Source organism: Desmodus rotundus, chromosome 12 (assembly GCF_022682495.2).
Source record: "Desmodus rotundus isolate HL8 chromosome 12, HLdesRot8A.1, whole genome shotgun sequence".
Lineage (NCBI taxonomy): Eukaryota > Metazoa > Chordata > Mammalia > Chiroptera > Phyllostomidae > Desmodus > Desmodus rotundus.
In genome coordinates, this window is record NC_071398.1 from 87,459,072 (window position 1) to 87,747,429 (window position 288,358).

General features: G+C 39.9%; 1 protein-coding gene and 1 pseudogene across 3 annotated transcripts; one reads left to right on the plus strand and one right to left on the minus strand.

Annotated features, from left to right (window-relative positions):
- Positions 1 to 87,228: 87,228 nt before the first annotated feature.
- Positions 87,229 to 228,974, minus strand: PLA2G4A (phospholipase A2 group IVA). Of its 3 annotated transcripts, none has more exons than XM_045188663.3 (18): positions 228,820 to 228,974; positions 201,732 to 201,834; positions 187,880 to 187,961; positions 166,003 to 166,151; positions 165,248 to 165,361; positions 149,550 to 149,587; positions 145,596 to 145,737; positions 131,342 to 131,478; positions 124,635 to 124,857; positions 123,573 to 123,687; positions 117,415 to 117,552; positions 117,234 to 117,326; positions 115,018 to 115,089; positions 110,530 to 110,772; positions 105,018 to 105,202; positions 95,729 to 95,924; positions 94,062 to 94,219; positions 87,229 to 87,845 (listed from the first exon to the last, which is right to left on the minus strand). In XM_045188663.3, exons 2-18 carry the CDS (start codon positions 201,762 to 201,764, stop codon positions 87,714 to 87,716), a joined length of 2,250 nt encoding a protein of 749 aa, XP_045044598.2. In that variant the 5' UTR covers positions 201,765 to 201,834; positions 228,820 to 228,974; the 3' UTR covers positions 87,229 to 87,713. The 3 variants fall into 3 exon arrangements, with proteins under 3 accessions (XP_045044598.2, XP_045044608.2, XP_024407227.3); XM_045188673.3 differs by lacking the exon at positions 228,820 to 228,974 and adding an exon at positions 217,863 to 217,899; XM_024551459.4 differs by lacking the exons at positions 201,732 to 201,834; positions 228,820 to 228,974 and adding an exon at positions 188,086 to 188,237.
- Positions 228,975 to 281,976: 53,002 nt separating this feature from the next.
- LOC139440444 (large ribosomal subunit protein eL31-like) lies at positions 281,977 to 282,323 on the plus strand (annotated as a pseudogene).
- Positions 282,324 to 288,358: the final 6,035 nt, after the last annotated feature.

A 288,358-nucleotide genomic window follows, 5' to 3' on the forward strand; every position in this document is an offset into this window, starting at 1 on the left:
GGTAGGAGTGGAAGAAATTCTTCGTCTTATGTCATTTAGTTTTCTTTTCCATTAATCCAGGGTACTGCACCATGAATAATTTATGAAGTTTCCTATGATATGATTGTGGCTCCTCTTCATTCTTTCAATATAGCAGCAGAGGAACATAGCTGTTAAGAATGTGGGTTTCAGATTCCAATGCCTGGGACTCTCGCCCAGCTTCCTGCAGTGTGGTTGTGACCAAAAGTGGTAATTCGTGGAAAATTCTTAGTCTGATCATGGTAAACGATACGTTCTCATTCCATAATAGCTATCGTTAAAAGGGTTTTTACTTTTCTTCCTCCTGATCTATAGGGTTCAGAAGTCAATGGCAATACCTCTTCCCTATCAGGACCCTCAGTCTGTCAATGATTGGACTATGTGGTATTAATTTCATAAAAATTACCTGGAAAAATGACATGAATTATGTGTTTCTTAAACATGCACAAAGGCAAAGACTCAAGTGAGGATAAAACTGTTTTGAGTAGCTTATCATGAGCAACTTTCTAAGCCACGCAGAATAGACTGAAATTCATCCTAAATGAGAGAAAAAATAAACCATTTTGTGCTTAAGAGCACAATCAAATTTTCAAATTTTAAGCACCAATACTGACTGTAATATGGAGGCAATATTGAACAGGAACCTAGTGGGAAGGAGGAAGGGTGGGTAAGAGGATATTGATGAAAGCCAGGTAAGAAAGTAAGGAGAGCCGTATGAAAGGAAATGATGGTAGAGACATATTTGAGAGCTACTGAAAGGAAAACTACTCAGAACTCTCTTGTAAATTAATGGGGTGCTAAAAAATAGGAAGAAGTCTGTATAGTAAACCTAAATACCAGTGTTCAGACTTGCAAAATCAAAATCACCTTGGGAAGTTTTTAAAAATATAGTTTAAAATATCGTTTCTGGGCTTACCCTCAGAGGTTCCAATTCAGGAGTTCAAAGGTAGGATCCAGCATGCTGTATTATTATATTTTAGTTCCCAACTGCAGCTTGTAAGTATCATTTAAGCTTAAATTGCACAGCGTTCTAGATTTCTTTTGCCATAATCAATTAATGGCCAGATTGTATCCTTCACGCAACCACTGGCTAGCAGTGCTCTAGCTGATGTGGTGCATACGAGAGAAATGAAACCGTTCCTAATTTAGGTATCTTACAACTTCATTGAGAGGACAGCGCTAACATGTATCAAACAATTAGAGGACAACTAACTGCCAAACCAGAAGCTACTAGTGACAGATGGTATAAATGCTCCGGTGACACATCGTCATGGGAACTGGAGCAGATCTAATTTGAAAGAACCCTTAATAGACAGAATATTAGAAAATTAAAGGAGGAGATATGACAGCCCAACTATAATAAGATCAGCAGAGAATGAGCCACTCACGTGGCAAAGAGTAAGACTCACCACCTGTGGGGTGAAGGGAGTCGATGAGTAGCTGGAAATCAATTTAGTAGCCTGGATAAGACAATGGAGAACTTCACAAGAATAGTCTAGGAATATGGCCATATCATAAGGAAGGTGGACTGAAAAATGGAGAGCCTAGGAGGAGGAAGACTAGCCTGGGGAGGGGGTAGGTTGCCTTAGTCAGTTCAAGTAGCAGGTGATGAGAGCATAGGTTGAAGGTAGATATGTAAGTGGAAATAAAGTGTGATAATTAATTTTGTTTATTAACTTGGCTAGGCTATGGTACCCAATTCTTTGGTCAAACACCAGGCTAGAGCTGCTGTTAAAGTATTTTTAGATGTGAATAACACTTAAAATCCATGGTCTGGCACAAATAATGTCTTTTTTTAATTACAAACTCTTTTATTACAAAATCATAAGCATGTGATTCCATAATGCAATAATATCACACTCAAGCACACTGCATGCCATTTTAGGTGAAATGTTCAAATTAAAACTATAAATTATTACACCCATATTTTTACGCTATTAACCACACTCAGATAGGTATTACTTCTGATGGACCTTGTATTTATATCAGTAGGCTTTGACTAAAACAGATTACTCCATAAATAATGTGGGTTAGCTTCATCCAATAGCTGAAGGCCTTAAGATCAAAGACTGAGATTTACCGAAGAAGAATTGTCCTCAGGTATGAGACAGGGAAACCATGCCTGAATTCCTAGCCTGGTGCCCTGTGGAATTCAGGCCCAAGGCTGCAACATCAACTCAGACGGGAATTTCCGGCCCACTGGCCTGACCTATAGCCCAGATTTGGGGCTTGCCAGTCCCCGCCATGACATAGTCAATTTCTTAAAATCGTTCTCTCTGAATATAACCTATCAGTTCTGATTCTCTGGAGAACCCTGACTAATACAGAAAGGATGAACACCAGAGATATTATGAAGGGGGGAGATCTGAAAATAAAAAGAAGATTTTCTAAAAAATCAAAGGTAACTTCAAAGTCTCTAGAAGACTGAAAGCAGCTGCAGCTTCAGGAGCTGGCTGTGATCTATTGTCTTCACGTGCTGCCCTCAAAGGAGGTTTGCCCCCCTGAGTGTTTGACGGGGCTGGTGGGCGGCTGAAGTATATCACCGTGCTGTCAGCGATTCCCATGACCTTGCAATGATCTGGTTCCTCTTACTGTCAGTACTGTGCAATTTAGACTTCTCTTCTAATTATTTGATGTTTTCTAATTTTAGCATGTTTCAACTATTCCATTCCACTTAAATAGATGCTTAACTACCTTGGAATTTAAGGGCTGAGGTCCCCTTTTTAATATCTAAAAGAACCGAAAGGAGCTACTCCCCTTAGATTGCAGAATAGACCAGAAGGCAATATAATTTCTCTGCTTTCATTTCAACAAGAGGATCAACACAAATATAACCCTGGAGTAACCAATTATTCTTATTACTTGAAATTGCGATTCAGTTCTTCTATCACATAACACCATTCTGCCTCAGATCCAAGTGTGTTTTAAAATTTTCTCCTGTTCGGACTGACCTCTGATATGACAAAAAGACAAGGGGGAAAAGATCTCAGAAGGCTTTTGTAGTGCGGTAATTTTACTTAAATATGGTTTTCTATGCCTACAAAGAGCTCTGTTGAGTGCTTTTTGCATGTAAGCCACCCTGCTAGCCAATTTCAGTGCATTTCAGCTAACCACTTAGTCACATTGTGTACCTTATTATTTTCAGTTCTGTTTAGATTATTCAACAAAATGTCTTGAATTAATCAATTACACTAAATCTTTGCAACAATAACATCAACAAAATGAAAACTTAGCTACCAGCAATACATGTAATAACTGTGATCATTTGCAGCTTAATAGATGAACACAGAAGAATGTTAATGTACTTGCAAACTCCTGTATTTTGTAAATTGATTAATGTATAAATACGCGCATGTAGTAGACATTATTTTTCTTGAAAACCAAGCATCTATCCACCTATTTTTATAGAACCCCAATTTTTTTTCAGGTATCCAGTCTCATCTGTAAGCTTCAGGGAAGGCTCATCGGTTTAAACCACTTCTGTCCAATAGAACATTCCTGATGTAATAAGGAAAAATGTTTTACATCTGTGCCGTCCAAAAAAAACAAACTGTGAGAACAGCAAAGAAACAGGAAAGCATGACCAATACTGAAGGGGAAAAAAGCGTTGAATAAACATGACTCCAAGTTGTTCTAGGTCTTGCATGTAGCAGACAAAGATACCAATACAGCTACTATAAATATATTTAGGAAAATTATGTTTAAATAATTAAAGGAAAATGTAACAACTCATCAAAGTAATCTCAAAATGAAACACAAACTATGAAAAAAGAACCACACGGAAATTCAAGAGTTGAAATTACAATAGTTGCGTCACCAGAAGACCTGTGCTAAAGAAAATGAGTTGGGGAACTTGAAGACAGATCACAGAAATTATCAAGCAGAAGAACAGAGAGAACAGGGCCTAGAATAACATCAGTTTGTTCAACGTTGTTTTCTTATAACATTGATGAAAAAAAATCAGTTCCTGGCCAGGGCCACTGTCTGGTGTGGAGTTTGCACAATGTCCCCATGTCTGCTGGCTTTTCCCTGGGTGCTCTGGTTTCCTCCCACATCCCAAAGATGTGTGTGTTCGTAAATTGGCGTGTCTAAATCGTCCCAGCCAGAGTGCCTGTGGGTGCCTGGGAGTGTCCCCCGCAGTGAAGGATGTCCTGTTCCCGCCTTGCACTGGAGCTGCCGGGATAAACGGGCCGCTTGCCACCCTGAACTGAAGTAAGAAGGATGGTAAAGAATTATCTTCCTTGTTTTCATTATCTGTCAAATGTTTGCATAGCTCACATTTTTTTCAATGGTAAATATCAGAAGTGTTTTTGGTTTTTACTTTAAAGTTTGGTGATGGTTTTTGTGACCAGAAAGATGCCATAGGAGCTTATCAATGAACCTCTGGTAAAAGTGGTTTCATTACGTTTCTCTTCAAAACAGTCTTTTCACACGCAGGAGAATGTTCTCCAGGCGAGACCGTACACTGGGCTACAACACAAGACTCAGTGAGGTTTTCTAAAAAGATACCAAGCCAAGTATACTAAGTATGCTCCTGACCACAATGGAACAGAATTAGAATTCGATACCAGAAAGATACCAGGAAAATTCCAAATACATGGAAACTCAAAAGACCACTCCTAAATGGGCCAAGAACCAATTTAAAAAAAAACATTATATTATTTTAAACTGGACTAAAATGAAACCATAACATATCACATTTTTTGCAATGCAGCTATATATTCTGTAATTTTAATGTGCAAATCCAATACATTTTGTTAAAGTTACTTCACTAAAATGACCACAATCAACAAGACAAAAATACTAAGTGCGGGTGTATATCTGGAGTAACTGGAACCCTTCCATTGTTGGTGGCGACGTAAAATGAGACAGTCATCTTGGAAAATAGTTGTTAGTTTCTGAAAATGTTAAACGTAAGTTTGCCAGACATCACACCAATTTCACTCTCTAGCAATCTACCCCCACCAAAACCAAAACATGTTTTAATAAAAAATAAAACATACAATGACTTGTATGTTTATAGCAGCATTATTTATATTAGCTAATTCTGAAATGAGTCATCAACTGGCTTATAGATAAATAAAACATAGTAGATAAATACAATGAAATACTATCCAGCATTAAAAAGGAATGAAATGTTGATAAAAGCCCAGCTCTACCTGGTTGAATCTGCAAAGCATTATACTAAGTATGAGAAGCTAGATACAAATGGTCACATACTGTATGATTCCATTTATAATAAATATCCAGGATAGACAAATTTGGAAATCTAGAAAACAGATCAATGGTTGCCTGGGGTGGGTATAGGGATTGATAAAAAACAAGCACAAAGACTTTTTTTGTATGATAAAAATGTTATAAAACAATTGTGGCAATGGTTATACAACTCCATAAATTTATGCACATGCAAAATTTTCATCCAAATTCAATATTTCTTCTATTTTAGTTTTAACTAAATATTGTCATTTGAAAAATTACATAAATTTCAAACTGCTAATGGAGTTCAATTATAAAAAATAAATAGTTTGCCTTGAAAACATAGATTAACTAATTATTCACTTTTGATTCAGGTTTTATATTGACAAAAATATTCTTTGAAAGATCCATCATCAATGACAAGTTCATTTGACATGAAATTTCCTAATTATAATTTATTGCTGCATTGTATATATACAATGTAAATTTATTTTATTATTTCAAAGCTATGCAAGGTTCATAACATAAAACCACGACATGATTTACAAAATAAAATGTAATTTAAAAACATATATATTGCCTAGCTAATTTTTGAATGGCTTCAATGAACTAATCTGTGTGATTTTTCTGTGATAGAATTATTAATAACACCATGTTAATATGTTAAAAAGGTTGGATAAAATTCACAAAAATAAACGCATTGAATTTCAAATATTGTTAAAGTGCTGGAGAGCAGAGGCATGCATACGATTTGGTGGAGTTAATCTGTTCAAGAGTTTTCCAGATGAGAAATCCCAGATGAAAGAAGGCTTTGAAAAAGGAAGCAGAAAATGGGTGGAGAAGGCCAGACAGAGAGGACAGCATGTCCAAGACAGGGTAAGTCAGTTGACTGGAGATCATTTGGCAAGTAATTATGAAGAAGGGAAGGAGAAGGTGGGGATGGAAAAACATGGGAAATGAGCAGGGTAACTTCTCTTTCACTTAGAGTTTTTCCCCAAGACAAGACAGCGTCGACCTACATCCGTGATTTGCAACCAGTGTACCACAGCACACTGATGTGCCATCAGAATTTTTAAAACATGCAATGCCTGGCTACTTAGTTGGGGCCCCTGACCTGTTTTCTCTTGTTGTCGAATTAAAAAATGGCAGCAGCCAACACCACAAAAGCCTCCCAGTGTGAATGAATCAAAATCATACCTATCTTCTCGTCAGATCGGCAAAGAAAAAATAAAAGAAGATATTTTTGGGTGTGGTGCAGAATTTTAATAATTAGTTTTAGTAATTAGTTCGAACATGCCATGAGATGAAAGAGGTTGAAAATCACCTGGATGCTTTCAAATTAGTGCAACATCATTCACAGGAGGTTCAAATATCACTAAGGAACATCTACTTAATTGGTGTACCCTACAGGTGTTGGAAATGAATCTGTCTCTGTCATCTGTGATTTTTCTCACTTTTTTGGAAGAGAAATGCGCTTTGGGACTTGATGTTCTTTACAATCTGTGAAGTGAAGCCAAAATGTACAGTTTGGGGTCCACTAACTTTATTTAGCCAAGAAAACATTTCCTTTGGGAGTTCTCTTGATTACAGAAACAACTAACTTAGCACAGTAAACAGGACAAAAATGACTTGAAATAATAAATGTTATGATATATAGTATTTATGAAGCCTCACCATCTAATTTGAAACAATTCTTCAAAACTGTTAGCTTTAATTTTTTCCCCAGCATCAAGGTGCCCGTATGAACTTGTTTGTGACCATGACAAAAATTGCAGTTGCTAATAGGGACGCTAGGAAACTGAAAACATTATTTAAACTTCCAGAGTCATGGGAGAAAATGTCTTTTGGCATCCTATCACTAGTGTATTCTACTCCAGTTATAAAAGTACAATAATTATGAAATTCTTAATGAAAATACATAGATCTAAGTGTAAACCAGCAAAAATTTATATCAATGAAGTAGAAAATATATAAATTTCATGTGCACTGTTAGTGAAATAAGTTTGTTATCCAGGAATCCTAAGAAGTTTTTTCATGTATACCCATATATATCCAGGTTTTTCTCACTCTCTATGGACCTTCCCGGAATTGCCTTCTTTCATCTGAAGGCTTCCCTGAAGTTCCTGTCACTTTTCTGTCTACTCATCAATCTGCTTTTTCTGTGTTATCTGGCAGTTTCTTTTCTCTACCAAGCTCAGTGTTTTCTTCTCCATCCTGAAGTGCTGCCTCATTTCTAATGATTTGAACTTCCTCTTGACCTACCAGATACTTGGGGGCCCCCCAAGTTCATGCATATTTACATTTCCAGGGACCTTCATCTCTACTCTAAACATCCACAGATACTTGTTGGCCATGCCTTGGACTTGGTCATTAACTTGAATGCTTCACTTCTACAATCTTCATTACCAACACCCCATTTTTTATCATGCTTCTCCTCGCTTATGTATTTTCGCTCCTTTGACCCTTCTACTTTCTCCTCCTGTCTTCATTTTTTTCCTATTTAGTTTATACTTATTGGCTCATTATTATACCAGTCTCTCATTGGTATTCCAAATCTCTAGATGCACTGTCCTTCTGTACAGCCAACTCTGAAGTCTAAATAAATAAAATTAATGTTTTTTCACACCTATGTGGCTGAATGTTGTTGTTTTGTTTAACACAAAATAGAAAGCATACAAACTAATGTTACTATAAGTTGATGATATACAGCCTAAACTGAGCTCTTAGGTGTGCCTGGAAATTCCTTTCTGTGTATCTTTTCAGTTCTCAAGAATCTCATTTTTCACTATTTTCAATTTTCTCCAACTCAAGCCCCCGATCCAATGATTTGTTTCCTCACTCATACCCAATTGCTTTACCTCCCACTTTCCAGAGAAAAGAGAAGTTTATAGTTGGGAAATCACCCAACTTCTCATTACCTTCAAATTTAGTTCAATCCATACCTATTCTGTCTGTTACAGTAGAAAAATGATCTGTCATCCTACCTAAATGAAATCTTCCTATTCTCTGGATCCTGGCCCTACTTGCTTATTCAGGCTCAAATTTCCATCAGTCATTTCTTTGCATTTCTTCGATTTCCTCACATTTCAATTTCTAGCTCTTCCTCTCTATCAAAAAGATCTCTCGAACCCACACTCTCCTTTGCGTTTCCAGGCTGTATGTTTCTCCCCTAACAAACTTTTGAAAGAGTTTTCTACACTTTCTGTATACATTTCCTAATTTTCAATTCAATGTTCATTGTAATCTGACTTTTCTTTGCACAATTAACACAGAATCCAGTCTCAACAAGTTCTCCTAAGAAGACATTTTTTTTGCTAAATTCAATCAACACATTTTATTAATTACTTAATACCTCAGCATATTTTGCTGTTGTTCACTTATTGTTTGAAACACTTTCTTCCTTTTCTCTCAGAATGACACAATTGTGTGATTTTCTTTCTATTTTCTGAAAGCTTTTTATAGGCCTTGGAAAACTTCACAAGTAATTTTTCATATTTTCTCATAAATGCATTTATGACATTCTAATAATTTATTTACATATTCATCTTACTCCACTAGTTTGCAAGCTTCTTGAAACCAAGGAGAAACCAAGATTCCTTGAAATCAAGGAATCTTGTTCACCACTATTACAACAGCTAGCATGGTTGTTTGTACATAATAGTTGAGTGAATGGATGAACATAAATAAAAATATAAAACTCTACTATTCCATCCTAGAATCGCCAGAGTGCATTGATTGATCACTGCACCTATGCTAGCGCCATTAGATTTACTTTTTAGGAAGAAGAAGTCATAAACATTAATGTCAGCAAGAAACAAGTAAGAAGCATAAGTTAATATAAGCAGTGGTAGGAATATAGTCAGCAAAAGAGAAGAATCTTAGACTAAAGGGAATAGTCACTTCTTAGCTACAGTTGATTGCTATGTGGAAATTAGAGCCCAGTGTTGCTAGATCTTCTGACTTTAAAAAATAATCAAGAAATCTTACCTTGATGTTCAACCCTCATTTTTGTGCAAATGATTGAAAGCTGTGTAGTACAAAAAAAAAACCATATTTGTAACAGAAATTGAACTCTTGAAACTCAGTTTATGACTGTTCAAAAGTGGTGTCATGTTAAGAAGGAGGTACTATTATTACATCAAACTAAAAAGGTTTTTTCTGTACAGCAAAAGGAAAAAAAACAGAACGAGAAGGCAACATATGGAATGGGATTAAATACTTGCAAATCATATAACCAAAATATATAAAGAACTTATACAACACACACAAAAAAGAGAACCAAACCATCTGATTTAAAAACAGGCAGAAAACTTGAGAAGACAATTTTCCAATGAAGATAGGCAAATGGCCACCAGCTACAGGAAAAGGTGTTTAATATCACTAATCATCGTGGGCATGCAAATCAAAACCGCAATGAGATATTACCTCACACTTGTTAGAATGGCCATCATGAAAATGACAAGAAGACGGCCATTGTAAACAAAACAGCATGGTACTGACATGAAACCAGATGTATAGATCAATGGAACAGAACAGAGAGCCCAGAAATAAACCTATGCCTGTACGATCAATTAATATTTGACAAAGGAGGCAAGAACATACAATGGGGTAAAAACAGTCTATTCAATATATGCTTTTGGGAGAATTGGATAGATATGTGTAAAAAAGGAAACTAGACCACCTTCTTACCCTGTACACAAGAATAAACTCAAAATGGATTAAAGTCTTCAATGTGAGACTTGAAACCATAAAAATTCTAGAAGAAAACATAGGCAGTAAAATCTCAGACATTTCTGGTAGTAATATTTTTCTGATATATTTCCTTGGGCAAAAGAAACAAAAGAAAAGATAAATAATGGGACTACATCAAACTAAAAAGTTTTTACATAGCAAAGAAGACCATCAACAAGACGAAAAGACAACCCACTGAATGGGAGAACATGTTCATCAAGGATACAACTGATAAGGGGCTAATATCCAAAATTTATGAAGGACTTCTACAACTCAACACCAACCCCCTCAAATGATCCAGTTAAAAATGGGCAAAGGACCTGAATAGACACTTCTCCCAAACGTGATGGCCCATAGGCATATGAAAAGGCACTCAACGTTACTAATCATCAGAGAAATGCACATTAGAACCACAATGAGATGTTTCTTCACACCTGTCAGAATTGTTACAATCAATAAATCAAAAACAAGTGCTGGCAAGGATGCGGGGAAAAGGGAACCCTCCTGCACTGTTGGTGGGAATGCAGACTGGTGCAGCCACTGTGGAAAACAGTACGGAGATTCCTCAGAAAATTAAAAATGGAGCTGCCTTATAACCTACAGATTCCTCTCATGGGTATGTATGTGAAGAAACCCAAAACAGCATCACTTACGATAGTCAAGCTATGGAAGCGACCCAAGCGTCCATTAATAGACAAGTGGATAAAACAGCTGTGGAACATATATACAACGGAATATCACTCAGCCATAAAAACACAAAACCTTACCATTTGCAACAGTATCGGATGGACATAGTGGTTGTTATGCTAAGTGAAATAAATTAGTCAGAGAAAGACAAATACCACATGATTTCACTTGATGTGGCAAAAGTGGGTTTACAATTTGTATGGAAAATAATACAACAATTTATAATATAAGAATAACCTGCTTTTGCTCCACCCTGTATGTGGGATCTGAAGGACAATATAAACAAAGAAACAAAACAGAAACAGACTCATAGATACAGAGAACAAACTGATGGCTTTCGGATGGGAGGAGGGTTGGGGGCAGGGTGAAGAAGGTGCAGGGATTAAGAAGTGCAAACTGGCAGCTACAAAATAGTGCTGGGGATGAAAAGTACAGCCCAGGGAATATGGCCAATGGTACTGTAATAGCTACGTGTGGTGCCAGGTGGGTACTGGAAATAACAGGGGAACAGTTTGTAAAGTACATTACTGTCTAGTCACCATGCTGTATACCTGAAACTGATACAGATTAATGTTCAACATGAACTGTAATTGAAACAAAATTTTAGAAAAAGAATTTTAAGATGAAAACGATAAGGGGGGAATCAACAAGAAATAGCAAGTATTTGTGAGGATGTAAAGTAAAGGAAAGCCATGTGCAACCACTATGAAAAAAAGTGTAGAGGTTCCTCAAAACACTTAAAATAAAACTGCCATAGGAGCCTGCAGCTCCACTTGCAGGCATGCACCTAAGAGAAACAAGATCACTGTTTCAAAACGACATCTGCACTCCCCTGCTCATCGCAGCACCATTTACGATAGCCAAGAAATGGCAACAGCCTAGGTGTCCATCTGTGAATGAATGGGTGACTATGTGCGGGGATGAATCTTAGCTAAACTTCTTGTAGTAACATTATTCGGTACATGCCTATATCAAATTGGTATCTGTATACCTAAAACTAATGAATATTATATGTGAATTCTATCTCAATTATAAAAAAGAAAGGAGCAATTTAAAATGATTATCTGTTCTAGGTCTGTCATGCAGAGGGGCATTTTGAAGATGATCAGATGCAAACATAATTTAACATTTTTACTTCGCCTCAACGCTCTGCACATTGGATAAGAAATGTATTTCCATCGGGCGCACAGATACACTCACTTCTGTGTTGATACAGGACAGGGAAAGTGATTACGAAGGTGCTGTTATGCACATACAGCCTTTGAAAACTTCCTCCTTCTGACTGTCTTTGCCTGGTCTGTTCCCTTCTTGTCTTCTCTTTATCGCAGGCTGTTGTGAATCCCTAATGATTGTGCTATGATCACCCCTCCGCATCTGTAATCTTCATCTGTTTCCTCCTAATGTCCCTGTCAGTTCTTTGCGTATAACAGGACAGCAAACAGTTACGAACTTTGGTGGAACTGGTTCGCATGTGTGGGTGATGTGCGTGCACACGCGTGAATGTAAACCTGGATAAACAGAGAAGGCAGAGCGCCTGCGACAGTGAGTGGAAGGGTTGCCGGAGTCCTGTGATACTGAGAAATACTCCCCTCTTTCCCGACTTCTCTACAGCACTTCTTTTTCCCTAGCCCACCCCACTCAGGTACTATTACACTAGAATACATTTCTAAATGAAAAGCTCTTCGCTTTGGGATGTCAGACCTGATCTGATCCCATTTTCTCTCTGTGACTCTTTTTTTTTTTTAAAGTAAAGTTCTTCTGGGCTTCCGAAGTAACATGTGGCCCAATTACTTCTGATATGCGCAGACTTGCTCTACAGCAAGGCATAAACTAACAGGCAATTTGAGCAAGGTACTTCATGTCACTCCTAAAGGACCTGTAGAATATTTTTGGAAAATGCAAAGCAAACTCACATCCATATAAAATCAACATAAATTCAGCTTTAACACAGCTGGGCAAAAAATGCTCAGTGCTAAATTGTGACATTTAGTTAACTCTCGTTCCAGAGAGCATTGAAATTGGTTGTTAGAACAAATCATTAGACAGAAAGTAAATACATACATGGATGGGTAGATAGCTAGATGACAGCCATTGTATTATTATTACATCTCTGAACAAAGTAAGAGGGCCTCTTAGTGTTCGCTTATTATGTAATATTACCCTAATCTTATTTCTTTGGCATTATAATTATCAGAGTCTATAGTAGTCATATTTGGGGGCAAAATTTACCTTCGGTGTTTTTCTCCCTGCAAGCTAATATTAGCTAACATTTATTAAGTACTTAATAAACAGCAGGGTGCTAAGTACTTTATTACAGAATAGTAAGCGGCAAGGCCAACATTCAAGCTTGGGCACTGGCGTTGGCTTCTTAGGACTGCTGGAACAAAGCACCACAAATCGAGTGGCTTAAAACAGAAGAGGTTTATGGGTTCACAGCTCTGGAAGCTAGATGTCTGAGATCGGGGTGCCGGCAGCACCATGCGCTCTGAAGCCTCTGCAGAAGGACCTTTCCTTGCCTGGTCCTAGCTTCTGCTGGTGGCTAGCGGTCCTGAGTGTTTCTTGGTTTGTTGATGCACCTAAAAATCTCTGCCTCCACCTTCACGTGAAGATGTCTCTGAGTATCTCTTGTGTTTTCTCTTCTCTTCTTGTAAGGACACGAGTCCTATCACAGTAAGAACCCACTCTACTCTGGTATGACCTTAGCTTAAGTAAATACTTCTACAAATCTCCTATTTCTAAATGAGGTCCCATCCACAGGGACTAGGGGGTAGGAGTTCAACGTGTTTTGGGGGATACGATTCAACCCACCACAGCAGGCACACTTGAGGGCTCTCTGCTGTTTGAAAGTTTTCCTCTTCCCGCCGCCTCTCCCTCCTCCTCATACTTCCCACCCTTCTGCTGACGTTCTATTTGCTCAGAGTAATACACTGTAGACACTCTTTTCTGAACGAACTACTCAGGGATCCATATGACAGAATACTATTTACCCCAAGCTCCGATTAAGATAAAGTGTTAGTACTTTATTCGGTGCTTTGTAAGTGACAAGGGACTAGTTAACCAAAATTGACCAAAGGCAAATCTGTCTAAGCTGCTCTTTTATACTAATGCTGTAGAGGGATGCCCTTCACAGACTAAAAATGAATAAGTAAAAATAGAAAAGAGATCACTTCTAGAACAATGTCTTTCCAGTACAAAATACAAAACAAAGACATTGTTACAATAATGGGAATTCCAAAAAGCGACATAGTTTGGCTCACTCCAAACAGTGCTGGCTTCCTTTCACTCAGCCAATGGGAAAAGTAAGCCCACAACTTAGGTCTCTACTGGGCAACTGGGTCCTTATTATGATGATTTAATCTCTCAGAAAATGGTTACTTCTTTTTCAAGTTTGGGGAATATTCCACATGCCCCAAAATTGTCAGTAGAAAGTACAGTTTCTTAATCCATTTTCAAGGCTTAGTTCATTTTTACAGACCAAAGAATAAGTTGGTGCATCTAACAGCCTTGCATTGGCAAGGTCCCATGCCAAACTATTCTTGCACAGAATATTAGAAAAATGGCAAACATGCTGAGCATTCTTAGTCTCTAAGCTATTGATATAATTCTACCTTGAAAGTGACCCAAACTGACTTCTTCTGGCTGTACTGGAGTAAGAGGTACTAGATTTACCCTCCCTTCATGAACTAAATACTTGGACAAAATATGCAAACAACGATTTTAGACATTAAACAGCAGGCAGCACGGGGTTGGGATCCCTGAGGAGAGTAAAGCAAATGAGGTCAGCCATACAACTGGCCCAGCTTACTGCCTGGAGGTATTTTCCCTGCAGTAACACGGGGAGAAGGAGTCCACATAAGGCCTGAACATCCTGCTGAGTTAAGGACACAAAATCAGAATTCAGGGAGCCTGGCTTTCACAGCATTGATGGAGCTGACCACCAGTCACTGCCTGCACAGAGGGAAACTCCGGGGGTCTGCAGAAGGGGTCCTTCACATCTTGGGTGAAGCCCTGATCCAAATATGCACATGAAGAAACTTCGCAGGCTGGGGAAAGAACCAATTAAAAAAACCATCAGCTAATGAATTTCTGTGGCTCACAAAGTGCTGAGAATAATTCATGTTTCCACCAGCCAGAGAGGAAAAACCAAGTAATACATGCATCAACAGTACAATTCTCAGAAAGTATCCCTGCAAGAAGTAGGGATTAAATCATCCCTGGATTGAATGACGGCCTGAACCCACCTAACGAAGTTTAAAAGTAAGCTAGGATTAAGGTGATTTTTTTTTTTACATTACCCAAGATTAAAGACAAGGAGAGAATCTTAAAAGCAGCAAGAGAAAAGGAGGCAGTTACCTACAAAGGAGTTCCCATAAGACTATCAGCTGCTTTCTCAAAAGAAACCTTGCAGGCAAGAAGGGGCTGGAAAGAAGCCATCAAAGTCATCAAAGGCAAGGACCTACATCCAAGATTACTGTATCCAGCAAAGCTATCATTTAGAATGGAAGGGCAGATAAAGTGCTTCTCAGATAAGGTCAAGTTAAAGGAGTTCATCGCCACCAAGCCCTTATTATGGCCCTATGTTAAAGGGACTTATCTAAGAAAAAGAAGAAAATCAAAAATATGAATAGTAAAATGACAATAAACTCACAACTATCAACAACCAAACCGAAAAACAAAAATGAACTAAAAACAACTAGAACAGGAACAGAATCACAGAAATGGAGCTCACATGGAGGGTTATCAACAGGGGAGTGGGAGGGGGAGAGAAGGGGGAAAGGTACAGAGAATAAGTAGCATAAATGGTTGGTAGAAAATAGACAGAGGGAGGGTAAGAATAGTATAGGAAATCTAGAAGCCAAAGAACTTACATGTATGACCCATGGACAGGAACTAAGGTGGGGGAATGTGGGTAGGGGGGGTGTGCAGGATGGAGGGGAATAAAGGGAGGGGGAATGGGAAAACTGTAATAACATAATCAATAAAATATATTTTAAAATATATATACCACCCAAAATGGGGAAAAGAGGGCTGTTATTGCTCAGCTTTGACCAGTTATTGTCATGAAACAGTCCCCATATGGACAATGAGGTCCCTGTGTTCCCAGATCATCTATCCTAGAAATCTGGATTTTTATATAAAATATCCCCTTTTAAAATATTGGCAGTCAACTCAAGATTGTTATATGTAGTGTGGGCCAACAAAACATGCCTGTAGGCTGAGTTCAGTGAGTGGAACCCAATTTGCTTCTGCTGCTAGGGACCATTGTACAAATGTTAGGTATTATTAATATTTATAATAATAATAATACTTATAATGATAGCTATGACAAACACATTAGGTGGCTCTAAGCAATAGCAAAATATAATTGATACAATATGGATATTCATAGGGAGATCAATATCTAATGAGATTCACAATGGCTAATATTTTAAAGAAGATGACACAGATTTCCAATTACCAGGACATTTCCTGGTTAGACCTACAAGTAGTTGACTCTGAGTTTCAAGTGGTAAAGCAAGTTCTAAAAAAGTATTTGTCATGGAGCAGGAAGTGAGGGTGGTCTACCTTTGCTCGAGTAAATTACAAGCACGTGTACATCCCCAGTTATAGTTGGTTAACTTATTTTGTCAAGGGTTAGGCAAATCACCATCATCCATTTTCAACTCTTTTTGTCTGTTAAGTCAGGTAGCTCAGTATACAGCATGTCAATAACAGCACTCATATAACTTCCTTTCTATTCATTTTCAGCCCTCTATCAATAACGATGCTTTTTTGATGGTTGTATGTAAGTTTCTTTCTCTCACTTATGGTATTTTAATCATTCAGTGGGATGATTTCCTAATCATATTCTAGCTGGTAAAATAATTTTTTTGCATAATTCCTTTTTATAAGTGCTGAATAAAAAATTTGTTCAACCTAGAATCCATCACTCAATTGAGGAAAATTCATTAAACAAAATCTATTACTCCGTGCATTCATACAATCATTTAATAAATAACAAATGAGCACACGCTTGTGCAAAATAATTGACTAACCCTTTTCTCCCCATAGCCTCCTTATGAAGGGAAAAGGAAAGAGAGTAAGAGAAAAGAAGGAGGGAGATGAGAAAAAGGAGAAAGGCAAGTTTTCTCCAGTTTTCAAAAAATGAAACTGAAAAACGTCCCTTTGGGGAATTGTATTTTATAGGAAGTGGAAGAGTTGAGATTCGCGATTAACCTAGCACACAAATTCCGAAGGGAAGCTACATCTCTGAGGTATTTACCAGACTCACTACCTACTGCAATGAAAATAGAGTCGCTGAAATAAGATCCTTGAACAATGTGAGAAACAGGAGTCTTCTACTCCTACCCACCTGCCGGAAGAAGTCCTAGATTAAATCTAAATAGCTTCAGGACTGAATTTCAACTTGAGTAGTAAGTAATCAGATAGCTACTGTTTTCTTACAAGAAAAAAAAATCTGTCAAGAGATCCTTTTCACTGCAGTTGAGTCTGATGTGCTACCCCCAACCCCTATAAAGCAGCAAAGCTTTTGCACACCTGTGATCTAGCCGGAGACTGCATTGCGAATCCAGAGAGTTTCCGGGAGAGAGAGTACCCTCCCTGGAATCTCTGCCTGTGGCATTTCGCCGAGCCTCCCATTTGTATAGATATTCAGTGGGCACCCTTGTTCCCAACTAGGTTCCTCTTTGCCCTTTGCAGGACTGGGTGTTTATGAAGGCCCAAAAAGGAGGAATACAAATGAAAGAAACAAAGCAGAAGATGCTAAGAAATTCTGCTATCACATTAAAATGAAAAACCTTTAGAAATCAGAGGAATGAGATGCAAGAGCAAGAGATTGAGGGGGGAACAAAGAGCCCTCCCAAAGTGCCCTGGACATTTCACTCCTGTGTCCAATAAAAAGAGATGTATTAAGTCTTTGTCTGCTATAGGATCTGATGCCATGAAAGAAATATCTTTGCTCTCAAATCCTTCAAAATACTTACAAAACAGTGCACACACAAAAATAAGGAAATGTAGTTGGTCTGGAAATACTAGGCTTTGGGAAGAATCGCTTGAAGTCACCTTATTTAAGCTCCTTATTTTTCAGGTGTAAAACACAAAGCTCCCTTCAGTAAAAGAAATTACCCCAACGTAACACAGATCAGTAGCAGCTGAGCCAGGACAAGAAACCTCCTTTTCTGATGCTTGGGCTTCTACTCTGCTCCAATGCCTTTGTCACTGCGTGATTAGTGAGTGTTGAGTAGCTGTGAGATGGTGATACCAGCTTAAAAGTCAGATAGAACAAAAATTAGTTTCAAGATGAAAACAGTCCCTGAGGAATTAGGAAGGCACTCATATTCTTTCTCTTTTAAAACAATATATCTCAAATTCCCATAGAATCTTACAATTAGAAATACATGTGTCACAATTCTGAATTAATAAGGCTTCCTAAAATTTTGCCGCTTTCAGGGAAACACATTTTCCTCTTTGCTTCTCACAGTGCAAGGGCTGCCTGGTCATGGTTTATATTTTTGGACGTAGAAAAGAAACCCTGTTGTCTGAGGCTGTCTTCTTTTTTCTGCCTCTAGCTTTTCTTTATCAACTTCCCCACACAAAAGGTAATAGCCTTTGAGTGAAAAGCAATCAAAAATCTGTCTTCTGCAAATGAGATACTCAAGAAAGTGAAGGTTTGGATGAGATGGATTTACACACCATAACATGAGGATTCGGCTTAAACTAGTCTTTGTTGACAGCCCAAGAGATGCCAAGCACTGTGGTAGATGTTTTTACGTCTATTAGCTGGTTTTACTGTCTGAGCTTCTGAACACGCTCTACACATATATTTCGGCAGAATCTACAGACATAGTTGAGTTCTGCTTCTTAATAATACTTTATTGGTCTCTTTGGATTCTTTCAGTCTCAAGGTCCCAAATACAATGGACTGGTAGCTCCCTTAATTCTTTGTTTTGTTTGGCAGATACTTTGTTTGAAAAGGTATAAAACGCAGAGAAGAATATGTAAACGAATGGTATAAGCAGAAAAGGATTAATATTTGAGATTCAGGCCTATGTCTTACCAGCTGGGTCCTTGGGAAAAATAGCACCACTTTTTAGGGCTTAGTTTTCTCATCTATAAAATTAAGCTACTAACTTCCCTTCTATTAAAGGCAGATTGTGGAGCAAGACTGTGATGACAGTAATAACCCACTATTCAAAGGCGAGGCATGAAATGTTCTCATTAAAAAGAATAAATGAATTTAATTATCATCAGGAGTTTTTAAAAATCTAAAAAACTCTGGGCATGTTTTATAACAGAAATTATAATTTGACCACTTTTGGCCCGTATTATTGAAATTGGATTTTATCACTAAATTTCATTTTTATCATTCATAATCCTGAAAGACAATTCGATTTTGCAAATGAGTTCTGAAATGACCTTATTTTTAAAAGTAAATACTGTCCAAATCACCAGGAGAGCATACTAGCTTACAAAACACGCCATGGGACAAGACAGTACTCTGAGAGCTGGGCCATCGCCCTTGACTTCTTTCCCTGCCCTGAAAATAATACTCTTGAGAACTAATACTCACCTTCTCCTTGCTCACCGGACACGTGTCCAGCCAAATACAAAATCAGGCATGTTGAATTTGGGCTCTTTAAGAACATATACCATTCTCAAACTTAAATGTATGTTCTGCTAATACCTAATCATCATTTTACCATTATTGACCCATAGTGTAATGGAAGCCTTTAAAAGAGTTTAATAAAACCTGAGAACAGACATTAACGGGGGATTAATACAGATAAATTATTTTCCCTGGAAACATTGGTTTCTTTTCATAGGTTTTTGGGACTAGTCACAGATTCTACCTTAACTAGTTTCCTTATCTGGAATGTTCACTTCCTGTTTCTAATAATTCTGGTAACCTATAGGTTATAGTAAATAGACCCCCAAAATGCATAATGGCTCAAACACAATGGAGGTTTTCTTTTAATTTATGCTTACATAAAAGTACTCAGCTGGTAAATGAGGAGGTTGTCACCATAGCACAGCCTAGTGTATTTTGAATTATTAAAAACATAATTACATAATTTTTCCTTATTCATATAAGTAATTGTAGTAGTTTGCTGGGGCTGCCATAATGAAGTCCCACAGGCCTGGGTGGCTTAAACAACAGAAATGTATTTTCTCACAGTTCCGGAGGCTGGAAGTGTGAGATCAAGGTATTGGCAGGGCTGGGTTCTCCCGTGGTCTCTCCCCTCGGCTTGGGGAGGGTGGACTTCTCCCTGTCTCTTCACCATTCCTCCCTGTGTACTTGTCTGTGTCCTAATCTCTTTTTATAAGCTCACCAGTCATATTGGATTAGATCTCACCCTAACGACCTTATTTTGATTTGGTTACTTCTTTGAAGACCTTATCTCCAAGTACAGTTACATTTCGAGGTACTGAGGGTTAAGGTTTCAACTTATGAATTTTGGAAGCACAACCCAGCCCATAACAGGAACGTTTGTTCACCTGGCCTATGGCGCGCGCATCATTTGATCACTTATCTAGGACCAGGCAGAAACATACACCTGTGGCCAGGGGCTAGTAATTAATGTGAGATGATACCCCAAGAGCATCTACACCCATTCAACTTATCCATCAATTTGGGGTCACAAAGACATAGATTTATTTCTACTTTTCCTAAAACATTAAAATCCATCAGATGCCTCCATAAAGACTCAAAACAGCCATAGAAATAGAAATAATTGGTCAAGTAAAGAATTTTTTCATTTCATTTAATACACTGCAACCTCTTGGGATAAAAAGGACTTCGCTTTTTACTTTTTTCCAGTGAACAAAGATTGTCTCATAGTAGGGACTGAAATGAATAAGTATATGAATTAATGAGTGAGAACCAAAAATCCAAAAGCTGGCACAGATTTGATTTGCATAGCCTAGGAATATTAACTATAACTTCTCCAAAATGGCATTTTTATGAGAGGATTGGGGAAAACCATGAGAGAATATATCTCAGCAGGAAGCGTACTATTCAGATTTTAATACAAACACCTTCTTGAATTCTTATCTATTTCTCCCAATCACTCATCTCTTATCAATAATGGGTTGGATACCTGAGATGGTTTAAAGGATCAAAAGTGAAAAAAAAAAGTTCCTGGTGTTGCAAATGGCAGCCAAAATTTTAGGCATATGGAAAATGCCGAAGAAAAAGAAGCAACAGTTGTCACCAGTAGAATGACACTGTGTGGTAACTTAGCAATGAGACCAGTATAACACCTTTGGCCCCTCCCATCATTCATGCAATGGCATTGAATCATGGGCATTTCTCTGAACTACTAGGTGAAGGAAGAGCAGCCCTCCCTTGCAATGCTACCTTGGAAATGCATCTGATGGAAAAGTATTTACAGGTTATAAATATTGTGCTCAACTCATTTTTTTTTCCATTTTAACACTATTGCCAAGATTTAATTCCTCAGTGACTTGAATATGGAGGAGGAGGTATACTACAATTTAAGGAAAGAACTAACTAGAAGTAAGGAACCTGGTTTTCTGGCTCATCTGTATGATAAATAAGCTAAGTGGTCCTGAGTGAGTCACCTAACCTCTCTGGGCCCCAGTCTCTTCATTCATAAAATCAGAAGCCCAACACAAGATCTACTGAGACTCTTCTCTTATGGAAGTGATGGGTCAGGGGAGGTAGAGCCTGGCTCTTTCCACCTACGTGCCCACAGACCTCGCCACAGCACCACTAATGGTCCATGGGGAACCTTCTCGAAACCCAGGGTCCCTCAGCTCAGACCACTGGACACAGCTTGTCTAGAAGCTCGCTATTTTGCCCCACTAATTAAAATTCTGCAATCTGTATGAGTTTTTCTTTTTTCTTTAAGTTCCTGAGTATAAGCTGAAATCCATTTTACAGTTTAAAGAAACGAATTTGCCTACATTTTTGGTGGCACACTGGCTTATGTTTTTTCAGACTTTGGACACCTGCTGTTGCAGAGCCCTGCAATTCACTCTGCTCCTCCCCATAACACATTCACCGTTTCCATGGGGAAAGCTCCTGTTCTTCTCTAAAAACCCTATTCAGGCTTTCCTACCTCCACTAGTAGCATTCCCTGAGTACCATCTAACCCTTTGCTGGTTCTCAGACCAATTACTTTACTTTACTGTCCCTCTACCATGCCCAGACCCCTACAATTATTGGGCCTCCCTGTGTTTCTATATATAAACACTTGTCTTCCTCTGACATGAACTCAAAGGAAGAAACTGTATCACGCTCATTTTATTATCCCTATCCCCCACACATAACAGTGTGTCTAGTGGTTATTCACATGCACTAAACAAACAAACAAACAAATGTATTGGCTTAAAGAGATATTCGGGACATAGAGCAACCCTGGAATAGTAATACACAGAAGCCAGTTGAGAGGTGAAACTGAGTTCATGGAATCCCCCAGATTCACCTGAGTTTATTGATCTAACATCAAGCAGACCTGAATTCTTCCCTAATAGATTTACCATGAGGGGAGTGGGCTGGGAATGCAAGTGGGCTAAGGGGAGATTTTTAGTATTGCTACATCACAGTGTCTGGAAGAATTTCCCCCTTTTAAAAGTTTGGCTTTATACTCGTCTTTAGTCATTTTTTTTCTCCTGGGAAATTAAGAACTCTTACTTAAAGATCTTTTTTTTTTTCTGGAGTACCTACCATGGGCTTGAGCATGATGTCCTAGAACAAAATACTCCCTACAGTGATTTGAGCGAGGAGACAGAAACAAGGTCATTTTCAAACCAGCTTCAAATGCTAGCCTGCTCCAGGTCTTTCCCAGAAGCAAGACCCAAAAGCTAAAGAGGGGTGATCTGGGTTGAACCACTGGCTCCCTAAATGTAGCTGCACACCCCGCATACTCTCTGCTCATTATGAAAATGTGGAATACATTGACTTTTCTCTGGGGGAGAGGTGAGATGGGGCTAGAAAAGCAAGCTATTAGTGCTAATTACACCTTGCCTTTCACCTTGCTAGCAAAGCGAAGCGAAAAATGTTAGGTGCTTGACAGAAGGCACTCATCTTAACTAGGCACTCTTTCTTTCAGTAGCTATGATTTTTCAGTTTTATGAGCAGAGGAAAAAAAATCAATTTGTGGAGGATAAGATGCTGAGAATGATAATGCTGCAGTTCTCCCAGGCTGGAGCGGCCCAGCAGCTGGTCCAGCTGTCATCTGAAAAGCAGCCCCATCCTGGCAGCACCATCCAAATTAGTTGCTGAAAAAGTCCTAACCTGTCCTGAAAACTTGTGGCACGTGTGACGAATGTTGTGACGTCACGTAAATAAGGAACCCTGTGAAGAGGGGAGGGTAGAGGAGGCCTGGTGGGCATTGAATATATAGTTCCAAATAAATCGACAACAATACTTTGATCTTCTTGGTTCGTGCAGACAAAGGTCTCGGTAAGAGGTCAAAGCCAGGTGACTTGGCAACAGATAAAGATCTCCTTAAATTTGAAATCCCCATGGATGGGGAAAAGAAGTTGACTGGGATGTAATACAATAGTAGAGTATCGGAATGTGACTTTGCAATTTGGCTTCACTGAGCCCTATACCATTTTTAAAGCTTTTTTGTTGAAAAAAGAATACTTTAACTGGTGCAAATGGATACATGTATGTGGAACAAATACATTTAATAAATAAAATTTATTTGGAGTAAATAAATCAGTCCAAAGTCAACACATTGCTGCTTCCACAGGGGAAAAAAATGGGAAAGATACAGAACTTGCACACATGTCTAAGGGACACGTGAGATGAATATTAGGGCAAATGCATTGTATCAGTGCTCTGAGCATCTTCAAAGAGGCAGTAGCATAACTGGTCATAACCACCAAGGAACTGGAAATTTCCTCTGGCAGTGTCTTTTCCATATGTTGAGGGGATCCAATCCCTGAAAACACTGGCATCTGTCTCAGAACACCCTGAAATGGGGATGTAGACAAGGATGTCACTTAAGGTAGAACAGAATTTTGCTCCCAGAAAATGTACTTGCGTTCTCTGTGTGTATCTGAACCACTCAGTGGGGCTGAGAGTAGATTTATGTTATGGGCTAAATGTTTGCATCCCCTCAAAATTCATGTTGAAACTCTAACACCCACCGTTAGACTGTATTTGGAGACAGGGCATCCAAGGAAATCATTAGGGTTAAATGGGGTCAGAAGGGTGGGGCCTGATCCGATAGAATTAGTGTCCTCGGAAGAATAGGCCCCGAGAGCTCGTAGGAAAAGCCATGTGAGGGCAAAGTAGCCATTGACGAGCTAGGAAGAGAGCCCTTGCCTTGATCTTAGACTCCAGAATTGTGAGAAAATAAATTTCTGTTGTTTAAACCACTTAGTTGGTGGTGTTTGACCATAACAGCCCAACCAGGTTAACACAATGTACTATTTGAAGAAATCACATTTTCAAGTTTTTACTTTAATATTTTTCTGTTAGTCATTGTTTTTGTCCCCTGCTAGCAGCAAATGGTAGCAAGTCTCACAGATTTAAGAAAACTCAAAGACAAAATAAGCAATACTCTTTATTAACCCATTTTTCTATAATTTTAGAAGAGAACATCATGTATTTCAAGTCAATAAGCTTGTTCAACTCCCAGAATACCATTTCCTTTGAGGGGATGACCAGAACCCAATGAGCAGACAAAAAATGTCATAAGCTTTGTTAGTTTGAGAATAGCTTTTCCTCTGAAGATTTTTGTTCTTCAATTGTTATTTATTTTGAAAATAATTTTACAGCTAATGCATATAGGTTGTAAATTTCCAGAGAATAAATGTATTCATGGTAGCATGATCCAGTCCAGCTGCTGACACTGAGGATACAAATATGTATCCTGTTTATATTATCCTCCTTTATAAAGGAGATCCTGGCTTAGAGAATCTGAATCCACGCCAAGACGTGTCACAAATTCTGTGAACTCAAGGGGTACCCGCAGCTGCTGTTAGGGTTTGGTATCCAGGATACCAAAGTTCGCCTCCATTTAGGCGGGCCTGGGTCTTTGAACTGGCTCAGGTCTGGAAACTGGGCGAAAGAACAGGACTCTCTTTTGTGTAGACTTAAACCAGTCTTTACTTCCTAGTGTACCGGTTACCAGGTAGGCTGCCAATGTATTTTATACTTAAGGACTTTGAAAAATCAGCCTTTGCCAAAATCTCTGCAAGCTGAAACGGATTGCCACCATAGCCCCACACATATATACTTTGCAATTAAGCACTGCTATCTGGCCTGTTAATCCTTTGGAACATTCTGGGATCTCCTTCTAATTGTGGGCCTGGAGGCAAAGATGGGTGTTATGGGTAGATCAGGAGGGGAAAGAGAAACTAAGTCCTGGGAGAAAACTGCTGGCTTTTCGAGCAAGGGAACGACAGAACCTTCAGAAAGGAGAGGATGAGCTGCTGAAAGCAAAAGGCCCTCAGGTGGTTTCAGGGTTCGAGGTTCTTAGACTCATGTGACTACTCTCAAATGTCCCCATTCCTAGTCCAGTTCTCAGGTTCTCAAGGTCCCATCCCTTACCCATCATCACCCTAACTTTTATGTAAGTGACCCTGTGAATCAGGGAATTTTAATTACATCACAATTCTACAGCCCACAGGAACAAATTTGGAGTCTGATTCTCAAATGTGTCGGTCCTGAGTTTATAGACTACGGTAGATAAGAGATTCTTTCTGGGCCATCAGTAAAGGTCTGTGTTTGTCTGCCTAAAATGGAGCTGGGAGCTAAAAATACTGAGCTTTTTATTTTCTTTCTGTAACTCTTGAGTGAAGTCCGAAGCCGCCAACAAACCTGAGAGTCCTTGCAATCATCACCTCCAGTCTCAGCAGACAATTGGTCTCCCAAAATCTTTCCTCTAGGAGACAACTTACCCCAGGCTACTAGCACCATAGTTTCCGAGTGTTTCGTTTTCCTCTGACATTTCAGGTTATTCATGCACAAGCACAACCCAGTCAATAGTAAATTCCAGATTCCACCTTTGAGGGTTTGTTTCCTAGGATCCCTATTCATACTGTGTGTTGTTATATCTGGACTAGTCAGAAAATTAAACTCACTTTAAAATTGTTAAAAAGAAAATGACTTAATGAAGAAAGTTGGTTAGAAAGGTGTTGGAGGAGCTGGAACAGCAGAAAGGAGAAAGGGGTTATTAAAAGTCAGGGTGCTACTCTTGCTTCTAAACCATAATGTGGCACAAACAGAGATACCAATGGGCTGCTGTGTGTTAACGCGGCACAACCACAACTGAACAGGAATCCGGAAACGCACACTACACTACAGCTGAAAAGCTACCCTCCCAACGCTACCGCAGCTGTTGCCTGAGCTCCGCCAGTAGCAGGGAAGGCGGTGGGGTGGGGGGTAGGGGGAGAAGCATTTTCCCTCATCTCATCACCCAGTTTTCCATTATCTCCCCCTTTGCGGGACCCAGCTGGAAACTAGCTTGCAAAGTAGTCTTGGAAATAGACTCCGTACGTAGTGTGCAGTCTTCTATAACATCCCCTGCACTCATCCACGGGCAAGACAGTTGGGAACGGAGCTGTACAGCAAGAGAGGTAAGGACTCATAGAGCAGGAATTCTATTCTTGTGCGTTATCGAATTTCCTTCCCCTAACCGTGTCCTTGGTGGACATTCTATGAAGGCTTATCTTCAACTTGCCAACAGTTCTCTTTGCCCGGAGTGAGGCAGGATGGAAACTAAGAGGAGAGTAGTGCTGAGCAAGTTGTATGGAAGTATAAGATTCTTTGGTATTTTTTTCAGGTAATGAAATTGCTGCGTAAATGTACGCCTATAAATAGCCAGGTACTCTTTATCAACAGCATCAGGGCAGTGCCTTAGATAAGCACCTTTAGTGATGATGAATATTTCTTAGATATCCACTAAAGCATATTCTTCCATTCGGCGATGTTTTGTGACAGAGAAATGAAGCAGAATGGGTGCGACAGGTGAACTTTTTTTAAGCATAAGCCTCTGCTCCAAATTCTGGCTTTTGAGGATTTCAGTCCGGCCTCCCATACCCTAGCGCATTTGGCCAACCCCATCATCTGAGACAGCCCATGTCATTTTTTGTGCCCAAGCAGAACTAGTACCTTGATCAATTATATAAATCCTTCCTTTCTTTATAGATGTAAAAGTGTGCTTTCTGTGCTGTAAGTCACAAAGTAAATAATTTTTTGGTTTAACTGGAAATTGCAGGTCTCTGACTAAGAGTTGTCAGAATTTGTAATCAGACTCTGGAGACGTAGAAACACGTCTGATGTACTATATTAAAAGGATATTCTGTTCTGATCAGGTGAGATCAAATGGGCACGGAAATCTTCCCCTACATATCAAGAGTTTAATTTGTCAAAAATCCATATAGAATTTAAAAAGCAAAAAAATTAATTAAAAACTTCCAATATCTAAGCAAAAAAAAAAATCCTGGTTCAAAGGCACTGTTTTTTCCTCTCTCCCACTCTCTATGTCCCACTTTTTATAAAATTCCTTTTACTTCAGTCACAAACATGTAGTAAGTGCCTACTGTATACCTGGCCCAGGTACAGATACTTGCTTGAACTACATCACTAAACAAAACTGACAGTTTCCTGAACTCTGCCTTGTGGCATTCATATTCTAACAGAGAGACAGGAAAAATGCACAATAAAGAAATTATACGGTAAATTGGCAGGTTACAAGTAACAGAGGGGGAGAAAAAGTAAAGCAAAGAAAGAGATTAGAAGTATTAAATTTTAAAGTATATAATTTTAACCAGGTTGGGTCAAAGAAATCTCAAAAGAAATCTTAAATTACTTTAATCAAAAGAAAACACAACAGACCCAAATTTGCGGGGTGTAATTAAAACAGTGCTTCGAGGGGAGTTGACAGCATTGGGCACGTGCACTGGGAAAGAAGCAGCATATGAAATCAGTAATCTAAGTTTCCACGTTAGAAAACTAGAAAAAACAATAGAAGAAAGGAAATAATAAAAACAAGAGCAGAAACCAATGAAATTCAAAATAGGAAAACAACAGAAAAATCAATAAAACCAAAAGTTTGTTCTTTGAAAAAAATCAATAAAAATGATGAACCTGTAAACAGACTAACCAAGAAACAAAGAGAAAAGGCACAAATTGCCAATATCAGAAATTAAAGAGAGATCACCATTACTGAGTCCATAAACATTAAAAGAATAATACACGCTTGAAATGTATAAAATGACTTTTGCAATTATTCCTCAAAAACATTTTTTAAAGGATAATAAAGGGATGCTATGAGCAACTCTTATGTCCACAAATTTGATGACTTAGATGAAGTGGACCAATTCCTAGAAAGACACAAATTACCAAAATTCACACAAAGAGAAATAAACTATTTAATTAGACCTGTATCTGTTAAATAACTTGAGTCAATAATTAATAACCTTCCAACAAAAAGAAACACCAGGCCCAAATGGTTTCACTGATAAATTCTACCAAACACTCAAGGAAGAAATGGTACTAATTCTTCACAATCCCTTCCACAAAATAGAAGCCAAGAGAATATTCTCTAATTCCTTCTATGATCCTAATATAACCCTAATGCCAAACTAGACTAATAGTGACTTCATTTGCCATTCCTCCAAGGAGGTTTTTAATTTTAAAATAAAGGTTAAATCTCTACTAGTGTCACTATCAATCACTCTGGTACCTGAATGCCCTTGGACCCTCTAAATAATATCACAGAGAGAGGTAACCCTGGGCAAAAGGCTTATCTTTAAGGAAAATATGGAAACTCTTAAGAAATACAGGACAAATTTGATGAAACTAGTTTCTTGACTTTTTATTTGTTAAAAAGGGTGGAAAATCCTTGGTGCATTCTTGATAACATTAGAGGCTTCTTGCCTGTACTTCTGCAAAGCCAAAACATAGTGTTAGCCTGAATAAACTGGCCTGGCTGTGTTCTGACCTTCCGCCCCTTTACCGGCCCTGCCTCTTGTCCTTGACCTCCAATTTCCCGGGAGCTTCCTGTGTGTGGTCTGGCCAGGCCCCTCTCCCCTATTCCTCCTTCCTGGTTCCCCTCTGTCCTCTTAGTCCTGGTTCTTCTCCTTATCCCTCTCTCTGCTGCCACCCACGGTCCTGGCACAGAGCACATCACCCAGACATAACTGTCTTCCCCATCTCACACGCTCAGATATCTGGGTACCATAGAGTGGATAGGATCTTTCACTTTGCTTCCAAGGCCTGGCCTGTGGTTCAGACAGAGTCTCTGTATTGTCTAGTTCAGCTCTGGAAATTATCAAATTATTTGTAAAGAAGAATGAAACAGACACAAGGGTGAGGGATTCCGGTGGGTTTAAAGAGATCACCCTGAACTTGACCTTTGCAGTCAGCTTTACTGAGTTAAGAAACATGTGCAAAATCTGCATCTTCTACTGAAACACCTTTTGTTTAGAAACCCAGCCTTTGAGGGGGTGAGGTCAAGGAACGTTGGGGAATTGTTTCTCCTTTGTAATTCACTAAGAACTTTTACCCCAGAGAGGGGTAAGGGGATAATCTTTCTCTTTAAAAAACATTAAAAATATCCCTGGAAAAAATCCCCAGAACCTTTGACTGAATGAGGTAATGCAATAGAATTCCATTTTTTTTTTTGACCTGAGAACATATTGATTTGGAACATGGGCAATAGATCACGTCATTTCCATGTGACTTTTTGAAAGATGCCACCACTACAGACGGAAATTGGAAATGAGGCTTTAGAAAAATTTGATCTGGAAATTACCAATGAGAAGTCATTCATAAATTGAAAACGAGTAATTCTAAGAAATTTAAGCAAGGTTTATGAACATCAGATTAACTCAATTCCTCCATATCTGTTAAATTTCACAACAATACATTGACCAAAATTGTTTATTCTTATTCTCCCTTCAAAAATCAATGAACCCACAAGCCTACAGACAACAAAGCCACAAAACACTAAAATAATTCTTGATATAAAACTTACAAGGATATTTGGTTTTTCTGGGGCTGGCTGCAAATTGCAGGAATTACAGCTGTTTGTAATCTCCAGGGGGGTTTTAGTTTTATGCTTTAGGTGCTTGTCCCTTTAACACATAAAATAAGTAACTAAGTACAAGGATCAAATACGGCCCTTCTGCTGTATGAATTCTCCATTCTCTGACTAATTTAAATTTTCAAACATGTGTATAAAACACAAAAAAGAGAATGATAAACTTCACAACGATCAGTGGTCTTGCAAAGAGTTTAAAGGCTCTTGGCTTTATCTGTTCTGTTAGGGTGATTTATTTGGGAAATATCTCAATCTTTTAAATCTGTGTAAGCAGAACTGTTTAGGTAAATTATTTATGATACCAGCACTCAGAATGTCCTAGGGAAAGGATTCTAACTTAATTTGAGGACAATTACTTATTGTTTTAAATTATGAGATAATCCAATATTACTTTTTATAGGTAGATATTGTTTTCAGGCAATTTTATCCTTAACATTATAAAACTGACCATAAGATCAGTTCGAAACATTTGACATTTAAGTTTTAGGTGAGGGTAACTGGCATGCTCCACTTCAGTGTGGTTCTCTGTAAAGAATGACCATCAGGGCCCAAATGTGAAGGCAACTGCAAAGTTCTCGAACTACATATGTCTCTTTTTTTCTTTTTAAAATTTTTTGTTGTGTTTTTATTGTGGTAAAAAATACAAACCATAAATTAATCTCTTAATGTTTACGTGTGCATTGCAGCATCAATTCTAAGCAGATCTCCAGAATTTTCCGGTCCGTGACTGAAACTCTCTACGATTGAACAACTAACTCCCCATTCGCCCCGCCCCCCGCCCTGGTAGCTAGGGTTCTCCTTTCTGTTTCTCGGAGTTTGAGTACTTCAGATACCTTCTCTTTTTATAGTCTCCCACTTCGTCATGACAATCGAGATTTAACACGTCCTTATGGCGTCGTTTTATTATCCAGTTGTAATGGTTATGACTGGTTTGCTCAACCATATTTCTTGCTAGTTGTGTCTTCTTGATCTACAGACAGTGCAAAACTAAAAGTAAGATTTCTCACACTCCCAGCTGAGTTCTGGATGTGATTTTGGTCCTGCCGCGTAGATCCATTCGTGTAAGATTTGGAAGGAGAAGTGAGACAGAGGCCGTGCTCCTGGTGCTTCTGGCAAGCAAAGACATGAAGACAGAGGTTTTGCTGCCCGGGCATAGCCTGGTCTGCTCATTTTCTTTGTGGGTGTTGCAAGGCAATCGGTAGTACTGGTGGCAACTGGAATCCATGTTCCAGGGTCCACATGGCAACTTTGTTGTGGTCACGAGGCAGCTCGATCAGAAGGGACAGGAGCTTCCTGATCCTGGACTGCAACTACAGCAGACTGCCCTTGACGTCCCTGGTTCCGGGGCCCATCCCGATCCATCAGCTTCCTGCTTATGTAGAAGGTGGCTGCTTCACGGACAGGCCAGTTTCGCTAAATATTTTAGTCTAGGACTCTTTCCTAGAGACTCAGACTAGTGGGCATTCCTTCAACCTTTGCCATCATTTTTAGAAAATACTTTATTTATTTGCTTTTGGAGAGGGGGAGGGAGGGAGAAAGAGAAGGAGAGAAACAACCATTGGTCGCCCCTCATCTGGACCCTGACCAGGACCAACCCACAACCCAGGTGTGTGCCCTGAAGGGAATCGAACCCATGACCTTTTGGTGTATGGGACAATGCTCTAGCTATCTGAGTCCCGCCCATCAGGGCTGCCATCATTTTTTAAGCATCTAATTCTCTGTCGCCAACAACTTTTCACTTCAAATTATCCAAGTGTCCTTCCTTCCTCCAGCTGGCTCTTGACTGATGCACCAACTGAGAGGATGATAGCATGTTTTAACTCGATTCCAGCTTCACTACCCCTCCGTCTCCCCTCAGTGTATTAGAGTCCTTGGTCTTTAATCAACTGCAAGCAGAGATGGAAAATCACGACATGTCATTTTAGTGCTAGTCTCTCCAATTGCTCTGATTACATTGCTGCAGCAAAATGACAACCCAGCATTTCAGTATTGGTTAATTATAATTTTGAAATACTATGCTAATACCCATATTTCACTTTAAAATGTTTGGAATTCAGAGTATTTTTAAGACCAATGAAACTAAAAGTGTTATTGGTTTTAAATTTTAAAAATAAGTAAAAATGTAAATTAATGTGTATATAAATATTTAAAACATTCTAATTCTGATTTAACTAGTAGAGGATTAAATGAATACAAAAAAGTATTATCAGAAAATAGTAAGTTGAACACTAATATAAGATAACATAATAAGTAGTGAAGATTTTAAATACAAAATTAGTTCGGATATTTTTTTCAATGCAGCTTTGGCAGCAGAAAGTGCAACAAACTTGCGTATGTGAACATGTCAGCTATTTTGTGCCAAATATTTTAAGCTTTAGTTAAAAATTCTGAACTGTACCTATAAGTAGAACGTTGAGGAGATGGTGTTGTGTCAATCCCAACATTTCCCTCTAACTCACTCAGCTTCAAATACTCATGTTTTGACTTATCATTTTAAAGAAATCTTTTTATAGACTTTTACTTGGGGGTGGGGCTGAGGGCTGAGATCTCTATACTGAGAGTGCGATGCTCGTGTCTAAAGAAAGCACTTCCCGTTGGGCCCCCTCTGCTCTAGTCTCCTCGTGTGGAGATGGAGATGCTGATTTAGAATCCTGCATCGATTTGGATACTATCCTATTTTCTTTGTTTGAAAAGTCTTCTCGCTAAAATAAAATTTGTTTTTTCAACAGAAGCTGTCCAGAACCCTAATGTGGCTGCTTAAACTCATGTAGGCTAGGGTGTGTTGAAAACTGTGGACTGCATATCATTTTTTAAAACAATTTTAATATATCTATTTTTAACTTTTTTTAAATTGTTGTTCAAGTACAGTTGTCTCCATTTTCCCACCACTACCCCGCCACCCTACCCATCCCCACCTCCCACCCTCAATCTTAACCGCCTTTGGCTTTGTCCATGTGTCCTTTATAGTTGTTCCTGAAAACCTTTCCCCTTTCTCCCCCATTATTCCCTCCCACCTCCCCTCTGGTTACTGTCAGTTTGTTCTTAATTTCAATGTCTCTGGTTATATTTTGCTTGCTTGCTTGCTTTGTTAATTAGTCTCCCCTTATAAGTGAGCTTATTGAACCCAATAGAAATACTATTATTCCAACATGTAATCAATATAAAAAGCTAATAAGAAGATTTTTACATTCTTTTTTTAAATCAAAGGGTTGGGAATCCAATACTTACACTCACAGCACATCTCAGTTCTCGCCCCATTTTTGCCTTTGCACACACACTTACCGTATTTTTTGGACTGTAAGATGCACTTCCCCCAAAAAAAAAATTGGGAGGAAAATGGGGGTGCGTCTTATAGTCCGAATGTAGCTTACCTGGCTCGCTGGGGGGGCAGGTATTTATGTTATTAAATATTTTACCACATTTTTTGCTTCAAAATTGTTTTCCCTATTTTCCTCCTCTAAAACCTAAGTGTGTCTTATGGTCTGAAAAATATAGTAATAACCCAGTCACTTAACTTCATCTCAAGATGTAAATTCCTGAGGCTCCAGATTTTAAAAAATAACAATATATACCCACAACAACGCAGTTTCCACGCACGTGTCACATAGGACTTCATTCCTCCCACCCCTGCTCCACCCACATATTTCTGTTCAACCTCTTCACCCCCTTTATCTTCCTGACTCTCAGAGGAGCGCCCACCCCTTCCTCTGTGTAAAAGTAGAAGCCTTCTAATGAATGCCCCTACGTGATGATTTCTCTTCACTGCAACACTTTTGTCTTCACACGTGTTGTTTTTCATCTTTCCTTTCCTTTTTTTTTTTTTAATCCGTCCCAGGGGAAGATGGGTATTGGCTTCTCACCTGCTCCTAATTCTTTCCCTTCCTGCCTCCTGGGAGCCTCATCCATTCATTCTCCATCTCCCTTCTCAGTTTCCCACCATCTCTAACTTCTTTATCTCTATTTCCAAAAATGTGAGTTCTCCTTATACTGTTTCCTGGTATTTCCCATCCATTTCCCTTTTTCTTACAGAAACAGTACAGTTTGGGGGTCCTGTGCAGTCTGCCTGCTGCCCATCTTCCTAAGTCTGCAGCCCAGTCTCACCAACGGTCAGCGGGGGGACCTCCAGCAGGTTACTTAATCTCTGAATATGAAGTGCTGATGATGATCATATTGTCATTATTAGCTTATTATGATCATTTTATTTGAAAAAAGATGAGCCATATTTCCCTTTCTTTTCTTCCGTGGCCTCTCTTCCTTACCAAGCATTCAAGTTTGAAATTTAAAGTTACAAGATAGATACACCAAAATGCAACTTTATTTTTGTAAGTGAATTTGACGTGCACGCGAGCCGCATTTCCGCCCCCTAACAGATAATACTGAAGTTAGCCCTTGGAGGAAAGGGAGGTGAAGCTGACTCTAAAGGTTGCCTTTGATGCATTAAAGCTCCATTTAAGCCTCTTCCATTTATGCATCTAATTACATCTATGGGAACAGAAGGAAGCTTAAAGCAGCTCTGCTGATAGTCTTCTTGGTGAAAAAGAGTGTGTAGCAGGTTTAGCCTTAGAATCAGAGACAGAAATCTTTATCCTACAGCTCAATTTCAATTTCATTAACAAAGCCAGTGAAGCGTAGCCTGTGACGGGGTGTGTTTTTGACCACAGCACTGTATCTGAGAACAGACCTTCTCTACACGACTGCTGTGTGTATGTTTCTCAAGGACGGATGCGACCTGTGAGCAGTATTCTATTATGCTGCCCTTTCTGGCTCAATGACCGTTCTGTAACATTCTGCATTACACATTATTTTAATACCAGGATAGAAAAAATTATTTACTAAAACAAAAAGCTTAGAGTTTTTAAATAAATGTATGTTTGGGTGTTGTAGTAGCTGTGTTAAATTGACCCAGCAAAACAAAAACAAAAACAAACATTTTTGTTTTGCACCAAAAAGGCAGCAAAACATAATCTTGGAGCCCTGGCAGGTGTGGCTAGGCTGTTGAAGCATCGTCCCATACACCGAGTTTGCGGGTTTGATCCCTGGTCAGGATATGTATGTAGGTTGTGGGTTCGACCCCTAGTTGAGGTGTGTACAGGAGGTGTGTACTGATTGATGTTTCTCTCTCTCTCTCTCTTTCAGAGCAATGAAAAAGTGTCCTCTGCTGAGGATTAAAAAATAAACCATAACATTAGAAAGTTCATTTTTGACTGCTCAGTCTTTTTTACAATGGATTGTAAAAGCATTAAAGATTTCATTTAACTGAGACACTCCCTGCTTTTTCTGGTGCATCAAGTCTTGTCTCTCAGGATCTTGGAGCGATGCCTGCAACAGCCTGAACTGCAGGAGGAAAGGCCCCTTAAATCAGAGAGACCTTCCTCATTAGATGAGACTTCTCACAGAATCCATCCAGTCTAAATTAGATGGCGGTTCCAGAATACAGGGGGGAGGTGATTAAGCAGATTGTAGGTGGAAGATTATTTATACTCTGAGGGAAAATGCACTTTGGGAGTTTCTTCTCTCCTAAAGCCCACCCAAACTTTGCTCCCTTCCCTTTCCACTTCTTCCAATGGAGCTGGGTCTAGAACAGTGTTCATAGATATCAATTACATAATTAATTATCAGGATGATCATCCTCCCTTAACAGAGTGACCAGCAGGTGCTCAGGCAGGCAGCCTGCAGCTTATGCAAGACTGAAGACATCTGGTCCTCCGTCACTGTGACACAGAGCTCAGATCAGGGGGCAGCACATGTCACCACAGGGAGGGAGGCAAAGCGATGGTCAGCCACTAAACTGCGGATGACAATAACCATTTTACAGTTGAGTCGTGACCATTGAATTTTTCTCTAAACATTAGAAAATATATAAAGTTGAAGTAATCCGTGTTTGACAGACGTACAGGAAAGAAGTGAGTAATTCATGAGCTAAAAAAACCAAATTGCTCTATTTATTATTGGAGAAAATATGTGCATGTACTGATATTTCTGCTTCTTTCTCTGATGAATATTCTAATAAAATGGATTTTGTCCTATCTTAATGTACATGATGCAAATTCTAGAACCATACGTTAACTAAGCCCATTTTTTAATTTACATAAATGCTAAAACATTTTCCATTACGAATAGAAATTAGTAGATCAAGCCTATCCCTGCAGGCATGGCTAACACAAGACACAAGGTATAGCCTATTTTGTTAAGTATATCTACAGGAAAATGCAAAAATCTTAAGTACATAGCTCAAAGAATTTTTACAGAAGGAAACACACCCATCCAAGTACCGCAATACGGAATATTATTTACCTGTATCCCAGACAAGCCCTTTGTGCTACCACTTCAAAGGGGCTGCACAGCTAACTTCTATCACCGTACATTATCGTCACTGTTTGTGAACTTTAAAAAAGCGGGGTCATACAAAGGGCACATTTATGTACTCTTATTCATCTGACTTCTTCCACTCAATAGTTGGTGAGATTTAACCACAGAAGTTTTCGTTGTTCCATAGTTCACTTGTGGAAATGTATCCGAAGGTGTTTACCCATGTGGTTGATGGGCATTGAGTTGCCCGGGGCTACGAGAAACATGCTGCTCTGACCGTGCTGGACACACCTTCCGGTGCGGAGGCACAATCGTGGGAACGACCCTCGCAGCCAAACTGCTGAGTCATGGTTCGCCTGTGCTGTCCAGCAGCTTTCCAGCGCGGCACCACAAGTTCAAATTCCCACCAGCAGTAAACAAAAGTCCCACTTGCTCCATGCTCCCACCAACTTTGGGCATTGTCGATTTTTAATTTTTGCCATTCCGATAGATATGTAGTAGTATCATTATGTTTTAACTTAAATTTCCCTGATGACTAAAAATGTGAGCCTTTTCTTAAATGCTTATTGGTCATTCCAATAGACTCCTTTGGGAAATTCTGGTCCGAGACTTTTCCTATGTATTAATTAGATTGTCCTGTTTTTCTCTTAGAGACGTATTATATGTTTCTCTCTCTATCTACATATACATATAAATACACATACACATATATTTACATACACAATGTACAGGGAGAGAGACAAACGGACAGAGAGACAGAAAAGAAAGGAGAGGGATGCAATAGGCAATAATGTTCAAACTCTCGTGTAAGTTCATTGTATCTTCCTGAGGAATTGACACTTTAGCACTATCAAATGTTTTTCTCTGCCCCGAGTAAGGCTTATTTACCCTCAATATCTGCTTCATTCACACTTGGTATGACTAAACCAAATCCGTTTTTGCTCACGTTTGGGTGGTATACATCATCCACCTATTTTTCTTTCATCATTTCTATATTTTAACTTGTTTCTCCTGTAATCAATTAATAGTTGGGTTTTATCTTTTAATCCAGTCCAAACAGCTTTGCAATATTTAATTGCATTATTTAATCAGTTCACATTTAATGTTGCAAGTACTGCATCTGAGTTTAAATCTTACATTTTAGCCCTGGGTGGTGTGGCTCAATGGGTTGAGTGCTGGCCTGGGACCCAGAGGGTTGATTCCCAGTCAAGGCACATGCCTGGGTTGCGGGCCAGGTCCCCAGTCGGGAGTGTGTCAGAGGCAACCTATCCATGTTTCTCTCCCACTCTTGCTCCCTCCCTTCCCCTCTCTATAAAAATAAATAAATAAAATCTTTAAAAATAAATAAATAAATAAATTTTACATTTTACTATTTGTTTTGTACTTGGCCTGCTTGTTTTATGTTTCCTATTTTTAAATATCTTTTATCTTTTAAATTAATAAAGTATTCCTTTCATTTTTTCAATTGTTATTAACTTGGGAATGATATATGTTTATATTATTTGTGTTTACCTTAGATAATAAACAGGTATCTTTTGCTTATTAGACACCATTTTAAATTTGTACTTTTCACTACTTTCTCACCTTCATTCTCCTCGCTTCCAAAATGATGTTGTGGTTTTTCGTGTATTTAAATTCTACATATATTTGAAACCACCTAAGACCATCTGAATGGCTTTAAAGGGCGATATTCATATCTATTTACTCACATATTTACATGTTCCATCGTGCGTCACGCCTTCCGGCATGGCCGTGGTTCCATCTGGGATCACTTGGCTCCTGATGAAGAGCTCTCTGCTATTTCTTTTGCTATGTGTCTTCTGCTGACACATTCTCTCAGGGTTATTTGCTGTGGTTTATTTCACCTGCACTTTTTCAAAATGTACTTATGGGTCAGCAATCATTTTTTAGGACTTTAAAATTATATCTGCTGTCATCAAGCTTCAGTACCTTCTGCTGAGAAGACTTCTTTCAGTCCTCTTACATTCCTTTGATAATGTGTCTTTTTTTTTTTTTACTGTATGCTTTTAAGAATTTCTTTTTTTTCTTTTCTTTTAGAGCAGCTGTACTCTGATGTGCCCGTGCGTGCTTTTCTTTGATTTTGTTCCACATGGGGTTTGTGAACTTCTTTAATCTGTCTTGGCATTTCTGGTCAGGTTTAGGATATTCGTAACCATTATCTCTCCAAATCTGATCATTTCTCATTCTTTCTTCTTTTATGGGGCTCTGATATGTTAGATTTTTTTTTTACCACATCCTGTTTGTCCTTAATTTTTCCAGGATGCCTAAATATCAATATTTCCTATGAACTTATTCTCTAGTTCACTAATCATGTCTTCTGCAGTGTTTAATCAGTTATTAAATCCCTAAATTTTCAATATCTGTTATTATAATTTTAAGTTCTAATGTTTTATTTGATATTTTAATATGTTCTTACTCTAACTATAGCTTCAGTGTTTCCCCATCTTTATGAACATCTTGATTACCATTGCTTTAAAGATGATGAGGTAATTTAAACACTTGGATCATTTATGGGTCTATTTCTACCATCTTTTTTCCCTTAGCTTCCATTCATTTCGTCCTATTTTATAACATGCCTACTAAATTTGGACAGTGACATTTGATGTAAAACCCTTAGACACTTGGCTTATGTTGCTTCCTCCAGAGAGGATTTCATTTTTTTCTGGCCATCAGACAGATCGTGGACAGATCGTTTTGATCCAGTCGAGGACTGAGATGATCCACAGTGGTGTTTCAGAGGCTGCGAGGGCCCCTCTATTTACTGTTTTCCCTTACACGCAGGGCGCAGCCCCGCAGACATCTCCCCTGAACACTCGGGGTGTTGACCAGGCTCCTGTTCTTGGGCAGCCCTGCAGTCAGGATCGCTCCTCAGCATTATAACACTTCAGCAACAACAGCGACAGCACCAACGACACTCCTCGGCTTAGGTTTTTAGCCCCTTAGCTGTTCTTCCGCTTCTTTCTTGACCTCTCACCTCACATGCACAATTTAAGAATTGGTAAATTCCTCGAAGGGAGATTTTGTGCAGAATGGAACTTTTCTACAGTTCCCTTTCTATAAGTCTTGGTTGCCTTGATAGCCCTGACCCCCAATGATGATCTTTGCAGCCGAACAAACTTGCCAGCTCATCAGTATGAACTGGCAAACAATCGATCTGAGAGAGCTGTAGGTCTGTAGGGGTTACTTCAGTGTTTCCCTCCGAACTTTGGTTTCTCTCCAAAACCTTGACTGCACGAGTTCTCTCTGTTTGCTTTTCCTATAATACACTTCAACAGCTGGGGTTTTGTGCATGATTTTGTTTTCCTTTTTTGAATTTTATCTATCGTTTATTTGGCCTGATAGAACCTGTTCTTCATACCCCAAATCTATAATTAGCACAATATGGTCTCTCTTCCAAACACCTTTAATAGTAACAAATAGGTATTCATTAAGAAATAAGTTTCATACTTACTTTTTAAATAATGCATTTTAATTCTGTACATAAAAACCCCAATATTGTTATAATCAAGTGATCTATATAGTTGATTATTTACTGAATCCCATAGCAGAGATAAAATGTCAATGGACCCGGACTCGAAGAATCTAATTTTGATATAAATTAAATGTAAAGAATAATTAGGTATAAATAGAAATGTAAAGAATAATTTTCTATTGTGGTATTAACTGTCAAATAGAAAAATAAAATTTCTTAAACTGAAAATACAGTTTCACTAAATATTTGCTGATGTGGAAATCATAAAAACAAAGCAATTGATAGATCACAAAAACTCCGCCTTAAATTTTCTATAACTTTCTTGGGGTGACAGGCACTGTTACAAAAGAAAAAAATAATAAGTGAAATCATCTATTCTTTATCATTTCCTTAGGGAAAAAACATTTGCGTATGAAAGAATCCCAAACCAGTGCTAAAATGCAGCACAAATTAACATTGCAAATTAATGCAAACACAATGAAAAGGACCCGGGAATAATTAACATCTTTAGAGATTACAAAGCACAGTCACCTCTACTATTTCAGCAGATCCTGGCAATGACCCTCAGAGCAAGGTATGTTTTCAACGCTATTATTGGTGAGGAAACTACCATTCACAGAGTCGTGGGCTCAAACGCAGGTCTTCTCGCACACATTCCCCCTCTCTCCCGTGTGCAACACTACTTACCAACAAGGGGCATTCGCTGGGCTAGGAGGCATAGTGCAAAGACTAAGACCGAAGTGGGCAGCGCTCTCCTGGAGGTTCTGAGGCATGAGGAAGCCACAGAATAAATAATTCGCAGTGATAAAATCCATGACAGGGGCAGTGTAGGGGAAAAAAGTCAGATCTGAAAGACAGATAGATGGTCGGGAAAGTTTTTTGAGAGAAGGAAACCTCCAAGATGGATGAAATAAAACCTAGAGGTGGAAAAGTACAGGCTGTCGGATGCGCAGAAAGGAAATCATCACAGCTGGAAAACAGAATGTGGCCGTGGGCGAGGCTGGACCTTTCTAAGTCTGTCTTCTTACCCTAAATTATAGACTTAATAAAAGAACACTAACAATTATTATGTGCTTCAGAGATGTAAGAATGCTGGTAAGCTTACTACATTGTATTGAGCAACTGTAGTTTTCAAACAGATTTACTCTCCTAATTTCTAATTATTATTGATAATTAATTTTTAGAACACTGTTCCCATCAGTCAATCAGAAGTTAACCAAGCAAGCATCAGAACTCAAATTCCAGGAAGCAAGAATAAAGTTGGAAGCCTTAACAGACTAGTGCACTTGGACCACACAGGAAGGCAGATGTTGAAACAAGATGACTTTCAGACTCTCTGCCTCTTTGTGGTGAATCGACACAGTCCTTGAGACACCTGGGTGAATCCCAGTGAGAGGCTGCTTAGGATTCAATGAGGAATCTGGCCTCTTTCAGTCAAGGGCTTGTACTTGGCATGCAGATCCTATCTCTAAGCCGCAAAATGTACAAAGGCTTTTGGGTCCTTTTCAGCCATGTCGCCAGCCCAGAGAACTCTTCTGGGAAAAGTGTGCTCCTGGGAGCAGACATGGCCCCTTCACTGGGCAGCTGTGGGAATGTGTAATGCTGCATTAGATGGGCCACTTTAACCCGACTCTCACCAAGGTCGAAAACCTGGAGTGAGCGGGCAGTGCCTTGTGGAAGGAAGCTACACCAGATACACTGTTGCTAAGGCGGAGGAAGGAGAGCACCAGCCAAGCCTGTGTTATAAATCCTGACCATTCACTTCACATTTTAATGTACTACCCCTTCCCGTTGCTGAATCATGCTCACTGTGATGCCCCAGGTGCCTTCCAGGAAATCTGTACCAAACCTTTCCTATGGTCGTCCTCCCAGCTTCCCAGCATGAGTTCAAATGTCACTATTGATATTAATTTATTCCATTACTTTAAAGGTTACTTCTGGAATTTACTACAAACTAATGTATTTCTTGGCTTCAGGGGGTATAACCTATTTGAACAAACATGATTACGATCTATAACTTCAGATCCTGCATGTTATTTTCATAAATCGAGATAAATGTTTTCCAAAATTTTAATTTGGCCTCACCGCCCCCACCCCCGACTTGATAAATCTCTTTCATCAGAAAAGCCAAGGTAGTTATAACAGGAATAGTAACTGCCCCAGGCAATGCAATTGCCCAGGCAGTAAAGGTTTGGGGCCACTTTTTACCTCCCTCGCTACTGGCTTTCTTCTTGGGAGGTTGTAAGTGACACCTAAACAAATCACCATTCAAATCACTTAATTCCATAAGGCCAAACTGATGAAAACTGGTGAGCTGACTTCTCCATAACAACCAGTTGACTGATAAAATTGTTCCATTTTCAAACCTTGTTGCAACTCTTTTAGAGTCTTTGGGGAGGCACTGAGTGTACGTAGGTCCACGGCAGATTACCACCCCAGACAGTGGGCAGTGTGAATCTGCTTTCCATTCTCCAAGGGTGCTAACGGGATTAGTTCCTTAGCCCCTATCCTCAGATTATTGCAGCGCAGAATCAGCCAGAGGTAGATTAGATCCGAATCCGGCTCTGCAACTTGCTAGCTCTACAACCTCAGTAATTACTCCACCTCCAGCAGTCTCTGTTACTTCCTCTGTAAGACAACAGTGATATGACAACTACCTGGCAACATACAGAGTGGGTTAAATGAGCTATTTGGTAATGCTCCAACAGAGTGTAGGAAAATAATACATACTATCTTTTCCTGCCAATGCCTGGAGTCTATATCTTTTTCTTTGATCCTCACCTGAGGATATTTTTTAAAATTGATTTTAGAGGGAGAGGAAAGGAGAGGGAGAGAGAAACATCGGTTGCCTCCTGTATGTGCCCGACAGGGGAATAAACTCACAACCTTTGGGTATACGAGACGAGGTTCCAACCAACTAAGCCACCCAGCCAGGGCTGGAGTCTACATCTTAATCTCTTCTCTGAATGCTTTCTCCACCTCCCTGCCTTAAATAAAAGAAGCTCTCCCAAAGCCGTCACTCAAAGGCTCATTCCTCCTGGTTACAACAGTGTTGGTGAGGAGAGGAGGCTATTTCCCCCTGGACTTACTAGCTCTGCCAGACTTTATTTTTCTGTTCTCTCTGGAAGACCTTTCTTTCCATAACTTTATATCTCCAATTTTTTATTCCCTTGACCTATGGATATAATCAGACATTTCTTATTTTATAAAAATAACTAAACTAAACAAATAAAAAAGCTTTTTTCTTGATTCAATACCCCTAATTGTCATAATAATCTTCTTGACTTGAAAGTCAAGAATATTTCTTTTACCACATCCCATGCTAAGAGCTGCAGATAGAATAAATACATCAGCATTCTTGCCCCGAGTTTGTAGATGGTACTAAAAATCACATATCTCTATTATCGTGTTTAGTATATTATACTGTGGCTCTGTTTCCTCATTTGTAACAGGAGGTATAAAGGTTTATTTCTTGCTCATGACAATGTGATGTGACTCTGGCAGCCTTCCACAGACTCCACGGCCCGGGAACAGACAGCTTCAGGGTCTAATATGACATTTTGAAGGACTGTATGCCATTAGCTTACATTGCTTATGGCCATGTCCAATTGACCAGAACTAAGTCACATGTCCCCAACCTAATGACAAGTAAAGGAAGGCTGGAAATATAGTTTTGATGTCTTCCCAGAAAGAGAAAACTAGGCTGAACATACAGCATTACCTCTGCCGAATATTTCCATCTTTTTAATCACTATTTCTTTTACTTCTACGTAATCTCCTGTTCGATATATACTGCTTCTCTACTTCCTAACACAGTACCCAGTACGTGGCAATTGTGGCAATTGCTCGGTAAATATTTGTTCAATAACTACTGACTCATTGCCTGTATGAATGAGTGCCTCGGAGAATAAGCGAACGGTTGATGTCTGAAGTCACCTGCTAACGGTTAAGACTACAATCCAATATCACAAATACCCCTATTGGGAGACAATTCTCCATGGATCCCTCACATTTCTACACATTTTACAGCTCAATAGCTACCCTTCATTCTAGACTATTATTTGAAAGATGTTTGCCCAGTAAACAGTTTTGCTCACAGTCTTATCCGACAGAGAGAATGTTCTAAAGCAAAGGGCTGGCAGTATTCGGGACGACAAAGGTAGCATCTCACTCGAGAGCAAACGGAAAGCATGACTACTGCCCTTCACAGCAGATTCTGGAGCCCAGAGCTCAGAACTCCTCTCCTCCGATGCCACCCACTGTACGGGAAGGTGTCATTTACATCTCTTGGTGATCAGCACAAAAATGCAGACGCTCTGGCTACTGCTGTTGCTGGAAGTAATAAACAGGCCCCCATTTCTGACCCAGGAACCTCATGCCTTCTCCCAGCATCCATGAAGCTGTTGGGCAAACTTGGTAGCTTGTACATAGGGTACAATCTCAGACCCTTCACAGTTCTTGACAAGACCTTCCACGAGACATTTGCATTGTCTTCGACTACGTTCCTTCTGCTTTGGTTTGCATGACCTTTGTACACACAGCTAAAAATCCAGCTTCCAAAAGCAAATGTTCTGCACATCTCCGCTTGTTTCGATTTGTGTTTTGCCAAGAAATGTAAAAGCAGTTTCCTGTGTTTATTTACCAAAAACAACCCTTTTGTTACTGATGTAAAAAAAAATTGTCGTGCTGCTGACAATGATATATTTTTGAGGGCTAGTAAACTCTGTTGATGTCATTACCTCTCCTTGCTAAAGTCTCAGAGGTCCCCGTCCACAAAAGGCATTAGCAGACGCCGTGATTCGAATGATGGAACACGCAGGAGGGTCCGAGAGTGCGAGGCGTGTTCCGGCAGTTTGCAATGTTTCAGGATGGCTTCCGCCTCCCCTTGGTTCCGGCGAGCACAGTGCTGCCAGAGTGCAGGTGTGTCTCTGTGGTGGCTGTCCTTGAAGGGAACGAGCACTGTGCCAGAGGCCAGTGGAAGCGTTTTTCCAATTTCCCAGGGGAAAAATCGGCCGGGATGGTAAATCGTTTGGAAAGCCAGATGAAAGCAATGCGTTAATGCATGGAATCATACCCTTCCTTGTGCTCTTAGACGCCCACAAGCTTGTCTTCTTCTACAAATCCGAGAAGAGTCAGAAGAGAATAAATACACATTTCTAGAGGATCAAATGAGTTTTCCGTCGGCTCACACTGAAGGCATTCTCAGCCTCCAAGGAGTCTTCACACACAGTACTTCAACACTGATTCTCCCGGAATCTTCCAAAGTGGAGCCTTTCTCCGTGGCCGTAATAAGGTGGAAGGATCCAAGCTGCTGCCTGAGAGAGTGGAAGAGGGATGGCGTTGCCTTCTCTGCTCCACTGGCGAGCGAGACAAAGGGCACAGTGTTCTGTGCTGGTACATAGTTACTTGTTTACAGCAGAAAAACAACTTCCCTCTGCTTCATGGAAGATTTTTAATGGATTCATCTATTTGTTAATTTCCAGCACCAGCAAAGTTGTTTGTCTAAATCAAAGCAGCCAGAAAACCTAGAATTTGAGGGTTTCGAGAAAACCGTTTCTGTTTTCGAGTAAGGATTATACTCTGTAATATCTGAAAGAGTCTCAGAGAGAAACAGCGAGTTTCATTTGCGATGGATTCGTTTCTTTAGATGGTATAAGAAATCTTGTTTCTATCAAAATCTTTTGAGGCTTTCAGGCACCATAAAACGGCGAAGTTCCTAATGCATAATTAATAAGCACAAACTGTAGTGCTATATCTCTGAACTTACTCTTTTGATGTGAAGTCAAGACTCCCGTATGTGCAGTACGCAAAGCATGCTGACCTTCCACAGCAGGGCTCTTCCCAAGGTCCGTCTCCTCCAGGTTTTTGCTGCAGGTTTGCACCAGGCTGCCAGCAAGTTCTTTCCTCAGTGCTGGAAGACAATCGTACTGTATGTTACTACTCAAAGATGCTACCCAGCAAATAATTGTAAAATGGCGTTAAGATGTCAGAGCAAAATGCTTCCTCTGGCGTCTGGCACAGTGCTTGCCTTCCCCAAGGACAACCGTCTCAGCGACCTGCACTCTAGCGAAGACTGAGTTTGCTGGAACAAAGGAGAAGCAGAAAGACGTTCGGAAACATTCCAAACTGCTTGGAACGTGCCAAGCATCAACAGACCCTCTTGTAGGTTAGATTCATCTGATCAGGTCTGCTGATGCCTTTTGTGACCAGGAACCTCGTGCCAAATCAAAGTGAGATCCGTGAGCTGCGCTTTGCACTCTCCTGTTTGCAGAAATGGACTCTTTGAGAACTGACCGGACATAGGGTGTCAGTGTGGGAGTGAGAGCAGAGGGGAGGGGGGAATAAGGTCTTCTTAGATCTCTTACAGGCCCAGAGACAGAGACAACCGCTCATGGGTCTTTTTGTTCCTTATAGCTACCACTCAATACAAGCTATTTTGAGGTCTCCATTTATTTACTCATATAGTTAATTCATGCGCACTGTAAGAAAGACTAGAACATACAGAAAAGTAAAACTGTCTGGTACCCTGCCCAAATCATTTGATTATCCTGCCAGCACAGACAGTCACTGTTGTGTGTTGACATAATAAAAGTGTCCCAGCCAGGCTGGGGCTGCTGTAACAGAATGCCACAGACCGGGTGGCTTGTAAACAACAGAAATTGATTTCTCCAACTTCTGGAGGCTGGAAGCCTGAGATCAGGATGCCCGCAGAGTTGGGTTCCAGGGAGGGCCCTCTTCCAGGGTACAGATGGCCCTTTTCTCATTGTGTCCTCACATGACAGAAGGAGCCAGGGAGCTCTGTGGAGTCCCTTTTTCGGAAGGGCACTAATCCCATTCATGGGAGCCCCGCCCTCATAACCTAACCACCTCCCAAAGGCTTCACCTCCTAGTACCATCACATTCGGGATCAGGCTTCAGTGATGAATTTTAGAGGGACACGCTCAGTCCACAGCAAAAGAGGAATCAGATCTTTAACGGCTGCAGAGTGGCTACAGCTGCATACTCTAGAAAATTCCAGGCCCTGCCGGTAAACGCACCTCCCTATTTGTACACTCCTCTGATTTTCTTTTCCCCTTTTCTCTCCTCAAACTCTCCCCCTTAGGGCCAGGGAATACTGTCCCACTGCCTGCGTAGAGAGAGTCATCCTCTTGTCATTCTTGCGGTAGGGAGCCCCACAGGCTCCGAAGTCTGTCCTTCATCATGGCTGCCACCTGGGCCTGAGAGAACCAGCTTCTTCTTATGTGTTTATGTGAATGGGCACCCCCCTGTTATTTTTACAAGGTCGAGATTTCCTTCTGCCCAGAGATTTGGCAAAACAGAAACCCAGCTGATATGGGTAGCTAGAATGTAAGAATTTGCTTTCTGCCTTAAATTCCATCCTGTTAACTACGGACAGATGGGCACACACCAAGTGATACACCAACTACTGTGTCCCACACCAAGTTCGGCTCGGGCCAGATGGTGGTGCCAGACAGGAGAGATGAGCAGGTTAAACTAACCTGCTCCGGCTTTTGGGTTATATTCAAGTAAAGCTGGTCTTCCCATCATGCTTCTCACTCTACACCAGGTGTATGGGCCTGATTCTGAAATATCCCCGTTGTGAGCCCCATCCTTGCTCCCCTTTCAACACACCCTCACTTCTCACTCCCTGCCCCTTCAGGGGACATCTTCTCTTTCAGTTTGGATAGCTTAACCAGGAGTTTCTCTCTAGCACGCAAAGGCAGGAAATCGATTTCATTCAGGACAAGCTGAGCCAGATCGGCACCGTCCTACACTGCTACAGTGGGCTCTGCGTTTCCCATCAAACACGCATGACAATGGATTTGCCTGTTTATTTTTTTAAAGATTTTATTTACTTTCTTTTTAGAGAGAAGGAAAGGGAGGGAGAAAGAGGGAGAGAAACATCAATGTATGGTTGCGTGTCGTGCACCCCCTACTGGGGACCTGGCCCGCAACCCAAGCATATGCCGACTGGGAATCCAGCCAGTGACCGTTTGATTTGCAGGCCAGCAGTCAATCCACTGAGCCACACCAGCCAGGGTGGATTTGCCTGTTTCAAATATGCTTCCTGACCTGGCAGCCCCGTTTTCGGCATCACTGACCTCTGCCCACAGACAGGCTGCTCTTTCTTCTTTGCTCCTATCGCTTCGATTTCCTCTTCAGTCCCCAGAATAATTTCCCTGGTGAAGGTGACTTTGCTTGATTCATCCTTTCAAATGAGCAGTAGCAAAGGCAACACCTTGCCCTGCCCTATCTCATGATAAGCTTGTCCTTGGAGCGGTTCCTGTTACACTGGCATAGTTACAAGGTTACTATGCCAGGAAGTCTGGGGCCTGGACTGAGCCATCTGTCACCTTGGTGGCAGAGTCACACTGCACGGGCAACATGCTGTTCTTTCCTTCTAGCATTCGAAACACGGTGGTCACACTCTATGTATGGGCACCATTCTAAGAAAAATGCATCCTGACCTAAAAGTTCTGCCTAAAGGACGTGGTCTTGCCTTCAGAAAATGTGAGATCTGTTTTTGTTGATGTCTCTAATAATGCATGCATCACCAAAACGTTTATTTACTACAGCAGCAGGCCTTATTTGGGCATGTTTGTCCGTCACTACCCTAAAAGCAAGCATCAGAACTGGTGGAATGCTCAGCAAGTGTGTGTAGAATGCCAAAATGCAGGCTTTTCACACGAGTACAGAAGCAGACTTGGAAACAGAGGAGCCCAGATTCAGACATGGGCTCTGCCACTTGTTAGCTCCTGGACCTGGGCCAGGCTTCAGATGTCACCCCACCTCTATCGCATGGGGGTGGGGAGAATAACCAGAGCTAACCAGTCCTACGGTGTCCCAAACACCACGCTAAGTGCTGTGTACCCATCGCATCATTTGGCTCTCACCTCAAGCCCGTGCACTAGACAGTCCAATTACCCATTTGACAAAGAAGGTGGTGAGGCTCAAGGAGGTTAAGGGCCCCCAGAGCGTTGCTGTGAGGGTTCAGTGAGGTGAAGTGCGTCACACGCTGTTCAGCCATGTGATTGCTGTCGCTGTTGTCGTCATTATGGATCCCCTTCACGACCGCCCAATACTTCGGTCCGATTTTGTGCTCGTTTCTTGGTGCACACCCTTGCTTCTTGTCACACCCATTCCTTTTCTCTCTGCGAGTTCCCTTTCTCTGTGAAGCTTCCATGAACTCATTACAAGTGAGATGATCAATGTCTGCAAAACGGAAAACATAACTTGGTTTCTTCAGCTTGACCATCTTAAAATAAAAGGCACCTTCTCTTAATTGAACATACGGAAAATCTTTAAACACTGAAGCTGGTGTGTTTTATGTTCCCTGATTTATGATCCACCAGACAGTCCTCACTTAGGCAAACGTGGCAGTTCTCTTGAGTTTCAGTTTTTATTTTTCTGATTATCCAAGTTATACAAAATTCAAACATTACAGAAGTAATTAACTTTAAAAAGGAATGTCCTCCCCACCAAAAATCTACCTTCCAGAAACCACCACTGTTATAGGATATAACATATTTCTACATTTTTTCTCCATATATGCTATTATTGCTGGTATGTATTTATACACAAACATATGCGTATCAGTGCATTTCATTCTTTTTAATGACTGGTTAGTATTTTATTGTGTAAATAACCTAATCATACATGTAATTCTCATGATTTGCCTCTCAGGAAGTGAAGCTTCTTTGGAGCACACACACGTGCAGGTGAAATATCCCTCATAAGTCTGTTACTGCTGCTAGGAAACTCTTATTATTATCTCTTCATTATTGAAATGCTTTATTTCTGGACACGTTCTCTTCAAATGCAGGATCTCTGATATCATAGCTCCTTTAGTGACTAATGCTTAAAGCGTGGTGCCTGGATAAACTGAGAAAAGAACAGAAGAGGAAAATGCGCTGGGGAGAAGGGACAACTTTGTCCCTAGCATTGTTTTCTGGGTAGTTGTCGTCCCTGGCACTACGTTTTTCTTTCGTATCACCCTCTCTGAAACACCAGACGGCGCTTCCTGCCATCATCCTTGTGCGTCACTCAGAAGTTGACGCCACCGCCATGGTGTTATGAGGACGGTTTTTCTTCGGTGTCCCAGCGAGCTGGTAATCCTGGTGCATCCATACCGTCTTTTGTAAATGAAAAAGTGCAGCCTGCATACCTACAACACAGTCTGGGTGTCCACAGTTCAGAAAGAAGGCATAAGAAAGACCCAGGAAATAAACCCCTGACCGTGACCTCCAGAGCGCTGTTCTCTGGGTAAATGAGCTGCTTTGCCTGAGCTCTTTCAAAGCCCAGCTCCGCCCCCCAAATTTGAAACTGCTGATTCGTAAAGATATGTGTCAGTGCGTTCATGGCAGCGTTATTCACAATAGCCAAGACATGAAAACAGCCTGATGTCCTTCAGCTGAGGATTGGATAAGGATGTGGTACTTCTATGTAATGGTGTACTACTCAGCCATAAAAAGGATAGAAGATGAGCATTTGCGACAACGTGTATGACCTTGCATCATGCTAAGTGACCTACGTCAGATGGGAAAGCATAAGAACCACATGATTTCACTCATATGGGGGATATAAAACAAAACGCAACAAATGAGCAAACGAAATAAAGAAACTCATAGACATAGACAACAATATGGTGGTTACCACGGGGGGTGGGAGAGGGCGATGAGGTTAGATGGGGTTTAATACGTGGTGATGGAAGGGGACTAAACGTTGGATAGTGAGCACACACTGGAATTACAGATGGTATGTTATAAAATTGTACACCTGAAACTTATGTAATGTTATTCACCCATGTCACCCCTAAATAAATTTAATATTATAAATAAATAAATACAAGTCCAGCTCTGCACCCTTTGTCTCAGCAGGATGCGCAGATGGTGGAAATGTCTCTGTGTAGGAGGTAAAGGACAGATCAAAGCCAGAAAACGAGAAACGTCCAGACTTCGGAATCACCAAGGAAGCTTTTACCATTACAATTATACGTCTACATTCCCAAGACTGAACGAGATCCCAGAACTCTGCATTTAATAGGCTGCTCAGGGGAGAATGATGCAGGCAAATTTCTGGACCACACCTTGAGGGTCACTGAAGGATCTGTGCTGAAAAGGGAATAAGACTAATAATATCCTTCATTCAAAACATGTGTGTCAATTTCTGATCTGACCATGATGGAATAACCAAAAGGAAACTTACTCTCCCCATGTAAACACCTGACACAGGACCAAATATATTAAACAACTTCTTTTCCATGCAACTGACCGGACCGTGCGGAACAGAGAGTGCAGGACCAAGTTACCTGAGAAAAAGGAAACAAGCAAGGGGAGCCCTGGAGGCAGTTTCTGGATCAAGGTGCAAGGAGGCCCACCCCCTCCACCCAGAAAATAACCATCTCAATTTGAACAAAAGAAGAGGTGGAAGTGACTGTGTTTGCAGAGCCGGTAACAGGGAGGGAGGCATTCTCAGACAAAATGCTCCCCAAATTGGCTGAGCCTTCCCTCTGAGTCTGTTGCTGGAGCAGAAGTCATGGGGGAATAGGGTGCAGTTCGAGAAGATAAGGGGACTACCGTTTATATTTTCACTGATCCATTCATATGAAATTCCGGAAGAGGAAACGGCTGGTCTGCAGGTACAGAAAGCGTGTCAATGCTGGCGGAGACAGGTGGGGGAGAGTGGCATGAAGCAGAGAAAGGGCTGTGGTGTCCTGACTGGGGGGGTGGCTGTGCGGGCGGTCACACATTTGTCAAAACTCACCTCATGGTGTACTTAAAACAGATGCCTTTCATTGCATGTAAATTATTCCCCAAGAAAGTTATTTTTAAGTGTTACGTGTTGGCTATTATTTTCTCATTATCCTGGGCTTATCTTGTCTCTGTCGTCCATAACTAGATAAACTGGGGCTTGTTTTATAACCTTTTTTACAAAGATAAACACAGGTTATTTTGTAATACAACAGCAACACTTTACTTGTTTATTGATAGATTTCTCTCCTAATTCTCTCCCCTGTTTCTAGATGCTTCCCCACGATCAAGTTTACATGTAGCCCTTACCTCTAACTGATCACCTAACGACCAGTAGCTCTTCTCCTTAGAATGGTCTTAGGAATGACCTTCTCTCCCAACATCAGTCAGAGGGTTTAATATACTTACTGTCCTTGCACATTTCTTTGTTTGACAGAGAAGCTAGACATGCTTTTTGCTAGGCTTTCTGAGTACTTGAGCCGTCACTTTGTGTATCAGTCCCATGTGACTTTGAGATTGCCTTAAGTTTATCAGTTCATTCAGGGAGAACTGGCAGAGGTAACGTGTTTAGATTTCCCTTCTGGGAATGTAGTATGTCTCTCCCCTCAAGCTTTCTTTTATGTGGCTCAGGAATCTTTCATTAGCTCTCTTAAGTATTTTCTTAATTATTTCTAAGCATTTTACATTTCTTATTGCTATTTTATGTAGGGTTATTTTTTCTATTTTACCTTGGAGTTAGTCTTTGCTGATATGCAGAAAACTGTTGTTTTTAACACCAGTATATTTACTTTGTAATTATTGACTTGTTTGCATATCCTAGTTTTCACTCATGTTGTCTACAAATAATAATTTCATTTCCTTTCCCAGTACTTACACCTCTTATAAAATAAACATTTTAAATTTTATTTATATTTACTTAAATAGGATATTTAAATTTTTATTTATACTTAAAATGAATCATTTATTTTATTTGCTTTATAACGTAGCTAAAATTTCTAAAATAGCACTAAATAAAAGTGGTAATCTGCTTGGCCTTGTCTCTGACTATAATGGTAATCGGTGCCCACAGTGTCCACCACGAAGTGTTGCCTATTGGTTTGGAGTCTGGTGTCCTTACCAAAACAACCTTTTACACAGCTGTTTCATCAGGATGGATGTTTTGGACATATTGCCACGGCTGAGACAGATAACATCACCCCCATACTTACACTGCTTTGGTGCCTTCCCCTTACACAGAGAAGAAACTCCCAGATTCCTCACCAGGGTCTCTAAGCCCCTGAAGTGCTCTAGGCCCAGGCGAGCCCTCCCGCCTTGTTGCTCCCTCTGACTCCGGCCTGTTAACGCAAGCCTTACTGGCTTTTTTCTGTTCACAGAAACAGAAAAAAGTATGTTCTTTGCTGGCTTTCGTTTTGTGTAGTAAAAGATACACCACTAGGAACTATGTTTATGAGTTGGCTGAATTAAAAAAGTGTCCGAAAGTGTATTCTTAAATGTTGATATTTATTAACCAGTGTACTACCAAACTGGCTATATATTTTTGAAATCTCGACTGTCTTTTCAGTATGTTCTTCCCTCCGAGCCTTGGCACCCACTATTCTTGCTGCCTAAAGCAAATTGCCTCCAAATTATTTCACACCTGAACCTTTCTTTACAAATTGCAACATATGACCAGGTGCCAAGTTTTTTTTAAGAAACACGAAAGCCAAATGTGTCTTTAATAAATGACACCGAAGAGTTGAACTTAAGTAGTGAAACAGTGAGTTAAAACTAGTTAAATAGTGAGCAGTGCTTACAGATTGATGGGCCATGTGACAGCGGGAAAATGCCACCTGGCATGTGGTAGGCACCCAGAGGACAAAGGGGCATCAGCGACCCATCATGCAGGGACTAGGGCCGTGGCCACCAATGGCAGTAGCCACATAGGCATAGCTGTGTCTACAACCACGCACAGTGCTGCCTCGGATGAGCCCCTCAGTGGATGTCTAAACAAGCAAAACATTGACCCTAAATCACATCAACAAGAGGCTTCATTGTAAGCAGTTTACTTGGGGTCCTTTTAGCTCCCGGTTTTGCAACAGAGGTCACGACGTTGCACCTGGATTTGCAGTGGCTCCGAGACACCCAGAGATTTGTTCTCCTACCTACTCTAACAGGAAGATGTTAGAAGTTGCAAAGAAACCCGTATATTTATACTTAGCCCTATTATGTTCCCAGGCTCATATTGTGTGAGATAATAATTTAGATGAATCGTTGCTCCCGGTTTCAATTTACCCGATGAGAGTTTCTGTATGATGACAGTAAAAAAATGAAAACAAGTGGAAAACTTTCACATCTTATGGGCATTTTACATATCTAATTTTTTATAAATAGTTAATAAAAAGACTCTAGAGGAAATTGAGGATATCTGTTACACTTTCAAAAAGTTAAAATGACAAAAATAATTGGATCAACCACTGGATTGACTGAAAAGACAGTCGAGATTTCAAAAATATATAGCCAGTTTGGTAGTACACTGGTTAATAAATATCAACATTTAAGAATACACTTTCGGACACTTTTTTAATTCAGCCAACTCATAAACATAGTTCCCAGTGGTGTATCTTTTACTACACAAAACAAAAGCTAGCAAAGACCTTGGTGGGGCTACCTCGGAGGGCAGTAAAGCACTAGTGGTCTGTGTTAGAGCTGGCGCGATTTACACCTTGGCAAAATTAAGATGCAACAGCTTTTCCAGACGCTCTAAGGTCAGGTTTCAGGGTTAGAATGCTGTTGTATTACTAGGACTTCCCAGTAGGGTCTAGCAGTTAATTCAAAACATAATGCAGAAGGCATGAGGAAGGACTGGACACCTGTCCACTAGGAAAGAACTGGAATAGGAGACGTGCCCATATCTTGGGGGGCGGGGGTGGGGACACATCCATGTGCTCTTGGCAACGTCCAAGCACAATTTGGGCACAGAATGACCCCCTAGGAGTCCAGCTGGAAGCAACAACATTGCCTCTGTGGCAGAGGATAGTGACGCTAATATGGAAGCCAAAGGGGAAACTTGTTCTTGTGAACTTGGCTGAGGACAAGGCTCCGACCTAGGTCTTGAATGCAGGAACGCTGAGAGTAAAAGAGAAATATTGCATGGGCCTGGGGATCCAGGCAAGGGAAAGGGAGACGGGCAGTCCTCTGCAAGGTAGAGAAACCAGGAAGGGTGTCCATGGCGAGCTCTGGGTCAGCCTCTCTGTGGCAGCTGCTTAACTGGTAAGGTGCAGCAGACAGCATTTATTCCGTACCCAAAGGCATTTCTGATTCTTTTCAGTAAGAAATAAAGGGTATTATGGTGTAAATAAGAACAGCACCGAAAACTTGATTTTAAAGTCTAGGTCTGCTGTCTACTAACTATGGAAAAAACTGCTGGCAAGTCACCAAAATCCTGTCTCCTCTTTTCCCTGGACACCCGCATCTTCCAGCTTTTCTCATAGTTAATCATGCCGCACAGGACCGAGTTCCAGCTAACAGAATGACAGCGGAAGTGATGTTGATGTGATGCTAACAGGGCAAAGACAGCTAGGTATTTGCCACGTGGTCACGTGGTCTATTGTAGGGCACAGGTCTCCGGACCGCCGCGTTCCTATCGAAGAACAAAATGCGTGTATGCTGCTAGATCTTCCCGTCGTCAATCACTAGAAAAGAGAGACTTTTTTAAAATGTGCAAATCCGTAACACTCAGCAGAAAACAAAAAAGACTTTTAAAATCTATTTTTAACTTATTAAAGGCATTCTTTGTTTGATAGATGGGATAGAATTAAAGAAAGACCAGAATTTTAAACCCTCGTAGGGAAGGGCCAAGTCCAAGAGCTTTCCGGTGGTTAATTTGGATACTGAGTAGAAGCAGCAGCCAGGCAGCTCCACTGTCCTTTGTCAAGTCTGTGACAGACAAAGGAGCAAGCACAGAGGTGTCTTCCCCGAGTGGGGGCCCAGAACGGGGTAGACGGCGCGGAAAAGCAGGATAGTCCCCCAAGCGTCTGGCAACACCCATGGAGTTCTAGAGATCACGGAGCCTAGCGCTCAGAGCTCCTCACTGAGGCCGCAGCAGTTAAAAGGCAATGAGACAATTATCTAAAAAACAAAATTAAACAAATTATTACAAACCAAGTCAACAATGGTTATTTCAGAAAAATTAAAAATAAACTTCATTAACTGATAAAAGATATTCATAAACTACTAAGAATATACCTCGTACTTAATGTTGGATGAAAATCAGAAACTAGGCCAAAATTTTTTCTTTGCCATCGCTGCTTAATTAAAATACTGTAATGGGATGTTTTGCCAGAGCATTAAGACAATAAATAAAAAGGTATTTTTAAAACTCTCTAAAATAGCTATTAACTAAAAATATGAAAGATTATTTATTTATGTATTTTTATTGTATTTTTTTCACCACCATTTATCCCCTTTGTACCCTCTTCTGCCTCCACCCCGCCCAGCCCCCTGTCATCACCACATTGCTGCCCATGTCCGTGAGTCCTTTTCTTTTCCTTTTCCTTTTTTAATAAAATTATCCAGAATGACAGAAGTGACAATCTGAATGAAGAAATGTATTATAATTCTCTAAAAATTAGTCTTAAATTTAATATAATCCAATCAAAATGATAGGTCAATACAAAAATGAATGTAGATGGTAGAAGGCCTTCACCATAAGAATATCAAAGACATTTAAAAAAAAAAATAAAGGGGTTTTTCCAAATATATCTAAACATATTAACAACACAGGGAAGTTAAACCTGACTGTATCAAAATAAGAAATAAGAATAGCATATCAGTAAGTCAAAAGAATCTAGGAGCAGATCCATTTTTTATGGAGATTTTGTAAAAATAAATCAAAACAAAAAAAAGTTGGTATTTCAAAGTATTGAGGAAATAATACATATTCAATAAGTGGGGTTGGAACATCTGAGTATTAACTTTAAAAATAATAAAGGTAAGACCCTACCTCATAGAAATCAAAAAACAAGTTAATTAAAAATATGAATTTTAATTAAATACTTATATTAATTAAATATATAAATATAAAGAAATTTGTAAGAGAGTTATAAAATATATCTATAATTGTGGAATAAAGGGGGTTATCTTAAGTAACATATGAAAGCAACATGTTAAAGAATGATAAATTTGACAACAAAATTGAAACCTTATCTATGCTAAAAAATGCCTAAGTTAACTTTTAAGCCAAACAACAAAAAAGGGAAATGTATTTAAAATTTACATAACAAGCAAAAAGTTAGTATCCAGCATATAACTCTTACAAATTTACATTTTAAAGGTTCACAGAAAAGGAGAATGGATTGTAAATAAGTAATTCCAGAAGAAGAAACCTAGTAAACATGAGAAGTCATGCAGCCTCACTGATGGGAAAGAAATGGAAATTAAAGAAAGAATGTAATACTTTTTTTAAAAAACAATCCAATTAGGGAAAAATGTGATAGTGTCAAATGCTGCTGAGCTTAAATGGGAAAAAGAAAATTCTCCATAGTTGCTGGTGCCGTTACTTTGGAAAGCAGTTTTGTGGCATTTGTTAGATTTTTGAATGCACATTTTCCATGCCTTGTCACTTGCAGTCCCAGAGATTCCAGAGAACCACTCCAATAAGTTGCAGAGAGACATGTGTGAGGTATTGCAATGTCAATTAAAAATGCTTATTAAAAAAAAGAAATAAGAAGCATATATATACCCACAGAGAAATGGCAATTATACCACCATATGATGTCTACTTTATAAACTTCTAGTATATTGTGGAAAAAAGTGATTCGAACATAAAAATGTACAGTATATTATTATTTATGCTTTAAAAAGTGATACTCTCATCATTTTTAGAGAGATATTTATTAATGCAAATATGCAAATGGCACACGCAGTGCTCATTGATAGTGATGGTTACCTGGATGGAGGGCCTGGAAATTAAACGTCATGGTGAAGTAAGACTCGGTTTTATCATAATGTTCACATATTTTACAGTGAGAATAAATTCACGTATTCATTGTTAGTTGTGTGACAAAACAAAACAAAGTCCTTTGGCGTGCTTAGACTCAGCTGGCATGGGTTTTAGGAGGCACCTCTGTCTAGCAGTTCACGTAACGTGACAGACAGTATCGTGGTCCCCGAGGACGTCCACATCCTAATCCTTGGACAGCACGAGTGCGTTACTTTATATTTAAAAAGGGACTTTTTAGGTGTGTTAATGTAAGGCTGTGGAGATATGGAGACTATCCTGGGTTATCTGGGTGGACCCCCTTTAATCGTAAGGTTCCGGGATCAGGAGGGTCAGTCAGGAAAGGTGCTGTGACAATGGAAGGAGGGAGAGAGGCTGGCGGATGCTGCGCTGGCTGCTGGCCTTGAAGATGGAGCAGGGTGCAACAAGCCAATGAGTGCACGCAGTCCCTCGGAGCCAGAGACGGTAAGAAACCAGTCTCCCCTGGTATCTGCAAGAGGACTGCAGCCCTGAGGATCCTTTTTGAACTTCTGACCTCTGGGATTATAATAAGTTTCTATTTGTTTTAAGCCTCTAAGTTTGTGGCAATTTGTTACAACAATAATAGGAAACCAATACAGCTACTTACAATAAAAACTTATGAGTCAGTCAATAAATACACATCAGAAATAAGAGTTTGTCTTAATTATTAGCTTCTACTCCATCGCACATAAAAAGGTGTCAATTTCAAGATATATTTAATTAAAGTTTCTATATACAGAGATGATACCTCAAAATAGAGGCTAAAAGAATGACCTAAATTATTGACATCAGCAACTATTTTCATTAAAAACTCTCCTATACATATTTTTATTCCCATTGGGGAAATTTCCAGTAATGTTATCTTGCTTCAGGTCAAATTGTGATGTCTTTAGTACTGTCTGTGAACAAGCTGTCCTCAGTTGCAACAAGTAAACATCCTACTTGCCAGCTTGTGCATCTTTTATCCTGGTTTTACGTGGGATTTAGTGCAAACATTTTCTGCAGGAGAACATGTCACCCGTCCGACTGGCCACAGCCATGCAGGGCGACAGAGGGCATGCACAAGGAAGGTCCCTAAGAAAACTTTGAAGGTCATTCTCAGCTGCTTTATCTTCTCTAATAACAACAGAAAACATAAAGTTAAAAAGAAAGACTTTAATTTTTAGAGCAGTTTAAATTTTACAGTAAAAATAATAGGAAGGCACAGCCCTGGCTGATGTGGCTCAGTGGACTGAGCATTGGACTGAGAATCAAGGGGTTGCTGGTTCAATTCCCAGTCAGGGCACACACTTGTGTTGTGGGCCAGGTCCCCAGTAGGGGGTGCAAGAGAGGCAACCACACATTGATGTTTGTTTCCCTCTCTTTCTCCCTCCCTTTCCATCTCCAAAAATAAGTAAATAAAATATTTTTTAAAAAATAGGAAGTTACTGAGGTTTCCCGATTTCCCCTGCATCTCCCAGACAGGCACAGCCTCCCTCCTTATCAGCATTCCCCACCAGAGTGGTACAGTTAACCTACCGCACAATCCATGGGTTGGGACAAATGTATAAATGACATGTACCCATCATTATATCATGCAAATAGCATTTACTGCCTACCCCCAATCCTCTATTTCTGCTATTCCTTTCTCTTTCCCCTCTAGTCCCTGGCCACCACTGGTCTTTTTACTGTTCCCACAATTTTGCCAAGTATACTTCACAAAAAATAAAAATAAAAAAATTAATTGAGTACCTTTAAAATCCTGTTTGACTTTAGCTTCTGTTAAATCAGACTGATCAACTAAATTCACCAGTTGCATTTTTTCCACTGACAGTATTTTTCCATATGGTTCTCTCCTAATTTATTTTCCATCATCAAAAAGCACTTAAAATAGCAATGACCACTCCAGAGCAAGTTCATGGGTGAAATCTCCTGATTGACTACTAATGGATCAGGTTTATAGCCTGCTTTCAAAAAAATTTTTTTAAACTATCTCCAAATTCAAGGGCTTCAGAAAGACTGCTTTTGATGGGAATACTGTGGTAAGCCTGCAGTGAGGGATGCTGTTTTTGTGGGAGGAGTGGGATGAGGAGAGAAGAGGTCTATGATAAACTTTTCCATTGGTGGGATTAGTCTATTATCATGAAATTGAAAGATAAGACAGATTGCCCTTTTCCCTACTTCTGCTATTAATGTCATCTTTTCAATTTAGAGTCTCTCAGGCAGAAACTGTAGCGAGCACATAGAGAAAGCAGAGAGAATACAGAGTAGCAATTTGTATAAACCAAGTCCTGGGGAAGAAACGCTGCTTCTACGCATTTTCAAGACAATTCAGTGTAACTAGTTTGTTCAGCTCCCTCAAATACAGGGTCTGGCACAAATAACGCCCACTTTTTATCACGTAAAAATCTTTTATTCCAAATCGTAAGCATGTAATTCTGTAACATTACAATATCACACTCAAGCACACCATATGACATTTCAGGTGAAACATTCAAATTGCTGTCCATCTCGTGTGAGACATTCCCGTGCCCTACCACCCACACTCAGTGGTGTCACTTCTGCGGGACTCAGTAGATGGGGTCGTGCCCTCTCTCAATAGTTGCAGCATCAGCAGATATGGAGAGTGATTAGGCCTAGAAGACAGAATTTGGAGTTAAGAGCATGGGATTTTGAGTCCTTTTCTGCCAAGCCCTAGCTAAGGACCTTAGCTGGGCTTCACACATTCTCTGAGCCTCTGTTGTCTTACCCGTTCAATGGGAACGGGAATACCTCCTTCCCTTGGCCGTTGAGAGTCTCACGTGAGACAGAGCCCTCCTCACCCTATGTCAGGCACATCCTAAGGACTCCCTAGATGACGATTGTTACTATGATTTTCTAAATCAGTATGGTGCTGAGGGAAATGTATTGCTGTGACTAATAAAATCCATTCCCTCGGCTTGAGCCAATTCATCCTTGCTGAAATCTGCACAGTCCTTAGACTGAATACACACCATGATACCTACTTAATTATGTCACTAGGCAAAACGTAACTTAATCCAGGTGAGTAGTCAGGTCCCGTTATTAATGGAAATTACTGAAACAAACAGCTACTTGGGATGAGATGACAAATCTGAAGAAAGTATCTTGTGATATAAAAATATCACATTTCTCCAGTAACGGAATGTCAGACTAAATTTCTCTTAAGACTACAGATTGAGAAGTTATCATTAAGTTCCATTCCTTGAGCTACCCTCTGTTCATGGAGACTTTTATCCTCCAAAATGGGAATGAACCAACAGGGGATAGTATGGTAGGCAGTCTCCAGACTTAAGTATGGATCTGTGAATAACCTCTTTCATCCTCCTTCACTTAATCGGTATTTTTGGAGCACCTGCTACTTGTCAAGGGAAATTGTAGGAACTGGGAAGACAGCAGAAAATGAAACCAAGTCCTTCCCTTAAACACACTAGAAATAGGCTACAAGCAAATAAGCAAATAAACATATAAGTCATATAGTAAGATGTACTATTGTCAAAAGCATACCAGACGGGGCTGACACGGAGTGCCAGGTTGGGAGTGGGGGTGGGGGAGTCAGAGAAGGCCTTTCTGCAAAGATGATACCGGAGTGAGATCCGAAGCAGTGCGGCATGCTGGTATCCAGGGATAGAGTGTTTCTGGCTGGGATCCTCAGACTAACCACAAACATTATATTTAGTGGCTTAATGACAGTGACTTATTTTTAAACTAAAAATCATCCAGCAAAAGTAAAAGAACATCCTGAATTTATATAATTCATGACCTTAAAAATATTTCCAACTTTACGATTCAATGATAGAACCGAAACTCCAAGAATGGAATCTTAGACTGTGTGCAATTCTCCAGTACTTTATGGTAAAACCAATGCACTGCAGAGGGCAAAGAATCTGCAGCCCAGCAAGGCCCAGTGTGCTGTTTTATTACGGACTGAAGGGAAGTGACTCCAAACTGGGTAACAGGAAAATGCTTTACTGTGGTGTGTGGATAGATAGATGGTGAACTAAACAGACAGGCGCCTGGTGCCGGCCTTGAGACACGGCATTGATGCATTGGAGAAAGTCTTCCGTCCAATCAAAAGGCCAAAGTCATAAAGTCTCAAAACTTTAGAAAAGTTCCATCCACAATCATTCATCCAAAAGGGGACCCAACACATACTCAACAAGAAAAGTCACCGCTACACAAACAACGGCATCTTCTAAGAACAAAAATACTGTCATACAAAAATGTCCTTTCACAATGCCGAAGAAAACACACAAGCTGATTCCATTTCGTACGTATCAGTCACGCAAATGCTAGACATTCGATTCTCAATGCTAAAAGGCACTGCGTGACATGAAACATTATGTTTAAGGCAGAAGGAACAATTGAGCCTTAATTACCATGAAGTGCTGGGGTGGTCAGACTTGATTTGAATCATAACAACCCTGTCTTAATATTCTCTGCTGTTATTTGACTTTAGAAGACCTGTCAGTTAGCCTCATCTTGTCGTTTTGTGGGTTGTATTTTCAAAGGAGTGCTGGTGGCTCCAAAGACACATGCTGATCACATGACTCCGCCTTGAGCACTCTTCCAGTGACAGATGTAATGATCCGACTGTGAAACTCGCACATGTCCACACTAGAGAAGTTTTGACTTTCCGTATTTTCTTTCCAGGACAAATAAAATGTTTGCTTCTCGGTCTTTAGTTTCTTCCTATTCAGCACCACACACACATGGGTTTCGTGGGAACTTGGGCTTGTTTGAAATAGAGGAGTAACGTCAGTCGTGTGCTGTTTGCTGTGAATTACCAGTGGTTGAAAGCGACGCGTGTTGGGTAAGGCAGAAGTTAGGAGGCAGTTTATACGTGACAACTCATATGTTAACTTTTAAAATTAGCTCCACAATGAGCCAGGCCCTGTGCTGGGTAATGACTGAGTGAGAGAAAAAGAAATGTTCCTTATTTTAAGTTGATTATGTTGCTTTAAACAGTTTAATAGGTTCTAGTTTGTTGGCAACATTTTAAATGTAAGTTTAGAAAATCTTACTTTAAAAGACAAGGCCACAGCCACATTAGAGGTTAGAATACACTAAGGATGTCAAATTGAAGATGAAGGAGAAGAGCAGTGGAATAAGGACCCCAGCTAACACTTTGTAAAAATGTCAGACAATTACCAGTTTCAGCCTGTACTCTGTCAAATTTCACAGCCACGTTACATTAAATGATGAAGAAAAGTTATCACTAAGGTGATCTTCGATCAAACACAGTTTACTACAGACCTAAATATTGTGTTTGAAATCACTGAGCTCCTACAGATGGTTCTTGCACAGAAAGCCCTGAAATAGATGGGGAAATGGTAGAAGCACAGGGCATAGGGCATTTCATCCACTACTGGCGACTTGAGGGACTTGAAAAAACCAGATAAATTAGTGTTCTTAAAATACTGAGATTTCCCTTCACACTTAGAGAACCTGAGCTTCTAAAACAAACAGGACGGGGCATGTCTGAGTGGCTACTTACAAAACACCTCAGATCGTTAAAATCAAGATATCATTGCACCTGAGAATAAATCGACTGTTAGGACATGTCTGGTCAATCTATTTCCAAGTGATTTTTAAAAAATTCATTGAGGAACTTTGCATTATAAAACTCTTTTAGTGAAATCTAGTGTGGGTAAGTCCTATAGAGTGGGATCATAATTAAATGTGAAACTTGAGAAAACATACCTCTAAATTAGCATTTCTTTTTTCCTAGCAAAGGAGCAAAAATGAATTTAAAAAACAGAAACACATCCACATTCCACATTATGTTTCATGTTTATTCAGTCCATGAACTTGAGTTATGTGTTTTATTTTCTGAAGCGCTAGCCCATGTTTTAAGCAACTTCACACCAGGTTGGTGGTGCTGTGGGCTTTACCTGGTGCATCTCTTTTAATCCCCATGATAACCCTAGAAGACACCCAGCCGAGTCCTGTCAGATGGGCTACTCAGCAAAAATACACTTGACTTCAACAGCATGATTACTAATGAGTGTGACAAGGTGTGTGAGACCGCAGACGGCTCCTTGTATCCAGCATGAAGCCCTTACACAATCACGACAGAGCTCTTATTTTTACAGGTCACAACTTGACATGTGTCAACAGCTCATTATTTTCCTGGCTTCCTCTGGAATTGTATCATTTAAGCACTGATGTTCAAAGCATTAAATCTGCACCAGCACAAACCCATCAATGTGAACAACAGAATGGAAGGCCGATGGAGGCAGGGATTCAGTCACGTCTTCCAAACGCCCGGGACAGCACCCAGTGCGTCCAGAATGCCTGTTTCGTACAGGAAGACCTGGCAATGTGGATTCAAATCTACTGCTCAAATATCAAGTCTTACATTGTATGGGCAGGTGTGTGGGCCAGGGGTCCCTAGTTCTCATTAAATTCTCAGAAGGGGCTGTGAAATGAGCGATCATTTCACACAGAACCTCTTCCACAGCAATCCACCTGTATTGAATTTCCAGGAGCGGAAGTAGATTTAGTGTGTGGCAAACACACTTTCTAGACTATTGTTTCCTGTGACCAATTATATATCCTTTCTAACCAATGAATTAATGCCTAGAGTCCATAAGTACAAATTCTCATATTGAGATAAAAATAAAGTCAAAGGCAGTTATATATTTAATGATGAATTTGTGGAGATCATAAATTGTAAATCCAAAATTTGGGTCACAAAACCTAAAAAATAATAATTTTGATTTGCAAATTTATTATGCTAAAAGCCATATAAAACTTTACAGAAACAACATTAAATTATACCTTTCGTATTTGTTTATGGGTGATGTGGTTGTCAGGTAAAGAGGAGAAATCAGCGATTAGTATATATCTTCTAAATAATTACTATATATCTTCATTTTTGTATGCTGGATTTTGATTTTGATTCCAACCTTCTATAAAGCCTAAGAAAAGAGAAAATAACAGGAAGTCGGGAAATCAAGATTTCTCTGAAGTTTGGACTGAAAAAAGCCAGAGCCATGGGCGGAATGGGAGGGTGGTCTGAGACATGGGGGATGGTTTCACTACATGAGCAAGAAGTTCCCCGAATCCTCTGGCTGCAAGTTCAGTTCCTCCCTCAGGACTTGCCCTGACCTCTCCCATCTCCTGGTTGATTCCCATCCCTCTTCATCCTGCCCTACTTTGCCCTTAAGTTAATTCTTCTCGCCTAGTGTAAATTCTTCTCTATTTACAGTGCAAACTCGGAACCTGCTGTTCAACGAAATAAATTTGATACCATTTTAATCCTATTATTCAGGGCTAGGTTAAAGTTATCACAAGGCTTGTATTATTCCCACAGTGTGAGAGAGTGTTTGCCTTGAACTTGGAGCTGCATCAAAGAAAATCAGGTAAAACTATTATGTCTCTGTGAGTGCCTCATTATCTCAGCCAAGGAAATGAATGTTTTCTGATTATTCTCCACCATTTTCCAGCATGAAGTCTGGGTTTCATGTTATTGACACTTTTATAGTTGACCTTCAAGCTGGCTGACAGATTTCAACAGTGATGTTTAACAACGAGAAATAAATCACTCTCCCTGCCAGCTCTGTGCTGTTGGTGGTTCCTGGTCCTCCCTTTCTCAGCACTATTGTTTATCACTGGCCCCTCATAGACACAGAGAACTGAAAGTGGAGTAATATAATGTTGGCCCATGAACTACATTAGAAAAAAGTGTAGCTTATTTAACATTACTGGAAAAATAGAGCAAAACATGCAAAATAAGAAATAGCTCTTATAAAATGATCAGGATTAAATCAGATGCTTTCGATTCTATATTTTGTATTTCTGGATCCCGATAGATATGGACCAATGTTTATCAACAAAGGGTTTTCTATGGCAATAGTTTCTGTCATTTTTAAGAAAGCACAACTATAGAAATCTGGTTAAATTTTACTTTGTTTCTTATAATATCCAGGCTCTTCCAATTTCATATGCTCTACATATGTATATCTAGTGCATATGTATATGTGTGCATATGTATATACATATATATGTAAATTTTATGCATGTGACTTTAGGATATTTGTTATTTCAGAATATTTACAGAAATGTGAATACTTAAAGCATTTTCAAACTATATTGAAAACTAACAGGCCCTGGCTGGTGTAGCTCAGTGGATTGAATGCAGGCTGTGAACCAAAGGGCTGTTGGTTTGATTCCCAGTCAGGACACATGCCTGGGTGGCAGGCCAGGTCCCCAGCAGGGGGTGCTTGAGAGGAAACCACACATTGATGTTTCTCTCCCTCTCTTTCTCCTTCCCTTTTCCTCTCTCTAAAAATAAATAAAATTTATTTTAAAAAAGCAAGAAAACTAACAGGAGGTCACAAATATTGGAACTGAAGGATGTGATCTCAGAATAGCAAAAAGCTGAGGGCATTTCGGTTGCATGTTATTTTGTGTTAATACTCATGAACGTGAGCCCTTCCCTATAATCAGAGTATCCTGTTGATAGATGCATTTGTATGAGACATGAAATACTCTAAACTGCACTTATATACTTACTATAATGGGCAATTATATTAAATTAAAATAATGAATTAATATGTTTGATAAAAGCATAGGCCTCTGTGTATTTTGCCAGAAGGAATCACAGAGCTAAGGAAAGTATTTGATTTGAAAATTCATCCAAAATAGTCTAAATGTAAAAAAGAAGGAGGGATGTGAGAGACTTGAATGTCATGAAAGAAATTTAAAAATAACTAGATCCATTAAAGTTTTTAACTAGGTTTAGTAAAAAGTTCAGTGAGTTGTGTTTTGTCTACGCAATGCCAGAGACGATATGTAGTCACTTTGAAAAAATGTTTATGTGTGTCTAAACAGAACTTTTCTGATTGTTAAAACTTTTTGGACCTTAAAACAGGTTAACAAGATAAAAAACAGGGGAATTTCCTTTCCTTTATCCTTTTAAGGCTGAATGTAGAGCTGTCTGGACCTCTTCCTGAACAGAGCATTTTATTCTGCACAACTTTTGAGTTTCCTTTTTATTTTGCCGTGGCGCACAATTTTCTAAGGCTATAAGATTAACATTGGCGCTCTGCAAGCTCTTGTGACTGTTGGCTTTTATTTCCATTTTCTTTAGCAAAACCGAATCCAGGCTAGCTAGCAAATGACGGCATGAGGCCTTCAGTACTTCAAGATTTCCTTATTTCTTTGCCATCTGTTGGAAGCTGCATAGCAATGCCTCGCGGAAGGAAGCTGTGAGTTTTACACGGCACTCCTGGAACAAATGAAACTTGCACGGTGGCTTTGATACTCCCTTGATTATTGCCCCCGTCTCAAATCAAGCTTCATTAGACCCTGGCATCGCAGTGGATACATAACCCTTGTAAATTCAGTATGACTGTGATAGACAACCATGTAACCCAAATGGTCATGGGCCCCCTGACCATGACGTGGTGAAGCCTAACCATTGTGCCCTCCACAGGGACATGATCTGTTGATGTGGTCTCACTAGGTTAATCAACACAAGAACAAATTTTCACACATTAACTATTGTTTCAATTTGGGTGAGAAAAATTTAGAAAAGAACGACCTATGTGGATGCGTGTTTGGTCCACTCCCTTAGACCACAATGACCATATAATTTACTGTCCAGATTAGGACACTTGTCAGAGTGACATGGAAGAAAGGGGTGTCATTAGTAATAACCATGGGGCTGCAGAGATATGGACAGGGACTATCCCCCCCAAACCCGGGAGTGTGGCTGCCCTACTTTGAACCCAAGCCCTGGTGTAATAACAGACGAGAAAGACTGCTGCTGGTGGAGGCATGAAGGTAGGGGTGTTTACCATGTCTAGTTAATTTCTGGAAAGTTTCCCTTTCCAGAAATTAACTAGACACACAAGTGGGAAGACACAGAACAAAGGCATCCATCCATCTTCTTATGCTCTCTGACACCTTTTGTATTTTGATGGGATACCGGAATACATAGCGTTCTTCAACATTAATCTCAATAATGCATTTCTCTTCTACAATTAAGGTATTTACTTTTATGTCAAGGGCTTTGATTTGGGTGGGTCCAGTTCTGACATCTTGCATAACAAAACACCCCAACTATAGCAGCAAAAACGGCAGCAGTCACTTCTTATGCCTCCCCATTCTGGGAGATGACTGGGCACACCTTAGCAGTTCTTACTATGGACTTCTTGAAATGGTGGTCAATGGTGTCAGCCATAGTGTCAGCTCAAAGACTTCCCTTCCCACGTGAGTTGCCGTCATGGCTGACTGCCATCCAGAACTTCAGCTGAGCTTATCAGCCAGAACCACCTATGCAAGGCCTCTCTGCCTGTGGAGTGGGCTTCCTCATAGCAGGAAGTCTGGGTTTGAAGAACAAGCATCCCAAGGAAAAGAGCCAGGAGGAAGCTGTCTCTCCTTTTATGGCCTAACCTTAGGAGTCACATAGCGTCACATCTACACTGCATGATGCTAGGCGCACAGACCCACCCAGTCTCAAGGGGAAGCGACATAGACAAAACCTAACAGGGAGTGACAAGGTCACACGGAAGAAGAGCATGTGAGTTGAGAGACATTTCATGGCCATCAATGGAAAATAAACTATGTCCAAAGGATATCCAAGTGATGCAAGAAGAAAATGACTAACTCAAAAAGGCAAACATTTCTGAAATAGACTGAATGAGTTCCTACTTTTCTTGAATCAAATTTATATCTTGTAACTTTCTTATTCTTGCCAAATGAGTTATTTAAGGTGAAATTATTGATTTTTTATAACTCCAGCATCATAGATCTCAAAAAAAACAACTCAGTACAACATTAGCCCAAATTTGCATCCCCCAAATACAGTACTGGTTAGCTCCATACCAGTGTCCCTGATTGAATCCCAGGACTCGCTTTCTTCCCCCTGAACTCCTGCCATTGTTTCTTAAGTGTTACCCTTACTTCAGTCTTCTCTCTCTGAAGTTCATTTTGGGCATTGGCTGAATTTGCCTATGTATCTCACAACAGAAAATTCAAGTCAGGAAATATAATAACTACCCATAATAATGAACATTGAAGTATTAAGTTTCTTGAATAACCAAAAACCATAATAATGAATAGAAAATGTTTTACTTCCCTTTAAGAGACATTAAACCCAAATAGATGTTAAACTTGACTCAATATGCATTTTCCATAACCTACAGGATCTTTTTTCTTCACACCTAAGGAATTACCAACATGAGAGCCATTCAGGTTTTCCCCTGCATCCAATCCATCAAATTTAATGATGCATTCAAAATCAGGAGCAGAGAATGATGCCTAGAGAGGTTACATGAATTGTAACATCACTATGTTTTAAAGATGTACTTGGAAGAGAGAGGGGTTCCTGAAGGTGGTGATATATTTCATCTTGCTCCACAGAAAGATCACAGAAATAACACAATAATGAATTAGAGCTGGAACTCACTTTGAATTGCTTTGGGGCAAACTGATTCTCACAACTAATTATAGATCTTGAAAGAACTTGTGTAACTATTAATTTAGGGGTGCAAAATAGCATCTTTAAATTTATCAGAATTGCTCAATTTCTCAGTAATTGGTGTTATTTGAATTGGACTTGAAATTACCGGATTTTAATTTTTGAAGAATAATTACCCAAAACCACAATCCTCAAAAAATATTTCCACAAACTGCCCATTTTATATACCTCATTAAAAGTTCAAAACTCAGAGTGACAGGTGGCTGGGAGGAAGGCACGATTGAAGGGGTTGGTGATGATGGTGTCAAAACTCTGGGGAAAAAGCTTGGGACGTTGCAATAAAGCAGCTGACTTTATGCCTGGGACCAGAGGAAGCTGTGGAGCAGAGAGAGTAGGCTGAAATTTACGGACCTCTAAAATACTCAAGAGGCTGAGTGAGAAAACAGGACCTGGAGATATCTGGTCTGCAAATCCTGAGTAATTCTGCCCCAGTCCTTGAAGATACATGAAAATAGTTTGAATAATTTTGTCTTAAAGCCAATTGTCCTGCTTCCTAAATTTTTTCTCAGTTGATTTCAATTGTTGACTGATGTTCTGAATTTCCCAGTGAATCATTCTCATTCACTATCATCTTGGAAAACACTAGTTGGAAATTAAATCATACTGCATTTTCCCCTAATTATTTCAAAATAATGAAGGGATCATCATCTAAATGTAAACCTCAAGTCTAAAATCTTTCCAATCTCCCAGCATTAATTTAAATAAATACCTGTTAAACTGGTTTGGTTCTCTGTCTTTCACAGAATGTTTGCAATTTTATTTCTGGGTCATTAATACTTTAGTTACAGGCGGCGCACTGCTGAGAAAAAAAGCATGCATTAGAATTCTGAATCTACAGCTGACTCGCTATGCCAGTTGGGTAAGTTACTTAACCTTTCTGACTTTCAATTTTCTCAACTTTAAATCACTATAGTACAGTGTGTAGTAGTATTCAAAATTATAACTTTAATAATAGATATTAATGTGGTATCCCACCATGGATCATGTAAGAATGAAAAGCAACCGTATTCTACCCATAAAATACGAAGAGGTTCTTGAAAGGGTGGGGGAAAATAGGTCTAGAGTTGTGAGTACATGGAACACAGTGTTTAATCTTGTGTTATTATTTATTTACTAGTGTATTATTTTCTGTATGAACTGTAGGCCTATTTTCGTCCACCCCTGTATCCACATTCAGATGGTTTTTTTTTTATATCAACCATGTAACTCCTGAGCTGCAATAGCTCGCATGTTGTTGGAAAATGACTAGTTCTTTGTTCTAAAATAATCTTTTGAGAGGAGGTAGGGAGAAGATATAAATATGAAATATGAAAATATAAGAAGGGGCTTTGTCTGCAGAAATCCACTTAATACATGGCAACCATGATTCCTAGGCCTCTGTTAAGGAAAAAGTGGTTTTTGGGGGGTTCTGTGTTTTTGAATAATATTCAAGAAGGGCAGAGGAGCATGAACAAGTTGCCTGATTCTATTTTTGTACGAGGCTATTGAAACTAAGCTCTTTCTGATACAATGACTGATGAGAAGTTTTCATTCAACATAATAGCTGGGAGTCATGAATCAATTCAGAGTAATCGCAGGAAATGCCCATCAATAATTTAGTGTATCAGTTTTTCCAAGTACTTCTGGTCTAGATTTCTGAAATATATTTAGCCTGTGGCAAAGAATAGTCAGATGGTATTTGTTTGGATTAAGGCAGGTTCAAGGTGCAAATAGGATTTAGAAGATAACAGAATGCTTCTCGTTCTTCTTCCAAAAAAAAAAATATAAATAAAAATAAACCATTTGGAGCAGTATAAAAGTAAGGGAGGACCTAAGATGAGTGAGGGAAAACTGAAAATGAGGATGGAGAAAATGATCACTAGACAATATTGTAAAAGTTTAGAAACTTTGAATTTCTAATGGAATCCATCTGCGTTGGATTTTTATTTTTTACCTCTTCATAGGACATCGCCCCATTTCCTTTCTTTAACTGAACCTGGATCCTTTGAGGGTAATGCTTTTCCTGGGAAAGCTCCATGGGAAGTTCTTACCCTCTTATTTCCCATGAACTGCAAGGTCCAAATGCATGATACGCGCTGCTAGCTGCCCAGCTATTACTGCTTGTATTTCATTCTCACCTTCATTAGCACCTTCCTCCCTCCTTTGATGTTCATGGCATTTGACTACACCAAAGACTAGTTGGACTTGTGCTCATTACCTTGGGGCAATGAGGACAGGCCAACATTCCCCGGGCTCCTCACTGGGCTTCCAGACCTCTGGTGATGGTCTTCATTCAACAAGAGCTGCTTTTCTGAACCTCATGCCTCTAGCTGATACCAGCTTAGCTTCATTGTCCACTTTTCTAGGCCATTTCTGTTTGTGGGTGGTTTTTGTGCGTGGCTCACTGTTTTTTCTCTAGGGTGGCTTCTTCTGTCACCCAAGGACATGTGACTGGGGCTCAAGGTCTCTACTCCTACGGCTTTCCAATCCACTCTACTGTAATGACAGTAATAATAAATCAATTTTTACCTCGTTATGGCCCAGTACAAGTCCTTACTGAGTGGATATTATTATCCTCCAGACATGAATGATTAAGGTTTTCAATTTTTGCATTTTCACAGATGCTAAATAAGGGAGTTGAGATATACACCTTAAGGCTGAGTTATTGATAGTTATGCTGTGCTGGTTCCTAATAATCTTTACCTCAATTTGAATTTGTTTCCTTATTTCCAAGTCCTTGTAGCATAGACTTCTTCATGGCCCAATCTGATTTGCTTTTGAAATACTGAACTGTAAAATTTCTAGTCGTGACTACCGACTTCTTTCTCTTCGTCTGTCACTTATTCTGACTAAACCTTCCTTTCAAGCTCACCACAACTTTTGGTCTCTTAACAGTGCCCCGTTTTCTCAATTTTCCTTCAATTCACTTCATTCTCATCCTGAATCTGACTGATGAGATAATCAAATGATATTTTTAGTGGTTCCTTTCCTTGACTTGCCACAGACAATTTGCCAGTGCCAACTCAACTGTCCTTTTCTCCACTCCAGTCCCAGGCTGACAAGTATTGTTGAAAGTGGTACTTATTAATATAGTATGATGTAGCAGTTAATATGTGAGGATGAAATACACAACCCCAAACTCAAGAAACGCACAGTCTGGAGGAAAACGCTATACAAATAGTTAAGTGCCATAAACTTATTTAAACAGTTTGCATTCAGTAGAGGAAGATAAAGGTTTGTTGAAGTCCAGTAATATAAAACCATACTAATGGGTAGTCACCTATATAAACACTGAAATCTCCCAGAACGCTGGCAGAAGTTTGGGTAGAGGAATGAAAAATAGTGATTCCTCTGCCAAAATCCTACGTTGTTAGAGAAGTGAATTTGAAAATGGGGCAACAGGAGATGCAACCTAAGAATTACAGTTGAAATATTAGTGAGAATTATAATAGGAATCATCATTTGTCTTCTGGCAACAATCGTGATTTTCCTTTGGGAATTCACCCTCCTGCCACTCTCTGCCTTAAGTTGGTCCAAATGCGGTAAATAAGAGAATGTTAGCAAGAGCTACCTAAAAAGAGACACTCTCTTTCCAACGTGAGCCAATGTGAATTTGAACGTGAGCCTCTGCTATCATTTAGCAATTGTGTGAAGGCTGAGAATAAAGTGAACCCACCAAAGGCAGCATAATGTAGCCGAGAGAAAGTCAGAGTTCTGATGGAAGTGTCTGAGCCGGAAATGGAGCTGCCTCTGGAACCAGCTTTATCCCTGGACCACTTTTCAGGACCATGAGCCATCACACTTCCTTTTTCCATCCTCAAGTAGTTAGAATTGCATTTTCCACTGTCTGCAACTGAAAGAGAACTAACTGATACATCACATCAAGAAAGGTAGAGGAACCAGACCTAACTGAACAATGTGTGTTTCTTACATATACAAATTATAAGGGGGAAAAATGAATAGCTTATAGTCTTATAAACAGACTGTCTGGATTTGAATTCCAGATTTATCAGTTATTAGCTGCGCATCTTTAAACAAGTTAATTAACTTCTCTGTATATTCATCAGTAAAATAGTAATTCCCACCTCATACCTTTGTTATGAGGATGAAACAAGTTCAGCCCTTGGAACAATCTCAGTTTTATCTGTCAGATTACGATGATCTGAGAAGGGTGAGGGTGTAGGGGGCCGGAGAAGTGGATTTGAGGGTTTGCGCCAGAAAGGGTGAAAATTCCTTCTTAGAAAAATGAAAAAGTGGCATATGAACATCAAAACAGAAATAAAAATAAGATCCCAGGCAGGCAAGCGTCAAGGAGTAGCTTTGGAGGGGGTTTGTGGAATGAAGCGCGAAGGGGCTAAGAGCTATGAGGATATGAGGGATAGAGGAAGAAGAGCTTAAGAAGTGTTGGTGTCTTTTACAAACTGGTCTTTCATTTCAAAGAGGTAAAGCAATGAAGGAGGTTGTTTTATTGACGGGACCCCGCTCTTGCCTGAGCCACAACACATTGAGCTCTGCACCCACGGTTACCTCTTCAGGATTGGTAGCGAGTGCAAAGGCAGGAATGATCTTTCTTTAAGATATAATTTTTGTATTGTATGGATTTTTGATAATTACATACTTATTTTATTTAAAAACAAAATAAACTAGAGATCGGATATTTGAAAGGATACTTAAATATTTGCCTTTTTAAAATTGGATTTTAAATCCTGTGAAGAGCCAGTCTTTAAGGTGATGTGATTTGAAATATTAAGCTCAATGATTTTTCTATGAGCAAAATACTTTGTTTCTATAAGGTAAAAGCCGTTCATATGTACGTCATAAGGCACTATGTACAAACGTTCAGAGGAATGTGAGGGTGTAAACCATGTATCTGAGAGTTACAATTCTTGCTTATTAACTGCCAAGGGCATGTTCTGGGTCTTCGAGACAGTCTAGGGAACCAGGATCATTACTGCCACCATGCCCTGTGGGCATCCGCCTCTCTCCTCTGCCTGTGCAACCCCTGCTCACAGAGACGAATCTGCTTTTTTGCTTTGGGAAATAAACACAAAAATGAAAAAGAGTGTCTATAATTTAAAAAATCATAATAAAGGATGAATACATGAATTCTTTAATAAGTTACCAGTTTTAGGTTAACAAACAACTTTTGAAAGATTTTTCTTGTGCTAAAACCCAAGTGATTTGCCTTCACACTATCGATCAAGTATGGTGGTAGTGGTAAGTATTCTTCCAGCAATAATTATGGAATGCATCAATATCAGTAAAGTCTATATTTTCATATCAAATCAGTACAGGAAGTGTAAATGATTAGGGTGGTGTTATAATAAAAAAATAAGTAACTTTCTCGTTCTGATTTCAGCTTTAGCTGAAAATATTCAATTCTTGGAATATTGCCTTTTTTTCCTTCTTAAGAGTTTAACATTGAGTACACATGATATATAAACTAAAAATGCCTAAGATTTCTATAAACAAAATCAAATAATTTTGCCAATTGTTTTCTTTGATTCTGTGGTGAATTTGTCAGAAACATTTTGTTTAAGGAGAATAATGAGGTCAGTTATTTTGTTCCAAGCTGTTAAGATTTTGTACGTTCAAAATCACCTTTTCCTGTAGAAGTGTCAGACGAGCTTCATAAATATTTTTAGTCAGAAATTAAAGATTAGGCACTGGAATGCAGGGCAGTGAACTTTTAGTGACATAGATTCACTGACTTGTATTTTGCGATATAACACGTTTATATATTTATGTATATCTTGATAGGGTGCAACAATGAAATGTCTTCCTTAAGACTGGGAGTGAGGGCTGCATTTATTATCGATAACAAGGTTTCCATTAGAAATAAAAGCTGAAACTATGTTAGACATAAAATCACATTACCCCAAACATCACCTCAAATTAGTAGAAAATTAAGTTGGTTGTGATACAATATTGGGGTAAAAACTGGTTTAAAAAAATCTAGCTGTAGGTTGGATGTTGGTTTGATGACAGAAAGTACTTTTTTTTCCCCCACTGCAAAATGATTGTGCTGTAACTCTATGAGAATCTTTTTTTCTCTCTCATCTTGTTTTGAAAATTGTCCATCATAGGAATGTTTATTTCCCACTGAATGTAGAAATCAAGAAGGCAACAGGGTTGTCATTTAACAAGTAAAAATACTACAGGGTGTCCAGCTGAATTTAAAGTTCACATAAATGTCACATATATCCCCAGTAAGTACATTCCTCCAGTTTTGCAAATATTGAGACTCCTGTATTTTATTCTGCAACCCCAGAAGCAAGATACTTGCTTTCCCAGTAGCTAGAATGTGTAGCTAGAATGTCACATAGCATGTCCTTGTGGCCTAAGATTGACCAATTAGATAAACTGGCCCAGATCTTGACTCAGAAAAAGCAGGAACAGTGGAGAATCCATTTAGTCAGTGGTGGCAGTGGCAGCAACATAAAGTTTCCATGGCAACACTGGTTGTTTCACAGTGGTGCCCGGCAGGAGAAGCTTTGGCATCCTGAGTCCAGTAGCAGCAGGAATGTCTCCACTGGACTGATTCTGGGGTGTGATTTCACTGCTTAGCCTCTCTCCTCCCTGCCCCGTTTCCAAGAATCCTTTCGAATTCCTGATAATTCTTTGGGCTACACAACATCCTTTCAAGAAATACCTTTTCTATTGAAACTGCTCATAATCGCTTTTTAATATATAAAACCCTATTTAACAGCAGAAGAGAATGTTCTGAGGAGGGAAAAAAAGAAATCCAAACATTCAAACACAATAACATCCTCAGGCATCCTCCTGAGGACAACAGAATCTTCACTCCCTTCTAAGAGCAGAGCACAGGGTTAGCGTGTCGGGGCTCTGGAGTAACGGCCCCTGGGCCACAGTCCAACTCTGCCCCTTAACTACCTAGGGGACCTTCAGCAAGTGACTCAATGTTTCTGTCGATCAGAAACGTTTGTGTCCTCACCTATAAAGTGAGCATAACCATAGTGTATCTCATAGCAGTGTGCTGAATTTCAAATGAGTAAATATTTAGAACGCAGGCTGGCACATACAGAGCACTGCACACATGTTTAAAAAACAAAAAGCAATCATCACTCGAAGTGCTATTTGGAGGCGAACACAGTCAGTTGTGAGGACCATGTTGCCTCTCTCCTCCAGGTGCTAGCAAAGGACTTCAGAGCAGCTCTTCGTGTATGATAAGCCATTCCATGACTAATACACGTTAGGATAAGCAAAGCATTCTCAGGGTTCTCAGACTTTTCTCAGACTTTTTGCATTGCAATATCGAGCTGGAGAACATGGTGGGCCTCATTTGAAAGTGAATGGGTAAGATTAGGAAGGAAATATGAAAACCTGCCTATGGTAAAACATCGTCCCCCAGCTTGTTATGATCTTATAGAGTTAATTATTAATGGACTAGGCAGCAAAGGTACCTATGGAACAATCAGGCAGCTGATGAGACACCATTAGCTGATTATAAAGGGGAGTTTATTAGTTCAATTAATAGGCATTTCAGGTCTTGGAGCAACATAAAGGATTTGGAATTTTCAATTGAGTTAATGATAAGAAGCAAGAGCAGGAATTTTCTCTCTCTTTTTTAAAAATCTGCACCTGAGGATATGTTTATTGATTTTAGAGAGAGAAGAAGGAAGGAAGGCAGGACAACAGAGAGTGAGAGACAGAGAGAAACATCTAAGTGACAGAGAAACATAGCTCGGTTGCCTCTTGAACATACCCTGATGAGGGATTGAACCCACAACCCAGGCATGTGTCCTGGCCAGGAATCAAACCTTTGGGTGTACGGAATGACGCTCCCACCAACTGAGCCACCCAGCCAGGGCTTATCATCTCTTGGTGAAAAGAGAGCTAGTGTGAAGTCGAGGTCAAGAGCGGCACAGGAGGAGAGACCACAGGTCAGGAGGCTGCGCGGGAATCAGGTAGAAGGTGGGAGGGAGGAGAATGGGACCAAGCACTGGGGAGAGGGAAGCATCTTGCAAACATGTACGAGACATGCCTTGCCCACTGCTGTTGTGCCAGCATCAATTTCTGTGGCTACCATACCCAGTAAGTGCTCAAAACTTATCTATTTAACTAACTACACCATGGTCTTGGAATGGAAATGCAAGGGAACAAGCTGCCCACACTCTCAGCAAAACAATCACAATTATTGCTCCGATGAATATTTATCATGCTGGGCACTGGGGTTACTCGAGTGGACAAGACAAGCAAACCCTGCCATCTCAGACCGTACCAACAATCACGCAAGTCAACATGAGTTTTTTGGAGGAAAATAAAATAGTCTAAAGGAGGCAGGAAGTGGCATAGGGTTGTCACTTTCCAGAGGGTGGCCAAGCTCAGTGAAGAGTGTCACGGTGAGGAGAGAGACCTGCAGAGAGTAGGGAGACTCACCAAGCGGGTATCTGAGCGAGGAACATTCTCGGGAGAGAGAAAAGCATGTGCAAAGGTCCTGATGCAAGAGAGGGTTCGACAGATTTCCAGATCCTGTGGCAGGAACAGAACATTCAAGAGCAACACGGTAGAAAATGAGGTGAAAGACGTCCCCCGTCATGTGAAGGGTGTTTGAAACACTGGGTCTTATTCAGAATGCAATAGAAACCATTGGAAGAGCATCTCTTTGGGCAGATCATTGCCACTGATGTTTGTCTCGCCTATCATACACTGTCTTCCAGACTCACTAAAGCTCTGCTGGCTTTGTCGCACAGAGCTTTTAACAACAATCGATGAATGGATCATTGGCGTGGCCCAAGGTCTGAGGCTGGGGTCCGTCCCAGGCTCTCCTTAAGGAATGATTGGAAGAAAGTCTGATGAACTGTGTTGTTTATTGAGCCGTTGTTTAAAATGCTCCTTCAGTCAGGATGTCCCTGTCCCGTCTGTGTCCCTTTCTTCTCCCCCTGGAGACAGAAGTAATCAGTTTTACTTGGTGTTCCCGTTGTCCTTTGAAAAGTGAAAATATCAGTGGAGCTGGACTCAAAATGCCTGGTACTGCAGCTTCAAGTGTCACGAGTTTTAGAACTAGACAGACCTCAGTTTGTGATGGACTAACCCATCTTCCCTTTTACCTCGTAAAATAAGGACATAAATATACACCCTTTAGGAGTTTTGTTAACTTGCATAAAGAAGTTATCATGACACCTAGCGCTTAGCAAATGTTAAATAAATATTACAGTATTTAAAAGTTTATAATATACGCTTGAGCATCTGAGGAAATAACTTCACAGCTGACAGGTGTGTATTGTGCTCCGTCAGGCACTTTCCACAGGTGGGTTTCCGCTATGGTTATTTTCACCGGCGTGTAGTCTCACGTCCCTCAGTGTACTCCTCGAGATCAGCACTGTACGTGTGTCATTGTTATGCTCAGCACCCCACACTCTGTGCCTGAAAGGTGGGTGCTCAATAAATGTGTGTTGGGATTTATAATGTGTGTTGAAATCTGTAAGCCCCAAGAGCAACTGGGGGTTACAGATTCCTGCAGGTTGTCCCAGAGCCAGAGAAACGCAGGTGGTCCTCCACCAACCTTCCCTGAACCTGGCAAAGCAAAGTAGGGGTATCTCTAGTTTACCTCTACCCCTCCACCCCTCTGGGTAGCTCTAGTTTAGATTCCCTGAGAAAGTCAGCCTTCTTGCTGTTTCTCTGCCCAGCAAACCCACGTAGCTCCCTCTCCAGCCTGTTTTAAATATTCCCGGTACTACCGTCTATTCTGTCCATGTAATTCATTGACAGTCCCTGGTGGGGAAAAAAAACGTAAAATACTTCTAAGCAACGTCTCATTGATGGGGACTTATGTGTCACATCTGGATTTAATAGATTCTAGTAATTTGAATATAATGAGGTCCTCAGTAAATATTATTTGTTGCTTGGTCCACCTCTTCTCAGATAAGGCTATCATTTTGTTTCCGTTTCTCATAAGTCATACACTCAATATATCTAGTTAGAGCATGTCAGGAAAAAGCACCTCTGGGCACCAAGTCAGCTGGCTCACGTGCTCGTGTCTGTGGGGGACTGTCATTTAGGTAGTTTGTTGGACTCTTCATGATTTTGCACGTTTGTTACTAAGTTGCTTTTTACACACAGACTTTTTACACAATCAAAAGCAAGACGCTACAGTGTTTTCTGAATTTGGTATTACAATGTCAAGATGATAACTTTTTTACTTTCCAATAATTTGGGATTATTATGTTAATCTTTATGCAACTTTGCAGTAAATGATTAAGTTAGTGGATACGTACGAAAACACAGTGAATTCCCCAGGACTGATATGGTACTATTGTATTTTATAAAACACAATTTACTGAGAAAATTTGAACTGAAAAGTCTTAAGTAAGTACAGAGTGCCACAGTGTGGCTATAGTAGCTAGTTTCATGCAGACCTTCATCCAAAGATTTTTTTTCAAAGCTAAAACGGGAGTTAGTTTGCAGCTAATAAAGCCTCTTCTGTATATTGCAAATGAAAGTACAATTTTAAAAGCTGTCAGTTGTTTAACTTAAACTTCCCTTAAAATAGACACACATGGTAATTAACATTAATAATAGGCCGAAAGTCATGCTACTGGTAAACGGCTGAGCAGTTTTAAAAGTTATTTTTATCTGATCTCAGGTCCTATGCCTTAAGCAATCTATAATCCGAGCTAAGGCCTCTACAACTAAGTGACAACCCCTCTCCCAATAATTAATGATCCTGGCTTTGCACGTCTTTAAAATCAATTATACGCACACATATTTTCGAGATCCCATTAATACCTCAAACAGAGCGTATCAGTGTTAGCGTATTTGACAGCAGTCTCGTCAAGTTGAAGAGAGATGTCAATATCCTCATTTTTCAAGCAAGAAAAATGAAACTCAGAATATGTAGGTGCTACTGTTTATATGGCACTGAAGTGACAGAGGGAGAGCAAACCTCTCGGCTTCTGGCTCTAGGTCCCGAAATGGGGGGGGGACTGTGAGCACCCAGGGGGGGGGGTGGCTGGAGGGCTGGGGACCAGGGCTGCACACTGAGCCACCATGTGATTAATGTTGCATACTGGTAAGCAAGTCATGTAAATCTATGAGTTTTTAGTTCCTTTTCTTTAAATAAAAAATCATCTTCACCTCGCCTGTCTTTGGAGACTGTTGTGTCAACTAAATGAGATACAGTGCCTACCAGAGCTTTTTACAGACTGAGAAATACTCTAAATGTTTCTTGTTTGTTTTTTTCATTTTTTTGCTACCACCACAATATAAAAGTGCTTTGATAATACAGTAACGTGTAGTCATTGTTTTTAAAAGTCCAACAAACATTGTAATTGTAACGTAAGCTAACACAGCTACTTAAACTATGCATTCGGAATTAGGCCTGTTACGCCAGTCTGAAAACTCCACAATCAATCCTTATTGTCTCCTCTCACCCGGGGATGCAAGATTTTGGCTTACTGAAGACTCTTCATTTTATAAAATGCGTGTATTACATTCATTAAAACAGAGTCTGTAGTTATAAGAGGTGAGTGTTAAATAAAATTTTATAGTAATTCTGATACTGGATAAACCTTCAAAAAATCCAAACTGCAATACACAAACAAGATCAAGCTAGCTCACTTGTTAGCTCACAGGACCTAACAACATAGTAAGTTTAGATCAGTTTGCTTTTGAAAATGGGCAGGAAGAGAAGAAGCCTATCTCCTTGAGAAGCAGGTGACAACGTAAGTTTCATAAAAGGTTCTTAATAGTATTGCCAGGGGTATATTTCCTACACATTGTTCATACCTTCTTCGAATGCCATAGCTCACAGTGTGCAGCTTTACTGATATCATTGATTAGTAATCGATCAATGAGTTCAAGGAAGTTCTGAATATAAGATTATTTATCTACATCTTTTTATATGACATCATTGCCATAAGATTCCCATAATTATTTCACACTAAAAAAGTTTTCCACATTCACAAAAAATACGAGAAACGCTATGAGTTTAAAACTCTGTCACTAAGTTTTGTTCCAGCATTTGAACCTGTGTAGGCGTGGCCAACACTGGAAATGTGTGGAGAGGGTACAGAAGACCATTTGATTTGATGAATTTGGGGCCAAATATTATAATACCTTGGTACAATGGGCAGCAGAGTTTACACGTAGGTAAGTTTGAGGTTCATTCAGCAATCATTGGTGCCCTGCACCGAACAGGCACCTCTGCCAGGCTGGAGCCCTGGTCCCCATGCTCAGAAGTTCAAAGCGAGGTGGGGAGACAGACAAAGGAATACAGATCACTGGGCAGCGGGGCCATGCTATGATGGAGACACGCACAGAGAGATCAGATGCAGGGAGGACCACAGAGGGGAAACGGTTTATCCTCACCTTTATGATGAAGGGGAGGGTGAAAGTGTGAGGGCAGGCAGCACCCGGACAAGCTAGGATTTTAAATTCCAGGCTCGAGGATAACATGGATAAAGCTGTGGGTGAGGAAGGGTTAGAAACTGGGTGGTGATTCTCTGTGGTGCATTGAGTAGGTCATTCGGCTCTAGGTTTCCAAGATGTCTTTCTCATTACTCCATTTTATTTCTCAGTATCTTTAAGTTGTTTTGTAGCAGAAAACAAATCCATTTTTAAAAATATGTTACATTATTGCAATTCAATTACAAAATAGTATATGTGTGTGTTTAAGTGCAAGATATGTCCTGAAGCCATCTTATTGGAGAAATGAACTATATTTGCACTAAGACAACTAAAGACTTATGGACGTAGAACAGTTTGGGGAAGAATACTTCCACCTAGTGGTCAGACTGAGAAACTTACATGTATTCAATAGATTTCTTGAAAATTTGTGAGTTGTTTTTATACATTGAATAAACATTTTCCTTTTCACTAACAGTTAATGATTTCTTTTCCATCAATTAAGTCTGTTAAAAGCAAGACAACAACAAATCAATAAACAAATGTTGGAGAGGATGCAGAGAAAAGGGAACCCTAGTACATTGTTGGTAGGAATGCAGACTGGTGAGGCCACTGTGGAAAACAGTATGGAATTTCCTCAGAAAACTAAAAATGGAACTGCCCTTTGACCCAGCAATTCCTCTGCTGGGATTATACCCTAAGAACCCTGAAACACCAATCCAAAAGAACCTGTGCACCCCAATGTTCATAGAAGCACAATTTACAATAGCCAAGTGCTGGAAGCAACCTAAATGCCTATCAGCAAATGAGTGGATCCAAAAACTATGGTATATTTACACAATGGAATTCTACGAAGCAGAGAGAAAGAAGGAGCTTATACCCTTTGCAACAGCATGGATGGAACTGGAGAGCATTATGCTAAGTGAAATAAGCCAGGCGGTAAGGGACAAATACCATATGATCCCACCTTTAACTGGAACATAATCAACAAAAGTAAAAAGCAAACAAAATATAACTAGTGACATTGAAGTTAAGAACAATCTAACAATAGCCAGAGGGGAGGGGGGAGGGGACAGTGAGGAGGGGACAGTGGGGAGAGGGGTTTACAGGAACTACTATAAAGGACACATGGACAAAATCAAGGGGGAGGGTGGAGGTGGGGGAGGGAGGTGGGTTTGGATGGGGTGGGGTGGAGGGATGGGGAGAAAATGCAAACAATTGTAATTGAATAACAATTAAAAAAAAAAAAACAAGACAACAGGCCCAAAAAGGAGTCCCTTATGCTAACCCCTATATCACCAAACCAAGGCTTATTTACAGATTCTGTTTTCCCAGGTGTGGAATCTTAAAGCAGTTAATCCGGAATCACCTCCAATCAGCAGTGGTCTGATCATCTGCCATAGAGACCCCTGCCATCCCTAACGGAAAGTGACGCTGCAACAATCAATCTGGTTTTTTGCCTCATGTAACTTCAGTGTTCCTCCTCCCTTCGGCCTAGGGTGGTCATTTCGCACAGCTCCTCAGCGCTTCTTCCTACCTGCTATTGGATGCTGCCTGAGTCAGATTCCTTTTGATTAAATAAGCTTCAAAATTTTTAAATGTTTATCTTTTAACAATTCTTATATCTGGCCTCTTGATTCTCAAGGAGATAAAGAAAAATAAGATCCCCCAAAGACCTTATATTTGTTAAAGCTTTCATATGCCCTATATCATGTGATAATCATGGACATCTTATAAGATAAAAATATTTAATATATTGTCCCCTTTTTCTAGATGAAGAAACAGAAGCATAACATAAGAAACTCACCTCAGGCCACCATGTGAAGAATTGACTCAAGTCAGGAAAGCTTCAGTTCTGAGGTTCTTTTTTCTTGGTGCGTTAGAAACTGGTTTCATCATGAATTCTCTTGATAACATTACGACTCTTTTATGTGATGTGAATAATATCTATTTTATAAGTTTTGAACTTGGAATGTCTGAGGTTTTTGCAATTAAATGTATTAGTTATGGTAGGCGGGGGTAACCAACTTCCAAACCCCAGTGGTTTCATACAGTAAAATTGCATTTCTTACCTTGGCTCAACAGTAACCCACTTGCACTTCCCTGGGTAGCTGCAGAGGAATGGAAAACAGGGGAGAGCAAATTAGAGGTTTGAGGAGGACTGCTCCCTGCCACAGAAGAAATATTTATTCTGCATTTTGTTTTATTAATGAGTATGCAAAATAAGGCTTTTGAAGCACATGGGTTTGCAAAATATTTCTGCACCTTTGCTTGTGTGTGTGTGTGTGTTTCTGTAAAGGACCTCAAGATCACAAAAGTGGATTAATAGTAAGTCTTGGCTCACGGAACACTTACAGATGGTCCACGAGTGGCTGTCTTTTGTGTATGTATATATGTCTGTGTGTGTGTATTTTTAATAATGTAAGTGCTCCTGTGGTGGACCTACCAGCCAATATGAAAGCTCAGACCTCAACAAAGTTACATCTAGCTGCGCGGTCCCCACTCCATCCACCTGCTGCTCCCTTCCCAAGGTAAGCATCTTCCCAAACACTGTGTGCTTCTTCTCACACTCTCTTTTTACTACATTTTTATCTGATATGTATACACATATATGTCATAATGGTATATATAGTAACATGCACATATGTATACAATATACATACTATTTACATATTGCTTCTTATCTTGATATGTTATGTTAAGATTCATCCACAATGCTGCATGTCATCATAGTTCATTTATTGAATGTTGCATAATAGTCTTGTTTGACCATTTCCCGGTTTATTCATCCACTCTCCTTGGGGATGTTTGTTTGGTATTTTCCCCAATTTTGCGACTGTAAACAACTTCCCATGTACCTGTGGGGCTTCATCTCTCAATAATTCTTCCTTTCTGGTCCAGCTTCCACCCTCACTGGTCTCTTAAAAATGCCATTCTATTTCCTGACGCTCATCCCCTTTTCTCCATTAGTATGCCTCTATACTTGTTTCTGCATTCTTAATTCTATGCATCGTCCAAGACTGAAGTGAAGTCTCACCTCCTCTGTAAAATTTTCCATTACCATTATTATTCTTTCTTGCTCTAAATGTTTAAAATGAACTCTGCAGTCAGTGGGAATGTTGTCACTTGGGAATTGGACTACGTTTTGTCCCCCAAAAGTCCATCCTGTGACCAGGCCTCTCTGGGCCTGCCTAGTGCCGGGTCCCATGTCTTCTTTTAGTCCCCTGGCCACCTCTCATGTCCCAGCTCCTGCATATACAGTCCTCACTTCCTGTGCCTCCCTTAAGGAGGGGGTCCATTCCTGAAAATCACCTGAGAGGCAGCTACAAAATGTGATCATCTGTCCCCACGAAGACTTGCAGCCTATGGAGTCCCGCGGTTTCCCAGAAACCAGGGTTCCCAGGTGTTTATTGTTGGCCAGTATGCCACCCACCACCGCTGCCCCACCCTGTCAAGGCAGGACAGCATCCTCCAGCTCTGCCTTCTAGGCAAATATGCACATTTGTGTTGTTCAGAGCTTAGAGGTCTAAACAGATCCTGCACCACTGACCTAACTCTTGGCTAGCCTGAACTTTGCTACCCGCACACGCGCGGTCTGTCCTTCTTCAGCTGCCTTTGGGCAGCCTGGGCCTTCTGGGTCGGTGGAACTGGGGACCTACCCCACCTGCCTGCATGGTCTCCAGTGTGGGAGGATCTCCGCTCTCCCTTCCCTACCCCCGAAATCACCCTCAGGCGTACCTATAAATTGGTAACAGTCACACTGTCTGCAGGGGCCAGGCTTCTCCAGTTACGCAATTTCTCAGGGGTGACACAAGAAAACGCCACTGCCATTCTTCAGACACCTCCCCAGCTCGTGATCCCCAAGAGCGCTCCTGTGCCCCGCTGTGCCCGGGGTCCAGATCCCTTGCCACCACAAGTTGATCAGCACACGCACGCGCAGAACTCACCCCTGGGCCTTCCAGGCCAGTGCAGCTGGGGCCTGAACAACCTGCAGTCTCCAGTCAAAAGGCGGCCCAACTGGAAAACCACCCTTGCGGTGGCAGCTACAAATTGATGACTGTCAGCTCCTTTGCGGACTCCAGCAACCAGGGCTCCTGTTAGATGGTACCAGTCAGCACGGCCGTGCTGCTTGGGCAAGGCAGGCCAGTATCCTCCTAACACGTTCAGAGGGCATTTGCGCATGTGTGTAGTTTAGGGCTTGGAAGCAGGCTTGCCTTTTGTCACCACCCAGTTCCTGCTCCTGGGCTCCCACTGTCCCGAATCAGGCCGGGTTCCAGTTCTGCCACCTTAAATTGAACTGCTTACACATGCGCAGTTCTCACGTGCCCCTGGCGTTGTACCACTGGCATTGGACAGGCTTGTGGAGCTGGGGGTCTGTCCCCAACCTCCTGCATAGTCTGCACTGTGGAGGGAGTTCATCCCTTGAAGACATTCGGAGGCAGAAGCTGCAAATTAAGGACAATTACAACCACTTGGACCTGCCGCCTGTGGGTCCCAAGTGTGTCTTACCAGATTATTCCCTCCAGTCTGCCTGGTCCTGCTCTGGCAAGACAAGCCAGTGTCCATCAACAGCCTCTGCCTTCCCCGTATCGTGAGCATTTGTGTAGGTTAGGGTTTGGGATGAGGCAAATGCCTCGCGTTCCCCAGATCCTGCTTCTGTGACCTGGCCTTTCCGGACTAGTGTCCTGTTCCAGGTTCCCGGGCACCCTGTACTGTGCTTGCATGTGCTTGTGGGGTTCCCATTTCTTCAGCCAGCCTGGGGTAGCCAGGACCCTCTGGCGTAGAGTCCAGTGTGTGGGGGCTGACCCTGAAAATCACCTGGAGGCGGCAGCTGCGGATTGCCACAGCAGGCCGCATTTGAATTACTGTCTGATGGGTATCTGAAGTCTCCGTGAACCAGCGCTCCCAAATGTCTCTTGCTGCATTCACAACGGTCCCACCAAGCTAGGCTTTTGAGTCCTGCTTCATCTGGCTTCAGGGTAATAAAGCCCTTTGTGTAGGTACAGTCCTGGACACTGGCAGGTGCCTGCTTTCCCCCAAGAGCCCGTGATAGTGACAGAGAAAGAAACTACCAGGTTTATCCATTTGCTCTCTCCTCACACTCAAGATTAGACCACGGTAGCAGATTGAGGCCAGAATCCTTTTTTTTTTTTTTTACCCCCACACCCTCCTACCCAAAGCATGTCAGTAACTTAATACATTCTTTCAAACCCTTCTCTCACATAATTAATTTAAACAGAATCATCACCCACTCTGCTCAGGGCGCCTTGGTCTCTTCTGTGTTCCTGGAACATGCTTGGTGTTCCACCTCAGAGCACTAGCGTTTGCTATTCCTCCCGCCAGGAATGCTCTTCCCTCGAGCTCCCAGAGGTCCTCCTGCTCAGCCCCTTCATAGCTTTACTCCGATGTCACCCTCCCATTATGACCTTCCCCAGGACCCCATTTAAAACTACATACCCCAACACTTCCCATTCCCTCCCTTCCCTCCTTAGCACATGTGACTGACATTATAGAAACGCATTTCTCTCATTTATCATTGGTCGTCTCCACCAGAATGTAAAGTCCTTGAGGACAGCCACTTTGGTCAGTTTTGTCCCCTGCTGTAGCCCCAGATCCCGCAACATGTCTGGGGACCTGCTGGGAGCACTCACTTGTCATAGGCATAAATCCCCCAGTGAAGAATCGAACTTCAAAGTGTTCCCCCCTCCTTTTTTTTTTTTAAGTCTTTCCTTTAGGTGGAAATGTGAATGAAAGGTGAAAAACAAAACGACAAATGAATAAGAGCTTAAAGAAAGATAACGTAAAGAAAGAAGAATGAGGAAGCCTTATTCTTGTAAAACAGACTGTCCCTAAGACAAGTCTTGCATATTCAGCCCTTGCCACTCTTCTGGATTTTTCTCTGGTGCTTTCTGTAGGATGTCAGTCCAGGATAATATTAGCAAAGTAAAAAGTTAAGCTAGAAGTGGCTACAGTGTCTTGTACTTGCTGAATAAATATATATATACCATTTGTTCAATAATTTATACACACTTTCTCTCTTAAGAAAAACAACAATGATTTACAGTAAGTTTCACATTTGAATTTAGGATTAACAACCTTTGTGTCTAAAAGCCATGGATGTGTGAATCTTTCATAGCAACAGTGCAATATCTCATTGAAAATAATAACACTCAGTTACCTCGTGATAATTTGCAAAACATGTATTTATTTCGTATAAGTATAAATGCACATATAAATAAAAAATAGTGTTGTCTCGTGGCATGAATAAATCCAGTCAGTGAATAACATTCACACACAATGCAAAGTCTTACTTACTGAGATTGAAATGTTAAATACTCTAAGAAGAAACCACATGTTTAAAAAGTAGACACAGAAACGTAGTTGGTGAGGGATGTCCAAATGTACAGTCTGGGTCCATACATTTGCATCAGGAAACTCGTACTGATAGAAAATGTAGTATATTTTTACACAATCAGCATCATCTGTTAACCTAACAACAAACTTACAAGGGTATTACTCTCATGCAGCTTTACATAAATTAACTGCAAACTTGAGCATCAATCAGCCTCTAACGGTCAGTGCTAATGTCTGTGCTGTGCTTTTACTCCAGTTGTCAGGGAATTTCAAACAGCCTCGGCATCCGAAATTGCTGCCCCGCCCAGTCCACACACTATGATGTGGGTTTGCTTAGAAACTCTTTGTTGAAGAATTTTCTTGCTTCAATGTTACTGAGGGAGACAGAGCAACGAGATGGATTCTGTTTTCGGTATTCGATGCTCTCCACGATGGCATTCTTTATCACCTGCAAACAGAGGCAAAGCGGGGTAATCGCTGCTGCTCCGAACTCATGCACACCTTTGTTTGGTCGACACAAAAATCTAATCGATCTTTTTTATTACAGAATTCTTTCTGAAGTAAAGAAAGAAATCTCCAAGTCAGGCATGTAGACATTTACATTAAATATCTTGCCTTTACACTCCCGTTAAGCTCATGTTCAAATACTCTTCCCTCCCCTACCAGAGGAGCAACAATTTTTGGAGTTCCAAATGTCATGCTGATACAATTGGGAATGAAGTACGTGTAAATGGTAAATCTACCTTCACTTGTCCTTCACTGGGAAGGTGATAAGAGGGAAGAAACATTAATTACTAAATCTCGAATTTATATTCTTCCATAAAATCAACTATTTACTTTCCAAACACCTAAAAAGCTTTCACATATAAAAGACCACAGGGGAAATTATACTGATAATTCCTTTATAATGAATTCATGAGCACAAACATGCAGCAATATCCCTATCAATAATTAGCATAATTACCAAAACCTCGGCAGGTGTTTCTAATAAACAGGTCATTCTTATAAAGGAAAACCTAAATCATCTGCAATGAGAAAGTGGAAGTTGAACCACTAGGTGGCACGTTAACACTATAAAACCATTTGCCATAGCTTTCACATTACTGAAAAAAATACCAACTTGCTGTCGTTTATAATCCTGTGATATACACAGAAGAGGCTAAACTCAGTACTGCATCAGCTGCTACATTCAAACCTTCGGGCATGATACATGGTACATACAGCTTGATGGCTCCAGAAGAGCAATGTGTCATATCTGAGTCTTCCTTTTTTAAATTAGAAGTGCTCTTAAGTAGCGTTTGTACCGCATTTCCTCTGCCATTCACCCCTGAAATTCACTAAAATTCCAAATCCTTCTCACCAGTGGTCCCAGCCCTGACCCTTATATCCCCACTCTCCATCCTTATACAGGACCTGTGCGACGCTTCATTGGTGCCATTCAAGGGCCTCCTGATGGTTGGTTGATCCAGAACATTTCAATCTTTGGCAATAAGGGCAGAAAATAAGGAAAGAAAACATTTCAAAGTCGATCTTCTTCCCCAAAGGAACAAATTTAGGAATGTGAGTTTGGAAGCAATCCACAAGCAAACACCGAATTCCCACAACAGAAAATTAGAAATGAGCCCAAAGAGGAAGTTATGGGATCTATTTGGAGAGAAAAATAAAAATTACAAATATGGAAAACACAAGAAGGTACACTGGTTAAATTACCGTGAATTTTTTGGTTTGATTCCTGCCTTCCCGATAAATAGTGGAGTGTCATGGAAGCAGGGACCTTTTAACTCTCATCATTTTTGATCCCAGCTCTTAGAGCATGGAAGGGGAACAATAAATATTTGTAAAATGAATGAATGCACAGAAGGTTGTCATGGAAGGTGGAATTAAACAGGATAAACTTCAGCTCATGGGGATGAAGAGACTTGGGTTGAGCTGAAGGGCAGGCAGGGTTTTGTGAATGGAGTAGAAAGACTGGGCATTCTCAGCAGTAGGATAATCTTATAAAAAGGTTAAAAATGGAAGGTTATAGAGTATACCGGAGACACCTGGGAATGGGCCTCGTTGGAAATGAGGCTGTGTTTGGGGAATACTAGGAACTATGTCTGCTTGAGACACAGATGGTTTGGAAGTGAGGAGAGAGTGGAAAAAACCTAAATAGTCCATGACTCAGTTTCCTCACATATAAATAAAAATACCTACCTCATAGGCTAGCTTTGAGTGTTCGATATTTGAGGGAGAAATATTTAGTTTGTATTACACACTCAAAACTCTCTTGTGTTTTTGTTGCTCTTATGGTTTTGTTCACTGTTGTATCTCTAGTTCCTAAAACAGTGCCCCGGCACGGTGGATACTCAATAAACAGGTTGAATCAATGAAGAAATAAGATGGAAAGAGATGACAGGAAGCATGAAAGGTAGATGAATTTGGACCTCATATACTGATTGGGCCATGACACTTATAAAGCTTCTAAATTATTTTTAAAAGATAAAAACTTTAACTTGTACCTTGGCCCTTTTATCATGATGATGGAATATCAATAAATGAAGAATTAAGTACCAGTACTTCTGGATAGGTGCTCGTCCTCGTTTTCATTAGTACCTATCATTTAACATTGTGTAGAGTTGTTTGAGAATGCATTTTAAAAGTTCCTTATTATGCACCGTTGACATATGTTGAATAAATTGACATCAAGCAGGCTTTCAGAACATGCCTACGGAATTAGTAAATTGAGTAAATGAGACTGTGTAACACTGCTTCTTTTGTGTGTGTGATAGCTGGATCAGCTAGGTCCTAGAAAAGGCATCTCAGAAAGCACGTCCCCTCCAGACCAAAGCAGTGGTTTATGAGTACGGCGTGTACTCCCACTGGCAGGCAAACATTGTGGAGAGATTCTCCATGGTCAGGAAGTCTGCCACCAGGCCTTGCTATCCCTCCTCCTGTCACATTAAATTCTTCGACAGCTTCAGCCAGTAATTCAATGACATTTTAAAACTTTACTGCATATTTATTTTAGGTGTCAGGCACCTAAATTAGTACCTCTGGACACACAGTAAGAAGGCAAGTCATTGTTTTTCATGGATTTAAAATTTCAACTAAAAGCAGAAGATAACATGAACAGTGATGATAATTTTTATCGTTATCACATTGGCTGCTTCGGTTTATCGAGTGCCTCTTAGATGCCAAGCCCTTAAAATGTTTTACTTAATCCTCATCCTGCTTTACAAGACATGAGCATTGCTTCCCCTTACGAATGGGGAAGGTAAAATTTGGGAAGGTTAACCAAGAGGCAGCAAGCGAGGATTTGAACACCCAGTTTGGTCTGACTCCAGAGTCTCTGCATTTCTCACGTACCACACGTCCACCAGTATAAGTCATTGTCTATTAAGTTTCTGGAAAACAAGACAACCACGAGCCTTGGCTGGTGTGGCTTAGTAGATTGACTGTAGCCTGCAAACCAAAGGGTCACTGGTTCGATTCCCAGTCAGGGCACCTGCCTGGGTTGCAGGCCAGGTCCCCAGTAGGGGGCGTGTGAGAGGCAACCACATATTAATGTTTCTCTCCCTCTCTTTTTCCCTCCCTTCCCCTCTCTAAAAATAAATAGATAAAATCTTTTAAAAAAAGACAACCATGAAAGTGTGCCAGTGTAAAAGAACAGAGGCGATGTTCAGTGAAAAGGAACTGGGAGAGTTGAGTAAGTGTGGAAACTTGACGCTAACGACAAACTCGAGCTGCTGTCACGGAGTGAGCACGCACAGAGGTTCTCTAGAGGTGAGCTGGCATTCAGCTTCCCCAAAGCAGGCCAGCCAGGAGATCCCGGGGAGAAAAAGCAACAGAAGTACACAGCTATCAGAGACAGGGCAGCCTTTTCAGAGTCAAAATATACATCCGCATGTGAAGTGAAGATGAAAATTTGCCTTGAGCCACAAGGCCATGGCCAGGATTTGGCCGTCAAATGTCTTTGCATTAGAAGAGATTATGTTCAGTGTCCACCGTTTCAAACAGCTCAGACCGTCCCCAGCAAGTGAACCTGTGCATGGCTGTAGTGGGAATGAGTAACCTGGTGTATTCAAACGGGGTGGGAATGAGTGACTTAGCTCATGATTGCACTCAATGAACTCTCCAGCACCCTTCCTGAGCAGTGTTGGTGTTCTTTATTTATCGTCAGTTCTCAAGGAACTTTGGTTCTGATAAAATATGTTTTCTTGGTAAAACGTTGGAGACAAGGTCATCGGGGGAGAGATAAAATATCAGGGAAAACTGGGAGTCTTACCAGGGTGTGAGATGCACACACAAGCACACACGCAGCAAAGAATCACCTGGACACAAGTCTCAAAGGTCATATAATTTAAGAGGAAACCTATATCCATTCATTCATTCATTCACTCATTTATTCAAAGAATGTTCATTCACTTCCCAGACTGCTGTTACCTGTGCAGACCTGTCTATATTCTTAATTCTGGGCATCTGCAAAGGTCTTCAGGTGTATCCATCCTGGTACAGGGTACAGACACATGTAGGTAAGGTTCCCATTTACTGGGCAGCTTCTGTTTGCACGGCACTGTACCTCCATCGCCTGATTCAAGACTCACAACTGCCAGTGTGATAGATGTTCACTGGCGTTTTAGAGATGAGTCAACTGAGGCCCCAAATGTTTAAGTCACGCAGCAGCCCAACCTATACATGCTATAAAGCCCATGGCCTTGCTTCTACAGGCCGTGCCAGCAAAGTCCTTAGAAGCAATCAATGGTTTGTGAAGAATCAACATCTGTTGAGCTGTAAGTCAGGATGGTTATTTGGGTCCTGAGTCTATTTCTGTTCAGGCTTTAACTTCATCTATGTGTCAAACAGACTTCTTTGAAGAATGTTTGTAAAATATATAAATAGAACTATATCATGTTAATAGCAAATAGTTTAGCAGGTTTTATATAAACCAGAACTGGAAGCAGTGAGAGAAATGTGTTTGCTACATATATTTTCATATATATAAGTATATATATATACTCATATATATATACACATATAGATGTATATACAGGGCGGAGCAAAAGTAGGTTTATAGTTGTGAGTGCACAAAGTGCAGAGTTTATTCTAGTATTATTTATTAATTATTATATTATTTGTCTTCTTCTGTAAACCTACTTTTGCCAACCCTCTGGATGTGTATGTTTTATTTTCTCAATTCCAATAAGGTATTTATATATTCCTACAATCTCATTCTTTTTCATTTGAACATAACTGATCAAGTATAATACATTTTATCCCAAAGAATAGTCAGTTTTGAGTTTATTGGCTTCATACTGGAAAAAGTTTTACTTTGATATTATTACCCTTTAGGTCGTTTTTAACAGCAGGGGGTCTTATAAAACACAGCTCTATTTTTAAAATGCTTGCTCCTTACAAATCATAAATGAAAATACTGATTTTATCTTAATATTCTTTAAATTGTTACCATCACAACAGAAGCAATGTAGCATATGGATTTCAAAGGTTCACTACTTGTGAGATAAAAGAAAAAGGGAATAAATATAGTTAGAAAATGGCATATACTATAACATATCTAAGCACGCTCTACGTGCATGATCACATATTATTCATAAATGAAGGCTAACAGGAAAGCATTTTAGAGTTGTAGGAACTGAAGCTTATGGGGTAAAATTTCCTGTGTTTACAAAAATTCAAGATGTTGATTAATAAACATATTACAGTGGAACTGTTATAAGTCTTCACAATTGATCATTACTAGTCTCAGGCCAAACCAATGAAGCAAGCAAACCAGATGTGCCAGAATTCCATTAGCTCGAAAAACCTAATCAAATCTCATATATAAAGAAGAGTCATCCACACACAGCGTGTTCTTTTGAGTCATTCACCCAGTCTCCAAAAAGACTGGCAAGTTATTTACAAGTATGATGCCTTTCCCTCCCTGTTTAATTTCTTTCCTTTTCCCCCGTTTTAATATTTCCTCATGTGCAAAGTCCAGTGTGGCTAATGAACCTGGGCTTTCTCAAGTGATAACAATCCATCTTACACTATGATTTGGAACTACAAGCCAATACGACCCCAATTACACAACAGTGTTCTGACATGATGAGCTAGAGACTAAAGAATGTTACATAGGCACACAATCTTCGCAGCAGATACAGCAGTGACGGGGATGATACTGAAGAGAATAATGTGTTTCTACAGTTTCTAAATCAAAGCGTGCTTGATATCTCCAGGACTAAAAATGGAAACTGTGGGCAACATTCCCATGATCCAGAAAAAGAAAGATACTTACAAGCATGAGTGTATTCATTAACCACACTTCTGGTTACATTCACTTCCCTGCTTTTATATTTCTTTTCTTACCACTTTTCTTCCTACTTAAATTTACTTTATCATATGACAGATGCATTAGCTATTTGGGAAGAAGCTGAGTACTAAGCAATCTGTCAATAAAATACGAGTATAAAATGTAGGCTCTACCAATGTGGAGGCATTAGTTTTCTTACTTGGGAATTTTATGGGGTTCTTCTGGAGATTAATAAAAACAATTCATGACAAATAACATTGCAATTTGGGTGCTATCACTCATAAATGCTGTTTTACTCTTTGATGCAAAAGAGGTATGCTATGATCATGTGATACGAAACACTTGACGTTGTCAACGATCGTAGCAGATACTTACATCAATGTTGTTCAGGGTGTTGAAATACATCAGATCGTGCAGCCTTTTGAATGCTTGGTTTGGGTATTGAAAGTTGAAGGTTGAAAATGGTGATTCAGGGTCATCGAAAATATCAAAATCAGCCACTTCTTTCTCTTCCTGAGTTTCTCTTGGAACACCTAAATACCAGAAGAGTCTCAAATGAGGTACTTGGAAAGCTACAAAATATCTCTAAGACACAGGGATTAACACATACAAATAGTCATAAACACAAAAGTGGGAGCCCCCACTGCGTAGTCTTTAGAATACACTGGTGTGTCCTGACCCATATTCCCTGGGTGAAGATTTCTACGTTCTGCCTGGGCGACTTCCGGCTGCCAGGGCCTGTAACTGTGTGCCTAAGGGCATTCTGCCTGTCCTTGCAAAGGGACAGCTGCTTATCTCGCTAGCAGCAGGCTGGGAACTCATATGTAACTCTAGCTCAAGCAGCAGTCCATCAGAGTCTAAAGATTTGGGCTATAAATACCCAAGTTCCCTTGCCTCTTATGTGTGAGGGGAAGGATGATTCTAGAACATAGGTTCTGTTTCATTTCCTAAGAGTTTCCCAGCAGGATCCAGTTCTCTTCCTTGTAGCCAGCTCACTAACACAACCTTTGTTGTCTGCCTTCCTCCCTTCCCTTCATCGTTTCTTTCCCTAGTTCACCCAAATAAACTATTCACACTTGAATCCTTTGCTGAGAATCCTCTGCTTTTGGGGGGAACCCAAACCAAACATTACTTAATTGTCTTCATGCCACAGAAATCCCCTCTACAGCCTCTTCTTGAGAATTGTCATAGAAAATTCTCCAAGTTTCAGGTACTCCACTCACTGTTCAAGAACTAGGAATGCCAGTCAATTCTTCCTTCTCTTGTTTTGAAATGCAATTCATAATAACTTCCATCCCTATTGACCCTTCCTCTATCTTCTTTTGCCATCTGGAAAAAGATCACATTCTTCTCCACAGTCCCCCAGTAAGTCCTCTATGACTATTTTTGCTGTTCTTCCTTTTACAACTTTATTGTCTGGTCCTAAAATAATATAATTTTTAGGCCTTCGGCATCCTGCTGGCCAATCTCTAGATCTCCTTTTGCTAATCAATATGTTCCAGGATACTGAAGAGTTTATAGGCTCCTCTGGATCAGGTACAACAGAAGGACTTGCTTTGAACTTGACCTTTTTTGTTATCTATGAAATAAACCATGGCATCATTAAATTACCGGCCATGTTATACGGCTAGATTACATTCACCTTGTGATCAGCTGAAATAACCAGAACATTTGCATGATTTGTTCTGAAACAAGAGCTCCCTTGAATGGTGATATTCAAAATACTTACCAACCCTGATGATCAGGGTTCCAACCAATCCAAACATAAATAATTGGAGGTTTTGGAGAAAAAAAAACCCAAAATCTTTACTGAGCTAGTTGTTAAACCTTCAGTTTCTAAACTGTGAAGAACCCAGGTGATCTTGGAGTGAGAAAGATGGGGAGTTTTGGGGGGTCTCAGGACAGTAGCTATTTGGCAAGGTACGGGAAGCCTTCAAAATTGTCATAGCTGGCGCAGCAAGTGCAGTGTGAACCAGCCTAACTTCAGTGTTGCTCCTGTACCAGATTTCTACTTTAGAGGATACAACTTCTTCCTAGCATACCTGGAGCCTTGTACTTCCTGAAGTTGATGTTGGCCAGAACAAAGTGGATGATAGTTGGGCAGTCTTTCTCCACATCAGTGTTCTTGGGTTTAAAGACATAGCACTCCTTTAGTCCTTCTCGATCAAACACGTATGGGTCAATCTTTGGAAAGGGTAGCTTGTTCATTTTCGCCCACTTTTCCGCCAGGAGAAGTTCCTATGGAAGAGAGGGAAAGACGCGTTGGGGCAGTTGCTCAGCTGGCCTGGCCACATCACTCCATACTCGTGAGGTGTGTACTATGTGCTAGCAACGTGCTTCTTGCTAAGAGGAACAACGACCCTGTTCTCAAGGAGCTCAAAAAAATTAAAAGTACTCTATGATCAAACTCAGATTATGTTAATTCTTGGTTCAAAAGTAGCTCCATAGGAGGGGCTGGAAAATTTACTAATAAACTGAACTGAATAAAGTCATAGAGGTGCAATTGCTACAGGAAAAAAATATTATGGGTTCTGGGCATTTATAAGTCATGTAAATGTTTTTTTAACCTTCAGGAGTCAAAGAATCGGATGGAGCAGAAGGAGGACACTCTGTTACTAAATTTCTACACGTATCATCTCCACACAACTAATTGTAATTGATACGTTTTATGTATGCAAAAATATTTGAGTTACTCTGAATCAGCTTGGTTTTTTTCTTCCTTTTGCCTCTGTTTATGAAAAGAAGCTGAGCTTCTGGCCTCAGCATGTTATCATTACATGCGCCGTGGCCAAGACTGGGCCGTACAGAGGTGCCAAGAGCCTGACAGAGTGTGTGATCATTTTCACGTATGAGCTCCCTTCCTGGTAAGAGGGTTGTACGTCCCACCAGAACGAGCAGGCACGTGGGACGGAGACACAGCAGCTGATTTGCAGCTGCAGACATGTAACGTGACCAAGAAATACGTGTTTGCTGTTGGCGCCTGAGATTTTCAGTTCATTCCTGCATTGAGGCTGACTAAGGCAGTGAGCAAGCACACACACACCAAGTCCTACGTTTAAACGGGAGACAATAAATCGGGATGGAGAGGTGCAGTGAACAGAGCCCATTTCTATTTATATGCGGCTTAAAGGAAGTGGGACAAATAGGAAACAGACGCCGGGCCGGGCTGCCTGAGTAGAAGAGTGAGCTATGGGGCCTTGGACACATTACTTATTTTTTTCTACACTCAATACCTCCAGTATAAAATAAGAATGGTAATAATAATACATACCTCATAAGATTGCTATTAGCTATTCGAATTATTTGGGGGCTGATGTATGCAGTGATACTCCCCTAATGGCACCTTGGGGATCATAAGTAATGACGAGCAACCAACCAACCAACCAATCAAACAGGTCAGGCTGTTCCCTATGCCTGAAATCGTGGCTCCCAAGCCCCTTGCACCTGCTTCTCACCTGTTCTTTGCTTCTCAGCATCCCAAATTTTACATCACTGTAAAATAAAATTAAAATGCTGATTTCTTTCGTAGGATTGCTGTGAGGATTAAATAAGGCAGTGTATTTTCGAAACCTCAGTAATTTCTATCTAAGGAAAGAAACACTTTAGAATAGATCTAAAATTTAGAGGAAAAAATACTTTTTCATTGAGCTTCCATTGTTCTTGATACTTCTGGGATGTCATGAATTTTAAGTTGATCAACTCTCTCTCAAAGCCATTTACAAAGAAATAAAAGTATGGGAGAACAAAAGATTTCATGGATATTAAAGCATTTGTTTCATGAACTACTAAGCTAAATACAGATTGGGCAAAAGTAGGTTTACAGATGTTCATGAGGAAAAACAATACGATAATTAAATTATAATACAAGAATAAACTCCATGTTTCATAAACCTGCTTTTACCTACCCCTGCATGATTCTACTTCCCTGAAAATCCCATATACATATAAATACTTTCTTGTTTGCAACTTGAGAAGACTTTTATCACTACCTCCTTTCCCCTCCCTATTCAGTTGAAGTGTTCAGCTTGTTGTTTCTTGTCTAGCACGATTCACAATTATTCATTCAAGACGATTCAACATCAAAATAAAACCAAAAGTTTACACTGTGAATCAATTGCGTGAGAAGAGGGAGAGAGAAGAGCTTTCCTGTGTTTACAAACATGACTCAGCGGTATGACCAATGATGTGTGACTGTGTGGAGAAAGAGGAAAAGGGAATTGCGAGAGGTAAAGGACCACGCTATTTTTAGAGAGAGATGTGATGCCGGAATTAGGAAGCGGTGGACACTTTCCCTTTCCTTATGGGATCCTGATGTGGAAGAGGTTACCACCGGTGACTGTAACGACAGTGATTACGAGATGGAAAAACCATGTGTCATTTCTCTGCTTGTAAAGACAGAAATAATGACACAGACTGTGTAGAGCAGACGAGTTTGAAGAGCACTGGAAAAGAATGCAGCGGGCCAAGAAAGTGCAGCTGGACAAATTGTACCAGCGTGCCAGCACCGTGTCCTAACGTATTACAACTCTTCCGTTTGGCTGTTGCTGGACACCACGGTACTCCAGATTTCCAGGTTCACAGAGTGCTAGCTAAAATAATTTTCTGTGCAGACAACAATTGGATCGTATCCTTCAAAGGGATAGCTGTAAAATGTTAATGCCCATTTCTGGGCACTAACACTTCCTGAAAGACAGGAAAAACATCCAAATAACAGAAATATAGTCAAATTATAATGTGAATGGCATGTTTTTATTTTACCTGTTTCTATATGTAAAACAATATATTTATAAATATATAAGTATATTTACATGTATTATAAATTTTCTTTATAAGAAGTGAGGGTTTTTTTTTATTATTACAAACCTAGGACATGTGCTTTCTAAGATGTTTCTCATCATTTAAAAGCAATTTTCAGATTGGGGAAAGGTCCAGAGTATATGTATGTAAATAAATCTACAGAATTCTTAAAAATTATTGAAGCAACTAATATGAGAAAAACCATATAGAAACTATATTTTACCATTCATTATTTTGTGTTTTGGGCTATTCTCATTTTCAGTAAAAGCATGCTGGCATTAGGAGTCAAGAGCTTTATCATGCCATGGTCATGGAAATAATTCTCTATATCTAAAAGTGTATAGAATTTACATAGCATTTTGCCATTCGTGTTAGTTGTTATTCAATAGGAGGTTACTATAAATTCATAAAAATACATAGGAAAAAATTAATGTTGAGGGCATCTATTCATCACATAATGTTAGTTATATCTGTTCCTTAATAGCCAGTAAAGGTAGAGTGGGTTGAGTGTTGAGAAGTGGCCCTCCAAAAGGTAAGCCCAAGCCCTAAGCCCCCTCCTCAGGACCTGGGAATGTATTTGGAAAACGGGTTTTAGTAAATGGGATTAAGTTAAGGCTGTGAAGTTGAGATCATCATGGATTATTTGGGTGGACCATAAGTCCAATAACCAATGTCCTTCTAGGACAGAAATGGGCTTTTAAGATACATACACAGAGGACAAGGCAGAGACTGAGGTTGGAGTAATGCAGCCATAAGCCAGGGAAAGCCTGGAGCTGCCAGAAACTGGAAAGGAAAAGAATTGTCCCATAGAGCCTTCGGAGGGAGTGTGGCCCTAAGGATAACTTGCTTTTGATTTCTGGCCTCCAGAGCTGTGAGAGAATTCATTTCTGTTGTTTGAAAAGCCATGCTTATGGTCATTTGTTATGATGCCCCAGGAAACGAATACAAGAGGTAAACTAAGTGCTACAATGAATAACATGCAGTTCCCTTTATCAGCCATGAAAAACCAGATTCTTTTTCTGTAATTTGTAGGTTGAAGTGAAATTTTTACCTTGGGTGACATATAGGGAGATATAATTAATTTAAATATGTTAGTTCTATCATTTGTGAAGATTGACTCATTTCAAATTTTTCCTTCTTCCTCTCTTCACTTTTTTCCTTTCATTGCTTTCTTTCCTCCTTTCCTTTTGTTTCCAGGAAAATGAACCCATTGTTCTGGCTTCTGGTCATTAAGCATTAATTACTGAGCTGGTTTTATGGCAACATAATATGCCAATATAAAATAACATAATTTATGGCACAATTACTCAAATCTTTTACTCTCCCTCAAATTTAGTAAGGTAAAGGGGGAAAAAATCTCTAGTTGCAAACTCTGAATTCTCCTATATTCCTTGCTTGCTTCCCAAAATATTCAAAGATTTTCCTCCTAAATTTATAGTCTGATTATTTTTTATACCTCAGATGAAGACCCCAGCTTAAATTCATGGCCAACATTAAAGACAGATCTTATTGCAATTCTTGAATGGACCTTAATGGAAAACTAAATTTGCATGGCATATATCTAACTTATTCAATGGTTAACAAAAAGAAATGACAAAATGAGACACAGAACTGCTTTTTAAAAATCAAATAATAAGAGTATTACCGTATTTTGCTGTGTACAATGCGCACTTTTTTCCCCAAATTTTTTAGAGAAAACTAAGGATGCACATTATACATGATGGGTAGTACCTGAGTCTTGAGATACCTTGTACCTGTTCTTGTGTTTTGTAATTATTTGTTACGTAAAATTTCTGGTACCACAATATGTTCAAAAATAAATGCTAAAACTCCTTTATAATACAAAACACAAGTATCTAAATACAAATAAATAAAAATTGAATTAAAAATTTAAAACAAAATATTTTTTTCCTGAAGGTTTGGCCAAAACGTGGGTGCACATTATAGAAGGCAAAATACAGTATTTTGACTCATGAGGCTCTTTATAGCTGAACTGTTTAATAGAATATGTGTCTGCAAGTCTAAAAAAACGCCCGCAAAACTCCAGTATTGGCATCATCAACATTCGAGGCCAGTTACGATGTAGATATAATAAATAAAGCAGTTGCCTTTATCCAAAGCCGTGATATCCATCATTCTCTACCTCCCTGACAAGATCTAAACTTCACCTAGACTTAGGAAGTGCTTATATCAATAACTGTGAAATGAAGTTACGGTTTCTAATATTTTGCCCAAAGTTTATGCTCTTTTATTACAAATAGCATCTATATGTCAGTCTCAAAAATAGAAAATTATTCACTATTTAATCACCTTAATAAAATCTTAGTGCATATATTCCATTATTACATTGAAATCTCTGCTCACCTATGAAAAGACTTCATGTAGATTTCTCATTAATTTTTAAACCTTATTATATTGTATCAAAAATAAGTAATCTACTTTAACATTAATAGTATAATATTTTTATCAGTCTAAACATTATATTTGGGTAATCTTTAGATCTATGTAGAAACAGATATTTTGGTAATAACAATCATAACAATGCTCATAAGTTTTAAAAACCATTTCCAATATTCCAAGTGAACCTGAAAAGTTTATTTTTACTGTGAACTTTCTGAAGTTCATTTTTGGAGAAAAAATATGTGTTATATATAATATAGTGCAGTTTTCTCTTCATTGCACTATACTGCAATTAATTCATTCTTCCCAGAGTAATAAGTTTCATGCTAAACTAAACCAATAATAAAAGGAGATATGTGCATACGGGGGAGAGAGGTGGGACAGAAGGAGTTGACAAAATAGCCTTACTACACATCTATGAGAACACACAGCTGGAAATGTCCGTTGCAGACCCTTAGAGACAGTAAACAGATAAAGGTACAGGCACTCAGACCCCTCGCGGTACTGAGGTAAGAGCTGTGAGGTTGTCAGCTCCCTGATTCCAGGGCCATTGGAATCAGGCACGCGCACAACACAGACCTGGTGTTCCACAGTAATAATGTGTAGTGCAGAAGTTGCCACAAATAACGTTAACATAGTTCAGGGATTGTGTTATTACACACCCCATATATTAAAAAAAGATTAATGGGTTAAAATAGTTTAAAATATCATAAAAAGAAACTATCAATCTATGGGTAATTGATCTTGATAAGCAGTCTGAATTTCAAAAATGAAACCAATAGAAGAAATCACCACATAAATATTTAAACCATTAAAATCATCAGAAATAAAATGACACCATGTTTGCAAAGATAAGACAAACTTTAGCATCTTTAAGACACAAAATAATACCTATTTAGAATAGCTGCTGCAACACTAATAATCCAATTAAAAGCTGTGTTAAAATCTGAGTCTACAATAAACTCAACTATTTAATCTTATAAGTAAAGGGTGAAAATTGAAGCAAAAATGTATTTATTTTGCTCTCTGTCACATTGTACATTTTTTAACTTTGTTTTCAATTGTTTGTTCATGCCAATAAAGCCGTGTAAAACCAGGGTTTGCATCTATAATCTGATACAGTAATGTAAATTGGAGCAGCTTATTTTTGGAAAGCAATCTGGAAATATTTCTCAAAATATTTCATACACTAAAATAAAATATTTCATAAACTAACACACATCTAAGAAAATAATTAAAAGTGTGATTAAAGATTCGTGGGCAAGGATGATCACTGGAGAAAAAAGTGACAAGATAGCAATAATCTGAAAGTTAAAAATAAAGCATTGTTAAATAAACTCTCAAATATTCACCATAGAAATACTGTGCTGTGTTTGTAAGTATGTTTAGGTTTTTTTCATGGCTTGGGGAAAAAAACCACTGCAACACTACAGGCCCCAGGTGCTCACACACACACACACACACACACACACGGGAGACTAAAAGAAAATACTCAAATATCAGCAGCTGTTGTTTCTGAATAGCAGAAGCATGTGATGTATACTACAGATCTCCGGGGTTTGTTTTTTTACAATGAATACATATTCTTCTTAATTAGAAATAATGAATCAAAGCACATTTACACACTACCAAACTACAATGGTTCTTTTTAGAGGTACAAAGGGATATTCTAAAACCTTCCAACACCAGCTCATCGAGGTGGTAGAGCTCGGATTCAAACATACGATGATGGCTTTGACACTTCACACTCCCACAGGTGAGATGACTAGATGGATGACAGTTATTCCAGCTCCAACACTAGCCCTGGAGCTGTCATCTCAGAGTCATGCCTTGGAAGTCACCGCCCACCACTGCTCACGGCTCACTCCGCCCTTGTCCTTCCTAGTCACCTGCCCTGATGCGGTGCCTCATTATCCTCTGCTTGGATTCCAGTAAATCCTTCTTAATTTCAATCTTTCGCTCTCCACTCTCAAACTAATCATCCTAAAATTCCAATTACATCAAGTCATTTTTCTGCTGGAAACCATTCGTTGAGTCTCTCTTTTGTATCATCCAGTCTTGAATTCCCCCCTAAAGCCCTCCTCATATGAGCCTAACAGCTGTCCCTCTAATTCGATCACTCCAGGTCCTCCGACGTACAGAGTCACTGCCATCTCCGTGCCGTTTCCACGCTGTCCCAGGTATTTGCCCGCTCATCCACTCCGGGACACCCCAACCTATTCTTAGAGAGATTTCCTATACCCTGCCCACTTATATAAATCCAAATTACTTTTTAACAGCAAGTTTCTCAATTTCCTTCCAAATGACTGTTGTGCATAAAATTCTTTCCCTGAAAAAGCTAAAATATTAGCTTTGACTGCTGTACCCGGCACGCAGAGCAGGAACAAGCTCATGTGCAGTGTGCGCACAAAGGAGGCAGCCGCGGACGGGAAAGCGCATTAGACCTCACTCTGGGGCCCTGGGCTCTGGTCCCGCTTGACCACTTCTTACCTAGCATCTCCCCAGGCAGGTCCTGGGTGAGGCTTTTCCACCCACTGTCCCATTTAACTTGTGGACGCGAAGAAGAGATCATGTATCTCACCAACCCCTGTCTCCTTGGTTGAACACCACTAACCACCTCAAGAAAGATAAAATACGAAAGCATTTTTAAAATAGGAGGTTTAATATATACATATATCAGAGAGTTATAACCACTGTTAGTCTTGAGAGCAGTTTAATCACAGTAAAATAGACAGGAAACCAAGTGTCAGAGGACCTTCGTTATCACTGCCTTTTAGATTCGCATTTCCATTTCTTAATCTGTCAAACATGGATAACTCTAGCTCTCTTACAGTATTTTATTCAATCACCCACAAAAGTGTTCTATATGTATTTCAGCTGGCATTTATAAGGCAATTAGAGCCAAATAATTAAAACAAACACACACAAATAGTGCTCTAGTCCCCGCGGAGTTCACAGACAGTAGAAGCAATATACATGGAAATCAACACAGACAATACGCCATGAAAATGTCTATATTCTCAGGATTTACTAAGTCTGTCATACTGAAACTATGACCTGCGGAGGTCAAGAAAGATCACGTTTGAGATGAGTCTAAAGACAGCGGGAGGTGTTCCAGGAGAGGGAACAGTTACCGTCTTGGTCTCACTTGGGTGAGACCACAGGGCAGCCCGGCCATCTTTCCAAAAGTTTCCTACTCAGAAACTTTTTTTCTCATTTCGTTGCAGAGGCAGACTCTTATTCCCCCCACAGCCCTGGCCTCACTACCTCCGTCCTCTCACCCTCCAAAGATAACGCTGACTCCTAATTCCCATAAAAGTTACAGGCCATCAGATGAGTACTTTCGTCACTTCCCCTCTCCACGCCTCACAGCAAACCCCCTCCCATGGCTGTTATTTCCTTCCTTCCCTCTTGTCCCAATACGGACATTTTCCTACTACTCTGCACCTGCATTTTTACATCCCCTCAGCCCGGGGACCTGCCCAGGGATGTGACTCTATCACATATGCCATCCCTCCATTCTCCCATAACCTCAGCAGCTCAAGTCTTTTCTATCAACAACCCACCACTCCAGTTTTCCCGTTCCCCCCATCCTCCTGCAGATATAGTCCATCTCCTTCTTCCCTGGAGAGTCTACAGAATTGTCTCCATTTCCTTAACGTCCACTCATCCCTCCAATCACAGCAGTATGATTTGTGCCCTCACGGCCCTGTTGAAACTTCTCTTGGCCAGCTCTCCAAGAACTGCCTTGTTAAGTAACTTCATTGGTTTTCATAACACTGCACACTGCCTTGGTTTTTCCCTTTTCCCCTGATATTGTTGTTGAATCTCCATGATACTGTTTTATTTCCTCTTCTCTTCCCACAGTACATATTTCCCCTGCGTGGTTTCAATTACCTTTCACCTGCTAACTCCTAAATCTCAGCCTGATTTCCTTCCTGAACTTCTGATACAGTCCTGCTCAGGGCTATGAATTTTACTGTGGGTCATGGGAATTACATTGGTGCTTTACAAAATAGTATGCATAATAATGTAGAAAATAAGCTAATGAGAAGAGATTGGGGGCAGGAGGACTAAGATATCCACAATCACGCAGAAGAATGTGGTGGGAAACCGAATGCAAATTCTCCTTACCTTAAATGGAGGGCTAGAGTCGCTTGGCCTTGCAGAAAAGTCAAAGGAGATGATGAGATCGACTCCCCTCTGAGGCCTCAGAATCAAGGGGTAAGGCAGGTTAAAGGTGAGGCCGCTGTCCACCACGTGGATCTTCTTACTTTTGACATCCAGAGGCTCATATATTTGCTCAAATTCATCAGGATCTTTTCAGAGGAAAAAAAAAAGAAAGAAAGAGTTAAACAATCACTTAACATTATTTAGAATATAAAAATAGTTATATCAATTTGTGAGATAGAATTCCATGTGGGTAGGCTTTGGAGACAAACAGAGCTGGGCGTGAGTCCCACGTCAGCATTGGGTAAATTATTGTCTTTACCCCTTAGTTGCTTCATCTGTAACATCAGGATAAAAGCATCTATCGAATGAGATTGCTGGGGGGTTCACGAATGGACAATGCATGGGCAGTACCTAGCCCGGGCCCTGGTATTAACTCTCAGCTGTGCAGCACGATCCCTCTAGTGGCATCACCTCACGTTACGTGGGTCTTTTTTGGTGTAAACACACACATTCACTCACACATTAGCTTACTTAAGTCTCACAACAGGCGTGTGAGGTAGAGGAGCTCTATAAATGGAGGATGGAATAAATTCCTCTCTCAAGTGACACAACAGGGGAGTGGTGGAGTCTGAATGGGTCTCACTGCTCCTCTCTAGGTGATGGGAGTCCGAGAAAACGATCCAGCCAACACGCTCAGCAAACGTGGGCGTCTGCGACTATTCAGGTACCCTTCGAGGTGCTGCACGAGATACGTACCAGCTCTGCTCTGTCAGAGCTTACATTCTGAGTGCACGGCTGACGAATTAGCACACAAACATAGTTAAAGACAGTTCAGGCAGTGACAAAGGCACTGAAGGAAAGAGGAAGATAATGCAATAGGGAGTAACTTCACTCGGGTAGACAGGAGAGACCTCTCTCGGAAGGAGGCCCTGAGCTGAGACAGATTATTCATACTCAGCTGGCCTCCTAAAGATTGTATTATTAGTGTCATTTTAAAGGGAAGGACGTTGAGGCCCAAAAGGTTCCAGTTTCACATAGATGGTGAGAGTCAAGATTCCGAGCCAGGTGCACAAAGTCTAAGCCCTATGCACAGCATCACCCTGTGACTTAAGAAAAGTGGCATAGTCATAAGACGAAACGAGTTTAAAATGGGGAACTGAAAAAGCAGTAACTGCAAAGTGGGGATGCTAACTACATGTGCACCTATTAATCATCATTAAAAACATTAATCTGTGCCATTATAGAAATTAAAAACACATTAATGGAGACACTTTTTACAAGACAATAATTTTAATGTAACGAGAATATATCATTATATGATAATGATAAAGTATAACAATTCACAAATACTTTCTTGGCTTCATTAACTTAGTGCTTGTAGAATTTAAACTAAAAGATTAACTAAAAATAGATCATTTTCCCATATTCTATTTTATTTGTCCCTTCTCATCATAAAACCAAAGTGTCTTTTTTCCTTTTTTAAATCCAAGGTTATGTTTGAGAGAAAAATCATTATGTGAACCAATTCCCAGCCCTGGCACGCAGCTAAACACCACAGTTCCAATCTGCCAGATAAACTGACAGAAAGTAGTGTTTCTTAATTGCGTTTCAAAGCAAATAGTTTTGCAAGACATTAACAGATATTCTATACACAAAATAAGGTTTTGTGATCAAATACGTTTGAGAAATATAAGTAAAATTCAACAGTTTAAAGTAATAGGCAATTATATTGTGTTTTCCCTGTTCTTATTACTACGCCTTGGACTTAACAGTGCTTTTTCAAAAATGAAGATGCTACATAACCCTCACTATTATTTCCATTTTTTAAAAGTGAACTTGGAGTAAAAAAGTGAAGGCTGTTGTGTTCTCACTAACCTACAGTTCCTTCAGGATCAGGGATCCTGATTTTCAGTTTTACTCTACTTTTCTACCATCGTTAACTGAGCCTTGTGCTAAGTAACTGCTCAGGACTGCCCAGCCAATGACTGGCCCAGCCACGAGTCCAAGGCAAGCCAGTCTGCTTTTAAAGTGCGATATTCGAGGCGCCTTCAGGTAGGGCTTGTCAAACTCACTAGAGAATCCCATTGCACTGTGAAGAAGGGGATGATGTTTTTAGCTTTTCTAAATTTACTTGAACTTGAACCCAGTTTATTTTATAACATCTATTAAAATGCCATAGAGAGTTTAAAAAGTCACTATCGAAGAATATCCTCCCATCATTCAAAGCATACATGGTTTTCAAACCTGTGAATGAGTTCATCAGGTTTTCCAATAGGTATGGAAACATGCTACGTTTTAAGTATAACCATTTCCTTAAAGCAGTGCAGCCACGGCCACTTCCGGTGGTCATTTTATAACCACACAGATTCAGTTTAGAACACCCAAATATTTGGAAGTTTGTGTTTTGAACTCTGGCCTCAACGAACTCATGTCTCAGTGTCTTATACCAGATGGCGCATGTCACAGCAAGCAGCATAAACACAAGAGTCAACAGAAAAGAAGTCACAGCCCAATGGACAGTTTCTCCAAAACTAGTTTCCACAGGTACGCGGCTATTTTGAAGTAAACAAATGAGGGTAATTTCAGCGTCTTGTTATTTCTCTTGTTTCCAAAAAGATTGTCTGTGTACATAGTGCACTGATTTTAGGTTGAAAGATTGTTTTAATTCTAAGACGCTCATATTGGAAGCGGTACAAAAAAGCATCAGAGGGTAAACTAAAATGGAAGATTTTCCAAACATAGTATCTAGCACAGAGAAAAATCGCAACTGTCTTTTTGCATTGGGGGTGCAAAAATGAAAAAGAAATGATCTTAATATTTTAATTAAAGTATGACATTGTAACTGTATAAAAGGACTGTATATAAAGATTTCATGCCCCAGGTGGTCACAGTTCATGTTAAATCTTTAACTTTTCAGCCCACACACAGGGTAATCCTGACACCTGGCAGTACCCAGAGGGAGACAAACAGGATGTGTTTTAAGGAAGGGCATTGTCTGAAAGAGCACTTTTGAATTCAACAAATTCAGCCTAAACTGCAGTCAGTTTTTGGAGTGTGGGTCTGGAAATAATAAATTTGAATCGACTCAACACTGACCAAACTGGACTTTGCATTAAAATCAATATTGTACTTTATTTTTTTCAAATGGATAAAGAGAAAGTGAGTGAAATAAAATTTTAATAGAAAGTACTCTGACAAATAAAATGTAAAATCCTTTCTCAGGATCATTCATTTAAAACAATTTTAGGTTAAAACATTCCAAAATATCTCAACAAACGTGAAATTCAAACTTAACTGGGAATGCTGTATTTTATCTAGCAAACCTATCCCTTCCAAATCTACAAAAAATGTTGCAAAACTACCAGGGAGGAAGTTGTTAAAACATGGAGTGCGGCAAGCGTGCTCCTGGGTGGTGCGATCCAAGCGATACATAAACCAGATGTAGTAAAGTGCACACAAAGGAAACTTCCACTTTTACATCAGCTACACAATGACTAAGAACATCGAGGACTAGCAGGAAGGGCGTGTAGCAGAAGGGAAAGGCTTCTGAGGAACGTCCAGAGGCCCATTTCAACTCCAGATGAGCTGAGTAATTTTAGGCAAAGATGATAACTATCTTCTGTAATCTTCCTTGTTTGTAGAGTAAAATTACTACACTTTTTTTTTTAGCTCTAAATTCTCTTCAAGGCGAACTTGTTTATTTAAAGCCCACCATCCTTCATCCATAAAGCCTAGGTTTCTAAAAAAGACACATTTAACTGGCATTGTAATAGAAAGAAATATAACCACGGATCACAATGCAAGAAAAATACTGTCGCTGATTGTAAGGTCAAGTATTTTGGAGTGGGGTTTTTTTAATGAATTTAAAAATTGATTTTGACTTTATCACGAAGAGACTTTCATGCTACTTCACATACAAAGGTTTGAAGGTACATAACCAGACATCAGCTCACATGTTAGACTTGGATGCCATAAATGTAACACAAGGATAGTGCGTCTCTGCTCCTCTTGTTTAAATAACAGGGGTAATGTTTCCTTCTGCAATTTTCATTAAGCTCCAGCAACGCAGAGAAACAGCACTACCCAAACAACAACGAAACGTAAAGCCTTGTGCTGACTTGTACAAACATTGTACGGGGAATAATGCTCAAACAAACAGTAGAAGAAACTTTTTTGGAAAAATCTCATTGAAGTTTTTATAGCAGTCTGTCAGTATTTTCAGGCAGAAATGACTGAGAAATGACACTTGAGCAGTTAAGGGGAAAATGATGGTAGGATGAAATAGAATAATTTAAGATGACAGGAACATTACAAGAAAGATTATTATGTATGGATTAGTCACTAAGCTAAATTTAACTTTTAATTTGAAACATGCACGCACAGAAGAATAAAAAGAATTATTCTTAGAATTTGGCTAAGTGCCAAACCTAAAAGTGAGTAGGTTCTTACCAGGTGGATTTAAGAAAGTTAACTAACATTTCTGAGAACTGAGGACCAGACACAATAAACAGTGGGATGAGCACAGTGGACGGGTAACCTTGACCCCAACCCACCCCCTACGTTGCATGCAGTAGGCCCTGCATTGGAGAGTCGGGCTAAGGATGCAGCTCACCAGACTCCCTCGCAGCCCGGGTCTGGGTTGAGACCTGTTGTTTGCCGAGGAAAAATACCCCCATGAGTTTTGAGGGAGGAAATGAGGCAGAGGTTACGTTTTTTGTACTACCAGGCACTGTTGTGGGGGCATTTGGTTTAACTTCTCATTCCAAACAGCGGGTAATCCTGAAACTTGGCAATATCCAGAGGGAGATAACAGGGTCTATCTTAGTAAGGGAATTGAAAAAGCACTTTTCAATCCAGTAAATTCAGTCTAAAATGCGGTCATTTTTTAAAAACAACATAAGTACTTTTATTAAATGTATTGGGGTAACATTGGTTAATAAAATCATGTAGGTCTCAAGCTTACAGTTCTATGATAGATATATCATCTGTATTGCCTTGTGTGCCAACCACCCAAGGTCAGATCTTCCATCATTTTTAGCAATTAAACTTGACACGGACAAAATGGGTGATTCTGAAGTGTTTTTGAAATCGTTTTTGGAAGCTCAGTCTGGAGCTTGCTCCGCCAAGCCTTGGAACAATGTTGTAAACACTTAATCCCCTGCTTTCAACCTCGTTCAATTAAACAAGGGAGCAGGTTCCTGATTTCCGTGAGTGAAACTTGACCAATACTGAGAGGATCTAAGGTCCCTCTCAATATTTCAATGGAAATTTTCTCAGCTCACACAACTCTGCTACTTCCTGTCCAATGCATTTCCCTTCAAAAAAACAGTAATTTGAAACCGTACACATATAAAATGCATGCTTTTATAATTTAGTATAAATGGATAAGTATTAATAACCGAAATCCTTCTCCCAGAGAAAGAAGGAAGATCTCCTGAATTATGCTTCTACAGACTGCATTTTCCGTACTTACCTGCTACAGCTGCATCCAATTCATCTTCATCCAAGGATTCCTGTGTGTTAAAGTCCCGGAAAGGAGACAGAGGGTAGGATGTATTGAGATTCAAGCCCAACATGAAGTTGTGCACCTTCCCAGCACGTCCTTCTCTGGTATTGAATAAAGTTGAGTCGCTCATCAAGGCCATTATCATCCGATGAACCCAACTTGCTTGATTATCGTTTTGATATTCCCTTTCAGCATCTTCATTTTCAGTGCCTAAGGAAAAGGAGAGTATCACTCTACAGTTTCCAAAATTCACTTTAATAAAAAAGATCTTCTTTGAATGTTAAAACTTACAGTGAAACTCTATGGCTTTTGATTTAACAAATGTTTATTTGCGTAAATTAATACAGTAAATATTTCATTAAACATTTTTGTCCTGAAAATATTCTTACTTTACCCTTTACCTGTAAGTTACCTGTAAGTTAGTCTAAGATTGTACTGTTGACATTGTCAGTTGGTCTGTTCTTAGATTTCCAGGCCAGTTTTTATTTTCCCCTTTCTCCCCTTCCCCAATTCCTCTTCTTCCTTTGCCCTGTCTGCACACACACTCACACACACGGGAAACCCACAGTCCCTAATCCTATCCTCTTCATTTCCTAAGTTTCCTTCTCTATCCCGTTCAGCAAACTTCCAGAAGTCATGCGAACTGAGAAGAGACAACCGAAGGATTCAACATGTATTTCCTATTCAATAAACACCCTATAAACTGTTATTTCGTTCCTACTTAAGGAGTTTGGGTTTTAAAACCCTGTAATTTAAACACATGCTTTAAAATGTTTTAAAATTCAGTGATCTTCCCAGAGAAGCAGCTTTAAATGACTTTTTCCTAAAAACCTATGTCCACATCACTACGGCTGGGAAGGTCCGTTGTGTAATCGCTTGAGAGCGTTGGCTCTACAGTCACACCGCCAGGATTCCAGGCCCCTCTCCCCTGCTTACCAGGTCGTTACCCCTCAGCCTTCATTCCCTCAGCCTCCTAGCGCTGTTGTGAGGGTTAACTGGCTGAGTGCATTCAAGCAAGTTCCTTAGGGAAGTGCCCGGCCTGTATTAAATTCTTAATAAACATTATGTCGTAGCAGAAATAGTGGCAGCAGCAGCAGCAGCAGCATCACTATCTTTGCCTATATTATTCATTCACAATCCAAACCGGAGAACACTGTACTGTAGAACGCGATTCCACCTGCCTGCATCCCTTTTGTTCAGACTCTGGGAACTCTGTATGTAAATATACATAAAACTGTGTGAGCATGTGTGGGTTGAGAGAAAAGAGAATCTATCTTCAAAGTTCAGAATTTCCAACAACTATTAACTAAACACACATAAAACCAGAATAAATACAGATTTGTATATTCATAAAGATTATTGTAACGGTGCTGAGCACATGGAGTGATCTTTCTTTTGGGAACTAATCCAGCTGACTATGTCTTCACTAAAAACCAAACAGACTCTCTTCCACCGCTACGTTCGTCTAATGCCAAATCTGACTGAGAAAATCTTTTTTTAGAACAAATCGGGCTTTAAAATTAATGATTTGTATCTCCGTGCACACAGGATATGAATAAAGTACCCAATTATTTTCCAAAGATTTGGAGCTGCTTCCTCATCACGATCACCGTCATCATCATCATCACTATTATTTATAATTGCGAAATAAACCCCACTTCTCTAACGGCAGAGAATCTCCTTCCCCTGCGATGTATTTGGCAATGGCATCCTTGGTGGGACACACCCAGCAGTCAGCACATACGTGAAAAGTGCTATCAACTGTTTTGAGCTCTACTCCTCATAGCAAATTTCTATTGGCTGTCTCTCACAACTGAAAGGCCTTGGTGTACATTTTCTAATTTGATGGTCACAGCAATTCTCTGAGAGCAGGTAAAATGACGACAGCATAGATTTGAAGAAACTAAGGCTGAAAAATGCCTCACGACCTTGCTCAAAATCATGACCGAAAATGAAGGCGCTTCAAGAGAAAGAGAAGACAAGCCATTGAGTGGGAGAAAAGGTTTGCAAAAGACACGCCTGAGGAAGGGCCGTTATCCAAAATACCAAGAACTCTAAGTCTCGATAATAAGAAAACAAGCATCCCAAATTTAAAAAAAAATGGGCAAAAGACTTTAATAACACTTCACTACAGAAAATATACAAATGGAAAGTAAGTAAGCACATGAAAAGATGCTCCACATCATATGTCATCAGGGAGGGCCAATTAAAACAACAATGAGATAGCACCACACACTTGCTAGAAGTGCCAAAATCCAAAACACTAACACCACCAGATGCTGGCAAGAAGGTCAAGCAACAGAAACTTTCAATTACTGCTGGTGAGCATGCAAAATGGTACACCTCTTTAGAAGACAGTTTGAAAATTTCTTACAAAACTAAATCATATTCCTATCATATGGTCCAGTAATTATACCCCTTTGTTTTTATCCAAAGACTTGGAAAGTTATACCCACACAAAAACATTGAATATAGATGTTTATAGCAACTTTATTCATAATTGTCCAAACCTGGAAGTGACCAAGATATTCTTCAGTAGGTGATGGATAAACTGTGGTCCATCCAGACAATGGACTATTCGGCACTAAAAAGAAATGAGCTATCAAACCATGAAAAGACACGGAGGAACCTTAAGTGCATAGCACGAAGTGAAAGAAGCCACTCTGAAAACACTGTTGTACTGTATGATTCCAACTACATGTCATCCTGGAACAGACAAAACTACGGGGACAGTGAACAGATCAGTGGCAGCCAGGGGTCACGGCAGGGGACAGAGGGATGGATAAACGGCGCACAGAGGGCTTTGAGGGCAGTGAGACTACTTTGTATGATACCATCACGGTGGATACATGTCGTTTTGCTTTTGTGAAAATGTTTAGAATGTGCAATACCAAGAGTGAAGCCATAAGTTGGGACTTTGGGTGGTGGTGATGTGTCAGTGGAGGGTCACTGATTGTGACAAATGTACCGCTCTGGTGGGGGATGTTGAGACTGGGGGAGGCTGTGTGTGTATGGGTGCAGGGGATCTAGGAGCACCCCATATTTTTGGCTGAATTTTGCTGTAATCTAAAACTAGTCTAAAAATAGTCTATTTAAAGACAAATAAATGTATATTAAGAGCTAATATTAAATATAAGTTGTGATACCATAAATGTCCTAGCAGAAAACATAGGTAGTAAAATTTCAGATATCCCACATAACAATATTTTTACCAATATACTTCCTATGGGAAGGGAAATAATGGAAAAAATAAACAAATGGGACTACACTGAATTAAAAAGCTTCTGCATGGCTAAAGAAACCATCATCAAAATGAAAAGGAAACTGACTGTGTGGGAGAACATATTTGCCAGTGATACATAGGGCAAGGGTTTAGTCACAAAATGCAAGGACCTACATCCAAGATTACTCCATCCAGCAAAGTTATCATTTAGAATGGAAGGTCAGATAAAGTGCTTCCCAGATAAGGTCAAATTAAAGGAGTTCATCACCACCAAGTCCTTATTATATGAAATGTTAAAGGGGAGTATCTAAGAAAAAGAATGATAAAAAATAGGGAAGTAAAACAACAAACTCACAACTATCAACAACTGAACTTAAAAAAACAAAAACAAAAATAAACTAAGCAAACAACTAGAACAGGAACAGATGCGTAGATATACAGATCACATGGAGGTGATCAGTGGGGAAGGGAGGGGGGAGAATGGGGTAAAAGGTATAGGGAGTAAGAAGCGTAAATGGTAGGTACAAAATAGACAAGGGAGGTTAACAATAGTATAGGAAATGGAGAAGCCAAAGAACTTACATGTATGACCCATGGACATGAACTAAGGTGAGGGAATGCTGGTGGGAGGGTGAGTGCAGGGTGGAGGGGAATAAAGGGGAGAAAAAAAAATGGGACAACTGTAATAGCATAATCAATAAAATATATTTTAAAAATCTCCAAAATATATAAAGACCTCATATGACTCAACACCAGGATGACAAACAACCCAATGAAAAATGGGCAAAGGACCTGAATAGGCACTCCCCCTGCCTCCCTCCCTCTCTCTCAAATGAACGAATATTTTAACATTTTAAAAATACATTGTCTAAAGAAAAAATTTGACTTTTTAAAAGCCATGTAAAGGTGCTCTCAAACCACTATTTCCACGCAGAAAGCCCAGTGATATAATCAGACTTCAAACAGAATTTGGGATTTCTAACATCTCAGTTTGTTCTCCATTTGTTCAACTGATAATATTTTTGAGGTATTAAAAAGAAAAGAAAAAGGGGATATTTCCGTGTTGCATATTTGATCACATACGCAGCATGAATTCTCTCTCTGAAAGCTACTATTCTGTCACTCAGTACCCTAAGCAGAGCCTACCGTGCGCACCTCCAGTGCGAGGTCAGAGAAACACTCATAACCCTTTCCTACCGCTCTTCCACCAGAGAAGGTTCCAGCTCTCTTACCTTTGGGCTCCTGGGACTCATCGTCGCTATCCGAGCTGTCGTTACTCACAATATGCTTTGCTGTAATATTTTCTGTGGAAAGAAAACAAAACACTTGGAGGATCTCAGGTGTCAAGACTCATAATGAGATTTACTAGATGGGTGGGACCTCAGCAAAACCGTGGGGTGAGATCTACTAGGTTACCAGTATAAATTTAGACCAATTTCTAGTATAAATTTAGACCTATTTAGTTCACTTTTTCATTGGAAAACGAAATTTCCCAGGAGATGAAAATGTAGTTTGAAATTCATTCATTCATGATTTAGAGGGAAGAAGCTTTGTTTATCTTAACTCTGAAAGGAAGAATAACTTCATTATAGGAAGCTTCTCATTATACAAAAAATATATTTCTTCAATTAAATATGCTTCAGTGGTGTTTATGAAAGAAATGCAGGGTACAACCAAACTCCACAGGGGGGCTACAGAGCAGTTTCATCAAAATAAATGAAAGCTACTAATATAAGGCATCTTTTCATTTTCAATACCACTGAAAATTGTTGAAATGTGCCTTTTGTGTTGAGAATTTGTGCTTCCTCAGAACATATTAAGAGAGCATTTATAAAAACTAAGATAGAAATCACAAACCCTTAAAACAATGATGGCAATAAAATCTAAAACAAAAACTAGTTGTCTTTTTCCAAGTAAAAATCCCTAATTTATGAACATAGACCATCCTTTATAATTATCATTTATAGAAAAATCAAACTTTCTTTGGATGCTTACATAAAATTACTTTTTGTATCACCCTTTATTTTTCTTTGTATTAATAATTTTTTTATTTTAAGAAACTGACTTCAAATTTATAATTTTCTTTAACAGAATCTTTTTGGGGCTTTAAACTCAGAGAAATAGAGGTGTATCCTTAGGTTTTCCCATGTTACTCTACGTGTTTACTATTCCTACAGAAATGTCACGTATTTAAATGATCTAGACTATATCATGGAAGGGCTAATAAAAGCTTCAAGCAGTAAATTGACTTTTTAATGTTTAGACTTCTTTAATTTTACTGGCATAATTACACACATGAAACTCAGTAAAGAAACACATTCACCGGCTACTATTATCCATTTCATGGCATGACCGTTAGAGAGAGTAGTTCTGTTGTAGAGAGGAGCGGCATGGTAGGAAATGGTCCAGTCCAGGTATTCTGTGCACTAGGTGTCTTTCTGGTCCAACATGTATTTTGGCAGGATGAAGTTTTCTTTCTTTAAGCATTTTTGGGGTCATATTTGATACTCTCACTTAAAAAGATGGTTCACCAAAATACTGCCTTCTTCATATGGAAGTTTTTATGATATAAATAGCTAAGTATTCTGAATTTATCTACTTCATTTTAATTTATCCGATTGTGGTCCAATTGACTTCACAGTCCTCCTTCAGAAGGGAGAGGGGAAAAAACCCCACCTCTGAGCACCCCTTTAAGAGGCAGACTTTGGTTGGCTAGCAGATGAAAGAGTCACCAGAAGTCTTCTCCGCAGTCACCCCGCTGGTCTCATTTCTGGAAACCCTTCTCTAATCTGAGGTAACAGGCATCCTGCTGACCAGCGTTCTCAAGTTCACTCTATTCCCCTGAAGTCTGACACACGGAAAAAGTAAATAAACTGGCGCACCACTGGCCTCAAGGGGTGCGCCTCACCCCAAAGAATAGTCTCAAGACTATTTAGTATAAACATTCTCCTTTTTCTTGGCCTCCAGCCATTGTCTCTCTCACCTTCAGATGTGTTATTTCAGTCTTACTCTCTTCCTGCCTTTGGAGGAAAAACTAACAAACCCTGGGTTTATTTGAATTATTCCACAGAGAAGGTGCACCGAGAGGCAAGCCCCATAACATGGGGTACTTTTATTCTTTTCTCTTTCCTTGTCCTGAAACCTTCATGTGATTTAGAGAAGAGTGAGTTATGTCCGCAAAATCAGAGTTGATAGTATCTGGAATACAATGTACATTTATAAATGAAGTGAGAGCATTTCAGCGGCATACACTTCGCCTTGTTGCTGCCCTTACAGAATGTGGCTCTGTAGTTAAGGAGTAGTGTACATGTTATGCCTAGAAAATGTGTAGGTTGATCCAACCAAGTTTCCAATAACTTTAGAACAATTACAATTTTTATGAGGATTTAATTTTCTCTATATACGCATGTTAGAGAAATTTATCAATGTAAGCATGATTTTACAATACCTAATTCTTCCTCCATGGTGGAACCTTTATTTTGTGAGCTGGATACCCCCAAGACCCTGTTGAACAATATAGAAAAGGCACTGCCCCAGACACCTAAAATAAAGCAAAAACAGAGAATAATTTAGAATGCACCAAACTTTAAAATAGTCAGACCAACGAGTGGTAGCTTTTGATCACTTACCCATTAAGAAGTGCAAGGGGTTTTCTTCATATTTCTTCACAACTTTTCCCATAAAAAATTTGCTCCCAAATAAGTCAGGACTCATGAAAGTACCATATTTAGCCATGCCGATCTCGTATGGACTAAATTCGACCCAATCTGAAAGCATTAAAAAAATCCAGTCCATTAATAGAAAATATTACAGACATGTGCAACTGTTAAAGATCATGTCAGTACCATAATTATCATTTCTTTATTTAAAATATTTTTTAAAAATTAACCAAATGTGCCCTGGCCAAGTGGCTTGGTTGGAGCATTACCCCCTAGACCAAAAGTTTGATTCCTGGTCAAGGCATATCCCTAGGTTGCAGGTTTCATCCTCGGTCAAGGCATATACTGAAGGCAAAAAATTGATGTCTCTCCCTCTCTCTCCCTCCCTCCCTCCCTCCCTCCTTTGTCCTTTCCCCTATCTCTAAAATCAATCCAAACATATCCTCAGGGGAGGATTCAAAACAATTAGCCGAAGGCCTATTATGCATATGGCATTGACTGGAAGATGGGAGAAGAGGTTGTAGACGAGTAAAATGAGAAGACAAGAGGACCCCTTCTAATTTGCACAAATTGAATAATACCTCTTCGCATTTAAAACCACAGGCATCTTTTATAAACCTGCCTTCATTCTAAAGAGTGGAAAACTGAAAACTGCTGACTCAGATTTAAAATCCACAAAGGAGATAGAAGAAATTAAACTCTTTCTGGTAGTGCAAGCAGACTATGAAAATGGAAGAAAGTGCTTCTAACATTTGCTTTTCTTCATCTTTCCTCGGTTTTGCTTAACTATATTCTAAATCACAGGATTACCATGTCAAGTTTTTATGCTCAATATCTGGAGAAACACAAGGTAATAGGGTCCATGGAGTGTACATTCTAAGAGCAGAGGCTCTGGAGCCAGAGCCCTGGCTTCCAATCCCATTCTCCTGCTTACTAACCGCACCCTTCTTCGGTAGGTTACTTGTGTTCTCTGTGTTTAGTTCCCTAATCTGTAAAAGGTGAATAAAATCAGTAGATAGTTTGTGGAATTACTGTGAGGACCTAATGAGCTAAGAAATGTGAAGAGCTCAGAAGAAGGCATAGCCCATTTTTGTCACTCAGGAAATGGTAGCCACATTATACTTCATGTATGCCCATGGCTATAACATGTCTAACTATTATCTGAATCTTGATGGATCAAAAAGGAGTTCCAGGCTTCTGAATCCTACTTCCTGTACTTGCCACTCTCTCAGTTGTCCTCTGCTTGGGAAATAGTACTGCTCCTCATGTATTCATGCCACTATTCCTCCTTTAGAAGTACCCTCAGTTGTTCTCTTTCCCTTATAGTTCATACACAGAATATCCAGTTCTGTAGCTCTGTCATCAGCTATGGTTAGAAACTGGCTATTTATCCACTTGTCACCGAGACCACACTGGGCCAACACGTGACATTTTCTCCCTAAGTCTCCACAACAGCTTCCTAGAACATCTCTTCTCTACTATTCCCTTACTACCCTTTGGATACCCTGTAGCCAGAGTGAATATTTTAAAAATACAAGTCACAGCCCACTAATACCAGCCGAAAGCTTTCCAATGACTTCCCATTGCACCGCAAATAAAGACATGGCATACAAGGCTTCCAGATGCTCTGCCTCACACTCACTGTCTGAACACACGCCCTAACCAATCCCTCGTCATGTCTGCTCTTGCTTAGTCCACGTTAGCCACAGGAGCCTTAGTGGTCCTTAGAGAGGCCAAGTTCACTCCCACCTCGCTGCCTTCATGCTTGCTGCTCCCTTCTGCATTTATAAGGCTGCTTCTTACGAACCTTTAATTTATGGTCTTTGTGGACCACGCTGCATAAAGTCCCACACCATCCACCCCGGTATAAACAATAACCTTCTGCCCTCCCCTATTTTTTCTTTCAGTTTTTCCATGTCTGAAATGATAACATGTATACACATGCCTTACCCCCAAACTCCAAATCCAAATAGCTCCAAAATCCACAAGGTTCCCTCATCCCCGGGTGATAAAAACCTGACTGAACTCATTTAGTAAAAAAACCAGTCTTGAAATGCTGTGAGGCTTCATCTTTATGTATCCCTCTCAATCTAAATATTGATGCATTCTACTGGAGAAATCACTCCATTTAATTATAAGACCCCAGTGGGAATATCATGCAACATACAGTCTAAATAATTTTAAACTTTAAAATCTAAAATATTCTAAGTTCTAAAACATCTGTCCCCAAAGTATGAGAAAAGGAATCGTGGATGTATATTTGCTATTCACTAGGTGATAGATCAGAACATTCTACTTTTGTGGAGGTAACGAAATCACAGCTGTGGTGAGAACGTATTTATAGTTCATTTTGAATCCAGGCCAATGGCACGTACACCCTTCACTAGGTAGTGGTGTGTTTCATAGTGACTTACACGGAGTTAGCGAGACATGACTGGAGATGAATCAGAGGCTGTCAGGAAAACTTCTCTATCACTGCAAGTAATCTATCTCTGAATTTCACAGCTCTGTCTTAGGTACTGACACATCATAATTTCCTGGTTCCTACTTCTCTAGTGATGTGGTTTTTGTCAACGCTGTGGCTTGTGTCCATGATAGTTACAGACATTCTCAAGAGGTAAAATTTGCTCTCTAATCCCTACTACAGAGCTTGCCGTGATGGTATTTGACTGTTATTCCTCTGCTGTTAGCTCGTCCATTTCAAACTGGAACCTTTCTGCTGCACCTCCATCTACCCCATTTCCAACTTCCTTTGTGCTTGGGTATGCAGGCATCACACCCCACTATCGTTGCCTGGAAAGGAATTTATCACTTCTCCTCCCATCTAGCTTACCTGTGTCTATAAACTATGACATCATAGCCCAGAAAAAAAATTCTTTTAACAGCACATCAAATCATCAGCATATCTCACCAGTAACTTGTAGGCTTTTCACACTGCTCGTCTCCTCTCTTTCCTTATCAGTGCCTCCCTAATTTCCAGGACCTTACTACAAACACACAGTGATATCATTGCTTCCAGTTTCTTTCCTTGCCAATCGACCCGTATGAATCATCAAAATTCTTTTTATCAAAAACACTACGTAAAGAATTACACTGCCCTACCCAAAAGCGCTATTTTCCATTACCCTCATAACCGAGTAAAAACATCAGTTTGGTATTAAGATTTTTTTTATTGCTTAGCACTAACGGTTTTACCAAATATACCACCTACACTTCACCAGTTCCTACCGAGGTTAGTGGTTTTTGGTTTTTCGTTTTCTCCCCAAAGCATACCCTTGACTTCCCTTCTGAGTATTCGCTCATACTGTTTTACTCAAAGATGACTGCTCACCTCATTAATTTTCCAAATTTTATTTTTGTGTTGTTAGTGGAATTGTAACTTTTTTGAGGAAGAGCACTACAGTTTGACTGCTTCAGTGTCTGTCAAAGAACCTCACCTGATGCTGGGCCCCTCAGCTGGGCTCAGGAAACGCGATTTACTGACCAGTGGATATTTAAAAGTGAAAGTTTTAAATCCTGTCAGCAGTGTAGTGAGGTGGAGGAGTCAAAAATATTTAATAGTTCAAGCAGCTAATGTTTATTTGTTTAAAATCTTCAAAAGAGGAAAATAGTTAAAACTGTTCTAAGAGGGAAGAAAAACATTCTCTGATATTGTTGGAGTTGATAACCCTCCTGTAAGCTAATATGGTTCTTTGACTTTCAAAAGTATAGTTCAGTTAGTTCAACTTTGTCTCATTGTATATTCATTTTTAATCTAAGAAAATTTCAAAGGCATAAATTACAGACATGTCTCCACCCTTTTTTTCCTCAATAACTCAAGCTACTTAAATCCTCATAACTTGCATCTTTGAATGTCTTATCTGGGTACAAGATCCACATAACTAATGTTTGATGACTTTGTCCAACTCTGTTGGAAGAAACAGCTCAAAACCCCCTTATCACAGAAGCTTAACAATGAAGGTTAATGGTGTCCCTCTTATCTCAGAAACAGCCTTGCAGGTAGTCAGATGGCCCAAATCAGACATATCTAGGTCCTAAGACTACTAACGGAACATAAAACAGCCCTTTCTCACACTGGGTGACTCCCGAATATTCACTTGCTGAAATGCAATTGATTCTGTAATCCTTTTAGTCAGACTTTCCATCGAGAATGGCTACCAAAAGTTCAGAATAAACAGAGACTGTAAAATCATAACAACAGTAATTAAACTATTATATTTTTATGTTTTTAAATCATATTTGGTCTCATGTACCTCATGGGACTGTCATAATGTCTCTGTAAGATAAACCTTTTTTTTTTTTTAATGACGAGGAAAAGAAGAATCAGAGAAGGTAAATGACCCGCCCAAGTTATTTCAGCTTGTAGGACAAAAGATCTTCTTCCAAACTAGTAACGTCTGTTTGACCATATCGTAATGCTTCTGGGGTAAAAGACGGCTTATTTGCCTATGCGTGGACTGAACTAGCATGTTAGTTGTATTTATTCATCCATTTCCAGACACTGCAAGACCTCACAAGACGATAGCTACGGGAAAGCAAAACACAAAAACAAAACAAAAATAATTTAGCCACTTGCTTTTTTATATGATAAATCTTGTCTCTCCCTGTGCACTCCATTGCAGTCAAGGCATGGTTTCTTATTGCTGCGGAGCACACCTTGCTTGCCCTAGACTCCTAGTGCGTGCCTTACCCCAGTTAATAATTTAATTTCGTTTCTATGCAAATCCTATTCATCTTTAAGAGGTAGACTTTTGACTTTTGTCATACAGATTTCATAGAACACTCTCACTTGTTAAGGTTTACTGAACCTTAATAAAGTACTTCATATACTTTATCTCATTTATTTAGCAAAACACTATGAGGAGAGTCTCGTCTTTATTTAACAAAAGTGGAAACAGGCTAAAAGATATGATATAACTTAGTCAAGGGAATAGTGCATAGTAACATTCTGTTCCTTCTTGTGCCTTCACTTCTTTAATAATTTTTGTGAAATTTCCAAACGGATTATAAGGTTTTATAGAACAAGGGGCACTGTTCTGTGGTGGGGGAGGGGAGTTCCAGCTTTGCCCTGGCATACCCCATTCTACCCGGCCCGCAATCAGAGAAGCCAGTATTCTGTATAAAAAGAACAAAGGATTGTTTGAGACCAGGTCTCAGCTCTGCTATTCACTTTCTATGTGGCAATATGCAAAGCATTTAATCTTTCTGATGTTTTATTTTTTTCTTTTGTGAAACATAGCTAAAAATCTCTGTCTTGTTGGGTTATAGTAAAAGTTGAAAAAGATAATAAATAGAAGTGCTTTCTGAACCATAAGTATGATAAACATCTTACTCGAGATACTTGATAAACATCTATGGAATAAATAATTGCTGCTACACCATTTTTTTATAAACGATTAGAAATTCCTGCCTGAGAGTAAGTAGTCAGTTGAGGATGAAAAGTGAGAATCAATAAAACGGCATAAGGATTCTGGATATAAATTTGTTAATTACATGCCATTCCCCGTGATTTTTTTTAAGCTCATTGTGTGACTGAGGTCACTGAGATACTTGGCCTAAAAACACAATGAACCTTACCGGCCACAGTCAGAAATGCTGCCACACTGCAGAGGAGGAAGACGGGCAGAGGCCCCCAGAACTATGCCACCAAATTGTAGAGCACAGAACGAGAAGCGAAGCTACAGAAGAAACAAGTATTTACATCTGAGACTTAACAAAAAGGGGCATTTTGTTCACCAGCTGCCGCAAATATAGACTGGTATTTTTCAGGTGCTGAATTATAAAAATTAGAAGAGTGCATTGCATAATAAAGATTTATCATGTTACCTAATTTAATGAAAATATCAGCAGCAAGAAAGAGACTATGCCTTGCTTGCTTAAAAGCACCAGGCATATTATCTTGTTGGAAGTCTGAGAAATGAGTAACTACAATTGAGTTACTGATTATATTCATGACTTCTTATCATTTATTTTTTAGTTCACTAATATCAATGAAGGTATATTAGTAGCTAGTTTCTTGAAATAGTCTCTTCAATCAGAAAATCGCCCAGCTCTATATTTTCTTATATTTCCAAATGAGAAGCCACAGCTCAAAGTTGGCAGGAAACGCTCCGAAAGAAGTTACATACCTGCAAACATCAGTTCCGAAACATCGGGCTTGACGTGTAGACAGGTGAAAAGGGGTAAAGGGCATTGTGCTGCATCGACTTTTTCCTTCAAGCTACTCAAGGTTATGTTCATTCTCTGTCCACAGAAGAAAGGAAGGAAGGGTTTTTATTCTTATATTTATTAATCTAAGTTTTAGATTTTATTTATTTTTAGAGAGAGAGGAAGGAAAGGAGGGAGAGAAGGACAGAAACACCAATGTGTGGTTGCCTCTTGAGTGCCCCCTACTGAGGATCTGGCCCTCAACCCAGGCACGTGCCCTGAATGGGAATCAAACCGGCGACCCTTTGGTTCGCAGGCTGGCGCTCAACGCACTGAGCCAGATACAAACAGATACAGGCAGAAAATGATTTAAAATAGCACATCAATCAAGATATTTAAAATGTTTATAGTAAAAATAAATCCTGTTACTTCTAGAAATCTCTGGGCCTTGAATAAACAACAAAAGGGAAGCTCTAGGAAAATAACAAAACCCCCAAATCTTGGGGGACTCTGTCTACTTGTGAAGTGGAGACTGATCTGGCAGCTAAGGAGCCCCAAGAGACTTTAGCCCCGGATTTCCTGGCACAGACTCCTTGTCTCCCCATTTGTTTTTCAATGAAATGTCACACTGTAGTCATGTGTCACATGAGTTCGCTCCCTGTGATTCACTGTGTTTTCTGACTTTCAGGGAAACCTCTATTTTCCCTCTACCACTGAAATATTACTTGTGTTCTCCTTATCTAAAGAGAGTGCCATTTGGGGGAGTGGGGAGTTAAGAGTTCAAAGGTGTGTTTTTCCAAAGAAAAAGAATGCAAAATACTTCCTTACATCAAAACCGATCCACAGAATCAATTAGTAAGCACTAGTTTGAAATGTAGAAGAGTTATGTATGACAGGGAATATGTGCTCTCAGTACACAATGTTGATAGGATAAGTTGAATCAAGTGACGTTTATAAAATATATCATACTTTGTTTTATTTAATACATTATGATAGACATGGTCTATTGCATGAAAAGGGTTGTAGAATGAGCCATAGCTTACATTGTGAATTAGTGTTTCTCCTATTAACATCCCAAAGATATCAGTAAAGGTAACAGGTTGTCCTGACCGTTTCTTCTTCCATAAAGACTCAACGTATCTTTTAACTTTCTGTGGTGTGAGAAGGAGAAGGGGGTTGTGGCTAACATGTTTCATGAGCTCTTCATTAATCTCTTCTGGCCCTTTCTCTGGAAAATCAGGGTGAGAATATAAAGTTGACATATACCTGTAAAGAAAACAGAAGAAAATTCATAAAGATGAAGGGCATTACCTAATCTCCAAAGAAAGCAGGCACTCTCTGCCCTAAGAAAAATAAAGATGGTAGAGTTGGTTAACTTAATTAGCTGGTTGATGGTATTAACCCATTTAAGGAAAGAATGCATTGATCAGAAAGGAGCTAGTCTTCAATGGAAACCAAGTAAAGAAGAGGTTTCAGAGGCAACATTGGACTTGGCATGCACGGACCAGAGGAGATGGTGCCCTACTGGGCCTGCGTCCACTGTCTAGTCTCCAGGAATGGACATCCCTACCAGACACTGAGGACATAAGTCCTTTAAGTCATGTAAATAAATGGACTTATCTGAATATAATACTAGTCAAGTAATCCGATGATGTGACTTTTGATGATGATTATCTACAGGTAGAAAATGTGCTGTATGATTATTGTGAATGTCTAATGTTAACAAATGCAGTTTTTAATTGGCCATCGGCCAAAGAGGCAGAATCCCAAGACTCACCAACTGTACGTCTCAGAATTTCTGATGGTGAAATCCTGGAGAGAAATAGGTCTTTAAGACAAATGCTTTCTTGTAAAGATTCTTGGCCATCGGCCACTTGGTCACATCTAGGGATACTAGAAATTACCCTGTGCCTTGATACTTGATATTTAGACAGTAAACATTCGGTTACCACCATCTTTTCTGTGGACCAATATCCCTAGAATTGTAGCTGTCTTACTGAATATTAATCATTAGTTTAGCTATCTGTCTCTTTCAATAAGTTGTGATCTCTTACAGGGGAAATTTTGGGGGGGGAAGGAGGGTTGTTTGTTTTTAGCTTCAGTGACTGGCAAATGCTTGGTATATGGCAAGCATAATTTTTTGACTGCTCAACTGAGAGTATAAAAGAAGAAAGAAAGAAGGAAATACTCCACCACTTCATACAACCAAAGAGAAAAGAGCACATATCTCTTTCAATCTCCTGTTTCCTTGGCATTCAAATAAAAATGCCTACCATAACGGTTTATCTTCCCTTCAGGGATGTTCTAGGCCTGTGTTGGCTAATTGCCCTTAAGCTGTTGTCTTGAAGATTTGACAATAGCTTTTAATTTTTCTATTTTAAGGATGAGGAAGGAGAGGATTGCTGAATTTAAGCACCATGTTCACAATTCTCCAATTAATAACAGAAGAACTAGAATTTAAAATTTGTCCTCTCCCCTGATAGGTGTTATTTTTTAAATCTTTTCAGTAAGATTTTATTTCATAGAGACTAAACTATTCCTACTTCCCATCAAGTTAGAATTTCTTGTTGGATTCAGAGTTCTTTGAAGACAAATTAAGAATAATTAGAAGTTAACATGTAGAGAGTAATAATAGGCCTAAAATGGAACACATGCCTGAAAAAACATGTTAAATTCTTAGAAGGTATTTATCACACAAATTGGATTCATAACATTTCCCACAAATACATGGTAAAGAAAAATCAAAAGGACTTGCTCTGAACTCGAACCTGGTACAATCACAAAGTATCTATTTAAAAAATATTAGTTTGCCTGAGAGATACAGAGTCTGCCCATTCCTATAGTTATCCCAAGGTCTAGCACATCATTCACCCAAAACGACAAAGCTCTGATTTCCTGGACTTCATCATACTTTTAAGTAAAGGCACACACTGGTGTAATGATATTAGTCTCATTTGGACATAATACAAAGAAGAAAATAAAAAAATTCCTTTTGAGCCTGTAAATGATCAATTCTGGAACTATTCAGGATATACTTCAATTTCACCACAGAATGATTTTTTTATGAAGGTAGGTAAAAAGGAAATGATATAATCATTCTACTATTGGGAGTTGTCATCTCTTAACTGGTGAGCAGGGTGATGTAATTACTCAAATCTCATTTACACTATTTAAGACTTCCCTTCTATTGGTATGTTTAGCAAGTCTTTAAGTGAATTACCCTACGATTCTATCAATTCCTCTGCCCCTGGATTGCCTCCAGCAAGATCCGAAAGTTCTCTCCCTTCCAAGGTTAGCCATTGGACCTAGGTTAAGAAAATCTTTCCTCTGGGTTGGGGGCTTACTCAAAAGCTAGGACTCATAGTTTACATCTTTCCTTTTGCTCTGTGTAGAATGGTTGCCGTCCATTTCTGTTCTCCGAAGGCTGAAGGAAACTAACTTACTGAGGGAGTCTCTTTTTCCCCCTTTCTGTTTCTCCCCCTCTCATGAAGCAATTGGTGTGAGGATACAAGCCCTAGTCAGAGAGACAGAGGGACTAGAATATCTCAACTGTTGGCATTGGTCTGGGGTTCTCTGCTCGTTCAGTTAAATTCACTAATGTGAGTTGGACAGATTTTTCATGATGTCATTGTGGCAACATCCAAGACTTGGATTTTGGCTTCAGTGAGAGCTGAAGATAAAGTGGGAGACGATTGCCAGTTTTCCTTAGACGGCTTTCTGTGTTCCCTTGGCCGTACCATGGCAGGGTTCCACTATTACCGGCGTCTGCGGAGGCACAATCATCTGAGGTATACAAACATCACCCCAATCTGCATCTCTATAGTTAAGCCTTCATTCTCACCTCTTTACTAATAAATGATTCTCAATTATACCAACCAAGTTTCAAAAACTAAGTGTCTTAGACCTATCAGGGCCTCCATGAATAGTGAATTAGTAAATGAAAGGGTCCTCTATTTATCTCTACATCTGAAAATATTTGCCTCTAACTTTTCAACATAGTTTATATAAAGGGACACCTCATACTCTCCATATGAATGCATCTTAGGTTAAGTACGAAATTTTAAAAGCTAAACTATGCCGGAGAAAAGAAATTCTCAGTTCAATCCCTGTCTCCAAATCACATAGTCAATGATTTAAAATATCAGTGCCTGCCCCGCCCAGGACTTGCCCAATCAGGATCTTCAGGGGGAAACCTTTAGAATTTCTATGCTTTAAAAAGGCAACTAATATTTGGAATGACTCGAGAAGACTTTCGACATGTGTGAAGCAATTAACCTAAAACCTTAAAGAAGCCCCTAGATTGTTTCCCCCAAATGCAGTTCTGTGTGCAAGTCATCATCGAGTCATTAAACATGTAATAAGCAGGGAAGGTTCATTGGAGAACAAGACAAGAATAGTCCTCACCTCAAAGAACATAGTTTCTCTAATAGACATTTGGATCTTTTAGCCTGTCACCACTTACATGGCAACTTCTGTTAAAGTTGTTTCCTTTTTCAATATTCCAGGAATTCTTCTGGCTGTTGAGCTGCAAGGTCTCATTCTTAAATTCCATGGTGGTTAGTTTAATGAATTGGGCTCCACCGTCTAGACAGGCAGAGCCACGCTCATCTCTCTTTAGATGGTGTTACCATACACACAAGGCAGACCACATCCAGCGGCCTCTTAGGATGCTACGTGTGAATGGCTGGACTGAGGGAGAGAGGGGAGCTGAGTAAGAGAACCCAGGGTTCCTGCCACGATTCTCTTAACCCACTCATGTCAGCTCTCCAGTTGGCTAATATGTGTGTTTAATGAATAACAAGTATCATCCAAAAACAATTTCAGGAATACTTATCATAAAGGTAGTAGCAATTACAATTACAAGGGAAGCTTTTGTCCTACATAAAATTCTCTTTTGTGACCACAGAAAACTTTTGGGGAGGTCCAGAGCTGCTCCAGACACTTCCGCATTACCTCATTGGTGCCAAGTCATGGTCACGTATCAGCACAATATAAACTTGCACACATGGAGTGTAATTTGTTTTTCCAAGTCTTTCCGAATTCCTTCCTCTGAACTTTTTACCTCCTCACTCATAGTCTTCAGGAGAACTTTTACCATGAATCATCCCGACCACCTTTTCTTCCCTCTCAGGAAGTGTATCTGCCCTTCACGGTTAACAACGTCCCTGCTTTTTACCTCCTCCTGTCCTGCCTCCACTTGACTCCCTCTCCATCTATGGTCCATCTATTTCTTTAGCTTCCATCTATCCCTCTACATTGCTCCCTTCACCTCCGACTTTTACAAAAGGGCTCAAGTCTCTTATACTCTGAAAACAAAACAAAAACCCTTGTCTGGTCCCACATTGCCTTTGAAATAATACATTCACATCCCCGCCTTTCTTCCTTTCACCTTCTATTTGCGTCTTATTTGAAATTTCATGATCAAATGTGGCCTTTATTTACTATATCTAGTGGTTCTTGCTAAAACCACTAATGATCTCTAAACCCAGTTCTAAGCTAAGCTTCTCACAGATCTGTACTCTATTAAAATACCTACTACGCATGAAGCACTCTTCACCCTTGATCTCTGGAACTCATCTTTAGTTTGATTCTCTAATCTGACAGCTATTTTACATTGTCCATTAAGGTTTTCTTTCTTTCTCTCTTTCTTTCTTTCTTTCTTTCTTTCTTTTTTTTTCCATTAACTCTTGGAATGTTCTAGAGTTTCATGAATTCAGTTATTCGTGGCAATAATTGAAGTGGTAGAAGGTGCTGAAAGGACCAAGGGAGGACATGTAGCTATGGAATAGAAGGCAGGTCCAGGAGAAAGCTCCCATTAAGGAGAAAAGGCGTGGAAGTCGTCCAGACGCTGTGAAGGAGCCAGCAATCAGAGGCGGTGCAGTAACCACAAACAGGCTTACTAGAGGGGACATGATGGAGGGACAAGGCAATGCGTGAACGGTCTCAGCCCCCAACCTCACTCTCCCTGACTGCCCCCAAACCTAGGGGAATACACTTCAAAACCACCGATTCGAGTTGGAAATTAGCTGGTCTCTGTGTGAAAATGGACTTGTAAAGATTTTAAGAGTGAATGGCTTTTAAGGAAATGGAATAAATGAGACTAATCTCAGAGAAAATTAGACATTGAAGGATAGGGCAGAAGTTTTTATATACAGGTACATGTGGCATGTAATATTTAAATGATCAACCCACAACATGTAAAGTTCTCTTAATGACCTTTCGCAGAACTTGTTTTCAGAGCCCTGACAGGAGAATGGGAGATGCCGCCCCAAATCTACAACCAAGGCAATGCCTGCAGCTCGAATTAAGCCCACACATACACCACTGCACCCCCAAATCAGCACACAAGGCCCCGTCTTTCTTTATTACATGAATTTTAGAAAGTAAGCATCTTGCCATGTTTTAGCCAGTGAGGGACCACAGGGATCTACACACAGCGAATACGGAGGATGAAAACCATATGAAGAGCAAAAATAAAATGCTTGAGGAGGCGAATTCATCTAAGGGTCCAAGTGTTTTCATTGCATTACTCATTCAACAGGCAGGTGCCTGCTTTTTCCTTCAAGAACAAGAATGATGGGCTACACCCTTCCTCCCAGTGAGATCAATTATTTGCAGGGTACGTACCAAGGACATGGTGATCGGGGTTTTAGGTTTTTGTTTTTAGCTAAAGAATCTGGTTCAAAATGTTTAAGACACATAGATTCTTTAAATATGAACCTCTGTGTAGAATAAACAGCATCCAAGAGAAGGTTATGGTTTAGTTGAAAGAATCCCAGAATAGGGACTCAAAAGCCGGAATTTATATCCTGGCTCTGCTAGTAATCTGGGATAAATCCTTTGGCTTCTGAGTCAAATTTTCTTGAACAATGAAAAGAAGCTAATATCCATGTCACAGGCTGAGAAGGCCCTGAAATTTTAAAATTTTAGACGTAGGTAATACAATATTATGACAGATGAGCTTGCCTATGGCTGAGTGACTAAAAGGGCTTGAAAGTCAAAGTCAGACATTTGTCATGAGGTGACACCTTGGTCTGACATGTCTAAGCAAGGCCTCGCAGTTGGTGTTCAATGTGCTTAACTGTGGTAGGCAAGCCAAAATGTGTGCGGTCGCTCCTTTGGAAGTGTTCGTTTGGAAGAGGCGCATCTACAGTGTACGGATATCGTACATAAAGACGTTTTGACTCTCCAGCCAAGTTCAGCTGAGCTTAAATACATTTAAAGGGTTAACTTCACAATTCAATACAAATCAGTGAAACGCATTGTATTTCTGCATTCGAAAGTTGTTTTCCTTCTTCTGTATAGTTAGGTATCTTGCATTTCGGTTTATTTGCCCTAAAGAAGAATATGAATATCTGGTGAATCACGTAGACCTAGACATAGTCACTGGAAGAGTACAATTCAGCAAATTGTAGGGAGATTAAATTAATTATGGGTGGAGTGGGTTATTCCACTTCTGTGCTACGTACATAGAATTATTTCAATTAATATATTTTAATTTTATGTTTCACTACATTTTAAGCTACAAACAGGCTTAAAGGGAATGGATTTGTGACAAGGGCCATCTTTAGGTATGAATTTGCCTTAAAAAAACATGTTTCAGAAGCAAATTATTGCATCAAGCTGGACCATTTCAAGAATTTGCAGTTAGTGTTCACTTTTCTAAATACTCTTTTTTTCCCTAATGTTTCACATAGATTAAGGCTAAACAATGAGGATGATGAAACTAAGATTTAAAATGTATACTAACCACGTGGAGCCAGAAAGGCCGGCGACGTAGGTAGTACAGTCTAAAATTCCTGATTCATACAGAGCCTTCATCACTCCGGAGAATCCCACCATGGCTCGGAAACCGCCCCCCGAGCCCAGGATGGCCACCACAGGCACCTGGGAAGACGAAACACAGAGATCATGTGCAAAGTACAATCACAAATGCATTTCCTTTCAGTTTCAGTGTTGACATTATATGTTCCACACTTGGTAATGAAGAATGAAGTTCACTTATACCTTCACAATGTCTATTTTTTTATAAGAAAATAATGTTTCCTATACTAAAATCAAGACTTAATGTCTCTTAAAAAGCAGGTATTATTAAAACGACCCACCAGCTCTCTTTGATAACAATAACAACAAAAATTCTCTGTATGTGCTCCACCCTTTGCAGTTTGGGGCTTGCTTTGGGGTGTACATTTCTTAATTTGATCCTCTCAAAAATCCTGCAAGGTGAGCAAACAAATAGTTGCTCATTTTGCAGATGGAAATTCTGAAAGGATAATATCATTTCAACAATATCTATTAGCTGGTGGTCTGTAGTTGAGGAAGTGTCTTTCCTTCTTGGCCCAGAATTCTTACGCTCCTTCATGCTTGGCTTATTTCAAAATACATGCCATTATTTAAGCCAGAAAACAGAATTTAATCAACTGAACCATACCTACAAAGTTTATTACTCTATTCTTGAATTCATCTAATGAATCTGAGTAAGTGGCCTCTATGTTTCATGGGTGGATCTGGGAAATATCCTTTATTTAAGTGAGGCAGATATATAAAATTATGACAACAATAAAAACCAGGGGTAAATGACATTCATTAAGCTCTTAATATCTGATAGAAAGTATTCTTAATGTTTTACAGAAATCATCTTTGATCTTTACGAAATTCCTATGAAGTTTCTCTTTTACAGATGAGGAAACCAAAGCACTTGAAACCAAGACCTTAAAAACCTATTCGGGGTCATACGACCCATTAGCAGAGTCAGGAGTGGAACCCCAGGCTCCTGTATCCAGGCTCACGTGGAGAAAGCTTCACAGACAAAGGAGAAACCTGAACTTAACTTTTAATGCGCACCTATTCAACAGGGAGGACAGGGACGGAGGCTGTTCTGGCAAATAAAAGTAACCTGAGACAGTGAAGGGCTTTTGCAGTAAAGTGGAGAAACACAGGCTGTCTGTAACATGCCTATAACACAAGAGCGTTTGTTTGAAGAGGAAGAGATTGTCGTTTTCTTTGTGGCCTCAACCCACCATTGCTTTAGAGAGGTGGTTGTTTTTCTCTACCCTAAGGCACCAGTTCTCAATGTGCGCAGCTTTCAGGGGGTCCACAAAGTCAAGCTGTCTTCAGAATAACAGTGAAATGTTATTCGCCTTTTCTCATTCTCATTCTTTCATGAGTGTGCAGAGGAGTTTTTCCAGAGACCAAATGATGTGTGTGATGTAGCAACAGCCTGAATTCAAAAGCAAATAAAGAATCCAGTAGTCTCCTGTTAAGTCGAACAATGAAGATACTTGTAAAAATGCAAAACTGCTCTTTGCACTTTATTTTTGCTTTGGAGAATACTGTTAATTTCAGAACATATGTTATTTATAGTAAGATGAAACTGACTGATTTAAAATAAATGAATACATATTTTAATAAATTTCCTGTTTTACTTTCTAATCCAGTAAATATTCATAGATATAACCCATATAAACACAATCTCTTAGAAGGGTTTGATATATTTTTTAAGATTTTATTTATTTTTAGAGAGAGGGGAAGGGCAGGAGAAAGAGAGGGAGAGAAACATCAATGTGTGGTTGCCTCTCACATGCCCCCTACTGGGGAGCTGGCCCACAGCCCAAGCATGGGCCCTGACTGGGAATCGAACCAGTGACCTTTTGGTTCACAGGCCCACACTCAATCCACTGAGCTACACAAGCCAGGGCAGAAGTGTTTGACATTTTTTAAGAGTGTAAAGGATGTCTGAGACCAAAAAGTTGAATGGCCACTGCCCTAGGACATCAAGGACATGATGAGTGCAATCCAGCAGCAGGAAAAATCGTGAGCCTGCTGAAGACAAGGCAGTGGGGAGACAGGAAGGGAACAGGAATGATGGAGCAGATGGATGGAAATATTCGCTGGACAGCCAGAGGCTGATGCAGAGGTATAGCCACATTGCCGGGGAGAAGGTGTGCGTTTTGCTTGACATTGTTTTCCAATAATAATAATTATTATTAAGACAAAAAGCATAGATGGAAGACAGCAATTAATGGAGCAAAAGAGATTCCAAAGCAACCCAAACCTTTGTAAGAGATGAGCAAACAAATGCACGTGGTTGGAAGGCAGAATCTGGTCCAGGAGAGGATACTGTGGCCAGAGTATCAAATTCAAGTTCTCTCAACATGGTCATATTGCTATCAGATTTTATTTTCTATTTTAGTGACAAAAAAATCTGATTTTAAGAATAAACATATAGATCACAGAGTGCAAGTGTGTAGATGAGCTCCGGTACTTCTCTGAACAGTTCCATCTTATCTCTAAGAATCCCATTTTTAAGTTTTCTTCTGAGATGTGAATGGGATGCAATGATCCCTCCTCCCTTCTACCAGGAAAGCGTAGCTTATAAACAGGTACATAGAATCAAGGTACATTTATATGGAGAACCTTTAACATTTGGTGACCAGGTCCGATGTCCAGAGTAAAGGAGGAAGGAGTGTGGTCAGATGGTTAGAGTTTCTACTTTTCCTCATAACAGATGATGCTATCATTACCCAGGAGAAGGGACCAGAGTACAAAACTAGGCTAAAGGAGAAATACCATTCTCGACCTCAGCAATGCAGAATACACAATACAAATGTATTGTGTTCCGAGCACTAGGACCCAAGCCCTGGGGTGTTCGCTTACCAATGTGATAAATACAAATAGTCATGAAATCATTAGTTCAGAACTAGAAGGACCAAAAAGACTATAGAACTCTTACATACAGAGAAGGAATCTGTGGAGCTGGAACAGTGACGGGGCAGGGCATCTAGAACTAACACCTTCACCCAGGGCTCTTCCCTAGAACTGAGTGGCCTCAAATGGAAAGACCTTCACCATCCAATGAGATGTGAATTGGAGACCTGGTTCATGAAAACACAGTCCACCAGTTCAGTTCAGGATCACTTAAACAGCTTTGAATCTGGGTGTATTTAGGCAAACAGAATGTTCTCAGAAGGTGGATTCTAAAATTGTAAGTAAAGTAAAACATATTTAAGTTCCTAAAACCTTGTCTGGAATATTAATTGCAAGAGTGAGTGTAAGGAAGCCAAATAAGAGGTTAGAACAAGCAGGAGGAATTTGTCTGGAAAGAAGACTTAAGTTTATAAACAATATCATAATAATAGTAGCAATAAAAATATAACAAACATTTATCTTTGCTATGTGCCAAGCATTGCGCTTAAGGGCAGTCCAAGACAGGCGTAAGCAGGGGAGGGTACGTGATTTCAGGACCAAAATACCAGTCTTATTGCAGCAGGAGTATACTAGAGAGTTGGGAAAATAAGATTTTGAAGGGCTTTACAGGGGGGAAAAGTCAACGTTGATAATGCAGGAAGAGGATGGTTTATATTAAAAATAATTTAGGGGCATCTGAGCCTGATGATTTGGTTACTTATAACATTGCATTATTGAAAATGATATTAATCAGCCTCCAAAAATCAGGTAGTTTGGAGGAAAAAAAGTTTAGTAACAGATTACACTGTTCGTTTCAACACGCAACCTGTGCTGCTTGTGGTGCAGAGGGAGGTTTAATCAGAGAAGGTGGAAGACTGAACGTAAGGCCTCCTCTGGTCCTGAGGAAACAGCTCCCAGATGTTCTTCGCATGGCAGGTGCCCCACACAGACTTATGGGCGCGTATTTCACGTTGTTAGAAATTTTCTGGAAACAGTGATTCAACAGGAATCCCCGTGTTATCTAACCCGTTGTTTTCATTATTGCTTTGCCGTCATTCTTAGAGAGGGCTTTCAGGTAAGATTTTTAAGTCAAATATTTCAGGTTGCTGTCAGCTAAAAGAAAATGTCAGATATTTGTATATAAAATTGAATAATCAAATGATTGAATGATTTCTAAGAATATAATTCCCACCTTTATTTATTGCACATGAGTTAGTTTTTACACATCACACCCTTTAATTTTCACAACAGTATGCAATAAATATTACCTCCATTTAAGAGAAAAGGTGATTAAAATACAAAGGAGATAATTTCTCTATTGTGGCAGAGCCATAAAGAGGTCTCCCACAGATTCAAAGCTGGGTCTGTCAGACTCCAGAGCTTTTAATTCACTGAGCTTCCCCCCGCCCCGCCCCCACAGCTTTCTCTACAACTAACTTTGTGACCTGAGGCACAGAAAATCCTCCTTGCACTTAGCGCACTTATATGTAAAAACAGTGGATAGAATTAAAATGAATTGGAAGCTTTTGCCTACTAGTATATTTCTAAATTCTATAACTCATAGAGAAAATGAGGTGTAGAACTAAAAAGTTATAGTTTTTAGGAACTATAAGAAAGAAAGGGAAGTTAGACTTCTCTAGAAAATACTGTATTGTGCCTGGCACTAGCATAGGCTCTTCTTAATTTATTTTTATTTTTTTGGAGAGAGAGCGAGACATCAATGTAAGAGAGAAACATCGGTTGGTTGCCTCTTGTACATGCCCAGGTCGGGGACCAAACCTGCAATCCAGGTACTTGCCCCGACCAGGAATCAAACCAGAGAACTTTTGCTTTGTGGGTTGATGCCCAACCAACTGAGCCACACAGGTCAGGGCTAAAATGAGCTCTTTTACTCAGTTTATTTCATTTAACCCTCATAGCCCTCAAAAGGACATTGTGTTATTTCTGTTTTTCGGAGGAGGTTGTATTCAGTGCCCACATAGGTAGCTAAAATAAGTAGCAGACCCAGGATGTGAAGCGATACCGTAATTTATACTCTTTCCTTTTCTCATTGTTCAGAAACAGAGTAATCGTTACTGAGAAAACCCATTTAATATTTAGCTAAATTATGTTTCAGATTCATGTGTCACTTCAGATGATATCAGTACATCTTTATGCAATAAGTGATACCTACTTTTGAATGTTTTAATAGTCTTGTTCATTCAGATAGAACTTTCAAATAAGAACTGCAAAGTTATATGGTGCAGCTGTTAGTCCTGGCTCTAAATCTAAAAGAATTCAATAAATAAATGTTGTTGAGAGTTTTTAGGCTATATTTAGACCCAACAGCAACACTATTTATGTATAAATGATATCAATGAATATTTCTCATACTTCTCTCACATGATTACAAGAAATGAATTTTCATTTACCAAAAACCTTCTGGTTTTGATTAAATTATTTTGATGCAAGAGGTGATGGATATTACTAATTTCGTCTCTTTCAAAAGAAAATTCTAAAGGGCTCAAAGATTGTTCTTTAGATTTTCATAAATTTTTAAGGTCTGACAATTATATAAAGACTTTGTTTTTCTCATTGGCTCCTGTATTAGGGCTCCTACGGTTATAAAGAATGACAAGTTCAAAGCGGCAGTATGGGCCAGTGGGCTCCAGACCCAGGGGCCTACAAAAGGCCATTGCACCATTCCATCAAGCCAGTTGCCCCAGGATGGGGAAAACACATGAGCAGACAGGTGAATTCCATCACACTGGCCCACAGCCATACTTCGTTGGCTTTGAGGTTAGTTCCTTGATCGGAAGCAATGCTGTGTGGAATATCATGGCAACATACAAGGCATTTTGTGAGTCTACAGATGGTAGTTCTGGCAGAAGCTTTGAGTGCAGGGAAGGCAAATTTGTATTCAGAATAAGTGTCTATTCAGACAAAAACAAAACACTGCCCCTTCCATGATGCAATTGGCCCAATGTGATCAATGTCACCAGGTAGCTGGCTGATCACCCTGGGGCAGGGTGCCATGTGGGCCATTCAGCGCTGATCTCTGCCTCAGGCAGATGGAGCACTCAGCAGCCGCTGTAGCCAGATCAGCCAAGGTGAACAGAAGTCCGTGTTGCTGAGTCCAGACATCACCTCCATCCCTGCCACCATGGCCACTATTTCCATGGCCCGTTTAGTCAAGGACAGGGGTCATGCTATCCACTTGATGATTCAAATCCTTCTCTCCTGAGGCCACCCTTTGGTGGGCACTGACGTAGGACACAAATATCTTCACATTTCTCATCTATTCAAAGAAGCTTCCTTGTCACGAATTTTCTAATCGTGTTTCTTCAAAGTCCCTAAACATACAGTCAAGCCATTGGCCATGGACCGGGAATCTGTATGTAATTGTATCTTATGCCTCCATTCAAGCAAAATGCAAAACCAGGTGTACTTCTTGAACTTCTGCCCCTACCCGACCCCAGTAATATTTCCTTCCCCCACTATCCTTCAAGGATGTCTCAGAAAGGGAGAGCCCTGCAGCCGTCCACTTTCAGGGGGAGCCTGAATATTGTGCAGAGCCAGCTGTAAACAAGGCTCAAGGTTTCACTCGCCTGTCACCTGATCACGGGGATCTCTCCCATGAGGCTGTGAGTGCAGGCTGGAAGGGAGAAGGAAGCAGAACAGCAGCGAGCAGCATGGGCATTTGGGTGCTTGCTCACGTAACTTACTCATATCTCCAGGGCCTGTTCGGCCCAATCTCATGTACGTCACTTCCACTCAATGATGGAGTGAATCTGCGCACACCAACTTTCTGGCTTGGTGGCTCAAATAACGCCCTGTTCCTGACGGTCAGCTGAGGTCACATGGGGACTCGGTCACCCGTGGTTAAGTCAATAATGCAGTCCCAGGGTGACAGCCAGCAGGCAGAGACCAGGGGAAATGATGGTGCAGACAAAGTTGAAAAGCATTCTGCTGGAGAATTCCCTCTTGCTCAGGGGGGCTGATCTTTTGGTTCTATTCAGGACTTTAATTGGTTGGAGGAGACCCACCCCCATTATGAATGGCAATCTGTTTATTCAAAGCTCAATGATTCGAATGTTGATCTCATCTAAAATCACTCTACTCTCCAAGTTGACATGTTAAATTAGCCACACCCCATTTTATGTTTTAAAGAGGCAAGAGAAAACTACATAACCATCTCTGTAGCTTCAACTAGCTAGTTTTAAAAATAATGCTGAAAACTTATGAAAAAATTTTCCTGGTAAATTATTCATATAACAAAAACCTTTTACTTGTAAAGTGGAAAAAATGTGATTCTCAATATATAACCATACTGACATTATATAAAATATATTTCACAATAAAGTATTCAGCCTTAGCTAGTGTGGCTCAGTGGATTGAGTGTCAGCCTGTGAACCAAAGGGTTGCCAGTTCGATTCCCAGTCAGGGCACATGCCTGGGTTGCAGGCAAGGTCCCCAGTAGGGAGCATGTGAGAGGCAATCACACATTGATGCTTCTCTTCCTCTTTTTCTCCCTCCCTTCCCCTCTCTAAAAATAAATAAATAAATAAATAAATAAATAACATTTAATAAAATAAAGTAGTCAGTAAAATATTGACCTAAAATACTTACTTCACTTTTTAATATACTCAGTAAAGTTGTTAAATAATTTTTTTTTATTTCTAAGAGAATTTATCATTTTATTGATTATTATGAAAGGGGACTGTGAGTAAAAACCAGCAGAGAAACAGAATTTTTTCATTAGTGTTCATTAGAATCACTTGAGTTTTTAAGTGTTCGTGGGGTTTTTGTTATTGTAATTATCACTTATAAATTATTTTTCTCTTGTCACTAATAAGATCAGGCACATAAAGAATGAAGTCACAAACTCCAAATTATTGAAATTGACTTCTATATCCTCTTTCTAATTTGCCCACATCATCTATGCTCTTGTCAGTTTGGAGAAAAACCTGGCACCCATGTAAACACAGAACCCCTTTTTTTCCTATGATTCTGCTGACATTTTCCAAAGTACCAACGACCCCACATTCCAAAGCACAGAACATGACACCTTCAAGGAGGTGGCCAAAAGCTAGTTTCGCAACCCTCACGTCTCACCAACTTATAAAAGGAGGTGGAGAAGTTGAGTTTAACATTTAAGAGCCAACCCTACATATAAAAGACAACCAAAAAGTAGCACTGATTTTTTTAAATGATTAAATGAGCCTATTCCAGTGACTGTCCCAATATTAAAACTGGTTAGGCTTTAAACTGTTCAGTTGTGCATCCTACCTAGGTCTTTACATATTTTACAAAATGGCAATTATTGAATATAATAATTTGCCAGTGAATCTTCACAGTATCATCAATACCTTCCTAAGTGACCACGAGAGTTGTCTAGTAACTGTGACCATACACAGTTATTATGATATTATTAACCATATTCCCTATGCTGTGCATTACATCTCCATGATGCACTTATTTTATAGCTGGAAGTTTGTACTTTTTAATCTCCTTCACCTTTTTTGCCAACCCCCTAACCCCCTGCCTTTTGGCAATAGTTTGTCCTCTGTATCTACGAGTCTGTTACTTTTTTATGTGTTTTTAGATTCCGCATATAAGTGAAACCATATAGTATTTGTCTTTCTCTGTCTCACTTATTTTATTTCTCAGATACCCTCTAGGTTCATCCATGACGTTGCAAATTACAAGATTTAATTCTTTTTTATGGCTAAGTAATATTCCATTGATATATGTACCACACCTTCTTTATCCATTCACCTATTAATGGACACCTAGGTTGCTTCGATATCTTGGCTATTGTAAATAATGATCCAACAAACATAAGAGTGTGCATATCTTTTTTTTAGTTATCTTTTTGATAATAGCCATTCTGGCAGGCACGTGGTCATATCTCGTGGTTTTGATTTGCATTTCCCTAATGATTAGTGATATTGAACATCCTTTCATCTGCTTGTTGACCATCTATATATCTTCTCTGTAAAATGTCCATAAAAGTCCTCTGCCTATTTTTTTAATTAGGTTGTCTCTGATGTTGAGTTGTATAAGTTCTATATATATTTTCTATAGTAACTCCTTTTTGGGTATATCATTTGGAAATATCTTCTTCCATTTAGTAAGCTGCCATTTTGTTTTATTGATGATTTTCTTCACTGTACAAAATTTTTTCAGAGTGATAGACTCCCATTTGTTTAGTTTCGCTTTTACTATTCTTGCTAGAGGAGACATGCCAAAAAAATATTGCTAAGACCAATGTCAAAGATTTTATTGCTTGTATTATCTTCTGGAGTTTCATGGTTTCAGGTCTTGCATTTAGGTTTTTAATCCATTTTGAGTTTATTTTTGTATATGGTGTAAAAAAGTGGTCCAGCTTAGTTTTTTGCATGTATCTGTCCAGTTTTCCCAACACCATTTATAAAAAAGACTGTCTTCCCCATTGTATATTCTTGCTTCCTTTATAGAAGATTCATTGGCCCTATATGCACGGGTTTATTTCTTGGCTCTCTATTCAGTTCCAGTGATCCATGTGTCTGTTTTTGTGCCAGGACCATACAGTTTTGATTACTATAATCTTGCAATATAATTTGAAATTAGGGAGTGTGATACCTCCAGTATTGGTCTTCTTTTCAAGATTGCTTTTGCTATTTGGTGTCTTCTGTGGTTCCATATAAATGTTAAACATTATTGGGTTTAGTTGTGTGAAAAATTGAGATCTTAAACTAGATGCTATCTGTTGAAAACTGTGAATAAGACAGTTTAGTCTCTGCATTGAAAATTGAGTAGAAATGTTCTTATTAAACAAGCCGTCACAATAGCATGTTCCTCCAAACCTTAGAGAGGCCATTCAGCCAGTACTAAACCGAAAGTGAAGATCTTGGCAGGGAGCAAGGGAAGTGGGAGCTGAAGACACCCTTGGCCAAGGAGTAATATGAAAATAGGAAAATGTTACTTGTGTTATGGGAATGGGTGGTGCTGAATATATCTAAACTGATTTTTTTTTTGCCAAGAGAAAAAAGTCTAAAGCAAAACCAAAACAACAACAAAAGGTTTAATTCTAAGAATAACTTCCAAAAACATGCATTTAATGTTTTTGAAGAATATCCTAGAGAAAAGCATAATTACCTCATTCTCCATCTGTTGCAAAAAAAAAAAAAAAAAAGCTCATTTGCGTGACTATTAGGCCAAATTTCATTTTCCCAGAAAGAAAGATCCCTTTTCACAAAACAAGGAGTTCCCAGGGGTTGTGATAGCAACTTTCCTTTCAAGGACGACCAAAGAACAGACCAACTGGATATCTGCAACACTATGCCCCGCCCACAATTCTAATTGAACAGCTCAAACTGAACTCTTTTCATCCAAACTTTCTTCTCAATCTGCATCTCTTCCTAAGTCCTGATACTAGTATCTCTCAGTTTTGAATCCCTGATATCTCTCATTTTAACTAATTCATCCCATGCGTGCAATGCCAAGCCACCGCCTAAGCCTGTGCCCTAACTCATATCACAAAAGATTTACTGAGGATCCACCGTTTGGTAGGAGCTGGGCTAGGAGCTGGGCTAGGTGCTGGGCTAGGAGCTGGGCTAGGAGCTGGGCTAGGAGCTGGGCTAGGTGCTGGGCTAGGAGCTGGGCTAGGAGCTGGGCTAGGAGCTGGGCTAGGTGCTGGGCTAGGTGCTGGGCTAGGAGCTGGGCTAGGTGCAGGAATAGAGAGGTGAACAACACAGACAGTGTCCTGGTCCTCGTGAAACTTACATTCTAATGGAGAGAACTCACATGAAATGAATGGTTCTCACAAGTAATTTTCAGGTGTGATTGTGGTAAACACTAAAAATGTACATATTTGTGCCATAAGAGAATATAACTGAGACAACTAACTTGGACTTGGGAGAAGGGAGGAAGGAGTTGGTGAAGGAGGGAGAAAATCTCAGAAGTGACATATGCACAGATCAAAGTTGTGAGAAGGGCGAGTTGCGTGCAGAGAGGGAGGAGATGGGGAAGTGCATGCGACGAGAGGAAATGTCTGCAAGAGCGCCAGCTGCGCAAGGGTTCTGTGGAGACAAGGGCCTAAGAGGCACTAGTGGGGAGGGGCAGTGGATTTGGGATAAACAGGCAAAAAATGAACCCGGAGAGATGCTGTGAGGCCAATCCCTAGAGCAGTGGAAGCATTTTAAGCTTGGGTTTGATAGAATCAGATTTATGTTTTTCAAAGATCCCTCTGAATTCACTGTGAACAGGAAGTAGCGAGGGAGAAGACAGGCAAAATAGAACTACAGAGAAGAGACAGGGTTTGCACTCAGGTGTAGACACGCTGAGTTTGAGAGGTCAGGGATGCTAGTAAAGAATTCAAATAGGCGTACAGGTACACATGTTGCAGCTCAGAAGAGAGGTTCGAAGGTGTTGGTAAACATGTGAAAGTTCTCAGCCCACAGGTGTTGGGTGACATCATGGAACAGAGAAGTATTTCCTGAGAAGAGTGCAGATTGAGGGGAAAGGCGGCTGAGGCCTGAGCCTTGAAGAACTCTTGTGTTTAAATGACATGCAGAGGAAGATAATCTGGCAAAGGGAACCGAAGGGTCACAATGAACACAAAGATGAGGTGGTAGGTGAAGGGGGGAGAATGTTTCAAACAGGAGGAAGGCATTTGTCATTTGCAGCTGCAGGGTCGGGTAAGACAGGCCCAGAAGAAGACCCTTTGCATTGATTGCTAGTACCGGTGACTAGCGGAGCAGCTGCAGTGGAATAATGAGCGCAGAAACCTAGGACAGGGAGAAAGTAGAATGAGATTGTGCAGAAAAGTTCGGAGAAGTTTGTGAGGATGAGAGAAATAGAGCAGAAAGGAGAAGGGAATGTACAATCCAGGGAGATATTTTTTGTTCCTTTTTTCTCTTTATATCAGAGTTTAGAACATGTTTACGTTTTCATAGGAAAATTATGTACAGATATAGAGGCAGACCGTGCAGGTGGGGAGTGGCCCTGGGAAGACTGGACAATGACAGACGGGGTCCCTAACTGGGGTCTGCAATCCATATCCAGTGTGGACCTGCATTTGAGAGAAAAAGGCTATTTCTTCCACTGACTTCACAGGGAAAGGGCAAAGGAAATGCATCGGTTATGGAGTATCTCAATCCTATTGAGAAAGGGCATGTGGTGGACCAGCTGCAATTGATAAAAGCTACAGGAACTGTCAAAAAGATAGCAAGACCACTCCCACACCCCTGCCACTGGATTTGTGGCTTAAAACTCGCAGACAGAGACCAGCTTGATCCAGCAGGGTGACTGTTTCCATCCAACGGTAACCCCTAGCCTCCTTACACACTCATTGTAGTACATCGGCCTGCTAAAGGACACAGTCCGCACCAGTGATCAGAAAGTAAAAGCAAAATGGCCTAGGGAGGTCCTCTGAGAAATCTCCTCCCTCCTCCCAGGAAGATCCTGAATATCCCTCTCCCTCATTTAATGCCCCCCACCTCCAATTACAGGAACCTTAGTAAAGGAAGAAAATTCCACTCCAGGGGGGCAGCTCTGCCTGTGGAGTAGCCCATTCGCTGTCTCAACGCTTCACCAATAAACTCACTCTCATTTTAAGGAACTAAAAAAAGGTTGTAGAATTGCCACAGAAAGGTTTACTGCAGGAAAAAAGTAATTTCCCAGAAAGCTAGAAATTTCTGAGTAATATGCAGAGAAGGAAGTGTTTTCAAGGACTAATTAACCTGAGATCATAGTCAACCACGAGTGCTAACCAGATATCTGTATGCTGACAGCAACATGGGATTAAAGAAAAGACTGGTCCTTTTTTTTAATAGAAATTTTTGAGGCTTCTCCTCCCAGCTTCCTGTTAGAAAAATTCTCCATAAGCAACATTTTAATCTCATAGTCTGTTCCCATAACAACAACAGCCCTTCCCACTCCAACAGGTTAGCTTTCCAACCCTACACCCACCTAGAAACACGTTGGGACACCTGCATCACAGGTGGGACTGGGTGCCCCTCTGGCTCCCTTACTAGGAATTTATGTCTCATTTCCAGTTGTATTTACAATACAATTCACAATTTAATTTACAATGATCTTGAATCCCTGGTCTGAGTATGGGAATATATGCATATATATTTACTTATGATTTTAATAAAAATAGTATCTCTCTAAAACTAAATTTTGTTTATTTAAAGTATTCAATTAACAGAAAGTTCAAAGAAATAAGTAAAAATAATGAGCTGATAGGCCACTAAGAAGAAATCTCATCACACAATTTGCTGAGTGTGATCGCAGCAATTTATTTTTTTACATTTTTTATGGAGGCATAATTCACATAGAACATTATATTATATTATATTCAAGTGCATGACATAATGATTCACTGTGTGTATTGTGAACTGATCAACACAACAAATCTAGTAAACAACCATCTTCATACATAGTTAAAAAATATTTTTTCTTGTGATAAGGACTTTTAAGATGTACTACTATCTGAGCAACTTTCAAATATGCAACACAATATTAACCATAGTAGCAATTTTTTTGGTAGATTTCAGATAGAAAGATAAACCAATGGGTAATGAATGGATGGATGGATGAGTGGAGAAATGATATAGATAGATAGATAGATAAAGGGGTATTGAATGAATAAGCAGCCAAAAGATGGATTAAACAATACCAGTTATTGAATAATAAATGCCATTTATTTTACTGCAATTTAAGAAAAGAAAAAGAAGGTAAAGATGATTGAAAGAGTGGACGTTCAATATTTGTTCACAAAAATATTTTAATTTTAAGATCTCTATAATTAGTATTATGAAAAACATTAAAATGTGGAGGTCATTATATTTACCTAATTGCTTGATTTTGAATGATATCTTTTAACTTTCTGCTGTGAAATATTAAGAATTTGGAATATTTTCTCTTACCCCCTATTTATATCTGTGTATTTTTGTTACTTGTGTTATCATTAACAAGATTTATAACATTTTCTTCTTGTTCCATAATAACAATCCCACAGTTATTCGATCTTAGTCTCTATTAAAATTAATTCAACAATTCTTTTATGTCTGACACTGAACTTTTCCCACTAACAAAATTAGCATCTTGCTTGTACATAGGTATGCCTATGTCTCTTTTAATAACTGCATCTGGTAATTATTTCCAAATACGGGCAGCATTTGTGATGACCTTCCTCAAAGAGTTTCTATTTGTGAAATACTTACCTTATCTTAAAAAGCTGAAGATAAAATCCTCAATCTTAACGCTTTTATATTTGGGTAACATTTGAGAACGAGTACAAATAAAAGTGTCATTGAATTGCAATAACATTTGAAAAATTTTCAACTCACATCCCGTGTGGAACACAAGCCTTCACTATCCCGCGGACCCAGGAGTTTCCTCATGTTCTCCATTATGTTTTCTTTCCTCTGGTGTCTGAACGCTTTCTCCTGGTCACACAGAGCCATGCTAAACCGGAGGTCCGGGGAGGAACTGCACATAAAACACACGGTCCTGAGCCAGGGCCCCCCAGAAGCCCTCTTATACACCTCATCCAGTCCCCGCAAGTCCCTGGAAGCTACACGGACAAAGGCTCACTGCTTCCTTCAAGTCATTTCCTCTGAGGGACCTTGAACACGATATGAAATGATGGCTCTCTCAAAGCGTGTTCCGAAGCATGCTCTCAGACAACAATAGGTATACAATGTTTTAGAAAAGAACTAACAGGCAAGCAAACAGCCCCCCATCAATTGTTTGTTGTGGTAGTAATAGCACTTTGGAGAGGTGCTTTAGAGAAGAAGCCTGTTGCTGTCTCTTTGGCACAGTAAGAAACCTTAAATGATATACCTTTCTCATAGAATATTGTCTTTAACACTCATAAAAGTAATTCCTTCCCTTCAGAGTGAGTTAAATTTAAGGCTCATTTCTGTTAATTCAATATATTTCTTCCTGGTAAGACACAGAATGAGAGAAAAGACTGTAATGCCTCTGGACTATGTACTCTTAGTGGTATTTGAACACTGCAACTATTTTAATTACAACTTCCCAAAGAGCAAATATAGAGAACTCACAAGACAGCAAGTAGGAATAACGATGAAAAGTAGATGAATAAATATTCAAGTTCACGAGCAAATTTTTCAAATGCAGAGATTATTAAATTAATAATTTAAAAATATTTTAAATATCTATTTTCTAGCACTGGAAAAGGTAAAGTAACAGTTATTCTTATACATTTATTTTAGAAATAAAAACTGCAAAAACACTTTTGAAAAGGGATTAGGCAATGGGCACCAAAAATAATTAAAATGTATATTTCCTTTGATTTAGTAATTCTATTTCTGGATAACTGCCTTAAGGAAAGGAGCCATAAATTTTAGGAAGATCATTTAACCTTATTATGATATAATAAGGTTATAAAATTATAGTGTATCAAACATTTGTGTTACACAGTTATTAAATTTGATTATGATGAAGATAATGTAACAAGGCAGGAAAAAGTAATATAGTGAATTAGCAATTTTAAAGTAAAGTCTTGGGGTAAACTCTTTTCTATTATTATTATTTATTATTATATATTAAGTTTGGTATCTTCTAATCACTTAAAGAAATAGAAATCTTACCTGCACAATTGTCCCCGTGGATCCTCCACAATTTATTTCCTTTGCCACCCCTCAGAGATAACTGCTACCGTAAATTTGCTCTTTATTTCAGTGAATTTGTTTATAATTTAACAATATATATTTATGTCCCTAAATAAGATATAGGTTTTCATTTTTCAGGTTTAAATTTGTATATCAATGCTACCAACTATGTTTATTCTGCAAATTATTTTTTCCAATTGAACACTTTGGTTTTGAGATTCATCTCTGTTTATGTAACTAGAACTCAAATATTTGTACTAATTGTGGAGTATGTTTAATATATGAACATAGCATGATTTCCTTATCCAGGAACATTGAGATGGCTTCCAATTTGTTTTTAACTATTACAAAGAGTACCACTATGAACATGCGGTGTATATGTAGAAAAGTTTCCTATAACACATGCGCTTTGGAAAGAACATCTCATTAAATCATCAAAATAGATATAAAGTACTCTTTTCTTATTTTACAACTGAGTAAAAGTGTTTAGAAATCTTTCAACCATTAACGTAATTAGCAAGTGACACGTTTAAATCCAGGACTTCCCGTTTCCTTTAGTACACTGTTACAATCATTATTGTCTTACCCTGAGCACAAGAAGCATAATTTAAAAAAATAATAATCTATGAACAGAGCAATGAACAGAGATGTTTAGAAGATACCGGTAAATAAATATCTGGAAAAAAGAACTTGACTATTGGGAATAGAAAGTGTTCCTGGAAGCTCTCCGAATTCTGAGATAGTCCCATCTCCTTTCACTTGAAAGTTAGTCATTCAGAGTTCAGAAAACCAGACAGGTAAGACAGATTGTGACAGCTTGTGTGGAAGCTGCGTGTATTGCGAAAAGTTGAGAACTCCCAACCCTGTCACTTACTAGCTGTGTATTCAGAGCAAATTACTCGTGCTTTGTCTGGACTTCAGATTCTCCGCTAAGAAGCCAGAAACATGATCTTGGCCCCAGGTTTTGAAGCTGTGTCTAAAGCCGTGTTAAAACTCGATACTCTCTGAACGAATAGAGACTCAATCTTTAAACTCGCCATCTGGGGGCCTATTCAAAGACTCCTTAAAAATGACTCCCATTATCTGCCATTGTGTGTGGATGAATGGATTAAATGTTGTACTTATATAGAATGATCTAAATTTATAAATGAACTTGATGTCCATTAACAATACTTGCAATACCAAGTATGTGGATCTATTCTAAAAAGGTCTTTAGATATTCTTCCTATTCATCATTTAATTTTGCAGTTATTTTATTTCCTGATGACTATTAAACTACAAATATATTTTATCATACAAATATCTTTTAAAAATAAATATCTGGAAAAAATTTAAATGCTGAATAATTTTACAAATATGGTAACAGAAGTATCTTTCATTTATGTCTTGTCTTATGTATAATCTTTAGTTAGTTTTCTTTTTCTAATTTTGTCTTATATTTAGTAGACAATATACCATGGGAAATTGAATTTTTCTTTAAAGAAAACATTTCTATTTTAGAATCAAGATGTAAGTTTACATACAAAAATAGAGTTTGATTAAAGTTCATTATAAATATATAATAAGTTGCTTCTGGACTTATATACATTATTTAACTGAGTTTTTCCTACACTTCTTAATAACTGTGGTTCATTATACTCTATGGTCCTCATTATACCAGTGAAGACCTTTTCCTGTTAAAATAAATATCATTACTTTCATTGTCAAATAGCAAAAATATTTCTAACCACTGTGAAATTCAATCACTTTTAAACGAGGGTTAATATGATGGAAATTAATGCAATCCAGTAACTTAAACTCTCCTTTGAGGCTTCCTGCCATATGCTGAGGGACTATAGTAATTTATGCCAATAATTTACGAAGTCAGGCCAACGTGGTCCAGAGATCAAAGTAAGAGGAAGACATGTCTAAACCTAATGCCAAGGCATCATTATCCCACATTCGGCAAATCACAAGACAGGAGAATGTGACTTTAACTGATGTGGTTTTTCTGTACGTAAAATTTGTACTGGTACCTTGGGTAAAACCCCCTTCAACAGGGAAGTTCAAAGAGACACAGAGAGGTGGTGGGAGGGGAGTCCCACTGAAGTCTGTGTTGGATAAGACATCAGCTAACTCCCAGGCCATGCCTGACTCCCCTGACAGCCACCATTTGAAAGTAAGCAAATGATTTTCCAACTTTCATTTTCGGGACCTACTTTGGAAGAGCAACTCCCTTCATGGAGCCTTGCTGGGTTTAGTCCCGCTGACTACCACAACAAATCAGTCTCAATTTTCAGTTTTCCCTCTTCCTAGTTTCCTGTTCGCGTTCCTGTTTTTTTGAACATCTATCTACATCAGTGATAGAAAATAGGCTTAAATAACTATATTCGTTTCTATGGGAATAAATGTATAATTTGAGGGAGGCCCCTTTCTAAAAGCCCTTACTTGGACTTCTATTATTTAACCTGCAAACTATAGGAAATTTAAGCAAAAAATATTAGATTTATTTTTCCATGTCGTAGCTCTTAAGAGTGAGCTAAAGAAAAGCAAAGTACATGGAATGCACTTTATAGTCAGAGCTATTCGAGTTACTTCATATATTAAAAGAACATTTTTTAACAATTAAAATAAATCAATGGATTATTCACAACATTTTCCACCCAACGAAATAAATGCACTTACCAAACTTCAAGGGACATTTCCAGAATCATTTCAGTGACCTAAAAGAGATGTATTAGATGAGGTCATAAATAAATGTGTGTTATATACAATGCAAACAAAGTCAAAATAATTTTTGAGTGGTGGATTATTTTTAATCTAAACAAAACCCCTAAAAATAAAAGTAACATAGCTCCATGAACACCTTCAATTACAGGTGTATTTCAATACATTTTTTGCTGTTTTTTAATAAGTCTACTTAAGTCATTTTAGCAAACATAAGAATTGCCTTTACATGGTATTTTTTTCTTTCACTATACTAAAGTAGTAGTTCAGTTTCATAATCATTATTCACGAAACATAAAAATTGCCTGGAATCTAAAAACTATAAAGATGTGTTTATTAGTCAGTAGCTGTCCCAATGCCTCAAAACTGGAAGCCAAAGTGTCCAGGAGGTTAAAGGAAGTCTGGGTGACAATTTACACACGTGCATCTGTGCCATGAGTGGGCTGTAGTACACTGGAGACTGAACACCTACTCAAGGTGGCCGGCAGGACCCAGGTACCAGCCAACTGTGGTCAGCTCGAGCAGCATCTCCAAATGCAATGGGAGGCTCAGGGTTTTATTTTTTTAAACACTATGTGAACCAACCAACCTCATGGGAGAACCCATCCTGCAATGGGCCAATCCGGTTTAATAGAAAAGAGAGTGACTAATACCCACAAAGCAGAGGGATATTAAAAGTATCTTTCCAAGAATATGAATCTGTTGTATAGAAAGACCTTCTCAATACTCTCCTTGCAGTAGTTTTAAATAATGGGACCATAGGTTGTTAAGAGAACCGCATTAGAAAGTATTTGGAATGTTGCTGTACAGTTGCAAGATAGTGCTATTATTTTTGCTGAATCAGTTATCATAAGAATATAGTTAGAGTGCACCTATTCAATACCTGCGAATAGAACAGAACTAGAATATGCCTCTTAAAACATGAAAAGGATTTTTTTTAGAACATAAATATAGATATTTGGCTTTGGTTTTTGTGTGTGTGGTTTCAGGGGATGGAAAAAAACAAACCAGAAGGAGCCTTTCAAAAGGTTAAAATAAGTTCATGGATAATTCTCAGTGCTGAATTTTATGAGTAAGAATAAGGTATTGAAGTCATCTGTACAAAAATTTGCCTCTGCCACTAAACTCTACACTCTGTCTGACCTAGGTCTCTATTTCCAGTTTATTACTTGGCCTATAATGTGCAATCAATAAATATTTGTTGAAATATTGTGCATGTGTATGTGAGGGAGAGCTCAGCAAGCAATCCTTTCTTATCAAGAACATCTCATTTCTACTCAAGATAAAATCATGCGCAGTATTTGTTACGTATGGAATTCTATGAACCTTCAGTCATCACGCAGCATATAATTATTACCTTGAAGTTCATAAATAATCGAGAATCCCAGTACAAATGGTTTTTATTTTTTAAACATGGCCAGATGAATCATAATTCAGCTGTAAGTCAAATGGTCATTGGCTTCTAAGCGGATAATGTAATTGCTGTCTATTCTATCAACGAAAATACCACTCAATCCGCATCTCCGCGCATTCTGTCTAGCACCCATTTCAAATTTTCAAATGGAGCCTTTTCCAAAGACAGATTGTAAAAATATATGAAAGGAGATTACTTTAGATATTTAGTAAGAAAAACAACACATGGATACAACATGGTCTGTTTCTTTGCAAAAAAAAAAAAAAATACAGGAAAACTGCTATTAAAATAAGACTAGATTTACTGTTTTTATCTCGAGAGGGCAAAAGCACCATGGGAGAATGGAAATTTAAAAAACAATATGACAAGCCAATATGGGGTTTTCTCATCAGTGGAAAGCTCCAAAGCTGGAATGGGCTGCTTCTTCCTGTGTGCCACCTCACAACAGAAAGTGTTCAGGGAAAAGCTGGCTTCCCAACTGGCAGGATTCCAAGCAACTTATGTATTAAAATCTTCAATGCCTGAATAATCTAACGCCTACTTGTTCTCGAAAATTTAAAAAAAAAAAGAAAGAAAGAAAAATGAACTGTGCCGTGTTTGTGGTCTTATTTGTCTTCTCCATCAGAATATCCCTCCACGTGCACCCACAACCTTTCTTGGCGAAGACATTCACGTTCCGGGACAGACTGATGGGACTCTTTCAATGAAGGCAGGAGGAGAGAAGGCACAGGATTTTCCTGCCATTGCGAGGAGCCTGGATTGCGTTGCCAAGGTTCTTGTCCTGGGGATTGGGGATCCTTCTTCCCACAGGCTGCCCTAGTGCATCACCCACAACCGGGAGGAAACAGTAAACTCTCCCACCTGGGGCACGACGCTCAGACGTGCTGCAAAGACTGACATTCACCACCTCTCCACGCCTTTTACTTGGAACGTGTTCTTCAGATCAAACAGCCACAAAAATATGTACTTCCTGTGTGGCATTAAACAATTATTGTAAACTCCTTCCCACACACGGCCTGAAGCATCTCTAGGTTCCCGTCACCCGGGTTGCTTGCATTTTCAAGGCAGTGAGGAGAACGAAAGGTGCCGGACTCCGCCCTGGCTCTCCCCAACCCCATCATGTTTGGTTAGGAACCAGAACAAATGAGAATTCCACCTCTTCTAGGAATTAAAATGCAAGAAGCAGGCTGTACTCATTGTACATTCTTGCGGGGAAACAACCACCTCTTTCAATTCCACCATGAAAAACAATTGCAGATGCTTAAAACGGAGATGTTCCATTGGCGGAGCGGGAGGGAAACTAGAGCAGAGCGTTTCAGACTTAAAAATACTTTTCGAGAGTCTCTAACCCACGAATAATCTTGCAAACTTGCCAGGGTCATTTTGAAACAATAAAGCTAAGATAACTCGTGTAGTGCCTGGCATTAAGGAGGTCCTTTGAAATTATTATTACAGAAAGATGCAGATACTCAGATAATTTTAAACCAGATGTGGGTCTGACAAGGAGGCAATTCAAGTGCACGGCAGAAATTACAACCCTGCCAGCACAAAGTAGGTCACATTTAAAATTTGTTCATGTTTAAAATTGAATGAGACACCGCTAAAATCTTTAAACACATATTTTTATAACACTAATGTTTATTTTTTTATTGAGGCATAATTGACATATTAGTTTCAGCAGTATAACATAATGATTTGATATTTGTATATATTGCAAAATGATCACCCTAAGTCTAGTAACATGTACGATTACTTAATAAAATAAAATTAGCATTTACTACTAGAAATCATCTAATTCAACACCCAGGAATTGGAAATAATTGTGCCCACCCCCCAAAATCCCAGACAATCTTCAAAAATTTGAAAGACAAAAGAAAATACACTCTCCCCTGTAGCCATATTCCACTCTATCACCCACACTTTTCCTCCTTACATTGGACAAGACTCTTTCTTCCCTTAATTTAAGGTCTTTTTTCCTTAGCAGTGGACGCTGGGAATTCTGGAAGAGCTGTGAAATCATTAGCCATCATCCAACAAACCCAATTTCCTAGAGCGTTACTACCAAACCAATCCTCTCTTCTCCTCCAAGGGGGAATCTCTCTGACGCTCTACTTTTTCTCTTTTCCAAACTTCATCGACTTTCATGGCACTCGTGTGAGCACTTCCCAGGTTATCTGTATTTTCCATAAGTTTATTCATTTACCCATTCATTCAGAAACGATTCAAGGAACTAGTGTGGGTCAGGCCGGGTATGCAATGATGACTAAACTGAATGCGTTTGACTCCCTGGAGGAACTTAGGTCCCGCCATGGACCCCCACGACACAAGAGTGGGCCAAAATGCCCTGTAATTTAAAACTTGCAAATTGCAGAAGAGTCCAAAAAAAAAAAAAAGACTCACGTAAGCTTCCCTTGCTAGTATCCCAAAATAAAAATGCCTTCTCTCTAAAGGCAGCGCTTGTTTGACCGACATTTGAACTCTACTCTGCATCAATCTGATGGCATTCACATCTTCGCCAAAGATCTCCCAAATTTCTCACAAAATTATACAGTTCTCTTGTTTTCCCTCCACACTCTGCCTTGTCTCATTCACTTAGCTAAACTGTAGTCTTTGTCTTCACCCATCAGTGCATAATTTCCCAATGAAATCATCCTGATATTATCTTCATATTCTGATCTCACCAGCAAAACGACCATTTTTAAAGCTCCGCCCCTATTCCTCCTATAGAACAGCCCTCTTCATTTTCAAGTTGCAATCATGAATGAGTATAATCAAAAAAAGCCGTCAGCTGAAATTAGATACCACAGAAGATATGGCTATTTTTAAACAATAACACTAACTTCGAAAGAAAGGTGGCAAATTAAAATGCTATCCTCAAAGTATTTGAAAACAAATTGATTTCATCTAGAGAATGAGGAAGGATAATCTTTCTCTGTCTTACTTCAAAACCTTAGCGTTTTCATGATTCTCTTAAAGGGGACTACTTTGTTTACACAAAACACATTTAATTCTGAAGACACTGTATCTTTCCCCAAAGCCACACCTGTATTCCATAATGGTTGACAAGCATTTTTAAAGTGTATCAAAACATGATCACTAAATGATCACTAAACTTATCAGCTCTACCTATATGTAAATAAGGTGATTTTGGTCAGTAAGTTCAAACAAATAAGGTAAGTGTGATAGTCAAGTCAGTTTCATGAAGCACATGACAAATAGTTACATCTGGCCAATTACAATTACAATGAGTCTACAGCTGTACCACCCTGAACGCGCCCGATCTCATCTGATCTCAGAAGCTAAGCAGGGTCAAGCCTGGTTAGTACTTGGATGGAAAACAATTATACAATGAGAATATCTAACATTTAGTTAGTGTTTACCAGGCTATGTAAAATTTTCTGAAACTTTCCTTGCATTAACTCATTTGACCATAAGAAAAAGCCTAAGAGGTACGCACTATGCATAACTATACCCCTGTTTTACAAATGAGAATGCATGGCAAAAAGGAAAAAACAGTTGTCTAATGTCACACAGTGAATAAGTAGCAGAATCTTGATTCCAACCCAGGCATGACTGCCTGATGCTGAGCCTGGGGTCAAAGGCAACAGGTCCGTCCCACCAGTGTCTCTCAAAAGACTACGCTGATGCTCTTTAAACTTGTGAGTCCCACAAACACAACCTAACCCAGATTTTATATTTGATAGCTGGAAAAAAAAAAAACCTATAGACCTAGCCCTAAAATTGGTTTTCTCCTAAAAAAAAAAAAAAAAAGAAAAAGAGTTCTAAAGATGAGTTGAGTGGTGACAAACTGTTGTCTCAAGAAGATCTGTAAGTTCCTGTTTTCCACGTCAGCTGGCCCTCACTGCCACTAAACAATCATTCAACTCAACCCTCAGTGACACATGAAAGCTGCTGCTAATCTTATTTTCCTTGTCACCCTGTTTTCCTCAGACTCATCGCTTTCCACGATTGTCGGCTAAAGCTGCATCAACTTTCTGTTTTCCACATGAAATGTTCTCTATCATTTTACCTACTGACTTTGTGCTTACTAACACTTCTGAGGAAGAAGACAAATCCAGTTTGCCCTAAAATCCCCATTACTTGGGCAAAAACCTTCCATGACTCACTGATGTCAGTAAGATAACATGCAAATCCCAACATCTTGAATGTGAGCTCTGGGATGATCCCATCCCCAGTGCACCTGTTCTTCCTTATCCATGAATGCTCTGCCATCACATGTCTAGACACTGCTTCCTGAACTCTCCTGTCCTGTCTAGTCCTGAAAGAATGCCAAAGACATCCCAGAGGGATGTTAAGGACAAAGACAAAGTGAGAGTATGGGGCTCCCAGCTCCCAGTGCCTACCCCAAGTGGGCAGAACAGGCCTTGAGAACCTTCCAATCTCCCTTTGGAGGCCCCTGTTCTTTCTCCAGCTGGCTCCTCGCCATAGAAATCACCCTCTGTTGACTCAGTATTAACTTTTAGATGACAAAGTTTTGAAGGAATTGTTGCTAATAATGTCTTGGCTCGAAGCATGTGTTCTCCCTTTGCCGAGTCCACGTGTTTTTCCCACACCAGACTGCCATACCCACCAAGAATTGTTTAAAAATCTCTTCTCCCCCACGATTCCTTCACAACGTGATTCCTCTCTTACAACCTCTGTGATCACCGTACAAAGAAGACTGTCCTCGTCGGAAAGATGGGGATTCAGAGATGAGGAGAAGCGGGGTGGTCTGCAGAGGGCAGGACGTGTGATCCGGAGCAGGTGGGGGCCTCTCCAACCAGCCATCACGCATTGACCTTCGCTGCCCCCACTATGACAGCAGGTCACCGACCCAAAGAACCATCATTCAGATAAAAACTGCAGAGGTCTTTTGAGAACAGAGTAATGAAAAAAAGCTGGCCAACTGCTTTCTCAGACACAAAGGAAAATAATTACGTAAGCTACTTTAAATGCAGGAATGGAGAAGGGCTTGAGGTTACACACCTAACCATAGGAAATGACAAGAGGAGAGGAAATGCTTGTTTTCCTATAATATCTTTTCTTACAATCAGTCTTTGTGTCATAAACTGAAGGGCAGAAAAAACATTTTTCTTTGGAAAGGCCAATTCATGCTCACAAAGCCCTCGAAAACACTTACTGAGAGCTGATCCTAGCTACATGCCGTAGGTAAGGTCTGCGGATGTTACCTTCCACCCCTAAACTCTCTTCCCCACTACTCACCGGCATGTGCCTGCCAAGCCCGGTAAGCTGCCATGCCCCGACTTGCTTCCTGCTTTTACGACTCCACGCTTTTGCAGTTTCTTATGCCTAGGATGCTCATGACTGCTTTTCTGCCTGCTGAACTTCTGTACTTTTCTCAAAGCCTAATAACAGCAGCAATGAAAACGTTTATGGAGTACTTACTATGTACCAGGCACTATATGTATGCTTCCATACATCTATGTGTGCATCATATTCATATGTATTTCTATAACCAATTATCATTATACATTTAGTACAAAGTACATTGTATAGTTCATAAATATATAACATGCAATCTAGATGTCATATAATGAATTATATGAAATTATAATTACATATGTAATTATATTTAAATATATTTATATGTGATGCACATTATATGATGGGTATATCATATACATTATAATAACTCTCTTATGAAATATTATCCCCACTTTATAGATGAGTACGTTGAGGCACAGAGAAGCTGAGTGATTTCCCCAGGATGAAGCAGTTGGTAAGGAAGAAAGCTGGAATTTAACCACCAAAGTGCTTGGCTTCAAATACCAAGGCACTCACCACTATGTTCAGGGTTGAGTATGTTCAAAATGGCCTAGTGTTATAGCACCATCCCTGGTCTCCTCTCACAACACAATCTGTCTGTATTTAGCCTGGCCACTCTCCCTGTACACACGACATTGATATTAGCCTCACTGGATTAGGGTTTCTTTCCATCACACACATGTATCTGCTCATCCACTTCCCATTCCAACCCTCCCCTCACCTCCATCCCAGATGAAACCAGCTGAGCTAAGCGCTCCCTTGGCCTTATCTTCATTTTAGTCTTTGCACGAAACACGATGGCTAATACCTATTAAACTTCAATAAAGTTTTGCAAAAGCAATGAATGCAATAGCTTTAAAAGAGACCCACAGGGACACTCGCAGTGTTGTCTCTAGGCACTGGACAGAGGACACATAGAAGACAGGCTTCCTGCAGCCGCTGAAACGACCAGCAGGGAGTGTGTGACCTCAGTGCCCTCAAGGCCCCTGGGTGCTCCGCAAGCATAAAGTGCTCAGCGAGCTTGTTGGGCTTTTGGTTTCTCAAACGATATATATTCATTCAATCATATAAGTTCTGTATTAACTCTGTGATTAGGCACATGTATTCAGTATTCCAGTTTCCTGACCCGTAGGATTTTAGTTGATGGGAACATAGCCTAAGAAATGAAAAATCGAACAATTTAAATAGTTTAGTCCCAACGGATACCACAGATGATGGTTACGGAGGTTCAGGAGAAAGGGGTCATTTGGGATGATGGTAATCAGAAAGGAGGTGAGAGATAAGAAATAGGTAGATTTGGGTGAGTGGAGGGATTCAAAAGGTAATTTTGAGGAGGGACAAAGTACAGACCTTCTCCCCACAAGGAGAAATGAAGACATCTAAGCCTCCTGCACACTGTCTTCCACTTGCTTATGTTTCTCACTGGAAACTACTCACTTGGTTTCTTATAAAATTCAAAATCCAGTGAGTTTGGTCTGTATAAAAATTTTTTCTAGGGTTTTATTATTCTGGAATAAATTCTTGAAACTTCAGAAGAGGTGACATCAGAGAAATGGTGGTATGAGAGGTCCTCTTGGTCCCTCTCCTTAAAGTTTCAACAATTTGAATGGATATAATCCAACAAAAGATGTCCTGTTTAACACATGAACACATCTGAGAGATCCGTGCATTGAAATAACCGAAGGTGGGCAAGTGGGAATGAACAGGGTGGGTGGAAAAGAAGAAGAGCTGAGATGGCATCAGAGGCACAGCCGGAAGCTCATAGCACAGAGCTCAGGCTGCAGAGGGGAGAAATCAGGTGGGCTCTGGCCTGCAGGAGCAGAGAGATACGCTGACCATTCCCATGGGAGTGGTCAGTACGCGCTGTGGCTGAGCCCAGTGACTTGGGCAGGATGAAGCACAGAGGAGCGGTCATGGCTGTGTAGCAATTGCCATTCCAGACAGAGAAGCAAAGCCACAGATCTGGGCCACTTTCTCTCACCCCCCAATAGCTCACCTCCTCTCATTCCCAGAGCTAGCAGTGGGCCCCAGAAGAGGCTGTAGCAGTGAGTACTGGGTCGCAGAGAACATTATCTGCAAACCTGAGAAATGGCACCAAAGAAACTGTTTTTTCCTTGAACAACAGGCACACTCTGAGTACTCCCAGGCTTGGGTGGAGACATAGATGGAGGTTGCTGAGGTCTGCCAGTCACCATAGGAGAGAGAACAAAGCAACAAAGGCAGCAGCAAACATCCCCCAGCTCACCCAACCCTGACCCACTGTGGCTTCACTACCCATAGCACCTGGCTGCAGGGGAGAGCACTGAGATTTCTCAGATTTGGAAGCCAATGGCACACCACATTGCCCCGCAAGGTCAGTTCCTTGAGACTGAGACAACCTGAACACAGAGGAGATGCCCACCTTTCCAGGGAACACAAGACATTTTCCAGCAACCCCCAGAGATTTGAAAAACCAGAACAGTGAAAGACAACTGAAAAACTTGTGCTTCAGTGCTACCTACTAAAAAACACTAGGAAGACTCCTTCTTATCAAACTACTGGAGAAATGCCATTCATACATAGATGCCTAGACAGAAAAAGGAATCCATCAAATACTATGAATAATCGAGGTAACAAGGAAGCTTAGAAATAAAATGAAAAAACCCTAGAAAATAAACTTGAAGACATGGAAATATGTCATTTAAATGGCAGAGAATTCAAGATCGCAGTTCTGAAAACACCTCAACAAGTTACAAGAAAACAGAGGCAGTTGAATGAACTCAGAAATAAAATCAATAAACAAAGTGAGTGCTCTACCAAAGAGATTGAAATTCTTCATATCAGGACAGAAATTCCTGATATGAAGAACTCAGTAAAAGAGACGAAGAATGAACCAGACAGCTTAGGAAATAGAGCTGACCAGATGGAGGAGAGAATTACTGACATCAAAGATAGAAATCTAGCAATGACGCAGAGGAAAGAAGAGAGACTTGAACGTTAAAAAAAAAAGGAAAGAACTGAACAAAAACTCTCAGACTCCATCAGAAAGAGTGATGTAAGAATGACAGGCACACCAGAAGAAAAAAGGGAAAAGGAAACAATCTATTCAAAGAAATAATTAATGAGAACTTCCAAAACCTATGTCAGATCATGTAACTCAACAAGCAAACAGAGCACCACTTTATCTCAATCCAAAAAGGCTTTCTACAAAGCACATTGTATTAAAACTGTCAAAACTTAATGACAAAGTAAGGATTCTCAAGGCAGCAGGGGGAAACTGTAAAGGAGATCCCATTAGATTATCATCAGATTTCTCAGCAGAAACCCTACAAGCTAGAAGAGAGTAGAATCAAATATTCAAACTACTGAAAGAGAGAAATTACCATCCAAGAATAATATGGCCAGCAAAGTTATCCTTTAGATATGGAGGAAAAATAAAGACTTTTCCAGACATACAGAAGCTCAGGGATTATAGGACCAGAAGACCTCCATTGTAGAAATACTCAAGGAGTTACTCTACCTGAAACAAACAACAAAGGTCACAAACTAGGAGTAAAGTCACTGGCAGGCACACAGAAGCATGATATAACCCTTTTTTTAGAATAGGGTACTATACACTTGAATAACACATAAAAGTTAAAGACGATACTAACATTAAAAAGAAGGAAGATGACAATAGCTACTACAATTTGGAAATGAACTCACAGCATAAAGGATAATTTGTGACAACAAAAACATAAAAGAGGAGAAGGTAAAGATCTGAATTTGCAAAAGAGGAAGAAGATTAAATGTGTTCAGAAGAGGACTACTTTACTTATACATGGAGCGTTCTTTTGCATAAGCTTAATGGTAACCGCACACCAAAAAATTCAAAACTGAGACACATAATTAAAAAAAACAACAACAGGAAACAGAGGATAAATTATAGAATATCACCCTCCCCAAAATGGGCAGAAACACAAGGAAAAAGAACCAATGGAGCCACACAACCACCAGAAAACAAAAGATAAAATAGCTATAGGAAATCCTCAAACATCAATAACTACCATACATGTAAATTGACAGAAATCAGCAATAAAAAGGCACAGAGTAGCAGACTGGATCAAAATACAAAACCCAACCATACGTTGCCTTTAGGAGACTACTTCTAAGTTGCAAAGATAGTTAGACTCAAAGTGAAAGAATGAAAAATGATTTTCCAAGAAAACGGTACCCACAGAAAATCAGGGTAACCATACTTATATCTGACAATATAGATTTCAAGATAACAAAGGTAACATATGACAAAGATGAACATTTTATGATAAAGGAGACACTACACCAAGAAGACATAACAGCCCTGGTTGATGTGGCTCAGTGGGTTGAGTGCCGGACTGTGAACTAAAAGGTCGCTGGTTCTATCCCCAGTCAGGGCATATGCCTGGGTTACAGGCCAGGTCCCCAGTAGGGGGTATGCAAGAGGCAACCACACACTGATGTTTCTCTCCCTCTCTTCCTGTCTTTCTAAAAATAAATAAATAAAATCTTTAAAAATATATTTAAAAAGAAGACGTAACATTTCTTAATACATACACACCCAATCAGGGAGCACCAAAACATATAAAGCAACTACAACAGTACGACAGGGAGAAACAGATCAAAACAAAACCATAGCAGGAAACATAAACTCCACTAACAGCTCTAGACAGATCATTCAAACAGAAAATCAATGAAGAAATATTGACCTTGAATGATACATTAGACCCAATGGACATCATTGACATTCACAGAACCTTTCATCCCAGAAATCCAGACTATCCATTCTTCTCTAGTACACATGGAATATTCTCAAGGATAGGCAATGTGTTGGGACACAAAACTAATCTCGACAAACTTAAGAAGATTGAAATCATTCCAAGCATATTCCTGACTGTGATGCTTTGAAATTAGAAATAAACTGCAATACTGAAGTGATAAAACCATAAATATGTGGAGATTAAACAACATTCTACTAAAAAACAACTGGGTCAAAGAAGAAATCACAGATGAGACCAAAAGATATAGAGAGACAAATGAGAATAACAATACAACACAGCAAAACTTTTGGGATGTAGCAAATGCAGTAATAAGAGGGAAGTTTATATCATTACACGCCTACCTCTAGAAACAAAAAAAATCCCAAGTAAGCAGCCTAACATTACATAAAGAACTAGAAAAAGAAGTACAAAAGCAGCCAAAAGTCAGCAGAAAAAAGGAAAAGAATAAAAATTAAAGCAGAATTAAATGAAAGAGAGAGAAAAAGACTATACAAAAAAATTAATGTAACAAAGAGCTGGCTCTTTGAAAAGATGAATAAAATTGGCAAACCTCTGTCTAGACTCACGAAGGTTTTAAAAAAGAGAAAAGACTCAAATAAACAAAATCAGAAATCAAAGAGAAGTTACCTCAGACATCACAGAAATACAAAGGATTATATAAGAATACTACATGCCACCAAATTCAATAACGTAGAAGAAATAGATAAATCCCTAGAAATATATAGCCTTTCTAGACTAAATCAGGAAGAACTGGAAAATCAAAATATACTGATCAACAGTGAGGGAATGGAAACAACCACCAAAAACCTTCCAACAAGTAAAAGCCCAGAACCAGATGGTTTCACTTGTGATTAATTCTGCCAAACATTCGAAGAAGATTTGATACTTATCCTTCTCAAACTCTTCCAAAAAAATTAAAGAAGTGGCAATACTTCCTAACGTTTTTTATGAGGCCAACATATCCCTGATACCAAGACCTGGCAAGGATAGCACACAGAAAAAGAAATTTCAGGCCAGTGTCTCTGATGCATACACGTGCAAAAATCCTCAACAAAATGCTAGCAAATCAAATACAATGATGCATTAAAAAAAATACCACATCATGATCAAGTGGGGTTAATTCCAGGGGCACAAAGATGGTTCAACGTACACAAATTGATCAATGTAATATACCACATTAACAAAATAAAGTGTAAAAATCATACGATCACATCAATAGATACAAAAAAAATTTTGAGAAGATTCAGTATCCATTTATGATTAAAATACCCAGTAAAATGAGTATAGAAGGAAAGCACCTCAACATAATAAAGGCTGGATGTTGCAACCCTCAGCTAATATCACACTCAACCATGAAAAACTGAAATGTTTTTCTCTAACATCAGGAACAAGACAAGGATATCCACTCTTATTCAACATGGTATTGGAAGTCCTAGCCAGAGCAGTCAGACAACAGAAAGAAATAAAAGGCATCTAAATTGGGAATGAAGAAGTAAAGTTGTCATTTTTTTTGCAGATGACATGATTCTTTGTATAGAAAACCCTAAAGACTTGACCAAAAAACATTAGAAATGATAAATACAGTGAAGTCATAGAATGCAAAAATCAATGTACAAAAATCCATTGTATTCCTACATATTAACATGAAATTTCAGGGGAAAAAACAGAAAATAAATTCCTTTTGCAATTGCAACAAAAAGAATAAAATACCTAGGAATAAACTTAACAAAGGATGTAAAGGAGCTATATATTGAAAACTGCAAAGCATTTTAAAAAGAGATTGAAAAAGACACAAAGATATTGTGTTCATGGACTGGACAATATGAACCGATTGCTTTGGACAATATTGCTTTTTGGACAATATTATAACTGACTATGTTCAGTTATAATGTTCATATTACCCAAAGCAATATACAGATTTAATACAATCCCCATCAAAATCTCCATGATATGTTTTAAAGAAATAGAACAAAAAATCATCAGATTTTGCAACCACAAGAAAGACCCTGAACAGCCAAAGCAATCCTGAGGGGGGGAAAAAAATGAACGAAGCTGGAGGTATCACACTCTCTGACTTCAAATTATACTACAAGGCAACAATAATTGAAAGAACATGGTATGGGGAGGAAAAAAACACAGAGACGACTGGAACAGAATTGAGAGTCCATTAATAAATCCACACGTATATGGGTGAATAAATCTTGACAAAGGAGCCAAAAATATACAATGGAAAAAAAAACCCTCTTCAGTAAATGGTGCTGGGAAAATTGGAAAGCTGCGAGTGAAAGAATGAAACTAGGCTACTGTTTGTCACCACACCATATAAAAATTAACCAAAAACGGATCAAAGACCTCAACATAAGACCTGAAACAATAAATTACATCGAAGAAAAACAGTTATTAAACTTATGGGCCTTGGTCTAAGAAAGGATTTTATGAATTTGACCCAAAAGGCAAGGGAAGTAAGTGCATAAATAAATGAATGAGACTATATCAAACTAAAAACCTTCTGCACAGCAGAAGAAATTGCTAACAGAACAAAATGGCAACCAACAGAATGAAAGAAGATATTTGCACACAGCTCTGACAAGGGGTTAATAATCCAAAATATATAAAGAATTCATGCAACTGAACACCAAACAGACAAACAATCCAATTAAAAATGGGCAGGAGACCTGAACAGAAACTTCTCCTAAGAAGACATGCAAGTGGCCAATAGATATATAAACAGATGCTCAACTTCAGTAGCTATTAGGAAAATGCAAATGAAAACTACAATGAGACACCACCCCACACCTGTTAGAATGGCTATTATCAACACGACAGGTAATAGCAAGTGTTGGAGTGGTTGTGGAGAAAAAGGAACCCTCATTCACTGCTGGTGAGGCTGCAAACTGGTCCAACCACTATGGAAAACAACATGAAGTCTCCTCCAAAAATGAAGACTAGAGTTAGCATATGACCCAGCAACCCCTCTTCTGGCTTTCCACCCCAAAATGTGAAAACATTTATTCACAAAAATGTATGTATTCATGGCAGCATTATTCATGGTGTCCAAGACACGGGAACAACCGAAGTGTCCTTCGATAGATGATTGGATGGAGAAGATGTGGTATATATACATAATGGAATACTATGCAGCCTTAAGAAAAAAATGAAATACCGCTATTTGCAACAACATGGATGGATCTTGAAAATATCATGCTAAGCGAAATAAGTCAGACAGAAAAAACCAAGAACCATATTTCACTCATATATGGAATATAAAACTGAAAACAACAAATGAATAAACATAAAAATAAGCAAAGACTCATAGGCATAGACAACAGTATGGTGGTTACCAGGGGGAAGAGGGGTGGGGTGCTAGTAAAGGTTAAGGGGACCAAATATATGGTGACGGAAGATTCGACTTTGGGTGGTGGGGATACAATCAATATACAGATGATGTATCACAGAATTGTACGCTTGAAACCTACATAATTGTATTAATCAATGTCACCCCAATAAACTTAATTTTTAAAAAGTATAAAAAAGAAACTTGAGACTGCAGCAAACCTGGAAACGTAAAGACAACTATAACCCCAAAAGCATTCCTGCTGACCTTTGTATACTTGGGCTCTAATTAGCTGAGGATTATTTGAGACAGAAATACTCCTCCACGCAGGCTTAATTTATTACTGAACGTGTAATTTTAGAATAATTCAAATGTCCCAACAGTTTTTTTTTTTAAGTTCCATTGGCCATTCTCTCTTTCTGAGCCAGTCCTCCCAGATTTTACATCCCCCCCTTATCCTCCCCAGTGTTTGCTGTTAGATGTGCCAACAGGGTCGCAGCCATTGCTTCACCCCGGTGTCCTTATCTGAGGCGACTGAAGCGATTAAGGCTTCTGTAGGACTTGGTGGGATACCTCAGCCAAAGTGGGTGTAGATGGACAGATAGATTGATGATAGATAGATAGATAGATAGATAGATAGATAGATAGATGATATAGATCAGAATAATAGAAGATTAAGTCAAGAAGCAAAAGGGAAAATTATTTTCTCTTTAAAAAATAAAACACTCTCATCAAGAAACACCTAAACAAATCAATAACAAATGTCCAAGTGTCAAACCCTACTTTCAAGAATACATAGATTCTACCTGATAAAAAGTTGAAAAAGTAATTCTGCTGTGTTACTTACTTGGTTGAAAACGAAAGGAACCTCTTTCTTCTCTCCCACTTTCATGGAAGATATGGGAAATGTTGCCGTCCCCAGAGTTTCATCCATGACATAATTGGCATCCATTAAGGTGATCTGTAGAGAATTAAAAAGTAGAGCACATATATATAAAATTTCCCGTGGATCTCTGAAAATTGTATCTAAAATCCCAACCACACTGTAAAAAATTAACATTCTCAAAGGACATGGAATAGTCATTTGAGATCTTCCGTATTCCATTGGTAACCATACATTTTTTTCCTAAATACTATATTTTCAACTAAAATAATAATAAATTTGTTTCATTTTCCTCATTGGCCTACTCATTATTGTGCGTTCAAAAAAAGGAAATTTATCCCCTCTTGGGGGGAAGGCTATTTCAGAATATGAGAAAGAAATTACTGTAGAAAATCCATGCACCTTTTTGGGAAAGATTTATTGTACCTTATTTTAAAGGCAATTGAAAACACTTGTATTCTGTTGTATTTGCATCCTCCTCTTTATAACAGAAATGTTTCTGCAAAACCCATGGGGAGGATAAAGGCGTCTTCCCGGCCCTACCTAACTCCTGCATTGCCCACATACCTCGATATGCCCCGTCCAGAAGCTGGTCTACTGTGCTGCCCAGCTAATCTGCATCTAACCAAGAGGAAACACGGAACTAACCGGACACACTTAAGCATCTCCCGCAAATGAGCGATAACCCTCTAACAGTCAGTCCCAGAGGATCCACTTACCTCCAAAACATTTTCCTGATTAGGATCCAGGATAAATTCAAAGGTCTCATTCCACACTGGGTTTACGTCATTGTTGAAGTGTCTTGTCCTCTTCCTGCTGTCAGGGGTTGAGGAGATGAAAAGTTCCACGTAGGGGTCTGGAGTGTCAACTGCAGACACGGAACCCAAGTGAGAAGGAGGCAAGTGTGATTCATGGTTCCTACTTTGCTTTTATTAATAGGTCAGGGGATTTTCAATGAATCTGCAGTAATGTATTCAGAATGTCTAAGGCAAGGTAACACATACCAGAACAACATCATAGGCTACACACTGTTTTATATATTATGCCTCTGCCCTCTGTAACAGTCCCATGAGAGGAATTCATTTGTATTCAGAAGTCCTCTGCCCATGCAGAGAGCACGTTCACTGCGGTCAACATCTCAGCCCAACTTCCAGACTTCGATGTCCTCTGAATGCACACTCAGCAAGGCAACGGACCCCGAACAGCTAAAACATTAATTGCTCCTTCTTCACTGGTTTCATTGAAACCTGCATTATCTTACAGCATTGTACACACTGTATTTTATAAGTAAAATTATAGTCTGTCTTTTCCTACAAGACTACCAACAACCTGCGGGCAGGGGCCAAGTCCTGCTGATCTTTAGATCTTCAGAACCTAGCAACTATCACACTATTTGTCTCCTAACCAAAGGGCTAAGGGGTTAACTCTTGAACACATCTTTTCCCATGGGACCATTATAGTTCATAGCCACAAACACCAACTGAATGATGACTGCTTGGATTTCTTATTGAAGCACTTTACACACATTAGTCTAATTCAACTCTCACAATAGCACTATAAGGTAAGTTCTTTTTTTTAGTGTCGAGGCAATAGGAACTGTGAGATGTTAAGCAACCAACCAGTCCAATGTCACCCAGCTGGCAAGTATCAGCACAATACCTGACTGCAAGAAGTGTTCTCTTAGTGACAACATGCTCCTAAGTTCTAAAGATGAGATGATAAGGTGTGGATCTCTATGGACTCAGGAGGTTTACAGAAGAGAAAGGGAAGGAGTAGGGAGAAAAAGTGGTGCAGAGGTCTCCATGTGAAAAGGTACAAAAATTGAAAACCAAGGAAAAGTAAAAATGATAGTTCTGATTTGTGATAGGTTTTCAAAAAGTATGTGTTGTCCTTCAATGGTAGTTATGGTTATCAAATAATATAATCAATGCCCTTTGTTTCATTTTTATTTTTAAAGATCTTATTTATTTTATTTTTAGAGAAAGGGGAAGGGAGAAAGAGGAGTAGAGAAGCATCGATGTGTGAGAGAAACATTGATGGGTTGCCTTCACACCCCCCCAACCAGGGACCCGAACCACGACCCAGGCACGAGCCCTGACCAGGAATTGAACCCAGCAAACTTTTGGTTTGCAGGATGACACAGAAACCCACTGGGCCACACCAGTCAGGGCCTTTGCTTCTACATTTGCTTCAAACATAGACATGGACATAGAGTTCTTTTATGTGATCACTTTATTTTTGGGGTATGCTTTTTGCTATATGGTATAAGCATTTGGGGATATCTTTTATTTCATTTTCCCACTTGGAGCTTATGCATCACCGGTCAGGCGCAGCTGAGTCTCAGAAGCAAGAGCGCAGTGTAAGTGCCTAGGGTGCTGGTTACCAGACAGACCCCTGACCCTCACCTCCTGTGATCCATCCTCACTGGATGTCTAGTGGGACTAGGGATCTGCATTTTTAAACAAAGATTCTACCTAACACTGATGTGGGTCATCTTCTGCTCATATTTTCGATATCCCATTTTAGAGGAAGAAAATAAGCAGTTACTGAAATTGTATTTAATTTTTGTTTATTTCTATTGAGATATCATTGACAATACCATTGTGTAAGTGTAAGGTGCAGTGTGTTGGTTTGATACATTTATATATTGCAATTTCTAACTCAGTGCTATACAACAGAACCCCTTATCGGCAATTTCACTTCACACAGTTTTAGTCACTCAAAGTTAAATGCAGTCTAAAAACACTAAATGGAAAATTCCAGAAATAATCAATTCTTGTGTTACATTCTGCACCATTCGGAATAATGTGATGAACTCTCACGAGGTCCCACTCTATTCCACCCAGGATGTGAATCATCCCTTTGTCCAGCATATTCACAGTGGGTGTGCACCCTACCCCTTAGTCACATAGTAGCCCTTGGTTAGCAGATCGATGGCCGTGGTATCACAATGCTTGTGATCAAGTAGTCCTTATTTTACTTAGTAATGGTACCAACGTGCCAGCGTAGTGATGCTGGCCATTGAACCTAAGAGGAGAAGGACTCTACCCACCTCCTCAATGAGGAGATGACTGGACCTTCTCCTCACTTCAGCCACCACTAGTGCTCAGGTTGCAAACGAAAAGTCAAACTACATGTTTAGAATAGCAGGTTAGAAAGAAAAATAGTTTTCCTCTTTTGAGTAGAAGTACATATGTGACTTTAAAGAGAATATTTAATATTCTCATGGGGCTATTGTTTCTTTTTATCGGTTTCCCTGAAATACTAGAAAAAACAAAACCCAGGGTAAACCAAGCAAAACACAAAAAGTGAGTGGGAAGGGGAGGCATGAAGATGGTAAACACTGGTTCATTTAACAAAAATTTGAGTGTCTTTTATACGCCAGGAACTCCTCATCGAGAAGCAGTTTGGCTTTGATTGGGAGCCAAACCCCAAACTGCAGATGTGAATAATGGAAGTGAGTCAAATGCTAATAGCCTAATTTTAGAGGCACGGGTAAGGGGGAGACAAGTAGGTACATTAAGCCAATGACTAGTAACTCAGTCACCCAGATTACTAAACAAAATAAAGTCAAACCGTAGGTGGGGGAATTGTCTTTTGAGGCTTGGTTTTCATCTGAGTCTTGGTAGAGGTGAAGGGAGAGGTTTTCTCGGGCCAACCAAGAAAGAGAAAGCAGAAGGTGAAGTTCCTTGGGAGGAACTGGAAAGGAAACGAGTGCACACACTCAAGTGGCAGAGTGATATAAGCATCTTCTCCACCAGGCATGCGCTGTAGGTGCCAACACCACCTTTATCCATCAAAGCATCGGCAGACCTTTTTCTAAAACAAAATTGAAATCCTGCTCAACGCTGTCACTTTGGGTTCATTTACTTTTCAGTAAAGTCAATATTCTAAAATTTTTGTCATGATTGGTAGTATTTCTTGTTTCTCCTGTTGCTTCATTAGCAAGAGGTTTCAAAGGTGCCAAAGGGGTGCTGGGCGGTGAAAAACCTGGATGCGGCTATCTGCTTATTTGCTAATCTCTGCACTCTAAGAAACATCTCTAGCAGTGGCAGGCACTGCCTGGTGAAAAGAAGTTTTAAGAGGCTAGTTTAAAATGGAATTGCAATAATCACATAGCTCAGCTCACTTTCTTTTATAATTTATAATCTTCTTTGGCATGGTAACATACGAAAGCTTAGAAAAGGGAAAGCAGTTCGTTTGGACAGCAAAACTTTGCCCAATGCTTTGGAGAAGTTCCTGGAAATGCATTAAAGAAAAGTCAAATGTAGGAAAAGAATTTTTTTTTCCTCCCACAGCTTTGTGAATTAATGCTGTTGGGTAATTGGGTGTTGAGACACAGATTCAGCTTCACCTTGGTTAGCTCCAGCCAAACAGGTTGTACAGCAAAGATGTAATGTATGGGCAAAGGCTTTCTTACATCTCATCCTTTTACCTACAAACAAAAATGTTGGGGGTGTGGGATCGCACACCAGAATAGCTTCAGAATTCCAGGGTTGTAAAATGGTTCATAAACCCCAGTAGTTCATGGAGCGTCTGCCTAAATTCACAACAGGTCTATTGTTACTTTGGCTTCGTCTGAGAAATATATATTATACGATTAGGGGCTGATGGCAACTCCTAAACTCTGTTTTAAACAGTCTCCATTTGCTTTCCCATATCCACTTTGCTCAGGAGAAACTTAAACACTTTGCTTCAAATAAAGATGGCCCATAACCTGTTACAATTCTTGTGCTAAACAGCAAAAAAATCTCAAAAGGAAAAGCCTCCCCAAATTCACAGTCAAAATATCACCTTCTGCGTAGCTATGCTACCCTGGCGGTGAGCTTGAAGCAGTGTTTCGCAAAAGGCAGTCCACAAAAATGTCTTCACTGAATCACGTGCAGTGGTAAAAATACAGACCGCTTGCACCTGCCATCACAGTCTGCAGTATGAGCTTGGAAATGCCTTTTTAACAATTTGCCCAGGTAAGTCTCATGCACACCAGTTTGAAAAGTGGGACTTTAAAGTATTTTATTAGAATCAACAGAAGAACAATGGTATAATAACACCCACAGAAAAGTAGAAATATTTTGGCACTGAAAAGTCAACAGCCTTGCTGGCCTTCTGTGCTGGAGTTATTCTGCTCACAGAGTATAATAAGCAAACCCAGTAATTCACTTCTATTTCTCTCCAGTCATCAAATGCATTTTCCAGTGGCCACGTGAAAACATATCCAAGAATAAAGTCCATGTGGGTGTGTCAGTTGGAAATCTGTTCAAGGGGATGGCTGATCAAGTCAAGCATTCTGCTTCAGCTACCATCAAAGCAGGCACGCCACAGTGAGACTAACACTCAGAGAGCCATTGGTTGAAAGAAATGCCTCTGAAAACTATTCCCAGATGTGGCCACTCCTTTGTAATATTTATGATTTAGTGATAACAGTAACTACATGGGGAAATTAAAGCTTTTAAACTGAAAGGTTTAAAAATTTCAAGTTTTTACGATTGGCAACCTTTTCACTCTCCCTGTACTCTGCTTGCTGAGGTGCTGGCATACGCCCCAGGAAAGTGGGGGTTAGGCCTAGTAAAAATGTGTAAATTTCAACAACTGTTTAGTTCTTCTTTAAAACATATTTTATTTATTTATTTATTTTTAGACAGAGGGGAAGGGAAGCAGAAAGGAGAGAAACTTCAATGGGTTGCCTCTTGCTCGCCCCTAGCAGAGGACCTGGCCCACAACCCAGGCCTGTGCCCGGACCAGGAATCGAACCGGTGACTTTTCGGTTTGCCGTATGACTCACAGCCTACTGAGCCAAAGTAGTCAGGACAAAAACTTAGTTATTTTTTAATGTAAAGTTTTTACTGAAGAGTGAGATATCATGCAGCGAAGTTAGACGAATGCCACGGTATAGTTTGTTGTATCTTCATAAACTGAACTCCCCCTGATGCCACCACCCAGATCAAGACAGAGGTCATTACCAGCACTTCCAGAGGCCTCTCTCACCCGCCTCCAGAGGGTAAACACCAGCCTGCCATCTATCTCCACAAAACATTTTTACCTGTTTTTTTTTAATTCTTCACTTAAATAGAATCAATATATACTCCTGGGTCTGACTCTTTTTGATGACTACTAAGTTTGCGAGATTCATCCATCTTGACACGTGTAGAATAATACATTCATGACTATTGATGCAGACTCTCCCATCGTGTGAATATTCCATAAACGGTTTATCGAGTCCACTGCTGGTGGGCAGCTGGATTTTTGCAGTCTGAGCTATTACCAATGGTGCTGCTATGAACATTCTTGCACATGGCTTTTGGTGCACACACATGTGTGTTTCTGTTGTGCAATTTCTAAGAATGGGACTACTGTCATCCTGGTCACCTCCAACACCCGATGGGTATGTGACGGCATCTCAGTGTGGATTTAATTCACACACTCTTCTTGACTCTATGAGATCCAGTACTTCTTCATATGTTTTTAATGGTCAGTTGGATATTCCCTTGAATAAAGGGCACACACAAGTCTTTTGCCCATTTTCCCCCTATTGGTTGCCTGTTTTTTATATGGATTTATAGAGTACTTTCTGAATTCTGGATATGAGTCCTTTGACAGATACACATATATCACAAATACATTTTCCCAGTTTGGGGCTTATCTTTTCACTACTTTAATGATGTCTTTTGATTTAAAAAAAAAATCTAACTTCAATATAGTCCAATGTGTATATCTATTTTCTTCCTTATGATTCATGCTTTTTTTCTTTTAAGACTACTTTAGCTATTCAGTATCGCAAAAGTTTTAATTGATGTCTTCAAAAATCTCACTTTACCTTTTACTTTTAGATCTAAAATCCAGTTAGAACTAATTTCTGTGTATGGTGTGAGATAGGTGTTAAGATATTTTTTTCATATGTACGTCCAACCAGTAGGCAACATCATTTACTGAAAATACTGCTTTTAAACCCTCCTTTTGCATTCATCAATGGTCGTATAAAGGTAAGCCTGTTTCTGGACTTCCATTAGTCTGCTAGTCCACGGTCTATTCATTAAACTTGCAACAATTCCACACTGTCTTAGTCATCACGGTTTTATAATAAGTCTTGATATCAGGTAAAATAAATTCTTTGTTAATATCTTCAGGATTACTTCAGCGGTTATTCATTTCAGCACTTCAAAGACATCATTCTATTATCTCATGGCTTCTATCTATTCCGTTGAGGAATCCACTCTGTTTTTTGCTTTGTTGAATGTCTTTTTTTCTCTGGATGCTTTTTAGAATTTTTTTCTTTGGCTTTAGTTTTCAGCAGTTTCACTACAATATACATAATATTGGTATTTTTTGTATTTATCCTTGGGTTTAGAGTACGTACACATAAATATAGCTTGATATATTTTACCAGCTGCAAAATTGTCTTAGCCTTTTATCTTCAAATATTATTTCTACCCCACTCTCTCTCTCTTTTCCTCAATGCTTTTTAAATCATGTCCCAGATATTCCTTTTGCTTTTATCCTATATTTTATTTCTATTTTTGTTTTCCGTGGTTCAATCTGGATATTTTCTACTGTCCTATTCTGTTCACTATTCTCTCTTCCACTAGGTTCAAACTGTGCTAAATCCATCTGCTGAGTTTAAATTTCAGTTACTGTGTTTTTAGTTCTAAATTTCCCATTTGCCTCTTTTCTCTATATCTGGTTTCCTGGTTAAAAAAAAAAATCTCCATTTAGGATCTCCATCTTAGATATCTGAAAGTCCATATTCAATACTTATGAATCTATCTATTCTTCCTGATTTTTTCTTTCTTTTTTTTGTATTCCTGGCAATTCTGAACTGAATACCAAACCTTTCTATAAAAAACTTGGGGGTTAGTTACATCTACCTCGACGGCAGACCCACCTTATGTATGTTCTGGCAGGAAGTGTGAGTAGCGTGGATCTCCTCAATTTTATCAGAAATTGAACTGACTAGAATCTTTGTAGGGGTCTGCCTACCCCTTGTTCACTCCCACTGGAAGCTCCAAATGACTAGACTCCTTGTCATTTGGCAATTCTGACCTCCAATTTTTTCTCCGCACACCACTGTGAGACTGCCAATACCTCTGCTCTGTTTTCAGGTATTTTATGCTTGCGCTTAGCCTGTCACCCTGCACAGATTCAGAATTTGGTGCATGCGCAGAGTGAAGGCACCGGCTTGCAGGATTCTCTATGCTTCCCTTTCTCTAGGGGATCTTGTCCCTCAAATTCTAACTGACTTTGTCCTGAAACCCAGCTTTTATGTCCCCAAATCCTTTGAAATTTCAAAGTTCTGGTGGATTCTGTGCCTCTTCACTGCTTGGCTAGTTCCCAAAACATCCCTATTAGCTCCCAAATCTACCTAGATTCAGCAGTGGGTGGAGGGGGAAAATGGCTTGCAGAAAACTGGCCTACGTCAGGGACTTCTCTTCCCCATGAGATCTTGGTCCCTCTAATGCCAGTTCACTCAGCAGCTTTCCATCCATCAGGCACTTTACAAATGAATTTAATGTGTGTTTTCTAAATCGCTCTTCCAGGAAATGAATATTCTATCAGTTGCTTCAGCATAGTCTGATGACCATTTAGTTATGAACTTGACCGGACATATATTAATCCCTATTCTTTTTTTGTTTTCATTCTTCACCTGGCTTTTTTCCCCAAGTCATCTGCCCTACTCACTATTCCCCTGAGGACACAACTCAGGCCCACACTTCCCTGGGAAATAAAAGGAGAGGATTGGATCTACTCTTTCCATCTCCCTTTCCATACAGTCCATGACTTACAAAATATGTATTTAGAGCTTAAAAATGTATTTATTCATACTCAAGTTCTTCCCTCATGTCCTAGAAGAAAGTACTCCTCCACACACCCTTTTCTCCATTCCACACTCCATTCCACTTTCTCTCATAGAGTTCTCATTTATTTCTCCCCAGCCCCAAATTTAATCTATACATATTTGCTTTGCCCTGGCTACTTTCCCTCAACCTATCAATATAAACACACATGGATCACCCTAAAAATTAAATACAACTTTATTGTCTGCCAGTTTTTCAAGACCTTTACTCTCCTCCTTCAATGCTTTTAGAAAAATAAATGTCATCTCATCATCCCATGCGTTTCCAACTGTGTTCTGCCTTCTTCTACTATCACTGTTATCAGCCTGCTCTCTCTATTGTAACATTTGTGCAGCTTTATTGGGATACAATTGACATATAACCCCGTGTAAGTTTGAAGTATATACTGTGATGGTTTGATTACCACAGTAAGGGTAGATAACACCTTCATCACCTCACATAATTATCATTTCTTTTTTGTGGTGAGAACACTTAAGATTTATTCTCTAAACAACTTTCAAGTGTATATCAACCTGTGGCCCACAGACCACATGCAGCCCAAGATGGCTATGAATGCAGCCCAACACAAAATTGTAAATTATTTAAAACCTTTTTATTTGCTCATTAGTTTTCATTAATGTTTGTGTACTTAACACGTGGCCCAAGACAACTCTTCTTCCAGTGGGGCCCAGAGATGCCAAAAGATTGGACACCCCTGTCATACAGTTTTGTTAACAACAGTTACCAATCTGTACATTAGGATCAGCAGAACTTATTCATCTTACAACTGGAAGTTTGCACCCTTTGAACAACATCTCCCTACCCCACTGCATGCCCCACCCCCGCGCTCAGCTCCTGCCAATCACTATGTCCCTATGGTAACTTCAAGGTAAAATTCAACGAGCTTGTTCTCAGTTTTCACTTCATTTGGCATATATGCAACATTCATTGTGCAATTCTCTCCTTTTGTGCCCAAGATACTATTATTTTGTGATTCTCTGCTTCTCTAAATGTTTCCTCACTGTATCTTTTATCATTGTAACTCCTTCCCTCCCTTAATTCACCACTAAATGGTGGACTTCCTCTTCCTATCTCTTGCAAGCCTCTATTCAAATCTTTCAAAAGGAAGTGGACTCTTTAAAAAATGTAATGTTCATGTAGTCAAAAGTGGTTCAAAAAAGAATGATCACAGTTATGTCGATAGTCTTAAGAACACCCAACACACACCCCTCAGGGCACATGGCAGTAGCAATCCCCTAGTCTGGTTAATTGTCTAATTAATCTCAGATGCTTTAAAGCCCCTTGTCTCCAGGTTCAATGGCAGCCATCATGCATTCTTTCATTTGCTCTGGGCTGCAGGCAGGAGGGGCACAAACACAGCGAACAGGAGAGTCCTGATTACACGGTCAGATGTAATCTAACGCTGCGAAGTGCATTTTAAGGGTTCCCTCTTCTACAGCCCTGCTGAATCGGTGCTGGGTTTTCTCTCTCCCGTGGCCCTGGCTTGCACACAAATATTGTCACCTCTCTAAGCTGCATCTGTGAGCCCCACCTCTACTCTGAGATCTTCCATCTGCTCTTGAAAGCTTTAAAAATACCTCATACACCCACTAAGTACCTCAATTTGAAATCACCTCAAATAAATGCATTTTTCCCATCTTCCCTTCCCTAAATGTACCAAAGAAAAACCAAAACAAAACAAAAGCAACCTCTCCCCCCCCCCAAAAAAACTAAAAGTATAACCTTGTACTTTTTCCTGGCCTTCCCGTTTTACTTAAGGGCGCTCTCGTTTCTAGCTGCCATAGCCAGAAACATGAGAGTTGTTCTTTTCTTCACAGCTGCTCCAGTCAACGTCTCTTAGTTTTACCTGTTTCACCTCTAATAGGCCTCTCACACCTGGCTCCTCACGCCTCTCAAATGATCACTGCCCCAGTTCGGCTAAGCCCCACCCCTCACCTGGCTAGTCACATAATACTATAGTTGCTTCATTCCTCACAATCAAGCCACTTCCCGCTATGCTGCCACAGTTGTCTTTGTGAAACACACTTTTGACCTTCACCGCCTGTGAAGCAGGCTTGAACGAGGCCAGAAAGGCCGAGAAGGGCCCCCACCACCAGACCCCAGGTGACGTCCAGGAAGTGGTCGCCCTGCACCCAGCAGTGCAATGCCACTCTCACAAGTCCACATGCAGGCCACGAAGCAGCTCCAAGATTCGCACATGTCAAACACAGTCACACTGAAGGCAGAAGCATTTGTTCTGCCTCAGGGAACATCGTTTCTCTCTCACTTGAGTGTATCATTATGTTTTAGTTGATAACTAAACACTGTGGAAGCCATTGTCCTTGTCCTCAGAATATCCAAGATAAGGGTCCAAAGGCTGTACACTTAAAGGTTGCGTAGAACGCGATGTTCTCTCTCAGTGCTCCTTATCTAGTGCATACATGTTCTGTTTTCCTTTCTGGCAAAATCGGCCACTGCAAATTACATTCCCTAGAGACTCTTTATAGACATCTGAATAAAAATAAATGTAATTCTGCAGAAAGCCTCAACCTGCTGCAACTGAGACTCGGAGGCATTTAGGGAGTAGGATCATTTAGAGACAGGGTTTGAACCTAGTCCTTCTGCAGCCAAATTCCTTGCTCTTTCATTGATACCAACATTAATAAATAACTCGTACTTATTTTTGCCTCTATTACACTATAAACTCCACGATGGCAGAGACCACATCTTTCCTATGTGTTACTGTGTCCAATAGTCCAGCACAGAGCCTGAATCATCAGAGGAACATAGTAAATATTAGTGAAATCATGGATGGTGAACTAGCCCTGAGCAACACTGTAAAAGAGGTGACCTTTGTCATAGGCACAACAGTCACCCCTCTAACTCCTTTGCGCTCTTGGGTAATTAATACGTGTCACCACCCTTGCGGGTGCTTTGTCCCACCCCATGCAGGTGTCTTTCACTACATATCAATGTCAGCCATTTCTTCCAGGTTCATTTGTATTTAAGCTTTATTTCCAAATAATAAATGCTAGATAATTTTTTTAATATCCCCAAATCCCAATTTGCCTCCCTTAATAACTCCCAGAAATAGGGTAGCATGCTAGGGGACTTGTTAATAGGTAGCAGGCCCTACGCCCTCTGGAGGAGGCTCAAAGTTGGAATTGTTACGGCTCCAGATGCTGATGGGTAGTCAGTCCCTGCAGATTCCTGGAAATACGGAAGCTGGAAAAGTTGGTGAAGAACCAGTGTGGTTCAGTAAAACAGCTTTGGCAGTGACTCTGTGTATACTGGAAAGAGATGAGCAAAGCTCTTACAATGGCAGCACTGCCTAGAAACTCAAAGAATCATAGGGTGCTTTTCCCATTTGAAAGTACAAAGCAGTTTTATCAATGCTATCTTGAAATCCCTTTATCGAGCAAAGTCTCCAATATAAACTCTATTTTTCTTTTTTCCTTTTTCTCATGGGCTCGGATCGAGATTAGTGCTTTCTAGGGTCATGTGTTTCCTTTTATAAAGGAACATGAAACCATCAGAATGTACCACCAGCCAAATGGGCATCAGGAAAAGAGACCAATATCATCTACTCTCAAACTGTCTTGGTGCATTGTGTACGTTAATGGGGTGGGCAATTTTTACTGTATCTGGCAATACGGTAAAAATGACATTGTAAGAAATGTTGATATTCATGAGAAACAAAAGGAAGATACATGCAAAACAACACAAAGAAAGAAAAGTGTAGATCTAAAAAGGAACTGAAATTTTTCTTGTTGCTTCTATTGCCCTTTTGCTCAAATCTCAGTGATGCCTCTTTGGAAGAACATAAAAATCTTTGGCATCAGTATCTATGCCTGGAATGTTTTAAAAGTTTATAACCTAGGGATGTTTCCTGGAATCTATTCAGGAGAGGAAGAGTAATTCTCCAGAAGATTTTATGAAATGTTATAAAACATATTTATTTAGATTATTAACTTTACTATATGGATTTAACTATATGTACGGATTACACTCTCTGCAAAAATAATCCTTTTTCATTACAACAGGAGTTCTCAACCTTGACATTTGGAGCTGGATTTCTTGGCTCCAGGACACTGCCTTTGGCCTCTATCCATTAGATGCCAGTAGGTTACCTCAGTTATGATGACTAAAAATGTCTCCAGGTGTTGCTGAACGTGCCCCGAGAGACAAAACTGACCCACAGTTTAGAACCACGGCCCTAAAGCAAGGCACTATCCTTGCTACCTGACATTTACTCACCAGCATAAATCATTAAAAAATAGCCAACTACCCTAGTTAATGTGTTTTAGATATACTATGGCAATCGCATTTCTACAATCTTTTCTTAGGACTTTTTTCCAAATAGAAATGTCCCCCATCCACTCCACATATGAAAACCCTAAGTTATAAAACTCTCAACCTGCATTCAAGTTGTAAAGGAAAGCTTATTGCCAACAGTGTTTAAAATCAGTAATGCTGCATAATCTATATGCACAAGTACTGAGTATATGCCCTCTTCGGTTGGCTTTCCAAAGACGTCTTTTCACCCAGCTCGTCTTCCCAGCTGGTCCATAAGTCCCCTGAAGGCAAAGCTGGTGCACAATTAGACATGAGAGAAACACACTTGAGTTGTAATCTCAAAACATAACAGCTGCGTGATTTTGGACTTTTTACTTAATGTTTTAAATAAATTTTTACATCTGTAAAATTTAAATATAAACAGCACATATCTCCTAGTGTTACTGAAGGGAATAAATGAAGTATAATGAAAAGTCCCAGGAACTCTGCTTGGCATTTTTATGTGTTTATTTAACAAACATTTCTATTGTATATACAGTGCATCAAGTACTTCTCCAAACACTCCATAATCTCATTTATTCCTCATAAAATAAAACCTATGAGGGAGATGTAATTATTACCACCATTTAACAGTTGAGGAAATGGAGACCTAGGAAAGCTAGATAAGTTGCCCAATACACATGGTTATTACACAGTGAAAGGGAGCGTGGAACCCAAGCCAGCCACTGCCAGACCCCTTGCCTTAACCACTGAGCACTATCCCCCTTCGGTATAAAATAGGCACTCAGTGAAGTTCTCCACCGTAAGTACTATGTTCACTTCTTTTGCAGTTCTTTAAGGCACTGAGTGACTACTAAGTACACACAGAAGCTCAGCGTTCATCGATGAGACGTCAGCAACAGAGCCTTGCTGGAATGAGCACTGGGTTATATTTCTGTAACGCTTATTTTCCAAAGTTAAAATTTCAAAATTGGCATTTCATTTTGTATCTGGAGATTGGGATTGCTCCAGTGCTCAATTTCAAATCCTTTTGCCTTTCTTTTATCTAAACTATTTCATAAAAAACATATTAGGTGAGGAGTGAGAATCAAAAAGAGCATCTAAGGAATCAGTAAAATTTATAAAAACCCTCAGACACAACCTCGGCAAAGAAATTAGTCATTTAAATCTCCATGTCACATAATTTTTACTTTTAATAAAATTTTAATATGTGAAAGTATATAAAATAACATAATTGTTTTCACATAAGTACTTGAATGTTTAGAGCAGCAGAGGTATTCTCTCTGACATAAAAACTTGAAGGGCATACTTTTCTTAAAAAATTTAAACACTTAACCTATTTTAAATTTAATTTCATTCGATATTAATTATACCTTTACAGTATAAAAGTGGTACATGATTTTTGGTAAAGAGAATTTACTTAGTATATGAAAAGTAGGCTGCATATCACTCAGCTTTATAAGTGAAGTTTTTCCTTCATTTGGTGGAACATTAACATGTTAAAGTATGCATTTGAAAAATACAAAAAAGTATTTAAAGAAGAAGCAGCTCAAGTTTACAACATATATGTAAAGAACTAAATGAGTAGGATCCATCGCTGACGGGTCTTGAAGAGAAGAAGAGACGAATGGGACTCGTGTTGCTGTTAGTATGATGATGTGCTCTTTGTCTTGACAAGCACCTGCTCATACTGTCTCACCAAAGCACCGCTGCCTAACGTACAAATGGAATATAGCTCTGTTTATCCTCTTGAATAAATGTGGTGAAAATCCACCCAGTGGTCAACTGATACTATCAGAATGTCACAGGACAGTAGTATTCACTGGATTCATCAGATCTATAGGACACAAATACATACACACGAAGCAAAAACACAAAGTTGAATAAAATTTAAGTAACAAGGAAAAGGACTAACTGTACTCATAAACCATTTTACAACTTAATAAGCTGCATAACATTCTAAATCAATGAGCCAGTAGCAGCAATGACTTCCCGGCACATCCCATTTCCTCACTGCGTAAAAAACAAAGGCGAGAGATGAGAGGAGAGGAGGACGTGTGTCCTGGAACACTCTATTCATTTTAAAATTACCTTTTATAGCCCACTGGGAAATTATATCTCTACACTTAGAATTTTAAAAATCTTGGGTGGATGCTCAAAAACATTCCAAAAATATTAGTAAACCAAAAGTCACGTTCAATTACAGCCTGAGCGCTGGTGTGAGGGAAATATTTGATTCAGAAAAGATATTCTTGAAGGTAGCCGGTGGCTGGAGGCCAACAGCAGTGCCACTTACAAAAAATAGCATTTGACTCTGCATAATTAATCCAAGAAAAGATTAATTGGATTAATCAAAAGTGTTATAAGTCTCTGTACATTGAAACCCAAGCAAATTCTAGATGCCCATAGATAGAAATAACCAGAGGTATTTATTAGTCACAAGAAATGGAGTATAAACTTATTTTTAAAATTCTCTCTCTAGTGAGGCCCCCCCAAAAAAGCAATAGCCAAGAAGAAAGATATAATTACATATATATATGCATGTGTGTGTATATATATATATATTTAGTCATCCAAAATTCTCTGGGATCTCACAGCTATGCCAGACTCAAGATCAAGGACCTATTTCCTAAAAAGGGAGTGAGACACGGGCCCCAGGTCCCAAAAGGGCATGGGTAGACTGCCACATGACAAGGGCTACCTGGGAGTCTGTGAGGCAGCCCAGGAGTGAGCTGTGCCCAGGGGTATCTAGACAATGGAAGTACCATTCCACTGTTTGTTTCTATCAAGCTAAAAAAAAGAAGAAGAAGAAGAAGAATCTATTAACTTGCCCAACACAGAAATTCAGGATGGAAATTTCTTGTCTTCAAGGTGAAAAACGGAAAATTATCCCCTTGCACAGAGTACCCAAAAAGAATATTCTTTGGATCATATGAAGGTTTATATCAGTTGTAATTGAATAACAATAAAAATTTTAAAAGTTTTAAAAATTAAAAAATTTAAAAAAAGAAATCAATGTCTTGTGCTGATATCCAAAATATTTTAACAATAAGAGATAATATTTATTGAGTGCTTTCTATGCCTCAGGCATGTAAGTGCTTCATATATATCAGCTCACTGAATTCTCACATCTCTTAGATGAGAGGAAGAAGACAGAGAGAGGAAACTCGCCCAAACACATGGGACTGGGGAGTAGTGTTTTGCCCCTGGAGAACACGATTTTTCATAAATCTGCCTCTTCTCTGGAGATTCTGATCACTGTAGAGTTCAAGAATGGCTATTAGAGAGGATAATATATTTTCATACCAACTTCGACATCACTCTTGCTGCTGACAGAGATTCTCAAGAGATTCCCCAGATGATGTTTCGTTACATACGTACCCAACACCCTGTCTGTCTTCCAATATTGACAAATGGAAAGGTGGAGTTCTAAGCTCCTTTCCAGAGAATTATTAACACTTCATGTGGAGATTCTTATTTCTTGAAGAGGTTTAACTCTCTGGGCTGTCCCAGAGGTGAGTGGATTGTGGTGGCTGCATTGGAGAGACAAGGCTGGAAGAAAGAGTGTACCTTTCCTAAAACTTACATGGCTTTGGATTTTCTTAAGTTTTTACAAATGTTGGAAAGGCACGCTCCTTGCGCACTGCGCATGGAATGGTGACTACAGGGTGGCCATGGAGTCTGGACTCGAAGCACCGTCACCCTGAACGCAGGGGTCGGGTCTCCCTGGCGTGACTGGGAATCACTGGGAAGACTACCCAGAGAGCCATTTCAGCACCTCCCAGAAGTGGAATCCGGGGTCCGTGAAAAATCCAGGGTTTGATCCCAGTGGTGGAAGTGACCCTTATAACAGGCCCTGCTACCCATTTACAGGCAACTCTATATAGTACCTAGAAGACCTGTGGGTCCTTGGAGAAGGGGAGATCACCCACATTCCCCCACCTGTTCTAGTGACCGAGGGCTCAGAGTCCAAATTAGTGAGGAGTAGACAAATCAGGTAAGGCGAGATTTCGTGGACCTGGGCGCTGTGGAGATGATCCATTTCACTACACTGGCATGTGTTAGCTCTTAGAGTAATTGGTCTCTAGAACAGCAAAGCCTTGCAAAGTAACGCAGTGCAGTAAGAGAAATTAAATGCATGCCAATATTTAGTACTTGATAGCTACTTTCTATTTGAATATGTAGTAGGAATCAACTTGCAAGGGAACTTTCATGTTTAGTTCATATCATCTTCCACAGGCTCCGTATGCACCCCTCGGGTCACACGGCCCAGGCCAGGTGGTTGCTGACTCATCTCAGACCACACATCACTGAAGGAGAGGTGCGGACCCAGGTGTCTCTTCTTCCCTCGAGACCACAGATGGTACAAACCCAAGGTTCTCCATGAATCCCACAAGAAGCCAGGTGGCCTAGAACATTTTAAATTCTCCCATTCCCTTTGAATCACCCTGTTTCGTACCTATAGTCTCTGACAGTGTGTGAAAGGTGTCCATGTGAACTTCCGTTTTGGAGAACAGCCCGGTTTTCAATAATCAGCATTTATCTAAAGGGTACGCAGTCAACCTACGGTACACTGCAGGTGTGCCGTATCTCAGCCACAGCCCTTGGCAGACGAAGAAAATAATATGTCCCAATGTTGCTGTTCAATGAAAAGCAGACTCCCTAGCGTTATCTTGCCCGGGTCTTAGCGATGTCTCAAATGTCACAAAGTCACAAATTAGTAAGAAGGAGAATTAAGTCATATTAAAATACTTATGGAGGATAGCTTTGTGTGTAGGAGGGAAATAACACAGCCGTGAATGTGTGTGCATTTATAGTGCATTTCATACATTTGATCATTTAACTTGCAGTATGCACTGTGACCTTTGAGACAATAAAACTATATTCCCTACTTCTTTTCATTGCTTGCAATGTGGTATAATCATGATCACTGCATAGAGGAATTTAAAATTTCATGCATAATGTGATTGTGGTACAGGTTAAGGCATTTGTGTTTATTTTTATTATTCTTCTCAGTGATGATGTACCAAATCAGGTCACTCATCCTCTACAGGAATTTTAAAAAATAAAAAGCATTAAGATGATTATGGTTATTTCATTTAAAAATAATAATATCAGCAAAACCCCAAAACATAGAATCTTTGTTTCATTTTAAAATATTTAAAGTCTTTTCTGCTCATAAGCTCTACAGACTCAGGCTACACAAACACAAAATGGAAAAAATTGCCTAGATCTTATCTCTCAAAATGTGGTCCATGTATCAGCAGTGTCTGCGTTATTTGTATGTTAGCATCTACTCCCCAGACCTACTGAGTCAGAATCTGCATTCTGAACAAGATCCCCTGGTGATTCATATGTACCGTAAGGTTTGAGAAACACCATTTGGGGAGATGAGGTCAGCCTCAGACCTGCAAACGGCCCAGCCATTTAAAAATTGGGAACTTGACACAGATCTTGCTAGTTTATCTGAAATAAAACATCTTTTATGCACAGAGAAATTATGAAAGGCAGAAGCTGAAGTTTCTCAAGAAAGCCTTCAAACATTAAGCTTATGAAGGTCATAAGCTTACAAAATTGGTTCAACTATGATTTCATAGTTCTCCCAAGTGTATTTATTTATTTTTTCTTATACTTTAAATGTTGGCATGAAGCTCAGTTGTCTCCTGAACGCTTAAGGAAAGTAGATCTATCTGCAATCCTACAACGGTCCCTAAAAGACCTAATGTGTGTGATGCTAATTTTGAAAAGAGAAAGAGCTCAGTTTCCAATGAGACCGGACGAGAATCCTCAGCACTATTATGCATTTTATGCATAATTGGGATATTGAACACACCTACCAAGGTATGGTATTTATAGTTCCCAAAACACTGTGGTATTCATTTTCTGATTTCATCTTAGGGAATGAAACATGACTTTATTTAGTTCCGAATTCTGAGACCAGCCTCCATTATCACACGTGACCTATATCTTCCCCAACATGTTTCAGAAGCAGCAGAAACTCAGTGAGGAAGCCACCACCGTGTGCCAGCTATTTCATTTGGTTATAAAATGAGGTGTGGGACCATGGACATGAGCTTCATTTCATCTACACACAAAGCAAATTTTATTACCAACTGAAATTTTACAGTCACTGAGGTCATTCTGAAAACATATATTTCTGTTAGAAGAGGAAGGGAACAGTACCTACTACAGAGGTTCATAGGAATCCACCCAGCACTTAGCACCCGGTGGGATGCGGATCTGCTCTCTGCTCTTGTTACCTGTTCGTTACCTGTGACATGGACTACAACCTCCCAGAGCTTCAAAAGTGAGAGTTCTGTTCACACAGCCAAATGAATGCAAACTACCTATTTTAAAAATAAGACTATGGTGAGTCAGGTGCAAATTTGAACTTCAGACTCCTTTTTCATATGCCATCAACATAAGAGTATGGGGAAGGGCGGGCCCCGGCTCCAGGTATGACAGGTACATCGGAGCATCCTGGGACGAGCAGCTATGTCTGGGAAGGTGCTGTCTATTCTTGGCTGGCCCTTGCCCTCAGGCTTTAAAAACTAAGAAATGAGTGAGATGTTATGACTAAAATGTCAGCTCTGACCCCGCCAAAGATAGCTTATGAGGTGCTGCTGATTTTACTATGATTTTGAGAAATGCAGTATGGTACTTCTAAATGAAGCTAGTAAGAATAAGATTTATCAAGGCAAAAAATAAAAGATAGATAAGATAGATATAATGTTATGCTTACAGAGAGAGAGAGAGAGGGAGAGAGAGAGAGAGCGCCAAAATGGGTATTTTACCAGGAATCACTCATTTGATTTGGGTGGCGCCCTGGAGAAGCCCCCAAAGAAAAAGCTGACAAGCCCAACACTAACGCCATTCTTCTTCCCAAACACGTAAAACTTTATGGAAATCTGCCTTTTTAAATGAATGCAGACACTATCAGGAGCAGAAGAGAGCATAGGTTTCTGTTATTTTGGTCTTCACATATCTTAGACACTTTTTCACAGGCTTTAGACAACTTTGATGCACACACATCCCCCACTCAGCTGACCCTGATACTTTTATAGGTCAAGCTCACCCGGCAATGCCACCCCAACTCCTCCTAGAAAAGTGGCAGCCCATGCCTATACCTTTTCTCACTATCACCCCCTCCGACGTCTCAAAAATAAAGTGTTGGCGCCGTGTAGTGTCCTTTCACTTTTTCACACTAACCGTAGAATTTATTTCTCTAAGACTCTCCCTTGTTCTTTCTTCTTATCTCTTCCTGACTTTCTGCAAACTCATTAAGGTGATATAAAGGGTTGGCAACAATTCCTTCCTCTGGCCGAACAAAAAAAAAAAAAAAAAAACGTTTAACTCAAACAAAACAAAATCAAGTTACAAATGCTGAACGAAAAGTTCAACAGAATGGGCTAGCACAGTTCTTTCTCCTAGTGATTAATCTCCAGTGGCTAATCCTTCCCTGGGTCCCTCACCTTAAGAAAGAAGCTTCTAGAGATCAAGGGTCTCACCTGTGGGGACCCCAAATGTGCCTGCTCCCTGGTTCATGGGATGAATGAATATCTCACGCTCATTTTTCATGTCAACTCAGATAGATATAAAAAAGACACTTGCAGCCTTCCTCTCTCCCCTGTGCTAAGTGTAAGAATCCAGGACCAAGACACCCGCCGCCTCTGGAGAAGTAGTTACGCAGTCAGACCCACAGCAGCTGAAGGAGACTCTCGCAGAGAACCTGCACGGCTCTCGGGCTCCTCGGAAGGGCAGTGACACCCACTGTCACTACGTGACTGAGCTTGCTGCCGCTTCAGTAAGAGATGACTCTATCTTTTTAACGTCACACCAAGTCAGTAACTTACATACCTGGCACGTTACTGATATAGAGTCTCTAGTAGAATGGCCTTAAGAATGGCTTTTCTAACTAATAGTGTGACCTCTCAAGTTGTACAGCCTGGGCCTTTCCCAAGGTCATAAAGGATAACCTTTTTGAAACATGGCTTCTCATGTGGCTTCTCTTTCATACGAGCCTTCCTTCCAGTGAATTCTCATTCGAATGATGGAAATGCAAACAATCATAAAGAGCAAAATAAGAATAACTTAAGAAAAGCATTAGCCAAGGAGTGATTAAATGGGTTAGACTGAGGTGGGGCATAAAATTTAGAATATACGCCCCCGGTCCAGACTAGATGTGAGTTGCCCTTGTCCCCCCCACCTGTCATGCTAACCACTGCTCATCCAGAGTCTTGCATTAAATTCTGCCCCCTGTTCACCTCTTTACTTCTCTGCCTTTTACCAGCTGCCTGGACGCCCTTCTTCATTCACTGAAGTCTTGAGCACAGAGCCCACATTCTTCTTTTCTTCGTACCTAACTCCTCTCTATTGGCCCATTTTCACTGTGATTTCAACAAGTTCAAGTCCCTCCTGGTCCTCAAAATAAAAAGCATATTGCCACATTCGCCTCCAATATGCTTAATAGGGTTTGGCCAGAAAAAAAAAAAAACATTTTTAAAGATCCAATTGTGTAATTCTTCCTATGGCATGCATCTCTGATAAAATCTCAGATCTTCATCTTTGTCATATCCGTGTGTATCCTCCTTGACCTACTGTCTCTTCTCTAACAACACTGGACGTGTTCTCAGTTTTCACAAGCACTCTGCTGCTCTCACACCCTTGAACATGCTGTTTTTCTCTAGGTCTTCGCCTTGTTCTCATCCTCCACATGCTTTTCCTTCAAGTACCCTGTCCTGGCTTTAGCAGGGAAGCAAGCCTTCGCTATTTCCCACAATGACAAACTGAATTCTCCGTGCTTTCTCCAAAACCTGTTCTGAGGGACAGATTGCCCTTTGTGTGTTTCAGAAGAAATCTAAAACTTTGCCAAATTCATCATCATCATCATATTTATCCATCTTTTCTTTGTATTCCCACTTCAGTGACCGCCAGCCATTGGAGAGGTAAGACTGACCAAGAAACTGATTTCGACAGCATGGAGAAGGGTACTGCCAACAAGTTAATGCTACACTGTTCTCAGGCTCTGGTTCACATCATTTCAAACTGTCATCACCAATTTCTGTAGCTATTGCCACACACACGGTAAACACACTCAGAGAGACACAAGAACTAGAGAAACTGCATTTTTAAAATCCTATAGTCACAGTAACTTCCAGAGGCAGCTTGTTCGAAGTCAACTCAGCACTCTCCACAATAGAGTTAAACAGAACTTCTTAGAACGCCAAGGATCTGTATGAGACAATCATTTTGTCTGACTTCAAGCACTCGCAACTCATGTCAAGTGAAGGTAAAATCCCATTCCAACAGATATAAGAGCATCAGAGACCTGTTCCAAATGCTACCATTCAGAGATCTACAAAAAGATAACCACATTTAAAGAAGAGACAGCTCCTGGCTTGTTGAGGAACTCAAGCAACTGAGTAAACCATAATTATGCATTTTCAACAGAAAAGTAAATGATGGCACTTACGCATGTCACCGAAGGCGCCCTTTGTCACTTTGGTGGCACGTAACACCACCACCGTGAACTTGTGGGAATACTGGTGCTCCACCTGGAAAGAAAATGACAGCAAAACTTAAAAATAAACTTCCAATGTCGAATCCAAATAAACCAGTCTCATTGTTTCCTTGAGTCTAATTAAAAATATTCCAGTTGAAAGGAAGTAACACGCATACCAGAAACATTCTTTGATCCGCAGGCTGTTCCCTTCTTGATTCTCTCCTCTCCCCCATCATAGAATTAGTGAGGAGCTTAGATCACGCTCTGAAGTGTCACTAGAGCTTGACTATGAGGAGTCCTCTGCTGTTAGGGTTACCACGCACTTGGGAAAAAATGTAAATCAGGACTGTAGTCCTCCTAGGAGCACAATCAGGCTTTGTACTGGATGACTAAGAAGCCCTGCCTTAGAAAAGCAAGGTCAGAGCAAGATGTTTGCATTATTTAGGTTTGTTTGTTTTCATCATTACTGTTCATTGAAAATCTTTTTTTTTTTTTTTTTTTTTGGCAAGACATTTCCAGAGTGGTTTTCAAAATCCTTTGGACCCAAGGCAGTAACAGGTAACCCACTTATATTAATGTTAATGCATTGGTTATAAACCATTTGCAATAGTGGTAAAAGTTTCTAGTAGCCTAATAGTTTGCATGCACATCATAAATACTAACAGGTAGAAGGCTTTATCAAACACTTACTGCAATTTAGTTATCGAACAACTCTAGCCGACACACAGAATGGGGAAGCAGGAACATCCACAGTTCTCTGAACAACTGAAAAGTTACAAGTCTTTATCTGAAACTCAAGAATTTTTGTTTTCTTAGAGGCCCACATTTATAAGCTACTCCTACCATTCTCATTTTTAACAGACTTGCTTAACTGGTTAAAAACTCCATTATGGATTAAAAGAAGCTAAAATACTAATACTACTGACCAGTGAATAATAACAGTCTAAAAACAAAGAAGCAGAAAAATATGGTAAAAGACAGAGTCGTGAAAACCAGAATTAGTGGGATTAAAAGTTATACAGCATTCACCCTTTCTCAAAATATCTTTCTGTCAATAGAGTAATTGATATCCAGATTCATAACTTAGCATCGAGGAGAGGTGAAGTCATGAATGATGAGCATATTTTATTTGTAAAGGCAGAGAAGCATGTAAAACCTTTCAAGAGAAATACTTTCTGTATTTAAAGAGCTCTGAGTAGCCAAAGTTTTGTGCTACATAAACAAAATTATCAATCATGAGGAAAACATGAACCCTTTTTTAAAAAAGTATATGGCCTTAAACTACAGCTAAAATTCACATGCATGCATTTCCCCCCAGGGAAAAAAAAGAGGGGGAGAAAGAGAGAATCCATTACTACAGTTGGAGACTTCAATACCCCTCTCTCACAAATGGACAGATCCAACAGGAAGAAAATCATCCAGGACCTCACTGAACTCAACACCACCATCACTCAACTAGATATGATTGCCATCTGAACACTATTTCATTTCATCCAGCAATAGCAGGATACACTTGCTTGTTAAGTTCAGAGGGAATATTCACACAGTGTCTCTCACTCTACAGTGGCATTAAACTAGAAATCAGGAACAGAATGATAGCTGGGAATCACAAAGTACTTAGAGATTAAATATTACACTTCTAAATAACACATGTCAAAGAAGAACTTACAGGAGAGGTTTTAAAATATTTGGAACTAAATGAAATTGAAACTACAATTTATCAAAATTTGGGGGAATACAGTGAATGCAGTGCTTAGTAGGAAAGTGAAAGCATTAAATAATGTACATCACACATATTTATACATATATAAAATATATATTTAAAACACATATATATGTGTATATATATGATCTAATACCAGTCATCTAAGAGTCTACATTAGCAAACTAGAAAAAGGACTATTAAGTCCAAAGTAAGCAGAAAGAAAAATTAGACCTGAAATGAATAAAATTGAAGTTGGATAATCAATAAAGAAAATCGATGAAACCAAAAGTTGTTTCTTAGAAAAGATGAATAAAATTGAGAAGCCTGTAGCCAGGTAAATAAGGAAAAAATGATAGAGAACATAAATTACAAATATAAGTGGATGAGGGAAGTTCAGAACAGATCCTACGGACATTAAAAGGATAATAAAGGAACAACTTGAAGCCCAAAATTTGATAATTTAGATTAAATGGGCCAATTTTTTTAAAGATATAATCTGTCAAAAGTCACATAAGTAGCAAGACAATTGGAGTAGAACTACATTTATAAATATATTGAATCAGTACTTAACCTTCCAAAACAGAAAGCACCAAGCCCAGGTGGATTCACTGATAAATTCTACCAAACACTTAAGGAGGAATTTGCGCCAATACTCTTTAATCTCTCCCAAAAGATAGAAACAGAGGAAATAGTTCCTAATTCATTCTCTGAAGCCAGCATTACCCTGATAACAAAATCAGAAAGAGACATTGCAAGAAAAAGGAAACTATAGACCAATATCTCTCATAAACACACATATAAAAAATCTCAACAAATCTACCAAGTAAAATCCAACAATATATAAAAGAATTAATAACCACAACCAAGTGAGGCTTATCCCAGGTATGCAAGGCTGGTTCTGCATTGAAAAATCAATTAATATAATGCATTACATCAACAGACTCAAGAAGAAAAATCACCTGATCATGTCAATTGATGTTGAAAAATTATTTGAAAAAATTCAACACCTATTCATGATAAAAACTGCCAGCAATCTAGGAATAGATGGAATGTCTTCAATTTGATAAAGAATATCCATAACAACCCTGCAGCCAGTATAATACTTGATGATGTAAAACAAAGCTTTCCTACAAAGATCAGGAACAAGACAAGGATATCCCCTCTCACTACTGCTTTTTGGCATTGTACTGGGTGTCCTAGCTAATGCAATAAGATAAGAAAAGGAAATAAAATATATACAGATTGTAAAGGAAGAAATAAAACTGTTTTTGTTCACAGATGATGTAATTGTCTATATAGAAATCCCAATAGAACTGATTTTTAAAACTCCTGGAATTAATAAGTAATTATAGCAAGGTTGTAAAATATAAGGTTAATATGCAATCTCTTTCCTATACCAAAAATGAATAAGTGGAATTTGAAATTAAAAACACAATACCATTTATATTAGTACCCCTCTGCAAAATAAGATACTTACATATACATTTTAACAAAGTGCATAATGTCTTTGTGAGAAAAATGACAAAATTCTAATGAATGAAAGCAATGAAGATCTAAATAAATATAGAGGAATTCTATCTTCATGGATAGAAGACTGAATATTGTCAACATATTAGTCCTTCCCAACTTGATCTATAGATTCAATGCAACCCCAATAAAAATCCTTGTTTATTTTGTGGATATCAATACACTGATTCTAAAGTTTACATAGACAGGCAAAATACCCAGAAGAGCCAACATAATATTAAGGACAACACCAAAGTTGGCCCGGGCTGGTGTAGTTCAGTGGATTGCGCATGGGCTGCGAATCAAAATGTCACCAGTTGGATTCCCAGTCAGGACACATGCCTGGGTTGTAAGACCCAGTAGGGGGTGTGTGAGAGGCAACCACACACTGATATTTCTTTCCCTCTCTTTCTCCTTCCCTTCCCTCTCTTTAAAAAATTAAAAAAAAAAAGACCAAAGTTGGAGGACTGATGCTACCTGACTTCAAGACTTATTAAAAAGCTACAGTAATCAAAACAGTATGATATTGGTTAAATCACACACAAATAGACAAATGGAATGGAACAGGGAGCCCAGAAATAAAATGACACAAATATGGTCTACTGATCTTTGACAAAGGAGCAAAGCATGATACAATAGAGAAAAGACAGTCTATTTATCATATGATGCTGGAACAACTAGACGTGAACGTGAAAAAAAAAAAAGATTCTAGTCAAATGATACCAGGGCTTGAAAGAGAGTAAGTAGATGCTCTTGAGATCCAGTTTAGGGATTTGTTTTTTCCACTTAAGAGAAGCCACTAATAATTATCATATGTAATAGTACACCACCCCAAATTATCGATGATCTCTTTCCATATCCTAGAACTTCTAATACTATATGGGTTTTCAAACATCAAAAACTCCCTTGTAACATAAATTATTAGCAATATTTTTATCTATTATTTAACACAATTTTTGAAATTGCTGCAAATGTACTCATATGTCAAATGTTTATTAATGCCATGTACAGAGAAAGACATTGTTATTTTAAGGATTCATTGAGTATAAACCATATGTTAGACATTCTATTAGATGTAAATTCTTATTTAATTTTCCCCAAACCCTATAAAACAGGTGTTACTAGTTATAGTTAAGGGTGAGAGTAATGTGAGATTCTAAGTGGTTAATTTCCCAGTATCTTAGAAATAGTGCCAGTTAGACTTGAGTTAGAATCCAGTCTTGCTGTTCCCAATATTTTCCTCTTTTTACATTCCTTAACTTGCACAAAGAATAATACAAATAGGAATACCTTTAATAGTAGAAGAAAGCAGTGTTCCTTTGGTAAAGTGGTATAGAAAGTTATAATCTAATCAGTCTATTATATCTGTAGTTGATCTGAACTCCCTCTATTAATTGGGTTATTTTGCCTATCATTCAGCTTTACATTTAATTTGCCTTTATTTCCATTGGCCTCAATTCTGTCTTTTTAACTACTTATATAACGAATGAAATATTTGCATACTGTTGACAAGAAATAAGGGCAAACCAACTCTTCCCTGGTTTTTTTACAAGTTCATTTTGGAAACATCATAAATCTTCAGGTCACCTATAAATTATTTTCAAAACAGAAGTGTCAAAACCAAGCCAATCTCTAAGAGCTGTAATGATTAATAAGAGAGTATCTATGTATAAAGTACATGCAAATTCTTGGAGCAAAGGGCTCAGTTTCGAGCAATGATTATCTAAATAGTTTTTGATAATCCCTTGCCATGTTCCTGGGGCCAGTATCACATAAATTTCAAACTAGTATGAACAGAGCTAGCTTCTGACTTGAATAGGAGACTCTTCATTCTGTCTCAGGGATGGTGCCAGAGGAAATGATGTTACTGAATCCACAACCAGCGTTCCCAAGGCAACTTATGACTCAGCCCAAAAAGAGATGCCACATTTCAATTGAGATGTCAAATGTAAGCTCAGCATACTGACTTAGTCACCAAGAGTAAGCCTTGCCTTCAGGTCTTGGATTACCTTAATTTGAGGGTCTTTCTTCACCTATAATATTTTCCATAGTGAAAATCACACCACTTTTTCTTTTCAATATTACAGTAACCCAGTCATTATGGAAACAGCTACTGCATTAAATTCATTCTGAAGAATTATACTGACATCCGTAACTAAAATGATTGGACATTGGGAAAAAGAATCAGTCAATTTGTACAAAATCAATTTGATGATTGTCCTAATCTGTTAAAAGCTCTACTGTTAGAAAAAGAACCAAAGAAATAATCACAAAAATAGTACAGAAATCTCAGTCCTAAAAACAGAGACTGTGATCACCACAATCAGCAACAGGCACTGCAAACAGGTCTTAGGAATGACTTTATAACTTTATGTTTTTATTTATTGATGGGGGGAGGCAGAGAGAGAGAAAGATCCACCCATCGTTCCACCATTCACTCACTCATTGGTAGACTCCCACATGTTCCCTGACCGGGGATCAAACCCACAACCCCAGAGCATCGGGTTGACGCTCCAACCAACCGAGCTACCCAGCCAGGGCTCAGAAAGGGTTTTTTCTTCTTTTTCTATTTTTTGTCAAATAATGAAGGTTTATTTCTTTTTCTCCCCCCTTTCTTTGTGTTGTTGACACTAATACAGATGTTCCCATCCCCTCCCTCCCCCGCCTTTTGGCCGCCTCCACCCATTGCTGCACTGGCATTACCCCAAGAGTCGCGATACTTTCTAAAATAAGATGCTTATTTTTGGTTTGACTTTGTCGTGTGGAGTTTCATTCTAACACATTTAAGAGGCACAGGCAGTGTGCTACTGTTTGTCCACATTTTTATAGAAACAATCACTTTATATATTTGCAATTTATTGTGCTATTTAGCCTTGCTTTACAAATTCCCAGTCTTGGATCGGCTATATACATACAAGTAATCCTAATGTCCAAAACACCTAAGTTGGCAAAACAATTTGTTAGTTCTAGCATACATCATTAGCAGAAAACCATAATCAGAAATATGTTTTGAGTTTCCTTTGTGAAAATAACTTTCCACTTGCAATAAAATATAGTAGTAAAATATTATATTATAATATATATGTCTTTAAATATTAAATTAAGTACTGAGTTTATTGTCACTGAAATTAGAAGCTTTTAATCAGGATTACTGGGGCAGCTCTAGTGTTAAAACCAATACAAAATAATATTTGATGAGGACAATGGGGGTCTAAAATACTCATTTAATGATTCATCATGAACTTACAATGATAGCTTATCTTCAAGATAAATTTTACCTATAATAAAACAATCATGCAAAATTTTAGCACCTACATTTTAATTGAGATACAGATTCTAGCCCAAGAGTAATTAAGCAGCCATAGTGCCATGCAAAAAAAAAGTTCGAACATCAGCTTTTTCTCCTACTTTGGTCCCCCTGCAGAAATCTCCACTCTGCTGGAATAATTATGGCTGCGTAAAGGACAGTGAGGAGTACATACACCTTCACCCCCACCCCCAAAAGGGCTTCTTACAACACATGAAGTAGCAGGTGCACTGGAAAAGTTGTCCTCACACATTCTGAAAGACCCTTTGGGTGGCAGAGATCCTTTTGGTTCAGAAGTACTGACCTAGGTGACATGTCATGTTTATTCACATCTAAACCTGTTAAAAGATGTCTTTGCATTGATGATGTTCAGATGTGAATGTTTAGTAGATCCAACAGACTTGGAAATACGAGTATAGTTACAGATGCTATTTGGGATCATTCATTCTCACTTTAAGGGACTTCTTAAAAACCTTCTCTCTGTCTTACTTGTTCTTTTCATCGAGCAGTAAGTGAAAGGTTCATAACTAAAAGACACAGACAAAAGTCATAAGGGTATTGGCAACGGCATTGAAGGTACAAGGAACCCTCATGAATGAATTAGTGACTAAAAAGAGAATCCAGTCCTGGCTGGTGTGGCTAATTGGATTGAACACTGGCCTATGAAGCAAAGGGTCACAGGTTTGATTCCCAGTCAGGGCACATGCCTGGGTTGCAGGCCAGGTCAGTCCCCCAGTAGAGGGCGCATGAGAGGCAACCACACTTTGATGTTTTTCTCCCTCTCATTCTCCTTCCCTTCCCCTCTCTCTAAAAATAAATAAATAAAATATTTTACAAAAGAGAATCCAGAAAGATCCCTAGCTTGTCAGAACACAGCAGCTGTGAACCAGGAAGAGGGGCCACACCAAGTGCAATCATGCTAATGCTTTGATCTTGGACTTCCCAGCCTCCAGAACTATGCGCAATAAATTCGTGCTGTTTTTCAAGCTATCCATTCTGTGATATTTTGTTATAGCAACTTTAATGAATTAAGACATTATGTTTGTATGTATGTATGTATCTAATTATCTGTCTGTGTATCTCCCATTAATTCTGTTTTTCTGAAGGACACTGACCAATACAATAACAAAAAACTAAGATAGGAAGGCCTTCACCATCAGGACAGAGATCAGCAATCAAGGAGCACACAGAAACCTGGAGAGGCGAGTGCTGTTTTGCCAAGGGGGCGTTTGGTGTTTCAGAGAAAAGGAGACTCAGACACTGAGCAGCCGTGAAGGAGGTGAGCCTTCTAAAGATAAGGGCCCCAGTAAGCCACCCCCTTGTTTCAAGTGGAAAGCTCCATAGACGTACCATAGGAATGGGACTAACAGCCCGTCTGTGGAACAGCAGCCCATGTCAGTGCCACCCAGGGAGCCCAGAAAACGACTCACCTAAAACTGGACCGACCTTCGTTCCAGACAACTAGCTTCCCTAGGAGCCCAACAGAAGCAAATAAATACCTCTCTGAAGAATTATTTGTGCAGATAATTTTTCATGATCATGGTTCAGCAGAATCAAACAAAATCAAAGATAATTAGGAAATTAAGAAGGGATGGCCCCAAGACAACATACCAGCACAATTAATTAACACAAAAGCAGACCCATCCATGGAACAACCACACTAGAGCACAAGGAAATAGAAGTCAAGCTCAAGTATGACTGCACGGGACTAGAAACTGTTTGAAAAAATGGCTGAGATTTTTTTAAAGAACCAGACAGAAATTTAAGAATGGAGGGGTAAACTCGGTGGCTTTCTAGGGATTCCTGACCTATGCTTCATGGTAAAGAAGCAGACGCGTGGACAATACTTGAAATGTGTGGACTTTGGCCCCAGGTTAGAGGCTTGTGGCAGGGACTGACTGGTATCAGGGAAGGTGCGAAGATTATCACTTAACTGTTCTCGTCCTCACTTTTCTAGAACTTGTCAGTACTCACAAAAACATCTACTATGGGCCATAAAGCTCTTTACTTGTTTGTGAACTGTGCTGTTTGTGGTAATAGCAGTTCTGTCACCTTTATTTCTGATTTCCCAGTAGCCACGTCTCATCTTCGGGAGTTTCCTGGGAATACCTTACCCTCTAAGGTCTCTCAAGAATGCCTTTGTGCACACGACAGCTTATTTTGGTAAAAGCCCCGTGACACAGACACAGCGGGTGCTATTCACCCCTGTTTGCCATGTGAGGCAGCTAAAACCCAGAGTGTAAGTGCTCGTAAGCACGTAACTAAGGCCCGAAACTACCACTAGAACACTAGTTCTTTGATTACTTACCCGGTGTTTTTTTTTCCCCCTTCTATGTTACCGTCATAATCCAGAATAATCTCTTTATACTTTTTGGGTAAATTTTCCAGTCATCTTACCACGACATTTTCAAAGTTCCCTGCATTTTAGCAAGAGGTCATGCTAGGACCCACAAGGCTGGCTCTCTCTCATGTGAAGACAGCCCCTGTTTCTATGGGTGTGGGGTATGCCCCCCTGCGGCTAATAGGTGGTAGGAAGACGTGTGGATTTTTTTTCCACTCCAACAAAGTGACTCATATTTTCAGAGTAAAAAGACAGAAATTTTTATAAGTGTTTTATACTTGATCTCTCCTTGTAAAATTGATGTCTCCCTGGCCCCCCAAAACCTCAGTAAGTTCTGCAGACACAAATACTCTTCAAGCTGGAAAGCACCTCACAGCAACTCTAGACATAGGGAAACTGAACTCTACCATGTAGTTATCACTCCATTTTCTAGCACATTCCTAAAAGCAGGCTCCATTGGGAGCCAGCGAACTTGCTGGCTGAATCTGCTGCATTATTAGCCCATGGGATTCTCCAGTGTGGGACTGCACCACATGCGTGAGCATGAGTCCAATTGCTGGGCCTGGAGGCAGCCCAGACTGTGTCAGCCCGTCTGGCACCGCTCATTCCCAACTGGCTGGCTTCGTTTTCCCCACCTTTTCTCTATACCAAAATTGTTCGGTGTTGAGTGTGCTTGTGTGTATATTTTGAAAAGTGTCTTTCTGTGAAAACTACAGCAGGGAATGTTGTCCCTCAAAAAGTTTGTACACACACACAAGCACACAGTGTTTCATAGAAGCACAGCAAGAATAAGCAGAATAAGCAAACCTATGAAGCTCTTAGGATCTCTGCATTTAAAGGGCTGTAAATTGAAACACTGGTTAAGTGTTCCACTCAGATGCTGGAGAAGGTAAAGAAAATGTGAGACAGATACATGCTTTCTGCGTACTTCGCTGAAGGTGGTGCGGTGAGAAAAGTTAATCTGCACATAAGATACAGAAACTTAATTAATAGGAAAGGACAACTGAAAAGAATATACTTTCACTGTTTAAATTCATCTATAGAAAAAATCATAATTGCGAAAGTACGATATTGTTTCAGAATACAATAGTTACGTCATTTTAAACTCAGTACTTGCTTTTCACAAGAACAACACTTTAAAGAGAAGGAAAAATATAAATTGAATATAAAAGGATGCGTATAGTAATCAGAGAAACTAGAAGGGGTTATATTAATAAAGGACAAAGTAAAATTTAAAATAAAGTCATTGTTAGAGATAAAAAGGGCCTATCGTAATAAAACATCGATTAAATAGAAATATATACAATTTAGAAGTTTATGCACTGATACCATAACTTCAAAGTTCACAAAACAACACTGAATATGGACGATATTGTTGCATATGAAGGACGCACCAAAATAGACAATATGTGCAGCCGTAATCACGTATGAACTTATACAAACAGAATCACGCATGCAGAGTATGTTGTCTGAACACAGTGGGATTAGATTAGAAATAAATGACAGAGACAACTGCAAAGACTTACCCAATGTTCGCAAATTAAAAACCACAAGTCTGAGTAACCCATGTGTCAAAGAATAAATCAATAAAAGTTAGAAAATATTTTCATTAAGCAATTATGAAAATATGACATTTCCAAACTAATAGACTATTCCTAAAATAGGTGGTCAAAAATTAATTCAACCAGAAAGAAAATAAATAGTTAAAGATTAAAAAGGAAGAAGAATGGCATTATTTACAGGTAAGAGGAACGTGTAAGTTGAAAACCCAAAAGAATCCCCAAACAATTAGAATTATAAAGAAATGTAGTAGGTTCGCTGGATCGACAAAATAATCAATGTCCATATAAATGCAACAACTAATTGGAAAATGAAAGTTATAATTACCTTTACAGTGACACTAAAACATCAACTATCAAGAAATACATCTAACCCTGGCTGGTGTGACTTAGTGGAGTAAGCGCTGGCCTGGGAACAGGAAGGTCACCAGTTCGATTCCCAGTCAGGACACATGCCTGGGTTGTGGGCCAGGTCCCCAGCTGAGGGTGTGTGAGAAGTAACTGATCAATGTATCTCTCACACATGGATGTTTCTCTCCCTCTCTTTCTCCCTCTCTGCCCCTCTCTAAAAAGTAAAATAAATAAAATCTTTAAAAAATACATCTATAAAAAGATACAAGAGATTTCTCATGAAAACTACAATACACTACTGGAAAAATTAAAGATGGTCTATGTAACATTAGTTTGGGATTAGATTCATGGGTTGTTAATGAATTGGAACATTCAATATTGTTACCATGTCATCTCTCCCCTAACTGATCTATAAAAATCTCAGCAGTTTGTATGTGTGTGTGTAAATTGACAAACTGATTCCAAAATGTATATGGAAATGCAGAAGACAGAAAATAGCCAAGACAACCTTGAAGAAGGAAAAGCTGGAGGATTTCCATTACCACAGGTAAAGACACATTTCAAAGCTAGAGAAATTAAGACAGACCAGTCCTGGGGACAAACACAGGCTAATAGACTAACAGGACAGAATAGAAACCAAGTCACACACGTGTACGGCTGCCTGGTGGAGAGCAAGGCACCCCTGCCATTTAGTGGGGAGCTGACAGTTACCAGTGGACGAGATGAATGGTTTGTAGTATATTCAGATAATAAAGTACTACACGGCAAGGCAACAGTGTAAAATTCTGCTACTAACAACAACATGAATGAATCTCACAGATATAATAATAGAAGTCAAATAGTGGTTACCTTTGTGGAGTTTATTGATGGGAAGGGACATGAGCAACTTTTGGGAGATACTTATAATGTTGTGTTTTTTATCTGGATGATAGTTTCATGTGTGGAATACATATGATAAACACCATCAAGCTGAACAGTTAAAATTTAATCTCTTTATATGTGTTATACTTCAATATTAAAAAGTCAAACAGAAAGAGAAGCTTTCAAAGAAAACTGAGAACGAATCAACAGCAAAAAAAAAAAAAAGAAAAGAAAAGAAAAGAAACTATACCTGAGAAATCTGAAACAGAACCAGAGAAAGCTGAATTGGTGAATGAGCAGCAGCAGACGTAGGGGTGGGGGCGGGATGGGGGCACTAAAGATGCCATTGGGTTCAACACCGAAGAGGCCCTTGATGGGACCTTTTTGTGAAGTGGAAGAGCTGAGAGCAGTTTTTGGTGATTCGGGCTGTGCGCAGAGGGGAAGAAGGCACAGCAAAGAGCCCTGACACATCAACCCGTGCTATGCAAGCAGGGGAAGAAAGAGCGTAGTATCTAGAGAGGGATGGGGGGTCAAAGAAAAGTGTTTCATTTTACGTAAAAAAGAGGCTGTAGATTATTCCTTCATATCCATAAAAACTATTTCTAGTCCCAATAGACCTATCTGAATCTCTAGTGTTAAATTCAGCAAAGAAATTTCTCCTCTGCTTTTTTTTATCAGAAGAGAAAATTCATATTTCCAATGGAGTTTGAAAAATTAAATCTTAAAATTTGAACTACTCAACTGTTTTTTTTTTTTTTGGTTGTACTTATTTTTCCCTTTTTTTCCTTTTTTAAAAATATATTATCAGCCCTGGCTGGTGTAGCTCAGTGGATTGAGCATGGACTGTGAACCAAAGGGTCACCAGTTCAATTCCCAGTCAGGACACGTGCCTGGGTTGTGGGCCAGGGCCCCAGTGGGGGCCATGTGAGGAGCAACCACACATTGATATTTCTCTCCCTCTCTTTCTCCCTTCTTTCCCTTCTGTCTAAAAATAAATAAAATCTTTAAAATATATATATAGTTGACTATGCTAATACAGTTGTCCTATATTTTCATCCCCTTTATTCCCCTCTGCCCTTCACCCTCCCTCCCTTGAGCTCCCACCAGTGTCCTCCCCCCTTAGTTCATGTCCATCGATCATACATGTAAGTTCTTTGGCTTCTCCATTTCCTGTGCTATTTTTAACCTCCCCCTCTCTATTTTGTACATAGCATTTATTCTTCTCACTCCCTGTACCTTTTCCTCCATTCTCCCCCTCCTCCCTCCCTGCTGACAACCCTCCATGTGATCTCCATCTCTGTGATTCTGTTTCTGTTCTAGATGTTTACTTAATTTTTTGTTGTTGTTTTGTTTTTAGGTTCAGTTGTTGATAGTTGTGAGTTTGTTGTCATTTTACTGTTCATAGTTTTGATCTTCTTCTTTTTCTTAGATAAGTCCCTTTGACATTTCATATAATAAGGGCTTGGTGATGATGAACTCCTTTGCTGTTCAGTTACAGTTGTCCCACCTTTTTCCCCATTGCTCACCCCAACCCCATACCCCCCACTCCCACAGTCATTCCCCCCCTTGTCCGTGTCCATGAGTCCTCTATTCATGTTCCTTTGCTTACCCTTCCCCTTCTTTCCCTGTTACCTTCCTCCCTCCTCCCCTCTGGTCCCTGTCAGTTCTTTATTTCCAAGCCTCTGGTTCTATTTTACTCATTTATTTGTTTTGTTGATTAGGTTCCCACTCAACTCTTTAGCAAAAGTTAACCATCCATAGAAAAGTTTGTTTAAGTATCTCTAACTAAGGGAAAGTTTACAGAAATGCATACCAAGATACAAGCCTCAATAGTTCTTTTATCTCCTCTTCACCAATTCACGTGAAGGATATGCTGGCTGATAATTGCTAGGTAATAACTATATTTTTTATAGTTCCATGAAAGTTCAATATCTTTGCAGATGTTTTGGGGGTTTTTTTCCCCTTTGAGTACCTCATTTTTTTCTGGAAACTTGCAGTGATTAAAGGAAGAAATGGGTTAGTGTTATTATGCATTGTAGCCTATTTGTACCTCGTTAAGTTCATATGAGCTTCATTTTAAAAATCCAGACTTTGTCATAGAGTTTTACTTAACAAGCAACACCAGCAGTAGCCATGCACAGAAGTACATGGGCCTTCCTCCCAGAAGGAGTTACAAACAGTGAGTGACTTACTATAATGTGCTGATAAGGATCTATAAATGACATCTTGGTTTCAATTACAGGAAATCTCTTCACACTTCAAAAGTCTTCTCTGGCACTCTGGCTTCGTTAAAACCTACAAAATAAACAATCATTGTTAAGATTCCTCTTGGATGTGGTTCCAAGATTTCAGTGACGATGGGTATGAACCTTAGGACATAAAAATCTATCCAATGGGACCAGATAGACTGAGCTCCTAATTGTTTATACGTGTTGATTTACACATAGAACTTAGGGAAAGGACAAACATATTTTGATAGTACTGTTTAATTTCTATATTTATTTGTTCACATTTATTCTATGAGTAATTATTAAGAAAGTCCAGAATTTTTTGCATTTGCCAAGCGTTTTATGAGAAGTTCATTGAAATTACGGAAAATAAAAAAAAATGTACCATTTATAATTAAAAAGCCACATGCCATTGTTAGTTTTCTCAGTTGGGCCAGTATTACATAAATTCGCAGTAAGAAAGAAATGTTTTTCACCATAACTGTTTAAGAATTTTAAAAATATATTCATGTTGAATTTCAACTTTCATGCTGACATTTAAAATAAATGTTTGCTCATACTAAGGAACCGGTTTAGTTCGGAAGCAGTTAAGAAATATTTTAATGAAAAAAAAACCCTCTCTATACTTTGTTTTTCCTCTATGATTTTTACCCTCCCCCATCATCAACTTCCTCCGTCACTGCCATCCCCCATCAGAGAGATACATGTGTCACAGCTGATGAACCTACATTGACACAATCATCCAAAGTCCACGGTACACGTTAGGGTTCACTTGGTGCAGAATATCCTACAGGTTTTGACAATATATAATGGCATGTAACCATTATTATTGTATCATAAGAGTGTTTGCACTGCCCTAAAAATCCTGTGTGCTTTTCCTAGTCAACCCTCCCTGTCCCCCCAATCTCTGGCAACCACCCCCTTTCTCCTGAGTCCATAGTTTTGTCTTTTCCAACATGCCATATAGCTGTAATTATACAGTATATATGTAGCCTTTTCAGTTTATCTCCTTTCACTTAGTAATACGCATTTTAAGTTTTCTCCATGTCTTTTTATGGCTTGATAACTCATTTCCTTTTAGCAATGAGTAACATTCTATTTGCGAATGTACCACAGTTTATTTATCCATTCGCCTACTGGAAGATATCTTGCTTGCTACAAAATTTTGGCAATTGTGAATAAAGCTGCTATAAACATCTGCGTGCAAGGTTTTGTGGGAAGAGAGTTTTCCGCTACTTTGGGCACGTATCGAGGAGTACGATTGCTGGATTGTATGAAAAGAGTACGTTTAGTTTTAGTAAATGAAACCTCCAAACTGTCTTCCAAAGCGGCAGTACCATTTTGCATTCCCACCAGCCACGTATGAGAGTGTGTGGCTCCGCATCCTCAGCAACATTGGACGTCATCAACGTTCTGGATTTTGGCCATTTTAATAGGTGTGCAGTGGTACCTTATTGTTGTTTTAATTTTCACTCCCTGATGACATGTGATGTGGAGCATCTTTTCACGTGCCTGTTTGCCATCTGCAATATCTTCCTCGGTGAGGTGTCTGTTAGAATCTTTGGTCCATTTTTAAAATTAGGTTGTTTGTTTTCTTATTGTTGAGTTTTAGGAGGGTTTTTTTTAATATTTTGAACAAGAACCCTTTCTTAGATGTATCTTTTGAAATTGTTTTCACCAAGGATGCTTTATCATTTTAATGTAAAAAAATATGGATCCATATTATAAGAAAGGTGAAAGTCATCCATAGCTCCCTATTTAAAAATTATGTAAATGACAATCCCCCATCATCATTCTGCCTCCTCAAAAATCATTATTTTTACTGGGAAAAATAGCTATTTTTAAAATAAAACGTTTACTTTAATCACTTACAACACTTCTTAAGCTTCTAAAGCTTGATTATTTTTCTCTTCTCATAGTGCATCTTCATCAGGGTGAAAATATAGGCAGCTTTTTAAGTCACAGTGAGGCCAAGCCACCAGTGTGATTTTATCATAACAAATTGCCATAATCTTTGCCTTGCGTTTGCTTATTTTAAGCCTAATAAAAATAATTGCTGATAACACTATCTAATCACTAATATCCTTAGTTATTACATTTCTGTTATTTTGGCTGGATCTGTCTCTGGCGTCTTTCCCTTCAGACCTTTAGTTCAATGTCACCTTCCCAGTGAAGTCTTCCCTGACTGTGTTATTTTGCTAGAAACCCTGCTTTCTTCATTATTACCATCTACATCTACTTTATAGTTTTCATTGTTTTTGTCTCTCTCTCTTCCCCCTTAATGGAAACATAAACTCCATGAAGGCAGATTTTGTATGTGTGTGCGTTATTCCTTGTAATATTCACAGCTCCTATGTAGGTGCACGTGGCCAATTAATACATATTTGTTGAGTGAATGAATGTCAAGCAAGAGAAACAATTTTTTAGCCCAGTGACCCTAAAGCAGTTTAACCAAGTAAAAGAAGGTTCATTTTCTATTCATCCATAAATTGCATTGTTTTCATTTCTTTCTGTTTTTTCTTCATCACCTCACTCTGCTCACCCATACCAGTATGAGTTTCTCTTTTCTGTCTGATTCTTTCCCCTAGTTAGCCTCCTATTACAAACATCATACAAACATGATACACACATGATTGTTTATTTACCACCATCCTATACTGTGCCTTTGATTAGGCGCTAAGGATTCTTGCAACTAAGTAAATTTCATGTTAAAGGAACAATAGTATAAGAAGATACAGACAAAATTTCAGTAGAATCATTGGTGTTTGCATTTGCAATGCAAGCAATATACACCTACATCAGATGATACGAGGTTAACCGTCAGCACTTCTCGTTATCAGAATTTTCTAAGGTGTTTCTATCACTCTCTTGTTCCAACGAGTCTGCAGTGACTTAATCTACCAGGATGGCTATTGTTTCTATGCAGACTACACCTTCATCAGTTCCCAGGTCAGAATAGTGTTCCTACTCTAGAGCTGCTAGTAGAATATGTTTTTCTGGGTTATATAGTATGAAAACTGCCTGCCTCTTCCTTACTCTAACCTTCCATATCGCTTATATTTACCCTCAAAAGTGAAGTAATTTCTTAAGATGGATCCTGCTTTTAAGCACAGAATAGGCCACATACAGCCCCTGGGTCCGAAGTAATCCCTGAGGTCCCGCTTCTCCTTCCAGGCGCCGACCTGCCCGGGCAGTCGGAGGCCCACGCCTGCTAGGGCACCGCTTCCTATCAGGGATTCAATGCCAGAGGCACAGCCGCGATTTCCTCACCGAAGCAGCATAGTTTGGTGAAAACACTGTGAGATATGGGGCCAGAAAGACCTTGATTCAAACTCCAGTTTCACATTCTAAGTCTATAAATGTGACTATTGCTACCTTCCATGGGGTAGTGAGGACCAATGAGTTAAATAATAACTGTGAAGGCACCTGTCCAACAATGGATACTCGATGCATTTAAGTTTCCCTTTTCTGACCAAGATTACAGGGACTGACCACTAACAGCTAGACATTGACTTTGAAAACTGTCTGTTATAACTACTGTTGTGACTGGAAACTTGGAAAAATCTTGGTGGATTCATCATTCAACAAAGAAATACCCACAACATCCTAGGTACTATGCAATGTGCTGGGGAGCAAATGATGCGCCATCCAGGTGTGTGGTATAAAAATCTGCAGCTCTAGAAACTCTTTACTTGATAGTATCGATCATGGAGACTCCAAAAGTAAACAGGACTATGGACGTTATCCTCACCCAAAGTTTCCATCTTCAAAATAGTGCCAATGACAGAGTCAGAGCAGCAGAGCATCTGCTGGGACCTGCAGACTTTCAGGCCACAAACGGTGGCTTTACACAAGACACCCACCTAATGATTGGTAGGCACGGGGAACGCAAAGGAGAAGAAGGCACAGCTTCTGCCTTCGATAAGCGTAGTAAGGGAATCCAGGAGGGGCATCCCCTGCAGCCCACACAGCTACTCCACGCTCACATACTGCTAAATGCAATACCACCTTCTATGATTAGTGTCTAGAGCTGGAAGGGAATCTTGGAACCTAGTCCTCTGTGAACATAGTTTCAATGGTTTCCTAGTCCTTCACCACAGAGTCAAAATCTCTAACGTGGCCTACACTGTGGCTTTCACACCTATTTCCTAAAAAGCAAAGCAAGAAAACCTTTTTACACCACAGTAGAACACACAAGTATTTCTATGCACACATAGATAAATATACTATGGAAAATGTATGTGATGTAACAGTAAAATAAGGAAAGTGTATGTGATATAACAGTTTGACTAAGAACAATGTACTCTGATTTTGTTCTATTTCATTTAGCAGAAGCCCACTAAATTGACTTCATGACCACAAAGATGCTGGTCTAAACAACCTGAAGGTTGGATTTCTATCTACTTCCCCTCCTTATCCCCAAACGTTCCTCTTTTCTTTCTATCTGACATCCATACCGTTTTTCTTTCCTTTCTTCAAATGTGTCCTGCTCTCCTCCACTCAGGGCTGTAATTGATCTCTTCCCTCCATCCATTTACTCAACAGATTAAGACACAACTTCTGTTGTGTCAAGCATTCCAGGGTCTGGAGAGGCAAACCCGAAGGAGTTAGATACATTTCCTTTCCGCTTGGAACTTACATTTCCAGAAGGCAGTCAGAAAACAAGTAATCCAAGAAATAAATGAAACTATTAGAAATAAATGTGTATCAAGTGGTGGAAACCAGCAAAAAGCAGAACTAGAGAGTAACCTGAGGCCTGAGCTCTGGGAGCTGGCCACAGAGGGCAGGGAAGGAGTGGGTTTAGGATGCAGTGTTCTGGGCAGGCCTTCTGAGGAACTGAGAAAACAGGAGTGTCTAGTGATGCTCAGCAAAAGCAAAAGCGGCTTCTGATGATGTTGGAAGTAGAGGTGGGGGACAGATCCTGCAGGGCCTTATCAGCAACTGCTGTCCACTAAATACAACATATCCATGCCCCAAGACTCGATGAAAATGCCACTTCCGCAGGGAAGCTTCCCATGACCTTCGGAGTGGGCGTGGCCTGCCTGTTGCTGGCTCCACGTGCACCATGTAATTGCCCTTCAAGCCTTTCGTTCCACTTATACATCGTCTGCCTTTCCTGAGAGAACTAAAGATGCATAAAGTCGGGGCTATATTTTTATCTTGTTTATAGAGTTATCCTTAGTGCCTAGCACAATGCCTGAAATATAGTAGTTTCAGGATAAATATCTGTTGGATAGATGGCTAGATGGATAAATATTAGTCAATGCCAGGTGTACGTATGAAGGAAATTCACAGAATAGTACTGGCATTCTATTTTGAGGTCTATCTTATTCATTCCTAATCATTCATTTTTATTTAATCATCACCTGAGGACATGATCATTGATTTTAGAGAGCAGGGAAGAAAGACAGAGGAAGGAAGAGAAACATCAATTGGTTGCTCTTCATACGTGCTGTGACCAGGGATCGAATCCACAACACAGGCTTGTGCCCTCACCAGGAATCGAACCTGTGGTCTTTCAGTTTACAGGACGACGTTCCAACCAACTGAGCCACACCAGCCAGGACCCTAACTGTTCTTAATATCAAAGAATGGTGAATACCAATCTCGAATTAAGAATGTAAAAAGCAGAGCAAGTGAAATTCCAGAAGAAGTGAGACGAGTACTCAAAACGTCAGCCACTCTGTCTTCTCCTTTCCCACAATGCCGTTCATAACCGCTGTGTTCACGTGACTGTCAACCACCAGCATCACTGCCGTATCTCGCAGCAACACCTGGATAGAGGCTCCCCCAATGTCAAAGCCAAAAATGGGAAATGTGCCACAGATGACTAACTGTCCAGGTCTACTAGAAACTACATGGTAAATCAATATTAAACAAACATTACTCACGACACTGAATCCTAGATAAACTCTCTTCTGTTCTTTAAATCCGCTCGGGGCAGGCTCTTTTCATACCTTGAGACCTTAGTCAGCCTCAGAATTTTCCTGTTTGACTATATTACATACACACATATATATAATGAATTCAGAAATTAAAATGTTGTGTCTAAGTATTCATCCAAAATCAAGCTTGATTTGGAGTTGAGGTTTTTCTCCTCTCCAAGCTAGAGCAAGCATGGAATGGTGAGGTCATTCACTTCTCCTCTCTCTCCATCTCCCTTCCAAGCTTGATAGCTCTGATTTTTAAGCCCTCATGGTTGGAAAATGCTGAAGGGGAAAAAGGTATTACTTCACTGGACTATTGTAAACTAGCTTTGTGAGCTCTGAGCCTGGCGCATGTTAAAGCTGATACTTTCCTCTTGTGGATGCTTTTGTGGATTTTTCTGAGATCTCTTCCTTGTCCTCTTTTTTTTTTTAAAGATTTTATTTATTTATTTTTAGGCAGAAGGAAAGGGAAGAAGAAAGAGAGGGAGAGAAACATCAGTGTGCGGTTGCCTCTTGCCTGCCCCCTACTGGGGACGTGGTCTGCACAACCCAGGCATGTGCCCTAGACTGGGAATCCAACCAGTGACCCTTTGGTTCACAGGCTGGCACTCAATCCACTGAGCCACACTAGCCAGGGCTCTTCCCCATATTCTGACATGTACCAACCAATACACCTCTCTTCTAGCTAGGGTCTTGTGCTGTCTTCCACAGCCCCAGCGCATCCTGCAGTCCACTTCCACAGGTCTTTCTTAGGGTCTTTCACTCTACCAACCAAACTTCTTGTATAGAATTTAAGACTAAAGGACTCTCTTCAGTCCATGGAGAACATTCCTAAGTGTAGCCTATCACCCAACAACCCCTAAGAATGAAATTACTTCCCAAATGAAACACACTCTTCTGTTCCCTGAGTTCCTCCGTATTTCTCAAGCATGACTAGACAGCGGCTTACAGCAGGAGACACGATTAAACACTGTGATAGAGTATCTGAGTAGTCTCCTTAAGGACCCCTCTCTCCATCGAGTGTTAGAAAGTATATTCCTCCAAAACAAATAAACAAACAACAACTCTACTGAAGTTCTCCCCACGTCCCTGCCATTATCACCACCAGCTCTGTTCTGCAGGATAGAAATTCCATCTAGAAGGCAGGGAGGCAAGGAGTAGAGGTGGAGAATAAATGTATTTGCCAGAAAGCATGGCAAGTTCTATGTCCAGGGGTGTTGTCAAATACAATACAGATGCAGTAGCAAACAATGAGTAAAGTTCAGTGTTAGCATGGGATCCAAACTGGTTGGGGCAAGCAAAAAAAAAAAAGGTAAATGAGCCAGAAATTTCATAAGGAGATCTGGAGGAGACACGCAGAGACAGCCTTGCTGAGCCCCACTTACTCCTGATGGTCTGGAAGACATTATACATGCAAGACTGCACGTAACAAGAAGAAAGCTCAGGGGACCTTACCAAGATGCGGCTTCGTGCTTTCAAACAGTAGCGACCAGGGATGACTAGTAACTTCCATGTACTTTGAAAGCATTCCCCAGGCCATAAGCAGATTCATCAGCAAAGGATGAAGATTTACTGTCTCCAGTGTTAAAGCAAACTTCTGGCTAACCACTGGCTGACAGGTACGTGATGCTGAGCCAGGGGCAACTCAATAACCAGGCTTAAAAATAAAAACACGATGAAAACTAGAAACCGAGCTGGCACATCGGAGGCTGAACACTGGAGGGATAGACTCCATAGAATGCGGTGAGGAAAGGCATTCAAACAAATAAACAAAAAGCAACAGTAACCCATGCCCCCAGGGGAAGGATCAGAATCCAGAGTTGCTACAATATATCATCGAAAATTTTCAGCAGCAAAAACAATAACAACAACAACAAAAATAGTAAAATGTGAGCTAGATACGAGGGGGGGGTGAGGGGTGGGAGGTAGTTAGTAATAACTATCCATGAAGGACTCAAGATTATAAATCTAGCAAATATTTCAAAGCAACTGTTACACATATGTTCACAAAACAGAGGAAAACAACACTTAAAAATTAAAGAAAAGTACGACACAATAATCAAATAGAGAATAGCAATGATGAGATAGACACATTAGAAAAACTAACAAAATGTAAATTGTAGAGTTAAAAGTAAAAAGGAAGAAAATTTTTCCCTTTGTGATAGTATGGATGGAACTGGAGAACATTATACTAAGTGAAATAAGACAGAGAAAGACAAATGCCATGTGATTTCACTCCTGTGGAATCTAATGAAGAAACTGAAATAACAAGGAAAACAGAGACAGACTCACAGATGGAGAGCAGATGACAGCTAGTGGTTGGGGTAGGTTAGGGGGTGAAGGGAATGAGCAAAAAGGAGAAAGGACTCTTGGTTATGGACAACAGTGTGGTGATTGCTCAGGGTGGTTACAAGGGAACTAAGTGGCAAAGGAAAAAAAAAGACAATGAAGATTAAATTAAAAAATTTTAAAAAGAAAAAAAACATAATTGAAGATTTCTGGTCAGGATGGAGATGTAGGTAAACACGGCTCACCCTCTCGCACAACCTTATCAAAATTAAAACTAAACTGTAGAACAACCATCAGTCAGAACTGTCAGACAACTATGGAATTACAGAAACCACATCTGTCCAGAGGAGTAGGAAGTGTGGAGACACGGAACAGGCTGGTCCGACACCACGGGTGGTGGATAAAAATTCAGGGGTGATATCTCGAGCAAGGGGTCCCAGCCCCACACCAGGGGCCCCAGCCCAGGGTTCCAGTGCCAGGAAGATAAGTCCCCATAACTTCTGGCTGCAAAAACCAGCAGCAATTGAGTCGGTACAAGAAATTCCTGGAGTCCCAAGCAGTTCCTCTTAAAGAACCCACACACAGACCTGGTCAGACTCACTCCCTCTGAGCTCCAGCACTGGGGTAGCAGCTTGAAAGGCACCAGTGGCATATTGGGAGAGGCTGAAGTGTCTAACATCAATGTGAGAGCTGGAGGACAGAGGCCATTGTCCTTTTTCTGAACCCTCCCCCACAGAGCCACAAAGCCGCGGGTACCATATCTGAGACTCCATCATCCTGGCTAACACTGTTTGCTCAGCACTTGAAATTCCCTGAGGCTGTGCCCCGCCCAACTTACGGGCCCACCCAAGCTGTTAACAGTGGTTTTCCTATATGAATGGCTGGTCTTGGCTCATGCTTTACAACTTCTTAAATTCTCACAAACAAGCAACAGCTGGCCTTCTGTGACTCTTCAGCCCCTGTACCTCTTGCTGAGTGGCCCCAGGCCCAGCACTAGCAGCAGCCAGCCTAGATTCACAGCTTGACTTCATCTGGGAACCTCCAAGCCCAGCACAAATAGCAGCCATCTGCAGAGTGCTTTGTAGCACATGCGGGATGGCCCTGGGCATAACACAGGAGGGGGCTGACACTGGCCTGCACCCCCGGGAAACCACAGAGTCTGCACAACCAGTGGACAGCTACAGACCACATCGGAGCACCACCACCCCGCCCCTGCACAGCTGATTCTCCATAGAGGGAGGAGGTTGGTGGTCAGTGGTCACAGCCACTCCTTGCCACCAACTGGCCTGTGTAAATCCCTCCCATTGATCTGCCAATTCAGCCCACACAGAGGGCACACTTCGAGTACCCAGCATGGGTGATACCTGTGGCTGTGTCACTGGACCCTACAGGACACCTGCTACATTAGACCATGCTACCAAGACAGAGAGTCATAGCAGCTCTACCTAATACATAGACACAAACACAGGGAGGCTGCCAAAATGAGGAAAAAAGAAACATGGCCCAAATGAAAGAACAGATCAGAACTCCAGAAAAAGAACTAAACAACATGGACATAAGCAATCTATCAGAGGCAGAGGTCAAAACACTGGTTATAAGGAGGAACTCAGCGAGGACCTCAGCAGCATAAAAAGGATCCAGACCACGGATGACACAGTCAAAGTGCTGAAGGAAGAAAACTACCAACCAAGAATACTCCATCCAAAAACATTATCCTTTAAAAATAGGATAATAAAGACATTCCCACAATAGTAACAAAAACTAACAAGACATTCCCCAAAACTAACAAATTTTTTGCTATGAGACAAGCACTATAAGAAAGTTCAGGATGGAAAAATGTTACACCAGATGTTAACTCAAATCCACACAAAGAAATAGAGAGGATAAAAAAAAGGAAGTATAGAGACAATTTAGAAGTTGGTATAAATATAAATATTTCTTCTCATTTCTTCCCTTAACTGTTTTAAAAGTCAACTGCATAAAATAACAATTACAAAATTGTATTGTTGGGCTTATTTAAAGATGAAACATATGGAAATAATAGTACAAAGAACGAGGAAGCAGTAGAACTGTAATGGAGTAAGAAAACAACACCAGATGGTATTTGAGTCCACAGGAGGAAACAAACAGTATTAAAAACAGCAAATACAACCTTGGCCGGTGTGGCTCAGTTGGTTGGAGTGTCCTCCCATAACCAGAGGGTCTCAGGTTCAATTCCCAGTCAGGGCACATACCCAGGTTGCAGGTTCCATTGGTGGTTAGTACAAGAAGGCAACGAATAAATGTTTCACATCGTGTTTCTCTCTCTCTCTCTCTCTCTCTCTCACTTCCTCTCTCTAAAACGATGAAAAAATGTCCTCAGGTGAGGTTAAAAAAAAACAGTAAATGTGTAGGTCAAAATGAAGTATTCTACATAGTTTTTCTCTTTCTTCTCTAAGCTACTTTAAAAGACATAAAATGTGTAAATGAATAAGGTAAAATGCTGTATTACTCAGTTTATAAGATATATAGACTTGGACAATAGCACAGATGAGTGGAGATAGATTGGATCTATAATATAGCAAAGTTTCTATATTATACTGGAATTAAGTTATTGATATACAATAGATTTAATACATTAAAGTGCATATAGAAATAACTCCTAGAGCAACCACTAAGAAAATCACTTAAAAATATAGTCACAACTTGAACAAAGGAACTAGAATGGTCCACTAGAAAACATCTAGTTAAAACAAGGAAGAGAGGAACAAACCAGAAATGAGACATAGAGAAAACCGAAGGGAAAATGGCAGGTGGAGATCCAACTGTAACTATAGTAACATAAAACGTGAACTGACTTAGCATTGCAATCGAAAGGCAGACACTGTCAGACTGGATAAACTCTAGTCATACAAAGGACTAATGAAATCCAAATAAAGATGTAGTTTAGTTAGTGGCTTTATACCAATGACAGTTTCCTGGTTTTTATCATGCATGACAGTTACGTAAGATATTACAATTGAGAAATGTGGGTGAAGGCTATATGGAAATTCTCCGTAGTATTTTTGTAATTTCTTATCTTACATTATTCCAAACTAAAGAAGTTACCTTAAAAGTTCAATAGTTACAAAACAGCCATGGGGATGTCAAGTACAGCGTGAGAAATATAGTCGGTAGCATGGTAATAACTCTGCACGGTGCCAGGTGGGCTCCAGACCTTCAGGGGGGTCACTTCGTGGATTAGATAAATGTCTAGCCGCTATGCTGTCCACCTACTACTAACACAAAATAATGTTGAATGCCAACTGTAATTGGCATGTGAAAATAATACAAATATATTCATGCGTGTACAATTCTGATTCCGAAGTTTTGTTAATGCAGTAACCAGGCGGTCGTATCGGATAAGGGTCACTTTCCTCGGGATAACCGTTGGCATCTTTGCCAGCCAATGATGGCATTTTCAATTCTGGTCACGAATGGCTGCCCATTCGTCCTTGGTTCCTCCTAATCTGTTAATAGCGGTAGCGGTAGGTATTTTAGGTTTCTATATAATTAAGGCATTTCTGTCAAACTAGCCACAATAAACCAAGAAAATGTTTTTCCCCACAATAGCTCAGTCCTGGAAACCTTACTGCAATGAGGTTGCACAACCATTCTCGTGAATGCTCCGTAATTCAGCAGTTTTGGGTTTTTTTTAACTAGCTGAATAACTATTCTTGGTGAGTCGATAGCCTTTTAATTCTGAAGCAAGAGCTATGAAGTTCATGCTTTCATTTTTTTTTCTTTCTTCCTTTACTTTTTTTTTTTTTTTTTTTGGACTGCCCTGTAATTGGAAACTTCCTGAACACTAATGAGGGAATTTTGGATATGTTTTCAACACACACTAGTCTGTGCAATACAACTGTTGGCTCTCAGCGAATGCCTCACTGTGTGGTCTGCCCAAAGCCCCTTTGGTCATGTGGTTAGTGCAAGACAGACTTCTCTGGAAATGTGAACCAGAATCAGAAACAGACTGGAGGGTTCTGTCAATTCTCTTTCCCCAAGTACAGTGACCAGAACAGCAGAAGAGGGGGCTGTTATCAGGCTGTGGTTCCGGGAAGGAAGAAGGATGGGAACAGAGACAGGCCTTTGCCCCCGCCCACCCTTTCACTGGGTAGCAGAGAAAAGGAGGTAGTAAGAGGCTCAGCCCTGAAGCCATGGCGGGCTTCTCTCTCTGGCGCCAGACCCAGGGAAGTCCAAGCCTGTCTCCCCCTTGCTCTGACTGGGCGATCCTGCTCCTCAGCTTCCTTCTCTGGAAAATGGGGAGATGACCCCCAACACCTCACAGAGGCGGTGGGAAGACGAAATGAGAACATGTATGTCAATCATCAAGCCTGGTACCTCGCAGGTCATAAATATACAAAATGTATCATCTGTTAATACTATCATTGTGGATGAAACTGATGATTTTCCTCAAACAGCCTCAATTTCCTAAGACTTATGTGGCTCTTTGGAGATTTCTAACAAATTCAAGTAGGCAAATTTGTTGAGCATCTTTTATAAAGATGGAACTTTTTCATCTTCGACCACGTGTTTTAATAGAGAGTCAGAAATACTGCTATTTTCAAAGCTTTCTCCATGGTGCGACTATAGAGCAAGGCTTTGCAGTGACAAGGGCCATGCGCTATTGCTTCCATCTTTTTATACAGATATATAGCTACAGTGGCATTACTAAAATTTCAAATTCTTAAGTTATTTTGCTGGCATTTAAAAAGCATTTAAAAAAAATATCTAGCCCAAGCAAAGAGTTTGATATCTCCAACAGGCACAAAAAAATAAAGCAACAACAGGAATTAAGATAAGTAAATGCACCGCTTCATGTTAGAAATGTTTCTCAAGCCACGCTCTCAGTGTAGTACAGAGAACCCGCTCCCCAGGCAATCTCAAAGCACACGCCACCAGGTACGGAGGTCCTGTGAATTAATTAGATCTGCCTGGGTCCCACGGACACCCAGTCCCTGCGGCTGATGTCCAAGCTATTCCTAGTGAACTGACTTTTCTGCTCCGTTTTTATCCCCCGATCCCTGATGGTGCTTCTTTATCTCTTAAATTTGTATTATTATTCAACATTCATTATTTAGACAGACACGTATATATGGATTATCTACCAGAGTTTGGGAGAATGGAAAGATTGAGGTGTTTTAAAATGGAAGAGGCCTGGTAGAAAAGGTAAATAACTAAGCTACTGTTTGAAACTGTGAATGGGCGTAGATGTGCAGAAAGGGGAAATGGGCAGATTTGCTCCAGGAAAGGCCATGAACAGGAAGCTGTAGCCACATTGGGGAGGCTCCATCCCACCTCGGGCTCTCACTGGCGCCGCCCCTTCCCCCCCCCCTCCCCGCAACACACACCTTCTCTATGGGACAGTCTGCCTGTCTGTCAGGGAACGTATCTGTGTGATATGTTCACTCTCTAAAGTAAACCGTCTTTTAAACTATCTGCTAGGTTAAGACCCTTGTATTTCTCCTTGAGCTCTCTAACCACAATGTTATGTACATGTTACCATCCCAAGGAGTACCTGTCCCCCCAGCTGTGAGCAACAGGAGGGGAGGTCTGTCTCTTTCTCCCTGTCTTCCTAGTGGGCCCTGAAGCCATCACCCAATCACCGAAGGCTGAATGAACAAACTTCAGAATGTGTACGGTGTTTTGGGGGGCGGAAATAGCCAGACCACAGATGAGGCCTTGTGTTGAGAAATAATCAAGGGGAGGTAGAGCCTATTTATAGAACCTAGGAGGACAAACGGGAAGGCATCTTAGCAATTGCTAACTTGCTTACTTAATTTTAAAAGTTCACATGTATTCAACATTTCCCAGGTGCCAGGTACTGTGCTGAGGGATTCATATACACCATCTCATTTCCTCTTCATAACAAAACAAGCATTATTATAAACATTTTAGAGATTAAAAAGAAGCTAACCTTTGGAAAGGTTAAGGGATTTGTCAAGTGACAACTCAGACTGAGGCAGACGGCTGCCCAACCCACACTCGGCACAGGATCACCATCCCCAGGAAAGGCTAAGCCAGCACTTTCCCCAGGTCATCTGTGTTCACAGACGCTGAGCTGGCCCGGGGACCCTGACACTCTGCCTCGTACCAAAACCCTTCTTCCTATACCCTTCTGCCGCTCTACCCTAAAAGACAGGAGGGTTTGGGAGATGTAAGTAATATAATAAATAGTGGTGTTAGGAGTCTTGGCAGAGAGCCCGCACAATGGAAGTGATACTTCGGATGAGTTTGCTAGGGCTGTCATAACAAAACACCACAGACTAGGTGGCTCCAACAGCAGACACTTCCTTTCTCACAGTTCCAGGGGCCAGAAAGGTCAGTGTCAGCAGATTTGGTTTCTTCGGAGGCCCCTTGCCTTGGCTTACAGACGGCTACCTTCTCCCCATGTCCTGACATGGTCTCTCCTCTGTGCCCACACATCAGTGCTGTCTCCTGGTGTATCCAAATTCCGTCTTCTTACGAGGGCACCAGCCAGGATGGTTTAGGGCCCATCCTAAGGGTCCTAACTCTGTATCTCCAAATGCAGTCACTGGTGGGGGAGGCACGGGCTTCAATGCATGAATTGGGGGTAGGACAAGGGCACAGTCCAGTCTATGACATGCCAATAATACAAACAGAGCAGTTACACAAAGAAGCATACGATTGTGAAAGGAGAAAAGTTGTGCTTGAGGAGGGAGGGACACAACCAGCCAGAGAGGCCCAGAGGTGACACAGCATGCTCCTGAACTCGGATGGTGGAAGTGAGAAGAGGAGAGAGCACAGCATGTTTCAATGGGCCAGCCTCCTTCATCTGCTTATTTAAAAAGTACACATGCATTCTACAGAAATGGAACACGATCCATAAATAGTTTCTCTTACCATTTCTCAACTGCTGAGCGCTAGTCCCCGTGAACTTGTATTAAGGGCTAGGAAACCGGCTGGTACAGTCTCACAAGTTTTATGAACGAAGCAAGAGCATCTCCTCAGCAGGGGCCAGTTCCCTAATTTTCTTTCCCTGGCCTTCTATCTGGTTTGTTGTTATTTTCCATGGTTTCACCTCTTGGTGGCCAAAAGCAAGCAGCCATTTGGGCTCTATTTTAGGTCACACAGTTTTGGAACTAGAAAACAATATTCACAATCGCCACCTAGACAGAACTTCAATGGGCAAATGTGTAAGCTGAGGCTACAGCTGTAACCAAATTTATCTAAGCTCACCCCAGGTAGGGAAACAGCTGAATGCATCTCTCTCTCTTTTTTTTTCCAACTACAGTTTACATTCACAAATTTTCTATATTCATTTCAGATGTACAGCCTACTGGTTAGTTAGACAGCCACGTGCTTTACAGAGGCTGGATGCTGAAGAACCAAATAAACAAATAAGAAACAGACTCAGGGATACAGAGAACACACAGACGGTTGACAGAGGGGGACTGGGTGCAAAAGGTGCAGGGATTAAGAAGTATGTATTGGTGGTTACAGAATAGTCACGGGGATGTAAAGTACAGCGTAAGGAATGTAGTCAATAGTGTTCTAATACTATGTATGGGGCAGGTGGGTGCTGGAAATATTGGAGGGGGGACAGCTGAACGCATCTCTTTGCTCTCAGCTAGGAACGAACTTTATCCTACCAGCACACCCTTTTCTCTCCCCTGCAGCCCCAAAGGAAATACAGCCAAAATAAAAAAGAACATATAAGTCAATTTTAATTTGACCCAAATTTTAAGTTGCCAGGTTACTGTTTGTTGTTAGGCTCAAGATACGACTTTGAGCGAAGTAAATAACTGAATTTCTCTCTCCCATGCGTCAAATAAAAAGAGTCATTTTCATCTTTTATGCTTTTCTAGGTTTGAATAAAGGTTGTAAGCTGTTTACTTACAAACACTAGGTGGATTATTTCCAAACTTCCTCTTCCCACCCAGGCCACCGCGGAGACTTGTTAACTCTCTTGCGTTCATTTTCAGAGAATGTAGGACAGCATTCTACCTTCTACTTCAAAGGAACTGAGAACGGTGATGCATTTGGTGTTAACGTTTTTCAAATCTAACTAACGACGTCGTCGCACAGAAGGCTAGGAAAAGGAGTGTGCTTCGCGAAGTGCATTTTATTTCTACAGCTCCCTCTCTCCAGACCAGACGGTTGGCAAATACCCTCCCCTAGGGAGCATTTGTGTTTTGTTGAGGCTTCCACTCCCTCTGTAATTGCTGCCTTTTCTCCTGACGTACTCACGATTGCCACAGCAGGGAAAGCCATTTTTTCCCCTAAAGTAAACAATGCCGGGAAAACCCCCAGGAAAACCGTCATACTACTGGCTTTCATCTTTCAGGAGCTCGAGGCTGATCTTGTAGTTAAAGTAGGAATGTTGACTATGATCTTGAAGTGGAAAAAAATGGGCAGAAAAATACAGCAGGAGTGGTGGAAGAGCAGGCAGGCCGGATATCTGCCCATTTCAGGTGTGCGAGTTACTGTGAGAAGCAGAGGAGCATTCTACGGTCCTGGAGCGGCAAACACGTGACAGGGGTTCAAGTTCACCATTCGTTTGTTGGGTTGTAAGAAGTTTTGAAGTATGCCTCTAGATCCTGGGAATGACAACTCACTTTTGAATGAGCAGGAAACCCAGTTTTTTGCCACGTTAAGAGCCTTGTATATATAAAGGGTGCATTTGAGAGGAGTATCCTTAAGAGTTCTTAATCTTTTTTATAGCATGGACCACCTTGGCAGATTGGTTGAAGTCGAGGGACCTCTGGATGACATTATAAAGTTCATGAAATAAGACATTGGATTACAAAGGAAACCAACTGTGTCAAAATATGTGGGGTCGGTGCAGTCTAGAACACCCCTTAAGTGATAATGCATGTATGCTTTAGGCGCAGGGGTGTCCAACCCTTTGCCATCTCTGGGCCACACTGGAGGAAGAAGAGTTGTCTTGGGCCCCACATTAAATACATGGTGACACATACTCACACACAAAAAAATCTCTTCATGTTTTAAGTAAATGTACGATTTTGTGTTGGGCCACATTCATAGCCGTCCTGGGCTGCCGGTTGGACACCCCTGCTAGAGTTCTGCATCATGCTTTCTCCCTCTACTTCTATGGAACACACCTGTATAGTTCTAAAGTCCGGTGTGAGAACATCGAGGACAGAAGAACTTATAATACCACAAAGGGTAAAATAATAGAAAACTAAGTTATGTTGATACTATCAACCTCAGCTAGCACTATAGTAAACATGTAAGCGCAACCTGAATATTGAGGTGCTACGTATAATAAACACAGGTTGAAGTGAAATAGAAACACGGTCATTTCTCCAAAATGTGAAATTCACATTTTCTCAACCATTGATCAGCAAGCTAGAAAACAGTGGCAAAGACACTAGTAAAATTTTAAGAATGTTTTGGTTGAGCTTCTGCTGGTGAGCTATAACACCTCTGTGGGTTTTGTGAAAATATGAAATTAAGAAAGACAATGTCGTACTCTTCCCTTCATTTTGGAGATGTCTCCTTCCCTTTGGACAGGAAGCAGCTAGGTAACTATACCTAAACCATAGCCTGACAAATACGGGGAGAGTCAGGAATAAAGTGGAGAGTGAGTGTGCCATTCACACGGCTCACTGAGACAGGAGGAAGGGAGGGCAGAGAACCATCAGGCTGCCAGGCAGTGCATCTGGGGCACAACTGAGCCAGAAGCAGCAAGCTACAGTGCATCTGACCGCAAAGAGCTTCCCCTCCTCACCACGCTGCCCAGCTTAACCCACACCAACTCATTGCTTCCATTCGTGGGAAGCACTTGTCCATTGTTAGTGAAAAACTAAAGTATTTTAATGTTGAGAGTATTTGTGAAAAATGGCTAATGAATTTGTTTTTAAAGAAAACATGAGGTTTTTAAACTGAGGAAATATAGAGTCCATATGTCAATCATGTTATTTTAGTTCTTGACACATCTCATTCTAACTATGGTAACCAGGATTTAAAAAGCAACAACAGGTCCCAAATGGAGTCGCTTGTGCTAAGCCCCAACTCAGCAAACCGAGACTTAACTGCAGTTTCAATGTCTCCCAGGGATGTGACCCTTAGCCAGTCAACATGAAACTGCTTGATCAGCATTAGTGAGGTAATCTGCATAATAGACCCTCACCCTTTCGCCCTGAGGAAAGCAACCTTGGCTGAAACTACCCACTTATTATTATAAATTTCCTGCTCCCACTCCTTCTGCCTATAAAAGCCTTCCATTTTTTATAGCTCCTATGAGCTCCTTTCTACTTGTTCGATGGGATCCTGCCCAATTCATAAATTGTTGAATAAAGCCAATTAGATCTTCAATTTATTTAGTTGAATTTTGTTTTTAATATGAGCTGTTCTCTAAAGCTCTAAGGATTGAAAAAGAAAAGGAAATGACTTTCAGTTGCAAAATGATGGATTTATGTGTCAGGTTGAAGAAGGAACATCCTAGAAGCAGGGCTGTAAAGACCCTCTGTGTTGATGATCAACTATTAAAATTAAATGTTTCAGTCATCTTTATGTTGTGGAGCTGTCTTTGTTCAAACTGTACAGAGCATTCTCTTGAGGGAGCACCAACAGGCTCTCAAGGAACGTGGAGAAGTAGGCAAAAGCTAAAAAAAGCTGAGACGTAATGCAAACCAGACCCAGGAACTTAGCCAGGCATCCAATAAAGGGAGGTGAGGTAGCTTTTAAACAATCAGAACTGAAAATGACAACAACAAATCTAGCGACTAGGACTTGAAGAAAAAGGAGCCAGCATGTGACTCCTGGAACAGGTAAAGGCATTGAGATTCGCTGAGGTGTGGAACCCAGCTGGGCCTAACAACTTCCAACCAGAGTCTGGAAGGAACAAAGATTCAATTTCAGCCCACTACACGCTGGAACTCCTAGTTAGTAATTACCTTAGACAGAAGGATACGTATTCTACATGCTCGTGAATGCCTATGCGTTTTTGTTTTACGAATTTATGTTTTGTTTCTATTTCGTGTTTTTGCTTAGTGTACTGATCGTTCATTTTAAGGATTTCCAGATTTTCTTTCTTTCCTTCTATGAAAACTCCCAGTCTAGAAGAACTCGGTGGTTCTAGCTTCTCTGGGTTTGCTCCCAGCATTTTTAACACAGCTGGAGAAAAACCACATAACCTGGCAGACTGGTTCCATTTGTAGGTTCACATTCTCAAAACTCAGAGGGGCTCTCAACACTATACATCTTTCCAAGTGGCTCTGGCGACCTCGCATTCCCACTCTAGAAAATGACTTGCTTCTTCCCCTCAAGTCTCTCACCCCGCCCCCACCTCCAGCCCGCTTTCAGCTGATGAGCTCATCTCCCTTCACTGAGAAAACAGAAGGCGCCAGAGGGAAGTTGCTCAGTTTCCCACCACCAGATCTGCAAACTCTTCTACAAGTACACAAAGCAGGCAGAGTTCCTGTTAGAGACCAGGCCCCACACAAGGCCTCTCCAGGGGCAAAATCCCTCTCTCCATGCCTGTCTTTTCTGAGTCAGCAAACTTTGGTTTCTACTCCATAAACCGGTCCGCAAAGCTGTTGTTGGTCCCCCTCTAGTCCCTATCCCTTTGCCCTCCGAGTCTCCATTTTTACGCTATGCTTCCCCAACAGATTCCTCAGAGGGCCATTTGCTCACACTGTATCCACCGCTGCGCACTCCCTTCTCACTCTCTTCTGTCCACTGAAACTGCCCTTAATCAAGACCTCTGATGCCCTCCAAGTGTTCAAATGCAGCCTCACTTTCCTGCCTTCTCTGTCTCCGGGACCACCTTCCACCTTTCGCTTCCATGACATGGCTCCCATCCCCGGTTTCCCGTCTGATTCCTTGGTTGTTCCTTTGCGGGCTCATTTACAAATGCTGTTCTCCCTGGAGCCCGCACCTGGGGCCACACCATCCTCACTCCACCACCTCTCACCATGGCCTCTCATCCCTCACACCGTGGCTTAAATTCTACTTCTCAGCAAAAGCGTTCCATCCTTCACCTTCCCAGGCTATTTTCTACTATTAAAGTTCATGTGCTTCCTTTATTATCTGTTTATTGTTTGCTTAGTAGCCATCTCTCTCCTCCAAGAGGTATGCCCTAAATGTAGCACAATGCCTAGCATATAGCCGGTATTAATTAAAACTCACTGAATTGGTGAAGGAATAAGTGTACACAGCCCAGTGAGCAACAATTCCTGCTTGATATCAGCATCAGTATATTTTTGACCTAATAGGTGAAATTCTTAAGTGAAAAAGAGAACAGTCTATCTAATTTCTTCCTATAGTACCTGTTCTTTTTCTAAGTATTAAAAAGGTACACTTTTCTTGCCCTGGCTGGTGTGGCTCAGTGGATTGAGTGCCAGTCTGAGAACCAAAAGGTCACAGGTTCGATTCCTGGTCAGGGCACATGACTGGGTTGTGAGGTAGGTCCCCAGTTGGGGGCATGTGAAAGGCAACTGAACAATCTTTCTCTCCCTCTCTTCCCCCCTAAAAATAAATGAATGAAATCTCTAAAAAAATACATTTTTCTACTATTTTCCCAGCTATATTATACGTATTAATAAAATAGTATGTAGAAATTATTTTTCTCACAGAAAACTGTCATTTTTATAAGAGTGTTCTTTTCACTGTGACAACAGCTCCTAGGACATTAATCAACCAAGTCAATGTGTCAACACAAAAATATAAACAGATAGTAAGAATTTCTGCAAATGCTAAATTAATCTCACAAAATTAATTCTTTTTTATACCTTTCATTGACAAAAGAGGCATTATTGGTGATAAGGATAAAACAGGAAGCATGTAAATATTGTGAACTTTTATATATTTTAAATATAAATTCCTGGTTGCTGCCACCTCAAAAAGTAAGTGCCTAGTAGTAGATTAGAAGTAACCACGTTAATATTTTGTAATTAAGTTCTTAATTAACCACAAAATCTGTTTAATTTAGAATTTTTTGCTATGCGAATCTTCCTCAAATACACATTAGTAGCCTTTTCTTCTGAGAACCAGGAATATAACAATAGTGCATGTGAATTATCATTGCACATTGAAAGTAGGGACTTAAAAGACTGTCTCGAACTATGGAAGTGACTTTGGGCTATTTCTTTGAGATCTAAGTTCACAACCACCACAATTTTAAACTCATGTGTCTGTTCTTTGTGGCAGATGAGTGGGAAGAAAGTCAATACCTGCTGAGGCTTGGGGTAGACATCACAGGGGACTGTGGCTATTACAAAATCTTAATCATAGGCGCAGGAACCTACTCAGAAGGTCCCCACAACTGCATGCATCTTTAGGCACTTTTCCTCTACTTGCTTTTCTATAAATTCTTACATGTTGGCTCTAAATTACTTTTTCAATACTTTTATAATATTACATCAAACACTGCATGTAAAAGCCCACGAAATAGATTACCCTCTTATTCCCATAAATAAGAATAAGAGCTTGAAGAAAAATTGAACACTCAATTCATCTTGCCCCTACACTACTTGGAAGGCACTGTCTCTCCCAGAAATACAGACCCAAGAAGTCAGCAAGAATACCTTCTCCCATGAGGGGCCTAACATCCCAGCTCACTCACTGCCTGTGTGCTGAACTCAACTTGCTTATCTCGTTAAAGCCGTGGGCATTAAAGTATGGGGCGAATAGGAAGTGTGTCAACTTACTGACTGAAACTCAGAAGCCATTCACTGACCTAGTGTTTCTAGTGGCACAGCTTCATCGGGCACTCACACTTGACCTACTATGTATTATTTATTATCAAGTTACACATCTGTATAATAAACCATGCTACAACTAATGTAAGTTTTTATGCCTGAAAAGAAGTCGCTGGTTTACCATGCTGCTGAAATGTTTGCCGAGGTAAAATAATAATATTTTTTTCTATGAATGATTAATCCAAGGTCAGAGTAACCATTTTTATGCAAATGCTTTATGCTAACTTCTAGGGTTAATAAAAAGAGTCTAAAAGAGCTATAGACTCTAAGAGAATGTTCTATCCCCAATGGAAGTAAAACCTCTAGTAAAATTAGTACTTCTTATATAACTCCTAATGTGTCTATTTTTTATTTTTAGGTAAAACTTTATATACTTTATCTTTTAAAGTGGCATATATCTATACTAAATGTTAAATAGTTCCAAAATATGAAATTCTTCATACATCACTTTTTCAATCATTCTTAAATGTTTATGCAACTCCCTCTATTAGGCCTATCAGTAATCTAGTTAAAAGAGAAGAACAATTAAGATAACGTGGAAACCTGTGCTGGATCTTCCCCAATAATTTTTCTGATGTTAACAAAAATAGGAACAGCTTGGCAGCCTTAAAAATTACATACATAAAAACTGCAAATATTAACCAGTTAATCAATTGAAGCATTCAAAATGCATCAAGATGGAAATCATAAGACTGGGACATTAAACAAGTCATTTGATATTTCAACATCTCTCTTTTCACATCTGCAAAACGTGACTACCTGCTCTGCTAACTTCCAAGGTTATTGTTGAAATGAAGTTCTCAGGCAATCCCTTCATAAACCACAAAATGCTGTGCAAATGAAAGCTATCATTGGCCCTCTGATATTTTTTTCAAACAGAATCACATAGCAAGAGTAGCAAAAACTTGCTGCATCTCTATTTTCTCAGGCAAGGGATGGTATCAAGAGACCAGAATACTATCTGCTCTATTTACTATCTTCTTTGAAAGCCAAGAAACAACTTTCTATTTCACCCAACTGTTCATGCCCAAATCATCAAGGAACAGAAGATGAAGAGTTGACTAAAATTTAAATTCATTTTCTCTACGTTGGTTCATGATAAACATGGACACTATTTTTCTTACAAAACCTTTATAAGGAATAATCACGTAACCCTTAGCCATTCTTCTCTACATCAGGCAAGTCTGGATGTTCTTGGACATGTAGGAGAGTCTACAAGGATTGGTCTTCTCGAAACTTTCTGCAATTTCCCTAATTTTGTACAATATGGCCGTCCATGAGAATGAAAATGACTTATTCATTTTTCTATGCATATCGCCCATTTCTAGGAAAAGGGTTTTCAGGAAACAAATAAACTCAATCCTCCAAAACTGAGAAGAGCAATGTTCCCAGAATTTGTATTTCCATTTCAAAATTTAGCCTTTAACGTTAAGACCCCTAACACTCCTCAAAGTTGAGGACCCCAAAGGGCCTTGGATTATGTGAGTTATAGCTATTGATATTTACCAAATTAGACATTAAAACAGAAAAAAAAAGATTTAAAACTCACATTGAAAGAGGTAATTCATAAACACAGACCTGTTAAGGGGCCGTTTTGAAAATTGTTCAACCTTAGTTCTGAAAGAAATGCAAATTTAAACAAGATACCATTTTCATATCACAACTGTCTAACTTTTTAATTTATTTGTTGTGTTTGAGTGTTTGAGTGATAAGACAGTGTTGGCTTAGGGACATTCCACTCTCTTATCCTGCTTATAAATGGGTACAATCTTTCTCAAGAATAAAATGGCAAAAATAATAATAGCATTCCATGATAGATTGCTAAATAGTTTTAGGAATCCTCCAAATAATCTATTATTATTATTTCTATTTCACGGTTGAGAAAAGAACATTTTGCTAAAGCGATTATTGGCTTATCTCACAACGGCTAAGTAGTGGATCTTCTGTTAAAACTTGTGACATACAATTGTAGCAGTCCACCCAAAGGAAGTAAGCAAAGATGTGTACACTTACATACGAGGTCCCAGCTAAAACATTATTCATAATAATGGAAAACTGTGATCTATCTAAACATCCAACGACTGATAGTTGGCCGGTGCAACATTTCCGCAGACTAAAATTGCATCACAGTGAGAACCATAGGGAGAGCTCACGGAGAGACTGCCATCGCTTGCGCGGTGTGAAACATGTAGCAATATGTTACACAACAATATTTGTTCAGGAAATAAATAAATACGATACAATGCACAAGTACAAAAATCACACTTTAACAGAAAATTTCATGATTGAGGTGGAAGCATGTTATAAAACAGCAGGAACAGTATATTAAATTAGTGAAACAAGGTGCCCTTTAGACCGAGGTGACTGGAACGCCGCGGTGGCCTACAAACCCAAAGCAAAGTCTGACCCCGCAAATGCCTCAACGTGACAAAGCTGAAACCTAAGGAGAGCCAATCACAAGCAGCCAGCGAGGCTTTAAGCCAGGGCCAATCGATAATTTTCTTACTTCGCTTCCACTTTTTCGTCTACATCTCGCGATCCTGCCTGCGAGGCGCTCCTAACCACTTCTGGTTTTGCACTGCCTCATCCCAATCGATTTTTGCTCAAATAAATTCTTAACATTTTCCATACGCCGCAGTTTATCTTTCAGCCTGTATGATAATTTTATAACATCTACATGGGGGTAAAGGTATGTAGAAATGTCTAGAAACATAAGAGTTGTACACAGAGGAATTCCTGCCTCTTTGCTGGTGTATGCAGGTCACTCCATAAATATTTGTTGATTGAATAAATGAATGAATGACAAGTTTACAAGTAGTTATCCCTTTAGGGAGTTATAGGTAATTTTTTCCCTTTACTTCTTTGCAATGCTCTATATTTAATGAAATTTAATTCAAGAGCATGAATTATCTTTGTAATAAATGAGAATACTATAACGCATAGTCATGCCGAGAAACATAGGAATTTTGAAACAAAAGAGAAAATATAGACATCCCATAACCCAACTAAAAATAACTTGTGTCTTGTTTTCTTACTATGTTTTACTTAGTGCATTCGGCAATGAAAAATATATGTTACGGGAAAATGGCAAGCTTAATATTGTACAGCTAGTTATTATTGGGGTTAAGTCTAGAATCCAGGTCGCTTGGTTGTCAGGCAAGTAATTTTTCCATTACACTGAACTGCTCAGAATTCCAGAACACTAACGAATACGTGAAGAACGTGGTCATTGCAATATTCACTGGTATGTGGCTCCTTACTTAGAAATAAAATGATGTGATGATTATTTGATACTATCAGAAAACTCAAAAGTTCTAAATACTGCATTTTCATGCGACATGAATTGTTTTGAGGGGAGGGATATGAACTTCCTGAAGCTGTTTCCAAACATGGGCATGTTGGGGAGCATGTGTGCATTATAATGGGAAGGGTCAGCTTTCAGACTCCCTGTAAAAGGGTCTGTGGTTTTTAAAAAGTTGAGAATAACTAAAGATATGAAGTCTGCAAGCAAGAGGAGGAAAAAAAAAAAGCCGATGGTAAATAAAAGGCAAAAAGAGAGGAAAAGGAACCACAGCTAATTCTGTCTTCCTCTTTTTTATTCCTGGAACTTATTTTTAATATGCAAATGACTTGGTTTCGTGACTTTGCTTTCCAAGCAATGATACCGACCAGTTAGAAACAGGCCCAAGTGTCTCTGTGTTGTGAACTTCTACACATACTCGGAAATCGATTCAGTAATTTTTGTTTTCTTCCTGAAACGTAAGTGCAAAATACTTCACAAGTGACTTCTTTTTAACATGGTAAATCAATCTTGAAGTAGATTGCACTTAGGTTTCAGGAGAAAAAGAAAAATTATTGAATCGATTTCTGAGTTTCTTGTCCTATAAAATGTGCTTCCCCTGTAGAGAGTTTGTAAAGCTGCTGTGAGCAAATGCAGATCAAACACATCTCTAGGCATTTCACAATTATTGCTTAATTTAAAATTTATCTCTTCCTCCACTCAATGAAAGAAGCAAATAAATATTTCATATCTCAACATCAAACTTGATTGGCAAGGTCTAGGTATCCCTGGAACATAATTTAAAACTCTGAACAGGAGTTGTTTCAACACTACTCTGCAAATATGTCTTGGGCTACAATTTCACATTTATGCAACAAACAGAAATAAACTATAACACAAATTCTCCATGAAAATGTAAATATGCAAATCTTATAACTTAGAATTGACACCCATCCAAATAATGTGCCTCTAGTACTTTCCGTCTGCCTCGGAAGAATACATGCTTACGTCATCAACCAGCAGGCAGAGCATTTCTTGTTCTACAACAGTGTTTGAGGTGAAAACTCATTATTTCTAAGACTAACATGATTATATAGTGTAGGAGACCTAGGTAGGCTAAGCCGCTATTATTTCAAATCCAATGCCCTTTTTTACTGCTTCTTCGAACACAAAGTTACTAAAATAGTATTCACACTCAAAACTTAACTTTATTATTATTTGACCAAGTGTTTTCCAGGATTTAGTTTGGGACTCTGTTATACTTGGCATGCCCATTAACCTAGGGAAAAGGCGAACAGAATACCAGTTGTTTTACAGTTAAACTTTTCAATGCTGTCTTTTTTTTTCCCCAACTAACACTGCAGCACATTAAAAACCTAGGAATGCTTTGCCTAAGTGACTATTACAACCGAAATGACTATTTTTTAAATCAAAACTCAAGCGAGCCCACACTTTCCGTGGCTGACGAGCGTTAGGGCTGTCAAACGCACGCTGCTCACGGGTGGGCGTCCGTGACCCTGGGGTGGCTTCACGTGGAGCTCTAAGGCGCGCCACCACGCTGCCTTTTTGAGCTTTCTTTCGCGGCTGTAAGTGAAGAAAACACCTTCTCCTTCGACTCCCCCTGTGCATTTAGACCCCGGAAATCAAACTGGCGTTTGGGAGAAGAATAGTAAATTCCCTGATCTGCTTCATTTCCAAAGGCTAAGAGCACGGGCAGACTTTTCAAAGCGGTGAATACTAGGATTCCCCTGCGCCCTGCGCTCCTTCCAAGTAAGGCGCAGACGAAAAGCCGAGGAGGGTGGGAGAGAGGAGTGGAGCGGAGCGGGGGTTAGAGGAAATATATTGCTTACAGTTCCCAGAGTCACATGAGCTTCTTCGGGCTCCTTTATGCCTCTAGCTTTCGGTCGGGATCCTTTTTCAGTCGGCGACCACTGAGAAATTAAGCCTCGTCCCTGGTGGGAGGGGCTAAAACGTGGGCTGGTTTCCTTTATTCTTCGCAGAGGTTTTAAGGTGGAATGAAAGAGGAAGCGAGGGGAAGCGTGGTCCCTGCAGAAGCTAGTATGCTAACGTAAGTGATCCCTTAGCAGAACCAGGAGTTTGAAGTCAGAACACGTGCTTAAACGACATGTGGGTTTACAGGTCCTAAATTATATGGATGCTGGCTGTTGTATGTGTCTCTGAGTTTGTTTCTGTGTGTGTGTGTGTCTGGAAGTACTTCTTGTTCTTAAGCAGTTACTGCTTCCTCTTTTTTCCCAAACAAATGAGAACTAAATTGAAAGGATGAACAACCTAGAGCATTTTCATATTCTTAAAAAGGCAAAGTGTATAACCCAAAATATAAAATGAGTACATTCTGAAGATGAACAATAGAAGACCACTTTAAAAATCAAATCTGTTCAAGTATTTCTTTCCCAAACTTAAAACACGTGCGTTGATAACCATTTGTAAATTTAAGATTAAAGGCATATCAGAGACTGTAATATTTATGTTGAGATCTGGGGGTGGGGGGGGGCGGGGACCAAATCAGGTGAAACTACAGTTTTGCAATGTAAATTCAAATACCTGATATCACGGTAACAAAGAAGGTGCTCTTTACATTTATCCAGATTTCAGGAAAATTAATTAGTGTCTTTAAAGATTGATTCATGTAGTATATCTTGTTTTCAAACCCAGCATCTTCTATTTTCACCTTCAATCAAATGCTGAGCACACTCTCCTAGCTTTCTTAGAACATTTTCAAAGAAGATAATTTCTGCAGATCCCATCATTAAGTCTTCTGGATTTTCTGCTTTCTGTAGCTCAACATTCATCCCCCTTCGTTTTTATTTTCTCCCATTAATTCAACCTGATATGTTATAAATCTCTCCTTAGGACAGGCCAATAGTGTATAATGGGGACGAAGAGCTCTCTCTTTCCAAAGAAGCCCCTGAATTTTTTAAAAGGTGATAAAGTGCTAAGTAGAGGAGCAGAGAGTACACTGCTATTTCTCACCTTTTCCTCCAGGTACAACTGGTGAAGGAAAAAATATGCTTTCAGGACATATGCATCCTAATAAGACTGACAGAAGAAAGCCCTTCTTGAAAAACAGCTTCACATGTTCTCATCAGTTTGATAATAAAAGTTGTAGCTTCCAATATTTGAAGAGGATATCCAACAGTGTGTCGCATGTTGAAGATAAGAAAAAATATATTTTTTGTTTTTATTTTTTAATTGATTCTAGAGAGAGAGAGGAGGGGAGGGAGAAAAACAGGGAGAGAAACAATGATGGGTTGCTTCTTGCATTTGCCCCGAATGGAGACCAAACCCACAACCCAAGCATGTGCCCTGACTGTGGATTGAGCCTACGACCCAGGATGATGCCCAACCAACAGACCCAAAACAGCCAGGGGAAAGATAAGGAAAGTTTTTGATTAAATGCTTTTAAAGAAAATTTCAGAGTGTGTTATGGCTAGGGCTAAACCTTATGGGAGATGTTTGCCTCTTTCCAGGCTGACTAAATCAGGCTGACTTATCTCCATGCTTGCAGTGAATGAAATCTTCTGCAAGCGTGTCTCACCCTCTGTGTAACTGGCGTAGGACCCCTCCCCTCTCCCCATGCTGTGATTCTGTGGCCTCCATGCCCACAACTGTTTTGGCTTCCCACCTATGACCTCATTGTTCACATAGACCCCAAGATGCATAACCCAAGTTCAGATTTATTGTCCTTATTTTGTCTATCCACACCCCCCTAAAAGAATATTTCCAGTATTAGCCTACTGGCTCCAAGAACCTCTGCCTCCCCCTCAGGTAGGAGAGACCCTACCCTCATAGCCTACCTAAGGCAGTGAGACCAACTCGGTCTGAAGAACGCTCTTCCTTGGATCCGTCCGCTGATGAAGATCAGTTAGGAGAAGGAATAACTGTGGAAATCACCTGAAACTGGGAAATATTGGAGCAGCCTCTAATTTAAATTCGACCCCACCTTTTGCATTATTGGCAATGAGTTTCATACCATTTACGAATAATTACCAACAACTTAGAATTTTAGACTGAGAATAATAAGTTAATTTTAGCACTGGATGAGTGAGCAAAAGGAACAGCCTCAAAACTGGTCAGATTAACTACCAAGGAAATACCTACTTGTCAAAACCCATGGCTCAAAAAGCAGAGAAGAAGAACCTTATGTTTTCATGATTGATTTTTCTTCTTTTATAGACAGTTGTTTCTAATCTCTTTTTATGACCTTCCACTTCATCTGTCCTGTACTCTAAAACTACATGAAAGTGGTTTGTTGCCCATACACTTGGACATGAACAATGAAATAGTATTTGGTACTTAAATCCATACATCCAGTAAAAATAATTATCCAGCATGCTAATCAGCATTCCATTAGGGTGCTAAGAGACAGTCGAATAGGGAAATCTAGTCCAGATTGTGGATGGGCATTAACAGAGAAGATTCTCAATGGCCACCAATTAAACAGTTTTGCTTATAATAATTTGCTTATAATGCCCCTCTTACCCACAGCTGTGCTTGAGTATCCTGGTCTATAATGCAAGTATATTATGGTAAAGTAATAAGTTCTTAGTACTTGTCTGTGAATATCATTAATGTGAGTCATTCCTCTCTTTACATACTAGCAAAATCAAGTTAGTTGAGACATCTGAATCAAGGTAAAGTGAAGTCATTCTCACCTATGAACTTTCTTGGCCCTGAGCTATTTCATTCCACACAGAGTCCGTTCTCCTTGCACAGCTTTCCCTTAAATTCCGCTGCACTAATCCTACGAATCCTGGAAGCCTTAACTCAATTACCACCTTGGGTAGAAAGTGTCTCCACCCACTCCCCTTTTCAGCATGAATAATCCTTCCACTTGAATAAGAACGTTTAATAGAACACTGAACAATTTGTATTATACTTGACTATACAAGAAAAGATATTTTATGCTCCGTGATGGCAGGAGACTAGCCTTCTTTATTTTGGTAAACCCTCCCCAAACCCAACCGCAAGCCCATAACAATCAGGAGCTCAAAGGATGTTTGTTAAATTTGTTATCCATGACATTGGGTTGAAAGATATCGTAAACTTGACACAGCACTCTACTTCTCACTGTCATTTTCAACTTTACTAAAGAAGAAAAAGGTTATTTTTAGGACCACTCCACCCCCACCCCCACACTAATAACATTCTGGATATAGGAGGCCAATCAGAGAGAAGAGTGAAATGAACCCTAAGTGAAATATATTTACAATGAACATAGATATTAAATGTCACAATGAAAAACAGATCGAGGGACAGAGTATCTGCAAACAATAAGAACTACATTTTAATGGCTAAATATGTACTAGAAGTTATTACTTATACTTTTGATGTAAATTGACTACATCCATACAGTTAGAATAATATTTTGACCTGAAAAATGGAAGCAATAATTTTCTCTCAATTCTTCTTTTTTTAATTGAAAATGTTAGGCAGATTATTACTATTCTATTAAATGTTTCCTCCTCCATGTTTAAAAATTCATTAAGAGAACAATAACAAAGCACTATTAATATCATTGTTATTCGTTATTGAGAGCCAAGTGCTTTGTATTATCACTACATTTTCAGTATCGCCAACCACAACAGTCACGTAATAGGGCATCATCCTCTGTATTTAGAATCCTAATATTACCTGAGCACACAAAACGGTGACGAAGCCAGGTTTTCTGCCCAAGTCTGCACTTTTTTCCAGCATATTATACCATCTCTTACAGCAAGTTTGGTTTGGTCATCTTTTTGGCTTTGTCCCACGTCAGCCAGGTCCCTCCCTGTAACACACTCGTGGTAGCGGAGCCACCAATAGAAAACAAAGCCCCCTAGGCACCCAGGCTAGGAGTCCTCCTCTGTTGTCTTCCTCCTCAGTGGCGGTAACTCTCGTGCCCCTCCTGACTTTCCCAATTCCTTCGTTCATCTTCGGGTTTCCATATTCAGATTTTTTATATCTACACTTTCATTTTCACTTTACTGGGAAAACATTAAGTTATCCTGTTGCATTACTGTTACCGATACTATCAAAAGGGATATACTTCTACATTTCTGCTTCCTCTTAAAATCATCCCAGGTTTCCTTCCCAAATAAATTTTCCCGCAACGCAAGTCAGATCATTGCACTGCCGTACTTATACCATGGAGTTTTCTCACTGCCCGTTGGCTTCTACAAAATACCTTTAAAATATTTCTCTTTCTTTTGCAGATAAAATCGAAGTGAAAATTAAATCAGGATCCCTGCAGGTTTTATCATAAATTACAAACTTGTATTGTACAAATGAAGAGGTCATGGAGTCAACCATTGATATGACTGAACACACAGCAGAATATTTTTACTACAGACAAACCATATTCAGGAACTTTTGACAAAGCCAAGTTGTCCTAATCATCTTACTTACTTGTGGCAATGATTCGGCAAGTTGTTTTCTGATCTTCGAGATCCTTCTAAACTTAGTAAAACAAGTGCTACCCTGGCTGGTGTGGCTTAGTGGATTGGGTGCTGGCCTGAGAACCAAAGTATCCCTGGTTCGATTCCCAGTCAGGGCACATGCCTGGGTGGCAGGCCAGGTCCCCAGTAGGGGGTGCGTGAGGGGCAACCACATGCTGATGTTTCCCTCCCTCTCTTTCTCCCTTCCCCTCTCTCTAAAAATAAATAACATCTTTCTTAAAAATTTAAAAAACGAGTGCTTAACTAATTTCAGCAATTCTGTCAGAATGGGCACAAGCCCAATTCACAGCTCAGGAACTAATTTACAGGCACTTTACAGGCTTTTAAAATATACTTGTGCTCTTGAATTTAAACATACTGATGACCATGAGGGAGAGTCTGAGGCCATATCCTTTGTTTAGAAAGTAATTCTGAGTAGGAAGTTTACTGCTAAGTGAATGTCCAGAGTTCCTCAAGTTATTGAGGTCTGACAGATGTCAGTAGAGGGTTTTCATAAGAAGACTGAGATAATAATACTTATAAAACTGGTGGCTAAAGAGCTTCACAAGTACTCTTGCTTTTTTAAAAAATTTGATTGTTCAAATACATTGTCAAATCCACAATTTCTCTTTGGAAATCTACATGTATTTTGTATATATCACTTTTCTCTGATTAGAAGCCCAACAAAGAAAAACAAGTAACTCTTACTCTTCACCCAAATGACAAAGACAGTCACGTACTAGAAGTTCATTTCATTACACTTTGATCTAGCCTTGAATCTCAGTTTGTCCCAAATTAAGTTTTTTAGGGTGAAGTAAAATTTGAGATATTTCAAAACTATAACATAATTCCAAAAATTGCTATGAAAAAATAAAAACACAAGCATTTGTCCTAATCAAATTTATTCCAAGTTAACAAAATGATCCAACTGTTTTTACCAAAGCTCTTATACAAAGAGCTCTCATGCAGATGAGACCATTAAGGAAAATATTGCTGACATAATATATGTAAAGATTTCTTAATTAATACCTATTGAGATATTTTTGCTTTCTTAAGATTTTATTTATTTATTTTTAGAGACAGGGGAAGGGAAGGAGAAAGAGAGGGAGAGAAACATCAATGTGTGAGAGGAATATCTCGATGCGTTACCTCTCTCACACCCCCAACTGGAGACCTGGCCCACAACGCGGGTATGTGCCCTGACCTGGAATCGAACCAGCGACTTTTGAGTTTGTAGACTGGTGCTCAGTCCACTGAGCCACACCAGCCAGGGCACTATCTTTACTTTCTTGATAATAGCAGACTGGTCCAAAAACTGAATAAAATAAAAGGCTAATATCCTGAACAGTTGTGTGTCCATTCTTGCTCATAATTTGCTACAGTTAAAGAAGCATCACAATATCAGATAATAGTTCGATTTATCACTAAAATAGGAAGAAGAGGGTATGACTAATTTTGTATTTATAATAGTTCTAGGAAACCAATCTCCCTTTCGTTTGGTTTTCTAGATCTTTCTATTTTCCTTAATATTCCTTCTGACATTTAAAATAAATGCATGGTTTAAGTTATATATGTCATTTGTTTTGGAATATTTCACCAACCCATACACAGCATTCTCTTTGGATATAATATGTATTTAATAATTAGCATCCAATCTAGTAAGTATGATTTGTTAAGTTGATCAATCATTCACAATGATTTTTAAATTTCTTTGCTAGGAGAGCCTTTAAAAGTTTTGCAACTGAGCCCAGGCCAGGTAGCTCAGGTGGTTGGAGCATTGTCCTGGTACATCAAGCTTGTGGGTTTGATCCGCAGTGGGGGCACATACAACAATCAGCCAATGAATGCATCAATGGGTGGAACAACAAATCGATGTTTCTTTCTTTCTCTCTCGCTCTCAACTCTCTCTGTCTTTCATTCTCCCTTTCTCTTTCTCTAAAAAATCAATCAATAAAAAAACATGGTAGCTTACTTGGGGAGGCCAAAATTAAATTGAACAAGCACACGTTATTCCTGATTGGCCCATTGGCCAAGTTGTTCACCCCTTCAAAATAAAAAGCTTTCCTGCTGCTTCTGTGTGGTCTTGGGAACCCCTGAAAACATAATCTAACTTTACCAAGAGCTCCCTGTAGCCATCCCCAGAAGTCTTGCCTACTTATCACGTGCCTAGCACTTTGTTAGGCGCTGCAGAGAGAGCAAACTGAATAGACAAGCCCCATGTTTTCATGGAGCTTATATTCGCGTGGACGGGAGAGGCAACGGACAAGTTAAACAAGATCATGGCTTTAAAAAACAACAAAGACAACATGTTCTAGAAAGGCCTCTAGAGAATGACCAGCCATGAAACTGAGTATGAGAGGAATGTTCCAAACAGGAGAACCCAAAAGTACAAGCACAGAAAATTGTGAAAGATGCACACCATTGAAAGCCGTCATCAGTCTCTCAGACAGGAAGCACTAGAGAGAGGAAAGAGACGTAAGGGAGAGCTGCATTGGGTCTGACTCTAAACTGGCCATGAAATTAGGAATGCAATTAGGTGGGTAGTTACAATTGAAGCAGCAAAGGCAAAGGCAGGAATTAACGGTCAGCAGGAAGTTCAAAGGCAATTCAGGGAGAAAAGGGGAGCTTAAGGGGAGACTAACAGGAAGGAAGCTTAGAAATGTATATTGGGGGTGAGACTTTAAAAACTCCGGGATAATAGACTGAAGGATGTAGAGATTTTCTTGTAGGAAATAAGAAACTTTGCAGGTATGAAAGATGGCAGTGGTTAGTTGCACTGCTTTGTTTTAATTTTGGTAATTGATTGTTTTCGGACGTGAGTATCGGATTCTGGGATTTTAACAGGGAATGACGTTTTTCATGGGGATTCAGGAAGCCAGCAGGACAGACTGGAGAATGTTAACAGTGACATGTGAAGGAAAAACACCAAAGCGGTTGCTGTGTGAAGAAGACACAATGTACTTCACAGAGGAGGAGACCTATCAAGATGGAAAAGATGGAAATGGAAGGTTGAAGCTATTTGACAAAATCCACACAGGAATAGACCAGACCACATGGTAGGAGAAGATAATTTTCATAATGATTCAGAGACTCAATTTAGCATTAAGGACTTAATTCTTATACATAGAATATTTTAAATTATTTTTATTAAGATTTAAACTTCAAATTTCTGTTTACGTCATAAGTATATATCATTGACCTCATGGATTTCATTTCCTGCAAGTTGTAAAAACAATTTGAGGGGAAAAGAAGTGATTGGGGGCTACACAATGTGCTCTCTGCTGTTAAACGTGAGTGCTGAGGGAAGAAAGGCTTCCCCGTGTGTGGGGACCATGCACTGGACCAGCGTGTGACCTCAGGGTGAGCCGGGGGTCCTGCCGGCCCGGCCCCAGGCTACACTGCCATCACCCCACTGGAAGGATGGAAAACTGTAGACTCTCGGGGAGGAGGTGACTCACCAAAGACTAAACATCAGAGTTGGATTTAAACCAAACCTTTGGCCTTAAATCGCGTATCTTTTTCTAGAGCTATTTCCCACTGCCCACTCACAGATAGACTAACTGAGCCTTAAAAGTTAAAGAAGTTCCCAAGTAACTAGGAAATTTAGTTCTATGTACACATGCTTTGTCTTGTTAATTGATAACTTTTAAAAAAATCATATCAAATATCACTTTGAAAATGCACGTGCCATCCTTTTGAGTTCTCCTGGCTGTGGCTATTTTTCCTTCTCCATTCCAAAGCCTGACTTCCCCTTTAAGTGGTGCGACTACAGAAGCAGCCAGTATAAAGCAGGGAGACGACTACGCTGCACCCCCAGCTCCCTTCATTCCCCCTCCCGATTACGTTTGCAAAGCCCAAATGCTCAGAGGGAATTATCCGAAGAAGCAAATGGGAGACAAAGTAGAAAGGATCCGGTAATCTGTGGATTTACAGAGAATCAGTGCCGTTCATCGCCTCAGAGAAAGAGCAGACAGCAAGACTTCTGGGAAAAAGCAACTTGGCCAATGGTAGGTGACAATAATTTGTGCAGGATTCATCAATCAGAGACTCCATTTACAATAAGGGACTTTTGTGCTTTATACATAGTCAGTAATATGTATTACATAGTAATACATAAGTGCTTCGTGGTGACACATATGAAGTATCTAATAATATTTATTAACATTTCATCTTCACATTGCCACTTAGTTCATAAATTGATTCCTGAACAAGAAAGCCAGTTTATTCTTAGTGGGAAACAGTTTTGCTCTATGAAAATATGAAAAACAACTTAAGGAAGACTGAAGAGATTGGTACTATGAAATGCACGGTGCCCGTGGTAACATTGGGCTATCCCTTCAGGAGTTTTTAGACTCAGGCTTGGCACAAAGGCAGAAGAACAGCTCTTAGATTTTAAGGCCCGATGCGGCTTGGCTACGGGCTTCTCACTGGTAACCAGAGTATACCCAAACCCAGGGTATTCTGCCTAAATATTTAGAACTTCACAAGAGCCACAGGACACTTGCACAAACTCAGAGAATTCTAAGTGGAAACAAAAAGTTTAAATAATGCTTGAAATTAAATCTCCTAGCCAGATGGGATTTAGGAACAGTTCAACTTTGATTTAGGAAAGTGAAGAGACAGATGACGTCTCTTACATCCACTGAGATAGACGTCGTAGCCACTGTAGCGAGTCATACAGAAGAAAGAGAATAAAAAGCTCACACCCCGCCACGTAGAGACAATGGTTACCATTTGGATGTATATCATTCTGCTTTTTTATTTTATGCATGTACATATACTTTTTAGTATCACATATTCCTGGTTTTCAAGCACCACGGCTTTTGTTTTTCTGACGGACACCGAGGTCGTTTCCATGTTTCGACTAACATAAATAATGCTGTAGTGAACAGGGAGCAGATACCTCTTCCACATGGGGTTTTCCATAGGAGATCCCTCAATTTACAATTCTACCAACAGTGCACAGGGCTTGCTCCTCTCCACATCCTCGCCAGCATCTGTTATCTCTGGTCTTTTTGATGGTGGCCATTCTAACAGGCGTGAGGTGATAGCTCAGGTTTCGATTTGCATTTCCCTAATAATTAGTGATGTTGAGGAGTTTTTCACGTACCTGTTTGGAAAAACGTCTACTCTGATCCTTTGCCCATTTTTAATTGGATGTAGTGATGATGATGATGATGATGATTATCACTGATATGAGTGATATGAGTTCTTTATATTTTTTGGATATTAACCTCTTATCAAATATGTGATTTGGAAATATTTGCAACCATTCCCTAGGTTGTCTTTTCATCTTGTTAATTTTTGTTGCTGTGCATACGTTTTTCAGTTTGATGTAGTCCCATCTGTTTATTTTAGAAAAATTCTTGTTACGCTAGCAGGAAGTGTGCCAGTGTTTCTCTTCTCCAAGTCAAGACTAAACTCGCAAGCTCACTCTGTATAGAGATGAAAATTGCATTTCCTGTAACCTAAGCTCTCTTCCACCAGATACATTATTATAATTAAGAACAAAGTAAGAAACCCCTGACCCGTGTGGCTCAGTTGGTTAGGCATCGTTCCACAAAGCAAAAGGTCCCTGGTTTGATTCCCAGTGAGGGCACATTGCCTGGGCTGTGGGTTCAATCCCTGGTCTGGGTGCATATGACAGGCAGCCAACCGACGTTTTTCTCTCACATCAATGTTGCTCTCCCTCTCTTTCTCCCTCCCTTCCCCTCTCCCTAAAAATAAATGAATAAAATCTTTTAAAAAATAATAAAGTTCCAAAAAAGTCATTACTCATCAAAATTTTCTCACCACCTATTACTTCTCTTCACCCTCTAATTTGTAAAACTAAAAACATAATTTCTACCAAAAGGAAACAAACATTTTCAGAGATGCTCACTGGATCCTTATTAATATTTTCAATTTGAATTAATAGATACACATGTAGCTATTTTATTTTATTTGTATGTTCCTTAGAAAAATACCATAAATCAAGGAAGTCAAAATAGGTTTTCGGTTTCTGTTCCTATTCTGAGGTTACTTTTCAACAGCCTTATGTGAAAGCACAATGATTCATCAGAATCATGTTATTTGTTGTAGCGGTATATTTACAAATCTAGTAGCCGTCAAGCAAAGGAATATTCTGAGAAACATTTGTCTTCCTCCAATGCATAAACAAGTAATACTGCTTTGTGAGTAAGAGAGGTTAAGCCTCCTTCCAGTCTATCCTAAAAGCACCGGGGTGGCCTCGTGTTATATTCCAATCTTCAATGACCTTGGATATTTTTGGCTCACAGGTAAAGGTAGCAGTGGCTTTTATCCTGTCTTTGTGATAGGTGGGGCTGAGGTTTACAAAATTCAGCCTCTGTGCCATGTTGGCTGTAATAAGATGTTATGGCTTCGTGACAAATCTGGAAAAATGAGGAAAATCATATGCACAAAAATGTTACTAGCTGTCCTTTCAAAGGAAGTAGGAGGGTTACCATGTGTTGTGAGACTACATGCTTGTTAAATTATGGTGTTAAAATGACATTTTAAATTTTTATTTGGGTTACTGTTCTTGGAGGGGCAAGGGGAGCGGGCAGTGATTCCCCAATCGCCGATATCCGAACGTCTGGGAAGCGTGGTTTAGAACCCTTTTTGGAAAGGCCAGGGTGCCTTGCTCTCATAAAACCCTTCCAGCAATACACATGTTTGCCGTGTCACAACATGTTTGTTGTCATCAAGAAGGAAGTACTCACCAGGCCACGTCATACCGCGATCGTTCATCACCCTAAACTTCCCCTTGCTCTTTCTACCAAATGGCACTTCCTTATCACCCAGACTTAGAGCAAGGAGACGTGTCTCCCATGAGGGACCTGGAGATGGACACACGCATGCTCACAGCTGCCACTCACTTCCTGTCCACCAGCAGCCAACATGGCCTGGTCACAGCAGTGCACACGTCTTTGTCACTTCCCCGCAATGGCTCCCCACATCCTTTGAATGCTACCCATTTTCTGTGATTTGGTGTCGAAATGTCCTGATTCAAGTTAGTTTCTTCTGTCTCTTTTACTCTGAAGCTAAATGGACTTCTTTTTTAATCCTTACCCAAGGGTATGTTTATTGATTTTGGAGAGAGGGATGGGAAGGAGAGAGAGAAAGAAACATCGATGGGAGAGAGAAACAGCAATCGATTGCCTCCAATATGCTCCTGGACCAGGGATTGAACCCACAACCTTTTTGGTGTACAGGATGACACCCCAAATAACTGAGCCACCTGGCCAGGGCTGGACTTCTTTCAATTCCCACAATGTCTTGCATTCTCGACTGTCTAATTACCTTCCTTCCCCAACACCCCTCTCTGCCTCGCTAACACCTACTTAACCTGCAGGTTTCAACTTAAAGATGACTTTCTCCTAAAAAGGATCTCGCCAGATCAACACCCCTCTTCCTCCGCCCAAAGTCTGTCTTCTCCCCTTTCCTTCCATTCCACCTGCAGTTCTCCATATTTAAGGCTTCTAATCATTCAGCAATGCCTACATTCCCTATAGCTCTAGACTTCAAGGTCTGGGAGGGGAGGAGCTGTCTATTTTGTATTCTGCAGTGAGACTAATGATAAACACAATGCCTAAATGAATATGTTAATAATTGCCATTCAATATGTGTTTTCAAATGAATGAATCCCCTTTGCTTGTCCTTTTCAGCTCTATTCTCTTATTACTTTGTTGTTGTTGTTGTTCTGGCTATTGGTTTCAAAAAGTCCTCTTCGTTAACTCAAAAGACATTGTGACTAATCGGTATCCCAAATTCCAAAGCTCCAGTACTCTGAATTTAAAATATTATTTTTTGTGTTTTTCTATAATGCTTTTCCTTTGTGCTACAGAATCATAGTCTCCAAATTCTCATTGAACTTCTGTTTAAAATAAGGCACAATGAACTCTGGGGCATAATGAATACAAACTGGTGTGCTGCCATTTCCCACACTGAGGTTCTAGAATAAACTTTTAAGATTGCAACACGTCTCAGCCAGATGATGAACGACAGCAGGGTTTCTCAGCCATTTCTGAAGGTGTGCTACATTGAATTGATTGGTATTAAGGTAAACAGGAGAAGACTTTTATCAAATGATTGCTGTGGAGGACACCACAAGAGACAGCCTCATGCCAAGCAATTAAAAAACAAACAAACAAACAAACAACAACGCCCTGGCTGGTGTGACTCAGTGGATTGAGCACCAGCCTGCAAACCAAAGCATTGTGGGTTCTATTCCCAGTCAGGGCACATGCCTGGGTTGTGGGCCAGGTGCCCAGTAGGGGGCGTGCAAGAGGCAACCACACATTAACGGTTTCTCTCCCTTTCTTTCTCCCTCCCTTCCCCTCTCTCTGGAAATAAATAAATAAAATGTTGTTGTTGTTTTTTAAATAGGTGGTTGTGTGGAGCAGTTCACACTAACATCATGTCACAAACATTTCCAAGCCCAGCAAACCAAAAAATGCGCTTCGTGTGTACAAAACCTGGGAAAGATTTCTAATGAGATACTTCTTTTTACATGTATTTGTTCAGACAGATAATTGATGGCCTTCAGGACAACCATTTTGCAATAGAATAAAGGGAAGGAGAGACAGGGGCATGCAAAGGAAGGAAACCACCTCAATTTGTGAGAATCATATACATTGAGAGAGGACAATGACCCTCAAAATCACCTAAGAAAACTCTTACCAGTTTAAAGATGAGGGACTGAGACATGAATTGTATGCTGATTTGCATTCACCCATTTCGGATTTTTTAGTGACCACGAGGATATCCGAAAAATGTAATGAATTTTAAGCAGCATTTAGCACATTTCTCAAATTAGGTGCCACCCCAAACCCCATAAAGCTTTTAACATCTGCAGACTGAAAATCTGATAATCATATTTGAATGAACTTCCTCCTTCTTATCTCACATCTGATGAGACTTTAAGTTCTGTCATTTCTTGTCCTATTCAATATCACCTAAATCATTTTTCTTTCTCATCTAGTTCTAGGGCCACAAGTCTAATTCTTCATAACTCCACCCCTGGGGGACTATGCTAAACTCCTAACTGCTCTCTTTGTAATTCAGCCTGTACAGAGTAGCCAGAATAGAGAGGAAAATTATTATCTCCACGTTCATTTCTATCAAAGCAATTTACATTTTTTCTTATCCCTCAAAAAAAAAAAATTCTGTGGTTCTCCATCGCCTAATAAATCAAAAAAGTTCATAGCAATCAGGGACTGTCTGCAACCTGGCAGGAAAGTTTCCTTCTTGCACACATATCTGCAAGTTCAACACCATCGCTGCTGTGATCCTGGGCAAACTGGATAGGACGTGTGCGGTGTGCGGTGCCAGGAAGACTCCAGCACTGTTTCCCAGCCTTTCTCGTCACTAGGAGTATGACCTTGCTGCTGCTCTCATTGATTCCGAGCTACGCTTTAGTCATCTCTAAAGAACAGATGATTTATTCTCCACCACACTGACCTGCCGTGAGAATGAGCAGACATAAAACTTGTAAAGCGCCTGGCATGTATCACGTACTCATACCTTTTCACTACTATTATTTTATGTATTTGCCCGGCTTGATTTCACAAAGGATTTGAGTAAGCCATGATCTGCTCATTCTCTCATTCATTTATTCAGTCAAAGGTCATATACTGAGTTCTTCCTTATGTCAGATACTATGTCAGTTACTTGGGATATAAAGAACATTAAGACATAACCCCCCACCCTAAAAAAACCTCACGTAGTAGCAAAATACAAAAATAAAAATAGGAAGTAATGTGGCCATGTGAGAATACTAATACACTGTGTACTAGGGAATCCCTGAGTAATGATGCTTAAACTCTACCAAGATATAGAAGTTAGATGGGTCAAGGAAGATGGGACCCCTAGTTCAGCCAATAGATAGAGATAAGTTAAAGTTAGAAATGCAAAGAAAGGAAACAGAGGCTATCACAAAAGGGTAAATTATTATAACAATTATTATCATTATCATTATTATAAAGACGTACACCAGAAAACACTGCCTTGATTCCAAGCTAATTTAGGGTTCATTTCTTATAGCTAGTAGTTACTGAATTCTAAATTTAACCAATTTATCAATGACTGAATCTCACACTTCTGCCCACACCCAGCCCCTGGCCCCTTCTCTCAGAGCTGGTCCTCTGCTTCTTTAGAGCTTCCAAATGCAGTTCACGTTCCCGAGATCCTTCCCCACAGGGGCCTCACCAGTGTGCTCGCTTCGCCATTTGCCTACTTCTCTTGAACAGTGTCCTCGCCCAGTTTGGGGCGTAGCCTAACCACTGGAATTAGTCCACCAGCCCGGGCTCGCCTCAGCCACACACGTGTCCCTAGGTGTAAGTGTGGGGATCCATCTTGTTCAAATGTCACATCTTCAAAGAGCCCTTCCCTACTCACTTCACTTCTCCACCCCCAAATTTAAAAGAACAATTCAATCCCTTTTCAATATTATTCATTTTAATTTCTGCATTGCAATTATAATCTGGTCGGTTTTCTCATTATTTCTTTGTGTTATCTCTTTGTTTCTGACTCCTTCCCCGAGAATCTAAGTTCCATAAGATGTGAGGCCTCATCTGTTTTATTCCCAATGGCATCCACGGTGCCTACATAGAACGTTTCTTGAAACCTGGCAAATTATCAATGAACATTAGATTAATGAATGAGCAAATAAATGAATGAAATCTCTACTCTGCCAGCTGGTTCCTGACCATAAGTTCCTGTTTCCCAGACTCGCAGAGCCCCTAGATTCCTGTTTTCAGCAAACTCCCAGTTCTAAATTCTTATGCTCTGCCCCACTGGTTGCCACAAAAGTCCCTAGCTCCATGTGATTCGAGGTCACCCAGTATCTTCCCCATTTCAACCTTTAACACATATTTTATTAATTAGCAACTTGACCCCTCTGCTTTAGCCAACATTTAATTGTCATCTCTCAATCAAACTTACTCATGTTTGTCGTTATGCCTTAATGTAAGTCATTACCTAGACGTGGCTGTAAGGTAAGAATTTATTTTCAGCATCACCTTCAGGTTCTGCTTAAACTATGCTCAAAGTTTTCTCCAATCACTTCGAATGAGCATTCCCTATCATCGTGTCTTCTACTAGTTTATTCATCTGTGTCATACTGTAATTTGAAGTGTTGATTTTAATTTTTTATACACTGAATATATGTATATTTTTCCCTCGCTATACCACAAATGCTTTAAAGTAGTTACTATCATTGATCTCTTTATTATTGTTATACTTATCTTTTATCACAGTTGTATGATTTATCCTTCAGGAGGTAAAAAGAGGAAAAACTTTCATATAAAATTGCATTCCAGTTACTACTGGCATTGTTCAAGGTCGTCTGTTGTTATGACTACTCAGAGTGGCTGAGTTTCACCTAATCCTGTATCTCTTCATCGCAATCATTTTTCTTCAATGTATCAGCCTCACCCAGCAAGACGGCGAGCTCCTTGGGGGCAGAGACCCAGGCTCATGCATCCGTGAGTCCCTAATAGCTAGCACATGGCTTGGTATACAGCAAGTGTTCAAGAAAACCTCACTGAAGACCACAGTAAATTAACTGAGTATCCAAAGATTTGGGGGAACATGGATCAGATTGTCCACTCCCCCAACAGCTTAGAATGTGATCCAGAAGCGCCGGCTCCCCTGCACACAGCTTCCGAGGAGGCGTCAGGAAGTCTGCCGGCGCCTGCTCCGGGGCTGGGTGCAGACGGCTGTGCTGTGGGCCTGTGCTTCGAGCCCGGGGCTGAAAAGGGTCCACCCTTCTTAACTTCCTTCCACTTCTTACTGGGGAAAGCCCATTCTTTCCTCAATGGGAAAAAATTAATTTATAATATTTCAGGTGCTTTTTAAATGTATCTGGTTTATAACTTCATAATTTATTTTCCTATGTTGTACTGCAAAGCAGAAAGGACTTAGAAGAACCAGCTGTATGTTTCTGACTAAGGGAAATGGTGAAAGCTAAGCTGGAACTGAGCAGGAGGGCAAATCAGCCAGGGCTGGGGAACCAAGGAATAAGGGGGAAAAAAACGAGGACCCAGCTCGATCCCATAGGAGGCACAAGGTGAGAACTAGCTAAAAGACTCCAAGTCGGAGAGGGATGAGTAAGATTTTTTACTTGAAGCTGTGCCAGCAAACGATTAACGTAGGGCTTATTACATTTTGCTTTATTTGGTTGCAGAAACTAAAGCACAGCTGAACAGGGCCCATAAAGACCAATGAGGCCTAGGGAGAAAAAGGTTGGAGAAAGGCAGTGAAAGAAGACAGGCAGGGTATCAGCCTCTCAGGTGCACTCTACGTTCCCTTGTACGGTTTCATCCCTGTGTTGGTGAGGCTCACTTGCTCTAGTTCTCTCTTCCCCCTTGCGTACGCATGTCTGATACTGTACTCCTTTTCTGGCCAGTCTGCGCATAACCTTGAACGTTCTCATTGGACCAGAGTTTAATTTTAGTTATAATATGTGAGAAGGCAGTATTTTGGTATCAGAAATTTAATGGCATTTCTTATCATTCTGGAAGCGCTGAAAACTTATTCATTTTATACAGGTTTCCTTAGAGTACCGCAGTCTTTCATGAAGATTGAATGCTTCCATTGATGGAATATTAGGAGCTTAAGCATAGAGATATTTCAGCTTTAATCCCTTTAGTAAGTTATTTTGTGTAAGAAGTACACTATCTGCCCAGAATTTAGCTAAGTTTCAATTTTTCATGTTGATTCATACTTAAGTCTCCTCTTTTCTGGTTCAGTCTTTCCCTGAAGAATTTTGACCTCATTCTCCCTTGGTGGGCTATACATTTTTTTATCTTGGAATCTTTTTAGAATTCTTGTGGTTTGAGAGATTTTAGCAACAGGCCTATTTTCGCCACTGGAAGGCAATCCCTCTGTGGAAGCATCATTGATCTTCACATTGCAGCCTGTACTTTTCTCTTAATAAAATAAACATTTATTTGTGGGTTACTACTGCCCTCCTAATTTCTCTTTTTTGTAAAAATTTATTTATGCACTTGGTCTTATTCCAATATTTAGTAATACTGAGGGGAAATTTGAAAGTAGAGAATGGCTCAACACTTCCCTTCCAAAAGCTTATCCCCTCATTGGGCGTATAAAAATATGTGCACACAAGAGACCAGAGCATTAATAACAATAACAATAAACTTGCTTATGGAACTTTATTGTTTTCAAGGGGCGTTCTCTTACTTGACCCTACGATGATCCTCTGAGGTAGATGTTACGATCATTCCCATTTTACACATGAGAAAACCAAATACAAAAAGTTGAAATGACTTGTTTAAGTTCCTTTAACCATAACTGGAGTTTTAAATCAGTCTTCAACCCTGGCTGGTGTGGCTCAATGGATTGAGTGCCAGCTTGTGAACCAAAGGGCTGTGGGCTCAATTCCCAGTCAGGGCACATCATGCCTGGGTTGCGGTCCAGGTCCCCAGTTGGGGGCACATGAGAGGCAACCACACACTGATGTTTCTCTTCCTCTCTTTCTCCTTCCCCTCTCTCTACAAATAAATAAATAAAATCTTAAATAAATAAACAAATAAATTGGTCTTGTAATTCCAAAGCCTAGTGCTTACCACATTGCCTCTCAACAATGAAAAACTAAGACATTATTCTCTGTCCCAAGCCCCCTACATTACCCAGTGTTAGAATTTGAGAAACATAGGAAGCATTCTAATTATAACACTTATAGATATTTTTTTTTCAATGCCATAAGGAAAAAAAAAGAGTATATTTCAAAGAAAAGTTGGGACTTGAACTTTGGACCAGGAGTGAGAATGGGGCCTCTAACTAGAAGAGGGAGGGACATTTGTGTGGGGGATAACAAAGGTAAAGCTCCAGTTTTACTAAGAGACCTGTTTGTGGAAGACAGTGGGAGGGTGTCCTTCCCTGAAATAAAGGGCTCACGGGGAGCTGTAGACAAGATTCTTTGCATCAGTAGCCTGTGGACAAATAATAGTGTGGAATGTTCTGAATGCTAGGCTGAAGAATTTTATTTTATAGGGGTTGGTGAGCCTCTGGAGGGTTTTGTGCTCAGAAACGACAAAGTCAAATCACTGCTTTAGTCAGATTTTTAATGAGCCAAGAAGCAGAAACATCAGCTGAGAAGCTACTGTATAAGTCCAGGCACTAAGTGATGACCACCTGGACCAGTGGAGGGCAAGGGGGATGAAGAAGAAAGAGACAAAAGTGAAACAACTTTAAATAAAAGAGACAATACAATGTGGCTCACTAACGAGAACAAAGAAAGACTTCAGGGAAGCTACTGTGCTTTGTAGAGAAGCAATCTAAGAAATGGCCATAATGAAGGTAGCAGTCATAGACACGGTCTCAAGCACATTAAAAAAAAATTTTTTAACTTACTAAGATCTATGAGGTCTGCCCAGAAAGTATCCAGCCATGTAATATGAAAAATAGAGACATCTGTTGAAGAAGACACAAGATACAAGAAACATTGTACAGAGGACAATGTTGCCTCAGTCCCCTTCAAAGTAAGCACCTTGGAACCAATGATCATCATTTTCTTGAATCTCATCAACAGTCTGAAATCTCTTCCCTTTCAAAGGCGATTTTAGTTTTGAGAAAAGCCAGAAATCGCAGGGCATCAAATCTTGGCTGTCAGAGGGCTGAGTCACCTGGGTGATTTGATGTTTTGCCAAAAAACTCTGCATGAGACGTGATGCATGAATGGACGTGTTGCCATGATGAAGCTGCCAATCACCAGCTGCCCAAAGCTGCGGCCTTCTGAATTATCCAAATAGTTTCTGGGGGGAAATGTTCAAGCTGAATGCAAAATGTGTTGCAGATTTCTTGTTCTACTCAGTCATTTTGACTGCAACAGCCACACAGCACACATGCTCATTCAATGGTGTCTCTCACCCCCACTGACTAGTACAGTAAAGTCATCATTGGTCACACATGCGCATTCCAGTCCACTCTCCTTGGCTGCCAGGTTACATCGATGTCATGCAGACCATTTTCGTTATATTAACAATGGCTGGACTTTTTCCAGAGACACCTTATATTATTCCTTCATTGATAATCTCCAACTTAAAAGGTAAAAATATTATCTTGGGTACTTTTTAAGTTTATAACTTCCCTATATGGACAAGACCAGTAAACAGCAGCTTGACAACTTTCTAGTTGAAATCCAATCATAAATTACCACTCAAAACCACCTTTAGTCACAAGAAATTTTCCCTTCTTCCTTATTTCAAAACAAACGATTTCTAGAATCACTTCTGATTGGTGTGTTGTTGTAATAGTCCGGCTTATTTTATTGCAACCCATCTTCAAGACCCTTAGACTAAAGAGCTTATGTGGTGTGAAGTTCTTACATTTTTTGGTCTCAAGAACACTTTATATTCTTAAAATTACTGAGGACCTATAAGAGACTGTTCTGCGTGGCGTGGGCCCAGCTCCCACTCAGAAAGGCCAGTGGGGAGCGAGGTCCAGCACGCAGGACCCATGCCCACGGATAGGTTCTCCCATGGGGAATCAGGTCTGCATTGTACCCAGGCCACTCTGAGGCTTGCTTTTGCTAAAACTCCCCCGCCCTGAACTGAGGCAGCAAACGTTTACGGCATATCTTTAAAGTAACTTCCTAAAATCTATGCTAAACCTCCCAAGGACAGGTGTAACCAGTTCAACCACTTTTCCCTTTAATTTGCAAATATCCTTCCTCTTTTATGTAATTAGCAACACCCTCTCCTTTGTTTTCTGTAAAAGGTAACCACCTAAAGCGAACCTGGGCATAGTAAATGAGGACCATCCTCAATGTAATGTGCCCAGAAAAGCAATAAAAGCCCGTCAAGGCAAGGGTCGAGGGGCTCTCCTGTGCCGTCCCTTTTCCTCCATAAGACTCCATTGTCCGTGTGAATTTGTCTCGTCTCAGCCACGGCACACGGCATCCACATCGAGGACCAAGAGAACTTTTGATTATATGGCATATAGTTACTGGTATCTTGCATTTGATATAAAAGCAGAATATTTAAGATAATGATCTATATATTCATTTTTAAAGAACAATAGTAAACCCATTATATGTTTTAACATAAATGTATTATAATAAAAATGATGTTTTCCATCCAAAAAATAGTAAGAGGAGCAGCATTATTGGACATTTTTGCAAATTCCTTTAGTGGCTTGTTGAAGACAGCTGAATTCTCATGCTGCTTCTATAAGCAGGCTATTAATATACGTTTCCATTAAAGTTTATGAGAAAAATCTGACCTCACACAGGTATGTCATTGGAAAAAGAGACATCTTTTAATAGTCATTTTAAAAATTACCTCCGATACCACACCCAAACCTTACGAGTGATAGTTCCTTGAAGGTGAGTTGAAATATGGACTATGAAACCAAGTATCAGAAAACTTTTTGAACTTTTTAATATTTAAATACACTGGTCTTACTCTTAAGTAAATCTGTTACCTTTGCATGACTTTGTAGTACGCAAGGGTATGTTTGTCATTTGGAAAATACTGGTTCTTGAGTGACGCCACTCTTTCAAAGGTTAACACGTTTCATTACAGAAAACTAAATCACATTTGTTAATGTTACTACCAATCTCCTCAGAAAAGTCTTTAAGTATTTAGACTGTGAAATTCAAAACAGTATATATAATTTTTCCAAAATTCTTTTTTCTCTCAATAGTTTATTTTTATTATATTTTCCATCACCATTTATCTCCCTTAGACCCTCTCCCGCCTCTGCTCACACCCTCCCCATCCTCAGTCACACCGCACTGTCACCCCAGCCCAAGAGTCCTTTTTCTTATTTGCTCCATCCCTCCACCCCCCACACCCAGCGCTCTCAGCTGCTCTCTGTCTCTGCGCCTGTTTCAATGATGCCTGTTAGTTCAGTTTGTTCATTAGATGCTGCCTAGGAGTGAATATTCATTTATAAGTTCAAATGTTATCATTGGCACTAAACACGGTTGGTTGTGTTCTTTGAAGTGGCAGGCTCACTCCATTCCTTTTGAGACAATGAATGCCAAGTATTAAAGTCTAGCTAGCCCATAGTTTGTCAGTCGGTCTGTTAAAAATGTATCTCATGAAAATGTCTGTAGTTTAGTTCACAACTCAGTTGCACACCTGCTCTTTCTCAAGCCCCTGTCGTGCTTCAGGATGTATTACAAGTGTTTTATGTGTTCTTTGCATCACACAGAATATTAAAGAGACATATATTCAAGGGTTGAGATTTAATAACATAACTAGTTTTTACTACTTCATAATGGGCATTCTTAAGTGACACTGACTTTAGTTTAAGTGAACTTGCATGGTGGTAGAGGACTCAATAACTGTATTAGTGGAGTACCATAACTAAATAGCGGAGCACGATGACTTCCAGTAATGGTTAAATAAACAGTAGGCAAATGACACCTAAGTCTCGTTATAAAGATGTTCTGCCTTGGGGGCCTCCTAGTGGGATTTTGGAGACCTCCAACTCTCCATGCATCACATTCGAAGTACTGTTGCTCTAAAGCATTCTGACGTCAGCCAATGCTTATGGGCTCTTCTCTGGGCCAGGTCCTATTCTAAGCACTGAACTACTTTAAATCTGAATTTGACGTCTTTTTTTTTTTTTTTTTTTTTTTTTTTTTTACTTCAATGACAAATGTAAAGGTGCCAAAGTGAAAGAAGAGGATAGATTATTGTGGATGAAAAAGTGGCCACACTCTAAACCTGACAAGCTCAGGGGAGGCCGGTACGGCAGACTCGACAAACTCAGATGGAGTAACCACAGAGGATGGTCTGACAAAAAAATCCCTGACTAAAAGTGAGTCATGGTGAGCAGTCACATCCTAGGCCTGTAGCTTCCTTGACAAAGATCAACCTTTACATGAATTGGACTTAGTGTCTTTTGAGGTCTAAGATAACCTATCTTTGGAATGTCAGAGTGATCCCCTTTCCAGACCCCTCAGGGGATCACGACTCCCCCCCCCCCCACAGCACCAGACTCGAGAACCCTTGTTGTTATCTTGTTCTGACATTCCATCTCTGTGGCCTGTAAAAGCTAACTATCCAGCACCCACCAAAGTAAAAAAAAGTAGTCGTCTCTCCATTCCACTCTTTATCCAATCTCAGAGGTTTCCTTGATTTGCTTTCTCCTGTCCCCTTAATCCTTCACCAGTGAATTTCAGGTAACCCTCCTTACGGCTCCTCCTTTGACTCCAACGTAGAAAGTAAGCCGTAAAACTGCCAATGTCTGGGGCAAAATCTCAGTCTCCGCAATGGTATCAGTTTGGCTCAAATAAACTCCTAAAATTCTCTACAGGTTTGGAGATTTCTTACACTGACACTGTAACGCCGTGGAGATACTTTTCAACAGAATACATTGAGTATACGCTCTTAGTAACTTGAAATCCAAAGTATATACATTTAAATGGCAGGCACTGGTAAACCGAGATGAAGTCAACCTTCTTGATGGACTGTGAACAGAATGAAATTTCCCCAGTTCTTAGCGCAAATCCCTCCAACGGGCAAAGCAAGTAACAAAAGGGTTTAGAGAAAAGCATGCTGGCCTGGGGACAAAGCAGAGGGAGCAAGATCCATTTCTTATCTCCAAGGTATTTATGTAAGCTTAGAATCAAATTCTAGTTCCAGCTTCATTATTTTCTTTAAGGGTTGCCTAATGCAACTCACTCACTTTTGCGGGCTTTAGGAAATTAAAGGAAGGATGTTAAAATAAAGTGCATAAAATGACCTCAGGTCTGTGTCCATTAAAAAAAAAAAAACCCAGAGCTGACTCAAGTCTTAAGCCAAGGGTTATTCAGAAGGCTATTAGGTCAGAAGTTCCCCTGTCGAAGTGTTTAGTAAGTGGGCCTTTGGTAATTTGGGGCACTGAAAACAGACAAGACTTTTAGATCCCATGGAGACCTCCGTGTGTGCCAATCATACTCATCTATATGGTCGAGCCAATACACAAACAAACAAAAACAACAAATGAAAAGCTAGTTTCTCCAGACTTAGCGATGTATTGCTTTATCTGCTCTGTTTACTAAACTTAGTTTTTGTGTCTGTAAAACTGGTCTATAAAATCGGCCTAAAGAATTTAGGATTATTCAGAATTGGCAATACCATGTAATTTTAAGACAGCACATTCATGGCTAAATTACAGGACAGTTTCAGTGTCATAGAGTCTGCGAGTACAGGGTAAAAATGTGTAAGCGTCTCAAACCAACCTTTAAACTTTCCTGCCATTACCAACTTCCACTGTGATGTGGCTAAAGGAACATAATGCATCATCAGGCGTGGTCATGGTGGATGGAAAAGACCTGTCACAGTAAGCGCTCTGGGCAGGACACCATTCTCTCCCAGGTCAGCAGGGGGGGTCACTTCACCAGCCTTCTTATCATTCAACAAGCTCCTGGAGTTGCGGAAGAGATCTTTAAACGAACAAAGCGTTCCGATGAAATTCATCCATGACAGCTTCTTACTTCACTTTCTTTCATTCACTAAAGGTTTTGTTTTGATTTTCAAAACTACCTGGATGTGTGTAGAAAATTAATATGTTGCCATATAAATAAATGAGGTTCCAGGACCGAATTCCAAAGTGAATGAATGTTTGTATGTGTATGTATACCCCACCCCCCACCCCCACACCCACAAGCAATTCTCAGACACCAGCAATTAAGTTGTAAATTCAAGTAAATTTTGATACTATCTACCCAGAGAGATAAAGGACTCAGTCCCACAAGACTGATAAAGGACTCAGTGCCACAAGACTGCCCTCTGCTTCAGATGCTTGTGCTTCTGACCAACTGGCTACAAACTGGAACTTCCCATGACCACCTCCTCAGGTTCAACTAATTTGCTAGCCGTGGCTCACACAACTCAGGAAAACCCATTTACCCACTAGATTTCTGATTTATTAGAAAGGATTTTAAAGCAGACGGATCAACAGCCAGATGAAGAGATACGTAGGGTGAGGTCCCGAACAAAGGAGCTCTGTCCTCCGGGAGTTTGGGGCGTGGCACAGTGGAATGTGCAAGGGCTCTGATACCCTTCTGCCCCCAAACCCCTCCTTTTAAGTTTTTCTGGAGGTTTAATCACACAGGCATGATTCTTGAACTCATTGGCCATTGGTGATTGGTTCAGGCTCTAGTCCCGCTGCCATCCCAGGAAAACAGGGGAGGGACTGAAATTTCCAACCCTTCTATTGGTGGTTCCTTGGGCGATCAGCTCCCACCCTTAGGTGCTTTGCAAAACTTACCTCATTAACATTAACACAGTCAGAGTGGAAAGTGCTTGTAATGACTAACAAGATACCCGTTTCACCTTTATGGCTCTGACAGGTTTCAGGATCTGAGGACAAGAGACCAAATATTGTAACAAATTATGTTCCCACTTCTCTTTTTGCTCAGGAAATTCCAAGGGTTTGGAAGCTCTAAGCCAGGAACTGTGGATGATGACTTAATATATATGAAAAATATATTTTGGTCATTTGAATAAGTGAATATGCAATGTGTGTATGTATATATACACATAAATATATTATAAATATATACACATATATACATGTTATAAATCAAATATTGCAGTACATATATTTAAAATTCTTAGCTTGTATTTTACAAACATGCCCTTATTTGTCTTATCACTGTCACAAAAAGCAACTTACTTTAAAACATGATTGAATTGATTTTCTCAAGCTTTTCAAAGTGAACAAGAAAAATCAACTCAAAAAAAAAAATCTATAGGCTTTCTCATGTAATAAAGAACATTACAGAGTGCAGCGATATGACAACTTGAAGAAAAGTGGGTATGTTACTAACAAATAGGCAAGGTTTTTTTCTCCATGCAACTCAAGTCCAGTACAAAGAGGCACAGTGTGTACTAGACAGCTGCCCCGTGTCGTGCCCTGCAGAGAGCTGGGAAAGTTCACACGATCAGGGCAGAGTCTCCGGTGCACAGACCGGAGAGGTGATGGTGGGGTAAGGAGTGAGGAGCCTAAGGCTGCAGAAGATTTTTCCACTTTAATTGTTAAAAAAAAAAACAAAAACATTAAGAACAAATTTAAAATGCTTAGTTTGAGGCAAATATAAGAGAAAGCAACTAGCAATTTGTTTAAATATAAAATAATGAGCAGAGGAAAAGAAAAACACTGCTTGAGGAGGAATAGTGAGGGGAAAGCCTGCACCCTAGCCACTCTTTCTATTGCCGTGGAAACTAGGAGACTGGGCTCCCACATTCAATGTTGTCGTGACCCCGATCCGGACACCTGTCCTCGCCTACTAACACCTCCTCCAGATGATCGCAACTCAATCGAATCTAGCGGCGTGGGTGTTTAAGAGAACATAGAAAGGAAGCTAACGGCAAAACGCCTTTTGCATTAACAGAAAAACATAGCTCTGACCCATCTATGACTTCCTTTGAGTATGGAAACGATTCTCATCAGCTTGGTTACGTTACTCCTCAAGTGGGCCAGGTGTAGGGGTTCAGAGCGAGACATCCCAAGATGTGCCTCTTGTGGTAAGCAAATTATTTTGACCTAGAGGCAACCAAGACCCTGTGACTCAGGAGAAACTTATGTCCCTCCTTAACTACCTGGAAGAATTTGAATTGGGGGCCTTGCCCATAATCAGAGATTATCAGAGATAAACGTTCCCTCTATCCACAGGGCAGGGCAAACTACTAGTCACTGAAAATGTGCCTCTACTGTGCTGTGGTGACCGCGGGAAGCCCCGGGTGCCTGACCTCATCCTCAGCCCAGAATGTCGTGTATCATTCATTTTCCTTTTGTCTCCAAACCTTTAGTGCATACGGGGCCTCTGACTCGCTCACAGTTGCAGAGTAACCGCGGATATGTCTGTAATCACATTTGATGTTCTCTTATTAATCTGCCTCATGCTGATTTACATGTTAGACTAGCTGACAGAATTTAGGAGGGTAGAGGAAACTTTCTTCCTCCCCACATAAGGCAGACAGATTAAGTCAGTTCATAAACTTTTGAATAAAGGTTAATGTTTCCAAAGGAAAAGAATCTGTAAGCATGAATAACATTTTCCTTTTTTTAACCTAACTTTGCATCCAATACTCCACCTATATACACACAGCCAACTTAAGTAACATATAGTGTCGGTCTATTCAACATAGATTAACCGTGGACATATCAGTAGGAGGTGCTTGTTAATGTTTCTATGATGAGTTGATTCATTATATATTGTCAAAGAAGGTTCACATAGTTAGCAACTTAGTTGCTGGAGCACGGTTATGTCAAACCATTTATATTGCCCTAAGAGTCCCCACTGTGATGTTCCTTCAATGTGAAGACTGTTAAAAAACAACCACCAGCACAATTGGGTGTTAAGGGGAGAAGGCAATAGTGCGAATAACCTTGAGTGCCCTTCAGAAAATGATTACGTAATAACTGAGCTCTGCCTTGAAACAGCATAGTTCATTAGGTTTCTGAATACCCTATTCAGTCATCTCAAAGCCTGTTCATGGTTAAAGAGTAACAACATGATTATTTCCCTTCCCCCAAGGGAATTACCAAATTACAATACCCTGTTATGGGGACCCAGGCCTCTGACACACACACACTGAATAGAAAAACCTCGCTCACTCAGAATACGCAGTTGTGGTGTGTGCGGCTGCATTGTTCCAAATGCGGTCTCCAGGGTGCTTTCAGAAACGCCTCAGGTTATAATTTTGAAAAAGGGTAGCTTATTAGTGTGGTATTCCCAGCTAGTCACCTCAGGATGTGCTTCTGCGTTACGTGGATTGTTCTGAGCTAAGGGCAACTTTAGCTGTGGCCTGAGGACAAAGTTCTGCCCCTACCTTGACTACCTCAAAGAACTTGAATTTGGAGCCTTGCTCCTGATGGGAGATTATCAGAGGTCACCTCTTTTAACCTGTCTGTAGGTCGGGACAAACTCTGATATACTAAACAGCTGCTCTCATCGCTCTGCAATGGCCCTTTAAATCCCCCAACGCACCTCACCTCATCCCTACCTCAGGGTGTCTTGTAGACCCATGTTCTCCTTCTGTCTCTAAACCTCTCACACATGTGGGGTCTCTGGCTCATGTATGTGGGGTTCCCATCTATATGTATCTATTTAACTTGGCTGTTTTCTCTTGCTGATCTGGCTCATGTTTATTTGATTATTATACCAGCCCAAAGAACCTTGAGGGTAGAGGAAAGTTTCTCCTCCCCTGTACTGGTTTTTAGAACATTGTATAACACACCAAGTATCAGTGAGTTCTGATAGTCCTAGTTCAGGAGAACCAAGACACAGACTGATTTTGTTTCCTCCAAGAAATAATGACAAACAGCAACAAGAAAAGTCGTCGACTTTGAAGCTCAGATGTTGGTTTCAAGATTCTCCAAGGTCTCCTTCATTATTATCCCGTCTCCTTCATTATTTTCCTTTCTCCTTCAGGAGCATCCACTCTTCCTTCTGCCGCCCATTGGGACCACACTTTCTAATCTCATCCCTCAATAAAGAAGGAGAAATAGGTCTGAAAATAACTCAACAAAAACAAGCCCTTGTGGGGAAAGGGAACATTTTCCCCTCCCTCTTCTGCTTCTTTTGGCTACCTGAATAATCAAATCTATAGAGAAAGATTGACAACAAAAAAGCCGAATTTACTGTTATGTGCATGGGAACCTCACAGACGTGACGGTCAGACACCCGCCTGTCTGAGAGATTCAGAGACAGGAAGGGTACATGGGGTGCACGTGACATTCTGAACTAAGGGTGAGGTCAGGCACCTTGGTGCTTCAGGGGAGAGAAAGGTCGTCTGCAGGATGTTAAGCAGAGCAGATGTTCAGTGATTAGTAGTTTACCCCGCCCTACAGAGATAGGTCAAAAAAACCTTAGCTCTGATAATCTCTTATTATGGGCAAAACTCCTCATTTAAATACCTCTGTCTAGTTAAGGATGGGTGGGGTTGGGCAGAAGTTTCTCTTGAGCCCACAGGTCTCTGTTGCTTTTAGCACAACATAAGCCCCATAACACGGAGACACATCTTCCAGTGACTCATTGAGAACCCGACACATTGGTTCACATCAGCCTCTTAACTTCTGTGAGTAATCACCATGCAGTCGGCCCCTTCTTTGGGAAGCAATTGTGGACGATAAAAAGCGGAATGCAGAGGAACTTGGATGAAAGAGGTCAAAGATTGCACAAAACTTTTGTCTGGCCACAAGCCTTCCTCTCCTCTCCCTGCCCCAAGGACTTCCCACCCCAGGCATCCAAAACCTGCTCTCATTACAAAACACTCCTGTCCCTGATCTAAATATCCTCGAATAAGCATATGATCTGATCTACAAAATATTAGACTATTTTCATGTAAAAAGTAGTTAGGAATGAGACCAGGTAGCAAGAGAAGTATAGAAATAGCCCAAACCAGGCATCTGCCTTTAACAGTATGATTTTGCTTGTTGGAAAAATGTCGCTCCCACTCAAGCAGTGCCTGTCAGACAGTCAGAGTAGCATCTCCCTTCTTAGGGGGAGAAGAGTTAGTACAGAGGAATAGAAATGTTACTTTCAAAACTGCCCTCAGTGAGGGCCACTCAAGGCCACGTGAGCAGAGGCTGAAACCTCACGAAAGAGACATTCCACAGCATTGCTGATCAGGAATGTCTAGTCACAGCATTTCTGAGCTGGGAGATATTCCTGAAGACCCTTAGAAAATCCTACCTAGTAGGTCAGTAGCAATGGTCTTGGCCATTTGCTACGTGACAGTTCTTCCACGTGAAAGAACAGGCGCTTTACAAATTGCCACTCGTCGCTCTAGTACTTCTGTTAGAGAGGAGAACCCCAAATAAAAGAGAAAAGTTATAACTGATTGAAAAAAAAAACCAAAAACCTTTCCAACAAAGAAAGCAACTTCACAGGTAGAGAGAGAAGGAACCAGTAGCACTGATGTTTGATCATTATTCTTATGTTATCTTAGGTAAAGTATAAAAGAGACAATGGTGAAATACTTTTGTCTGATACCTTGTGTTAGAGTATTTACTATTTTGTTACCTTTAAAAGTAAAAGCAAATAAATTCCCTTTGACTTCAATAAAGAGAAAGGGATCCTTCTGGACTTTTGCCAAACAGTCCTATAAAAAGCAGATTTAGAATGCATCACAAGTTAAGCATTCTTTTGATCTACTAGGCCAAGTGAAGAATCCAAAGAAAATGCATCATTAGAATCTTTTGGCATTTTGCAGTCACGATTATGTAAGTACTTCATTTGCACATTTCTTGCGTGTTTCTTATTTTTGCCTGTTTATAATGTCCTCTTCATCCAAGTTTTTATTATACTAGTAGCACACAAAAAAAGGAAGAAAACAAATTGATTGACTATGTGAATCCAACCTCATTGGTCACTAGTCACTGGTATGTTTTTAATTAACTGTAACTTTGAGATTTAACTTTTTCTTTTTTTGCACCAGCCATGTTTCATAATTTTTCTCACTTATTTACATGTCTTTTTGTTGTTCAACATTGGGCTCATTAGACTCCAGAAAGGCAACCAAAGAGCAAGTTGTAATAAATAATTTTAGAGTTCTATAGTGTATTAATTTTGGTATTAAAATATAACATTTTTACCCCAAAATTTGTTTTGGTTATCTTAAATGTAATTATCTAATATGCATTTATTTTATATATAATATTTAATATATGTATTTATGTCTTTATACACTGCAACATTTAAATATTTGTGATTTTTTGTAGCACTTAATAAAATTACCTTACGTCTTATAAAAATAATATATTTAAAAATACTAATTAAATAAAATTAATTTGGTAATCTACAAGGTCTGCAATATTCAGGAAACTACTTCAAGGATCAAAGATCTTTCTAAGTCTCTAAAAGACTGAAGGCCGTGTAACCACAGTCCCAGGAGCTCAGTGTCTGCTGCCAATTGTAATCTTACCTGGAGCTGATAGCATCTGCTTCCTGCCAGAATTAAGGATGGAAGGGACTTATAAGGTAGAGGAAGATAAGCTATACCAACGTATGGAACTGTCAGCACATTCAAGCTCAGTACTAGATATCTCCTATCAAAATACAATCAGTCAGACAAACACAAGGTACAAGTCATTGGCAAGGAGCAAGAAAAACTTAAGAGATACTGTTTTAAACGTATTTTTCTAACTGAACCCAATCAGCTTAAAGCCAATGATATGAATGCAATAATGCGGGCATCTGCAACCCAAAAACCAGTGTGGAGGACAGGAACAGAGATTAAGGAAACACAACCATGTCACTTTATATGCACAGTAAATCTCTACCCATTTCCTTTGTCTAATTGTCCTCCAAGTGATAACTGGGTAACAATGACGGCAACTGCAGCAAATCAGCCTTTGTCACACTTTGACACATGACGAAGGTTTGCAGGTATGCGGATCAGAGTCTAGCAGGATAGTACGCATGCTCTCCTTGGAACGCCGTGCCATGTTACATAATATTGTAATCACGGTTGTCCTGGAATTTAAAAAATATTCTTCATCAGTCACATACCATGTACACAATATTTATATATGGATTATGCTAAAGTATTGTAAGTACGTTAGGTGCTAGCATCCTTGCTGTGTAACATGATGATACATCAAATAAGAATATTCATGCTTTTTCACAAAGAGAAAAGCTGGATCACAAATAAAAAGTGTTATCTTTATTTCACTATCTTTCATGTAGGGCACTTTCTACGTGTGAGAAGGGGGATGTGGGCAGAGAGACTGAATGAGAATCTGTAAGTAAATTTGTCTCTTGTGATGATAAGGAGTAAATCAGTTCAGAAAGGGCAGGAAGAGGGGGAGGGGAGGTGGAAATGGCACGTGAAGGGGAGGAAAAGGAAGAGGGGTACGGAAAATGCAAAAACAACCAGCAAGAATCTCTTTTAAAACAGGGAAGTAACTTTATAACATGATAAATTATAGTATTATTAACCTTATAATACTATAAATAAATTAAAGTGTACTATTCACTCAAAGACTGAGTTGAAAAGGGATTAGCCAAATTCTGAATCTTCCAGTTCAGTAATTATTGGTATGAATTAGCATTATTTTAATTATTTAACTGTAACATAATCAATGACTCCAGATTAATACTTATAATTTAATCCACTTTCTATTCTACTTGACCCTTCTTCTGTCAGATGAAAATGTATCTCATATCACTGACACAAAGCTAAATCACAGCCAAAATATACAAAATCTCATTAAGTTGAAAGATGTATTGATTATTATCAAGTCAGTTATGGAAACAGAAACAAAGAGGAAGAAATCTGGTTCCCTGTGATGTCCCCTCGTTGTAAATAATCTGGTCGAGATGTCCTATAGTTTTTAAATGAAACATATGTTTCACCCCAAATCATCAACAAGGTCATACTTGAGAGAAGTTTGTACAGAATGTATCTGCATTCATTTTAGCAACTGAATTATCAGTGAGAATGATCTTAAATTGGAGCTCCTAAAGTATTAAAATCTGTGAATGAAAGAAAGGATTAAGAGATTTGAAAACAATGTTCTATACAAGAAAAGTAAAACCCTGGCTTTAGGCAAAATACCTGTGAAACTTGTCTCTCTTCACTTGAGTCTTTCCTTAATTTTTCTCATCGATGCTGCCTTCTTCTCTCACCTCGAAATCTTTTTCAGCACCTCAGTAGATCTTTTTTACCACGTAGTGGTCAAGCACCCCTAGTAGGGGATTATCACATAGTCACACTAAAGTGTAGTTGAAGGATTAGGTTTTATTAATGACCATTCCTGGAAGTATTTGCATCAAGAAATATAAAATTTAATAGAAGTAAATAAAATACTATTGGTGACATTTTGAGCACTGTTCGTTCAGGTGAAATGGTTTGGGGACTGGACAGACAGCGGCAGAGTGGAAAAAATACCCATGGTAGCTCCTGGTGCATTGCTCAGAGATGATTACTAACACGTGTACGTGGCCCCTATTCTTTATATCACATTCTTCCACATTATGAAAACCAGGTGCACGCGGCTATGAAAGCTTTGGATTAAGAGTGAAGAGGTCTTGTGTACAGTTCTAGTTCTGGCTCACCCTATTTGTATGATCCAGGCCAAAATTATTCATTACTTCATTCTCATAGCACCTTTGAGTTCCTTTAGCTGTTAAAGAGAGAGAGAGAGAGAGAGAGAGAGAGAGAGAGAGAGAGAGAGAGAGAGAGAGAGAAACCTAGAAACTGAGGTAGTATATGCTGTATAAAATCAAAGTATCATTCTACAATAAAAAATATCAAAGTTGAGAAGGAGAAGGAAACTGTCCTTTATAATTCCTGGTTCTTCCAGCTGATTTAACAGTTAAATCTACAGGAGACAGATTACATTAACAAGAGAAAATAACCAAATTTAGTTACATGCATACATAGGGGCCCCCTACATACATGTGAGGTTCAGAGACAGAAAGGGACAGGTGGTAATACGACAGTCAGAGCTAAGGATGAGGTCAGATACCTTGAGGCTTCGGAGGGGTGGCAGGTCATTTGTAGGGCAATAGGAAGAACAGGTGTTCATAACTAGATGTCAGCTCTGCCCTGTAGGTAGCTCATAAAATGTTATTTCTGGAGATAATGTATTTTACTCCATTTAAATTGTTTAGGGGAGTGGTAAAAGTTTGTGCTGAAGCCACAGGGTCTTGATTACCTTTAATTCACAAGAATTTGCACACCAAAGCAACATATCTGGGAGGGGGGCCTCTTCTGAGCCCCTTCAAAGTTTAAGAGAATATGATACTTGCACCTCTTGCCTGAACTAAAATTTTGACTTCTGAGCCTGCCCCTGTAAAATTTCCCACTGTTGAACACTGTCAGAAGTTCCATTTTTAAATCCAAATATTGCATTTACCATGAGTTATGGTTTCCTACTCAAATTCCCACATTGTCTCTAGGTGGATAAAGAATTGTTTGAATGGGACTATTCCACTTGCCAAGGGATTCTGAATCCAACAAAGACAAATAAGGTAAGTACATAGTTACTTATGCTTTGGAAACCAGAAAGCAAGCTGAAGCTAGTGAGTAGGCAGACTTAGCCTGAGTATGATAGTGGTGTGACTATTAAGATTTTGAGATACACGACCCATTGGATTTTCTGTTTCCTTCTTTTACTTTATTTGAGGAATTCTAAATTTTTACTCAAAGTTCTATGGCCCCTTTATAATTATATAATTACTTCAGTAAATAAGAGCAACCTTGTTTACTCCACAAATAGTTTATAACATAAGAAAAATGTATCGAAAAACACAAATACTTAGAAACACTCCTGACCCAAGTGCAAACTCATAAATGACTAAAGCCCTGGAGTGAATACATCATACATCTTAACAATGCTTGTCAATCAGAAAAGGAAAGAATTACCAGGTTGGGAATAGAAGCTGAAGGAATTGTCTCCTGTAGGGACTGAAGTGACCCAGCAAAGAGGGGCAGGTTTGACCAGGCTTTATGAAGAAGTCGACTATTAATTTGGACTGTTAACATGCTCTGGAAAGTCCGGAAAATTTATTATAACTTTGTAAGTGAGTTTAGGCGAGTATTGCATTTAATCTTGATAAAATACTCATTGTAATAAGCAGGGTTTCCCCCCCTTTATAAGATTAAGCAGGCTAAAATTCTTTCCATTCATTAACTTTCCAAGCTTTTAGAAATTCTAGGCTACTCTTTTCTTCACATTTCCACTTATACGTCTTAAAAGCTCCTAAGTTCAAGGTGACCAACAGTTAAAACCACAACCTTTATCTCATCCCCGATCCTCCTCTGGGGTCCCATCTTTCGGTGAATGACACACGCACTTGATCGCCACCCTTGACCTCTAATCCCTGGACATCTCCATCTTCAGGTCCATTGATGACGAAACGATCCATGGTAGGGTTTTATCTGTCCCTAAGGAGAAAGAGAGGTCCCGAGAGAATGGCCCTGGTGCAATGGTAAAGGAGAGAATAGAAAGTGAATCGCAGGGAATATTTATAGTTACTTCTGCTGTTCAGAATGTGTTCACCTTTCCTGCAACGAGAATCCTCTTCTTGGGGGAAATTATCTTTCCTCCTCTGTGTGTGGTTTTGTGGGAATGTGTGCCTGGGAGGCTGATTGTCCATCTCTGATGGCTGACTCTGGGAGTGTTTCCTATCCTCCCAATAAATGTCTCCTTGCTTCATTTAACCAGAATCTGTTTCTGTTTCTTGCTCCCGAGAGCTCTGACACTGACAGTAAGCGGCCTGCACCACGACGCTCTGGAAGTCGGAGAAACGGTACGCAGGCCTTCAACACACGTTTGCAGTTGAGGATATGAAATGAACAGGACATGATTCCTACTCTTGATTGACAGTTTTTAAAGGGAGACGAACACCGGAAGATGTCTGCCATCCTAGAGATAAGAGAGAACCAGTGTGAAAAAGCGATAGAGAAGAAATTATAATCATTGTCTGAGAGGCATTAAAGTGATTCCAGAAATAGCAATGCTTAGAAAAGCAGAAAAACACAAACTCAGCGGCAGATGAGGTGACAACATACATGATTTACTTCAACCTTCACTTGTTTCTATAGCAACTCAATTTTTTATGAATGACACATCTTTCATAACAGGCTTAGGGCCTAATTATGGAGAATATTGAGGAAGCAAGAAGCTACCCTAATCTCCCAGGAGGTCATAATTGTGAGTGGGTGCAGTATTTTAAATGTGATGTGTTTGTAAATCAAGTAACTCATGAGGGACTTTTATCCAAAACACAATAAAAAATCTTCTCACCATTCAATAATGAAAGTCAAATAAACCAATTTAAAATGGGCAAAGGAGCTGAAGAGGCATTTCTCCAGGGAAAATATACAAATGATCAATCAATGCATGAGAAGCTGCTCCAAATCATTAGCCACTAGGGAAACACGAGCCAGAGGGGCAAGGAGATGCCACTTCACGCACAGTAGGACGGCTCCAGCCAACGCGACAGACAACACTGAGCGTTGGCGAGGAGGCGGGGGAACTGCTACCCTCAGACAGTGCTGCTCTTGGAAGTGGAAAGCGTTGCAGTCACTTTGGGAAACGGTTTGGCCCTTCCTCAAAATGTTAAACATGGAGTTATCATATTTCCCAGTAATTTTCTTCCTAGAAATTATCTACCCGAGAGAAATAAAAACACATGTTCACGGAAAGCCTTGTACACAAATATTCATAACCGTTTTACCCTTTATAGCCAAAAAGTGAAAATAACCTAAAAAACCATCCACTGATAAGTGAATAAACAAAATATCGTAATGACTACAGTGAAATATTATTTAGCAATAACAGAGAATGAAATACTAAATGCTATAACATAGTGAACCTTGAAAGCATTGTATTAATGAAAGACACCTGTCACAGAAGACCACATCTGGTATGATTTCATTGATGAGAAACGTCCAAGAGAGGCAAGTCCACAGAGGCTAAAATTAGACTAGCGGCCCCAGAGGCTGGGGCCAGGAGGAAAACGGAGAGAGACTACTAAACGGTTATGGAGTTTCTTTGGGGGGCGTTCCAATGTTCTAAAATAAGATTTTAGTAATTATTGCACATCTCCGAGAATGTATTAAAAACTACCGATGTGTATACTTGAAAGGGGTGAATGTTATGGTATATGAGTTATATCTCAAAAACACTGTTAAGAAATAAATACAATGTAGTAGTAAGTGCAAATCTAATGTTATGTACAAAGCACAGGGGTGGCGTCAACTGGGGAGAAGAGTGCAGCCGAGAAGACTCTGTGGGAGCGGTGATGTTAAATCTGTGACTTAAACGTGTCTTTCAACCAGCCTGACCTGTCAACACCCTGGGAGGCAGTTCCATCAGGTTCTGGCTGCCCAGGCGCATAAATATTAAAGCATAACAATTGTATTCAGTTCTGAATGGAAAACATGTTCCAGAACTCTCAAGCATGTAAATCCCAGAGATTAAGCTGCAGGCAAACCCAATGTCCACAGCCAGGTCTCTAACAGAGGTCATTACTGCGGTTCAGCTGAGCCGGAGTTTATCCACTGACGCATTTCTCTTCTCTTCAAAGACTCACAAGTACAAGAATGGCCAGGAAACAAAGAACCCCTCCAAGGTTTCATTCTCACAGGATGTTGAATGAGTCAATTTTAGAACCCCCTTCACTTACCTGTTTGTTCTCTGCGTAACCAGAAGAGCATAGGTCGCCTAGTGTTCCCTCCTGCGCCGAAAACCTAAACAACGTGAAGCAGCACCCTGTACCTCCTGAAACACTCAGCACTTTGCCACCATATTCAGACTTCCCCAGTAAGAAAAAATCTCTCTTTTTATCAGTGCACATACTTAGAAATTATAGCAACAAATGTTCAGGTTCCTTATCTTCTCTCTATAAACTACATCTGTGTAAAACAAAAAGAAAATGTGTTAGACTGTAGGTCCCAGAGTTCATATATACCATTAACCTAGGGCTCAGTGTTTATGGTACAACTGGTTACTTATTAGTGCTATTTTGTCAATCCCACACAGTGCGTAAATAATAACATAGAAACCATAATGCAAAACACAATAGGATACTACAGTAGAATTTCAATTTTTGTAATCTAGGAAACTAAAAGTTACCAATCACCTCTCCTTGTGGACCAGTAGATCAAAGAGAAAGTGACAAGAATGGATGGTAACAAAAACCTGCGCCACACATTATACACAAATCTCAGGACTTTAAAATTTCTGCCAGAAGAAATGCCACATCAAAGACCCCTGTGACCACAAAAAAAAAAAAAAAAAGTCATCAATGAACCGGAAAGAAGTGTATCTTAGCAAGACTCAGCGACCAATCCCTGGGTGATATGGGGAAATCAGTTGTACTGTAATAGAAGCGTACTGAGTCACAGTTGAGGTTAGCCCAGTAAGAACAGATCAGTGAAATCAGAGAGCAACACTCAGTTGAGGTGATCCCCAATTTCCACTGAACACACTAGGGTAAACCACGCCTGTCGTAGGCTGACGTCCAGCATGGGTGTCAGTCACTCCCTGCTCTGCATTGATCTCCTGCTGGGTAGGAAGAGGGGACACTTCAGGTCTTTTGAAGGATTTCAGGTGCTGAGGGGCAGGAGTAGGCCTTTACAACCGTCTGTCTGCCTGGTAGAATGTCCAAAGAAAACTTCAATATCTAATGTTGTAAATGCTAATTCCCTGGTGGTATGTGCTTTCTGCCATTAAAAAAAATTTATTGAGGTAGATTTCATTGCAGTGAAGTAGATAAGCTTTAAGAAGAATGGACTTGCTGAATCATAAGGCAGGTGTACTTGCATATCCTAATCTTTCAAAAACCACCTATTTTTCCAAAATAGGTACCATTTTACATTCCTTCCAACAATGTATGAGTTCTCGTTTCATGAAACTTTTATCAGCATTTGATTACAAGTCTTTTCATTTTAGCCTTTTGAATGGCTGTGTAGTGATTTCACCTGGTGGCTTTAATTTGGTTTTTGTCTAATAATTAAGAATGTTGAACACATTTTCATGTGTCTATTGGCCATTTCTTTTAAAGTATCTGTTAAGTATTTGTCCATTTTTATACCAGGATGGTCATCTTTTTATTATCAAAATAAGAAATTCTCTGTATATTCGGAATACAAGTCCTTTCCTCAAATACATGTGTTGTAAATATTTTTATCCCTGTCTACAATTTGTGTATTCACTTATTTTTATTTTACTGTATTTTTTTCCATTACCTTTAGTCCCCTTACACCCCCTGCCCCAGCAATCCCCACACTGTTGTCCATGTACATGTGTCCTTCTTTCTTTTTGCTCCATCCCTCCCACTCCTGCCCCCACCCTTGGCTGCCATCCTGCGACTTCTCTGTGAATGAGTCTGTGTCCGTTCTGCTTGTTAATTCACTTCGTTCATTCCTGTGTGAGCAATGTCTCTTGATGAGAAGAAGTTTTAAATTTTACAATCTAGCATGCTTTCCTTTTAAGTTTTGCATTATTTCTGTGTCATTTCTAAGAAACATTTTCCCAGCACATAATTGCAAACATATTCTCCTATGTTTTCTTCTAGGCCCTTCGTAGTTTTGGTTTTTGCATTTAGGCCTATGAGTCATCTCCGATTAATATTTGCATATGATGTGAGGTTGGAGTCAAGTTTTTTATTTTTTCCTAGATGGATGTCCACTAGTTCCAGCCCCGTTTATTGGGGGGAAAATACTTTATTTAAAAAGTGGATTTGCTTCTTTTAGGTTCTTTGAATTACTACACAGGTTTTACAATTACCTTGTTAACTTCTACTTTTACAAAGCTGCTAAGAGTATGATTATAAAAGTCAATAAACCAATTTGGGGACAGTTAGACATTTAACACAGTTGAGTCTTACAGTTCATAAGCATGTTATTTCACTCAGCATATTTAAGGTATTCTTTAATTTCTCTCATCCATATTTAATACAGTTTAATGCAGTTTTTACACAAATCTGTTAGTATTTTATATTTGCGGATGTTATTGTAAATGTTATTTTTAATCTTACTTTCAAATTTGGAAAATATAAAAATACAGTTTATTTTTATATACTGAAACATTGCTAAATTCACCTCTAAATTCTAGTAGATTTCATATAGATTACTTAGTAATTTGTATAACTAAGTCATCTGCACATAAAGATAGCTTTATTGTTTCCTTTTTACCTGCGTCTTTTATTTCTTTTTCTTGCTGTCTTGTGCTAGATAGGACTTCTAGTTCAATTTTGAGTAGAAATTATAAAAGTGGACGTCCTACAAAAGAAGAAGAAGACAAGCCACATACTGGAAGCAAATATTTGCAGAAAACTTATCTGATAAAGGATGGCTATCTAAAATATACAAAGACTCTGAAAATTCAACAATAAGAAAATTAACCACCTGATTAAAAAATGTTCAAAAAACCTGGACAGACACCTCACCAGAAAAGATATACAGATGTGAAATAGCATATGAACAGATTCTCAACCTCAAATATCACTAGGGAATTGCAAAGTAACCCAATGGCATAACACTATACATCTATTAGAGTGGCCAAAATCCAAAACACCGACAACTCCAAATGCGGCAAGGATGTGGACAACAGGAATTCCCGTTCGTTGCCGATGGGGATGCCAAATGGCACCGATACTTCGGAAGACAGTTTGGCAGTTTCTTACAAAAATATGGACCAGCAACATACTCCTTGGTATTTACCAAAAGGAGTTGAAAACTCATGTCTACGTGAAAACCTGAGTATTTCTTCCCAATCTCCAACAAAGTAAACTGGACCTAGACTTTTTCCTTTGTGAAGAGTTCGACTACTGATTCTGTTTTTGTTTTGGGTTTCTATTTCTTCATGAATCAATTCTGATAAAATACAGTCTTTTAGGAATGTTTCCAATTCTAAATCTTTGCAATATCTCATTTGTTTAAAATAGCTGTACATCTTTTAATTTTTACATTTGTTATTTAACTCTATTTTTGTTGGTCAATTTTCCAGTAGTTAGCCAAATTGACTACTAATTTCATTGACCCAATTTTGGCTAACTTGATCCTTTTACATTTATATTTCTTTTTTCTTTTGTTAATTATAAATGTTATATTCGGTATTTCTTTTTATTTTAGCTTCTTTTATTTTGCTTCTTTTAGCTTGAGATGAATATGAAAGATAATTATAATCGTCTTTTCCCCTACTATTTGCATTTAAAGATGTAAATTTCCCTCAAATTATTGAATTACCTATATTTCACAGGTTTTGATTCATAATATTTTTATTGTAATTCAGTTTAATATTTTCTCTAATTTTCATCATCTTTTCTTCTTTGACTCATGATATACTTAGAAGTTAATTTCCAAATTATGAAGGTTACAAAATAGCTATCATTAGCTATCATTATCAATTTCTTAATGTAAAGTCTGAGGATTTATGGTAGTATTTAAAAGATTTTGAGACCTCTTTTATAGCTTAGAATATAAATAATATTTTGTAAATGTTTTTGCTTGAAATTTTATCTGGTGTCATATTAATATAGCTATATGTGCTTTTACTTTGATTGTTGTTTGCATGATATACAATTGGTTAGAAAAGATTTATAAGCTATACACCTAAGAGTCAAAATTTAAAAATAACTTCTCAAACATTGGAAAAAGTATAATTATGTCTTTTGACACGGGAAGCAAAGGTCACAACACATCAGTGAACAAACAGAATACCGGCTACAATCTTTTGTGTGAGGGGGAGAGTGTGTATGTGTGTGTATGTGTTCATGGTGAGTGTATATTTTAGGTTAAGGCTAAACACCCACCTGTTCCGAGTAGTTTGCCCTAAGTAATGGAATGTTGCTGATCTTTTCTTTCTTTTGCTTCGCTGTATTTTCTGCTTTTCTAAAATAAGATTCTAGTTTTTGTTTATTGCAAAACTCTTTTTTAAAAATTAAGAAACAGGGAAGGGTATCAAATGCGTAAAGAGAAACCAGGTTCTGTCTGGACTGGAGAGAACTTCGGGCTTTGGCAATAGCCAGGTCTTCCACAGCTTTAACAAGAGTAGTTCCGATAAAGTATGTGAGGCTGAGGCTGGATTATAATGGACGTCAGAGCAGGAGAAACAAATTATTTTTTAATTGGCTATGAGGGACACAAAACAAGAGCGTGAAAGGTGTGTGAACGAAGAAGCAGACTAATTTTATTTTTGTTTATATTGAGAGAGATGTTAACATATTTATAGACAAAGGGGAAGAAGGAAGATGAAAACAGGCCGGGTTTTGGAGCAAGGGAGAGGAAGGCCTCTGATGCTCAGGCAGTGGGCTGGTCTGCTAAGAAGCAGCAACTGGGCAGGAAAAGGTGAGGGGTGTATTGTGGAAGTCCCTTCCAGACCAGGAAGTACTGAGCCCAGTATAATAACTATGGTCCCAGGTGAAAGAGAGGAGAGGCTTGTTTCAACTTGTTTACCTTTGCTTTTTTCCTGAGGACAGGAACAGGATGAACCAAACTCAGGGGGTTGTTAAAGAAATTTTTTTAATCTTTCATTTTCTTATCTGAATAATCGCACCATTCCAAAATCGGGTTGCTCCTACTGTAATCTCAAGTAAAAGATAAAACAGCAACGCTTTCTTTCAGCCCAGCCTAAAATGGAAGTGGGCATTACTTATTAAATGATTAATGTAAGTACTTCTCGTAAGATTTATACTCAAGGGTAGCCACTTAAAATCATGCTTGCATAATCTTAAACTGCTCTGGTTTCGTTTTGTTTCAAGAAGCTGTGAAAAATGACATGGAAGCCCAAGGGAAAAAACAAAGGGAGGGAAAGAACCAAAATATAGAGAGAGTATTCAGTTCTAGGTGTACTACGGTAACTCAGCCCTGGCTGGTGTGGCTCCGTGGATTGAGCGCCCGCCTGTGAATCAAAGGATCACCCAATCAATTCCCAATCGGGGCACATTCCTGAGTTTCGGGCCTAATCCCCGGTAGGGGGCGCGCAAGAGGCAACCACAAATTGATGTTTCCCTCCTTCCCTTCTCCTCTCTCTAAAAATTAGTAAATAAAAATTTTAAAATATATATAAAGCAACTTTCCAACATCTGTATTTTATATGTGATATAACTGAGCCTAAAGTGATAACGTTATTTAGCAAACAAAGCTCACGCAGCTAGTATGTAGCAGCGCTGGGATTTTACTCTAGAATTCATAGTTTCCACTCTGCTAGCCTGGCTGCAAATCTGAATTTCCAACAGATAGAACAATGATCACTGATCCCAGAGCTCCGTCTCGCAGAATTTTGAAGCCAGCTGATGATGAATCCTTGCAGCAGATGGCTGATGAAAACTGGCAGTGTAGAAGCAGCAGCTTCTGGTAGCGAAAGCAGGCCTCTAGTCTCAGATAGCCTCATTTGCCGCGTGCTTTCCACGTAACCCTGGGCAACTCACTACTTCTCTGGATCTCAGTATCCTTATCTGAAAAATGGGACATTTTTACTACACGACCTCTAAGATTCCTCTCTAGCTCCAAAGCACAGGACGTCACCACACCTGGTCTCTGCATTGGAGTCTCAGCTGTTCCCTCGCAGTTTCTGCAGTTCCCAGATTCCTCGGGGTAGAGAGGGGTGAGCCATGGGGCAAATAAGTCAGGACAAGATGTAGGACAAGATGTCACAGAAGCAGTGTGGCTGCCATCAGCCTGCAACAGTGAACAAGAAATATCTAACAACCAACTTCTGCCCGCCTGTCCAAGTCAGGAGCTGCATTCCTTAGCACGGACACCTTCTCATGTAAAGGGATGGTCATTGCATAGCCACTGGCCTATGTTTGGTTATGCATTTTGTGGAAATTCTCCTGAAGTTGTAATGTAAATGACAGATTTTTACATTTATAAGGCAGCTCTAAAACATATAGTAAAGTAAGTGTTATGTTCTACAACATGGTAAGAAGTTTTAAAGGAAGCACAGTGTGGACTGGAGATGAGCGTATGCACACACACACATTGAATCAGAGATCACTACAGCTGGAAGTGGGCGATCACCTAGTCCAAGTCTCTCCTGTGTCGAATGAGGTCTTCAGGGCCCTTGCAGAAGGATGGCGTGCCCTGTTTGTTTTAAGGAGACTTCTCCCAGGAACTCAGCCTGAGACTACGTGATACAGGGGTCCGCCACGGCAGCACAGATAAAGCAGCGAGAGCTCACACAGAAGACCAAGGGGTCTACTCTTTGGCCCTGTCAACGAGGGTCTAAAGAGAATGTTTATAGCACCCAGGACATTTGAGAGCAGAATCAACTCCCACTACAGAGACTGTTTCATTGCTTCGGTTTTCCAAAGAGAAAATATTTCCTTACTTTTTTCAAAGGTGCTGCTTAAATTTCCTCATTTCTCCTAGAGATTTTAATTTCAAATGTTCATGTATTTTGATAATAATTTTCAACTTCTATATTATCTACTGATGTTGAATAATAGAAGGAGATGTTTTCAAGTAAAAGACATCTTGCAGATGGCAGCTGTTTCTACTCCCTGTGTCACTCTCTTATATATATATTTTAAACATATATGTATCAAACATATATATAATATATAAAACATAAATATATTATATATATTAAACATACAGGGTCCAACACAAATAACACCCCTTTTTATTACAAAACCTTTTATTACAAAACCATAAGCATGTAACTCTGTAACATAACAACATCACACTGAAGCACACCATATGACATTTTAGGTGAAATGTTCAAATTAAAACTATAAGTTATCACACCCATATTATTACCCTACCAACCACACCCAAGCAGGCGTTACTTCTGCCAGACCGTGTGTGTGTGTGTGTGTGTGTGTGTGTGTGTGTGTGTGTGTGTGTGAGAGAGAGAGAGAGAGAGAGAGAGAGAGAGAGAGAGAGAGAGAGATTCCTCAAGGCAAAGCCTGCCTGACACATTGCAGGAGGCTGTACGAAAACAAAAGCACCAGAGAGCTGGAGCAGTTGGAATGAAACTGAGACGCAGCAACCTTCATCTGTCTGACGCCCCCACAACCAAAACATCAATGTCAAGAATAGGAAATGTCAGTCCTAGAAACCAAGATCCTCTTCCTAGTGAGTGGGTGAGTAGCTATATCTGTAATGCTAGTTTAGGCAGTAGGTGGTCTCCCTCTGTTGCTTCTCTTTGCTTAGAGTAAGCATGATAACTTTAACTGGAATGTAATAAAAGTCAACAATAAAAATGATACATTTTCCTGGAAACACTGGCGTTCATTCAAACACACAGGCATCAACTTGCCAACTGCAAAAAAATATATAACAAAATTACCCAGGCTTAACTACACAGAGTATTCAACACTGGAAAAAATCTTGAGGGTCTTCCCTCACAGGAAACAATTTTCAATTAACAAGTTTACAGAGCATTTTGCAGGCATGACCTTATATATTCTGTGCCACGATTCTACGAGGCGGGTACTACGGTGATTCCACTTTTGATAGATGAGGAAACTAAAGCACAGAGGACGTGAGTAACTTGCCCAGGGTCACACAGGTAGGAAAAGTTAGGGCTGGGAGTTGGACCTTCACATCACGGGTCCAGAGGTGGGCTCTATGCCAGCGCCCCATACAGCCTTTCCAATGATCATTGTGTGCTTCCTGTGTCTCTACGCACCATACCAAGTACTTTTCACCCATTACCTAATATAGTCCTGCCAACAGACTTTGAAACCCTGAGGTAGGTACCGTTACTATGCCTGTGTTTGTGGGTACCTTAGCCTACCTAAAGTACCACAGCTAATAAGTTAGGAAGCTCAGATTTGGTGCCCTGCACGTGGTTTTAGAGCTCACACTTGTTACCACCCCTCTACTTTGCCTCCTAACCATTTTCTCTTTTTTATGGATGACTTTCTTTTTGGCAAGAGAACTATTCCACTCATGCTGTGTAGAACACTGGTATGATGTGGGATTTGGTAACAAAATCATCGATCAGGTTTGAGCTTCGAGGAAACATCAGTGGAAAAATGCATTGGGTAAAATACTAGTTCTCTCCTTACCTACTTAACTGATTGTTATAAGACCCCAAAATAAAACGTGCATTAATGCATGTCAAATAGTTTCTAAAACACTATATCCGATTACTTGTTAAGCTAAATTTTATTAATAACACCTAATTTTTTACAAGAAAAATTTGAGTCTGCATCATGAATGCATATGAAAACACTCAGTATGCTCAGAGTTAACAGATATCTGCAGGATGACAAATACACAAAGCTCTCTTCGGGGATTAAACGCAGGACATGATGCAGGCAAGGTGTGATGCCACAGCCAGTTAAGGCAGGTCATGGAGCATAACATCAAGAAAATAAAGGGTCAACGTTCTCTCTATTTAGAGACGTAGACATCATGAGATACTTTCTTAAAGGAGAAAGGATGCTCTAGTCTGAATCAGTACAAGAACTCTGGGATCAGAGATGCTTAACAACATGCTCACAGTGGCTTCAGTTGGCCGCCTGTGGGCTCCTCGTTGATTTGTTGAATATTGTTGAGTACTTAGTCTGTCTGCATTGTATCGAATTTCAAGTTAGGATCTGTTAGAGATAAAAAGAAGTAGGTGGTTTAGTGGGATCCTTGCCCTTCTAGACAGAAGAGAAATCTAGACATTACCTGCATACCAAGGCTCCCAGTGAATCGGAGGAAAAGCAACTGAACACTACTGCAACATTAGTATAAAGCACATCTCTGTGGATCAGAGGAGAAACAAGTTCTCTTGCAGAGGCCAAGTAAGAGAAAGGCGAACTGTGGGTCCCTGATGGTTGGCTGCAGTCACAATACTCTCCCAGTCTCTTTCTCCGGGACCTTCCTGTACATTAATGTCCCAAGTTTTCCTAAGTGAGCTAGAGCTTGCATTACTCACAGCCAAAGGAATCTAATGGTGGTGGGGGAAATAGAGCGTTTCTCAGGACGCTGTTCCAGTGTTTCAGTTGAAAGAACTCGACCACCTAAGCTAGCATAAAGACCTTAGGAAGGAGAAGAAGATGGGTTAGTTAATGCCATCTAAGGAAGAATCCATACCTTTCACTAATCTATTTGATAAGGCAAAGTAGCAATGATAATTGCTATTTGCTCCCAAAACTGTTACCCTCTTCTGGGAAAACTGATAGACCGTGCACCCAGCCCCGTGTGTCCAGGCAGTGCCATCGACGAACTCTCACCAATGGGAGGTGAGTAAAGGTTATGCATCAGTTCCAGGCCAAGGCAACAAAAAGCAGCCATACTTTCCCCACTCCCACTCCTGTCCACACAGTCAGGGGGAAAAAAGGATTCCAAGATGGCATTTTGGGAGGTCCATGAAACTTGAGTCCATGAGTCACCAATCTGTGATTTGTTCCTTTTCCTGTGAAATCGCCTTCCGAAGGGATTGTTTTCTAAGGAGTCCAAGGTATCCAAGTTTTTGAAATTCTGCATCATTATTCTTATGTTATTGTCCTAAAGCCGGTTTTTACTTACTTTTCAGCTAAGGTGTTACTGAGCCATTTGAGTTCCAGAACGTTGGAGGCACACACTGCAAGTGTTTTTTCCCGGTATGTCTCCTTTTTCCTTCCGGTGCTCCATCCCTCATCTCCATGAGGAGCTGGCCCTCCCAGTGCCCTGCTGTACTGGGGCATCTCAGTTTCATCTGCCTGCTTCCTGGAGGCACGAGGCCATAGCTGCTTTGTATTCTTCTTGTAATTCAGAGGGTTCCCCACTAACTCAGTCTGCTTGTCATCAGAAACAGAACTACAAGAAGTCGCTTTGGGCCACATTTACTTGAGGGCTGTCTAGGACATACAGGTGCATATGTCAACAGTTAGTGGGCTCAAAAAGCCTGGAGTTTGGAAGACAGGCCTAGACATAATAACAGGGTTCTTAGTTAGAGAGATCGGTAAAAGGCAGACCGTAATGTGGAAGTGTGCATGAAAGTTGAAGACATATAAAAGCCTGGGAAATGTTGCCATGTGTACAAGTTTGACTGAAGAGAGCAGGGACATAGGCTGGTAGCCAGAGGAGAAGTAAGATCAAGGAATGTCTGTTTGTTGTTACTGTTACTTGATGTTTGGGTCATTTGAATACATTAGCAGCTAAGGAGAAAGAGCCAAAACAGAGGGAAATGGCAGTGGAAGTGGGGATGGGTGGAGGGAAAAAGATGCTAAAGGGAGGTGAACAGCAAGAACACACCTTTGGCAGAACCTCAAAACATCATCTGGTCAGTCCCCTCTTGTTCCAAGAATAAGAAACCAACTTCTTAATATGATAGTAGGTTTCGAAGTAACTTTGTTCACAGTGAGCTGGCTTTAGTGTCTTACCTAAGAAATTTTTATAAATTTTTCTTTGAGCTTATTTGTATAATGAGTAGTTTAACTTATAAGGAGATTTTTATTTTTGTTAGTGGAAAGCCCCCAAATTTCCTATTTGGAAGAATTTATTTTACAGTGCTAAATTTCTGTAACCACTTTTCTCATTTCTGATATGTTCCTCTCAAGTAAAAGTCTCGTTTAAAAATAGGTGGTAATTCAAAATCAGATATATTAGCTCAAAGGAAGAACAGGGATTCGTATATATTATAAGCCCCAAAGATACAACAGGATGTTAAAGGTAAATAAACTGAGTTGATCTTTAAAAAGCACCATGGAGTTAGTGTAAGCATTGTTATTTCAAGAATAGAGATGTTTAAATGTCAAGCTAATCATCAATTATTCACACAGTTTGTAATAGACTTGAATGAAGAATCAAAAAGGGTAAGTTAATCATGCATTTAAGATCTATTTGTTTCTAGAAGATTTAGCAAATTTGTATCTGTATATGTAGATTCTGATGCCTGAGATCATTTAAATATTTTCCAAAATGAACCCACAATTTAAATATCTACCATTTACTTAGATTTAATCTGGTGCTGTTGCCAAAAGCCAAGCATATCCAAAGTTACATCGCCTTATTTCATAAAAACAATTATCTTGCTAGTTTATCCTGTTACCTAAGGTAGGCAGTTGTGTTAGCTAAAAAGGGACTCAGTTTATTATGCTAAAAGTGTTTTGTTCTGTCAATGAAGAATCTACCCAATTAAGTACAGGAAATCACCACATGGCCAGAACTTTTAGGCACTCTTGAAAACTAATTTTATATTAGTATTAGATTCTCATAAACTCTCTGAAGGTTTTTTCTATGTCTGCATTAGTTCCTGGGTATTAGTCTACTGTTATATTACCAACATGTATGGAAACTTCCCTTAGGAGCATGTTTTTATATGAGCCACGAAACGGGAGGTATAAGCGGTTATTTTGAGCACGTAGGAGAAAAATCTGACCCAGACGTGAAGGGTGAGCGAAAACTTCTGGAGGAAGCGACCTCTAAACTGAGATGTGAAGGGTTCATTTGCCCTTTAGAGGAGTTTTGATAGTGGTTCTGGAGGCTGTAGAAAGGACAGTGGGGGCCATGGCATCGGTGTGGCAATCTGTGATTGAGAGCATCTGGTATATTACAGCTTTCAAGCTAATGTGCCCTAGTTACGTGGCTAAAGAGTTACAAATATGTTTAAATCTTCATTCTCTTACTCTGTGGGGAAGGGGGCGAGTTAAGGTCTCAGGTCCATTGCCCCCAGATACAAGCGAACTTGTTGGTTTACTCCAGTGTGCCATGAATGGAGTATCATTTTCCACGTGTTGTGAAGTAAAATATTCTTAGGAACTAGTGCCTTATAGTAAATAAAGTAGTTGGAGTGGATAACACATGGAGTGAAAACTGGTGAGGGGAAGGAAATGAAGATACAAAGATAAGCGTGGAAAAACCATGAAGAGACCTGTAAATCACTGTTAGGACTTGGAGGAGCCACTCAGTGGATTCAGGCAGATAGCTGAAACAAAGAGATTTGCATTTTTGGAAAATTACTCTGGATATGGGGTGAGAATAGATGGGAAGGAGGTCAGCCAAGGGGCTAGGGAGACTAATTAATATGTTATTGTAGCAATCCAGAAAAGAGTGGTGGCCAAATGAGCCCAGGAGAAAGGTAAGGATGGGGAGTAGGCATCAGTCCCAGAATATTAAAGAGATAATGAAGTAAATACCAAAACAGAAGGAGACATAAGGGTCAAGGATGGCTGGCAGGCATTTGGTTTAACCATGGTAAAACCAAATGGCAGTTGGTGTCCACCGAACACTGTTTTACTAATTATATCCATGTGCCTGGCATGGTTAGAATATATCAACCCATTTAATCCTAATGACACTCATTTCAGATAGATGCCGTATAACAGACCCATTTACAAATGAAAAAAAGAAACCGAGGCCCAAAAGCAAGTTAATAATAAAAGATAGAAAGTTGGATTTGAGCCCAAGAACATCTGTTTTCTTTACTGCTACATTATACTGTCTCTAGTGCTATTCACTGAAATTGGGCAGAGTTTTAGGGAGAAGCCGATGAATTCAGTCTTGGCCATTGCTTTGGACTGAATTTTGTCCCTCCCTCTTCATCCCCCCAGAATCCGTATGCTGAAGCTCTGATCTCCCATGTGACTGCATCTGGATGTAGGGCCTTTGTGGAGATATTCAAAGTTAAATGAGACCGTAAGGGTAGGGCCCTAATCTGACAGGATTGTGGCCTTCTATACAAAGCTCTCCCCGCAGCCCCTCATCACTCGAGGTCACAGTGATAACGTGACCTTCTGTAAAAGCAAACCAGCAGAACCCAACCATGCTGGACCCTGATCTCAGACTTCTAGCCTCCATAACCAAGAAATACATTTCTATTAGTTAACCGTCCAGCCTATGGTCTTGTTGTGGTAGCCCGAACAGACTCAGAGACACTGCATGTATGAATCTATTACTCAGCAGAGCCACTGGAATGGAAATATAGATTTGGGAGTTTTCAGGACATGGGTGAAAAATCAAACTATGCAACTAAATGAGGTTGACTGGAAAGAGTATCTATAATCAAGAAAAGAGGGCTGAGAATAAAGCCCATAGAGACATCAGCATCAGTAAAAAAAAAAATGGGCAAAGGGAGACACGCTAGCAAAAAAGGACTGAGTAAGAGTAGTTAGCAAGGAAAAATAGAGAAAGAAATTGAAACAAAATATATAGTGTGACAAACACCAAGGACAGAAAGACTTGGAGAGAAAGGAAGTGAGGAACCATGTTGAATGCTAGAGAAAGTTACAAGGGATAATATTTATCCATTGGATTTAACCCTAAGAAGTCATCGTAATCCTTAGTAAGAACAAGTCCACTGTCATCGACTTGTAAAGACAGAAAGCACATAGAAATGTATAGACTAAAGCATTTTGGGAGAAGTGGAGAACTGGGAGTAGATAACTCATTCAAAGACATGACCTTAATGGGAAAGAAAGATGAGAGTAGATGTATACCAAAACTTCCAACACGACGAGAGATTGAAGAAAGCTTCATGTGGATGGGAAGGAGCAAATAAGCCCTTGAGAGGGCAGGTGAAGTGGAAATGCAGAGCTCAGGGAGGAAGATTGACTTTAGGGGGAGGAACGCCACTACTTTTAAAAGAAAAGTAAGCATGGATGCAGGTGAATCTCTAGATCTAGAGGCAAACTCTGAGAGGGCTCTTATTTGAAGCACTGTGTTTCAACTAAGAGTTGAGCATGAAAGTGTTCTAGGAAGAAGGAGAAGGTTGGGGAGGCACTGGGTAGACGTTTACTTTGTGTAATTCTGGGAACATTGGATCCATTCATCTTTGGAGTCTTACAAGGAAGTGGCCATGATAGACTGGATCTAAAATATTGATGAGAGGAGAGGCTAGAGTGTGAACCCCCATGAAATCGTAGCTGGAAAGAAAGGGTGAATTCTGAAAAAAAAAAAAAAAACACCTGATAGGTAAATACACAGTAAAAGGGTCCTAGAATGACAAGTTCCCATGAGGTCACAGAACAGAGGGTGAGCCTATACCTGATGAAGAGGTTGCGGTCAGAGAGTGGCGTGAGTGCATTGCAGATTTCAGCTAAACCGGCAGATCAGGGCGATGGCAGAGTATGGTCATCAGGAATAGAAATGGCATGTTTTTACGAAAGAAATAAGAAAATGAAAGAGTCTATGAATAGGTAAAGTGCTCTCAAGCACATAGCCAAAACGTAATCAGAAGCTCCCAGATCAACTTTCCTCCTATTCTAGCTCAAGCATGAGAACAAACAGAAAGAAATCAGACATTGTTCTCTAACGCAGTAGGAGGTAGTCTCAAGAGGAAATTTCCAAATCTTCACACCTGGACCCACACCCTTGAATAACCTCCGGGGATACATAGAGTTTCCATGCCCTTAGCACTTTTAATTCGGGCCCGGCACAGCCTTCCCTCTGAGGTGAGATAACTTGGCACCTGTGGTCAAGAAGTGACATGGGGCAGAAAACCCCGTGAAGTGTCTGCAGCCCTTTCTCCACTAAGTCAACGAGGACTCACCTGGCCACCACCGCTGGGGGCCATATGCCCGTCTAGGAGAGCATAGCTCGTCATTATCCTGAGATTTGTCCTTCTGTGTACATTTCTACTGAGTTAGGAGAAATTTGAAAAATTAGAATAGCAATGCACACCACACTATGATGTTTCAAAGTACAGTAAGGGTCTTAGGTTAATTAAAAGGAATATGTTGAAAAATCAAGAGGTCAGTGGCATTGAACATGGCCCAGAACCCCATGCAGGGGGGTCCCTCACCCAGAGGGACGTTGCATCCCTAGGAAGCCGGACAGTGCCAGGAGCAGGGCCTTGTTGGACATTGGGTCCCCTACAGACGCGTGCCTGTGGCTACTACACTCTTTGCTGAGCTGAGGACACAGTGGTACAGAGCGGCACAGACTTGTACCCAGGTGTCCTGAGTTCTCGACTCAAAAGTTCCAGATTCCAAAACTGTACTTAGAGTGGTTGGCATTCAAGCTCGCGCTTAGTGTGTGTGGTGCGCTGAAAGGTGGGCAATGATTCATTGGGAGCTTTTTAGCTCTGCAGAAGGTAGGTAGTCACTGTGGGCCAGGGCACACCTGTGGAGGCCTGCAGACCCATTTTACAGATGGGAATCCCAGGAACAGTGAGATCAAGGTGAGATACTTGCAGAAAGTCACCCAGTTTAGGATCCACCCCATGTAGAAGTTACCGGACATTGCCGACCCAGGGTGGTCAGGTGTGGGATGGGTGCGCTTTTAGCATAAACTAGTCTTTGAGTCCTTAGTCCAGTGCTGCTGACTTCTGATGCACCACCTCCTCAACTAAACTGAAGCTGCAGAGCATGCATACCACACAGGTCAGTAGTCATCTTTGAGCCTTTAGAGAATTGATGGAGTGACAGCAAGGTGCTGTGGACACCTCCCCTGGATGTCACACCAGCACAGGGGAGAGGACTGGGGATGGGGAGGATGAACCTAATGGTCTGTGTGACCTTGGGCAAGTCCTTTCCCTCTTTGGGGCTTCCTTTCTCCAGTGGTAAATGGAGGGATTGAACCAGCACAGACCACAAAGATGGTTCCAGTCTTGTTCCTGCCTTCAGAGGAGTGGGGAAGAGACTGATGTGAAGACAGGGTTACCACTCTAGATGACTAGGTGGTGACGAAAGTCTGTGTTAGGGCTGAGGGAGTCGAGAGGATGGGTAAATAATGTCACCTGAGGAGGACGCAGGGTGAGATCAGTGTGATGATGCCTAATATACCTGATCTGCATCTTGTCACAACCCCAACCTGGATCTGTCCCTGAGGCAGGTGAAGAAATATTTTGAATCAGTGCTGGAGTGAAGACTCAGTGTATGCCTAGGGGCTTCCCAGTCTTGCTAAAAGGAAGCTTTCCTCCTCTGAATTTCTGTTGATTGTTGGGTGGCTGGGTGGTGGCAGGTCAGAGACTAAGACTCAGCCTACCCAGAGGGCCCTGAGCTCCCATACACCACAGGTCATCTCTCATTTCATCTCTGCTTCAAACTTTCCAATCCTTATCCCTTTGCCTTCAGGATAAACCATAAACTACTCAGCAGGTGAAGTCCTTGTCTGGTCTGATTCTTCTTCAGACTAGACTAGCATTTCTCAGCCTTGGCACTATTGATATTTTGGGTTGGATAATTCTTGTCATTGGGGGCTGTCCTCTGCGTGGTACAATAGGTTGTGTGACGGCGTCCCTGGCCTCTGCATCCCACCACTTTTCCAACTTGGGCCCAGCGTAATGGCTCCTGCAGAGCAGGGTGGAGAGAAGAAGGGACATTCAGCCATCGGTGATGTAGTGACCAGAGAATACACCGTCCACATTCAGAAGCACATCCACGGAGTGGGTTTCCAGGATTGTGCTCCTCGGGTACTCAGAGAGATGCAGAAATTGGACATGAAGGAAATGGGAACCCCCACCCATGTCCACACAGACACCAGGTTCAACAAAGCCATCTGGGCCTAAGGAGTAGAAGGCCCCATACAGTATCGGGTGTGATTGTCCACAAAATGTAATGAGGTCGAAGACTCACCAAACAAACTTTTTACATGGGTGACTTATGCATTGTAACTGTCACCACTTTTTGACGACTACAGTTAATGTGAATGAAGACTAACTGCTGATTGTGAAATCAATGTATAAAACGACAAAAAAGTGTCTGCAGACATTGCCAAGTGAACCCTGGGGGGCGAAATCACCCCCGCTGGAGAACCACTGGATTAGAGGAGTATCAGCCGCCCTGAACCTCTTTTCTGTCCAGGGGTGTGCCTTCCTTTCCCTTTCCTCACACAGTCTTCCACGTTTCTCCCCTGCCCCCCGTGGGTCCTACCAGTCCTACAGATCTCAGAAGTTCCTCCCCTGGGGAGCCCACTCTGACCCTCTCAGACTGACCCAGGTGCGCGACCACAGACCTCCAGTTTCTGAGTCTCCCCCACTGGACTGGGAGCCCCCCAAGGGCAGCGTCTTCATGACCCCACCCCTGTGTCCTCAGCCACCCAGCTCGGGGCCAGGAGCAGCGCTAGGGCTGGGTGTTTGTGTGAAACAGGCCGGGCTGGGGCGGAATTCCCTGTCTCCAGGGCTGGATCTGACGGTCAGAGGGAGGCGCTAGACCTCCTGGCTCTCTGCCTGGCCCGCAGGGTCTCAAGTGCTTCTCTTCTGCTTCTCAGCCCTCAGACCCTTTAACAGATTTTTCTGGAGACTGTATGTGAGATGAGACAGGTGTGTCCAAGAACAAGAATTCTGTCTTAGTCACCTTTATGCCCACAGCCACCATCGCCCTCTCCTACCTGTGAGGCCTTGCACAGAGCAGGTGGACCGTGGCCCTGGCTTGTGTCCCAGGCTCGTGTCCCAGGCTCGTGTCTCAGCCTTGTGTCTCAGCCTCGTGTCTCAGCCTCGTGTCCCAGCCAGCCTGCTCCTTCGGTGGCCAGGGGCTCGGACACAGGCCCGCAGTGCTGCCACTCATTTCTTCAGAGAATGTGTATGGAGGCCCCTGACCCATACTAGACCCAGGGCTAATGCTGGGGATACGGCTTCGAAAAAACAGGGACCCAGCCCTCTTGGAACTTTGCTCTAGTTGAAGGCAGGGGTGGGTGGTGGGGAGACGGTGAACAGGGACAAACAGTGGACACAGTAAGAAAGAAAAATGTATAGCAGATCAGATGACAATAAATGCCATAGAATAAAATAAAATGTGTGGGGGGAGACAGGCGGGGTTGGAGGGATTGAGAAAAAAGAGAGAGAGAGAAAAATGCATGAACAAAGGATAACAGTGAGGTGATTGACAGGGAAGGGGTGTGGGGCAGGTAGAGGAGGGTAAATGGAGACTTGACTCGGGGTGGTAGACATATCGTGTGGAGTAGTGCACCTGAAACCTGTATAATTCTGTTAACCAGTATCACCCCCCACCAGTAAATTCAATAAAAAGGAAAAGAAATAAAACTGTGGAGGGGAATAGAGGGTGAGGGGGAATGAGTTGGAGGGTTGTCATTTAAATAGGGTGGTCTGGGAAGGCTTCCCTGAAGAGACAACATCTGAACAAAGATCTGAAGGATGTGAGAAGCACACCTGTACCTGGGAGAAGAGTGCTGCAGGTAAAGGGAACAGCCAGTGCAAAGGTCCCGGGGTCGCAGATCGGTGGTATGATGAAAAAGCAGTGAGGAGGCCCATGTGCCTGGAGCAGGTAAGTGAGGGAAGAGAGGTAGGGAAGAGGCCAGATCACCAGGCCTTCGGGACCACAACAAAGACTTTGCCTTTACTTTGAGGGAAGCAGGAGTTGCAGGAGAATTACCCCTTCACTGAGCTATAATTTAGATGCCGTTGTTAGTCTGGAGTTCAATGGCTTTCGGGACTGACAGGCAGTTGTGCGGTGCAAACATCACCATACTCCTGCTGGAACACTTCCAGCCCCTGAGAAAGGTCCCTGCTTCCTTTTTGCGCTAATTCCTGCTCTCACCACAGCCCCAGGCAACCTGGAAGGGGCATTCCCTCTCTGCGGTTTTGCCTTTTCTAAAGGTTTCTTATAAATGTAACCAGACAATAATAACAAAGTCACATCATAGTTAATATGGCTTTTTTTAGTACTCAGGCTCCAGTACTGAATCTCAAAAATTAACTAAGACATAACTCAAAACTACTGCAGTAATTTCTTACAAGTTTGCTTTGTGAACTGAGGCATGAAGAGGCCAAATGAGCCACTATGTCAAAAAATGCTAATTACAACCAGAGAAGAGAAAAGAGGATGAGATATGGAGACCTGTTCTGTATTGCTCCTTACTGTTTGAACTTTTCACCCTTGCTAGAGCTGGCTCCAGTGAATGTAGCCTTGGGTAGGAAATCCCAATGGGCGCAGACTCCCGGGGCAAAAGAATGCCTGGTATGTTTACATTTGATAACATTGTTATAGTTACTAAGGTAGCAGCTGAGGTTTCTGCAGTCTTATAGGATCTCCCATGCTGGTGGCAAGGTTATTTGTGAGCTTCTCAGTTCAATATATTTTTAATGTTGGGTTGCTATAGCATAATAAAAATCAGTGAATTTCCTGGATATCCAGGCTAGTCTAAATTGGTTTTAAATATGATTACATGTGAATGAATAATATTGTGCAGCCCTTTTTTTTTAACCTGTAAGCTGTTTTACAAAAGAAGAATATAGACATATGATTGCACAGTAATAAATGATAGAGGACTAGTTGAATAAATAGTCTTTGTTTCCAGATATAACTATTGGACACATATATTTAAATCTGTAATAGGGCAGACATCAAAAAAAGCAGAAATCTCAATTATTCCCTTAGCTAACTGATTTCTAAACTTTCATCTTTCCACTTATATTTTTTAATGTATCATACAACCTTACAAGGTATTACAAGACAAAACTCAAATTCTGGTATAGAGGGTCTATTTTCAAGAATTCATAGAATGATCAAGATATATATTAATCTCATAGCAAAAGGGAGGCAACACCCTGATCAAGTCCAAACTGTCGAGTCCAAACAGAATAAGATCCAATAAGAGTTCTGCAAAAACAGCACAGCAATAAATGTTAGTCATATTTAATAGACTGTATGAATGGATCGTACAGTCTATTAAATTGTAAAATATTGGAGTAGGGAAATTTGTTTTTGCAGAATTTTCTGCTATCTATTTTGATACTTGGTCCACCAAGAACAACCCTGAGAGAACATCAAGATGGAAGACAGAGTTCATAGAATTAATCGTTTTACTATAAGATACTCAAGAGCAGAGCAGTGAGTTATTCTTAATGGAGAGGGGTGCATGTTGTACCCTTACAACAGGCGAGTTTGGACATTAGGTCAGATCTAGGGAGCCCACAAAGTAATGAGACCATCTGTGGGATGTTTCTGAAGCAAAATGAAGAGTCACATCTAGTAGTTAGTAGGCAGATACTTCAGCATCTTATCAGTAACAATATACATCAATAGATGCATAGTACTGGGTTTTAGTGGGTTTTTTTTCCACCTGAAAAGTAGAGAGTACACTACAAAAACCATCAAGACTCACACTAGAAGGTAAAGCTATTTCTTACATGGAAGATAGCACTTTCCACTATCCCAGAGCTCCCCCTGGCCAGTAGTGGTATCTATTTCCCATGATAGGCAGGGTGGCGTATCACTGAGACCAAGGGATTTGTCATCAGATAAATCTACATTCAAATCCAACTCTGCAGCTTGCCAGCTGAGCTTCCCGTGGCCTGTTGCAGAAGCCATTCCATCCGTATGGCTCAGTTCCTTCTTCAGTGAAATGGAAACCTGAGAGTTGCTGGAAAAATAAAATAACTTGTTCAAAGAGCACAGGGTAGCCCTGGCTGGTGTGGCTCAGTGGATTGAGCACCAGCCTGAAAAAGTAAGGGTCACCGGTTCGATTCCCAGTCAGGGCATAGGCCTGGGTCACAGGCCAGGTCCCCAGTAGAGGACACGCAAGAGGCAACCACACATGGATGTTTCTCTCCCTCTCATTCTCCCTCCCTTCCCTTCTCTAAAAATAAATAAATAAATATTCCTTAAATAAACCCTTTATTAAGGTCTCATTAAGTCACTCACTTGATTGTGCAATATTTCTTACTGGGCCCCAGCTGATAAACTGTGTCCCTAATGACAATTTCTACACACAGTTTACTCGCAGGTATAAGGGAGTGTGTATTTGTGTGTGTGTGTGTGTGTGTGTGTGTGTGTGTGTGTGTGTGTGTGTGTGGCCCTGGATATATTCAGGTTCTTCACTTCCCAAAGGGCAGGAGATTCTGAGCCCAGGGGTTAGGAGCTGGCAGACCAGAGTTCTCAGGTGGACTCTGCCTCTGCAGAGGGGTTTTTGAGCCCAGCTTGCTCCTGCAAGGGGCCCCGCGGCTGCCGGTTGCCAGGGGGCCCAAATGAAGAAAGCTGAGTTGTCAAGGCTGTGTCACATTCAGGGGTTTCAGTGCGCTGGTGGCTTTGGTCAATTTTGCCACGAATACAAATATAATAGCTTCTAAATAGTCTTTAGAATAAAGTTAAGAGTTTATGGAACAAGAATTTTTCTAATAAACGATTTAATAAAACTATAGAAGGAACCAGAAAACCACCAAACCCCCCCAAACATAAAAAGCAAAAATGGGACAAAGACTGGAAGTTCTGTTACTTAACTGGTGTATCAACTCCAGTTAAGGTCAGCATGGGGAAGCAGTGGAAATCTGGAGATCAGTCGGTCTGCACCTGCTCAGGCACACCGGAGTTTCTACAACAAGATTAAAACAGCGCTAGCATTTAGAGAGCAGTTAGCAGGGGCCAGCCAATTGTCCTAAGCATTTTGTTTGTTTGTTTAATTCTAACATGAAAGCAGACCCTAAATGTCATCCCTGGACCACTACTGGAGAAACTGGGGCAAGGTAGGGAAGGGTTGAGTAACTTAATAAATAGTAGAACTCCAATTTGAACCCAGGTAGGTCTGCCCGCGGAGTCTGTGCTCTTAACCACTGCATCGTGCTTCTTTTTCCACCTGAACAGTGAGATGCTTGGTGCCACGACCTCCAGGGTGCCTTTTAGCTTGAGTTCTCTATGTCTCTGTTTCATTCCCCACACAGAAAGTTAATAATTTCCCTTTAACATTAGGAATACCCTGATTTCTCGCCGCACTGTCACGCAGTACTGTGCCCATGAGTCCATTAGCCCCACCACTCTCCCCCTGCCTGTCCCGGGGCCATTCATCATAGCGCATCTCCTGTGGTCACGGGCTGTTTTAAATCTTCCCGGGAGCTTACTTCAAACAATGCCCCTACGCGCTTATTTCCAGTCAGTCTAAAAACTTTCTAGTGTTGTCAGAGCTGCTGGGGGTACCAAATTTCCACGGGAACCTAAAGGTCCACTAATCCTATGACGACAGGCCACCTGTCGCACGGAGCTCGTGTTCAAGTGCACTTGCTTAGGAGCATCAAAGCTTTCCTATATTTTTCTTTAGATTTAATCTGTACCGTATTTTTTTTCCCATTACCTCTTCATCCCCTTATACCCTCCTCTCCCCAGCAATCATCACACTGTTGTCCATAACCATGAGTCCTTTTTCCTTTTTGCTCAATCCCTCCAGCCCCTGACCTCCCCCACCAACTAGCTGTCCGCCTGCTTTCCATCTACAAGTCTGTCCCCATTTTCCTTGTTAGTTCAGCTTGTTCATTAGACTGCACATAGGAGTGAAGCCACATGGTATTTGTCTTTTCTCTGCTTATTTCACTGAGCATGGTTTTCTCCTTATGTTTTTCATCTCTTCCTTTTATGCCTTTTTACCTGATCCATTCTTCCATTGTTTCCTTCTCCAGACCTTGCTATAGCAAGCCTAAAACTCTCAGCTCAGATGAACAAATTCTTCCTCCTTCCTCCCCAATCGCAGTTTAGTAACCACTTTTTTGAGCTGCCCACTTTTGACCCAAAGCTATATCCACTGCAGCAGAGCTTCGGCATAACTTCTGGACAGGTGACGCCAGTAAACCAAGTGAACCGGCCCATTTTACAATGAGTGTAATCTCTCCTCAGGAGCTAGATTAAAATCAGCTCGCTTATGGGTTAAAAATAACTCAAATATTCCCCTTTCTTTAACAGAACCAGCCTGTACACAAGTTCCCCAGCTGACATAGCATTTTG

Excerpts from the sequence above, each read along its gene's own strand:
- PLA2G4A (XM_024551459.4), bottom strand. The coding sequence starts at position 188,145 with ATGATGGGGGAGAGGAGAGAATCAAGAAGGGAACAGCCTGCGGATCAA. Across the intron at positions 165,362-166,002 it reads ATCAGGAAAATGTTTTGGAG|ATCACCTTAATGGATGCCAA; the intron begins GTAAGTGGATCC and ends AATTCTCTACAG. Across the intron at positions 95,925-105,017 it reads ACTCTAGCCCTCCATTTAAG|GAACTTCTCCTGGCGGAAAA; the intron begins GTAAGGAGAATT and ends TCTCTTCCATAG.